General features: G+C 36.6%; 1 protein-coding gene across 1 annotated transcript; it reads right to left on the minus strand.

Annotated features, from left to right (window-relative positions):
* Positions 1-2304: 2304 nt before the first annotated feature.
* On the minus strand, positions 2305-230360 carry Gabrb2 (gamma-aminobutyric acid type A receptor subunit beta2). Its single transcript, XM_077797704.1, has 11 exons — positions 230291-230360; positions 229380-229608; positions 229165-229256; positions 228081-228148; positions 148184-148404; positions 110709-110791; positions 41611-41748; positions 39809-39961; positions 36448-36692; positions 32024-32137; positions 2305-4421 (listed from the first exon to the last, which is right to left on the minus strand). Exons 2-11 carry the CDS (start codon positions 229454-229456, stop codon positions 4074-4076), a joined length of 1539 nt encoding a protein of 512 aa, XP_077653830.1. The 5' UTR covers positions 229457-229608; positions 230291-230360; the 3' UTR covers positions 2305-4073.
* Positions 230361-288358: the final 57998 nt, after the last annotated feature.

Below are 288358 nucleotides of genomic sequence, written 5' to 3' on the forward strand. Positions count from 1 at the left end.
CATAAACAGAATTAGCACGTTGCCTTACCATAAAATACAAATTAGAAGTTAAAAATATTTAAGAAATCTGTTTTAATATTTACACACTCTCAGTGAAAGTCATGGTTGCTCACATAACATGTACTTTGTACACTTAGCAAAATGGCATGATTGCTACAGTTGTATTTTTCCCTAACCAACATGGTGGGTTTAGTTTCATTTTTTTTTTTTGCTCCTCCCAGGAGGAATTTTTATCATTTTCCATTTTCTTAAGACATTTTTGCTTTTAAATCACTGATGGACAACATTATTTTTATCCTTAAAAAAGAGCAATTAGACAGGCAATGTGAGAACTAGTTAACTTGGATATTCCGAGGTACAGTACTATTGTAGTGTCGAACTCTGCAAAGGTTCATAAGAACTGTGGGCATTGATGCGCTGATACGAGAAATGCTCAGTACCCTGTATTACTTATTTCAATATGTTGATTGTTGGTTGCTAAATTAAAAATACATATACACTGGTTTGGTGAAGGAAACAAAACATATTAGCTTATTCCTTTTGTTTTCCAACATATGGATGCATATATATGTATGTATGTTTACATGGATCGATATATACACATATACACATGTAGATATGTTGTAAGACCTGTGTTTGTTGATGTTGTCTTGCTGTTTCTGTTTTTGAATATGAAGTTAATCATAAAACAGGAACACAGTTACCTATAGAAAATGGAAATTGTCTTAGTTGCCAATTTAATGCAGGTCTTGTTCAAAATAAATGTGATTCATTTCTCCATTATGCATTCCACTGCACTTCCTTTATGTGTTGTGCTTTTTTAAGCTGACGAGATTTTTGTGTATTCCTAATGCTAGAAGGTAAAGTCTTTTGGTTTACAAATCATCATCATCAGTAGTAGTAGAAGTATTTTACTTAGCACTGCTTTTGAAGAAATGATTAAAGTCTAGATGGCACTGCTTGAGTCTTTTCCCCTGTTATTAAATTGCAGTAGAAAGAATTGTAACATTCCTTTGCAAACACATGATTATGTTGCATGGGTTTTCAATTCTGAAGTGCATTTCATACCTACTAGCAGTCATGTACAATATATATATACAGGTTGAGATCAAAGATTTCATTTAGACTGTGCATTTTAGAGTCAGATTTCCTATGAATTTCACAAAGATGAGAAAACACCTTAATTGCTGGCTATCTTGCAGTTTTATAATCAAAAGAAAAACTATACATATGTATAAACTGATAGTAATATCATATCAGAATTGCAAAAACACACCTTTGTGGTCCTTTAGTTTAACCACTGGATATCAAGCTGACTGGCTGTCTGGATTTATGAAGCCTAGCACCCTTCCTTGCGTTTGATGACTGCATTCAAATTCACTAAACATATAGCTTAGAATAAATTCTATGTCTACTGTTATTTCTGGACAGGATGAGTCAGTTTTTTTCTATCTATATGTTTACTGAGTGCCAATATATGATTTTCGTTCTAGGACACACATTTCAAGGTTCCATCTTCTCTCCTTTACCTCGTTTCTTTACATCATTGAGAGCAGAAATGAATTCCTGGTCATATGTATTTGAGGCTCATGCTATGAAGATGTATCCCTTCACATTGATTCAGATTGTTGACTTGCCTAGACATCCAAAATTTTATTGTAATCATGAATGACAATATTAAGAATTTTTATGGCTTTTATGGAAATTGCAAATAAGAGCCCACTTCTAGACTTGGGCTCTGAGTTATGTCTAGAAAAAACTTTCTGAAATGACATTTTAGACTTGTGCCCCTGAGTTATTGATAAGCTCCTTCCTGTTATTTTCTACTCAAACTTTACTCCCTGGCCACAAGGGGCAGGCACTTTTATTAGTGTGACGCCCCCAAAGATGATTGCCTAGGAGAAAGCATGTCCCTGGAGAAACATGAGAAACCTCTACTCTGAGCATACAGGGAAGATCCTTGGTCAAATTCTGCCCAGAGATTATACTCAGAGGTGTTCAAGTATGTAATCAGAAATAAAAGCCAGACTTATCTACACTGGGGAAAATTTTTTTTATCCCACCTTGGGGCAAATTCAGAAAGTTGAATGACAAACTATTTTTTTCTTATGTTGTTGTTCTCTACTAGGTAGAATAGGAGAGCAACAAGACTCCATGATATTCCAAACTACTGAATTAGGAGGGGAAGAAAACATACATTTTATCCACAAGAAAATAACTGGCCTTGGCCCATATGCATGATTAGAAATGTTACAAATGTTACTCTGAAAAGAGGATGCTTTTGTTTTCTAAGTAGAAACGGCAAAGTCATCTTCTGAGAAAAAGTTCACTCAAATCAAACTTCACAAAAAATTTAACAATTCACTATTTTCTACACAAAAAGCAACATATGAGCCTCACATCGATAGAAATAAAATATTATCAGCCTATTGTCATTTCTGTCCAACATACGAATGCATATGTCCAATTAATACAAAAAGAAACAAATGGCATAATTTAAGGTAGAATAAACCAATATACCACATCAGCCTAATTATCAGTTATATATTTTTCTGCAATATCAACCGAGGCTCATAACTCTCAACAGATTAATGTGGCTCTGTTATTACCTTATTGTCCACTAGTTTTCATATTTTCCTTGATTAAGCAGATTGCAATATACACAATGGAAGCACCTGTTAAGAAAATCAAATCCAGTGAACCCACAAACTTTTTTCATGCACAAACTCTTTTAAAGTATTGTTTGCTTTCAAAATTATAAAGGTAAACTTCATTGCCCTTATGAAAAATAGAGTTCACTCACTCTCCCAAAGGCTTACTGTGCCTGTCTCCTAAGAATATTATCAGAAGTTTGGAAGCAAGAAAATCTGAAGAGGACCATTAATCCTTTAAAGCAATAAACAAATCCTCCTTTTGAAATACCCTATTCAATTCAAAAAATAAACTCATAGGGAAATGTTCTAGAGATACCTGGCACTCTCGAAGGAAGATAACCTATTTGTTAGCCATGTCTGTATTCTATATTCCTGCATGACTCCAGATCTAACCTGAACATCTAAGATACTTCTAGTTCCCCTAAATTTTCTATTTTCTAGCTGTATTCTGATTAGATAAATTACAAAAACCTCTTTAGATATGCTGTCAAAATCTTGTGATGTTGGGAAAAAAATAATTCTCTCTCTACCCTTTGCCACTGGACACAGTATGTACAGACCAGATGCTGTGGGGCAGTGATAGGGATTATGCTTGCTTGTTTTAAATTTGTTACAACACTCATTTCTGGAATTTTTTACTCTGCTCTGTGTTGTTAACTTTTTAGCCACCTAGAAAATAGTTTTTTTGCAAAATATTTTTTGGGTACTCCCATGTATGATAATGTTCAGAAGAGTCTCTATCTCTAAATGCCAAAATGAAAGATATCCTAGTTGATTCCCTATACTCCATCAAACACAGACAATGACTAAATTGCTGACCAAGTCTCTGCCTTGGCCCCAGCCCCTGTGGGCTCCCCACCCTAATCCTGCTCCAACTATATGAGAAGCTACCAGTTCAGTGGTAATTATCTCCCCATGACATCATGATCACCTTAATAACATAGGCACAGACCATCCCAAAGTAACATGTGTGCATGGTACTGCTGATAATGTTTCATGAGCACAGCGCTATTTCAATAGCATGCCAACCTTAAGAATGAACACAGAGAGTGTCTGGATATGACCATATCTTAGGGCGATGACTGACAATGCTATGGAGCCTTTTCAGAATATCTTCTAAATGTTTCCCCTCCTAGTAGCTGCCTACTACACAGATGAAAACGGAATACTCAAGCTCCATCCTGTCATCATGGGCTCACATCCCTTGCATTTTAACTGGAAAACCACAAGGACCTTAGTGTATTCATTACTTAGAAGAAGCAACCCAAACGGTATGAAATGGACCACAGGATAGGCCAGCAACTAAGGTATTTTAGCATCACTTTTGTCCTGGATTGATGTGTTTTCCAAGTCCTACGTCAGGCTGTACAACTGTTCTGAGGAGGAATCGAGTCCTTGATTCCCATGGGAGGCCATGTTTTAGTTCACATAATAAAGCCAATAGACGATGTTGAAGAAGGAAAAAACCACTGGGAAGAATATGCGGGACCACCTATCTATGGCATTCACGTCAGTCAAGTCGGGGATGGTGATCTTCAATTGCGAGGCGCGTCTCCGCAGGCGACTTTTCTTTTGCGCCACGTGTCGTTCCAGAGCATTTCGACCAAAACTGTGCCTGGGCAGCCCGGCTTTCCGATACTGGATGTTGGAGGCATCGTAGGCCATCATCGTGCTCCTGGGGTCTCCAAGTCCCATCACAGCCTCCGATGTGGCCATTTCGTTTTTGATTTCAAGTGTGCTCAGTAAGATGTTTTCGTGGGGGTCCATCTGCAAGGGAGAAGAATCAGAAAAGAAAACTCAAACAATAATAAGCCTTGGTTGGTGCTTACAATGCAAGGAAATATGATAAGATACACAGTGGGAAAGACAACTGGCTTTGCTATTTCACTGTTGAGTCCGAAGTGTGGCTCTGTCCCCATAATCGATTTGAGTTTCAGTTTTCCCATCCGTGCAATGGTATAATAATCCAGCCCTGGAGAACTGTGGCATTTATGTAATTTTAGAATGCAGTATAGAGTGCTGTTAGTATCCCTATCATTATTTCTGTTTAGGGTATGCAGGTAACTAGAAGGTGGCCTGATATGTTTTAAAGAATGTACAGTCTTTATATGAACACATAAAATATTAAACTGTACTTGGTATGAGATAATGTCAGGTAATGAATTACTGGATTATGCTCATAAGAGTTTGTAGATGATTTAATGGCAAAACTAGAAGTAAAATTAGTAATTCGTAAGGACATGCAAGTACTTTTTTTGTGTGATTTCATTTCATTGATACTTTTGAACAACCACAGTAGAGATGTCACCTTAAATTTGCAATGTCAATATAAATAAGTTAAAGGAACCATTTTGAGCAATATAAAACAGGTCACATTTGACTTGCCAGAATATAAGAGAATTCAGAATGAGGAATTTGAAAATGAGAGGCTAACAACTAAACAGAGTTGGAGGTAGAGAGTTTTGAGTCTAGGAAGGAACTGGCTTGAAAGGAAAGAAAGGGACAGGATTAGAAGAGACATCAGGCCCAAGGCTGACTGCTCAATTGCATTCTCTTGATTCAGCTCTCTTTAAATTTTTTTTCCTTGTAGATGGACACAAAACCTTTATTTTATTTATTTATGTGATGCTGAGGATTGAACCCAGTGCCTCATATGTGCTAGACAAGCGCTCTACCACTGAGCTACAATGCCAGACCTGAGTCATCTCTCTTGATGATTTCTTCTTGCAAAGACAAAAGTAAAGGATGAACACTGACATCCTGATTCTCAAACATTGAATTATTATATAATGTTTAGTGCTGTGTTAAGAATGGGGTGCCTTAATTTTAAAGGGGCTAAATTGTTACACATAACAGAACCTAGCCACCTGAAGTTATAATTAATAATAGACTATTACTTATTTTGGTAGAGAATAAGAATACAAAAATTTCCATTAAACTTTTTGGATTTACAAAGTAAAGGAAAAAAATGATAGCCACCAATGACACATGGAAACAAGATGACTCAATTGAAAGATATGATGAATGCTCTGAGCTTCATGAATTATGCAGATGGCAAAAAAGGTTATTAAGATTATATGTTAACAATTAGCTTTCAAATGGTTTACTGTTCCTGCATTATAAATTAAAATCAAATAGCTTTTGAGAAACAGAAGCTACAAAAATATAGAACATGCTGGTATGCATTAGCTGACCAATTAGTCTGCCCCTTGATCGGATATTCTGTATGTTTATTTATGGTGGCATTTTGCATAGTAAAAAGACTAAATAGATATATTATTAAAATTAATTTTAAATGTTTTTAAGACTTGGAAACTAAACTCAATACATGTTGAAAGAGATCTGTCAAAGAAAGGTCGATTAATGGTTTTAGTGATGGGTTCCTGCTCCCCAGGGAAGCAAAGAGATATTTAAAGGCTGGTGCTATTTTCTAGTTCTTGGCAGCTACAAGAACATACATACTCTTAAAAGGCATTCTTCTCCCAGTTTACAGGTGAGGGCATTCATCAAACTTCACAGAGTCAGACAGATACTAAATGGAACTGGGACTCAAACCTTGGTCATTAAAACTCAAAGGTGAGAAGCCGGAGGGTGCCATCTCCCAAAACTCAAGGAACGCAAAGCTGGTGAAAATGGGAAACCTATGGCTCCTTGATATTTCAATAATGTGTTTATTTTCTGTTCTTCTCTGGGTTATAAACTTTTTTTTTTAACCACTTAGAAAATAGTTTTTGAGCAAACATTCTTTTGGCCACTATGCATGAGGACACTCGGGGCTCTCCCCCTCTCAAACACCAGCATGACTCATTTTTTTCACTGAGCAATTATAATAATATGTGACTTGATACCAGAACTGGCTGAGTTAAAAGTCTAAAAAACAGTAACAACCATAATAGAAACTATAGGCAATGGACTACTATGAGGGGAAACTTGTTTCAGGTTTAAAACAAATTAATTGTCCTTAGATAGTCTGTTTAATCTTACTGGGGTCCCATCTTATTACCTACAGAAATCAAAAGCTGAGTTAGATAATTTCTGAAGCCTGATTGACTTATTTTTCCATTTCACCAATTAACAGGTATTGATTGAAAACCCTCGGTGTGCCTGGTAATGTGCCAAATAGTCTAGATGCAGTGTAGGGCAAGTCAGCATGGTGGCTGGGTCCCCATGATAGTAACAGTCTCCAGAAAGAACACCAGCTTTGAGTCAAAAGGTTGTCCTTTAGGGACAACCTTAATTTTTTTTAATAGTTAACTGTTTTCTTCTTTTAATATCTTTATTTCTATTTATTTTCATGTGTGCTGAAGATCAAACCCAGTGCCTGATACATGCTTGGCAAGAACTCTACCACTGAGCCACAACCCCAGCACCCTGATTTTTTTTAATTATTATTATTATAATTATTATTATTTTGAGAGAGAGAGAATTTTTTTAAATATTTATTTTTTTTTTAGTTTTTCAGCGGACACAACATCTTTGTTTGTATGTGGTGCTGAGGATGGAACCTGGGCCACACGCATGCCAGGCAAGAGCACTACCGCTTGAGCCACATCCCTAGCCCCTGATTTATTATTTTTGACATTGGAAAAATAAATGCCTCTGAATTTGGGTTTCTTCAACTATATTGGTATCTAAGAACTCCAGAGATTTGGGGAGACTAGCTGAATTAAAACATGTGAGAAGAACTTGAGACATTAAAGTACTTTATAAGTTAACTATTATTACATGTTGTACATGAAGTAGGATATATATACAGGTCCCAGTGAGATAAAAAGAAAAAAAAATTGACAATACATAACCAAGCACTCCCCCAAAACCACTGCCAAAAGATAAGTGCCTTGCCTTGCCTTGCAGAGTTGCTCCGCTGTGCACACTGTAAGTTCTCAAAATTTTGTAGCCGATCTTGTTATAAAAATGCAATTGACATTGATTGAATGAATAAATTTGACCTTCTGGAAACAGGGATGGAGAATGGCCTTTCTGTAGGTAAAGGTAATCATGTCATCCCCACTGGAGATCTGGTCAGGGGGAGGTGGGAGGGTGCGGGTGGCAGGGGAGGTGTATTGAATAGTAACATCAATTAATGAGGTGCTGTTACTCTTTGGGGTCAGTCACATCATCATAATACTTCAACCGTATTATAAGACTCATATAGACTCAATTAACGCATTAATAGTCAAGGAACAAATTAACCTGAACAAGGAAAGTAACTTTTCCTAGAAAGCACCTATCCATGACCATGAAGCTGTGAAGTGGAGAGGGATAAGGTATAACCATCTCCAGGTGTAATTTATCTCTCAACAGGGACAGAACAAAGCTGGCTGTAGTTCATTAGGCTGCACATCATGGTTAAAGCCCAAGACACTGCTCTGATTATCCCATCCTGTCTTTCCTTGAAGGACCAATTTCTCTACTACTTTCACATATTTTCTACAAAGTCTATATTTCACTCCCTCCCTGCCCCCCCCCCAAAAAAAATAGGTGAATCCCTCCCTGTAAGCCACACTAGAGTGTCCATGTACATCACTCCTGGGCCACCAACACATACTTCCCGGAGGTTTGGCACAGTGACTCAATCAACACCTGGGACTGCACCTGTTGTCTATTAGGTGGGGAATGGAGGATGTAGCTACCAACAATCCCTGAGTTCTGGATTCAGACAATGCAGAGTTTGATTCTGGGGTAACAGCCTTGAGACCCTGGGAAAAATCATTCAACCTCTCTGAGCTCTGTTTTCTTAAATGTAGAATAGGGAAAATACTGATTCCAGTCCACTGGGGTTGTTTGAAGGAAATAAGTAACAGAACATTTGGGCTGAGGATGTGGCTCAAGTGGTAGCATGCTCGCCTGGCATGAGTGAGGCTCAGGTTTGATCCTCAGCACCACATACAAACAACAATGTTGTGTCTGCCAAAAAAAAAAAAAAACCCTGAAAAATAAATATTAAAAAAATTCTCTCTCTCTCTCTCTTAAAAAAAACAAAACAAAAAACAGTACATCAAAAAGTACTTAGCCCTACTTTGCACATAGCAAGAACTGAAAAAACTGTAACTGATCTCTGTATAAAAATGCAATAGATGTTCATTGAATGGTTGCATTTGATCTCCTGCTGCCTTGTTATTAAATGCCATTGACAGGTAAACAAAACAGAACTTGGATATCATCATAATTAAAAAAAATTATTGTTTCCTTTAGTAGCCTCTGTAAAATGCTGAGAATAATTCTTAATAGCTACTAAACACTGTATGTTTGTTACCAAACATAAATGAATTTACTAAATATGATAAAAATACTAAAACAAATTTTATTTATTTATTTATTTATTATTTTTGGTGCTAGGGATTGAATACAAGGCCTTGTGCGTGCAAGGCAAGCACTCTTCCAATATATATCCCCAGCCCCCCAATTATTTTTTATTGTGAGGTAAGACAAACAGAAGCTGCATTTCACTTCCTAGGTGGAGAGGGAACAACAGACTGAGAGACAGTACTAGGTGCCCCAAGTTCACAGAGCTCACCCGCTTGATACTGATCCCAGGGGAAAATGCAGCCCAGAGGCCAGGGCCTCAGAGAGACATCTCCTGTGCTGGTGAGATACACACACACACACACACACACACACACACACACACACACATAAACCCAATATATATATGTGTGTACATATAAACATATATATATATATAAATATTTATAAATACATATGTGTATATATGTATATGTGTGTGTGTGTGTGTGTGTATATATATATATATATATATATATATATATATATATATATAATTTTTTTTTTAATTTGGTGAGGTGTTTAACCACTGAGCAACATCCCCAGCCTTTTTGTATTTTATTTTGAGACAGGATCTGACTAAGTTGCTGAGGCTGGCTTTGAACTCATGATCCTCCTGCTTCAGCCTCCAGAGCTGATGGGATTATAGGCATGTGCCACCACAAGCAGCTCAAATCATATTGATAAGGGCACATATAAGGTCTGTCTCATTTATTGTTGAATCCCCAAGCTTCCGGAATACTCTTAGCAAATAGTAGATGTTCAATAAATAAATATTAATGAATGAAATTAGTTCTTTTTTTAACTAGTAATTAAATCTCTTTGTGAGGCATCAGTAAGATGGGTTTAAGTTTGCAATCCCAGACTGAAGACTGAAAATTCAGGGGCCTACCTCTTGAGTTCCTTCCCTGCTCTGAGGTTTCTGCCACTAGTTATACAGTTCCCTTTCTAGAGCAGCATGCTCAGGTACCTGAGATCTGGAAACTTTATTGCCATGGCACCATGAACCACTTCCACAAGAGATGTCCCATTGTTACCTCAGGGAAGGGCAACTAGCAAGTAATATCTAGAAGCTACGACTAAGAACTTATGGACTGAGCCCTTTTATTACCCCAGTACCCTTGTAGGGCAGGCACTAATCCATTTCATGCTTGGGCCAAAAGTCACAGAGAGGTTAGGGAACAATACAAGTTCACACAGTGAATAAGTGGGCAGAGCAGGAATTAGAATCAGGTCTTTTTCACTCGGCCATGCTGAGACATGATGGCCCAGACAACCCAGCAGCAGTGCAGAGCTCATAAAAGAAGACTCTTTCCATACGTGGCAGGGACTGTCAGCTGGAATCTTGCAAATTTTCTTTACAGAGGGATGGTGAGAGTTTGGAATTGAAGGTCACTAAAGGTGAGAACTGGTATAAAGCCCTGTTGACTTCAGCACTTTCCAGGAAGGAGAGAAGACATCTGGATTTCGGCTGCTCCTCAACCCCATTCCTTCCAAGAGCTGTCTGGGAACCCACAACTTCCCCATTCTCAGTTCCTGTGACTCTGGTGGGGTGTTTGCCAACCATAATTCTCTGGACAGCACCCCTCAGGCAGGGGCACACAAACTTTTCTGAGCAATGACATACAGGAGCATTCAGATAGACACACCTAAATGAAGACTCTCAAATACTGTCTCAAGGTGTGCATCTAGAAGCACACGGCCCTGAATCTACACAAGCTACTGAGATAGTTAACTGTGAGTGCAGATTCTAACATAGAACAGAACCAACACAAAAGAGAGCTCACGACCCAATGCCACCATATCTCTGCATCTGCCCATGCCTGATTTGGTGACACTGAGGGAGAATATTCTTCCCTTCCTCCTTTTCCTCTTTCCTTCTCTTTCCTCTTCTTCTTCTGCCTCCTCCTCTTCCTTCTTATTCTTTCTCTTGTTCCCCTCCATTTTTCTGTCCCTCTCTCTTTCTTAAACCATCAAGATTTGGGTTTTATGTTTTTTTTTTTGAGGCCCCGATAATCCTCATTGAGATATAATTCATCACATTTAATGGTTTCAACAATTCTGTAATATAGGCAAAGCAGGAAAGAAATGAAAGGAATTTCACTTGTATAAGATTTTTTTTTTCCTTACTCAAATTGGAATGATGGAAAATCCATTAGAGCAATACCATTTTCAGTATGTAGCACAGAGTTGGGCTTCAATATTTTTGGCCGGAACTTAAGAACCCAGCAGTTGCTAGGCTGTTAAACTGACTATACTTTTTAAAAAATTTATTTGTTTCTTTGTTGTTGTTGTTGTTGTTTTCCCAACAAAAAGGTATAAACTACAAAATAGGGCAAGGGATGTGGCTCAGTGGTTGAGTGCCCCTGAGTGCAATACCTCCCCGCCACCCCCCTTCCAAAAAAGTATAAAGTGTGCTATGCATAAACTTCCCAGGTCAAGAGCAAAGATAACAGAGGATATGGACAGACTTACATGTGGTTTAAGGGACAAGGGTAGAAAGTCTTGTGGGACACTCCTTTAAGTTTATTTATTTTTCATATCTGCCACTGTTTATGTAAAAGGAAAACAACTTTTCATAGCTTCATGTTCAGTTCAATACTAATTACCCTTCCATGGCTTCCACTGAGGTGTCTATTTTTATAAGGTGTTTTTTTTTTTTTATATGAAGTTAAGTCTTTGTAAACCTGGCATGCATTCAGTACTCTAAGAGGTGAAAGAAAGACCATTTCTATTTGACAAGGCAGGAAACTGAAGCTCAGAAAAAAAAATGAAGTGAATTACTTAAAATTTTACTATTAATAAGTAATAAGAGAAGTGCCTAAAAATATTGGGCTGTTTATGACAGTCAATGAAATATGACATGCTGCCTTCAGCTTATCTTGAAAATCAATCAGGGAAGCCTGACTTAGTCATGGTTTGGTTGGTGATAGTCTACTGTAGTGGGTCCCAAACTTGAATGTTCATCAGAATCCCCTTGAGGTCTTATTAAAACAGATCTCTGGTCCCCACTGCCAGGGTTATTGAGTCAGTAAGTCTGGAATGAATTTCAATAATCTGCATTTTTAACAAGTTTCCAGTAACTCTTGGCTGCTCCTCTAGGGTCCATGCCTGGAAAACCCCTAGTCTACTGAAAAGCAGTACAAGGACATGACTTCAAAGAAGGAGCAGCAGAGGCCAAAAAATAATGTAAAATTGAATACCTCCCAGCTGAAAAGCAGCTTTCCCTGAGAACATATGTAGCTGTTGTTTATTATTTACTAGGCATAGTATTAAAGGTTTTATGCAATTATCATTTAGTCCTGATATTGACAATAATCCTATCTAAGAGGTATTACTAATGTCCCCATTTTAAAAATGAGGAGCTTGGGGATTAGGGGTAGTTAGCGATTTGCTCAGAGTTACCCGGTTGGTAAGTAGTGGAGCTGGTACTTAATCTCTTTTTCCCATGGTTCCTGTTCTTAATTACCAGACTATATGACTGGATATCTTGAGACTTTCCTCAGTTAGAAGTTTTGTCTTGGAATACTCTGCAGAATATACTTAAGTGACAAATTTTTAGAAAAAGGAATTTAGCTAATTTTAAAACCGAGCGTGGACACCAACCTGTCCGGTCTTTCTCTTCACTTGAGCAGTGAAGATATTGGAGAAACCATGGATCTGTCCCTATTTTTATGAGGACATTAATGAGAGACAGCTTTCTGTTAAATAATCAAAAGGGATACTTGGCCATCTCTACTGTCCTAGAAAACATACCAAAATATTTATCAAAAATTTATTTCCTTGGCATTCATTTTCATCTATTCAAAGAGATGTGAAGATTTTGTCCATAGCACTTGAAACAAGAAAGAGGGAAGCAAAGGGAAATGAAATGAAATGGAAGATAGAGAGATAGCACTGGACAGATTGCTGTTCCTGGGCATAGACTGCCTTAGCATGAGTGCCAGGGCAGACCTTGAGTGCATCCTGGGTTCTGCACTAGCTGTTATCCATGCTCAAGTTTATATATCCATTCCTGACAAAACAGTTTCTTTTTTTCTTTTTTTTTTCTTTTGGTGGGGCAGGTATACTGGGGATCAATCTCAGGTCTCTTGACCACTGAGCCATGGCCCCAGCCCCATTTTGTATTTTATTTAGAGACAAGGTCTCACTGAGTTGCTTAGCTCCATGCCATTGGCGAGGCTGGCTTTGAACTCGTGATCCCCCGTCTCAGCCTCCTGAGCTGCTGAGATTATAGGTGTGCACCACCGTGCCTAGCTGACAAAATGGTTTTTGATGAGGTTCTATTAAGTTCTCTCCTGATTCCAATTCAACAATGTGCTCTTGAAACTGTGCTTTATCTGGAGTTAATTGTGCTTATCAATCAAGAATCAAGTGATAAGTTTTGGGAAATAGACTGACTAATTCATACCACCATTCCAGAGACTCCTGTAATGATCCCTTGTAAATGAGGGCAGCTTAAACACTGGCCAATTCCACTGTTCTACTGCATAGAGGAAGACACTTCTCTGCTGAATTGACTTATTTTCCAGAAGGACCCATGAATTGATGGTTCTAATAATGGCAAATTCACATTGAATGTTTTAGATTAAGAGGGTTTATGTTTCTTTTTCTTCTCCTCATCCCAACATTTTTCACAATTAGGAAAGAAACAACTTTGGCTAATAGAGTTCTGTTTTGCTTTAAAAAGGTATTGCATTAACCACCAAAGGGTGGGCCTTATTTTTATACAATAGTCAGTTAATTCCAGGTTTGGTTTCAAGTTTACCACTTCCTTTTCTACACCTTTCTCCGTGATAGGTATGTGCTCTGAAGGAATGGCCTTAGAATAAATAGTCTATGGTTATATACAGAAAAACAGATCATATCCCTCAGTGACCAAAGAGCATCTCAAGCTTATCTTGGAGATGGAAAATGGTACGATTTTAAATCCCAATTCACCTCTCATGTCATCAAAAGAAGAGTGAGAAATTGTGAAAGTCCAAGAAATCCTCACTGTGAGATTTCCAATTACTGAGGGTAGGAGATCTTGTTTTATCATCCATGAAATGACATTGTGACCTGTGAGACTTGAACTGCTAAGGCAATGAACTGCTGACCACACGGGAATATCCGAAGCACTCTTTCCAGAAGAAAAACACTCTGAAACTACCTGGCATGCATTCAGTCCTCTAAGAGGTGAAAGAAAGTTCACCCAACAGAATGTGAAACAGAATTAGAGGACAGCAAGAGAGGCCAACATCTTTGACTCTTTTAAATCCCTGAACCAAAGTGAACAGAGAAATAATAACCCAAACAGAGGGAGTTTACAACTGGAAAGGAAATACGAGAGAATAGCTGAAGTACTCAGGTAGTTGCACGAGGGGCGTCTTTTGTTTTTTGTTTATTTATTTATTTTTTAAATTATTGTTGGTGTAGAAGGGTTTCTTTTTCTTTTTCCTTTTTTTTTGCTTTTAAAGACAAATTTTAATTGATATACAACAATTTAATGTGTTTGCAGCAATATGGATTACCCTGGAGTAGACTATGTTAAGTGAAATAATCCAGACACAGAAAGACAAGTACCATATGATCTTGGTCATTTCTGGACTCTTATACAAAGATAGTTATTTTTTAATAAAATCAGTAGGAAAAAAACTGGTTACTTTTTTACTCTGATTTTCTTACTTCTATTAGATTTCTGTACAGTGTCTACACTCTCAAAACCAGAGTGTGAGGATGGAGTCAGCATTACCAGCTATCTGTAACAACCATTCCCATCTGTTATGGTGTGGATATGAAGTGTTCCCCAAGAGTCATGTGTGAGACAACCCAAGAATGTTCAGAGGTGAAATAATTATGTTATAAATGGTATAACCCTGGTAATGGATTAATCCACTGATATAGGTTAATGGGTGGTAACTGTAGGTAGGTAGGTAGGATGTGGCTGGAGGCAGTAGGTCATTAGGGGTGTGCCTCTGGTGGTTATATTTTGTCTCTGGTGAGTGGAGTTCTCTCTGCTGCTTGGTGGCCATGTCGTGAGCTGTTTTCCTCCACAGCTTCCTTCCACCATGATGTCTGGCCTCACCTCAGGCTCGAAGCTATGGAATCAGTTGTCAGTGAACTGGACCTCTGAAACCATGAGCCCAAATAGATTTTTTCCCCTCTTACTTGTTTCTGTCAAGTCTTTTGGTCACAAAAGCTGACAAAAACACCCACAAAACACAGAAGTTCCTAGCTATTTCAAAGCTAGTCAAATAGTTGAAAATATTTAAATTTATGTTTACAGATTCAAACCTTGTGCTCTCTCTACTAATTATTTCAGTGTTGGATGAAGAAAGAGGATGCCGGCAGCTTGGAAACATGCTACTATGTTTTTATTGTTTTGATTTTCAATTTCTAAATTCTCATGGATACACTTCTCAAGATTTCTTTAGTAAACTGTTTGGTAAAGAAACACATTAATGAATTCATTTTTCAAGGATCAGGTGAGTGACCTGCCTGGTTCTCCTCCTCTAAAGTTGTGATAAGGTGAAACGATTCTGCTTCCCCCACACAGAAGTCCATCTGGCCAAGCAGGGAAATCAAATGAGCTTGGGGAAGTTTTAGGTAACTGACTTGAGAGATAATGATGTTTTCAGAGGATGTAGGAGGCAGACCTCAGGAGCAGAAGGAGAACAGTAAGGTTTTCCTTTTCAAAGGTCTTCAGAAGATAAGCCTTTCACATAAAAGTTGTAATTAACAGCCTCAGTAGTGAGGAATCCTATGACAAGCTTAAGCAGTCTTTTAATGGATGTTCTTACCCTTTTGGTCTTTCTCATACAGATCCCTGCCCTTTTCAAAACCCACTAGCAGAGTGAAAAGGATACCGACCTCAGTAATGAGCATGGGTTCTAATCCTGGCTTACTGTGTCTGGGCCTCAGTGTGGTTTTAAGCAGAAAATGTAGGTGGGCTAAGGGAAGTCTTGGCACACTCCCTCTACCAGTTCAATCTTCTTGCTGGAAGCTAACTGAATCTCTATGTCCCCAAAGATGGAAAGCATGGGGAGAACATGGGCCTTGCTGCCTTATGTATCTGTAATGCTAACCACAACATTTTTGGTACAAAATAAGCATTCAAGACAAAACTTGCTAATTGCATGTCTGGCAGAGTTAGACTAAGTCTGGGATCACCCATTCAAAATTGGGCTAGGAAGGTCATAAAATGTAAAGCAGGTGAAATGGAGAATGGGAAGAAGTTGGTTCTGTTGTGAACCAAACTGAAAACACAAGCCTGCCTGAAGCCCACTTCAATTCAAAATGTTAAACATTACTGTAGTGGTCAAAATCATAACTGAGCGTTCATTCGACAGGTTGTTTTAGCAAAGTTGCTTTTAGGTTTAATTTATAAAAATTTTCCTCCCAGGTCCATATAATCTGCAATTACCAACTGCCTTCTTCTTCTTCTTCTTCTTTAATCTATAGCATAACATTAAGAATTACAGATAAGAAAAATTTGCCTGTCAAAAATCCTATAGTCTTGCAGCTCCTTTGCAAACCAGGGTTTGGATCCAGTACTAGCATTTCTTTCCCTCATTCTGTTGGGGCCTTGCTGCAGCAAATCTCCTCTGCAGAAATTTTCCTTTGCAGAAATGCTCATGTGGCCTCCCTAATTTTTAGAAAAATTGAAGGCTTACAGTCTTCAATTCCTTTCACTCTCACAGCAACAAGTTAATTTCCTCTAGAGAATGCTTCCTTTCTCTATATGTATTAATTTATGTGGAATCCATTAAGATTGACACATTAACTACAGATCACTGATTTTTGTAAAGAATATTTGGATTGATAGGGAAGGATGAATGTTAAATTGGAGGAGAGTATATTTCAAATTGCTACATTTAATATTGTTAAAGCACAAGGAGTGAATGCATGATGAATTGAATAATTTCTTTTAGAACATTCCAGAATTCTTTCTGGGTGGCTTTTCTTAATTTAATAAAGTACATGCTACTAGTTTCAATTAAAGTTGAATGGAGGGAGTCATCTTCATTGTATAGGGGAAAAAAGAGACTGGGATGAGATTGAAAATCTCTGAATAAGGAACAAGTGAAGGAAGCTTATTTGTGATCTGTAAATTTTAATGAACATTTCTTTCCTTCAAAGGAGGACTAGAATTATTAAAGTATGGAGTGGAGCTGGGTTTTACAATGAGCTCAAAACCATTTTTTTAAAGAGATAGGGTATGTCTTGTTCTGTTTCCCAGGCTGACCCCAAATTTCTGGGATTAAGAGATTCTCAAAGAGTCTCCTGGCTCAGTCTCCCATGTAGCTGGAACAATATGTCCACTTTATTGCATCTGGCTTAAAACCTTAATTTTAACAAGTTTAAGGAAGGTAGATATGAGAATCTGCCTATGCAATTCTGATAACTCACAAAAAAATTTTAGAGTGGTGAAGGCTTGTTCCAGTTCATTATCACCTGGCAACTGATCTATCTTTTTTTAAAAAAAATATTTATTTTTTTTGTAGTTGGACACAATACCTTTATTTATTTATTTACTCATTTATATGTGGTGCTGAGGATCGATCGAACCAAGGGCCCTGCATGTGTGAGGCGAGCAATCTACCACTGAGCCATAACCCCAGCCCTTGATCTATCTTTTTGTTCCCTGGTTCACTCACCTCAAAGCATCATGGGAGGTGTCTTGCTGAGGGTTTCTGTACATATCATCTAACTAGTAACACAATTTCCCAACTTACTTTTTAATAATTCCAAAGAAAACACTTGCTTGGTGTCTTTCTGAATGCTGGAGACAGCCAAGTCTACTGTTTGTAATGCACAGAGGTGAGGGAGGGGGAAGGGCAGATAACCTTTAGAAGAGGAAATACTTTTGTCCCCAAAGACTTGCACGTGCTGTTAAAAATTGTGAGAGTTTATATCACTAAGATGGGGGGTTGGAGGGGCTGCAGCCACACTCCTTTTGCCTCATAGTCTTTCAAAGCCTACAATAGTAAATAATGAAAGTGGAAGTTGATCAGGTCAAATTTCAAAATTTATTGGATGGCCCTGATTGACCTAAAAGTTGTCACTTATATCTTCCCAGATCACTGGGGGACCCATGTTTTTCTCTTGTTCATGGCTTTTTAAGTTAATCCCAATCTTATCCCATAAACTAATGAAGATGAGTTTGGACATACCAATCCATCCACTGCCTCTGTTATTGGTGAGAGGAAAATTATAACCTATTTCTAGCTTCAACTCATAGAAACGAAAGTTTTATTTCTGCCTCTTAGGCAAGGCACCAAATTTTTAATTCATCTAAAATCTGACCACTCCTTCTCCCTGGAATATACTAACTCAGAAACAGAATCTGTCTACAGACTTTAAAATATCCCATCTAAACTATAATCAGCTCCACTTCATGTCTGAGAGACACAGTCACTCTCCCTAATCTTACCCTCCACCTCCTGTTGTTCTTCATCTAATTTGGTCAAGAAACCAGAAAACTGACGTAATGCAAACCATATGGGCAGGACTTCCATGAACATGACCTAAAAGTACAGCCTGAAGAAGCAGCAGGCGCTTGTTCCAGAGAATGTGCTGGGGACCTGGAATTCAAGTTCTCTCTTATAGCATCTGAGTTTCCTTTGGCTCTTGAAGGAGAGGGCATATGAAGGTCACGTCAAAACAGATCTCTAAAACAGAGATGGGTTGGTTGGGATATATGGATTCTCATTGATTACTGAATCCTGTGAGTATAAGTTGAGACTCATATTTAATACTTACAAAAACTACTGAGGAAAACTGACTTAGCAGCAATTAAAAACCATAGTGTGGTCAAAATGAATTAAAATGTGTCCTGGTAAGCACTGTGCACAACCAGGACTAAATAACTGATGCTAAGGATAGTGTGACTATGGACCAAAAGTCATAGTGAATGTGAGTGGCTCATGATTAATCAAAACAGAAGAGTTCACAAAGTCCATACAGTTCTCTTAGTAGAACTCATTTGATGCGGAATACTATGAAGCTATTTCAATAGGACCAAGGAATTTCTAACAATTGCTTCTTCAGATAAGTGAGAGCTGCAGGATCCTCATTCATCCTTCCTTACTCTTCCATGGCCTGCATCTTTCAGATCTAAGTTCAAATGTTCCTTCCATTGCAAAGCCTTCCTTGATCCCTCTGCATTTTACCAGGTCAACAAGGGATGCTATCAAAGCAATGTGGATACTTCCTTCCCTATCCTTATTGCCATTAAGAATTATATATTAATACTTCTGTCAGAATTTGTTTAAGGTATGTCTTCTCATTGCAATGTGCCATCGGTGAGGGCAAAGATCATGCTTGGTAAGGTCTAAGAAATATCCACTGAAATAGCAGATAAGACCACTAGTCAATAACTGTGTATATGCAAACTATGTTCCTAGCCCAGTTTTAAGCAGTGTACATGGATTAACACATCGATTCCTCACTGCGATTCTTTGTAGTAGGAACAATGATTAGTCCTCATACCATAGGGAATGAGCTGAGAGTGAAGAAAATCAGGGCTCTTGCTGAAAGTAGCACAATAAATAATGAGGGAGCTTAGATTTGTACCCCAAAGTCAGATTTTAGTTCTCAGAGTTAAGACTCACACTATAGTGCCTCCTAGGACCTTATATATGTCTCCTTCAAAGAGTAAAATTCCCTATATTGTGTTGACAGGAGGACTGAGGCAATAGGATTGATAACTAATGCCTGTGGGAACTCCCATCAGATAAGGGGACAGGAGACAGAGATCATGGGGGAGGATAAAGGTGTCCCTGGGCATTAATAAGGACAAACTCAAGGGGAACACAGACCTGTTAGGCTTGGAGGAAGTAAGGGGATGGGAGGAGGCCCCTGTGTCTGCACATTACACTTAGTAAGTGCCAAGCAGGACAATTTGAGGGGTCTTCCATATGGACCCCTTCTACTACCTTTGGTTGGACTACATTTTAGAAAAAGTCACTATATATGAAATGAGAGGACCCCATATTAGAAGAGTCTTTACCCCCAGACTGCAGGGACTTTCAGGGAGTTCCTATAAAAATTCCTGTTCTTTTTGGCCTGAAGCAGTAGTACTGTGTTTAAGAATGTGGATGCTGAAGCCAGGATACTCAGGGTTTAAAGGTAAGGTCCCCAAACTATGATCGTGAGTAAAATACATAAACTTTCTGAGCCTCAACATCCTCCACTGTAAAACAGGTACAATAATATCTGCTTATTTGACTGCAGTAAGGATTACGTATGGCAACTCATATGGAACATTGAATGCTACAAAGGACAGACTCAAGGAAGAGGGACTTTTAATACTGTGGAAGTGACGGGGTGGTGGAACTGAACTTAGGCTGTCTTCATTGGGAAAGGTTTGGTTGTAAACCGGCTTCCAACTCAAGCATCTGTGGGGGAGACAGAGGAAGATACAGAGCAGTTGCTCCCTCACTCTTTACAAAACAAATATGTACACCAACCCAGGTGCTTGTCTTTTGTTACAGCCTTTGGCAGGGAGCTTCCTCTAGGTTTTGAGCTATGTGAATCTTCTAGTTTCATTCTGCCAGGAAAATGTCCAAAGTTGAGAACTCATTATTCACAGAAAGAAGAGACTGTGAATAATGTTTCTTTCCAGTGCTTAATTTGGAGACCTTGCTTGGTTCTTTATCCTGACAGAGGGCAGAGGCAAAAAGTAACTAAAAATATTCTGCGTTGTTATCTGCCAACAGTATCAGTCAAAGTTTGGGAAAGGACAGCTTGCACTCATCAGCAAAACTAAGTTTTCAGACTATTTCTGGCTTCATTTATTTATGGGAAATAAGTCTTTCTTCCTCCAAATTAAGTGCATCTACAAAGGGAGTTTCATTATGATAATAATGATAATATGAAATTACATTTTATGGATGGTATTATGTGGTAGCATTTTAAATTTCAATAGAGATAAGAACATTTATGTAGTTAATTAAATCCCGAAGACATGAGCTTTGGAGTCAGCTTTGAATTGCAACTCCTTTACTCATTAGCTGTGTGATTTAGAGTGAGTTCCATATTTTAGTTGAGCTTCAGTTTCCTCATCTTTAAAACTGAGTTACATCACTGCCATTATTTGGAGGGTTATTTTAAGATTGAGGTAAGGTGTTTAAGGTATGCTATGATTTGGATCTGAAATGTCTCCCCCAAACCCATGTTTTAAAGACCTAGCCCTTGTTGCTACTGGGAGACATTGGAAACTTCACAAAGTAGGACCTCGTGGGAGGTTTTCTGGTCTTGGGGGCATGCCTGTGAAGAGGCGAGTGGGGACCTCAGCTCCTCCTCTTCCTCTGTTATACTTTTCATTCCCAACCCTGAGGTGAATGGTCTTGCTCTTCCATGCCCATGTCCCGCATGACATGGTGCCACAGTCCCTAAACAATGGGGCCAACTGGTCATGGACTTAAGATTCCAAAACTATTCATATCTCTAGCCTTTGTTACAGTAATGGAAAGCTCACTGACATAATCATGTCTTCACATGATTAGACACATAACAAAAGAACTTGCGACTTGACACTGCTACCACTTGTGCAGAATATACAAATTGGCTGATTTATATAAGCAGACAAACTAATTCCTTTTAGTTTTCCTCTGTCCCCATGCAGTGGGTGTTCTGGCGGAATCCACCCCATTTATTGCAATAACAATGAAGACCAACTTCCTGTCTCAGGTATGAGCTGCTTTAAGTCAGTCTTGGTACACCTATCCCTTTGGAAGAGACTCAAAGGGATAGGTGTACCAAGACTGACTTAAAGCAAACTGAGTCAACTGAGTCAGTGACAAGACAGGAAAAGTTTGTTGGAGGCTTTTGAATGCAACAGAAGTTTCCATCTCTCTTTCTGGATATGAATGATGAGACAAGGCACCTTGTCACTAGTGGACGCCATCTGATGTCAGAACAAGATATTGTTCATAAGATTTTTACCAGTTGGCTTGTTCTCCCCCCACCCATGATTGTATACGGTTGTCAGAGGCCAGACACATTAAAGGTGGGGAGAAAAATGAAAGAGACTCAATTAAAATCCCAAATAGTATCTTTAATCATTTCAGATACATTTAACCTAGAACCATGAAAGGTGTGTGTGTGTGTGTGTGTGTGTGTGTGTGTGTGTGTGTCTGTTTATTCTTTTCTAAATATACTAGTTCTGTGCGGAAACGTCATCGTCTTCCAATAGAACTTGTAATAAAAATTCCCTTCATTTATTTGAAACCCCCACTTTCTGTCACAGAATGTTTAGCTCATTCCTGTCTATAATATCAGGATTAATCTGAAAAACCAAATAAGGACTCACTCATCTTCAGAATAAGAAAACTTAGGCCTAGAGAAATTCTTTTGCAATAGTAACAGAGCTTTTCAGACACTAAGCTAGGTTGACTATCCCAGCTTCCTGAATCCAAATTGGATTCTCTGACTGGCTCTGCCAATTACAGAACTGAGGAGAGATATTTTAAAGCAGTTTCACATGCAATCTGTGATTAAAATGTGCAACTTGGGGAGAAAAAAAAAATCTAGGTTTACATTCCAGTTTTATTTAGTCCCTGTTCTACCATTTACTAGTTTGTGTGATCCAGAGTAAGCCACAGAAATGTTAACATGAGGGGAGTTTTTGAGGCTCTGTTTCCTGGTCCTAAGCTTACGGTAGGTACTACTAATTGACCAGCTACCCCAAACTCAGCTACAAAATCCTCAGCATAGTTCTCAGGGCTGATACTCAAAAGTGTCACTCACTGGCATTTCCTGGGTTTCATTCTTGCTCTTCAGTGTGATCCAAACTGTGCTTTGGCATTGCTAATAAGTGTGTGGGAAATGTAGCCTCTGAAATGTTGTCCTAGACCTCTTGAATACAACTCTGTCCTTTACAAGACCCCTAGGTCACTTCTGGGCACATTAAAGATTAAGATGCAACAAGAAATGATACTTTAAATCTCATGGCATTCTGAAAGTCAATGCTGATAGAATTCAAAAAAAAAAAAAAAGAAAGAAATTTTCCAAGAGTCTTGGATAGCTCTCCAAGTGTTCTGAATTTGTTTAAGTCAGTCTTGGTACACCTGTCCCCTTGGAAGAGACTCATTTGGGGGTGGGAAGTGCTGAATGGTCTTCATCCCAGCTTGGAAGAGAGTGGAGGGTTAGTTGGTAATATTTTATGTTGTGTGTGTGTGTGTGCTCTTTTTTTCAGGAGGATGAATTAATCACAGGCAAACTTCCAACTAAACCCTCAGGGGAGAGTGAGCTGCAGAGGGAACTAGGAGATGCACTTCAGCCAGGGATCCCTGCACAGCTGTGGTCCATTGGCTTCTGTGCATTTGACCAATTACACAGTGAATTACCCCCAATGAGTACTGTCCCATGCACCATCTACCCTCACTGTCCAAGTCTCTGTTAGGAGAACTGCTGTCAGTTCCACATAGACTTGTCTCTCATGGTTCTCAGAGGTGCTTTGCTGGAACAAAGAGACTGAGGACAGATGCAGGTCAAATTATGATGAACTATTCTGTCCATGAATGGAAGGCAGTGCTGCAACACATTCACGATGTTCCTTCCAAATCTGTACCCCATGAAGAAGAGTTTGGGGTTGTCCTGCAACTGGCCATTATAAATTGAAAAATTATAGGTGACTCTCAAAGGAACATAGCTCCTATCTTTGGTTTCAGGGGGCCAACATTTTCAACTACTATTTTAAATCATCCTTGAGCTAAAAGTCTACCTGAATGCACAATAGTGATTCCCAGAGATGTGAAGGGTGTGGAGGAGGGGTGGAGAAGGGGGCAGGAAAGAAAGAAGGACGCATTGGACAACAGGCATGGAAACTGAATGAGGGGCTGGGATCTTATCTGGCACGTGTGAGGCACTGGCTTGGATCCTTAGTACTACATAAAAATAAATAAATAAAAATAAAGGTACTGTGTTCGTCTACAACTAAAAAAGACAAGAATATCATTAAAAAAAAAAAACAAAATAGAAATAAGTTCTGGCATTCTATAGCGCAGTGGGGTAACTACAGATCTCAATAACCTAATATATATGTAAGGAACTAGAAAAGAGGAACTTGACCTTTCCAAACATAAAGCAATGACAAGGAGATGGAAATGTTAATTACCCTGATTTGAGCGGTACGCTTTGTATACATGCACTGGATTTTCACGCTGCATCCATAAATATGTGCAATTAATAAATAATAATAATCTTTGATCCTAAACCAAAGAAACTTGAAACCCTCATAAGGTAGCATTCCCACATGAGGACTCCTTTTGCAGTGAATTCTCAGAGTGCCAGCTGGGGTAGCCTATGCCCCTGCTCCACACACTGTGATACATGGATTCTTAGCTTAACTCCCTCCTAGGGAGCCAAAGCATCTGATTCACTGGGGGACGTTTACTATATAGAGCCCTTGAAGGTGGTCCAGCTTCCAGAAATATTCTGCAGTAGAAGCTTGTAGAAATGTCGAGAGGCAAAGATGCAGCTTATTTATTGCTTAGGGAGATTTCGAAATTATGTCAGGGTCCATTTTTGTTCTCTCTCCCTAGGTGCCCTTTGTCAAAATTAAATAAGCATCAAGCAACTCTGCAAATCTCTTTGCAGCAGAGGATATAAAAAATTCTTAATTTCTTTAGGAACACGAGGAGGTACTTGCTGGAGGTACTAGTTTTTTTTATAACAAAATAATTTAATATTAATAGAAAGATGGTTAATAAAAAATTAATGCCAGCTCTTGCTTCCCAGAGCTGCCCAAGGAACATAGTTTCCTTTCTTTCTTTCTTTCTTTTTCAATAAACAGTTCATAATATTTCCAAAGTTTTCACAGCAAGAATTTTTTTCATGAAGTAGAACTGCTATGACATTTCCTAGTATCTAAGATTTTATTGAGTATAAAGTAAATACTATCAAATACAGATATACTTATTGAAGAAAGAATAAAAAATAAATATTCATAGTGAATTGAAGTTTCCTATTAACTTTAGGAGCTTCAGGAGGTGAATATTTGCCTTAAAAACGATATCTTTTCCTTGAAAACCAGGTTAATAACCCACAGCTGGCTTTTGATCATGACCTAGCAACATGGTAGAGGTATGCCGCAGATGTTGGATTTCAAATTCCAAAATGGAAACCAAGCCTGCACTTGGAAGAATCTTAGCGTCACATATGAACTTTTCCTGTGGTTGGCTCAATTTTGTTGAGTGGCAATCTAGGTTTTCTGACATATTAAATATGTTTATAAAATTGAACTCTTCGGTTGTGATTCCCATTCTAGAAAAACACCAGATTGAAAGACAATGGGTCATAATAGAGTCTTGGCTTCCTTGTAGGAAGGAGGATGACCAGATAGGTTCACTGACTCAGAAGGGACACAGAGAGGCAATCACAGCAGGGGAAAGGGACATGGTGGACCAGAGGGTCCACCAGCACTGGTCCCCAAAGCCTGTGTCATAGTGACATCCTACGTGTCTGTGTTTCTTTTCACATCTATTAAATGGGGTTAGCTCCACCCTCTATGTATCTTGAGGTTTTATTGTGATAATTAAATGAGATTCCATAGTAATCATTTTGAAAAGTTATAAACACTATTCCAGGGTGCAATGTTATAATAATTTAATGTACCTGCCTGCTAAATCATCACACCTGACAGCTTAAAACCATTTAAATTATATCCTAATTTATCCAGTATAAGAAGCATATCCTTTTAGATGAGTCATTTTTAGGACAGGATAGTACGTTTAGTTACTGCTAACTCAAGAAATTATTTTAGAATATTTCTCTCTATAGAGTTTCCAACCTCATTTTCCCAAAAGTAGACTTGCTAATGAAAAGATTCTATAAGATACAGTAGGACAGACACCCTGTTTTAAGTGTGCATACATATACATTAAAATGGAAAGAAATAAAAGTAGGTTTGGCTGAAAGGAAGTGAGGGAAATAAATGAAAGTCGGTTTAACTGAAAGGAAATGAGGGTCCAGTGAAATTCAGGTGAGAAAACTGAAATGTTCTAGAAAGACATGATGTTTAGGGTGAATCAGATCATGGGGATCTCACCCTGATTCATGAGAGTTGCCTTGTGTCATCTCACGTATTTGGCTTAACAGGTGTCCAAGTTGAGACCTGCATCCTGAGTCCCCTGACATGCTCAAAAGGGATTTCAAGAGGACATTGGCCTTTCAGAAGACCCCCCAATATACAAATGTGAATAACTGGATAAGATGAGAATTAAAAACTCATAGCATGAATGATACCTTGGGAAATATTTCTAAAAATCACATAGCAATGCATGATTAGTATCTTAATGATACTTAGGACTCTTAAAATAGAGAACAAAGGATACTTAAGATAAATGAATGAGAAAAGGAATATCGAATTCACAGAGAAGCCAATTAAAACAGCACATAGACATATGGAAAGATGGTCAGCTGTTAAGTACAAATTTACGAAAGATTACACCCATAATAAGCCACAAAGAGCAAGCAGCAATAAAAGCTTACGAAAGAACAGTGAAAAGAAAGGTCTTCTCGCACAGAGGTAGAAACAGATACAGGAAAAAACATTACAGAATATGCTTGTGTTTTTTCCCAGGGGGGAAAAATGGGAGTCAGATGGTTTTCACTTTCCTATATTTTTAACTATTATGCAAGTGAAAAACAACCATGTGCTTTAAAAAGATAGTTAGAAAGATAAAAATATGCATTTATTGTAGAAAGAAAAGGATTACTGATAGGAATGGTGAGAGAGAAAGGAAAATCCAGCAATTGAATATTTTTACAAGGCCAAATATATTATTTCCTGGATTCAAGATTTTCTCTCATGTTTTTACCTAACCCATATTTTCATGCCATTTATACATTTTTTTGCCATTTATGTAGTATTTCCTCTTTTTAAAAAATAGATCTTTGACTTATCTATAATTTAATTTTCAAGGAGGTTAGATAAATGGTACTACATTTAAATACTCACAAATAGTTGTTTACTGATGTTAGTTGAATGATTCATACTCCCAATGATATGAAATGACATACTTTTTAAGAACTTACTTTGATTATGTTTCTAAACCAGTTTCTATTCTCTTTATATGGTGCACTCGGCTGTGGTTTCACAGTTCACTTGAACTTCTAATAGAGATACTCTTCTCTCATCAGTTTTCATTTTACTAATCACAATATGTATTTTTTTTCATAAAATTTTCAGATTACTGTGTCAAAAATTTAAAACAAACCACCGAAGAAATAAAGCTAAAATTAAAGTTCATTGTAGTAACCAATGAAATAACACTAAACTCATAGAATAAACCCCTTTAAAATGTTGTGTATTTAAATAATATAAGATTTCTCTTGGGAAAAGCAAAATTTTCTTTCAGTAAGAACTTTCTGGTATAAGAGCTTTCTTTTCTTCCATTTTTGATACTATTTACATATTTTTTACATAGGAAAGCCATGGAAATTCCCTAACTTCTCATACTGTTTCTGAAAGAGTTTCCTAGGTTGCCTATGTTTTGCTTAAATAAAATGACATGTACTTTTTCTTTTGGGTTTTGCTTTTTGCTTAAGAGTAAATTTCTTCATTCATTTATTCCTCCTTCTTTTCCAAATTCTTTCTTTTTCTCACTTAACTGCATTAGCTAATATTTTTTAAAAGTTAATTAACAGGGCAATGGTGAGCATCCATTTCTTTTCCTGGTCTTTCACCCTAAGATGAAAAGCAAGAGACAAAGCTTCAGTTAGTATGGTAGATAAACACAAAGAGGGAGACCCATGCAGGGGATGTTCATTGCTCTCTAATTTCCTAAGGGATTTAAATTTAAAGCCAAACTTGATTAAATTTTTAATAGTCTTCTTGGCATCAAAAAGGGAAAATTTTTTCACTCTTTCAACTTATATGAGATAAATATTATCCTTGTATTTTTTAAAAATCAGTATTTTTTAATATTTATTTTTTAGTTTTAGGTTGACACAATATCTTCATTTTGTATTTATGTGGTGCTGAGGATGGAACCCAGGGCCTCACACATAATAGGCGAGCACTCTACCACTGAGCCACAACCCTAGCCCCTATCCTTGTATTTTGAGACAACATTTTGCTGTTTTGTTACAGTTTGCATTCAGTTTTCTCTATGTTCAAATTGATCTAAGGAATTTGCTTCTTCTCAGTATTCATTTATTGAAGGGGATTCATAGTTTTTTCTCATGAATTTATTTTTCTTAAATGTGGTTTATCATCATATTCATAGAATTTCTAAATCATAAGTTTTTCTACCTAATGACCTGAAGAATTCCAATATCACTGAAGGCACTTGATTTTTAATGTTTGATAAGATTTATAGTTGAAGACTTCTGGGTCAGATACTCTTTTTGGATTGGAAGTTAGATTTTTCTGTTAGTTTAGGATAATGTAAGTATGACATTCTAAGATATATTCATTTATTAATTTATATAAAGATGTGTTTGGCTTCACTTTCCCTCTTCTAATATCTTTCATCTCATTTTTGATCTTTGGTTTGTTATTCTCTTTTAATTTTTGGTGAGAAAAAAGTTATTATGGAGTTGGGCATGGTGCACATGCCTGTAATCCCAGTGACCCAGGAAGTTGAAACAGGAGGATTTCAAGCTCAAGGCTAGCCTCAGCAATTTAGTGAGATTGTATCTCAAAATATAAAATAAAAAGGGCTGGTGATAAGACTCAGTGTTTAAGAGCCCTGTGTTTAATACCCAATACAAACAAACAAAAGCAAAGCAAAACAAAACAAAACAACAACAATAACATCAACAACAAAAACATCAGGAGTGGTAGATTAGGCCTGTAATCCCAGTAGTTTGTGAGGCTAAGGTAGGAGGATCACAAGTTCAAAGCCTGTCTCAGCAACTTAGTGAGGCCCTCAGCAACTTAGTAAGACCCTATCTCAAAATAAAATATAAAAAAGGGCTGGGAATGTGGCTGAGTGGTTTAGCGCCTCTGGATTCAATTCCCAGTACCAAAAAAAGAAAAAAGAAAAAAGAAGAAAACACTTTGATATGGAAATTTTAAGTTTATTCTGAGATATACTTTTTTTTTTCAGCCCCCAGCAAAAGAGTCATTATCTGTCTTTTGCATGAGGTCTTCCTCATGGCATTTGGTAAGTTTATTTTGCACAATGGACATACTGCTTCTTTGCTGAGATTCTTCATTTTGATAGAGACATTGCTATTGGGTTTTCTCATTGGCTCAACTATAGCTTGGGGATGTTCCTCTTGCATGTGCTTATACTAATACTCTCCTTGCTTTTGCATCTCTGCCCAGTGCAGTCTTGATCTGGATTGGGTGTTGATTGCTTTGATTTTATTTTTCCTATTTTATCCTATGTGATTTTGGACACAGAGAGAGAAACTATATGGGGTTTGATTCTTCTGGTTTGCTACTTTAATCCTTGTCATAACTGGATAGTTAAATGCCAGTTTGTGTGTTTTTCTCCTTTCATGAGTGAGGTGATTATGTGCAGGCTTGTGCATGTATGCATGTACATAGGCATTGCCACACTTTTCTAAGGTGCCAGTAGAGATGAAAACTATAGCAGAATGTATTAGGGAGAAATTTGGACATATACATCAGTGTTTCACTTTAGATGCACATCATTTTGGACCAAGCAATTCCATTTTAAGAAATATGTCAGAAATCAAAGGTGTGGGAACATGTTAGCAACGGGAATGCTTCTTTTAGAGCTGTTTATAATGTGGAATCCCTTAGAAACAAAGAAGACATCTAACAGTAAGTACTCACTTAATAAGTGTTAATTAAATTGTGGTATTTACATTCAGTAAAATATAGCCATTAGAAATGATACATACTTAAATATATGAAGAGGTAAAGTAGAAAATTATAACAGATGATTTATGTAAAAGAGGATCACCTAATGTGAAAAACAAACAAGATATTATGGATTGTATCTGTCAGAGGGTAGAGATGGTCTTCACTGCCTTTTAAACATATTTTCAAGAATAACTATGAATTAGCTTCATAATCAGAAAAATAATAATAAAGCTTAAAAAATGAAGAGAAAAACTGAGAAAGATACACACTCTCTACCACCATCTTGATATGAATACCAACTATGGATAGAAGGCTCTGTGCCTGGTACTGTACAAGGTCCTTAACACAATTATCTCACTTAATCCTCATAACAGCTCCATAAGGCAGAAATTAGTGTTTCAATTTTCAGCTGAGGAACTTGACAGGCTAAATATGCCCAGTGTCACACAGCTCATAAAAGACGACGCCTGCATGTGAACTCAGCTCAGCCTGACTGAAATCCACCAGGGTCCCAGTGCCCCTCAGAATCACCAACAACAACTCGCTGATTTAAAGATTCTGGGTTTGATCATAGAAAACTCATTATTTAAACTGCTGAATATTAACCCTTATTTCATACTCCAAATATGAACTTAAAAGAGGACTCAAAGAATAGAATACAGACGTATCTGAAAGAAAGAAGTTTAAAACCAGAAGACATAAAAATTTATACTTTGGTGAAAATCATTGAATCTTCTCTTTAACTATTTTTGAGAAACAGAGAAAGAGAGCTTGAAAAACTAGGGGTTCTAAATAATTAGATCTTATTGTATCAACTTTTCAAGCCATCAGGTAAACAATTTAATATACTAAAGGAGCAAGTTTGCTTTAAGATATCCTCATGGTAGGAGGACATACTGATTTTTCCAGTGGCTTAACCCAGTCACTGGACCAATCACAAGCTGTGCTTTGATTTAAAAAAAATACCCCATTCTTCAACCCTTTGCTTTTCTCACAAATCCAAATTCTAACTTTCGTTCATGTTTTCTTCTAATTATTAGCATTCTACACAGAATATACTTGTCCAATGAAATCAATCGACTTATTTCAACAAGACGCACTAACTTTAAAAAGTAAGAACAGTGGCAACAACATAATTGAGATAACCCAAGAGTTCAGACACAGTAGGTGCTAGAATGTTGATGGGATTAAAAAATTAACCTTTCAAACATCTCTGCTCTGGAAAGCTATCTCTCAGGAAATTTCATAACCAGTAACAAGTCACCCAATAAAGTAGTGATTTCATAGATTATCCATATCTGCCCCACCCCACCCCCAGCCCAAGGCAAAACAATGAGGCATCCAGGATTCTAACTCAAAGCAATAAAATTAAGGAAGAGTATCATACGCAGAAGCTGAAATAATGGAAGTCAAGTCCTGGCATCAAGTCCTTTTAAGAAACATTTAGAAATGTTCAATATTATTCACTGCCTCACCGAGAAATAGTAATTAATAAGACAAAAACAAAAACCCTGGAGTTGAATCATCCAGATCAGGTAAGATAGTGCCAATGATCATCATCCCCCTGCTCTTCCTCCAGTTGGAAGAGCGATACAAATAACAATTTGCCAATTAAAATAGCAAACACACGAGGATTCAGAAGCTAAACTGTAAAGTATTGGCAAAAAAATACACTATTTTAAAAATTCATTTAAATCATGATTTTTGACAAGCAATAATTTCAATTGGTGCCTCATACCCATCGTTATGATAGTGCTGAGCCTGCCAAGATAATATATGTTTATAAAATAAATCATAAAGCAACAAGGACTTGATGCAAGTATAACATCCTTAGACACAAATTAATAATCTAGGATAGAAAGTACAGGTTCCTGAATTCTGAGCCAACCAATAAAATGTTGGAAATGTTTCATTTTCTACTTACTCAACTAACCAGGAAAAAACAAAACAAAACAAAAACAAAAAACAACCAACAACAAAACCAAGAAATGCCATCAAATGTTCTATATTCTATTCTTTTAAGAAAAATGCAAAGGGATCTCAAAACAAGAGCCAATTGCTTTCTTTCTCCAGCTTAAACAGCAGCTCCTCATTGGAACACTGAGGCTTAGGTCCACCATAGCCATATTGAAAAAAACAAACCCAAGAAAACCCCATTAAGGTCTCATGAAAACCTGAACTTATCCCGAAATCTCTATGGATGCATGTCTATAAATTATCTGCAAAGATCTCAAACATTACTTTAAAGGGAACAGCTAAGCAAATTGGTCCCGACAGAAATACAAATAAATGGATTAAAAACTGGCTATCTAACCGTATACAGAGAGAAATCGTAATTGGTAGTCCGTCTAGTTGGGGAGAGGTTTCCAGTGGGGTCCCACAAGGATCGATATTGGGTCCCATTTTGTTTAATATCTTTATAAAAAATCTGGAAGACAAAGTAGAGAATGTGCTAATTAAGTCGACTGATGCCAGTAGTTTGGGATGGGTTGTTAAAGTAAATTGGATATAGATAAATGCTACTGGTCTCTAGAAAGCATAAAGATAGAGCAATGCTAGCAGAGCAGGGAATGCCAATTATTTGGGTTTAAAAAATGTATTTTTAAAAAATTAATTACAAGCAGTAGAAATAGATTAAAGAAATCTTAGTGGCTTTGCATTACAAAAGATTAGGCACAATGGGAAAAGACAATACAGAGATTCACAACAACCATGAATGTAGAATAAAGAACACCTTCAAATGAAGATCTTTTGGGGCATCTCTATTGTGATGCTTATGAATATGATTATTTTTCTGATTTCATTTTTGGTGCATATGAAAATTATATATTTTCAAATGTTCATCTTTTATGTATTACTTTATTGAATTTGAAATTTCTACAAGACTTCTATCAAATTTCAGCATAAAATTATTTATATACTTGAAAAAAAAAGAAAACTGGGGTTTGTGGGTTTCTCAATGCAGTAAAGATACTGGAGGCATTTCAAATATGTAATAAGTAACATGGCTAAAAGGCAAGACTAACTAACTTTTCAAACATGCATATACTTAGTAATTGGCAGAAAAAATAAACCAGGAGAAAACATAAGACTTTAAGGAAAAATAAAGGAGAGTTGAAAACTTGAAGACCTGATCAAAAACAGGGAGGAAAATTAATCAAAAGCAAATTCTATCAGGAAACACTCAGTAGTGCACACATATACACAAGAATTCAAGGGACAACAGAAAGGACTCTCCTGACACTAGTAAGGAGATTGGATTTTTTAAAATTTATTTTTACTCTTATTTTGGAGGGTATAATATTTTCTGAACTGTGGAGGACACTTGGGAAAACGACTTCATAGACTTCATGTTGGTGTGAAGATTGCTTAAAAAGTCTTGGTATTTCCCACAGTCATTTGTCACATGAAGGCAACTGTGAAAGTGACACTTGCTTATGGATTTCTATGTGCAGAGAGTTTTTCTTTTTTTTTTTTGTGAAGTCAATTGAGTTGAATATATGAACTGATGTGGAACGACCTTTTCAATGTAACTTTATTTTTTTCATTTGTTAGCACTGTGGAATAGACACTGAATATGTCTGGGAAAACCCAAAGTGCATCTCAGAGGTGTTTACTTCGCTATGCAACCTGGGCCGTTGCATTTTCTTTAAGGGTTTTAGTTTTTGCATCACTAAAATGACAGGATAGTAATTTAGAAGCCACAAACTTCCTTTCTTCAAATAAAAAGTTAAGAGAAAACAACACAGAAATGGGAAAAAGTGTGGAAGAATCTGCTCAAGGAACAATGGGTTCCCATCTGGGCTGGCTTCCCATTTTGATCCATCCCTGACCTCAGGGCAGAGCAGTTTAACAGTAAGTTTAGGTGATTGGACACACTACTTTCAACTCTAGGAAACTACCAAAGGTGAAAATTTCAATCCCTCTCCTACTGGCTGATTTTTTTTTCCCCAGAGTATAAAATATTTAGCTGATGCTATGTGCCTGATCTTTGAAAAAAGACAATGAAAAGAAGGGACATGGAAAACTACCCCATTCACAACGCTCTCTACAAGAAATGACACCAACACAAAAGAAAGCATTGGACAATCAGAACCCAGTGTGGATCCCCTCCAGTCTTTCATGCTGGGTTGAAAAAGAAACCATGGGGACCTGGAATATTAGATGCAACCTTTTTTTTTTTTGGTTTTAATCTCATCTAGATGTATTCCATTCTATTCAATAAAGCTTGACATAGTGGGTTTGTTATAAACTTTAGAGTGAACACTCATTGAAAAGTGATTTCCTTGCTTTAACTTTATAATTTCTGCCATACAACATTCCTTTCCAGGTCATATTCTCCTTAAGGGTTGTGACTGCCCCCTACACGCTAGACCACCATAAAACACACAGGCAAGCATCGCCCATAAGTGTGGAAACTATAAATTTTATTTTTAAAGTAATAATGCCTGACACTAATAGTTTATTAATATTTACGACTAGCAGAGTCCTTACCTCGTATGGAGGTCACTTCTATTAAAGAATTTTAAGAATAACACAAACATATTGTTCTTTTCTGGCCTCAGTTTCTCATGTTTGAGACTGAGGCGCAGATGCTGTGAGCTGGACAGGTCTTTGCTACAGAAAGCTGTCCTCTGCACTAGCGGGTGGATAGTGGCATCCCTGACCTCATCACGCTGGATACCAGTAGCAATGCCCTTTTCACAGTTTGACATCCAAAAATATCTTCTGACATTGTCAAGAATTCTCTGGGAGACAAAATCGCCCCTGTCTTTGAAACACTGAAAAAGGAGGATTTCTAGATATCTTTCTTATTCTCTTGTATTTTATCACCTCAGTTGTGGATCTATCTGCAGCCAAGAGGATGGGCTTTTCAACCTGGTGAGGTACCTGATAAGTGAAGCTTTCTCTACTCCAGCTCAGTACAATTGAGTGTAAAACACCTAACGCTTTCCAGATTCAGTTCATATAAAATATCCACCATCTAGATCTTAAATTTATCATTTAAATGCAAATTAGTATGAAAAATAGGGTAGATGAAAGTGAGAGAGCTCAGATGCTATCTTATTAAGTCAGCCTTGTGTTAGGCAATTGATTTAAACTCATCTTAAGCTGCAGTCCTCTGAAATAGTGCAATTTATTCATTCTCTTTCCTTTACTAAGACTATAATATTAGGTAAATCATGAAATGGATGTTAAAAGTACTCTGACATTTGACAGCCCAAGAAAGCCGTGAGTGTAGGTTGGAATCTACCAACCAAAAGACTCCATTCAGTGAAACCCTGGGCATTGGTAAGAAATTAATAATTTCCTTGCCCCCCTGGCTCATTGGCTTACAAAGCCTATGTTTATTATTTGCATCATTATTAACATCATGTTCTGAGAAAGAAGTACCTTTGGTTACAGAATAGTCTAAAATCAAATAACATACCTATGGGTATGTGGGAAACATAAGTTGCCACAGGGTTTACTCAAATAAATCCCAATGGTAGAGATTATTTATATGTTCTATCCTGAAATTAATCTGAAGCTAGACAAAATTAAAATACCAATTAAATAATCAATTATTATTATGATACAGAATAACTCCATATGGTTTAAAGATTTTGTTACTTTCTTTGTCCTATTACCATTTTATTGAACTCAATATTACACATTATTTCCTAAACACTACTGCAAGCAGATACTAAGTCAAGACCTTGTTTTCATTATCTATTTCAAAGGATCTAAATCTGGACTATTGGGAAATGCATACACAATTATACAGTCTAGTGCAGAAAGTTCTATAACAGGAAGCCAGGTAAAGTTCCATTCTGGGATTAATGTGGATTAACTCCATTGGGATTCTTGACAGAAGCCTCAAAGTGGTGATTTCTCAACTTGGCTACAAATCAGAATTCCTGAGGAAACTAAAGAGTATGCAATCAAGACATACCCCAAGATACTCAAATGAGAATTCTGGGGGAAGGGATCCTGCCTTCAGTATTCTTTTTAATCCTCTACAGATCATTCCATTTGGCAGCTGAGGTTGAAAACGATTGTTCTAAAGAATGAACAGTGTTTACTATCATGCAGGAAGTCTTTGACTATGCCTGACATAAACAAGATGGTGGCCTCATATGTCAACTGCTTCAATGATAAGGGTATATGTGCAAGGTGTTCAGTAATCCTGTGTCACTAAATGAAAAAAAATCTATTCCTCTTTTTTTTTTTTCCTTCCACACTTGTCTGATGACCTCAAGGGGGAAGTCTCAATTTGTTGCTGGGCGGGTCTTAACACATCTCTAGAATTGTTTATTATAATTTTAAGTTTAAGAGAATAAATATTTTAGGTCCAAAGTCCTGTTATTTATTTTTATTTATCTAAAAAAATCCTCCAGAAAGTAATAATAATTTGAATGGCATAAAGTATAAAAATTTAAATAAGGTGAATAAATTAAAGAAATGTAAATAAAATAGACACTATATTTATGCCTGGGGAAAAGGTCACATAGGTGGTTCTCAGACAAAGTTGTGGGAAAACCTACAGTTCACGGAAAGGGCATCACCCAAAGCTTGGGTGATGAGTTTGGGCCATAATTGTGCCTTTCTCACTACATATATTTGTAATTTGGGGAAAATTATCTATTCTCTCCCTGGGGCTTTGGTTTCCTCCTGTTTTGAGGAAGGCCATTAGCCTATACTAGTAGCATTCCTCTATGCACTTAAGAAGCAAGAGGGCTTGCCCTCTGGATTTACCTTGTTGACATCCAGGCGCATCTTCTCATTGTTGGCACTAGCAGCCTTCTCTGCTGCTTTCTTTTGGCGTTGGGGTCCTCTCCCAAAGAAGATGTAGTTGACCAAAGCATATTCCAGAAGGGCCATGAAAACGAAGACAAAGCACCCCATTAGGTACATGTCAATGGCCTTCACATAAGGGATTTTGGGGAGAGTTTCCCGGAGGTGAGTGTTGATTGTGGTCATTGTTAGTACAGTTGTAATTCCTGAAAAAAAAAAAAAAAGGAAAAAGAAAAAAAGTTAGAATAATGATGTTCCCATTTCTTTTTTGCTCTTACAATCATTGGAAAGGTTAATTTTACTCGTTTATATGAACCACAACAGATTTACTGGGCACTTATTATACATCAGCTCTGTGATAGGCCCGGGGGATGTACATAAATTAGCTTATGGTGAACATTAATCACTTTGGGAGATTTCCTTTCATTATGTTTTTTTTTAATTTATACTTATTATAACTAGTGAATTAAATGCTATCATAACCGTATGCATAAAATGAGTATATGGGGGAAGATCCTAGTGCAGTTCTGTGACGTAGTGGGGAGGAGAATAGGAAATGGATATGTCTGAGCAGATTTCTGAAGACTGAGTGATCATTACCCTGGTGAACAAGGCCTGGAGGTCAATATTTAAAGAATACAACAGGTTACTGTGGTGGAGAAAACTTGATATAAAAGGTTGGGTTTCCAAGAAAAATTATGGGTGCATTATTAAGCAGGATGAATTGAATTGTGAGAAGAGGGGAGATTCAAGAAAGGGCTGCAAGATGGGGAGCCCAAGAAGACGTTTAAATTAAAGACAATGCGAAGCACTGGCCAGCTTCAAGCAGGAAACTTATAGACAACTGAATTTAGGACAGTCACTCTGGTAGCAGTGTGGAGTGTGGGTCAGACACAAGCAAGACAATAAAGGACACCAGTTCAAAGGCTTCTGGAAAAATCCACTTAAATGACAGAGGGGAAGTAAAATAACAGCAATGATTCTGAAATCAATGAACACATTATACAGATGGCATTAAATGAACCACTGTCAACATTTCAGAAACTGGAAGTGGAGGGTAGCGGAGAAGAAGGAAGGAGTCAGTTCTCATGGCTTAGGATTGGACAATCAGGCACAATGCCCACATAAAGAGCTCAGAAGTATTATAAGAGTTCTATGGGAAATGCCACTCTGGGTTAGACTCTAACTGCTCATCCAGTAGAGTGGAGAGCTCTGGCTGTCGCAAGTAGTTTTCCTCGAAGTTGTAATTGGAAGGTAAAGAGCACAGGAGTCCAGAGTTCTGAGCATGATAAATTCCAACTTTGTTGCCAAACAGTGATGTGAAAATAGACAAAGCTCAGAGGTCAAGATCACACAGATGGGAAGTCGTACCATGACTGTTTAAAACAGCGTCTTTTTAACTGTTCCCTTTAACACTTTCCAACAGCATATCTCAAAGGCTAAATTTTATTTCTATGACTTTTTGAGGACATAGTTTTCTGATTCGATTTTTATCTAGCAATAACATCATACTTCTAATTTTGCTTCTGTAGATTTTCATGAAAAACTTCAGAAAATATAGATTTGAGCCTTGGTTTTGGTTTATGTTAAATGAAGTATCCTAACAGTTCTCCTCTCTTTTCTTTGTTAATCACTTTTGTTCTCTTCTTCATTTCAACTATAGACTACCCTGCTCCACACGATGAGACAATGTTGATTTGACTAAGTCCGATTTTGAGGTATTTCTGAAAATATTAGCAAATTGTTCACCTAAAAGGATGTTTCAAAAATCTCCTTTAAAAAGTAAGTAATTATTTCTTGATTCTACAATACACACAAAGTAGATATAGGATATTCGCAAACTGTATGCATTCCTTCTTCATTCAGGGAACAATTACTGAGCACCATTCCCCAGGCAGGACACTGTGGATACAATACCAGATTTGGATCTTCCCCTGGGGATCCTTCAGTACTGTGGGAGGAAAATTCATAGCATAATGAAAGTTATACCTATGGCTAGTCCTCATAGGGCAGCATTTGAAGAGTATATATCACAGGCCTTGCCAGAGTTCATTTCTTCTACTCCCTTCCATCCTTGGGCCATCATAATCTAACCTTAACATCAGCCAATGTGAACCCCTTTCAAACTGAAATCAAATCTTGTCATTTTTTTTTGCTCAATGGCAATGTCTGTCTGTATCATAGTCTATAAAAACCTTCATGATCTTTCATTTCTCCCTCTCCAATATCATCTTTACTCCACCCCTTGAGCTTACTCTATCCTGGCCTCAGAAGATTCTTGCGAACCTATTTTGATGGTTCCTGCCTCAGGGAATATCATCACCAACTGAGCTACTTGGGTCTTCGTCTTGAACTCTTGTGTTTTATGGACAACTTCTGCGCTCAGATCAGCCTTGATTTTGCTAAACTGTTCTCTGTTGTACACTCAAGCCCTCTTACCTGGCTGATTTCTCTCTATGGATTTACCCTATACTATAATATGCATGGTTATTCAATTTGTTGTCTATCTTTTACTACCTGAGTAAACCTTCCAGAAGAAGACTGCTGTATCCAGTGCACCGTCTGGTTAGACCCTATCAGGAATTCAACAGATATTTTTTGAATGAATAATGAATGACTTTATAAGAAAGCAATAATGGAATTTGAGATCTCGTGGTGAAGAAGTCAACAATTCAATATTTTAAGGGGAATAATCGGAACTGAAAATAATGAAGATTGTACAGAAGGTCATAAATTTACTTTACCCAGAGTTAATAACAAAAATGTTTAAGAAATATAATTTAATATCCTCCTCCTGTTGTTATAAGAGAAAAAAAATTATCCTTATGACATGCCATGTCACAGATGATTTCCCAGTGTTATTATTCTGCTGTCTCTGTCCTCTGTATGCTGCTCAAAACCATTAATAAAACTGTAGAATCCTTTTTGCTTATCCATCTACTACATATTGCATATCCTTGTCTTATGAAAAAAAAAGTTGGAAAGGAGCTCTTCTCAGATATAGAAGCATGCAATAGATGCAGATTGAACAATTATGCAAGCAATATTACATGAAATATGTTTCAATAAAAATATGAAACCAATGAATCTAATTTCATTACCAACAGCTATATAGTTAACTAATTTTGATACGCAAGAGCTTTAATTCGTGTTTAATTGATTTAATGGTGAATCAGATCACCCAAAGTCTGAAGGCTAAACTCTTGTAATGGGCAAGGTCCAGTCGTGTCAAGCATTACAAATCCCTGGGTAGGAAACTGCATGCATGTGCAGACATGCAGGCACAGAGTAAAACCCCACATGCAGTTAGAAAATGGCTTACCTAAAGCCACTCTGGCAGCTGACGCATCATAATTAATCCAGAAAGAGACCCAGGAGAGGATCGTAATCAAGATGGAAGGCATGTATGTTTGCAGGATGAAGTAGCCAATATTTCTCTTAAGCTTAAAGCTGAGGGACAATCTGGGATAGGACCCTAGAAAGGCAATTTCAGAATGTTATCATTATTAATTAATAGCTACACAATGCTTTTCATTAAAGTCCATAAACATTTTGACATATTCCCTAAATTCAATTCTAGCTCTTGGTTTAGGAACTTGTTTTCCCCCCCAGCAAAAACAGTCTGCAAGCACTGGGCTTTAATTAGCAGGAGCTACTGAGTGGCAGAAGCTACTCAGTGTGGAATATATCCTATACTCACCAGTGATTAAAAAGGATTCCTGCTTTTCCCTGCTCAGCGCCATACACTGAAGGAACAGAGACTGATTCTCTGCCATTGTGATGACAAGACTCTTTGGGAGAACCTTTCTTAATTGTCCCCCAGCAAGTTCATCCTATCGCTTTTCTCTTACATAAGAATAAAGCTGCATGCTCTGATCATAGAATATAAAAATCCCTTCTGTGTAGATTTTCACATGCATGGATCCTTTATTAGTTCTTAACAATTTCAATGCTCCCTAATCCACAAGATGGTGAAGAATCATTGCTTTTGAGCAACATTTTTTGGGAAAAAACAACTAACAGTATAGGTTACTAAGTCTGGGTTTTTGGTTGTAGTGATCTAGGGCACTACTCTTTGGATGAGAGTCACAGGAGAGCACATTCTTACAATATAAAAAGTTCACGTTAATGCACTGCACGGGAGATACTTCCACTATTTGAGAGAAGCTTTATTTAGTCTTCTTGGGCTAATATGTCTTAATATGAAAGTAAGAATATTTGAAGCAGCAACTCATTCCCACAGAGCTTTAGGGGTTTAAAGATTCTATCCTTCGGAAAAGTTTTCAGTTTGTTTTCTTTCCTTTATATTTTTGTCTTTTTAGGGATTTGGAGGACATCCCACATTGGAAATAGTTTTTTTAAGCTAGAGGCAACTTGGTATATTTACCAAGTCACACAGCTCTTGCTCTAAATGGTTTGTGGTTTGTAGGAACAAGAAGTATCTGAATTCTTAGCAGAAAGGTGATCGATATTTACTGTCACAGTATTAGCCATTACTGTGCCAATGGGACTCACACTTCAGTGGAAAAATTATATAAAGTGGATCATTCTTGTTAAGATTTCAGTTTCTTTTGCCACTAAATTAATATCTAGCAAATAATTGTTTTCCTGTTTTTTTGTTTAAAAAAATGTAAAAAAAATTATGTTGATGACATCAAGTCTGGCGATCTCCAGTCTCAGGGTTGAAAGGGCCAAGATGGCAAAGACAGTAGGATGATGTCAACGTCTGGAAGGGGCAGAATGGTGAAGATCATAAAACTCTTCTCCTCTGCTGCCTGAGGACTTCCACTGTGTCGTTCTAGGCCCCAGGATGATCCTAAGTTCTCAGGAAGGCATCAAGCTGGGGACCTCTCTGACTCAGGTCTTCAACCCTTCTGTATCCCGTTTCTAAAATCTTAGTCCCTTCTCTAGCACGAGGCACATGCAGATGACCCTCTGAGCTTTGCTGGGGCACCTTCTGGAGAGGAGCTGCCTGGGTTCTGGATGGAGCTGTAGGCTCCCTGGGGAGCAGGGTTTTCAGCAGAGCCAAATCCTTCAGAGGCATGATCCTTCCCGGGACAGGACCTCAGTGAAAGCGAAGCCTTTTGACAAACTATGATGAAGATTCATTTCCCTGATACGAACCTGTGGAGAAAACAACCTTCTTGGTGATAAGTTTGTAGTCTACGATGGAGAACTGTGGGAGCTCAATCTTGGTTACTCCTGTTACAGCATTGTCATCCCCACGCCAGTAAAATTCAATGTCATCAGTGGTATATCCATCTGTAAAAGGAAACACACACCAAAAAAAAAAAAAAAAGAAAAAGAACATCTGTTTAGAAAAGCAACTTTAAAAGCTACACCTAAAGGTCATAATGTGTCAAATACCATAGTCAGCATGTAGAGTCTATTACCACATTAAAACCCCCTATAGAGATCCTACTAGGGAAATATGACTAGACCCTCATGGGAAAACACAGGTGTAGAGAAATTAACTACTCACAGCCTCTTGCAACTGGGAAGTGTAGATGGGGCTTGAAACTAGGTTTATCTGGTTATAAACCTCACTCTTTCCCATCACATTACCACATAACTCTAAATTGCACTCAAAGAGGACAGAAGAGGAGAAAACTCATTGAAATGATCAGTTCAGTACTGAAAGCTACCAAACACTCCCCAATAATATAAAATATCTGAATTACAATATATTTGGCTTTCATGTCAGAAGAGAAATGATTATGAAGAAGTGGGTAATCAATTTTTCAATATTCACATACATGATCTCTAAATTTGATTTTATAACACATCCAATTAAAAACATCCCCAAATCAATATAACACTAATTCCAATAGTTCTGAGGAGCAGCGTACACGCTATGTACACAGTTATTTATCAGATACCTATGGTGCTCATCAGTGCAGTCTCTAGGGAAAGGAGTGTGTATAACAAAGACCTGTTCTTTGTTCCAATGACATTTTCAAGCCATGGGTCTGAGTACAATTTCAACAAATAAGCACAGATATCAATAACTAATACTCAAACATCTAACTGTAATGAATACACCACACTGGACCACAATCAGTGTGATACATAGAAGTATGCAATGGAGTCCAGTGTATATTAATGACATTTTACAAACTTATTCACCCCCTCAAAAAAATCTCCCCCCTCAAATGCATACATTTGCATATATTAAATTTAAAGTGATACCATATTTATCTCTTCAAAGAACTTTTGCATCTGGATTGTTTACAAGTCTAAGAGGCAGGCAAGTCTAAGAGACACGCACATACAAATCATAAAGATTGTGTAAGTTCTGGGGTTGTGGCTCAGTGACAGAGTGCTTGCCTTGCATGTGTGAGGCACTTGGTTTGATCCTCAGTATCAACCACATAAAAATAAATAAAATAAAGGTATATGCCCATCTACCAATAATAATAAAAAAAATTGTGTAAGTTATTTGTCCTTTGACATGTGACTGCCCCAAAGGATAACTGGACTTTTTCTAAGGTTTCAATTTTCCTCATATGGACGCATATACCATGGGTCTAGAACAACATCTCAAATGCAATCTAATTTCTCATTGGTTCTTTATACAGATCTCTGTTATAAACTAGTTCAGTAATAGTGATAATTCCACCACCAATAAACAATTTAGAATAACAGAAAAAAAATGGCAATAGCTCCTAGAATCAAACTAGGTAGTTAGAAGAGCATCCTAACTTTGAAAATATAATGTCTAAACATAAAAGGGGTATCTTTGAAATAGGAAGATAATCATCTCCCTTGAAAGCAGCCCTCAGATTCTCCTTGACTTCTATGATAAACATAGAGATGTTATTAAATCCCAACCACCATTGACTGATTCAGTTCACAGGCTTCAAGAGCCATCAACCCTTCCTGTTCACAGAGAGTTCAAGTTCAAAACCCAGGACCCTGGGCTCATCATTTCATGTTCCTGAGAATTCATCAGAGATTCCTAGTGAGTTAGCCAGCCACTGGCCTAGGGCCTGACAGTTCAGACTATGCATATAATTTATTGTAATTGGCATGTGTAAAACATTGAGAGCCACTTGTCTAGCAGACAAAGAGGAAGACGATGAAAAGAATTAAAATAATAGCAAATGAACTTATTGACACTGCCATCGATATTACTGGGAACTCTACTAAAAAAATTTTACTTTCATTATTTCATTTAATTTTCATAATAATCATTCCACAGGGAGCAGTACTTATATGCATTACAACTATTAGACACCCATACGGCAAGTTAATTAATTAAAATTACACATCTGGGGCTGGGGCTGTAGCTTAGTGGCACAGCGCTTGCCTAGTATATGTGAGGCACTGGGTTTGATCCTTAGCATGATATAAAAATAAAGAAATAAAATAAAGGCATTCTGTCCATCTACAACTACAAAAAAGTTTTTTTTAAAAAAAAAAAAAAAACAATGACACATCTGATGAGTCAAGAATTGTTGTCATGTAAATGTGACTGACCCAAAGAAAGAATTTTCCTACTGCATCTCCTCTAGGAAATACCAAACATATGTACAAGAAAGTAATTATCCATTTTTATACAAATAAAATGCAGCCATCTTCAAAGAAAGAGAATAAGAAAAGAGTCACCTCAATATTTCCCATAATGGACCGAGTCTAAGCTTAGGAGGAGGATTTTTAATTTTCCAGATTCCTCTCCTCCTTACCTTCCTCAGTATTTACCTTCTTGTGTCTATTACTATAAATCCTATCACAGAAACTATCTGCAGGTAGAAGAATGAGAATATTTATGCCAATCCAACTCAGTGGTATAGGAGATACCTATTGGTTGTTCCACATGCAGAAAAATTACCAAGAATAATACACTTTTGTCAAAATGCCAAATGTTTGACAGTGTTTGCTAGTTAATATGTGGTAGGGAGCAGATACTAAGTAAATGTTATGGAAGGGATAAAATGATAATCTTATCCAGATGTGGACTTGGGTGCGTGGTTGTTTCTGTTGAAGCATTATCCAGATGTTCACCCATTGTGAAGAGACACAGGCTGTTCACATCTCTGTCTCCTGCTCTTAGCATGGTCCCTGGCACAGAGTTGGCACTAAATAAACATTGTTAAAATGAATTTGAAGAATGCAATAAGCACCTTTAAGAAGAATCCAGAGGTTCTTTATTTTACATTACTCTATGTGACAGTTTTCCCTAAATTACATTACTTTTTTGTTTCCTATTTTCTCATCTACAAATTGGGACAATAAAAATAGCTGCTTCAAAGAGTTGCATGTAGGTGAAAATTATATGTTTAAAAAGGTACTTGGCATATAATGATTATAAATTTTAGCTGATAGTAATTTAGTAAGAATTATAAAAAATGAACATCTAGTTGCATACCATTTTGACACCAGTTCTGCATATTATAAGCATTTTCAAAAGGAGAAGCTCAGCTGTTTGACCACACTATGCAACTCTAGGAAAGTGCTTGGACACTGATATAATAAGAAATATGAAGGTTATTTTGATGTCTAAGGTTTTAGAATTCAACACAATGAAGCAGCATATTGTATACCCTTCTTTTAAGCTACTGCAAAAGCAAAATCACCTGAAATCATTTTGCTTAGCTGAATATGAAATGTTATGGGTGGAAAGCAAATGGGTTTCTTTTGCATCATCCATTTCTGAAGACAAAAAGTGAATGATCCATAACACAGCCACGGTGGGTCAAGTTCAAAATCCAGTTCAGTGAACTGCGTAGGATTAGCTTAAAGTGGACCCAGTTTTCTTCTTATTTTCAGTCTTCTCTGGAGGAATATTTAAAAGCCTTTCAAAGTGATTAAAATGAAAACATATGCAAATATATATGACCTAACTTTTACAGCTCTCATAATGAGTGAAAAATAATTGGATTCTTTTAAAAAGATATCAGTAGGAGATGCACGAAAGCCTTTCATTTATGTATTGCAAATCAAACCTATATTTTATATTTTATTCATGGAATTCCAGAAGCTGAGTCATTCAATTATTTTATAACATTAGCATAAAAAATGTAATAAATTCAGATGGTCTATGAATAAACTAAAATATAAATTCATTGTCATTTACCATGAGGAATTAAAGTTATATGACATGCTTACAAGCCTCTGATCAGGAAGGAAAAATACACACATTTATAAATTTATAAAAAAATGAATGATAGATACATTCTCTTTCAAATACTGATAAAAACACATACTCCACAAGATGTAAGGAACAGAAATGCCATTTTAAACACATCCACATAATAACTGAATACATTCTTACAATTGTGACATTATTTTATTGTATAACATGATATGTTAAAAAAGATTTTCTGTCTCTGCTGTCAGTGTACATGCATATTTTGGTATTTATTAAGTAAATATTTTATTTTAGAATAATTTATCATGCCAAAAGTCAAAGCTGTACCAAGACGTTAAATTATAGGCAGCTATGAGAACACTGGAAAGAAGTAAATTCCCAAATGCCTCCATTTATGTTTTCCTAGTGGAAAACCAAAAAAGTGAGTTATGGTTTTTATCATTTCTTATTTAATATTTTGCTCCTAGAATGGGTTAGTAAATGTATTAGGGCAATTATATATAGGGGACTTCCCATTGGATCCAACAAAATCATAGTCACTTCTCAGTGGTTTTAACCTGTGGATTCTGTCATCATACCTTGTGGGGAATGAGTGAGAATTTAGAGTCAGTGTTATGTCAGTTCACAAAAGATACAGGTGGTTTTGATTTTTTAAGAATCATCTCAAGAAACATCTTACTTCATATTTTCTTCCCTTTATGTGACCACCACAACACTTTATATACTTTCTGAATCAAATGCTTCATTGTTAAAAAGATTAGCATGCAACTGCCTCTCAGTATTTAAAAATTTCACATGATTCCTATTATTAGTCTGAAAAAAAACTATTGGTAAGTCTTGATTTCTGTTCTAAGAGTCATTTATCCTATAGTGTGCTTCATGGAAAAAAGGATTCCACCGTCAAAATATTTGAGAGTATCAGCATGTTTGGGCCACTTGTTATGTAAAGTCACAAAACATTAAACACAACAAAGAATAGAAGATTTTGCAATAAAGAATCCATTTAATTCTATTTAGCCATGTCATAACCCAAATCTATTTTACCAGACAATTTTTAGCATATAAAAATACCCACCCAGGTGTAATCATTCCTTACACACTGGACAAATAATGAAGATTTTTAGGGACCTTAAATACAATCCTTTTTAGTAATGACCCTACAGTGAGGTAAACCCTTGAAAAGCCCCACAGTCCCTCTGAACCTTATCTTGATTCTTTAGTAAATACTTTTTTTCTCCAAAAAAGTTTCCAGAAGAGAAGAAAACATCTTGAATAACACAGAACTGCCTTGTTAATGGAGCAAGGCATGGGGCAGGTGGGGGGGGGGTTGCAAACATTTTACATTTTAGGGAAGTAACAGGATGACGTGCTCAGCAAAAAGACAAACAGCTCTCACCATCTAACTCAAGTGGCCCTCATCAGAAGCTTATGGGTCCACAATCAGAACGCACGCACTTCATTCACAGACCTGGATGCTCTGCTAGAATACAGGGTTTTTTTTCAGGAAGCAAAGAGAAAGACACACACTTGTCAGCCACCGCTCTTCAAATTCAACAGGGTGAAAGTGTTCCAAAGACACTCTGATGACTGCCCTGACTCCTTAATTGCATCTTATTCTCTCTGCTCTTTAGATGATCTGCTAGACACAAATGTTCGGCTGTCAAATCATTTCTAGACCTCAAGCAGTTTAAAATAATTGGCCTAGGGTAGGTCAGAATTGATTACCTAGTGTTATGCAGTGTTATCTTCGTAAAGACACCATCAAGTCATGGCCTAGCATTCAAAGATAACCTATCTGTGTGTGTGTGTGTGTGTGTGTGTGTGTGTGTGTGTGGTGTGTGTGTGTGTGACTGCCACTTTTAAATTCAGATCTTATGATGAAAGATAATAGAAAAATCTATAATAATGAGGTAAACTGTCCAATTGTGGGCCTTAAAGAACATTTCTCCATTCAGATTTTTAATGCAAAGCTCTGTATTTGTTGTTTGTGTTGGGTGTAGGATTATCTGGTGGCTCTTTCTGCAAGTTTAGCTCCACGATGTGTTTCTTAAGTTTTAAAAAAAAAATCATTTTTGGAGAGATTAAGCAATTTGTGTAAAGATCCATGCTAAAAACTTTAAAATATGAATAAACAAAAATAGCCACAATAAACAATTATAGCAACTACCAAGTGCAGAATGTAGAACCCTAAGCACCTCTTTACACAGTCCTGTCTCTATAGAGAACCGGAGCAGGCTATGGTTATCATGATCTTACCCGCATCTAACCCTGATTTGCCCAAATGAACAAACTCTAAGTACCAAAGTAATACAGAAGAGCTTGAAAAATTTTGGCTTAATAAATAGGTCAGTGCTTTTCAAACTTGATGTGCAAAAAATCACCTGTAAATCTTGTTAGAATGAAGATTCTGATTTAACAGTGAAGCCTGAGATTCTCCAGTGCTTAACAAATCCCAGAAGAGCTGACACTGCCTGTCCATGGACAGTCCTTGATATAGCAAGGGGTTAAAATATTTTACAGAGTGATTGTTTTTTACTGTGCCAAAGGAGGCAGGCAAGGAATATCTTGGATATAGCCTGAGCCAGAGTAGAATGAGTCTTTTTTTTTTTTTCTAAAAAGTTTTATGAGGTCCAAAGTTAAAATGCCTTTTCCTAGTTATGCCTTTCTTATGAGGGATAGAGAAGTTTCTGATGCTGTCTATCCAGAGGCCTGGTTTTCATTAATGGCTAATGACCAATAATCATCAACAGGCACTAACAACAGAGAATAGGAGATGGGGTTAGGCCCCAAATCTTTCTCATTTATATTTATACCAGTTTTATTTAAATATTTAGCTTTACTAGGACTAAGACTACTGACCTCTTTAGACTTCCTCATCTTTTATTTATATTCTTCAATGGATTAGTCAGCAACCTTTTAGGGGTTTCCTCTTTCTCCAAATTACGCTACAAAAGTGACTACTGCAGCTTGTTTAAAAACAGACCGATGATGCGATTTCTATGCTTTAATAAGATGAAACAATGTGAAAAGCAAAAATACAGAAAAATTCCAGATGGCCTTCCCAGTTGGTCCAGAATTAAATGAGAATTCTTCAGTAGGGTATTTGAAACTCCATCATGTGGCTTCTTTGTGCAGCCCTGTCTTCTATTATACTTCCTTCTCTTTCAAGTCTTTCATTGACTACCAATCCTCTTCAGCAACCTTCAGTAACCTCCTGACTCTCAGTTATTTCCATTTATTTGTTACCCGAAACATTTTCCCACTCACATCAAGTGTCTGCATCTTCTAAAGAACAACTTCAATTTCCAACAAGACTCAATCTCATTTTTCTTTCTTTCCTTACCTCATGTTTCTATAGCACTCCAGCTTGATTTCTGCTACCGTGCTTCTCACAGAGAGTTTTGCATTAGAGAATTGGGTGATGTGCTGGTTTTTGCCACTATCTTATCAGGAGCCATATATGGTCCCTCTCTGTGGCACTTCTCTTCTTGATAAAGGTCTTAACTCAGGGTGACATTGGACTAGCTTGCTGAATTGAACTGTGAGTGAACATACTAACACCTTTGCCTGTGGTCCATCAGATCCCCTTTTGACAGGGTAGTCATAAGCAGATGCCATTCCCTGAATGGCAAGTGACTGGGATGGCAAGTGTGAATGCCATTGTGGTTGGATGCAGAAGTCCTGCGCAGTAGCCTCAACATTAAAGAAAGGCAGTGCTGCCAGTACCAGTCCATAAAAGGAAGCTACCAGGCTGCAGCAAAGGCCACTGTATTGAAGCAATCTTCCTGATGCTGCTTTTAATACACATTGGCATTCCTGAGACAAACAAAAGTACTGTTTGAGTGGTTACAGCCCTCTGGAAATGACTTCCTGGGGGCTGGTAGATTTTGGAAACCAATCTGCCACACAAGTCTCCAGAGGGAGCCGGTACATACAGCTCAAAGGCAATAATGCTCCCCTGGTGAGAAGTGGGTATAGCCACAAAGAAGAGTTTGTTAACTCAGGAGTGATAAAACAAGGCTGATTGAATGACCAGGGCGATATATACAGCTGTGCAATCTGGTGCCATCAGCTGTTATTCCAACCCGTCTGCTTCCTAATAAGGGGTGACACAGGAAGTAAAGGACTAGCTGGCTGACGTCAGAACTGATTTGGGCCTCTCATCTTACCCCATTCTTTTGCATATCTTCACTGGGACATGGGGTCAGCTGAGGACTTGCTTATTTAAGGGATGAGAGAGACAGGATGCTCTTGCAGAGAAATTTTTGATTTAAAGAGTTGTTCGTGACATAGATTGTAAGTATGCATCCTCACTGATAAGAAAAAAGTTTATATTGTCCATACACTGTGGACATATGCACCTAACATGTGCTTGTATTATGCCTCCTGTGAGTACTCAATAACTCTAATTCATGTTTCCTGGTAAGGTATGCAGCTCCTTTACTCAACTGTCTCATTGAGAAAACATGTTCTGTAAATTTGCAATCTACATAGCTTGGCATGGTGGGTAGTGTCAGATGTGTAGTAGGTGTTTACTGAGAGGGACTGGAACTGTGCTTGGTGAGAGGCTTATGTAAACAGCAGGAGGGAGGCCACAGGAGCTGATAGCTTACATGCTGCTCATGCAGACAGACATGCACCATTAAATATGCCATTGCTCTTTTGTCTGGGGAGTCAGGAAGAGTTCACTGAACTGAGCCAGAGTAAGTGCTTCATCAAATAGCCACTAGCTCATGTTTTCAGAGCATTTCCTGTGTGAAACCAAGTGCTTCATGAGCATTACCTCATCTAGGCCTTAATAAAACCCTCTGACATAGAAACTGTTTTCCTTATTTTACAGATGAGGAACCTGCAATTTAAAGAGGTTAAGTCACTTGCCCCAATGTCAGAAATGGGAACTGAATTAATTCCTCTTTAATGCTTGCACTCAATCCCTCAGTTACCATATTTATCATCTCATGTACGATTCAAAGCCATATTTTCAAATTATTCTGTACTGTGGTGGAAATATTTCTTTGCTGGTTCCTCTCCCTGTTTCCACTCCACTTTGCAATGTGACTCCTACCATGAAGGGAAGACTACCTCCCCACACCTTGAAGCTGAGCAGCTATAGCCACCTGCTTTAATCAAAAGGAATAGTGAGCCAGTTCTGAACATGGGCTCTGAGATGCTTTGCAATGCACCCTTACTCTTCTGCAACCCTTCTGGATGACGAGGGGCATGTGACCAGTTACCTCCACTACAGCAGACAGTAAGTCCCCAGCCTACCTGTGAGAGGACAACAGATGCATGTGTGAGAGCATCTAAAATCAGCCATGCCTGGCAGAACCTCCCAGCTGACCTGTAGCCCATGGAGCAATAATAAGGGCTTTTGTTTTAATCCTCAGGTTTTGGGTTATATCCTTAAGTAGCAAGTACTTAAGTAGCAAACACTAAGTTCTATTTAAAACAGAAAACAAAGCCTTCTGTCCCCCGTGGAGTAGTATGGAATATACAACTTCACTACCAGGATAGCATTCAGAAGCACAGCTGAGAACTGCTGCAGGGGATCTCTCACTGTTTAATGAATATTAAGAGGCTGAGCCATATGGTGTAACAAATCAGAAGACCTACCTAGATTTCTGTCCCTGTCCTGCTATATATGAGCCATAGAACCTTGAACAATTCATACACTCAAACCTCAGTTTCCACATCTGAAAAGATAGTCTTGTTCTAATTTACTAACCAGCAAGTTTTCGGTCTCAGTTGCCCTTCATGCTGAATAATTACTAAAGACTACAAAAAACTGTTGTTTGTATGAGTTATGGCTATTGATATTTGCCATGCTAGAAATTAAAGCATGCATTTAAAAATACTTATCATTAATTAGTTGAAATCAACAATAGTTTCCTATTACTTGCTAATATCAACAATAATTTCTGTGGAGAATGATTATATTTTTATTAAAAAAATATGAACAGAGTGTATTTTCTTTCAAAATTTCTCAGACTTCTTTATTGTTAGGGATTTAACAGATAATAATTGTATTCTCATGTTTGCTTCTGCAGTGAGTTATTGTAAAAACTCATTTCATGTAGCCTCTGGAAAGCATGGCTGTACATTGTGAGAAAATGAGAGTAAATGAGACAAATATAGTTTTGGCACTGTTGCTTTGACCTTGAGGACATCCTACGAAGGTCTCAGGGACTCCCAGGTGTTAAATAAAACTAAACAATTCATTAAATTTCAAATCACTAAAAATCATTCCAAACTAACAACCTTGTTTTCCTATGTAATACAAGTAAAAACATTTTAGTCTTGAATAGCTAAAGACTTAAAAGTCAGCTTTATGTCTCAACTAAGTAAAAAAAGAATATATATAATCAAAATTCTTAAAATTTAACGTAAATAATGTGATCTCCTTTGATGACATGGAATTGCCTTTTTTTAATAGGAAACTAACACATTTGTTTACAATTGAAGGTACTGTCCAGCCATATCTGCCTCTCCATCAAGTAGAAGGTCTACCTACATATGTAGATAAAGTAAGCTGCCACTCCCTTAGTGTGGCCCCTAAACTCTGGTGCAATTTATGCACAGAAACAGGACCCCGAGAGTAGTTTCACTAGTGAAAATCTGGGAGTTCATATTGGAGACTTCTAACATGAAATAAAACATTCTCATCTTTTAAAAAAACGGTATACAGAAAATGGCTTAAGTAGCACATGTACACTTTACCAATGTTCATGTGCATCCTTTTTTTCCTCCTAAACCATTGATTTTATTCCTGATTTGAGAAGAGAATAATTTCTTAATAGATAAAAAGATAACATTAACACTGAAGAAGAAATATAGGACATGGAAAGATATAAAAATTAAATAATCACCAAGAAAAGACTCAAATTCAGCCAAGCTAACTGAAGCATCCTTAGAGAATTAGCCTGCAGTGGTGATTTTAAAGATAAGTATAAAATTTGCCACTATTATCACTCACAAATGGTGGGTAGGTCTTTCTTCCCTCCCCGTGGAGCTTGGGTTGGAATTAACATTGTGCTTCTCACAAACAGAACAAAGTGATGGAATTTCACTTGAGGTTGTGACAAGGCTGAAGCTCCTTGGATATGCTTGTGCAATTTTTATATCTTCCAGGTTCTTTGCTCCTCCATGATGTGAGCTGCCCCATGGAGAGACCCACATGTTAGGGAAGTCAGGGAGGCTTCCAACCAACATTCAGAGGACGTGAAGCCCTTAATCCAATGGTTCCCAAGGAAGAGAGGCCTGCCAACACACTGTGAGGCTGGAAGCTGACTCTTGCCCATTTGAGCCTTAGGATGAGACTGCAGCCCTAGACAACAGCTAGACTGCAACCTCATGACAGACTTAGAGCCAGAGTCACCTAGTGAAGATAACTCCTATTCCCGAATCTCAGACACTATGAATAAATGTCTGCTGCTTAAAGTTTACAGGTAATTTGTTAGCCACAAATAAATAAGTAGTAAAACCTTTATGACATAAACACTCAAGGAGATAAGTATAGAAGGAATGTTCTCAACTCTTAGAAACCATATGACCAGCCCACAGTTAACATCCTATGCACTGGTAAGAAGTGGAAAGCTTTCCTTTGATCAGAAGCAAGATAAGGAAGTGCACTTTCACAACTTGTACTAAACCCAGCACTTGAAGTCCTCACCAGAGAGATGAGGAAAGAGAAAGAAATGAGAGGAATACAAATTGGGAAGGAAGAACTTAAAGATCTCTGTATGCAGATGACATGATCAGACATATACTGTTAGAGTCTGTAAACAAGTCAAGATGACGCCTGGCATTTTGCAGAGGGAGTGGTTTGTGAAGTAACCCCAATGAGCCATTAAGTGTGGAGATTCCTTATAGGTTGACTGCTGTATCTAGTTTATGCTGATTAAGATAAGCTGTGTGGAATGTATATATACCCCTCCTGTCCTACAATAAATGGTTCCCACTCCTGCTGTATCAATCTACACAAGTTCCTCCTCACTGCCCAGTTAGTTTGCTGCAGCCAGACTGCGGCAATATACACCTAATGCTGAGACTGCACTGAAAAGTGACAGAACTCACACATTTTGTAAAGATGAAGAATAAAAAATCAACATAGTAATCAATATTTCCATGTATTAACAATAAACTATCTGAAAAATAAATCAAGAAAACAATCCTATTTAAATTAGCTACAAAAATAGTTTGGAACAAATTCAACAAATGAGGTGAAATAACTGCACAATGAAAAGTAAAGAACTTTGATAAAAGAAACTGAAGATGATACAATAAATGGAAAGACCCCTGAATGTAAAAAATAAATGTTGTTGTAACACCTATACTACCGAAAACAGTGCACAGGTTTAGTACAATCCCTAGTAAGGTTCCAACAGTATTTTTTATGGAAATAGGAAAAAAATCAGAAAATTCATGTGGAACCAAAAAAAATCCCTCAATAGCTTATGCACTTGTAAACAAAAGATCATAGTCGTTCTTTGATGCTTGAGTTGAGCTTTTCTAATGGGTATGCAGTAGAAACTCATTGTAGTTAATTTCTTTTTCCAACAGACTTATATTTGAGGAAAAGTTTTCTCTAAATCATGTTACCTTTAAAGAACTACAGTTTTATTTATAAATGGTTTTGATAATAAAAGGAAAAACAAAAGAACCAGTACTACTGATGTAGAAAACCAGCAATTAAAACAGTGGTCACAGGAGTGGCTGGGTTGTAGCTCAATGGTAGAGTGCTTGCCTCGCACACGCATGGGGCCCTGGGTTTGATCCTCAGCACCACATAAAAATAAACAGATAAAAATAAGGATATTGTGTCCATCTACAACTAAAAAAAATTAAAAACATAACAAAAAAGCAGTGGCCCAGGACATTAAGTATAATTCAACTCTGCAATGTCCCCAAATTTTACAGTGCCGACAAATCTCTTCCAGAGCCTGTTAAATATTTCTGTTCTTGGGCTTGACCTCTTGGAGACTCTAACTGTGGAAACTTGTTTGGACCCAGGAGCCTTTTTCATATTTAACAACTGTACTAGCTGACTCTGACTCATGGGTCACATTTAAGCATAAAAAGAAACTGTGCTCTACAGCTTGAAAAAAAATCCTTAAAAAATTCAAGAATGCCCTAGTAAGTACTTACATTTTCTTATACACGGGGTATTCTGAGAGTATAACTTTGAGATCTAAAAGAATAAGTAGTATTCTTTCCTTCTATCTATCTATCTACCTATCTATCTATCTTTCTATCAATTGCAATGGTGACCCTTTCACCTTTCCCAAAGCAACTTCCAGAAACTTGTATGAGATCTCCCCCGCCAACTCTAATTCTCCCTATCTCCCACTAATATCATAGAACATGACTGTGACGGCATCATCTCATGCCTGGAAACCTGGCTAGATGGCTTCACTCCTTCCACTTTTAAGACCTTACAATCTAGAGGAGGCAGTGAGCTTTAAAAGAATAACTCAACAGTGTCACTCTGCTTAAAACTCCCAATAACTTCCCATTTTAGAAGTAAAGCAAACATCTTCATAGGATTGACGTTTGTTCTGCCTACCTCTTCGAGGCTATCTTCTACATTTTTCTTTGTCCTTTTAGCCACGCCTATCTAAACTTCTCTTTTGTTCTTTAAATACTAAATGCTCACTCCCCTGTCTCTGGGCCTTAGCACTTTCCTGCATTCACTTCATGCAGATCTTTAGATGGACGTCATCTGTTCTCCATCTAGGCTTGCTTCAGTGACCTCCTCATGAAGCCTGATCTCCTTGTCCTATGGTGAGTGTCACCAGGACACCCCATGGTAACTGCTGAACTGCTTTCTGCAATATTTCCTTGCTTAATGTTATTTATAGTTGATCACTCAGAAACAATCATATAAGTTTCTACGGGTCAGAAATGTGTCTCTCTTGTTCAATGTGGGGTGTGTGTAAGAGAACGAGCATCTATAATATTGATTGGTGCCCAGCTGGTGCTCCAAACAAGTTTTTGAGTGTTTAAGATGAAGTTCATTCTTACTGTTGACTAACAAGTATATAATAGCTAAAAATGGTCTCATCATCTACAACATGTTCAAATAAACTGAAAGCATCTTAAATAGATGTGAAGTTTAACATATCAGAGGAGCAGATGAACTTTAAAAAAAACACATAAAACATGAACAAATATACAAACAAAATATATGCTCATGGTTCTTGGTTTAGATGGGAGCTTTGCCAAGTGCATGAAAACTTATTTAATATTAATATTACAAAGTAACAATCCTTGCAGTACTGTCTTTATACAACAGGGGTGATGATACTTTTGTAAAGTGCCTCATTTGAATCACAAAAATATCTTACTCAAAAGTCAACTTATGTTAATAATTTGCTGACATAACAACTTTACTTCTCATACCTTAGTCTGCTCTTTTCTTAAAAATTCATTGATTTATTTTAATTGGGTATATATGATAGCAGGATGCATTTTGAATCATTGTACACAACTGCAGCACAACTTTTCATTTCTCTGGTTGCACGCAATACAGCATTGCCCCATGAGTGCAGTCATACATGTACCTAGGGTAGTAATGTCCATCTCATTTCACCATCATTTCTGCCCCCATACCCTCTCTCCTCTTTACTCAAAAGTTCCTCCATTTTTCCCATGCCTCCCCCCATTACAGACTGGCTTACTTCGTTTAGCATGATAGTCTCCAACTCCATCAATCTACCTGAAAATGACATAATGTTATTCTCTTTTAATGCTGAGTAATAGTCCACTGTGAATTAATACCATAGTTTCTTCATCCATTCATCTATTGAAGGACATCTAGGTTGGTTCCACAGTTTAGTTATTGTGAATTGAGCTGCTTATAAACATTGATGTGGCTGCATTACTGTAGTATTCTATTTTTAAGTCCTTTGAATATAGACTGAGGAGTGGGATAGTTAGGTCAAATGGTGGTTCCATTCCAAGTTTTCTAAGGAATCTCCATACTGCATTCCAGAGTGGTTGCACCAGTTTGCAGTCCCACCAGCAATGTATGAGTGTGCTTCTTCCCCCACATCCTCGCCAACACTTATTGCTAGGACTGGAACCTCAAGGTTGTCCAACATTACAAGGCACGATGATGAATATATGGTTTTAACACATAGTATACAGCAAGAATGAGGTAAATGAGAATGAAAGACGGACTGTAGAATCAACACATTTACATGATTAGGATCAAGTGAAGGCAAAAGTAGAGTGATATTCACTACATTTTTTTTCAAATTTGTGAATTTACCAAATGTGAGCAAATTGGCACTTGAAAAGGCTAACTGAATCTCAGATTTTAAGATTGATTATAATAAAAGCACCAGAATAATTTCACATCATTTGAAAGTAGCCCTATGTTTGACAAGGCCCTAGATGATCTGAATCTGGGTTCCATCCATCTTTGTAATTTATGCTGGGCGCATGACAGACTGTAGAGGATGGCAAGGGTGGATAAATTACTACTTCCTTATCCCTGCTATGGATGATTATACTTGAGTAGTTGTCTGCTTCATGCTGTATCAATCATACTCCTTTGCTAAGAATCTGGACTTAAGATGTTGAGACAGGCAGTTCATTCCCAATGGAATATGAAAGGATTATAGTTTCATAGGGAAAGACAGAACAGGAACGGAGAGACCAAAATTGGCAATGAGGAAGTGGAGGAAGCCTATATGCAGAAACAGAACAATGAAGTTGTGGAAAATGTGGATGGGACTCTTGGGAAAATCAGAGGGTACCAAGAGCGAAACAGAGAGCTATTCTCATTTTAAAGTGTGGTCTAGGTCCCGGTTCACAAAGAATCCTGGATATCCGTGGAGTCCTAGATATTCCCAGAGGATATGGGACATTCTTTTGAGGAGGTCTCTGAGACTGCTTGTGGCTATGATCTCATTCAGGAAATATGCACTGCATGTCTCCAGTTACATGCATTATAAATTATAATTGAAAAAATTTAAAAAGTAATTCTAAATGTGATTTTAAAAAATTCTAGTTGTTTGTATCTAGGGTTACTCAAGAAATGTGCCAGGTACTGCTATTTGCACTATGCTATGTGCCAGGTATTGCTATTTCGGAGAGAGACAATATTCAGTATGCATAACAAATCGGTAAATTACATACTATGTTTGAAAATAATGTAAGGTATATGTGCTTTGAAGAACTGAAAAAGTAAAGCAAGGTAAGAAGTATCTATAGTCTTGGAAGGGTACCAAGGTGCCCTTGTTTCCTTATAGGAAATCTGGCATCTGGACAAACATAAGTGATGAAGGATTCAGCCATGAGCCTATCTGTGGAAGAACATCCCAGAGACAAAGGAAAGTCAGTGCATAGAAGCCAAATCAGGATCATGGGTGCTGCACTGAAGGAACAATGTCAAATTCGGCATGTCAAACTGCCACAGAATGAGCAAAAAAAGTAGGAGATGAAGTTAGAAAAGTGCTGGGGAGATGGACATGTAATATAGAATTTCATACACTATTGTTTGAAATGTGTGTGGCTTCTACTCTGAGTGAGGGCTTTTAGCGAAAAAAAATGACATCATCTGGCATGTGGGTTAAGAGATTATTTTAAGTTCTATGTTTAAAATGTTCTACCTGGGGGTTGGTAGGATGAAGGGACACCAGTCAAAGTGCCTCCTTACATCCACTTAAGTAAACGATGCCCTAGAGCAGGGCAGAAGCAACAGAAATGATCTGAAGTAGGGAATGTTAGAAATGTTTTGAAGTTCCAAAGAGCACTGTATGTAGGATGTAAAATAAATAGGATGGACAATTATGATCCCATGGTTGCTGTCCTGACCTCAGCAAATGGAAGGATGGGTTAGCATTAACTGAGATGGGAAAGGCCACGTGTATTGTGGGTATTGGAGAGAAGATATAAGGAGTTTGGTTTCAGGTATACAAAATTGTAGATATAAACTCTAGTATTGGGGGGAAAAGTTTGGTGTGGAGATAAATATTTGTATGTAATCAATATGTCGATTATAGTTACAGCTATGTACCTTTGTGAGATAGTTTACAGAAGTGAAAATAGACTAGCAAAGATTTTAAGAACTCAGCCTTGGTGTAAGCTGTATTAAGAATTTAGGCTAAAGAGAAAGAGAACCATAAATTAAAAAAAAAAATGAGGAAAAAAATGATAAGTAAGGTAAAGAGGAATCCTGGGGGCAGGGGTTTCCAAAAATTTAAAGAAGGAAAATGTAAAACAGAAAAGAGTAACCAACAGTGTCAAGTGATCCAGCTAAACTGGTCCCATGAGATGAAGAGTACCCACCTGAGTAGGCAATGTAGACGTCATCAACAATGATGACAGACACAGAGGAGTCATGGTGGAAGGGAAAGGCATCCTGGGATAACTTCAAAATAAAATGGAAATAGATGACTAAAAGAATTTTGCTACAGAAGGGGACAAGAAGTGGCACTGTAACTAGCGGTGTTTGTTGCTCAAAATGAAGATTATTATTATTTTGCTGTGTGTTAAATTAGAAGAAATAATAGCCTTCTTGAAATACTGTCAGCAGCAAACAAAAATTGATGATGCAGGAGAAAGGGTGAATGGCTGGAGCCATGCCCCTGAGTGGGCAAGATGAAGAAATTATATTTAGATGTAAGTATGAGAGCAGCTGGGACAAGGTGGCTTTGTGGGTGTGGGTGGGTGGAGGGGGTATTCTAAGTCCTCCTGTGATGATTCAGTTTTCTTAGTGAGGTGGAAAGCTCGACCATGGCCAAGAGTGAGCCTGGTGGAGGAGGTGTTGAGGAAGTAAGGAGAGAGGAGAGAAACGATGAGAGAGTTGTTTAGATGAGAGGGGGAATAAAGGATCAGACAGGTAAGACACTGCTACACTGCAACATTAAAGGTTTGGCTGAAGTTTATGGTCATGAATAGAAAGTAGGACCAGTCACTACTCTTTACTTGAGCTTTTTCCTTCATTTCTGCAATACCTTAACCAGCATATAGAATGGCAAAGAAACAGCCTTCCCTACTGGGAAATCCACAAGTGGCAAATTTTACTTGATATTTTAGTGATGAAAATCTCGGGCACCATTATGTGGGACTATCTTTTGTTTATATTGAAAATGGGGGGAAATCCTACTTCATTTTATCACATCTAAATACATTTAAGCATGCTTAATCCAAGCTGCTGCAGATCTGTGGGTAAGATGTACTACACAAAACAAAAACATACACATATACACATTCAAAACTCAACAAGAGGGCTTGTGAAATATTTGCTGTTTTGCTTCACCTATGTCATTTTGTAACCATTTCTTGCTATGTAGAGATGACAATAGAATGTATTGTCTGGAGACCTCTGAAAAACACTGATAAGCATCTGTACATCTCAGATTTGTTTCATTGATGCTAGTACCATTGTAGGTTAGTTTGAATTGAAGTGACCTCAAAGGAATGAGGTAGCATCTCGACCACTTTACATGCACATTTTCTAAACTCATGATTTCTTCCTCTCAGGGAAGGTGGATGATGGAAGGATAGGTATGTCTTTAGTAGCACATGATGATGATGATAGATAGATACTAACTTGAAGTCTCTTTTTGAAACTTTACCATTCCTTGTGGTAAACAATGCTTTGGGTTCTGTCTTCATAGAACCACCCTATGAATGAGTTATTCTTATTCTCATTTTAATTTAAACATGTCAAACATATTAAGAACTGCAATGTACAATATAGTAGAAAGGAGATACAAGGGGAAAATCAGTGGGGTTAATGAATCTGTAATACCTCCAGCTATATTTTACCTTTTAAAAATGGAAAAGAGTTGGGGGCAGGGCAGCGCACACTATAATCCCAATGACCCAAAAGACTGAGGTGGGAGAACTGTAGGTTCAAGGCCAGGCTGGGCAACTCAGGGAAACCCTACCTCAAAATAAAAATAAAAATGAGTAGGGATATAGCTCACTCACTGTTATAGCACCTCTGGGTCAAGCCCGGTATTGAAGAGGGAGAAAGGGAAAGATAATGAAAGAGAGAGATTATTTCCACTATAGCAGTCTACTGAAAAGTCTCAGAAGGGACCATGCCTGTAGCAATGCACAAAGCTGCTGCCTTCATTGTGGTTTCTAATTGTCATTTCTCCCTAAAAGCTACTACAGCTATGTAGAAAAATAGCTGTCTTCCTGATTGGGGCAGGAATAGCTGACCATATTAGATGAACTTAGAACATCTGATCCTATTAGAAGGCCCAGAAGAAACCAAAGAACACTAGAGTTGTATCCAAAAAGCTCAGGTGTTGACTTAAAGAGGTTCCCCTTTGTAAAAATAAGTTATGCTTTGTATATCAATAAAAATAAAATCTGCAATGCATCAAAATATTATGATATATTTAAATTCAATTGTGCACGCACACACGTAGACACACATATACCCTACAATGGTCAACACTGGAGAGTAGCAGAGAACCAATTCAGTATTTTGAAAATTGGTAAATAAAAGGAGGAACAAAGTCTTGTCCCTTGTCTACTATGATTAACAGCTAGATTATATGAGGGAATTGCGTTTCTATAAATATTCCAGCTAATAAATTAAGAAAGAACAATACCAATTGTATAACTGACCATTCTTCAGTGAAGTGATAAATGTAGGTTGCTAACATCACAAGAAGAGAGGAAATCAAATCTTTTGTATCTCCTGATGCAAAAGCAATTCTCACTATGAAATATTTTTTTTGCAAAAAAAAAAAAATAATACAACTGAAACTTGCTTATGGTCTTAGACCTTAACACAAGCTTGGGAGAGCAAAAAATCCCCCAAAACAAAATATTGAGGGAAACATACAAAAGAAAAGAGATAAGAACACTTTAAAGAGTAGCACATGACCATAATGCAATCAGCATTCTTTCAGACTCTGGGAAACTCTAAATTAAAACATGAGTCAGGTTCTTCCACATAAAAAATATAAGGGAAAAAAAGGATAAAGAGGAGGAGGCAAGAAATTACACATGAAAAATTAGTTAAGAACAATTACAATGCTGTGAACATCTTAAGTCTTAATTGAGCAACCAAATTGTTTTAAACTGAGATAATTAAAGATGCATGAACACTGAGTAAAATTTGGGTGATATTAAGAAATTAGTCCAAATTTTTAGGGGTAATAATTGTTTTAATTCATGCTTTAAAAAGAGCTTTGATGTTTTGATGTTACAACTGAAATTCCTGTGGATACAATTACAAGATGTCTGAGACTTGATGGGTAGTGGGGGTATGGTTAAGACCACAGATTAAATAATAAGACTGTTGGGCTGGGGATGTGGCTCGAGCTCGCCTGGCATGCGTGCGGCCCGGGTTCTATCCTCCTCAGCACCACATACAAACAAAGATGTTGTGTCTGCTGAAAACTAAAAAATAAATATTAAAAATTCTCTCTCTCTCTCTCTCTCTCTCTCTCTCTCTCTCTCTCTCTCTCTTTAAAAAAATAAATAAAATAAATAATAAGACTGTTAAAGCTGGGTAGTGACTTTGTGAGAGCTCATTACAGTATATTTTCTATTTTCCTATATGGTTAAAATTTTCCATTGTCAAAAGACAAAATGAAAGAAATAAGACAGATATGTTTTCTGCTCATGGACACAGCACAAGTGTAGAACACGACTGGGATTTAACCCCAGATCCATGGCTTGCTTTATTATTTATTTATTTTAGCAGCAACTTCCTCTTCCTTAAACAATATGAAACATTTGAGTTATAAGGCGATCCTTAATCTGCTGTGCAACAAACTGTACTTACAAATAAGGCCTAATGGGATGTTAGGAAAAGTTTGGCTATTCAGAAAATAGCTGTCTATGCTTCAAAAGCCTAAGAGGCTATTACTCTCTTAGTCATAATGTGATTTTAGTCAAAGAAGATTCTAAAAGAGGTTAACTTTCACTATCTGTGTTCTGTTTATAATTTCAACAAATGAAAGGGAAAAAAGATTTGTTTGTTTCTGTTTTGCTGGGGATTAAATCCAGGGCCCTGTGCATGCTAGGCAAGGGCTCTACTACTGACCTACATACCCAGCCTCAAGGTACACTGTTTTTTGTAAAACTCATTTATCTCTGCTTCACATTTTACTCAGGGTATTCAAATGCTAAATATCACACAGTATTTTTTAAAAATATAAGGCATTTAATATTTATTCTATCAATGTACAAGCTTGGAATAATACTTATTAATTTACGTGATTATTCTACTTTTAATACTACTTCAATTTTCATTTGTGTATAATGAGTAGAAAATATACAAAAATCAATTCTTTATATTTATATGGACATGTATATAGGACAATCTATGCATGTGTGTACATTTATTTGTATTATTTGGTAATCATCTTAATTTTTATACTCTGTAGGGTTTTCCTCATGGCTCATGTGTTAAGTTCACCTGGATATATGATAAATAGGAAGACATTAGGACATAGATATGGGTTTTTTTTCTTTCTGTGCTATTTACCATGTTATACCTATTGCTTAAAACAATCTAATATATAGCAGCTTTTTAATAAAAAGATAATGAATGGACACATAATTTTCTAAGCTGAATTTCAAAGTGATAATATTCAAAAACATGTATAATGACAACATACATATGAAAATTTGGATTTAAAGTAATTTAAAAATATTTTATTGGACCTTTTTATGCATGCCTTTAGTGAGAAATAGAAAAAATTATTTATGATATAACACACAGACTTTCATTACCAGTACTGGGGGACACCCCCCCCCAAAAAAAAAGAAGTCATTCTAGTCACTATAATGATTGCATACCATAAGTCAGATTTCTTGAAATTCATTTTAAATTACAGATTAGTTTTGATATTCTTTAAAGAACTCTTCAATTATATGATAAAGTGACTTACCCAGAAAAACCATTTAAAAAGTGTTTTCAAACATTCTTTTATTAAGAAAGGCTTTCTGGGTTTCATTAGAAGATAATCTCACAACCAAATGTCACTTTCAAGGACTTCCTACTGTCTTCAGTCATGATCAAAAATGTATGCTTTTTCAGATGAAGAAGGTTTTGGACATGTTAAGGCAAGTTACTGGTTCCAAGGGAGCCTCAGGCAGTAGTGGAAGGACAGCTGAGAGCGAGAGTAAACAGAAAGGACAGGCCAATGCTCTTGACCATAGACTTATGATGATACAGCCGAGATTTCTGTTTTTGCTTTGTCTGGCTCTAAGATACATTCCACTTTTACAGAAAAAATAGTGACTGACTCAATATTTTTCTCACATTGGACTTTCAAGATCCAGATTAAATGTTTGTTAGACTCGATCTCTTTCACCCATATTCCTTTCCTGAATAACTACAAAACAAAATTTGGAATGTTTATCAAACATTACAATTTGTAATTTTTTCATGCCCATTTGTATCATTTTTTGAAATGCATGTTAATATAATAGTGTTGCATGTCTAAGTCACTCATAATATGCTTAATATGACCTCATTAGTTACAGTCTTTTCACCACCAACTTCCTCTACCTTTTAATAACATAAAATGTGACAGGCATGTTTATGCACATGAAGTATCCCCATTAAAAACATTATTATCACAGTTTTGCAGACAAAAAGAATTAGAAACACAAAGAGGTTAAGATATCTGCTCAAATTAACTAATAAGTAACAAAGCCATAATTCTCTTTGTTGCCTGTTCATAGTCAAAGTGTTTCTTATTCACAAGGCTTTGGAGCTTCCCTTGTTAACTATCTTGTTCAAGGAGGATGCACATGAGTCTTTTATATAGTGTAATGAAAATGCTGGTAATTAATGAGGCACTATTTTATTTTTATTCTTGTTATACAATGGGTTTTGTGAATGGCCTTTCTTTCCGTCTTTGAAATCTGACTACATTGCACAACTTGGGATGATTTTTAGGGATAGGTTTGAGCCCAGGTGGGTCCTCCATTCACCTACCGTTGGCACATACTGTGTGTTTCATGTGTCCAATGAAATGGCATCAAAAGTTCTCAACTCATCTAGTAAGAGTTCTACAAAGCCAGCTAAGTTGACACTTTAATATCAGGGAGCATTTTGTTCTGGCCAATTCCTCAGAGATTCAATGATATAAAAAGTAACCTAGATTCCAAAGAATACAATAAACCATTTCGAAAGGAAATGACAGTCATAGAAAGGGAATCTCTTTCAAAGTGCATCTGAAATGAAAAGTATGACTGGCACAGCTAGCTCCAAGGCAGAATACTGCTGATGAGGCAGTGACCAAAGAATACCTATTATTTCTCCACTGTCGAAGGGTTTCTATGTTTCCGTTGCTCTTAGCTATGAAATAGGAAGCTGATTGTTCTCCACATTTGGATACTTGAATCTTATTCAAGTGAATGTGCACAAAGACCATAAATTTAGAACCAATCATTTGAAATTATCTGAACAAAATTAGCAGAGATCTAATTTAACAACATTTTTTTTTCTATCCAAATACCAGTCATCTGGGTACCTTGAGAGCAGGGATTACAGTCACTACTGTCCCCATTTGCACATGATTAATGTCCACTTAATAACTGACTGAAAGAAAGCATGCAAGAATGCAGAAATGTCCCACATTTTTTTCATAGAAAAGTCAGAACAGGGTCATTAGGGTAAGTTAGTTAAGTCTGATTTGTTGAGAATCATTAGCAAAAAGTATTGTTTAAAGAAAAATCTATTAGGTTAGAAATTCAGGTATTGTTTAAGGTACTTTTCATTGATAAGGGGAAACTTTGTGAGACAATAAATTTATTTTGTAATTTGTTAATCTTTCAAGATCCTGATTGGGAATCTTGTGATAGCTGTAGTCTATATTAAATTTCAAGTTCTGCTCTATGTATTTTTTGAAATCACAGTTTAACATTTTATAGGACATTTTCTAATTGTAAATATAGAGGGAATTTTTTGTACACGATTTTTAAAATACATTAGAATGCTACAACTTATTACAAAGACACAGGTCAACTGTGAAGATAAATGAGATAATCCAGAAGAAGATGCTCAGCATGAGGCCTAGTACCTACTAAGAGCTTAGTCATTGTTAGATGTTGTTATTGTTATTGAAAATTTAAATACATTGTTAAGACTAACCAATCACATATTTTGAGTTTGCTTTAATATTATGAGTTAGCATTGTTTTAACTTTAACTTATAAAGAAAGAATTACCACCTCCTTCTAGCTTCTCTAATTTATACTTTAGAATTTTGGGTTTGTGATATTTAATTCAATTTCCCCCTCATTTCCTACTAATAATACAATTCATATTCACATGCACACCTGTTACTGGCTATATCTCTTTCTACTGCATTATTGAAAGCCTAATCTTTCCTTATCTTCACAATATCCTGAGAAATGTCACTTTGAGTTTCAGAAAAATGCTACCACATGTTTAAAAGTTCAGTGGGAATCACATACATTTTCAAAGACCAATTTTTGCTTCAAACATTAACACTGGGAAACAGACAACAGCATTTCACAGTCTTAAATGTCTCCTCCGAAGACAAGGAGGTATTTTAATGGGAAATTTTAAAGATTTATCTGGAATGGAACTCCTGAAGGGCATGTTCCGTCAGGCAGATCAGCAGAGATTTAGTTCGCTGCACCCGGCACACTTGATATAGAAATCTCATGTCTACTGTCTAATATGCACAGGTAAATCTAAGTTCTCCGCAATATTGTGATTTATCCTTGTGATCTCATCTCACACAAATAACTTGTTAGGAATTAGAGAGGAAAAATATCAGAAAAAATGGAAAAATTGGAGCCTCTCTAAGGCAATAATATACACAATATATCAATACTTGTCTGGAATTAACTACTAAAATTTCTACTCAACTGATGTGACTGTGAATTGCTGATGATGGGACTGGTTAGTGACAGACTTCTATGTCACTGTTTTAAGTGTGATAGACTCAAGCCTGGAAAGACAAAAAGCAGAAAAATCTCTATGATGCTGCAGTGCCTGTCTTCACAGAACTGGCAAAGCAAAATTTCTCCTAGACTAGGATTTAGGAAATAAGTGTATCAGTTCAGATTTAAATACCAATTAACACTGTGGTTTTAGACACATAGCAGTCTGCTTTGACAAACCTTCCTCCTAAACAAAACGGGGATTGTGGTACTTATTCCAACTGCAAAATTATAAAATAAAACGCATGTGCAATTTCTGGAAATAGAAAAGCATTAACATTGAAATGTCTTCTACACAATAAGTGAATTCGGTTGTCTTTTAAATAAATTGTCAGACTTCAAAGAAAGAAATTAGCCCTATAGTCTCTGTTTTTACTGTTTTTTTTTTCTGTTTTTACTTCCTGAATTTTTCTAACTATACTGAATGTTCTATCTATCCTGAACTATTCAATCCTTCTATTCATTTTTTTTAAAATAACTTAAACCAGGAGACATAAGATTTGTTCCTCTAAAAGTAATTCTCAGTCCTTTGTCATAACCAATATCTGAACACCCCCTCCCCTGAAATGGACAGGTGAATATCCAAATTGCTAAAATTATCATATCATCCTTCAGTCTGAAAGTCTTCCATGAGTTTTCAATCACTAACCGGACACATACCAGATAATATTAAAATCAAAATCAGTTAGGTCTTGACCCCTGGGACAGCTGTGCTGATCTGAAGGTTATATATAGGCCATGGAAATTACCTTAAGTTTTCAAGAAGTAAAGCACACTAGAAAAGAAAGTTTTAGTAAGATTTACCTAGCAATATTTTAGAGATTATAATGGAGGACAGAAAACCTTAGGGTAGTTGGAGAGTCCACAGGTGCAAACATAGGCCTGCAAATCCCTCTGAGGCTATCACCATTACTTGTTGCCCACATTTAAAAAGCTAGAGGATTTTCAATTTATCATGGAAACAAAAATAAAATCTGCATCTGATGGCAATAGTCTCCCAAAGTGGAGACAGCCTACTGTAGACGAGGCACTCTCTACATCTGGTCTGACTGACTGACAGAAACGGCCTGGTATTTGAGGGCATGTGGATTTTCCAGTACCAGTCCAAATGACTGTGGCCCAAACAAAACAGGAGAAAGACTCCTATGAGAGAAGTGTTTGTGAGGTTGGATGAGAGAAGGTAAGAGACATTCTGAAGGAGGCTTGGAAGAGCTTCTTAAGAGATGAGGTAGAAAGAGAGAGGTCTGATTTTAGTTCATTGCCTTCTAAGTTTCTGGATTGACAGCTCATTGTTTAATCTGTACTGGAGGTCAAGTTTTCACATTCAAAGAGGTGCTTGGTAGTATAACATAGGGTCCAATTATTTATGACAGAATGTGTGTCATTAGGTCTTGTTTCATTTTTAGGAGAAACTAGAAATTGACTCGATTATATATGTTGGCAGCTAAGTGATGCCATGGACTGGATCTGTAGGTTCTACATTTGGCAACTTCTAGCTCCGAGGCTGCTAATCTTTAGATTTCTTTAGCTCTTATTATTAGAACAACTTGATTTAGAAATTCTGATAGAGTTCCCAGTTTCTCTCATGTGGTTGAAAAAGATTACCATACCCAAATCTATGCTGCGAAATAGATTTCCTGCAGGGAAACTGTCAGCTCCCTCTGGGAGACCACTGAATTGTTCTCAATTAAGGAGTTTTAAGAGGAACTCCCCCCCCCTTAAAATAATATTTTAAATGGCAGTTCTATTTTTTACTCTATAGATAAGAATATGCATTAAATATGCATATCTCATGCAGATTTCTCCTATATAGGAGTGAATACCATCTCTTCATTTATGAAGATAAATTTTATATAAAGCAGACTTGAACTTTTCATTTACACTGGAAAGAATAAATGATTTCTCAGAAAGAGGGGAAGAAAGAGAAAGGGGAGGAGAGACGGAGCGAGGGAGGAAGAGAAAGGAGGGTATGTGATTTTCCTACATCAGACGTTAGGTTTATTCCATTGCTGTTTAAATTATGGGAGTGAGGGGGGAGGACACAGAAGAAGGAAATGAAGACTTGAGAGGGAGGAAGAGGGACAGAATGGTTACTGCACTCTTTGACATGGATAATTAAGTTAATCAAGATTTCATTAAAAATTAGTCAATGTGCTTAGGTGGGTGAAGCTCCTTTTCTTCTTGGGAATAGATCTGCCAAAATACATGAAGAATTTTCACTACAGCCTTGCTATATTCAGCCATAACTAGAAGCTCACCATGTTGGTACTAATCTAAAACCTTTAATACAAGAGTCTTCAGTGCATTAGTGCTTTTGCCTTTCTTCAAAGTGTAATATTAAGTGGCAGCTTTCTTATTGTGCACTACCTCGAGAAGGTAATTAATGATGTCAAGAAGGTTTCCCTGGCAGTTTCTTGGATCTTTACTTTTATAATAAATTAAGCTGTTTCTGTCTTTCAGTCTTGTCCTTCCAGTCTGCTGAAGACCAGTTGATGACCAAAATGTTCCATAAATTTTATCTATCATCTCAGTATAATGAAGGCTCTGGTAGGGCTAGAATTTTTTCTTCCTTTTTAAAAATAATTTTTAGTTGTTGATGGACTATTTGTTTATTATTTATATGTGGTGCTGAGAATTGAACCAAATGCCTTATCCTTGCTAGGCAAGCACTCCACCACTGAGCTCTAACCCCAGCCCAGGGTAGGAATCTTAAGACCAATCACTAAGAAGTAAAAACAAAGTTAAGTATTATATGGCATTGGAATATGCCCTTTTCCAGAAGGTATTTCTTCTCTTCAAAAATGAAAAGGAAAAAAAAAATTCAGATTACATATCTGAAAAAGGTGGGATGGTTTATACAAAGGAGTAAGGTAGAACAAGTGTTATTTGGTCTTTGGTGCTTTTATTTCCAAGAAGTAAGCAGTCTTAGCTCAATCTAGCAATCATAGGGCAGACAAATATAAATTTAGCTCCAGTTTTGAGGGACATGGCTTGTGTAGAAGTAGAGTGAAAATAATTTTAGGAGAATGACTGATCCAGAAAAACGGATGTGAATAGATCTACCATCTATGTTTGTCAATATGTGCCAGGAGCTTTGCAGCCAAACTCTGTAAATCTGTCATTTTGCCTAGAGGAGACTGAGCTCTAATGTTCCCATTGGCCATGGATCATCCAACATATCTGCTTTCTTTCTTCACTTCCAGAATTCAATTAAGTGTTTGGCAAAACCAGGTACTTAGTATCTCCCAGCCAGAGAATTAAATCTTCTGCTACTTGTAAATAAAATGATTTAGTAGTCCACACACTTCCAATGTCCTCCCGCCATGTTCAGTAATGACCTGAACTCAACAGGCAGCAGCCACCTCTAATGTTCACTGGAAAATCTAACTGGAAGAGGAGCCAAGTGGTCATTAAAGATGTTGCCTTGATGACTAAGGTTGGTGGAGAAAACATTGATGTGCACATGAAAGCCCCAACTTTTGGGAAACTCAGCATATACTTGGTAATAGATTTCCTACAATGCAGGAAATAATGTTCCTAGCCTGTTTCCACAGAAATTCCTCTAGTAGTATTTAAGAGTTCTATGGTATTTAAGATTTCTGAAGTTATTTTTCCTACACTTTTTCTCACTTCTTCCTTCTCTTAGTTTTGACAGCTGGTCAGACTGGGCACCAAGGGAGTGTTAAGACCTATTCTTACTTCCAACCCCCTCTCTGACAAAAATCAAAATCTGAAATACAAAGGGGTAGATATTGCCATTAAAAAGAAGCTCTTTGTTTCTCAGATTTGGAAAGAAATTCTCTTGGAAGGACACTTTTAGAAAGACCTCAACATTAAAGGAAAAGATAAAAATAACGACCATTCAATTACATATATAAAATTAAATTATGAATACATAATTCTCTGGAAATAATGATATTTACATGTATGTGTGTACGCATGTATCAAATCTCTCTATATTACCATTCATCATCTATCTATATTATATATTTTGGATCATCTCTAAAATATGTATCCACAAAGAAGAAAAGCCATAGTCCAGCCATTTTTCTTTTACTAGCCTCTAAATTATTCTGTGGACCAAAAATGAAAACTGTTAATCTGAATTTCTATGGAAAGAAAGCACTGATAGTATGGCATAAAGAGAGCCATAATTGGCCCATTCAACAGAGCTTTAATTCACAGCTGGTATTCAGGGACAAGGGGAAGACCAGGTGACAATACTGAAGGAACTGTATATGTCCATGCTAAGAGTCTAATGATGGAAAGAATCCCAAGAGTCCTTTTGCTGTATCCAAAGGGAAATTAAACCTATGGCTCATAAAACTCTTATATAATGCAGTGATTAGCTAGTAGATGAAACTGACTCTTGTCTGTTGAATTTTTGTTACTACCATTTTTACCCAGAGCTGGTAAGGAAGTCAAGTCAGACCTGCAGATGTTTTGTTTTGGATCATCTCTGGTGGTGTGGATTTAAAAAATTTACTTGCCAAACATTTCAGAATTTGTAAGTTCTCTTTGAAAAATTAGAAAATGTGGACCCACTGGGACTATATGCCTCTATCAGATGCTCTTAACATGGTCATGACCTTCTGCAGCTGCAGTCTATCATCTTTAGGAAAGGAATGGGCTCCACTGGTTCCTGTGTGGTCCCCATAGCCCCTTGTGGTTATGCTTTTTCGATTTTACTTATTTTCTTACCTTCTAACAGCCACTACTATCTGAGACCCTAGCTCCTATTTTGGTTCATTTCTAAAGGTGTCTTCAAGTCTGAGATACAAACTCATTTATATCTGCCTTTCGTAAGACTCAGAATAATTTAACATTCACTAAGGTATACTAATCTTCATATCTCTCCCTTCTTTTTACCATTCTGCATTGCCAGAAAAGCATTCATGCACACACCTGTCTTCCAGTTATCAACATCATTTATTTAATATTAATAATATTTATTGAATGTTGACTCTGTTTCACACACGGGTCTAAGCATGTTGCATGATTCATTAATTCACTGAAAATTCATATCAATTTGGATTTTGCATTATAATACCTCTTTTTACAGATGAAACAAATAAAGGACAGGTTATGAAAGCAGTGACATAGACAAACTACATACCTGGACACAGGGGCCACAGAGCCTACACTCCACACTCTGCTGCACTGAAATCACTGTAACACTCCTCCATTCAGGAAGGAGCAGCTCCTGCCACACTTACTAACACAGAACACAAATTTACAGGGAGGACACTGGGGGGATCAAATATTTCAAATCATCACATTTGCTGCTTTCTAGGTTGATGCATGTAGTTATACATAATTTTTCTTCTTGGAAATTCCTAGCCACATGTAAATATGTGTTATATGAAGGTATCCTTTGGGCATCCAAGTGCATTGAATATGGTTAAGTAATCATAAAAAAATACCCAAGTAAAATTCCTTTCTCATCTCACAGGCAAGAGAGAAATCAATCACAGACACAAAAAGTTCTGCCTTTCTGGGCTAAATGTCCCCACAGATTCCCACGGAATCTGAGACTTACAGAAGCATTTCAAACAGATAATGCATTTCAAGGGAATCCACCTCAGCATACTCATGAAATTAAGAGAAAGTTTCCTCACATCACTTCTTGAATTCAGCTCCTTTGGAGTTCATATCCAAGGAGAACCTCCTTTGAAAAATTCATCTTTCCCTCATTGGTCCATTGATGAAACATATATTATCCATCACCGTGTACTAAGTCTTCCTACTTTTGGGACTACGGTCTCAATTATGGCTTAAATATGAGGTGTCCCCCAAATGCTTATGTGAGATAATACGAGAGTTTTCAGAGGTAAAATGATTAGAATATGAGAAGCATAACCTAATTGGTGCATGAATTCAGTGGATGGGCAGGTAGGGTGTGGCTGGAATAGGTTATGGGGATGTGGTTTATACTTATATTTTTCCCTGGAGAGAAGAGCAGAGTTTGTTCTCTCTCCCTCGACCCCACCCCCGCCCTCTCTCCCCTTCCTGCCTATCATGTTCTAAGCTGCTTTCCCTCACCATGCCCTTCCACCATGGTGTTCTGCTTCATCTTGAGCCCAGAGCTTTGGAGTTCACTGACCTTGGACAGAACCTCTAAAACTATGAGCCAAAATAAACTCTTCCTCCTCTAAGTATCCTTGTTGGGTCTTTTGGTCACAATAATGAATAAGCTGACAAAAACACACTTCTCTCTCTCTCTCTCTCTCTCTCTCTCTCTCTCTCTCTCTCTCTCTCTCTCTCTCTCTCTCTTTCTCCCTCTCTGATAGATCACCTTGCAGAACAGATTCCTGTGTGTCAGAATATTCAGGAAAATCCTGGGCAAAGGAGAGGCAAGACTCAAGTTCACTGTTCCCCAGCTATTTGCTCCCACCTGTATCTTTTGTGCATGCCAGGAATTTGGTCCCTCAAATGGCACTTACTTTGCAGCTTCTCCTTCTCTATAGCCGATCTCTTCACTAAGCACTTTCCAGCTTTCTCAGGTCATAACAATGCCTGCATTCTTCAAACCATGGTACTTTAAGTCTGTGCGAATCACTTGAGTTCTGCCTTTCATCCCTTCTTTTATGTTGTCATCTCTAGCCCAGTCCCCTCCTGAACTCTATTCTTTTGTATTCAAGTGCTTTCTTGACATCCCACCTAGATTCAAATGTCTAGAAGCACTTCAATGCTAACATCCTCAAAATGGTAACCATTATGACGAACTGGTTCCTCACAGAAAGATCTCCACTGCTGCAAAGCTCCATTTCCTCCATTATTGAGTCCTCATTTGTCTCAAGATACCTATCATCATACACCACTAGCATTTACTTCTAAATATGATGAATATCTAACCATTTCTCACACACTACACTCCATGCAAGCTATCAAATCTCTAGGTGATTAGCAAAAGACCTAAAAAATGGTTTGGTCCTTGAAAATACTTTACTCTTTTCCTAAAAATGATGTTTTTTTTTCAATAAAAACATGACACTGTACCCAATTGCCTTCATCTCTGTTCAAATCCCAACGTACTAGAATGGCTTTCCAGGATTACAACATATAAATTAGCAACCTTTACCTCCTTGTTCTGTATTTCCCTATGTTGCCTAACTGTTCTTCACAGTACATATTACACTTCCCTCATTATGTTTATTGGTTTTACACCTGCTTTCTCAATCAAGTATAATATAATCTTCTCAAGGGCAAAAATTTTTTTTGAATTGCTCATGTGTAGAACTGAGGATAGTGATTGGCATGTGGTAGGAATTCAGTATATTAGGTTTTGTTGAATAAATAAGTTAATAAATGCTCCTGCTGGGCTCAAAGCTGTATTTCTTATGTTTAACAATGTCTTACACTATCTAGTTTTGTGTGGGACACAAACAGAAGATTTAGAAACTGATCATTTGCTTTTCACATCCTTCATTATTCAGAAAGCTGTCTGAGTATTTAAGGTGAGTCCTTTCTAGCCCTCAGACACTAGCATGAATCATAGTCCACAGTAAGTATTCAACGGCTATTTATCAAAAGAATGGCTTCAAAACACCAAGCAGGAAGAGAGCAAGTTTAAATCTTTATAATAGAGGTTATAAATATGTGGCCTGGAAACTAAATCTGAGAACAGACAAGCGCTGCTTAAAAATAATTTCATATAAAAGCCTCATTATCAGGACACATAGGAGCAGTGTCCTGGAGTCCTGGATGTCATCAGGAAGAACTGGAGAATGGCTCTTTGCTTTACAAACAGTGCGTGATACCATCTCTGCATGTCCTGCTTCTCCCTGACTGTTGCCCACCTGACTCCATAGTGACTTGGCCTCTGTGGCTGGCTCTTCCTTTGAAAAAATAACAATCCCATTGATTCCATAACTGAAGATGGCTCCTGAAAATCAGTATTATAACAAGGTAAGGGAGGATTTTTGAACCACATGGGATTGGATTCTGGTATCAGTCCCATTACTGATAAGATTAGAATGACTTTTGCTTGATGTCTGTATTTTTGTCTACATAAAAAATAAAGGGTAACAAAAGGACATCATGAGGTTTAAAAGAGACAATGCCTTTAAACAGTGTGGTATTTAAACATTTTCACTGATTGTTGGCTGTGGTGTCATTTGTGATGAGAAAGATTACATTGGTCATAATTATTTGGATGATGATTCTTGAACCACCAAAAAACAAAATTCTTATTTTGGCTCATCACTAGCAAATTTAATTATTGATTTAGGTTATATAATTGACCACACAATCTAGATTCTACAGTTGATCTTAACCTTCTGCTGCTACTTCTATTTAATAGTCAAGATGAAGCATCTCCTTGAATCAAAGTGTGCATTTTGATCAATTTTTTTCTTTTTACTATGACTATTTCCTCCATCAAATCTGCATCATTTAGCCAATTAGGCACAGGTTTATTAAATTAAAAAAAAAGTTAAAAGACTTGGTACTCATGGTTATTTTTATAAAATCTAAAAATTTGAAATCATTTATTGAATATTACAAAGACATAGCTTCAATCATCTTTGAAGCAGATACAGAAACAAAAGAGTGAAAGTCAAAGCCTAGTTTAGATACAAAAGAGTTGGCAGAGTATTAACTGACCTTAGTTTAGGCTAATAATAGAGATAATGATATCAGAGCCAACTTTCCATTTAGGAAACTGGTCGAATTGGAATCAGCCATGATGTGAAGAGAATTCTAGGATGTAGATGGATTTAAACTCTGAAAGAAATGATCTAATTCATGATTAGTAAGGCCCAACAGAGGTAAGGGTCGGAAACGAAGCCCATGTAAGGAAAGATGAAGAAGAATGCCTCCTTCCCAAGTTGACCACAGCTTAGAATCAGAATAAAACAAGCTATTCAAGAAACATCTGGGGTGAGAGGCTGCAGGTAATTTCAACTGCTGCTTATGTAAGGATATTTATAGTACTGATGGATTGCTATACCATTGATGAATTTAACCAGTGGGTTCATTGAATACATATTTATAACCCGATGAAAATCATTTGAAAAAAAAAATGTTCCCTGCTCTAATACTAGTATCAAGGATACTTATCAATATTCTTGTTTTAGTCAGCTTTTTCCCTGCTGTAAGCACCCCCCCCCTTTAAAATAACCTGATAAGAACAATTTTAGAAGATTAAAAGTTTATTTGGGGGCTCATGGTTTCAGAAGTCTCATCCCATAGACAGCCAGCTCCACTCCTTGGGACTGGAGGCAAGGCAGAAGAACATGGTGGTAGAGGGGCGTGGAATGAAGCAGCTCAGACATTATACCAGGAAGCAGAGAGAGAGCTCTGCTCAATATGGACAAAACACAAACCTCAAAGACAACCCCCCTTCCCCCGCAATTACCCACCTCCTCCAGCCACACCCTGTCCACCTCAGGTTACCATCTGGTTAATCCCAATCAGTGGATTAACACACTGATTAGGTTAAGGAACTCATAATCTGATCAATTTACTTCTAAAGTCTTTTGCATTGACTCACACATGAGCTTTTGGGGGACGTCGCATATCTGAATCGTAACAATCCTCTATGTTCCTAAAAAGTGATACAAACTGTGACATACTTTCCTTTCTATAATAAATTTTAATTACTGCTGTAATTATGGTCAATTCCATCACACAGGTAAGTCAAATGGGTTTTGTGATAGAAGAGGGAGGTACCCTTGGGAAAATAAATATATAGTAGGCATTTTCATAATGCTTAAAAGATAGCTTTGACATCTATTTTAAAAAGACTAGAGGTGAACTCTGTAAAGGAGGAGGGAGGGAAAGAAAGAAAACACAGAGGGAGGGGAATAAAAAGTATCTGTAGAACTTAGCACAGCCAAGACAACTTATTTAAATATACCTGTCATTGTAATAGCAGTCAAAGCTTTATCTAAATTATGATAAAGCTACTTCTGCTCTGTATCTGAAATACAGCATTTTAAAAAAATGTAAGTCACAATTGGCAAGTATTAAAGTTTTGATGCAAGATCTTTTTAAATATAATTGAGTGTAGGTATCACCTGATGAATTACGAGTGTCAATTAGTCATTGTATTTTCTGGTGGAAACTCATATGTCATTAACCTTGTAGTCCACCAGCACCTTATATAGCCCCGATGAAGAAACAGATTCCCTAAAAGAAATCCCCATAGTGCATCATCAGGAACTAGTCACAAGTCCCTGAAGAAAGTGTTTCACATCTGCAGAAAGCATTTACTAAGGGAGAAATACAAAACATGATACCATTGCTGACTGCTTAAACTCATATCTCTGAGAAATGAGTTTTAACAGCAAAAAAAAAAAGAAAAAAAAAATGCAATTGAAATCATTCCACTTGACCAGAATGGTTTTGCTCTTGAACTTTTAGCAGTCTTATAAGAAGAAAACAAAAACAGAGTGACCAAAGTCTGCTGAAGAGAAATGAACAAGAATTGTTCTAGATTGCAAGTTCTTTGATGGCAGGGACCACTTTTATCTGGAAAGCAATTTACATAACACTCCAGGATAAGCATGTGATGCCTTATCAAATTGCTTGATTGGGCTAAGTTATGTTTAGTGTAGGAGTCTAAAGAACTCTACATTTATTTTTCTCCTTACAAAAAGCCCTTATTATATTTATAAGTCAGTTATTTGGTTTGTGAAACTTAACTTTCCTACATAAATAAAGATTATGTTTACAAATCAACTCATAAAATCCACTCTGATTCATAATTTCTCTGAACATAGCATGAAGTTTACTACTACATATTTAACCAACATGCATAATGCTGTTCAGGTTGAAAAATCAGTGAACATTTCCCACTTGGGATTCTGTTTTAATTTTTATTACTCCCTGTTTCTTTGGGAGTGAGAATTCTGGGAAGTATGATAATAAATATGTAAGACAACATGCATACTAGCTTTATCCTTGCAAAATTTACTTAACCTTTTGGAGACTGTTTCATCATTGTAAATTGGAATGATGATAATAGCTAATAGGAGATGGCTGTATGGCTTAAGTAATCTTAATTATATAGCTGAGCAGCGCTTAGTAAATGTGCAATAGATGTTGTTAATACTAATGAGGAGAGTAAAAATGTTGTCTCATGAATGCCAATATGTGAACTACCTGAGGGAAGAAATTATTATTTCCACACCAGTCTTAATTTCCTACAATACCTATAATTAACTACTTGCAAAAAACTTTACTCCATCATTTCTAACCTCATTTTCCCTTCCTCCTATGCACCCCTTCCCTACCCCACTATGAATAAGCCTCTTTATATCAGAGAAAACATTCAGCATTTGTTTATTTTGGATTGCTAACTTTACTTAGCATTATATTCTCCAACTCCATCACTTACCTGCAAATGTCATGATTCTATTCCCTTTCATTGCTTAATAATATTCCATTGTGTATATATGCCACATTTTATTTATTTATTTTTGCATTACAATTCTTAATACACCAATATTTAATAATTTATCATATCTCTGATTATATATAAGGTATACTGACACCAAATCCAGGTCTTCATGCATGTATTTTGTATAGTGATGAGGGTCTCCTTTCACCATCCATGCTATTCCCCTTCTCCCTCCTTTTCCCTCCCATCCCTATTCCCTATCTAGATGTAATCTTCCTCCCTTGCTCTCCCTCCCAACCCCATTTTGAGTCACCCTCCTTATAACAGAGAAGACATTGGGCATTTGTTTTATTGGAATTGGCTAACTTCACTTTGCATAATCTTCTCTAATGCCCTCCATTTCCCTGCAAATGCCATGATCTTGTTCTTTTCATTGCTGAGTAATATTCCATCCTGTATAAATGCCACATTTTTTTATCCATTCATCCACTGAAGGACATCTAGGTTAGATCCACAGTTTAGCTATTGTGAATTGTGCTGCTATAAACATTGATGTGGCTGTGTCCCTGGAGTATGCTGTTTTTTAAATCCTTTGAGTATAGACCAAGGAGAGGAATAGCTGGGTCAAATGGTGGTTCCATTTTCAATTTTCCAAGGAATCTCCATACTGCCTTCCATACTGGCTGCACCAATTTGCAGTCCCACTAGCAGTGTAAGAGCTTACCTTTTTCCCCACATCCTTACCAACACTTATTATTGTTTTAGAAATGATGGTGGAATGTGATGGACATCATTATCCAAAATACATGTATAAAGACATGAATTGGTATGAATATACTTTGTATACAACCAGAGATATAAAAAATTTGTGCTCTATACATGTAATATGAATTGTCATGTGTTGTGCTGTCACATATAAATTAAAAAAAATACTTTACTCCAGTCCATAAAATAAGTTAAGCAGTTGGACTGAAGTCATGTGATTTTTATTATATTATTTTGTGTACAGTTATGGAGGCAAAATCTGTTTTCCCTAAAAGGTCATTTCTGGCTTTGAAGCGATATCCATCATGGTGATATGTTTACTATGATATACAAGGTGGAAAAGCTGTTAAAAGAATTTCTGAGACTAAATAATCATCATTTCCCAAATCTAGTCTTGTTTTGCTAAAAATAATACTTGATAGAAATTGATTAAAATATGTCTCAATAATGTATCAGAGAGGATGGTTTGAAAAGTACATCTTGATATTTTAAAGCAAAAACGATAGTATAAAATGGAATCAGTTATAATTTCATTCAAGTTGGAGGACTTCCTGGATTCTGGGTAGGGTGCAAAGGAATGTGTTTGCAGGAGTCACAGGAGAGCTGGTCAAAGCAACTCACTTTAAGGCAATCCAGAGAGAGGATTTCTAAAGGGATTCAGCTAGACTAGAAATGATGTCTTCCTTCTCACCAGTCTTCACCAAACCACCTTTTCTTGTTTTCTTGTTTAAAGAACCTTAGAAATGATGCTGGTTTTTAATTTGAACAAAACATAAAACATACTTGTCTCATCCATAAGCACCTAACTGGGCTTCTCTGCACACCCATACAAAGTTTGATACTGGACATGTAGACAGTGACTAAATGAAAGAACAGGTCCTCAGGAGCATGCTCAGTGGAAAACATAGGTATTTAAAACTTAGACCCATAGTTGTGTAGGCAATACAAGACATATTTACTAACTACTGATAAAAAAACAAAGCGAAAACAAAATGATAGATAACACAAGACTTGATACTCTTTTCACACTATCAAGTTTATAAAGAGCCACGCACACACCTCTTTATATTAAAAAAATAATATAACTACTGCAGAGTGTGTGTATGTGTGTGAGCACGCACCTTTCCTGAGCTTCAAGAGTTTATTTTTCCACCCGAGAAGTGTTTGTATTTGTAAACACTTCAAATATTTAAGCAATATTTTTTAAAGTCACACAGCAATCAGAGAGCCATACACCTACAAGGTGATCTCTATTAAGATATTAAGAATAATACATTCTCCCCAATTTCATCCCCTTCCTATTACATTGATTTTTACCTCTTCCAGTTGTTCATGTGTTCTGGATGATGAAGCAACACTTTCTGGCCATGGAGTACAGTTTCATTTGTTAATTCTAATAGCCATTTAAATATGATTTTGCTGCCTACCATGTCCATTGATCTTTTCTTCCTGACTCAATTCAAATTGTAGGTAACACAGCTTCACTAGCTTCGCTCTTTAGGTTGAAAAAAAGCTAAGGGATGAACATGTGTTGAGCTGTAAATGTAGTTTCTAGAAGGGGTAACACTTGGAACCCCTGTTTTGTCAGAGTGTGAAAGAAATGAGCAAATTCTTTCTAGAGAGCAAATGGGACAAAATATGGGAGGAATTCCTGCAGGAGGAAAGGAGCAGGGTGCTGAAAGAGAGACAAAGGACACAATTCCTTACAGTAACAAACAGGTACCCAGTACCTACAAACCATACACAGTTCACCACCCACAATTCCTTCCTAAGTCACTTAATTATCCTTCCATAAACTTCTTGCTTGGGGTCTTTCTTCTATAGAAACTGATTCATTAAGCCTGAAGTATGGTCCAGAAGTCAAAACTTTAAGTAAATGTTGGGGAGCATTTTGATCCAAGGAACACACATTAATAAAGTGTGAAATACAACCCATTATTATTAAAATCAAACTTGCCTTATTCTGCAATTTCCTTCTACAAAAGTACCCTTTTTTTTTGAAACTTCAGGAACTAGATATTTTGAGGTGATCTGAGGATGGTGAAAATGGGAGGTGAAAGATGCCATATGTGTGCCAGGAATTCTTGAATCTCTTCCTTTCCTTTCCTTCCCCCATGCAGCAGAGCAATTTACATGGAAAGTGTGAACTGTCACCTGGGTCCCGGAAAGCAGCTTTATTATTTTGTGGAAACCAGGTCACCTTTATTGTAGCTTAACAAAATTCTGGACATTACACATCTATCTTTTTTTTTGGAAGCCAACTGCACCAACTTGGACCCAATTGCAGATAGTAGCAACTAGACCTCAGGAGTTTGGATCTGAGTGGCATTGTGACTGTCAGGAGGAATTAGCATCTTGTGAAAAGTCTCTGGAGCAATGCTGAGTCACTTAACTTTCTGTTCAGGACGCTCAATTCTGTGAAAAGGGAATCTGACTTTTTAAAATTAGAAAGTAAAGATGGGCTGAGGGTATAGCTCAGTGTGCAGTGCTTGCCCTGCATGTGAAGACATTGGTTCAATCTCCAGCAAAGTTTCCAGAGGTGAGTTCAATCAAGTTTTTAGCAATGCAGACACTTTCAACACCGCGAATGCTCCAAGCATGAGGGTGAATGCAGACGTCCCATGGAATCCAAGTGAGAGTTCAGTGAAGTGCGAGTAAAACGGTTGTGTATTGCCACAAAAAACAATGTGACCAGAGATCAGAGATCAATTCTTTCCAAGATTTTAAAGGGAGGTAAAGAAATGGGCTTTATTGAATGTGGTGGTAAGTGGGAATGGGTCAAGGAAAAGACAGAAAACACACCTTTGCTTGACTTCATAAGCATATCACCAAGTTCAGAACAAGGGAAGATGAGGAAAAACAGGTGCTTATGTCCACATGGCAGTTTTAAAGGGGCCCTCAGGCCTCCCTATACATATACTTACTTCCATTTTAACTTTGAGTAGAAGAAACATGAGTTTTGGAATCATGCAGCATAGAGTTCAAATTCCAGCCTTTGCATTTTCCAGGCTGAAAGACTTTGGGATAGTCACTTAAATATCCTGAGCCTCTGTTTCTGCACTCATAAAATGGGAGTAAGCAAATCTATGAAAGTGCTGAGTGCAACCCCTTGGAATTATGAGGATTTCAGTAGATGGAATCTATCACCATCACCAGCCCTCCTGTCCCTGAAATAACATTATCATCCTAAAGATTTAGGATAAAGGAGAGGGTATAATGCTAACTGTGCCCTCCTCTGCAGTTAAGGCAAGAGCGGATCCAAGGTAGGCGATTAAGGGTGGGAGCAAGATCTACAGGTGAGCTGTATGGATAATTCATTTTTTATGTGCAAGGATATATTCTGGCATGGCTGGCTGGTTGAAGACTTGGGTTGAGCCCATATTCCTATAGAAGTAGCTTAGCTTTATTCTAAACCATGTGAATAGATAATCAGGGTACTCTTTACAAAAAAGTAAAATGTTCTCTGCCACTAGGAAGTAGGTAGGATCAGGTAGGGTGATATTATATATGCTTCTCCAAGCTAAAGATGAAATAATAAAGAATACTGAAGTATGTAACAGAATGAGCTTTGGAGTGAGAAAATTCAGGATCATATCTGGTCTCTTACTTGTTAGCTTTGCAATTTAAATCAAAAGATTAATCTCTCTGAATTCATTTTTACATCTATTTAAGGAAGTATACTAATATATAAGTCTGGTATGCAGATCAACAGATAATATTTATTTACATAGTAATAAATTGGATATGCAGTATATTTTCAATGCATGTTAATCCATTAATATTACTAATAAGTAATATTATCTGTTTGCATGTTAGATTTTCTGTTCATTTCCATTTTTATATAGTCACACCTTTAGTGTACCCATTTCTGAGATGGTCAATCTAATTTTAGCCTTGCTGTGTGCATGAAGAAAATATTCATTTTGCCCACACTTGATCAAAGATGTTGAAAGGAAAAGGAGGGGCAAAAAAGGACAGCAGGAGGAAGAATAGGGAGATGAACCTACATGTGGCAAATAAGGGTAAATGTCAGGCTGTGAGGGTTAGCTCCTTTCAGTCCCAGGAAAAGCTCTATTCTCTACAGCCAGCCTGAAGTCTGGAGAGTATGTCCTTATGGAATAAGGAACTATTCCATCAGAGACATCACTCAAGTCATTTAGATACCTATCAGACTGAGGCGGAAGACACACTTGAAGCTCCCTGCCTCCTAGTGTAGCACCAATCCATTTTCCTCATTGCTTCTGCCAATCACAGTTTGAACACCTACAATCCTCTATTTGAGTCATTGTCTTTAATCATGCAGGGAAATAATGCCAGATTCATAATATTTCTGTAATAAAGACTCCTGATTATTCCAAGCCATTCTTTTTCTTTGCTGGGTAAGTAAACATCTGGATGTCACTCACACTTTGTGTGTCCTCCTTCCCAGCCACACTCACTGTGACATGCTTCCCAAGGACCTAGATTCCACTTGTTGCTATAGAATCTTCTGGATTATGTGACGTGTTGTGTTTAGTTTTTCTCTCACAGAGTGGTAGCCGCATGGCTCAATTCCAAACAGTGTTCCTCGCTCACCCTGTAATATGGTCAGGCAGGCCTATTCTTCACGTTGGCAAACCAGGCTTCCATTTATCTTTCAAGCAAGTGCATAGATTCCCAGAGGTTTTCAGTCCAGATGCATTCCCCTGCACTAGTCTTTTGGCAATTTCTAAGGGGAGGCTGCCAAGAATCCAAAGAGCCTTTGCTCATCCTATAAAGAGGACCCTGGATAGACATCAAAAGAGCAGGGCTTTGAAGGATTCATTTTTTTTTCCCTCTTGCTGTGTATACAGGGTATTTTTTTCAATATCCATTTCAAAAATATTTAACTGACAAAAATTACGTGTATTTATGGTATATCATGTGAAGACTGATACACCCTTGCATTGTGTAATGATTATCACAAAATAATTAGCACATCCATGTTGTACTTGAGATCCCCAAATCTCGATCATCTTACCCCTGAAAGTTTGTCAGCTTTAATCAGTGTCTTCCCCTTTCCCTCTCTACTCAGCAACTGACAAGTACCATTCTATTCTGTTTTGAATTCAGTGTTTTTTAGGTCCAACATATTAATGAGATCACCTGATATTTGTCTTTCAGTTTATTTTCAACTCCCTTAAATTTTTACTATGGACGTTTCTGTTTCCAATATTTAACTGAGAAAACAGTTTATATGAGTGACATTATCATCACCTAGCTCTAAGTATCATCATTGCTTGGCCAATAATGTGTTTCTGTTCCTATATTGTCTAATACAGTTGCCACTTATCACTTGTCAATTAAAATCAAAGTAAGGTGCAAGGGTTGTAGCTCAGTGGTAGAGTGCTTGCCTAGCATGGGTGAGGCACTGGGTTTGATCCTCAGCACCACATAAAAATAAATAAATAAAATAAAGGTATTGTGTCCAACTACAACTAAAACAAAAATTTAAAAATCAAATTAAAATTAGCCAATTAAAATGAAATAAAACTAACATTAAACAACATAAAAATTTAGTTCCTCACCTATAATGGCCATATTTCAAGAGCTCCTGAGCTATTTGTGGTGAATAACTCCTACATTATAAAGCTCTACAAACCAGTTGAACATGACCATCATAGAAAAACACTGCAGTAAACAGTGCTGAAATATATCCTACCCTCCCACACAAACCACAGATATTTCCAAGCAGATCTCAGGCAAAATATCATCTCATCTAAAAAGAACACCAAGAAATTTCCAATAATTACTTAGTGCCAAATAAGCAGTTGATGTTGAAATTTTCACATTATAATTAAGTTTTTTAACCTAAAGATACCTTCACATTTTCAGTAAAAAAGTTCTGAGAATATATGAAAAATTGTGTGTGTATATATATATATATATTCCACTGGGAGCTTATTTATGTGGTCAACTAGCTAATTAAAAAGACAAAGCATTTTAATTGAGATGGCCTCCATTAAACCATATGGAATAGTGAATTTATTCTTTAAGACAGATTTCTGCATACTTTATATTTTCTTTAATTCCTCAGAACATAGATAAGAGTCTGGGTTGTTCATGTGTTATGTGGCAGTGTATAATCATAGCAGGTACAGAGTAGGGTGGGATGTACTTTCTAGTGTCTCAGAACAGTGGAGGTTATGCCAGGCTTCTTTAATAGGAACTCTAAGTGTTCTACTTCTTCCATTTATCCTGACACTCACCTAACACGTACTCACTAATAGAATGGGCCATGTGCCAGCTCTATGATAAGTTATTGGTTTTGATATAAATGTGAGATGATCTCTTAATGAACCCTTGTCTGGAATTCAAATTTGACTCTTGGGACAGCTAATGTTACTGAGAATAACTGTGCCAAAGGCCAAAACAAAGATCAGAAAAGGGAAGTTTTTTGAGTTCAACAACAAATAATTATCCAGTTCTTATTATAAGGCAGGCCCTCTACTAGGTGAACCAGAGAGGCACAGTCATTTTCTCATACAAATCCCATGCTCCCATTATATCCTGCCTAACACACCTATTTTCTGAGAACTATGGGGAGAACTGTCCCTTGATGTGTGGTATTAGGGGTGACAGGAATAAGAAGATGAAATCAAGTAGTTTTACATTTTCTGTGAGTCCTCCTCTTTCAAAATCACAGTTTGACCATTCCTTCTTTATATACTCTTTCCCAGGACCAAACCCCAGGCATTCATGAAATTGACTGCAGAATAAGCAATCCCCATCTGCAGCCCCAGCACCCTCGTGAACATTCAGAAAACACATGGTCTCTGGTTTTCTCAAGACTTCCTTAAGCTAAGAGCCTCTATCTCAGGAACTGGAATGGGCATTTCCTTCCACTACAGATGCAAATCTCTGCCCAGCATATCTCCATCTCTAGCTCCTCTGCACATACTCCCAAACAGAATTCTGGCACATCAACCATCTTTAAGTGTTTACTGCAAAAGTCTTTCATGAACATTTCTCTGCAAACACCTTTCTGGCAAACTTTTCTGTCCTTGCTTCTTCCTCATTTGTAATATGCAGCGGTCTTCTCATGTGGAAAATTCTTTATAGAACAAACATCAACCACCTTGGTTATTGATGCTTGAAATTGTTACTTTACATTTTATTTAGTATTTCAAGATTGTTCTTTTTCTTTTTTTTTCTTTTGGGGACAAAAAGTTCTGGGTGGCCAAATGGGAGATAGGGGAATCAATCGTAGCTTTTTAGTATTCAGTGGCTTAAGAGCCACTATAATCACAAAGTGACAAAGCAACATTCTTCTGTGAAATCAACAAGCATTAATTGATGATTCACCCTGTGCCATGCCCTGGGCTAACCAATAGATATGGAATACTGAGTGACATACATATGGTCCTTGCTGTGGCAGTACTTTATCTATAATGGGGACACTGACTTGGAACATAAGAGTACCAGAGTACATGAGTTCAGTCCTTCAAGACATTTTCCAATAAAAGAGCAGAGGGATTAGCAGGTAAATCCAGTCTGTGTGTGGAAAACCCAGTTTAAATTAGAAGTGTAGTGTTTCAATGACACTTCAGTTGGTATACTTACGATGTTTTGTTAAGTTTTCACCTGCTCTTCCAAAGTGGTGTTTGTGGTTACCATTGAAAAGGAGAGAATGAACTTATCACCTTAGGTAAAAAAAAAAATCTAAATATCCACTTTCTCTTCTGGGTACTAGCACCAACTTTTTATGTGGTCTTTGGTAAGTGATTTATAAACTCTATGCCTCAGTTTTCCTCTTTATAAAATCAGGAGACAAAAGTTCATGCTGGGGACTGTAGCTGGTAACAGGGATAATTAAACATGGTGAAGACTGCAAAATTATCCTGAAAACTATAATGGGCTACACAAACATTGCCTGTGAAATTCTTTTGCAGCAGGGTTGTTGGGAGGTGCTTGGCCATCCAAGTCATGCTGTGCATGTGAACTCTGGGGTGGAAGTGTCTGTCCAAACTTCCTTCCTCTCTTCTACCTGCACCAGACAAGTTAAGTTGTTTACCTTGTCTACAAGTCTGTGGCCTTGATCCCCCAAACAGTAATGATCCCTGGAGTTCATACACTTCTTAAGAATGTGAAGTGAAATACGCAAAGTACAACATTTAGAAAGTTTGGAACACTGCTTGCCACAGATCAGCTTTCCACAGCTGTTACCCACTGTACATTGTAAGACTGTGAGAATGTGTGTGCATACATGCATGTGTGTGTGCAAGTGGTATGCAATGAAATACGTGCACCTATATATTCAGAAGATGAGTGGATCCCTGGATTTCACTAGGTGTTTCTTAAGCACTCCCAACTCAAATTGTTTCTTTTCTGTTTCTCTCTATTTATGTCCATATTATTCTGCTAATGTGATCACTAGTCACACCCACAAGTTCATGGCTTGACACAGTACACCAAGCATCTTGTCACCCATATGAGCTTTGCACTTTGCCTAGGCAGCCCTTAGAGATTTATTTCAGCCAGTGAACTCTGCCAACATCTTCAGTACTGAGTTGATTTCCCACATAAAATTTCTCCGCCTGTAGGACCCTTATTATGATTTAATGCCACATAAATCACTTAAATAATTTTCAGTATCCTTCAATTGTCTCCACAGCAAAGCCAGTCTAGAAGATGAAAGAGGAACTTAGTTTGGCACCTGGATTCTCTACACCTGTACTAAATCTGCACTGCCAACCCCTTACAATCCTTCGGTTAAGAGAGAACTAGCCTTATTCCTCATATATCCCAGCAAGCTGTTTGGCACACAGAATCCTATTGAAGAAGTCTAGGGCACCACTTGTTATGGGAATACTGGGTTATATAAATACTTTGAAAGAACATATAAAAATACCTAAGAACATATTTCTATTATCTTGGGGTAGTGAGATATCATACGAAAAGCACGAAGCTTAAAAGTCAGAAAACGAAAAAACTAGCTGATGAGACCACATTAAAAAAGACTACTTTCCTGTGATGAAATTCATTATTAACCAGGTGAAAAGTCAACTGGAAAGAACTGAAAAAAAATCTTTCCAAATAAAGTACAATGGGTTGGGAGTGGTGGTGCACACCTATAATCCTAACTACTCAGGAGGCTGAGGCAGGAGGAGGGCAAGTTTCAGGCCAGTCTTAGCAATCTATTAAGACAATGAGAGCGAGGATGATAAAGGAATTTAACAGTTTTCATATTTGTATCTCTTGATGAAATATTATTGTAATATTTTGTCGTTAAAATAAACTGTCCCTTTTCTAATCTGTGGCAAGTGCTGACTGTGCCTGCTGTCCTGGTATTCCTGATGGTGCAAATCTGGAGACTGCTCATTCTAACAAGGTAAGTTAATTATGCTGGCGTTGTTGGTATAAGAGGTTTCGCAATCCCTGTGTCATCTCCTGTATCTGAGCAGGTTCTCAGCCAAATACACCAACATCACCAAATCTCCTTTGGGGAAGCAAGAGGCTGTGATCATTGAAGCCTTCCCCAGCCTCATACCTCCTGGTTTTCTCAGATCAATTGAACAATTTGTCTGTCAGACGAATTCAGTTGAATAATTTGACAATAGGATAAAATATTCAATTGATCTGCATTGACAATATGAGGCTACATTGTATCTTAAAATGAATATCTGTTTGGAGAGCTGGCATAGAAATTTTCTAAAGATAAAACCACTAAAATTTGAAATTCAAATTTGACCAATAAATGAAGAATATGCTGAGGAATCTGATCCACAAGAACAAATTATTTAAGTGATCTGTTTGCATTATTAAGAATGTATCCTTTGAGATTACAAAAGTAATATGAACCTTTTCTAAAGGTTTATAACTCAAATTGTAATTTTTTTTTCTCAAAGCTAATACTCTGGATTTCAAAGAAAACATGTATTAATTCATTGGTGCAAATACAGAGTGCAAGGTATCTAGAACACACAGAATCCATGCACTACTAATGTCAACCACTGCTCAGTTTCTCTGTTTTTGTGCTGAAGTATGTAATAAACTCCATGTAACTGATCTGAGAAAGTCCAATCTTCATGCCAACCTATTTTCATCAGGAAAGGACTATAAAATTAAACTTAACTCTGAAAACTAGAAACTCTAAAATCAAATTCAAAATAATATCATAAACTGTTGGTTCAAATAGTTAAATACTCACAACAGAGGCACTTAGAGATACTTTAAAATGTCATGCTTTTAAAATACTATACCTGAAACAATTAAGTTCTGAAATATATAAATACATAAAGTGTAACAGCTGTATGAATTTAATTTCAATTATACCTTATAAAACTGGCACACAAAGTCAACAACACATTTTTACAGACAGCATCCAAAACATAGATTAGTTAGAATATAGACAATAAAGCTATGATTTGGGGTCACAAACTAGCACATGTAGCTTTAAATTCAGAGTTGCTCTTAGTTCACTTGAAGTAAATAACTAAAAATCCCGGCTGGGGCTGGGGCTCTGTGGTAGAGCTCTTGCCTAGCACATGTGAGACACTGGATTCAATGCTCAGCACATTAAAGAAAGGAAGGAAAGAAGGGAGGAAGGGAGGGAGGGAGGAAGGAAGAAAGAAAGGTATTGTGTCTATCTACAAGTAAATACACACACACACACATTTTTCAATGACTAAGAATTCATAAGAAGATTTGAGATAATAGAAAATTCTGTTGAGTACATATTTTTTTAAAAAGTTTTTCTTAGGTGTATAAAGTAATAGCTATTGCATTCATTAACTGCCAGCCTCTTGACTCTAACTTGTAAAAACATTTCTGAAAGTTTCAGCAGAAAAGACACACAAAAACTGCATTCATCAAAGCTGTCAGTAGAAAAAGGCTTTAAGAATTATTCAGTGCATGTGTTGAAAATAATAAAAGAAAGATATACCATTTCATGAACTTATTATTTACAACTGGTTCACATTTTTCAGATCAAGAAATATAATTTGCTTAGGATGTTAACTTTTTATTATATAAACCACATATATTGGAACAAAAATTGTCCTATGGAACATAGAACATTCTTGGTGAATTTCAACTCTAGAAGAGGTATAATGGGAGATGCACTGGCTACTATGCATCTAATAATTCTCATATCACACAAAAATCACCCTAAAATCAGATAACATCCTAGGAGTTTTTAAAAATATTTCTCCTGCTGATAAAATAGCATAAAGTTACTGCATCCCCAAACCTCAGCCACCTTCAAGATCTAGTTTGCCTTCACTGGCAACATGTTGATTAATATTTATGTTATTAAGAAGATATAATATTCCTGGCGACAATAATTTCACTCTATCTTTGATCCTAGTGCAAAGAATGTCACATACAATATTCATATGGTGCATGTGTTGAAAATAAGTGTAATTGAAGGCTTTATTTTAACAAATATTTTTTTAAAAATTGTGGGCTATGAAGGAGAAAATGACTTATGACACAGATGCTCTAGCCATGATTCTGTCATTAACCAGATCAATGACCTGAAAAATATTGATTACTTATCTGTAAAATTGGATTGTTGAACTAGAGAATATGTAACTCTCAATTGAGTGCACTTTCTTATAACACCAGACAATGGGAGCAGTTCCAGAATTTGATGTATCCAAGTTGAGGCTGAAATCATAAGAAGTTAAGGTTTTAAATGTTTGTCATCATCCAGATGATGCAATTTAGCAGGAGCCTTAGATGAGATCTTAATCCGTTCACCCTGTAAAACTGTAGACATCTAAACTTTCTAAAATATATTTCCCAAATCCTTTACTTTGCTGAATCATATTAAAAGTGTGAAAAAAAACCCCCTGAACTTTGACTAAATATCATCTTGGTACGGAAGCATAAGAAATTTCAACAATCAATGAGATTTTTTTATAAGCATAATCCTTCACAGATGTCCTGTTCCATATTACCTCTGCAGATACATGGATAGACAGAAAATGGGCCTGTGTATGGAGAGGAGGGAGAAAAAGGAGAGGAAAAGAGATGAACAGATAATGAGAGAAGCCAGGGATTAAGGAATTGTTTGGGAGTATGTTTTGACTAATATGAATTCATGACATCTTTTTTTCAAAGACGTTTTCACCATATTTCAATATCTAGAACAACTAAAAACTCCCTAGAATGCATCTTAATTCTAATATTTTTCATGGTCTTCTCTCGGGTCAAAATAAATTATAGGAACTAAAATTTTCTTGCTTAATGAGTAAATAATATAGGCACTGGAATTGGAAAGATTTAGGTTCAAGGATGGTTTCCAGAGACATTATGAGCTATGCAAGTAGAACTTCACTTAAATTTTCCTGAGCTTAAATTCTTTTCAACCCCAAGATAATGATAATGACAATAATAGTAATACCTACTTTGTAGGGTTGTTTGACAATAAAATTTAGCAATGGATATGAAACATAGTACCTGGCACATTTTACTTGGTGCTATTTTCCTTTAAAGAAAGTCTGAAATAAACTAGCATATGACACACTTACAGCCAGCCCATGCCTAAACAAGTAGACAATCACAATGGCTTAACTATATTGGACTTGATGTGGTCAAATGTGAATGTAACAGTGGAGGCATGCTATCTGCTGCCCTTAATTGAGCTCTCCTTGATTTTGTGTACTTCCTTAAAGAGGTAAATTAAAACTTTGAGTGGACTAACCTAACCATGAAAAAAATATCAGACAAATGGAAATTGTGGGATATTCTCAAAAATACTAGACCAGTAGTGTTCTTCTAAAGTACGAGGGTCATGGAACAAAAAGAAAAGTTGAGAGCCATATTAAGGGAGATTAAAAAGGTGATGTACTTCAATGCAGGACAGAGGATTGGATTCTCAAGCAGGAAAAGGATGTTAGTGGAAAACATGGAAAAATCTGAATAAAGGTTTATTAACAGGATTTTAACATTGTAGTTTTTTTTTCAGTTTTGTAGATGTTTATGTGAAGTGTTGAGGGAAATCTGGGTGAGGAGCATGAGAGAACTCTCTTTACTATCTTTGCAATGTTTTATAAATCTGAGGCTGCTTCAAAATTTAAAAGTTAGCGAAGCTTAAGTGAAAACTAAGAGCCCACCCTTCTTGCAGGATATCTACCAGCCCTTGGCACTTGTCTCCATCTCCATCCTCCTGTGGCTGGATGTCCAGCCTCCTCTTGAACTAGAGGGGCTTTAGCACTGTCTCACGCTCACCAAGTTCTTACACTTACATCCAAGTGCCAAGAAAAATGGTTCAAAATATCATAGTACATTTAACCATGTGCATCTATTTAGGCTTCAAATAAGAAGCAAAAACAGAAAATGTATGTTTCCTCGGCTGCCAGTGTAGTTGGGTAGAACTCATTTCTGCTCAGTTCTGAGGAGCACCCTCGTTCATTATCCTAATGAATTAACCGCAATGGCAGTTCTACGGCAATTAGGTTATGTAAACGTCTTGCCATAAAGACGCATCATTAGGTTATATTTTTAAACTTCCATATGTCACCCTAACTTAGCAGAGAGAAACGTGCAATGCGGTCGTCATGACAGATTTTCTGAAATTCAGCGGTTTTCCCATTTCTCCTGACATTTTGTTGCAATTTTAATACTCTGCAGGTTGGCATTTGACAGTTTTGCTTTAACTAACTTTGTCAAGCAGGAGCATATGTTTTAAAATGGCAAGCCCTGCCCCCCCCACTTTTTTTTTTTCTGAGAATGTTAGGTCAATTTAACAAGACAGATTTTTTTTTTTAATCTGTAATACTTAAGAAGGGTTAATAGGCAATCTACTTCACACACACAAAAAAAAATCCATTTAATTTCTTGAATCACCGAGATACTCTCCTGGGGTCCGGTGAGGTGGGAGTAAGAGGAAGTTGAATGTGAAATAGTTCTCGGGTGGAATCTGGCCTCGTTCTATTTGGAACACAAATTCTGAATTCTCATATGGGTTAGAAAACATAGCCTCATAGTCAACAAAGAATTCACAATGTTAGCATTAAGAATCATGCCCAGAGAGCAAATGAGGACAACACATTACGAAATGTCTCTTTCTCAATCTCTAAGTTAAAGATCTAAGCAAAAAATGTTTCCTTTTTTTCTCCAATTGGAGAAAAAACAGGTACTGACCCAAAGACATCAACAAAATGTAATGGGAAATTTCTCTTTGAGAGTATCAAAGGCAAGAGCCAAAAGAGAATGCACCACAAAAATCAAAACACCATCTACTGATGCTCCATGAGGGGACTGAGTCAGACTGTGTCCCCACACCAGAGCAACTTCTAGCCCCAACTCCTGGGGCAAACCTTCTGCTATCTGTGCAGCTTCTTGAGACTACTCCAGAAGGGCTGGGAGTAGGATTAGTGCCATAACTTGTGGGTTGAAAAACTGAAATGTGGATTTCCTACTCAGATATTATCAAGGTTATCAGAACAGTGACAGCAGAGCACTACACCAGTGTGACACTCCTCTAATTATGGGGTCCTGTGCACCTGCCCAAACCCAATTCTATGAAGCCACCCCTGGGGGTGGCTTGAACAGAGCTATGTTCAAAGCTCATTTCTGTCACTCAGATGCAAAAATGTCTACCAGGACCTTGATAAAAGGTCTGTGTGATAGTATTTATGATTCTCCTTATCTCTTCTTCATATGGAAATTATCAGATATTTAGTAAGCAAGAGTAATCATAAAATTTTGGACTAAAAGAACCTAGTGACTACCTGGTCTCATTCCTCCATTCTGTGTGCCTAGTTGGTGACTCTTACTTAGGTCTCCTGTCCCAGAATAGAGTGCTCTTTCAGTAATGTCCTGATGTAAGAGAGGTTGTTTAAATTTCAGGTTTTGTAGTCCACAGCCTGGGCCTAAATTCTGACTCTATTACTCTGTGCAACTTAGGTGAAGTTGTGTACCTTTTCTGTCATTCATATTTCTCATCTGAAAATGGGAACATTAAAAGTAATTTCCACAATTATATTAACTACTGCATAGAAATAAATCAAAATGTTAATTGGTAATATAGAGCATTTAAGAAATATCAGTTATTAGTATTTCATACTTTAACTCTAAAAACATATTCTTTTCAAAGTCAATAGATAATCATATTGATCAGTAGGTACGAGTTAATTTAAAGGTTCCTTTGGATTTATAGCTAGTTGAACAACTTTATAAAAAACATTTTATTAATGAGTTGATGTGTATGTGACAGGGTTATTCTTATATGCCATGCAAACTGTTTTTTATTAAGAATTCAGATTAAATATGAGTGATGTCATTATAAAATTTGTTTATGGCAAGAGATTTTTGTTTTGTTTCTGTTTTAGAGTGGGAACACAGAAATGACTGACGTAAGGAATGACTAAAGTAAAACAGGATGAAATTACATAACAAGGCCTGATTGTTTTACTAAAAACACATGAAAGCTCTTTGATTGAAAAGTTGTATGAAAACCCCATATAATCACAAGATTGTGATTTGTCAGAAAGTGAGTACAACTTTATGAGTAGCTAGTGAAGGAGACAGTGGAAAGCTATCACATTTTAGAGTCATTTTACAGCAGGATCAGGTGTAAAGTTTCCCATTAATTTTTGCAACTCTTTAAAGTTGTAAATATTATTTTTAACATGTGGGTTGTACAAAAAAGACAAGGCTGGATTTGGCCCATGGGTCACAGTTTGCCCACATCTGGTCTAACTTCAAAGCAGAGATGTCAAAGTTCATGAAAAGTAAGACCCTAACGTGAAGCCTGTAAGAAACCACTTTAAATATAAAGATGCATATCCACTGAAAATAAATTGGTAGAAAAAGACTGATTGTGTTAAAAGTGACCATGATAAAGATGACAGAATGGTGCTTTTAACATTAACTAAAACATATTTTGAGACAAAACCAATATTACCAGAGACAAAAAAGAGAAATTTCATAATGATAAAAGGGAAAATTCATCAGCAAGTCCTAAAGATAGTCAATGTGTATGTCACAAATAATGCCTAAAGTGACATGAAGCAAACATTTACAGAATTAAAAAATAATTACACAGAGTTAGTTGGAATGTTTTAACCGTCTTTTATAAAATTGGATAGAACATGAAAAAAAAAATAATGAAAACTTTGAAGATAGACAGAGAAAACGACCAGAGCCAGAAGATGCTTCTTGGAAAATACTAACAAAATTGATACATGTGTAGCAAAACTTATAAAAAGAGAGAGAGAGAGAGAGAGAGAGAGAGAGAGAGAGAGAGAGAAAATCTCTAACATCAAGAAAGAAAAGGGGCTATCACTACAGATAGTTGGGCAGGAAAAGGATAATAAAAGAGTACTATGAACAACTTCATGAAAATTTCTACATCTTAGAAGAAAAAAAAATATCTTGAGCAACACAACTTACCATGGATGACACAAGAAGAAATAGAAAATCCTATCTCTAAAAGCACCTTATCTAATAAGTCTAAATTTATCCAAAACTTCCTCAAAAAAGCTCCAGATGATTTTATTTATGAATTTTATCACACATTCAAGAAAGAAAAAGAAGCATCAGCACAAGCAGAAACTTTCGGAAAACAGAGGGAAGACAATGCCTTCAATTGCTTTTTGAGGCCAGCATAACTCTAAGACCAATTCCTTAGGAACATATTATCCAAAAGGAAAATATCATAATCCAATCCCCCTTATGATGCAAAGATCTTTAACAAAGTTAGTATATCACATCCACCAATGTGCAAAAATGGCAATAAATCATGAGCAACTAAGAGGATTCCATGAGTGGTTTGTCCTTCAAATTTCAATTAAGTAACTCTCCACACAATGAAGAAGAAAAGGCACAGGATCATTCACTGCAGGGGTTATTTACTCTCCACCTTTGGTGACAAATTAGAAGGAAGGGAAGGCAGGTAATAGTTGGTTCCCAAGGTTTTTTTGTTGTTGTCCTTTGTTTGTTTTTAAGGGCTTAATGGTTATATATCATAGTTGGGTTCATCCTAACAAACTCATACATGCATAGAAATCGATTTATGAAGAGTTTCCAGGAAAAACATTTTTCCTTGCTCTTATTTGTTTTTTTAAATGTTTTTATATGTTGATGGAGCTTATTTTATTCACTTATTTATATGTGATGCTGAGAATCAAACCTAGTGTCTCACACATGCTAGGTAATCGTTCTACCACTGAGCCACAACCTTAGCATCTTATTTGTTTTTCAGCAAGTGGTGATGGTTCAAGTTTGAGGTCAAAGCAGAACAGAGCCCCTTCAGTGAAGCAAATAATAATGAAATGTGGTTTGGAACTGGCTTTTTCTTATGCATCCAACCATCCATCCATCTATACATCATGCATTATTCAATACATTTCTAAATTGTCACAGTGCTTTGTATTCAATTCTTTGAACATAATGAGAAAGAAAATCTATAGATACATGAATACAGAAAGAAAATGTGATATATACACACTGGGGCTTTACTTAGTCATAAAGAAAAACAAAATTCTTCATTTTCGGGAAGATAGATGGAAATGGAGAACATAATGTTAAGTGAAATAAGACAGGCTCATGAAGCCAAAGATTGTATGTTTTCTCTCATATGTGGAAGCTAGAGAGTAAAACAGTAAATAAAACAATCTCATGAAAACAAATGGGACACCAGTGGAGGGCATGCACTGGGGGAAAATGGGGGAGGAAAGTAAAGAGGAGGAACTAGGCATTGACACATTACAACATGTGCATATACAAATATCACAATAAATCATACTACTTTGTATAATTATAATGCAACAATTAAAAAACATGAGAATGTGCCCACCTTAGGGTACTTATATTCCAAAAAAGAAAGGAAGGCCTTGATTATAAAACAGAACAAATAAATATTGCAATTGTGAAAAAAATTATTTGAAGAAGTTTTTTGAGAGAGAAATTAAGGAAGGCTTTTGCTAAAAAATAAATTTGGTTTTAGATTTGAAGGTGAATAAGAGCTAGCTAATCAAAAAAGAAAAAAACAAACAACAACAAAAGAAAGAAAGAAAGAAAGAATATTGTAGGCAAAAAGAGCAGCAAAGTAAAATATCCCCAAGACTCTTCAAGAAACATATTTCCCCAATACAATGATCCCTCTCTGGATCTTAACTAAAAACAGTTGATGAGCCAAGACTGCCCATGCTACCAGCCTCCTCTCCTTTCAGTCATCAAGAGCTAATTCTATACAACCTCATGTAAGTTGCAAGATGTAATTAATTGTTAGTACATCCTCTTCTGGGTATTTGTGATTAAGAATGTAAGTGGAAGGTCCAGGAAAATGTATCAAAGAGAAGTTTCTTTCTTTCTTTTTTTTTTGATCATCTTTCTGTGTTCCATAGCCAAAGCAAGAAACTTACTTTAGGTGGGAATTTTAGAGCATCATTTTCTATGTTGCATACTGTGATTCAGAAATTTGTCCTCAGATATTTTTGGGTTCTATTGTTGAGTTATAGACGCACATAATAGTTAACCAACAAGCTCAAAATATCAGAAATTGGACCTAGAAAAGTAACAATTTAAATGAGCCCCATAAGGAAACTGAAAAATATCCTAATCCAAATGCATTTCAAACTTTCCTCCTGGGTAGGAGTTGGATCAGAGATCACTGCAGCTTCAAACTGTGAAGACAGAGGGATCAGAGGAAATATGATTTCTTATTGCTTCAGGACTGTCACTATCTCTTACTTGGCAATGGAGAGTTGAGAAATTTTTTCTGGAAAAAAAAAACCAACAATATTCTCATTGTCTTGAATTGAGAGAGGTGGTTAAAATAACCATTGCAAACTCACCTCACCAGTTATTTTTGTTTGTTTGTTTGTTTGTAATAAATACCTTCCTAGGCTCCTGATATTTTTTAACATTTTCTCCCAATTCTTCCTATGATTTCCCAATACTGGTAAGGTATCAATAGGTATGTGCTAAACTGAATAATCAGCTTTAATTTTAAGCCTATCTTGTTTCTCCCAAGTTAGTGAATGAGTATCATAACATGGTTAAATTACTACCTTCTTAGTTTGTGGTAGTAATTTCACAACACATATATCAAGTAGCTGATCATACACAATGCAGATATTCCATTTTTTTGCCACTTAAACCTGAATAAAGCTGGGGGAAAGTTTTAAAATGACTAGACTTTCAGTACTAAGTTAATTGAAGGGCTGGGGATATAGCTCAGTTGGTAGAGTGCTTGCCTTAGATGCACAAGGCCTTGGGTTCAATCCCTAGCACCAAAAAACAAAACAAAACAAAAGGCTAAATCAGTATTAACTTAATTTCAATCTCAGTGCATAGTGTTGTGTTTTAAATTCTTAACCGCCCCCCTTCTTTCCCCACCTATAAAGTAGGGATGACTTTATACCTATCCAAGTGGCTATTGTGTGGATTAAATGAATTGGTCAATGGAAAGAGATTAGTCAAAATGTATAACTCAAAATGGCATTTTAAGTGGTAGTTATTGGGAGTTTTGTTTTGTTTTAATGGGAAATTTTGAAGAGAGTGGGATGGCACATGCCTATACTCCCAGCAGCTCAAGAGGCTGAGACAGGAAGAACATGAGTTCAAAGCCAGGCTCAGCAATTTACTGAGGCCCTAGCAACTTACCCAGACCTTGCCTCTAAATGAAATGTAAATAAAAGGGGTATGTTACTTGGTTGTTAAGCACCACTGGGTTCAATTCCTGGTACAAAAAACAAAAACAAAAACAAATCTTTGAAGAATGTTCTGTAATGTATCTTCACAACCAAAAACTGTATCCAGCTAGAATGGCCTAAAAGAACGAAAAAGAGAAGAGAGAAATTGGAAAGATATAGTCAAATAACAGCTTTGCTGCATATACAAGCAATTTATAATACACTGTCTTTTGTTTACATATTAAGTGATTCCAATACAATTATAATTCAAAGCAGCCACCATGACTGAACTCAAGGCCAGTTCATTCTTAATGCAATTTTCCTGTTTCTGTCCATCAACCTTTACCATTTGGCAGTGAATATGATGAAATGTACACTCAAGTTGTACTTTATGTCAGAATTTTAATTATAAACAAAATGTCTCAGAATTTATAACCAGAATACATTTTTCTTTTATCTCTACAGGTGGTAGAAAGGAGCATTTGCAATTAATTAAACTGAGAATAGCTTTATTTTGGTGAGAAATAGATCCTGTAAAATATCCTGTTTATTGGGGGAAAAAAAGTTTAGAGAAACAATGGGATTAGCAAAGATTTAAGAGATTCTTGGCCCATTATGGACTCCAGGATCCCAAGATACCCATATCGACAAAGTGTTAAGTACTTTCCTTAAAACCAGGGACAAAAGTGTCCAGAGTCACTTCCCATCTTAAAATGGTTTAAGCCAGTGCCTGGTTAGACTTAAGTCCTGTGCGACAGGACTTAAGTGTCGTCTTTCCTGGGATGCTTTTAATGCAGACACAGTTCAGTGGAGAGCTGAGCCAGAGCGTGATCCATGGGGAGAGACCATCTGAGACTGAATCCCGACTCCACACTTCATTAGCTGTGTGACCTTTACTTAATCTTTTTGTGCCTTTTAATATCTCATCAGGCTGATATATTAAATGAGACAGTGAATGTCATGCACTTAGTACCCAATAGAATCCAGCAACTCATCAATAGATAGGTAGATACAGACACATGAAGATGACCGTGGGACAGTTCACACAAAGTATCTAATATTCTCATTTAAATAGCCTGGAGTCACTTGCCAAAGAGATTGTGAGGAAGAAGGTTGATAAATCCCAATAGAGGTGCATAGACATTAGGGGATTCTTAATGCCATTAGTGTTCATTTGTTAAAGGACGTGGGTCTAGAGTGAACCTTAATGAAACAAATACAGTGAACTGATGAATGTAATGAAGGCCTGTCATGCACAAAACACCAAAGGACATAAAAGATAACTTAGGACCTTACCCTTCCAGTATAAACACAAGCCATCAAGGTTCTTAGCTGCAAACAATAGAAAGTGGCTTGGGCTAAATCAAATAGAAAAGGTATTTATTAAACAGATGAAGAACAGCTTATAGAAGGCAAGGGGCCCGTGGTGGATGCTATCCTTTGAGGAAAAATTTCCAAATTTCAGTGAATATTTGGTCTGGTAAATTCATCAGGGCCAGCTCCACAGGGTTAAGATATTGTAGTTCTTTGCAGATGCCACTGACATGTGCCACTGAGCACTGCCACCCACCCACTGCTATGACTGAGTCCCTTCTTAAGCTGGACTTTTCTCACGTTACCAGTTTTTGTGCCCCAGATTTCCTATTCAAAGTCATATGATGGGTGACGTGTTGGTCTTGGCACCCCAGAGAAGCTGAAAGCGAGTGTCTGGTTCTTTAGGCTTCCATTATGGGAAGAGGTTTCAGAGAGAGGTAGAGTAGAGGTTTCTTTAAATACAGTGTTCCAACATAGGGTGGGAGAAGAAAATAACAAATATCTTTTAAAAACATACAACTTATTAGGTAGGATTTAATTAGGTAATAGAATTATTAGGTATAAATTAGTTATAATCCAAAAGAAATGTGTTAGTTAATCTGATGTTACACTAAAAACAGGGAAGCAATAAATACAACAAAGACAGAGGCTCTAAAACCAGACCAACCTGTATTCAAATCCCAGCTTAGAAATTATTTGAAAGAAGATATTATCTCACTAAAAACTATGTTTCCCAGCTTTGACTTTATCTACAGTTATAAATGTGATCCAGGATCTGCCCATCAGATGCAGTCCATCAATCAGGACTGGACTGAGTGGGAAGGCAGTGACCTGTACTTAATCTCTTTGTGCACACAACACATCTATAGTGTATCCTACCTAAGAAGCAGTACAGTTTGTTTCCAGAAGCCAGAGCAGAGGCACTGCATTCAGTATGTGGTCACAGTATCCCAGAAGAATCAGAATCTGCCTTGGCAAGAGAAGGCTGGGCTGTGGTCCTGGGAGTCACAGCCAAAAGCTCAGCCAATAGTCTTGTTTGTTAGTCCTTCCAAGAATTCGGTAAGCCAAATAAACCTCTTATGCTTTAATCAGCTACATCAGGTTCTATTCTCTTCCATTAACCCTTAATCAATACACATACCTGCTGGCCTGAACAGCATGACAGAAGTTACGATTCTCTTAAGATCCACGTCCTCATCTTTGAAGAGGAAATGATATCAATCGCTAGCATATGAGAGCACAAGATGAGATGAAGTATATGTATACAGACAGCACAAAGCCAGGCAGAAACATGTGATAAATGGTAGTTCCTACTGATAACGGTGAGGATGGTGATCATGCTAGTAATGTAATAATCACGGGGCTGGCTGTTGATGGAGGTCGGGAAGGGGTCAAGACTAGACTCTGGGGGCTTCATTAGAGAAAGTGGTAAATGACTGGCAAACATGAACCAGCATTACTGACAGCCCTTGGTAAGGTAGGTATCTTCAAACGGTGATACAGGGAACCAAGATCAGAATTCGAGAAAAGACCGAGTTCAACGGGCTGCAACTCTCTAAGGAGAACAACAGGAGTCCTCTGGAGGAGCTCTGGGTCTGCAGGTGTATTTATGCCTCTGGCTTATAACATTCACATCAGGCTTTACAGAATGCTTTCCAGCCTTTACTCAAAATGCTAAGGAATCCACAAATGTGACATTTTCACCTAATTAGAATCATGTACAAAATGAAGCCCAGCCAGGAAGAGACAGGTTGGAGGATGATGGCATTGTTGGCCTCTTTCCTGAGCCTAAAAGATAACTAAATAAACAAGTTTGTGCCTCCACACCTTCTCTCTATGAAATTTGCCACAGAGAAATTGGTAATATGCAGGCAAGGAACTATATATCCTTGATCGAATGGGTGATTTCAAAGCAAGACAAATATTGACAGTGGGAACTTAAAAGAAGGTGGTTGTCACCTTCAGAAAGGTAAGTATCTTTCTCAGTTTCTCAGCACAGCCTCATCAAACACACGGTGTCAGGAAAGGTTTAGGAATTCACTTAGCTGTTAAGAAAATGCTTCAGTTTCAAGAACTCAGGATGGGAATCTGTATCTTGTAATTGCTCCATGCTGTACTGTAGGCTAGAAGCTGAACTCCTTGCCAACACATTCCTAAGCTTCACAGCTGTGGTCACCACGTGGTCAAAGGCCTAAGTTTCCCTGAACTCTGGGCTTATTTGCTTCCAAATGGACTGTTTTAGTTAGTTTTTCCATAATATCAATGATTTCTGATATTCCAAAATACTTCTCTTCATTTCTTTCAATGCATAAAATAATTCTAATGTTCCTGAAGGATTAAATTATTCCTCCTTATACTCATTCGTTTTGTATTAGAAAAATGTCCACATAACCTAGAAGTCTCATCAAACATCATTATGAATGTAAACTAAGTGTGAAGAAGTAATACCATAAAATCTTCATCCTAGAAGTTGAAGTAGGCACTTTCCTTAGTAAAATATTACCCAAATTTATATCTGGAATTGTTAATTTTATACTTTCTATGATGTGGCAATTCACTACTGTGACCTTACTCATTAGTGTTATTCAAGAGTCTTCTGAGAGGATGAAAACATGGTTACAGGTCTATACAGTATAACAAGTACCGTTCCTTGACCACTCACCATCATCACCTACAGAGCTTCTAATTTACTGATTCAATGGGTCTGTGGTGGGGCTCCATCATTTGGAATTTCACAACATCACCAGTAATCTAACTGTATTGCAGAAGGGCTGAGAACCTGTGTCCTAGAGAACTGACAAACACAGACCTTGAGCTTGTGTGTGGAACCATCTCCCTGTCATGTCAGCAGCTGTGGTGACCACGCACTGGATGATGCTAAGAAAGGACTTTCACAAAGCCAAGCTGTGTAGAGACCTCCTGTAGGTATTGTATTGAAGAGAGACAGAAAATGGGGCCTCCGAGAGCCTTGGGCACCTCTATAAATGGGGAAAAACAAATTTCAGTTACATCAGTTCCTCCTAGTCGTGAAAGGAAGAAATAATCTATAGTGTCCAAGCCCCAGATCAAAGTGTCAGTGAAGTGTGAGAGGCGCACTCTCCTGAATAGGGAACCCAGTAAGAGTGCCCAGTCCCCTTCCTGGAGGCCGGTTGTGGAAACCACAACACACAAGTGCCCAGGAAACCCAGGTTGTTTCAGAAAACCCATATCAGCTACTTGTTCTGATCAAACTAGGACTTTATTACAAGCATGAATTGAGTACCAAGCTCAGAAGACATGTAAGAAAAATCAACAGCAGGAGAAATAAGAAACAAGGTAACAAACATACACCATCATGGAAGGGAACAGAAAGGGAAGGGGGCAGAAGAGAAGTTGAAAATAGACAGGAGGGCTGGGAATGTGGCTCAGGCGGTAGCATGCTCGCCTGGCATGCGTGCGGCCCGGGTTCGATCCTCAGCACCACATACCAACAAAGATGTTGTGTCCGCCGAGAAGTAAAAAAAAAATGAATAAATATTAAAAACTCTCTCTCTCTCTCTCTCTCTCTCTCTCTCTCCCCTCTCTCACTCTCTCTTAAAAAAAAAAAAAAGAAAATAGACAGGAATCCTTAAAAATGCCATTCCATAGAAGGACAAGGGACTGTGGAAAACAGGCATTCAAAAATAAATAAGAGTTTTTAGAAATGGAAAACACGGTTGCCAAACAAAATATTTACCTTCTCTCTATGAAATTTTAAAAAAATAAAAATAAATATTAGCAATCTGAAAGACAAAAAAAGCCTATGCGTTTTAGTTCAGATCCATTGGAGACCAAGATAGGAGACCCAAGACCTATCTAGTAGGAATCTCAGAAAGAGAAAATGGAGACTATAAAAAGAAGAAATGAATAATTTGAAAAAAAAAAAAATTTCTTTGTACCAGGGGGAAAAACACACACTTTAAAGGGTTTGAACTCAATATCAAGATAGACCCTTTATATCTGAGTCCATACTTTCAAATAATAGAAGTCCTGAAGGGACAGAAATCTTGAAGTCTAGATGAACACTGAGGTCAGAATGACAACTGACGAGGTACTGAAACTAAGTACACATCCAGGTACTCATCCGTGATCTTCAGGGACTGATAACTGTTAAACCAAGAGCACATTCCAGCAAAATGTCTCCACAGGATTGCCAGGAAGATAAACCCCTCAGTTCCACAATACTAGTTTCAATTCCAGAAACTCTCAGAACAACAGCGTTGCAAATGAAATTTGTACGCAGTGACTCTGTGGAGCATTTGCAATGTTCTTTGCTATTTCCTTGATAAATAATTATGACGAAGCCTTGCTGGAATGTCACAGAAATATTTTTCTAATTCAAAATAATTCCAAGGTCAGCTAAAATGCTTGGGAGCTTCATTATTTAACACGCTCCACTTGATCTCTCCCACTCCACACGTGTATGTGCACTGACACATGTACACACACCTTATCTTCTGTTGAGCCTTAAGTAGATCAGAAGCCTCAAGGGGGATTAGATTATTTAGAAAGGCAGAAAAAAATATGAGGGCCTTAACCTTATTCTACATAGACGTAACTGTAAAACGTAATCCTATGAGGAAAATCTGAGAAAAGAAAGATTATGGGCTGAATAACAATAGACCATCAGCCACAGGCACCTTCCTACTTGAAATCTTAGCAGGGAGGTGATTTTCATCTGTTCTGGAGCAGCGTGCTCCCAGAGGTATATGTATATGGGATTTACAACCTCACATAAACCATTGCTTGCCTGATTGTCCTCTAATTAAAATCCTTTGATTTCTGCTGATGCCAAGCAACCTTCAATGTAAAGCCACTTGGAAATTATCCCACCCTCATCACTGGTCCAATGACAGAAGTCCTTCATCCCCAGGAAATGGTCTTAAAGAATACTGAAACCTATCTGATTTTCTTGCCAGTTACAATTGCTATGAAATTTTCTGTTTTTTACTCTTCAACCCCAAATTGTCTTTTGGCATTTTTCAGGGTTGGTCGAATTTTGCCCTTAGGTTAGATATAGTGTGTTCTCTTGGGAGGAAATTCTGTGCTTATTTGAAAACAGACATCCTATTCAAACACAGCACCCCCGCCAGTAGCCTAAATTTCCCTTCCTTGGGGTAAATGTGCCTTCCTGCCCCCAATTCCAGTTTCTTCTACTGGGTCCTTCAAATGCCCTGGTTTATGTTCCATTTACATTTTGGTTGTTCAGATTGCTAAATATTTTTAAAGTGTTGTGACTCTGAGTACAATATTCCAAGTGCAATTTGATAACGATGATGATGATGTTTATAATGATAAGAGCCACTACATATAAAAACATCAGTGTCAAGCATTGCACAAAAGCCTACATCTTGTTTGTCTCATTATTTATAAAGATCATAAAATCTGTGTCTTGTTTATCTCATTATTTATAAGGATCACAATTTTGTAAAAGATAATAAAACTGAGCTTGAAGAAGCTAAGTTACCTATTTAGTTAAGTTGAGGAAGCCACACTAACAAGGTCACCCCCACTGCCATCTATCTATCTATCTATCATCTATCTATCTATGGCACTTTTCTTGCTTCTACATTTTCCAGTATATTATAGTTATACTTACTAAGTATTAGCTAATAGAGTATATAGTATATCTGGCTTCAAGATTTAATGTTAAGCCTTTGCTATAAGTATATTTGCAATGAATACCTCTAGTGCTTAAATGTACACATCTATATTGATCTCTTCAAAAGGGTGATTTAAAATGAAATTGTTAGATAAAGAAAATACAGCCTTCATTCCATCAATAACCTATCAACAAGTTGTTTTAAGATATCCAAACTGAGATTCTGTAAGGCAGCAGCAGGCATATTCCTACCCTCTGCTTTCCTACAGCATGGTGAGTCTCTCTTAGGATGAGGGGTTGGTGCCTGTTTATTGTTACTCACAGGGACCCCTTCTTCAACAGTCATAGAAGCTTTACCTGATGAGCAGGTGGTGGCCTTCTTTGGCCAGTTGAAATATTAATAAAACCACGAATGGATAATATTTACAAATGGACTGACATCCAAGTACCGATGTCACAGCAGTTTTAAATATACGTCTTTGGATGTTAAAGCTAGTTATTATTTCTATTTCCTCAGGCCAAAGCAAAAGATGTTAATTTGCATTTTATACTGTAGACGCAGGTGGGTGAATCATTCTAAGAGAAGGTAAATAGCATCACAGATGAAATAAACCTGGAATGTCACTACAAGGACTAGAATAAACTCCATAAAAGTCAAGAAAGGCAAAGCTGTGCTAAGTATCCATCTTTAGCTGGATTTATGAGTTCTGAAAATTATTTTATTTTTGGTACCAGGAATTGAACCCAGGGGCACTTAACCACTGAGCTACACCCTCTGCCCCCACTTTTCAAAAAAAAAACGTTTCATTTTGAGACAGGGTTTCCCTAAGTTGCTTAGGACCTCACCAAGTTGCTGAGGCTGGCCGTGAACTTCTGATCCTCCTGCCTCAGACTCAGGAATCTGACATTATAGGTATGTGTCACTATGACTGACTATAATGGGACCCTTTAAAAATATAATGAAAACTTCTATTATTATGGTGATTATTATTAATGGCTGAAGTTACTATTTATGAGGTGGCTGAAGTTACTATTTACCACATCCAATGTGCAAGATTCTTCATCTCTAGTATTACATTTATTTTCATAAAACCTCATGTGGTAGATATAATTGTCCCCATTTTATCCATGAGAAAATTAAGGTCTGGTTAGGTAGGGTGACTTCTCCAATATCACTCAGATAATCAGTGACTTTAGAGGCCAGAAATAACTAATATCTGATACTGTCAAAAAGGTCAGTGGGTAAGATAGTTTTTGTAAGATCTTAAAAGATGATATCTGGTTATCCATCTCAGCCCACACTTGGTAAATCCTGTGAAACTGCCTAATGAAGAGCAGAGTTCTGCACCTTATGATTCACTGTGGATCCCACAAAGGTTGAGACTGACTGGAAAACCAACAGAGTTGAAACAGCATTAAACTCATCCTCTAAGACATTATGTCTACATTTTCTACTTGGCCTGAGATGGGATGAGATAAATGCACACCAAAAGAAGAGGGGGAAAAAAGAACACTTTGCATTTTTAATTACTTGAACTAGTTATCAAAGCATCCAGATGGGAGAATTCCATATTCCTTTCCAAACAAGGAGTTCACATGTCCCCAGTGAAGAACCTGAAACTGGTGTTGGAGACAGAATGAGGCTTCCTTGCTCTTCCGAGAGACTGAGCAGGTCATGATGAGGCCAGATAGCTGATATTGGTATTAGAAAGCTGAGCTGGTATAGAATTAATAGAGCCACCCCTGACTCTTCCCATTTTGAGGATATGTTTTTTCCTCCCACTCTCATTTTTTACATTTTTTTTTAAAATTTACGGATGAAACATACTAAAGAAATACAGTTCTTTTGAATGTTCTTGCTACTTGGTAATAAATTCCAATACAGAAATAATAAATGGTCTCAAGTTTACCAATGCTTTGGAAATCCATTGCTGCCAAATATGATTTCAGACTGTTAATATGAGTCAAAGATTTCTCTCTTTTTAAAACAATATAAAGTTCTAGTCACACTGTCATAAGGTCAGCAAAACATTTTATACTGTGAATTTCCTTAGTATGTTCCATTAAAAAACGAGAAATTGTGAAATGGGATATAGTCAGACTCCTCAAAATTGGAATAGTTAGAGGGCTGGCTCTGTTAAATCTGCAACAGCTCAGCTTTCTTATACCAATATCAGCTACCTGGCCTCAACCTGACCTGCTCTGTCCCTTAGAAGAGATCTTTGGCTTATACTAACAGCATCAGCAACCTTCAGACCATTCATTATTTCTGTACTGGAATTTATTACTAGCAAGAACATATTTACATAGGCAAAGTGTTATCTGGTACTTTTAGAGTAACACCCTAGAAAAAATAGGAAAATATTGCAGTGTCCCTCTCCCAACCTGTCCTGACAGGTTCAGAGACAAATCTAGGCAAGATATGTCCATGAATGTGTAAATGCCCATGCTACAAAGACAAAAATGATGAGTAGCCTCTGATCATAGAGATGATAGGAACAAGTAGATGAAAGACAGCTTTAAGAGAGAGAAATAAATGGAAGCACCTTTTAATGAATTCTCCTATTTTGGCAGTTTGGTTCATGCCTCTGTAGTGATAAATAGTATCAGGGCCCATTTAATTCTGCAGATCCCATTGATCCTATAGGACGTCTCTGTCATTTTAAATTTAAGAACAGTAATGAAGCAAACATAGTCCATTCGGACCACCTAGAATCCCCAGCACTTTACTTCCAGACTTCTATAAATTCTCTTTCTTTAAGACCTTATAAAACTAAATACCCAGATAGCACTTTTGACTAATGCAATTTTATATTTGTGTATGTGTTTATTTAAATTATATCCATCTTCCTCATCATAGAGGGCAGAGAGTATCTATTGTTCTTTCCATTATGCTAAAGCTTAGTAGAATTCCTGATAAATAATTAGTGCTCATTAAATAATAAATAAGTAAATTCCTAAATAAATTAATGAATGAACAAATGAGCAAGGAACTCATTCCTAGGGTTCCCCTACTGCAAGCCAGCAGGAATCAGGAATTATGTGATCTTCTTCAGAGAAGAACTGAACCAATAAACCCACTTTGAATGTTGACAACGTGTTAATGATTTAGCAATGCTACTATTAAGGTGATTTCATTTGAGAAAGGGAGGAAGGAAAGAAAAGAATGAGAGAAAATAAGAAAGGAAGTGGAAGAAGAAAGATGAGGGGGAACAAAAAAGAGAGATACAGGATAAATAAGTGGATTTATTTATTGATATTTATAAGGTGGAATGCCAATCATCAATCAGAAGCTACTTGTCTAAGGGATAGAAAGGTAAGCTTCACTCTGTTCAGCTAGGAAACTATTTATAATAACAAAGTCTGGGTATCTGTATGTTGTTAAAGCAATATGATATTTCATTCTCTATAGAAATGATCTGTTATCTGCCTATACATTGTTAAGTCCCTATTTCCCTTTGGGAAAATTTCCTGATTTTCAGAATAAGAATAAGAGGGCTAAGAGTGGAGGTCTTTTAATCGGGTCCCTCAAAATCAGTGTCTTTACTAAGGTAAACCAGGTATTAACAGCAACAGCACTGATCTACTCTGCCATTAAGGAGCTGAGTGATCTTGGACAAATAACTTTAACTTTTTGAGTCTGTTACCCTAGTTATAAAGACAGAAATATTGATATTTATTACATTTCTCAGAATAACTAATCTTAAGTGAAATATATAAGGCTTAATGAATTATCATGGCAATTTTTAAGTATCTCTGTAAAAATTAATAACATCACAAAATTTGGGGTCCTTAGGCATCAGTTCTTTGAAACCGAAAGGCCAAGGTGTTGGGGAATGAGATTGATCAAATTAGATTATGTGTATATATAAATATAGCATGATATATCCGTATAATTATAATCTACCAGTAACAATTATTTAAAAACTCAAAAGGCCTCATTTACTTATCTGGGAGGAATATGGAAGACTATTTAAATAAGAGCAATAAAAATGCTTCCTCCATGGAGGGGTGTGATTATTTAAAATCTCAGTGTAATTCGACCTCAAAACGTGCTCTTATCACAAACAATTCATGAGTGGTGGACAGCAACTTACCTTTTAAAGAAATAACCTTACATCCACAATGTGAAATTGTCAGAGTTTGAATTCTTAGAAATATTGTACCATAAATTGAACCACAAGTTAAGAAAAAGCAACATGCAGTAATGATGCTGTCCCACTGATATTTACATACAATAAATCTCTGAAATCCTATAGACCAATTTCTTAAAATAGTTTTGTATGGCAAAGATCTAACTGGAAAATAATGATTATTTGGAATGTTTGTAAGCAATCACCTTTTACAAAATGCATGTAAATTTAATTATCCTCAGAACCTAGTTTTTGAATTCTTTAAAAATACCCACAATAGTTATGAACGACCAATAAAAAAAAAATACCCACAATGTGTCATAAATACTGCATTTCTGCTCAGAGCAGTGATCTGGAGTCCCATGGTCTGCCACAGATAAAATTCCTCCCTAAGGATAAGAATGTCTTCCCAGCAGTCAAGCTACTGAGTACCTAGAAAACTGGATGTAAAATTGTCAGCTCCCAACTATTTAGCAGGAGAAGGAATGCAAGCATTCCAAAGAATTGACAAAGAAAAAGAGATTCAGAATGTTCTTCCACTTCAGATAACTTCCTGTGTGATTTTTGATATGAACACATGTTACCAATCAACATTTTAGCCCAACCAACTGGGCAGGTGACTGAATCAACATGGAGCTAAAACCACAGCCTACAAAAGCCACCATGCTTCAAAACAGTAAATACAATGAATACACACACACACACACACACACATATACACACACACACACAGACTTCAGCAAGAATATAAACGTTGGACACCAAAAACAGTTTTAAAACTAGAACAAAACATTCCATTAATCCATAATCTAAGGACGCCTTAACTAATCTGGAAGGCCACATCACTTAACAATTACAAAGAGACACAGAGAGGCAGACAGACCATTGGGAGATTTTATGACACAGCACCACCTGCATCTATTTTTTCTAAAGAAAAGAAGTGATGCAACTTTTGATAAAACACTTTCCTTTATGAGGCTCACGATGATTACCAAGTAGAAACTGGACTAAACCAGTATTTCCCATTAACTACTCGTGCCAAAGCAACTACTTGGTGCAACCATTTGCACCAATTTTATGACACAGCGCAACCTACACCTATTTTCTCAACTACTCGGTGCAACCGTTTGCTCCAATTCCATACTTTAAATGTCTGGAATAGCCTTCGGTCGGTCTCCTTCCAGGATTCTATCAACTTCCTTTTATTCCCAGATTATTTCTTCCATTAAACATCTCATTTAAGGAAATAGAGACGGGAATAAAAGGATTGGCAGCATAATGGAGGGGAGATGTTGTTTGTCACCACCTCCTTCCACTAAATTTTTTGTGCTTAGCAGAACTTCTGCAGGACTTTGGTCTGCACAGCCACCAGTGGAGGGGCCCCTGCCCCCAGAGAAGCTTACAGCAGAGTTCCCTCTAGCTGGATTCTCAGAGACACTTACAGCTTTCAATTTCCAAGGTGCAGTTTTGTTCATCCAGTGGGTACCGCCGCAGGTCCATCATGCAGGCAGCCGTGGTTGTGATTCTAGAAGAGAAAGAACAATATGCATCATTAGCAGGGCCATGACCTGAGCTGGAAAGTTAAACCCAGGTGTCTCAGATAAATCTGGACTCTCTGGGTGACTGTGATTTAGCCTAAACTCTAAAGAAAAGAAGTGATCCAACTTTTGATAAAACACTTTCCTTTATGAGGCTCATGATGATTACAAAGTAGAGACTGGACTAAATCAGTATTTTCCTAAGAGTGGACCATTAACTACTCATGCAAAAATCACCGACTGTGTTTGTGAGGCAGGCAGTTCCCATGTCTGGGTGCAGTCCCCCGACTGTTCTATCAACCACACAGGTAAATGAGAGACAAGCAATATTCCTCTTCCTCTCAGGTTTCCTCCTTCCTTTCTCAAGACCCTAAAATCGCATTTTTCAACAACCTTACCTTCAATCTACCATTTTTCACCTTTCTTTCTATAGTAGACTAGTGTGCAAGTGCTTTAAAACTTTTAAACTTTACATCTCCTGAAGAAAACTAAGAGAACAAACTAATGTTGAATTTGACCAACTTATGCTTATTGTGAGGAGCACGATGCTCTGTGCTGGGATGAGGGGAAAAAGATGTAGTTCTGGCTTGGAAAAAAATAGTGTATAGTTAGATTTTTTTAATTAAAAGAACCTTGAGTACAGTTTAAACCTGTAATCCAAGTAGAAGGAGTGTATGGAATTCCTTAGAACAGCATAGGATTGTCAACTAGAGATTAAAAATATTCGATTCACTTAGTATAAAGAATCATTGCCTCCTTAGGTTGATAAACTTTTCTACAGAGGTATATATTTTGTTAATTTTTGTTTTCCTTTTTTATATGTCTGAAGATCACTCTGATTCCTTCCTTTTCTTCAGCAGGCCCTGTTGGCTACTCTGCTTTAATCCCTTACCTTTTCTACTACCTGCCCCTGAGTAGGTGTCCCCCTGCCTCACCTCCACACAGGAGTATAAATTAGATTTTATACTCCTCAGCTTAAATTTTTCAGTGATTCTTTCAAGAAAATCCCAAGTCCTGGCTGTGGCCCATTATGTTTTGGAATCTCTGTCCATGTCCTTCTTCCTGATCACCTAACACACTGTGTCCTTGATCAGTGTCCTTCAGCCATGACACCTGTTCTTTCTGCCTAGAACAAGAATCTTCAAGGCCTACACAGAGCCTCTCTTCTGATCATTCAGCTCAGAATCACCTCCCCCAAGAAGCCCCTCCCCAGCAGGCCACCAAAGTGGCTGCCATGACTAATGGTCCACTTCAGGTTTCTACTCATTTCCTTTAAGCAATTACCACAATCTGAAATTATCTCGATTATTCATTTTTCTTTGAACTATTTCTTCCAATAAAGTTTACGATGTGTAAGGGCACATTCCACTCTATTTGTGGCAAGGCACTCAATATACATCTGTTGAATAAATAAACATATGGATTTTTAATGACATAAGCAGTTGGTTTTGTTCACTGTAAATCTTTGTATTTGAAGGATTATTTTATGGCATAATTTATATTCTTTTTTAAATTCATAATGTGTCTTAGATTATAAAGGTTCTTTTTATATTTTCAACAATAGATATAACTTAACCGATTTAAGCAACCCTACATAAATAATACTAGAGTTTATCTGATTGTCAGTTTGATTACTTTTGCTTTCATTGAGATTTACCAGATTTCTATATGCCATAAATCATATTAAAACTAACATTTGCATCTCACTCTTTTATCAAGGTTGAAACATTACAATTCATTTTAACTAAGTGATACTTATATAAATTTCTCACTGATTGTTTTGTTCATTTGTGTTTTTAGATGAAGATACAATCTGAATTGCTGCTAAAAGAGACATGAATATGCGGAATGGAAGGTTTCAAGGGAAAAGAGATTAGATACATGATAGGCATACCAAACACCAGTATTACCCTTGTAAAATAGCAGAATTAATTCCTACCTGCAGAAATGGAGAAAATTAAATTCATTGAATAAAATGAATCCAGAAGACAAGAACGGTAGAAAGGCATACACATAATCAAGAAGGCGACAGTTACAGAAGGACAAACTGCAAGTGAGGTGAAATCGCAGTGTTGCTATAGGTGGTGGTGATAATGCACATTCATGGCAATTGCCATCTCTGAACCAATGCCATGGACACCAGGAAAATAAATAGCTAAGGCTATCACAGGAGCAAGTCCTCTTCATATATTAAAAATAAGTAGAAGAAAGTGTTTTTCTCACATCATTCATACTTATGTCTGCTTTACTATTTTTTTAATTGCAGAATACATTATACAGCTAACAGACATTAAAATATTTTCTATTAACTCTTCACAAAGCATTGGTAAGTGTCTCCTATTGGACAAAAGTAGGAAATTTAGAGCCAAAATCAACCATTTGGAATCTTGATCTGTAATTGCTGACACTTGGTTGCCCTGTTTTGCAAATAAAAACCTGCCATCCTAATTTGTTGTAGGATGGCAAAAGTAGGAAGAGATTTGTAACTCATATAATGTTCTGCACCTTCTGCTGTAGTTATTACTACCTGCTAATGAGTAGATACCATAAGATATTTTACCACAATTTATTTTTCTAGGCACAAGTTTATGTAAACAAAGAAATGTAGAATATAAAAACTTATAAATAAACCATATATATATATGTACATATATATGGATGTAAATAACTTCCCAGAACATAAACATGCAAAATAAATAATTACTTAACATGTATGTATATGGAACTCTGTCAGACAGACTATATAGATGCATAACAAACCTGCATCTTTTTTAAGTGTTTTCTGAGATCAGGAACCACAAACAGTTTTGTCATGTTTGCATTTTAAGTACATGTTCCTGGTACAGGTCACCAATTTAAGATGATGATGATGATGATGATTATAATACCAATAATAATAAATTTAAAAGAAAAAAATCTATGATTTTAAGTATTCTCAAACTAAGAATTTCTGGGCAATTCTCCTTAAGTGCCTAATTTATGTAAAAGTTCTCAAGTAAATTTGAGAGTCAAGTCATTGTTACTGAAGAAGTTATCATGGAAGGAATCTTATTCAGAAAAGCCTAGCAATGAGCATCTGAATCTGTTCTTTGGGACTTTTGGATTTAAAACAGGACAGAGACTCTACAGGAATAAGTCAATGCAATAAACACAGTTAATGGGGTTTTCGTGAATATGCCTCTGTGGATCCTGATAAACTTCAATAATGGCCTTAAATATCTCAACGCCCCTACACTAGCAGGAGACTATGAAATGAGGCTAGAAGACTTTTATGCAGGTATCCTAATTAGGTTTTAAGAATATATATATATATATATATATATATATATATATATATATATACACACACACACACACACACACACACACACACGGAGATACGGAGATAGCTCTGCCTTCAAGCAAAGGACACAGTAAACTATGCTCTGGAATGTGCCTTGTTTACCTCTGGAAAACCATCTATAGTCAAAGCTGGAAATGTCTTCTGTGGGGATGAACTATACCACATGATAAAAGCTGTGCCTGGAAACTGTCAATATTCTGCTTGGGCAAAGAGGTCTTTGGATAAACTTTTTACTACTTAGCTATTGGCTGCTGTCACCCCAAAATGAGTTTTGTCATAAAATACTAATGTACAGCAAGTAAACTAAGTACACCACATAGCCCAAGGAGTCACTAAAGGCATGTATAAAACCAAGAAATACAATAGCTCAGCCAGCATTTTTTAGCAAAGCCATAACAGAAATTTTATAGTGTTATGACCAGAGAATTAACAATGCTACCATATCATTCCAAGTGGGATATGATATTGTGAATTCAAGTTTGGATAAGACCAAAGGCAACTGTTAAGTAATAACTGATGGTTTTGTCACTCAGCCAATATGAAAAGCCATAGAATTATAATTAGTGTAACATCACTTAGGCCTTTCTGCAGACTCTTTAGGATTCAGAGTCACACAAATATCTGAGCATGTGAAAACCTGGTTAGAATTTCAACGAGAGGTTATAAGGAGTAAATAAAGTGACTTTGTACTTATGCTTTGGTTGATTCTTTTATACAGGTGACAATCCAATTCCATAAGAATTTATTGAACATTTTCATGTTAAAAGAAAATCACATGACTTATTCACAACTTTATTTGAAACATACTGTTCTGATACACAGCATAATTTTACTTTGCTAAAATACAGAATTACTTAAAAGCACAACATATTTTAATTATGAAGAATAAAAGGATCGTCTGGCACTGGGATGCATCATTATCACAGAAAAATCAACATGTTAAAAGTTCAGTTATCAAAAAGGTATCAATATGTATTTTTGCAAGCTTTAAAGCAAAAAAAAAAAAATCTAAGTTCAGAATTTCAGATCGGCAAATAAAAGGTCCAAATACTGAATTTAAACATTAGTGTATGAACCCAAATTTTGAAAAGTTCTCATCTGAGCCTCTTCCCTCAAAGGTCCTTTAAACACTTCTGTTGTCCTATTCTAAAAGAAGACATTATGCTGTGTCTTGCAACCACTTGGGTTGGGAAACTAATCTCTCCCCTATAACTCTCATTACTGTTGTTTTTTTTTATGGGCAAATATGGGAGGTTTTTTTTTTATGGATCAAATATGGGAGGTAGGTGACTTCGGCTTTGGCTCTCTCACTTGTGACAAACATATCTAATATTAATTGATGACTCATTAATAAGTTCAAAACACCATTCTGTGTCACCGAAATGTATTTCCTCAATTAAGTCCGATTGCTATTCTCATTTTATAGATGAGAAAATTGAGACAACAGAAAGTGGTTTTCCCCCAAGAATCCCATGGTGAGTGGGAGAGCCAGGATGTGAATCTAGGAAGCTTTGCAGAGTCCACGTATTTAATAGTATGCTTTAACTAACTAGCTAGATGACCTTGATAAAGTAATTCAGCCTCTCTGGAAGATTGGTCAATTTCTTATAGCCCAAACAAGCTTAGAAATTCTATAGTCCTATGAAAACACATCATGTTCTGTGACCTTGTATATTTTGTAATTTTGTTTTACCCACACATCCAAATGCAGGATTTCACAGCTGTTCATTCTGTTTTAGTCAATTATGTAGATTAGCCCACCCCAGCTGAGCAAAAATACAGGCCTCCCCAAGGAGTTCTATTTAATATTCTCCCGATTGAAGGTCTCCCTCACCATTTTTTTTTTCTTTTTTGCCATTTTGTCCTCTTCATTTACCTTCACAGGGGCCTTGAGCTTAAATTAAACTCTCCAAGACTCATGCATAATTGTTTCTAAAAGCTCTTTTATAAGTCCTCACACAGAGTCACATGCACTACTACGCTCAACTTTGTAATCACCCAAAAAAGTAAGATTGCTAGCAATCATGCTCCCATTTGATAAATCATGCATTTCAGATTAGAGCTATTTGTACTCTTCCACAGCTGTCTGGCCTTCTGTGACTCTTTGGTTTTCTGGAATCTTATCCTCTGCAAAGATACTGTGACCATTAAAGGGCTGCCTAGGTGTCTGTCACAAATGCGGGCACTGTTATGAAAGATACATCCTTAAATAGCAAGTCTGTGGGATCTGAACAGCAGCTTCTGATGAAATCTCATTTTGTGAACATACAAATCCTACTTAATAAAAAAAATTAGTAGATAAATACATATCAACCTAAGTATTATTCTTCTGTTGTCAATCTCTTGTTTACCCCTCTCCCAAACTGCATTATTGGCTGTCTCATCTACAAATTGCATGTTCACATCAGTAGTGGGACTATCCCCACTTCTTCCTAAGCTATGCCTGAAAGGAAGTGTAAGGCTCTGAGAAAATGCAATTGTTCTATTTTTTGACTCATCATCTAACAACTGAAATCTGACTTTGTATCACACTAAGAGACTGAACTGAATGAGAATCACCTTACAGAGTAGGAATACAGGTAATGAAAGCTGGGACTCTGATTATTTCAGTAGTGATTTTTTTTTTCACAATTTAAAACAATGCTTCAATATGCTGGGTACATTTTTAATTCCATTCATTAAAACATAACTATTATATTTTGTTTTGATGCATGACACATCAGAGACATAATATTTCAGAACATAAGACATTAGTTTTATACCAGTCTTTTTTTTTTTAAGTGGCCAATGGATGTCAATTCATAGCTAGTTAGTCAGAGATTAAGTTCCAATCTCAGCAGGGTCTCTTTTCTCTTCTTCCAAATATCATTTTAAAATGTAAACTGTACATGATGGTTTGGTACTTTGCCCTGCCAGTCCCACCCTCTACCCCTAGCCACAATTTCCGTACCACTAAATACTGGACTCTTTGGATCTCCAAATCTGGCTCTCTGGCTCTCTGGCTTCAGGGTAGATCTGGCCACTGGGAACAGAGCAGGAGTTTAAGAAAAATGAAATCCAGGGAACTGCTGCTCATCCTCCCTTCCTGTGGAACCCATCCTCCCTTCCAATCCTGCTCTTACCCGCTAAGACTGGAAGACCAGAGAGCTGATGACAACCTGTCCGGAAGGGGAGGGTGCTGTTTGTCTATTTGTAAATCACCCTTTTATTGCACACTCCTTAAATTATTCCATTTTCAGTGTGCCATCTGTTTCCTGTTGGGTTTCTGGCTGATAGAATATATTATAGAAATGTATTTTAAAATCTGAGGTTCTTACCAGTTAGACTGTCAAAAAAAAAAAAAAATTGAACCATTCAGGTCCAAGGTCCTTTGTCTTGGGAAATGGGGAGAAGGAAAGGAACATTCCCTGTACCCTAAACGAACTATCTCCTTCCTATTATTCTGGTTTCAGTTCATCACAGTTCACCTAAGAAGTCTCCCCCCTTGCTCTAGCTAAAGTAGCCCTCCCTGCCCTCCACTGGTCACTCCTTCGTCCTTTTTATTTCCTTCATAATACCTATCAGTACCTAAAATGACCCTGTGCATGTATTTGTTAATTGTTATTTTCCGTCTTCCCTAGTAAACTCATGTCTGTCCAAGGCAGAGTTCTCCATAGCAGAATCTGAAGAATGTTGATTAAGGTTCATCATTTGGGAAAAGAAGAGGAATGAGGGGCTGGTCCTAGCATGGAAGTTCTGGCAAGAGTTCTGCCATTGGAGTGAAAGCCTAGGATTACATTGGCCCTTAAACAACCTCCCTTCCCACCACCTCATGCAATCTTCCAGGTGGCAGAGGAAAACTATGTCTGACCAATCCCTCTGTGTCTTTCTCTCTCTGACCATCTCTATAGAACACTTAACTGAATTCAGTGGGTGACATATTCTGTGGTCAGGCTCTAACATGCCCTTGCAAAGTCCTCCTGCAGTACAAGGTTGCAACTATTATAACCTTAACCCCTGAAGTAAAATAGGTTTTACTGTTGTTACTGCTGCTGTTATTTTTTTTAAACATGAAAAATAAATTACTTAAAGCTGTCTGCTGTCACATACCCACAACTCAGGATACATTTTTTACTTCAACAAAATCCGTAAACAGCCTAGTCTCAAGGCTTGCTGCCACTCTAATCTCTAAAGGTAAGAATTTCCATTTAAATGATATTTTATTTTTTTTTTTTACTATTTAGAAATGAGGTGGTTTACATAAAATAGGTAGTAAATACGTGGGGAAATGCTTAACAGCATTAGAAACCACTAATTTGTATTAGAAATACACATTAAACCTTGACAATTGGTGTTTATATAATCAGCACAAAATTAAAGAAAGTATAGGATCAGGTACTATGTATTCTGCAGAGAAATCGATCCTTTTGCGCACACTGCTGGGGGGAGTGTAAATTGGTACAAACTTTGTGGAGGGTAATTTGACGACATTAAGCAAAACCCACGGAATGTACAATCCTTTGATAGTGAAATTCCACTTTAAGAGATTAGTGTGAAAACAAAATAATATAAATCTATATTACACAGAGTGTTTCGGTCAGCTTTCCATGGCTCTGCCAAAATACATAGTGTGCAGTTAGATTACTAAAAGTATACTAAAAGAAGCAAAGAAAATAGGATTGATTTTTGTTTTCTAATGTTTTTTGTACTTTCCCTGTTTCTGCAATGAATGTGTACTGTTTGTCTCTGAGGAACGTAATAAAGACCATTTTCCCTGTCTGCTTCAATTTCTACCACGGCACTCATTGCTACTAACTTATTTCATTCGCATAGCATTTATCCTCTGTAAAGGCTGGAAATGTTGGTCAGCATAACTGAGTCAAAGGGAGCCACTTCAATAAATTGCATGTGTCATTAAAATATCAGTAGACATATCATCACTTAATTATGGGTTCTCAAAGTAGAAGAGATGATTAAACGATTTCTATCCAAATATCTTTCTGAAGACTGAATTCCTTCCATAAGATCTCTATAATTATTGTTCTAATGAATCTATCCAGTGACTTGGAACTCACTCTCTCTGAAAGGAACCTAGTCCATCTTTGGAAAGCTATGATTATCAGATAATTTTTTCTATATTTAACAGCAGTTTCAATTTCTTTAATTGTAAATTATTTATTCATGTACTTTGTAGGGTTTCTCCCACACACACACTTTGTCCAGAGAATGTTTTGTTTCTCTTTCTTTTAGTAATCCACTAGAGTTTTTGGTATTTTGTTTTCATTAAAGCTATCATTGACATTTTTTTTTCCTACCCTGCTTTTATATCTGAAAAATCTTCTGTCTTAAGATAAAATATCTCACTAATTTGTTTTATGGTTTCATATTTTATACGAAATCCTTCAGTCCATCAGGAATTGAAGTTGACATATTGTGTGTGCTGGGGACACAGGCTGGACTTTTCATGGAATCAGAAGGGTACCATCTTTCTCTCAGCAAACTGTCGATTTTTTAATAAGGTAATAAGTAGGGAATTTGATCAATTCTCATAATTACTGATAAGAATACAAATTGGACTATCTTTTATACAGGGTGACCTGGATCTCAGGAACCTTTTGCATCATGGCCCTGCAGGTTTATATCTGGTAATTTTTAAAGGGAATTTAATTTAAAGGGCAAAATGTAGCACGTTGGTGTTCTCCACTGCCGGACTTGTAACGGGAGTGGTGGGCATGTGTCTGGCGGGCTGATACAAAACCATCCAGCACACAGGCGCGAGGGTCAAGACCATTTGAAAGAAGCCTGAGCAGTGAGCATCCCGAGCTCTGGTCTTGATTTCGTCTCTTGCTGTGAGACTTTGAAACAGCATATATACAGGAGGAGTCAATATGACAAAGGTCCTATGGAACACTGGAGAATCACTTACCCAGGATTCTTAAGAAGCATGGCCAAAAGAATTGGACCAAAAAGCAAAGAGAAGGCTTTTCTTCTGAATTAGGGGAATCACTTCATTTCCCAGAAGCTTTGACTCATTTAAATGTGTGTGGTGGTGGGGTAGGGGTGGGGAGGGCAGGCGGGTCTCCGCAACCACAAACTGAAATACAGAGAGCTCCTGAAACTCAGAAGGAGTAAATCAGACAAACCAAAAAATTAGTTGTCAGGAAACAAACAAATAAATACATACTTTACTGACATTCCTTCAAAAATGCATCCGTAATGCAGGGTTGTTGAAAAACACAAAGAAAAAAAAAAAAGAAGAAAGAAAATTGCTTTGTACCCAAATGATGGCACATTCAGTTAGAAGCTAAGCTGCCTAAATAATGAATCCAGGCAGAATGAAATGAATCATAATACAAAGAAACTCGGACTCATCGCGAAGAAGGATTTCAAAGGAACAGAAAAGGTTCACAAAAACAAAAGAATAAAAATATGTTGAAAGAGATACACAATTTATGATAAATGTCACTGAAATATTACTAGAGAACATCAGCAAAAAGACAGGGGTGAAGATAATCATGTCTGATCCCTGGAAGAAAAAAGAAAATTGATAATAGATATCAGAAGATAAAAGACATAGGACACTGTTTTCACATAGACAATCTCCTTTCATCCAGGCTGGGAAATGAGAAGGGGATGGGAAACTGAGAGGATGGACATGATGTTCAAGAATAGCTACTTTGAACCCCAGCTTAGTCTGTCTTTTCTGTCTCTGTTTTTTTTTTTTTTCTCTCTCAAGAAAAGAAATGAAAAGAAGAAGGCGGAAGGGCTCCATGGTGCAGTAAAATACTACTGGGTATTAAAACCTAAGAATTCATTGTTTCACACAGTTTGAATTTTTCCAACTGGAAAACCAAGTGAAGACCAATAGGTATAATAACAGCCCCCATTATTATGGAGGGCCCCAGGGAGGGATGATGAGCTGCTTCCATTTTCTGCTGTGGACCAAGCAGGAAGTCATGGTCATAAGTCTAACATGAAGGACTTGGCAATTCAGTTTAAATAGAAAGATGACTTAGCTGATAGTGAGAGCTGTAAAACTAAGAAAATGGCTCTCCAGGGTAGGTGGCAGACTTCCCTTTCTGGAGTTGATGTGTCCAGATCAGGTTCCTCTGTCAAGGTGATGTAGTGGGGGCTATTCCTGCCAGGAGGGTGGTTTCTGAGATGGCTTGTACTTTCTGGTTCATGAAAACAGGAGCAAATGCTGAAATCTTCTGTAGCTTCAGCACACATTTGCTAATTTGACTTTTAATGGATTTGAGCTTAATAAAACAGACGAGAACTTCAGAGGTTGCTAAATGTAATTACACATCTAAAGAGCTGCAATGTAGTTTATAAACATTAAAGTATTTCAACACATGCTTAGAGATGACAAGGGCAAGGTAAAGACAGGACTCTGTCAGGTAATTATTAACAAAATGGCTTAGGAGTAGTCTCCAAAGCACTGGATGCAACATTACCTGTTGGTTGTAATTTTCATGCTCAAGTGTCCCATTAGTTAAGGCATCTGTGGTGGTGTTACACCACAATGTTGCTAATGAGCAATTATTTCTAGAGTAATAATTTTTAAGTGATTAAGATGTATTGTACCACTGTGACACAACTGATTTTACATTTGTTTCCTCAATAGTGTCCTTGTCTTTCCCATACAACCCAACCCAAAGCTTATCAGGCTTTCTTTACCTGAGAGGAAAAAATGATAATTTCACAATGAGCAACTATTTGTCATTCCTCAGGAAAATACAAGGCAACAAGCTAATGGTTATTATTTATTTATTTACATTTCATTGTGGGTGTATATGCATACAGAGTGTATGTGTATAAATATATATATATATATATATATATACTATGTATATATGTACAAATAGATACATGTGTGCATATATAGTATTTATATTTGTACATACACATATGTATGTTCAGATATATGTATATATGTATGTATACGTGTTTAGAACATGATGTAATGAAATACAGAGAAGCAAACTAGCATACTGTCAGTGCATGTGTGACAACAGAAGCCAGATTCCACTCATCAGCAGGAATCCCTGGTGGAATACAGTCACATACCACGGTCATCATGTTTTACCCTGAACATCTGGACTTGTTCATCCTGCACACCACCGACTTTGTACCCTTTGACTTAAAGCTCCCCATTTCCTCCCCACCCCCATTTCTGGTAATCACTGTTTGATTCTCTGTTACAAGGGAATTAAAAATGAGTATACTTTTAAAATTGGGGTGTATACATTTACCATCTAAAATTTCCAAGTGTTCAAATTCTTTATAATTTGGATAATGAAAGTTAGAAAAGCATTAAGTAAAGCATTAAGTTCCAGTGTTGTGTTCTAGCTGAATGACAGGAAGTAGATTAATGTGAATCTACTTTTAGAGAGCAGGACACTTGCTAGGTAGCCCTGTCATAGGCATTTTATTAAGCTATTAAGATGCAGGGCTTGCATTCAATAACCTTACAAGCAAAGCCCAGATACAAGATAAACCGACCAGGAAGATAACAGCTGCTCTAATTTGTTTCTTGAATGTTCCTGGAAGGCCCATGTGTTGAAGGCTTGATCAGCAGACTACAACCCCCCTGGGAGGTGTGGGACCTTCAGGAAGGAGGTCAGATCACAGAGATGTGCCCTTGAAGGAGATATTAGAACCTGAGGCCCTCCTGCTCTCTTTCTCCGTTTTTTGCTTTCCGGTCATCATGAGATGAGATGATCAGGTCCCCTTGGCTTCATGTTCCTTCCATAATGTACCATGCTGCCTCAGGCTTAAAACATCAGGGTCAAAGACCATGAACCGACACTTCTGAAACCAAGGGCCAAAATAAAACCTTTATTTCTTTATATATTGTTCATCTCAGATATTTTGTCATAGTGACAGAAAGCTGATGATAACAGCATTGTAACCCTGGGTATCTTATTTAACCTCTTTGAGCCTTAATAGTAACAGCAGCACAGGAACAATAACAACATATACCAGTGAGAATGCATGTAAGGACTGAAACAACATCATAATACTTTGGCATGGACAATGTTTAGCCATGAAGGAAACTAATCATGCTTATGTTGATTTATATTTATTACTATTAGGTATCACACATTAAGTACCAATAATTTGTATATAAGACTTCTAGTCAAGAGGGCAATTACTGAAGCAGTCACTGCACAGGAAGTGAACTATACACTACGTGATACAGGGTGGACAAGAGTTTGCTAGACAGAGGGTGTAGCTAGGAGGGTTATTCAGGCAGCATGAAGCAGTATGAGAGAACTGGATCAGAGACGGAACAAACTGGTATAATGAAAGGAGTAACTTGAGTGGTAATCAAATTCGGCAAAATTGGAACGGGTGAAAGGTGGATGATGGCAAACAGTGGTTGACTATACATTCCAGACAACCTAGTTTATGCATTATCTATTGAAATTTGCACAGCATGATTATAACACAGAACAAAGAATGCTACCATTGTAAAGTAGTCTAATCCAAAAGTCAGAAAGTCAAGCACCTATAGGATCAAATGTATGGCCTCTACAGAATGAGGATTAGCTTTAACATAAGACAGCAGGGAAGGGTGGGGACTGTGGTGAACTAAAGAAAACACATTCTATCTAAACAAGTGCTGTGTGAGTGTGTCCTTCAAGGGCTCATGGGTTGAAATTTAATCCCCATTACCTGGTAGTAAGAGCCTGGGAACTGAATTCAACTCATGGTCTTTGGAGATGGGGTTTTTCAGATGTGATTAGAATTAGATGAATACTAATTTATGGATGGAGCGCCTCCCCCACTGCCCATGATTGAATATAGGTGGCGTCTAAAGATTAAAATTAAACAAAAAGAAGACCACCCACCTTAGACCAGAGCCAATGAGACAAAATGAAACTCTTTTATTAACTACCCAGTCTGTAGTATCAGAAAACAGACCGATATAATACATCTCAGCATCCGCTTATTGTCTTAAGGGAAATAAGTATTCTTATACTTTTGATATTTTTAGAGATAACTAAGAGATATAAACTTGATGTGAGGCACTGGGTTCAATTCAGCACCACATGTAAATAAATAAAGTAAAGGTTTAGCGACAACTAGAAAAAATATTTTTTAAAAAAAGAAATATGAACTTGAAATTGAGATACCCTAATTTGAAAAAGTCCTATGCCAAATACTTCAGTAATTGAATCTGTTCTGAGGGTGGATTTTAAGCAGTCCTTGATATGACCTGTGATTTCATAATTGATTAAATTGGCCTCTGAGAAACTAAGTGGTTCACCTTAATTGACACAGAGTCAGTGGTGACCAAAGGTGACTGTGCCCAACACCTACCTAAAGTTCACTGGGGGAGATGGGTTTATCCAAGTCAGTAAGAAACCTTGAGCTCATGCAGAAAACCCCATTGGAGAGCTTCCAGTGCAGATATCATTTTAATAATGCATGTCCTTGAATTTTAGTTCATTTTTATTTTATCCTCAAAGTAAGCAGTGTAGGAGATGAAAGGACAAAAATATTTTATGAAGTGAGTGTGTTATTCCTCTTGTTGGTATTAGTTCAGTACAGAGGAAAGAATATTTCCTTGAATCATTCTGCCACTTGAGTCTTGGGCACAAACACCAGTGTTCACCATTTCCCAACAGTGCAGCTTGAGGTCGTCATGTGATTGTCTTCAGAGAGGCAATAATGATTCCTGGCATACACAGTCAATATGAGGATAACATGGAATTGGATAGCCTGATGACATGCTCCCACTACCATTTGAGTGACAAGATCTTAATGTTTTAAAAACATTAAGAAAGTCAGGAAAGAAAAAAATTGATTTAAGAATCAGGAAACAACGTTTTGATATAAGCATTTATGCTCAAGTTCCCTGGGAAGTGTAATATAAAATCTCACCATGATAAAAGCCAGTTAAATTACTAATAGTCTACTTTCTCATTCACATAATACAGGTAGGTAGACCATTTAGACCATGCTAAAGCAGAAATAAGTAAGGATGGATTACCTATGGTATTGTTGTAAATTGTTTTTATAATGCATTACATGAGAGAAGATTTGTGAGTTAAAGTCAATATGCACAGTAAGGGAAATGGGAGGAATTACTGTAAATTTTTCTCAGAAAATTGATAAGTTGGAGAAATAAGCAAGAAATTGAATAGGAAGATTCTTCAGGATTCACAAATGCATATCTAAAGACACAGGATTGGCATTTTGGAAAAGAGGTAGGATGACATTTGGAACTCATCTTGTATTTCAATCTGGACCTGATATTTCCAAATCTTTGATACAGGAAATACTATTAATTCCTCTAACTTTCAGTTTCCTTTTCTGTAAAATGTGGATAAAAATGCCTATTTTATATCATTGTTTGCAAGAATTCAAACAAGACAATCTCAGGAAAAACTTAGAACAGTCACTTCCAAATCCTAAGAGTTCAATATTTGTTAACTGCTCCTATCATCATTGCTATAATCAATCTGAACACTCTGAGAGAGTTCAAGGAGAAAATGGAGAAATAGTCTTTAAATAAAAGAAAGAATGGAGCATTAAAAACATGATTGCAAAAAACATTGCTACTAGTCTTTTGATACATACTTGCATGCCTAGCATGATGATATTTATAATCAAAGTATATTACTTTAAACAGGTCTAGGGTAGCAAATTCACAGTTATGCCTTCCTTTTACATAACTGGCTGGAATGCTCTATCCAACAGGCCTCCATAGCAAGAGGGAACACAGGAAGTATACCTTGGACTTTCACCATAACAACTGTTCAAGTATCCTACAAAAATACAAAAGTAAAACACTCAACGACAATGAGCAATTTCTACAGATCTCACTGCACAGGATTTTAAGACTTCCTCTATTAATGTTTTGTTTTTAAAGAAGAGCTGCAAAACACAATGAAAGATGTAGCACTTCCACCCTCAGATTCATTTGAAAATAATCAAAGATTAGTAATTCAAGTTTCTTAATTTTGGAAAACACAATTTTATATTTAAAACATAGTCACTGTAACATTTTATTTAAGTAGATATTGAACTGCTGCTACTTATAAGACTGGTGTATCAGTGATGAAATGGAATTAAAATGTCATTTTATCTATCTGAAGAACTATGCCAGGTGCTTCACAATAAGTCATATGCAGAATAATGCTTTATTGGGGCCACAGGATGAATTTAACCAACTCTTTCAAATGGTCAGCACATAGTTTTGAACTGTGAGACTGAATTCCTTTTAGAGTGAGATGGGTTCTCCAGTTGCTCTAAGTTCCCACTCTTTACATTAGACTGTTCCAGATTCTCTCCACTTGGTAATGAAACAAGCCCCATTAGTGTCTGGGTCCATGACCTTTACTCACAGATGTTTGACCTGCCCCAGAGCAAATATTAGCTATTCAAGAGTGACACCAAATCAAGGCTTAAATACAATGATCCAATCTTTGCCCTTTTTCATAGAAACTTATGTTGAAATAAGACTAACACCATTTAAACTATGAGCTTATTCCATTTTGGTGTAAAATAACTCCTTTGCAAGTCAAATGGATGGATCTATTATCTAACTGTGCACTGAACAATCAATTAAGGTAAATAGGAGTGCCCTCAAGAGAACTCAAAGAGATGACATGCAGGCACTTACATGCTGAGAATTATATCCATGCGCTCTGGAGGCCAATTTGGGGATGTGCCACCAAATCTATACAAGGGTTCATGCTTTTAAACTCTTTATTAACATATAACCTTTTAAAACTTTGTATTGAAACAACCTGAGTAACAGCACCCACATGAGGATGGAATATGCAATGTGCATTATTACAGAATGACATTGTATAGGGGCCAAACTTCTGGACCACAGCACACTAGATACCCTCTCCATTTCCCCTTCACCAGCACCCCTCCCCAAAGGGAACCACTCTTAGGATTTCGGCTCCTGCAGATTAGTTTTTTCTGTTTTTTACTTCATATAATAGCAATACTAGAGTATGCTTCTTTTGTGTCTGGCTTTTGTTGCTCAATGATGCCTTTGAGATACATGCTTATTTTTATGGGGAGGAAGATATCACAGGCCCACAGACAAAGACTATCTGATAACATGTCCAAAATGCCCCAAGAAGATGTGCTTAGAGGGACCCATTCTACACTGTTTTGTATGTGAGAGGGCATGAAAGAAATTAAAGCATAAGAAAATTCATAGACACAACACGAAACAATATTAATGATGCATCTTTCTGAAGGCTGTTTTCTCTTTCAACATTTAACACTTTTAAATTCTTTACTGTTCAGATTTCCAATGAGCATCACACATTATTTCGATATCTAGAAACAAAAATTATGTCCATTAAAAGTATGGGCTAGGCAAAAGGAGAGAGAAAGAGGGAGTGGAGGGAGGAAATTTCTGAACAGATTCTTAGAAGATTGTGAATAGAGATTCCAGTACTTTTTCAGACATGCATTGTCTGTTTTTTTTAAACAACAATTCTACTATAATGCCAATAATTATGCTGCATGCCTTATTAGTCCATAAAACCTACAGATATGCGACATGGACTAATAATATACTAAGCTAATATGTGAGCAACGTTTCTTGACTACCAAAGATGTGTTGAATCTAAGCTTACAGACAGATTTTTTCTTCTGTAACATAGGAGCTATAGCTCAGAAAACAATCACTCATACATTATGAATCTTCAAACAGAAAGAGTGACACTTTGTCAATTAGAATGTCATGTGATCAAAGAAAATGAAGGCAGAAGAAGCAATATAGAATAGTGATATAATTTCAGGAGTCCAATAGGCCTGGATCCAATATTCATCTCTACCATTGACAGCTGTGTGACTTTAGGCACAGGATTTAATGCTCCTGAGGTTTGTTTTTCTCAGGAAAAACATGCTAAGCATTTGTTATGGTATCTGGCACAAAATAACTACTCAGTGTGAGTTAAAATGAAATATTGACAAATAAATGAATGAGAAATAAATATGTGATGAATATCATGAGCAAAAATATATGGTCTGTGTCCACTTGGGGGATGCATTTGTAATGATGCATCCACTCTAGGGCATCATCTCTACCACCAGGACACTGAGGCATCCCTTTCGCTGGCCAGTGGCCATGTTGAAAGCTTAGTGGAAACTAAGCCATGCTATCCTCCATGGGAGTTGTAAATAACAGCACCAGGGATCTCCTCGCCAGGAGAGAGTTCGTGGGCAGGTGCCCATTCCTAGTGCTGAGCAATCTGCCTGCATCATTGCATGCAGGGCTCACTGCCCTGGGGACCCTTGGATTCCAGGATGGCAACCTCCTAGTGACCACTACCTGGGTCAGAGTGCACAGATTTCCCAGGCACTGACACTTATTCTTCTCTCCCCTGCCACTGCACTCCCTTTTAATTTCTCTCCTCTTTGTTGATCCCAGAGTTCCCCTCTAGCCCTATGACATGTTTCCCCATCTGTTCACGCAGATGGTGCTATCCAACGAAGTCAAAAGCCCAGTGTCCCTAAATCGCTCTTGATTCAGTTGGTTCTCTTAACCTCAGAGCAGTAGGAAAAATAAATAAGGAAACAGAAGCCACGTTTTGAAGCATGGAGATGCCATGGCCCACATAAGGAATACACTTGTGTCCAGTACCTGACTTGAGGTAAATGCTGTCTGCACAGGGAACCCCTTCCCTCAACTCCAAACTGGGCTGCAATAGTTGACAGCACCAGGAATACACCCTTCCCTAGCCTCAGATCTCTGCAGGAAGCAACTCTGGTAAGGATCCGACATCAACTTGGCTCTGCATGTGTTACACTATTCTACCCATGAGTACGGAAATTTGCCAAGATGAAATAGCTCTTTGTAATTAAAGAAGGTTGTCATTTAATTATAGGAATTTTGTTTTTAGAATTTTAAAATACCACGGAGGAGGAAATTGAATCAACTATTCCATTTATGATGGGAAAAGGAAAACAACAACAACAACAAAAAAAAACCCCAAAGACACACAGAAGCCTGAGTATCCCATTGAAACCACAAAATCTCCAGAAAGGAAAAGTAGACCAGAGCTATACTTTCTAAGATGTCTGTCATTTTGTCGATAAATTGAACATTAAAACTTGTTCAGGGACCCAGGCTTAATTGAGCCTCTCTGGTGATTTCAGAACTTGAAGTTCCCCAAATCAGAATGTCTGTTAATTCAGATTATTTGAGACCTGGCCTCTCAGAGTAATGCATCCATTTTTCTTCTGTTTAGAAGCTCAATTTCACACTGGGGTTGATTTCTCACCTCTGTTCTTTCAGGGGTATCTCTGTCCAGCCCCGACCTCCCATGCAGTAGATACAGTTCTCCTTCTCCAAGGTAACTTAAATGAAGACCAAGTTGTGGATAATGTCTCCCCACCCTTGGAAGTGATGCTTCACCACTTAAAACCCAGAAACTTTTAAAGATTCCTTGAACTAACCCTGAGCCAATCACATTGGTATCACAGTGAAAAATGCAATTTGTTCACATTCCAATTGGTTAAGGAAGAGACAACTGGGGTGGGGCACAGCACAGGGTTTCTTGTTATCACATTATTAGCACCTTTTACATTGTATGAGACTGACCCTTGTGTTCCTTATATCTAATGTCCCAAAGAGAAAATCAGACCATGAACCCAGCCAGTTGAGTTCAAAGATTTAAGAGTTAGGAGTAATACTGTTTGGGGGAAAATGTGTTCCTTTTGCCCACATGGTAGTTAGTTTCTCTTCTCTCCTGCCACTGCTTGCCTTGCCTCATATCACAGGGAATACGTGTGTGTACACACTCACTCTATGGTACAGTCAGCATTGTCCAAATGGCATATATGCATACCCGCTGTGCAATCAGTAAGAAAATCAATAAGAAGCTGAACATTTTTAGTTACATAATATTTGATTACCGTGAATAAAAGAGAATAATCCCCTTAAACTCAGCCATGATGAATTTCTGAGATATGCCTTTGAAAAGACTAGACTCTTATTAGAAAGTGGTTTCTCACTAACTGGTCTTTGGTAGTAGGAAGTCTACAAGGGTCACCTAAATTTCACCTGGGTAAAACTCTCGAACTTGACTACCCTGCAGATCCCTTAAAATGTTGCATGGATTGCAAGTGGTATATGGTATAAGAAAATACCATGATAATGGAAATTTTTACTTTCTACACAGTCAACTCACATTTTTACTTAAGTCCCAGTGTGGGAAGTTGAATTCATGCCAGTTGCTGATCCTGTCCTTGTTTTCAAAATGCCTTATTATCACCTGTTGAAACTGATATTGCCTCAAGCACAAACTCCCTGATAATGCTGTCTTCCTCACCAATAAACACAAATACCATGCACTGTCTATTAGATAGGACAATTAGATTTGTTTTTCACCTTATTAAAACATAAACTTTGTTGACTGGGTGCCAAATAATATCAATTTGATTTTATGCTTCTCTATTAATTTACCTCACAATGCAAATCTGTTTCCTGCATTGAGATTTAGTTGAATGACAAAGAAAATTGGGATCAATCCTGCAGAGACCATAGATCCTGATCAACCAACAGTGAAATCGTTAGACCGATGACAGAAAATGCTATTTGCTTCTTCATTGAACAAATTTTTTTTAATTAATTCCTGTGGATAGGCACTGTTCAAGATGTTAGGATACAAGCAGTGGCGGAAAAAACAGAGGTTTGTGCTCTCATGTAGCTGATAATCTAGAGAGGAGAGCCCAACAGGCAGAGTAAATGATGCACAGTTGTAAAGAAGATAGAAAGCAATGTCAAAGAGGTTAGGAAGTTCTTCCTGTGAGCACATACATTTCTTCTGCCCTTAGGACCACTGTGCTTCTCTCCGACTAGCACACTCCTTCCATAAGTATCTGTTTGCATGGTTTTCAGTAATAACACCTCAAATCAAATGTCTCCTTCTGAAGTAGAAGTCCATCTCTGTCTTACAATCATTTTTTAAAATTTATATAATTCTATTTAATTTTCTTCAACAAATACATGATAATTTGTAGGACTTATATTTATCATTAAATATCCCTTTGCTGGTGGTTTATATACGTCGTCTTCTGTAAGCAGAAGCTTCTGGAGGTAGCACTATATTTGGCTTAGTCACTCTTGCAATGAGAGATGCTGATACGATGGATTGATGCATAAATGAATTAAATGTTTAATGATTCACTGAACAACAATCAGTCCATTTCATTAAATATCTCTAACTTCCTTTCACAACCCTTCCATAGACATTAATGTTTAGGGGGTCAGAATAAATAGTTACATTCAATTATTAGACTTACAAAGATTCTGAGTGCATCATAGTCTGCTTAAAGAAGGTTGTCATTTAATTATAGGAATTTTGTTTTTAGAATTTTAAAATACCACGGAGGAGGAAATTGAATCAACTATTCCATTTATGATGGGAAAAGGAAAACAACAACAACAACAAAAAAAAACCCCAAAGACACACAGAAGCCTGAGTATCCCATTGAAACCACAAAATCTCCAGAAAGGAAAAGTAGACCAGAGCTATACTTTCTAAGATGTCTGTCATTTTGTCGATAAATTGAACATTAAAACTTGTTCAGGGACCCCAGTCCATACTTTGCATTCAAAGGTTTAAAACATCACAAAAGAAGATCCAGGCTTTGGAATTAGTCTTGGAATCTATCCTTTGCTTTTAAATCTATAGTTATGCTACTTAGAACAAGTTACTAAATTTTTGTAAGTCTCAAAGTCCTTTTCTTTTAAAAATAAAAGGACTTATTACTTACTTTTGATCACATTCTTAAATGGTATTATTTTTTTCAACACAGAGATGGTAGTTCACTTTCAAAAAGATTCAAAGATAGTAAATTTCAACCTCCAAGTTCTTGACTCCACTGTTTGGCTATCATTGATTTATCCTACTTCTTTTAATCTTTCTATCATATGTAGGATTCCCTTACTAACCCCCAAGTTTTTGAGTCAGAGACTGGATGTCTCATTGGTCTCTGTAGACCCCCAATGCCTGACATGGTAATAGAAATAATATAGATCAGCCAGCATCCTTTTCTCTTGCCAGAATCATCCTCTATGAAGTGTCCTCCAAAAGCTTCAGGGTTCATGAAGGAAATTTGGGGGTAAATGATTAGATTATGAGAGCTGTAACCTAATTGGTCCATCAGACCTTGGACTGACTGACTGGGTACTAACTGTATCATGATGGGGTATGGCTAGAGAAGGCGGGTCATTGGAGGTGGACCCTGGAAGGGTGCATCTTCTCTGTGACCCTTCCTTTCTCTCTGCTTCCTGGCCACCATGAGTGGAGTAGCACTTCTCTGCCATGCCCTTCCGCCATGATGTTCTGCCTCATCTTGGGCTCAGAGCAATGAAGTCAGTCAACCATGAACTGAACCTCTGAAACCATGAGCCAAAATAAACTTTTCCTCCTCCACATTGTTCTTATCAAGTGTTTTGGTCACAATGATGAGAAGCTGAATAACACATCTCACTTATTGTAATCGACAAGCAGAACAGGTCAAGGTTAGTCATATACAGCAATGCTAGGAATAGCAACTAATCTTTACAAACAGTATGTGCCAAGCACTTTCCTAGCAAACAATCATTTGTTCACTTAATTTCTCTAATACTATTACAACATAGGCACTGTGTAAGCCCTATTTTACTGATAAGGGAGCTCAGAAAGTTGGAGCACAGCTAAGTTTTGATACAGACAGGCCTTGAAATAAAGAAGTCAGATCCCAAGTCCAAGTTCTTCCAGCACTGAAATTCTGCTACTCCACTGGCTTTGTGTTCTTTGGCCTCATTATGCAATGATGTAAAATGCACAGATGCTTTCCAGTGTGTTGATGCCAGAAGGATCTTTGTTCTTTATTCTGGTCATTTCAGTAGTTTCCCTTAGTTGTCAGCCTATTACAGCTGCTAAAATATAAAGTCCTAATTATTTTCTCCATTATGCCTAGTGAGAACAATCCAACATGGAATTAGCATCTTCCTCCAAGGATTTATAGCCATTTAGTATTGTGTTGCCTTTTATTCTGTCCACAGAGTGCAGATAATGAGCTACTTCTGAGAAGTAAGATACCCTGAGCATTTCATAATACAGTGAATATGATTGAAGTCATTAACCTATTACACTGGTTTGGTTACCAAAAATAAGGCTTGCTTATCTGTGACCTCCAAAATAAAGAGGCAGGGAGAGGTGAGAAATCTTCCTCTTCTATCGGTTTAGCAAAGCAAGTAACTCAAACTTTCACCAAAAATCACTTAAAAATTTGGAGGTAATTTACATAGATTGGATAATTGTTTATCTTCTTTTCCCCCCTCCCCATGAGGAATAAAGCTGAAACAACTATCATTACTTGCTCCAGAAAATAAATATAGGGTTTTTTCATTGTACTTTGTGATCTTCCTCAATAGGGTGGAGGTCGAAGGTACCTTTCAGCCACAAATAATGGCTCCACATTTACAGCTTCCCCTCCAGGACAAGTACTGATGCTAAAGTCAGCATCAAGAGTCTCAAAGGGAGAATGTTTGCACAAGCTTGAAATGAAAGTTTACAGGTTATTTGAATAAGTTTTTCTTGGATTACATGAATTGCGATTCCTTAATTCAACAGAAACACCTGTGCAGAGTGACTTGTAGTGGCCTTCAAAGTCTCTGGGAGCTTTAGAGGCCACTCTAAGAAACTGCTCACTCCATTGTGGCCTCTGCACCTCCAGTGAAAAATGTTGCACCTGTTTCTAATTAAATTGAGGACTGACCTAATCTGATAATAATGATCATTTTTCTCTAGTCCAGAGCTCTGTTAAAACTCTCCAATATGGCTGTGTAATTCTAAAATAGAATAAAATTCCCAAATCCCCATGCCCCAAATTACAAACAATAGTGCATGTAGCACTATTTTACTTGAACTTGGGAGTTCAAAGTGAAACAAAAATGACCTTCAGTGTTTAAGGATTTTTAAGCAGTTGCATAATAAGATAAACTCCTTCAAGAAAAAAAAAACATGAAAGAGGTGATCGTATTATGTTACACCTAATGAAAAAATATCATATTCTATGGGAACAGCTACAGGTTAACTGGAAATAGCACTGATCCCTACTGTGGAGTCTTGTTTAAAGCCAAGAGAGCCAGATTCATCAACTTCTTCATGATAACTATGATTTCTATCTAGATATCAAATGAATGGCTGTTCAAAGTTCCTTTCAGGAGTCTTAGAAATTTAAGCTCTCCATTCTTTTCCTTACATCAACATTTTCCATAGAAGATTTTGCATCTACCTGGACAGAGACTGAATTGTCGCATACTCTGGAGAGGTTTCTGAGAAAATGGACTTTGAGGTAACTCGAGCCCTGAAACTCATTAACAAATTACTTACTGCCCAAAACCTCAGTTTCCTCAATTATACAATGAAGGCATTATTTGCTATTATTCATAATAGCAAAATTTTAAACATCCACTAGGAAACACTTTGCTTATAATAAAATAAAACAAAATAAAATGAAGAACTAGGTTCTTCTCATGTTTGCAGAATTCTGGTGACTGAGGGTCCACATGTAATGATATCAGGAATATGCATATTCTACCGCTGAAACTGCTGTGTGTAGCAATGCTATACATTCACAGACATTTTTACAGCCTATGAACAACATATCCTCCATGGATTTCGATGCTTCTCCTTTTTGCCATTTCAGTGACAATACAATACTTATTCTTCAGCCTGCAATAGGAGATTCATGTCTTTCTTTTTTTGTTGTTGTTAAAATAACACAATTGTCATTTATTTTTTATTTTTTTAATTTTTTTGTTTTAATTAGTTACACATGACAGTACAATGACCTAGACATATCATACATTGGAATCAGATGGGATATAATTTCTCATTTTTCTGAGTGTACAGGTTGCAGAATCACATTGGCCATGCAGTCACGTATATACACACAGAAATAATGATGTCTATTTTATTCTATTGTCCTTTCTTTCCCCGCTTCCCCTTCCCTCCCCTCCCATCACTTCTCTCTACCCAATCTAAGGTGAACCTATCCTTTTTTTTTTTCTCACATGATCATACATGTATTTTGTATAACCATGAGGATCATGTCTTTCTTAGGAGTACTTCCTACCTGCTTGAAAATCCCTGGAGTATCTGATTATTCTTTTGTCCTTCAGAGGTACCCTTTACACTTTTGGGCTTGGTGCCAACTTTCAACACTACAAATGCTAAGTATTTCTTTAACCATGAACAAATGGTAGGAGGAAGGATAAAGAAGGGTGGTAACCCACAGGGAGGACATCAGACATATACATCAAAGAGAACCCAATAGGTCACAGGACTGGGGGTAACAGAAAACTTTATCAAACCAGAAAAGCAGCTGGGAAATGGGAATAGTGTGCCAAACCTCGCCTGTCATAGTTAATTATCATTCCTTAAGGGAATTAGCATCTCAAGACCACCTCACACCCATCCCTCTGGACCAGGCAGTCTCTACCCTTGGGACTAGGTCAATACAATCTTAACAAAAAAGTTGCTGAGGGCTAAACAACAGGGTAGTAACCACTTGGGGAGATGAGCAAAGAAGGTGAGAACAAGGGACCCAAAATTCTTCAAAACCCTGACTCTGTAAGAACCATGTCCTCCTCCCCCACAAGGTGGCCTACACAATGTCTGTTCTGAAAGTCTCTACTCTCACCCTATCTAATAAACTTCCACTTGTTATTCTGTGAGATTTGTCCAACTTTCTTCCTAAAAAAAAAAAAAAAGCACAAGAACTGGTGCCTATGGACTCCCAGGGCCACTTCAGCTGTGCAAGGGGGTCACCTCTGTGACAAAAACACAGTCAAAGCAAACTTTCTTCTGAAGTCAAAGGACATTAGGACAATGAGGGACCCATCTAGATGATAGGAAAGGATACTCACTGATGACTGGAGCATGAGTCCGTAATATTTAGGAAGAAGGAAGGTGGCCAGATTTGCTTTTCCTCTTTTAAGAGTTTTTAAACAAATATCCAGCTAAATGTTGAACCAAAAAAAGCCCGAGGTTATTTCCTAGAATCATAGGTACATACTGTCTCTGTTTCCAAGGTTCTGAGGGATGGTGTGCTTCTGATCCTAGTACTGTTGATTCGGATTTGAACTATTTGCTGCTGATGTCAGCCAGACAATGACAACTCTAAGTGACAGAGTAACATCACAGGCAGCAGCAGCTGCAGAAGCAAGAAAAACAAGAACAAACCCTGGTTTGGAAGTTGGAAGTTTGAGGTTAAGCTCTGCTCTACTGGTATCTCTATATGGAGGTACATTTGCTATCCCCTCCAAATCTCCCTTTAAACCAGAAGATGAACTTGAAGATGTTTGAAATAACCTCCAAATACCTTTATTTTTAATTTAAATAATTCTATCTTATGGAAAAAAATATGGGGAAGAAAGGTGTTTTAAAAATGAACAACATCTTTTTGAAAAAAGAATGTATTCTGTAACACTCCATTTTATGAGTATTTTCCCACACAGGGACAGGCAGGGAGATTTTGTTTTGTTTTCTTTTGTTTTTTTTCTGTTTGAAGGCTGGGAAAACTGAAGAGAGTTGTTTGTCACACTCTGGCCAGAAGGAACTGATATTCTTAATAATATCTCTTTTGTTCTGCCTGACAAAATATATGCACTGAATAGATCTATGAAAATGAATTAAGCCAATTAGGAAATCCAAGTTAAAAATTGATATATTAATGTTTAATAGACTGCATTTCAGCATGGGGTGGCTACTTAGTTATCCCGGTGGTAAAACTTTTGGAGAAGAGAAAGGATGAAATATAATAAAACCCTGCTTGTCTAAGTCCATTACTGGCTGACATTATCCTTTGCCATTTTCCCAATGACAGAACAGACGTAGCAGGAGGTGGCTGAATTGCCTTCTGCTTCCTGCTGGATCTTTCTTTAAGAATGTGAAACTTTAATTAGAAGTGACAAGTTTCTGATCCAGTGTTATCTACGGGAGGCATGCATGTGAAGTCAAGGCCTCCCTCCTCCTCACATAAAAACAAATGGCTATTTTCAGAGGGGTCAGCTATGATAGAGAGCAAGAAAGCCATTCCTTCCAGAACTGTCCTAGTGAAGTCAAGCAACAGTGCAGCTCCAGAGCATTTTTAACAAATTGCAACAGCACAACTGAAAGATGAAAAACTGTGCTGCAAATAGCTTTGCCTCTCATTAAAACATTAAGTGCATGTTAAGTAATAGTCCTACATTTTACAGCAATGACCACAAGCACATTTCACCCTACATGAAAACCATAAACCACATCCTATATTGGATGAAGTAATTTAACCTAAGTATGTCCTGTAATGGTTAAAGGATGAAATTGAGGAGGGTTTTATTGACAAGGCAAGCATATACATCATAAACTGTTTTAAAAAATAAGAACACAAAATGGTATGAAGAGTATTCTTTTTTTGTTTTTGTTTTTGTTTGGGTTTTTTATGGATGGGGGTGGATACCAGAGATTGAACTCAGGGGCACTCAACCACTGAGCCACATCCCCAGTCCAATTTTGTATTTTATTATTAGAGACAGGGTCTTACTGAGTTGCTTAGTGTCTCCCTGTTGCTGAGGCTGGATTTGAACTCGCACTCCTCCTATCTCAGCCTCCTGAACTGCTGGGATTACAGGCATGCACCAATGCGCCTCCTGGAGGATTCATTTTTGTTTAAAAAATCACATACATGCTTTTTTTAGAAGAAAACTATATGAAAGTGTATAGAAAAGGAACAAGTAACAGTTACCTCTGAGTGGCAGGATTAGGGGACATTTTTTTCATAATTTAATCATATTTTCTAAATTTTCAAGGAGAAATAAATGTCATTTCATAATTGGATAGGTGTTTCCTTTGTGTTTTATTTTTGAGAAGTTTTTAATGTGACAAATATTTATGATGAAAAGTTAATTACTTGTCATAAATAATAATGTCCAATTTGGTTGTAGATTCTCTTTTTATTAAAATATCCACTATTGTGTTCACAAAAGGATGTTACTTATTGATAATTCAGGTTGACTGCTCTTTTATATAAATGAATGTAATTATATTGTTTTTATTTTTAATGAACTAAAAATTTTTCAAAAAGATAAATGCCATGGCCAGAGTACTAAAAAATGGTAAATACTGCTATGTGCATAATTAAATGGAAGTTCTAAAAAGATATTTGCCTTGTATTATCAAAATCACATAGTTATAGGTTTTAGGAGGTAGAATAAACATTTAGAAATCATTTAAGTAAATAATTAGATGAATTACTAATTTTCAGACTCGTGTATTAGACTCTAATTCCCTGAATAACATAATTACTCATTAGTTTTGAATTCTTATATATGATATATTTACTTTTAACATGTGTATATTATAAATAAATAACAATCTGAATTACACACATATAACGTTCTTTATAATGGTCAACACTATATTAAACTGGTTTCTACCTGCTATACTTTAGCCAGGTTTATGGATAAAAATTATATATTTTTGGGGTGGAGTTGTGACTCAGAGCTCTTGCCTAGCATGCATGAGGCACTGGGCTTGATCCTCAGCACCACATAAAAATAAAGAATTAAATAAAATAGAGTTCTGTGTCCATCTACAACTAAAAATATTAAAAAATTCTGTATTTTCTGTTATTTTTTACCTGATTGGGTCAATATTATTTTGGAATAGAAACTACTTCAATCTCTTCGTACTATCTGGTACATAATTAGCTATGAATTCTTATGCCTACTCAATTAAAAAGTCTTTCATTGACAGTTCTGCAGCTTGGTTACTGCCACAGAAACATTCTTCTTCTACCTGGCCATATCTCTTGATTAAAATCTCTAAAGAGTATAGTAAAATATAAGAGTATTTTATTTTATTATCAAAGTGGAGTCATTGGGCTTTAGCTGCAGCTAGGAAGGGTGCGTGTTTATTTATGGTCTGAATATTCATTTCCTTCTGATTCATGAGTTGACCCTAATCAGAAAGTGAGGGTACCAGGAGGTGAGGCCTCTGGAGGTGGTTAGACCCTGAGGGCACGGCTATCATCAATGCCATCAAGTTCCTTATAAAAGTGTCTCCACTGGGTGAGGACACAGCTGCCTTCCTCTCCCTAGGTGAGGTCACAAGAGATGGTGTCCTCAGGAGCCAGGAACATGGCCTCCTCAAACATAACCTCAGATGCTACCATACCTTCTTCCTGCACTTACAGACTCCATAACTGTGACTTTTCTGAAGTCATAAGGCACCCTTTTATGGCATTTTGCCACAACAGCCAGAAAGGAATAAGATGGTGAGATTACATTCAAAGATTTCACTATTTTTCAGCCACAAACTACAATTTTCTGATAGGGGGGAAAAACATTGTTTATAACTATTTACCATAGCCCTTTAAATAAAGTTGAGAAAAATGGAGGAGTGATAAGACATGAAGAGAAGGAAAGGAAAGGTTTGGTTTAAAAAGAATCATGCAATGCTTGAGTAAATGAAAGCTACTGACCACGTGCTTCAGATGGGCCACAGGACAGCTTTTAAAGACTGTCACAGTTGCTCAGGTCTTAAACCAGGAACCTACTGCTTACTGCTGAGCTCAAGCAACCACATGCAATGGCTGGAGATCACTGGCTCCAGTACATCTGTGTCCTCAACATCTGACAGTCCTCCAAGTTCTCTTCACTAGCTCCTTCTCATTCTAGACGAGGCCGGCAGAGACCCTGGCATTGTCTTCTGGTTCTAGACAAAAGACCTCCTGTCTTCCTTCACAAAATAATGAAAAAAAATAACGGGTAAAACTAAAATTTTCTACCCATCTCTATATTCACCGATTCAGTAATATCAAGTAACATTAAACACTCACTATCCACCTGTTAGTGTGCTACTTCATAAAGCATTTCATTTTCTAGTCTGATGTTTTGGTGCATTCTTTTACATTCATGGATCCTTGATACAAAAATGATGAGTTATAACAAAATTTATATCACCAAATTCGCCCCTGGAGAATCAAATTAAGGTTCAGCAAGAAGTGAGAGACCAAAGACGGAATTAAAGCCCAAGCTCTATTAAACAGCGCTCGGTTCAGAAACTGGTTGATGTGCACAGTTGTGTCCACTTATCCACCCCTGCAGTATTAGGACTCTGTTCCCTGAGTCTGAAATTATTATCAACCTGATGAACAATGGGAAAACGGAGAGGAAGCTGCACATATAAGCTTTTGGAGAAAGGGAAAGGAACAGAGATCTAATCAGGATCAGAAAATAGCCTATCACAGGAAGATCTAATATATTTTTCCTATTTCTAAGTCTCAGTCCTCAGTTTGAACTTCCAACAGCCGTGGTACCTTGATGAGGACTTGCTGCAGAGAAGTTAGTGTGCTATGCTCAAAACCCATGCTTACCAAACACAATGCATCACCATGAGTAGACTTGGCACTCTTGCTGGATGCAGTCAGAAGCAATGGGCATGCTCTTGTGGGAGAATTTCACAAGGAAGTTAGCCAAGTATTAGCTGGAGAGCTTTGACCTTGCTGTTTGGATGGTAGCTTAGCCTGGCCATCTGTGGTCATGGATGCCACCCACTGAGCTGCACATACACTGAAATGAGGTGGCCTTTCTGTAAATACAGCTCCTCCTGTTCTTAGATGATTCTCCACCTCCAAAAGGTCAGAAAGAACATTACTTGACTACAGATCTCTTAAATTATGAGTCATGTTTCCTAGATAACAGAACTAAAGGACTATTGACATCTGAAGCATAACTGTCTCCTTTTCCAAATTTTGTTATGAACATTTTCAGACATACAGACAAGTAGAAAGAATGACACAATGAACACCTACATAGCCATCACTGAATTCAACAAGCATTACATTTTGCCATATGGCTTTCTCTCTCTTTACTGTGTTTTAATGCCTGAACATTTCACCAAAGAAAAACCTATGAAAGAAGCTCACTCAGATCCTGTGAATGAGTGTCTGTCCCTCCTCCTTCCAGCCTTCCCAGGTCTCAAGGTGTGGGGAGTTTATACTCTTAGCTTATGCCTTGAACTCACCTGGCATTCATCTCAAAGGCCTTGTTATTCCTTGTTCACCGTCTTGGTATTTAAAGCTCTATCTATCTCAGCCTCCCTGTCCAGGTCTGGATGACTCCCTTGCAGTTTGCTTTAGTCAGGCTGATGAACTCACCAACATCAAGTTCTTCACAATGGACTTACCAGTGCCCTAGGAATCTACACACCCTGAATCATCATCTTTTAGTAAACTTGAACTGAAGACCTAAACACTTCAACTCAAGACGTAAAAATGCACTTGTTATTTTGGATCTTATTTGATTAATCAAGAATAAAGTCTGTATCTATAGAGCCAATGAAAAAAAAAGAGCTTTTCTTAACTTCTTTTTAATTTTCTGCCAGGTACATCCAGGTGATTCCTACTATTTATTTCCATCTTACCATCATGTGAAGAATAGGACAGAGTGATGAAGAGTAATACCTCTGCATTCAGCGTTCAGATGACTATGACCCCAAGCACAGTGGCAGTGTATTCTTATACATGACATCATTTCTTCATGTAATTTGGAGAAACTAGTACCATCTACTTTGTAGACCTAAAGTTAACATTAAATGAGATAATGCATGCATAGTTCTCACAGAGTGATGAGTATTTGTTAAATCCTTCATTGAGGACTACCCTCCGATACTGATATTTTAAGTGTTGTTTCAATACAGCCATTATTGAATACTGACACAAGATAAATTTCCTGTTAGACTGCCAGCAATTAAAAAAAATGACAAAATTGAGGGTGGATGAGCAGGAGGAGGATCTGAGCATCTGTGAATCAATCCTGTCAGTGGACATTTTAGTTGAAATAAAATGTTCTACTATTTATCCATAAAAAGTGAAATGATACATTCATAAATGTTTTAAGAATTAATTTTCTGAATTAACAATACAATTAAGAAAACAATCACAATTTGTGAGGCTGCTCTGTGCATGTCAAATGCTTTCATGAATCTGCATGTTTGATCTAGCAGCCCTTTTTGGCAAGTGGGGATGGGAGAATGACGATTTCCTACCATCAAATGTTCAAAGCACAGAAATGGTATCCATTTGGTCTTAATGGTACAAATGAATAATGGAGTAGTCACTTTTTTTTTTTTTTTTTGGTATGACTAGTGACAATGCATAAAGTCAATTCATCATCTGTACTGGTATTCGTTGTCTCTCTCAATTCCGAAGATATTCTGATTGCTGATTTTCCTGTACACTCAACTACATATGCATGCATTCACAAATTCATTCCCAATATTCACTGAGTTGCTATTTACATGTAGGTGCTTTGTCAGTACTGGATTTGTTATTCATATTGTTATTATTATTATTATTGATATTGGTGGTTGAGTCCAGGGGCACTTAACCACTGAGCTACATCCCCTGCTGCTCTCTTTTAAAAAAAAATTATTTATTTATTCTTTGTTGTAGTTGGATATAATACCTTTGTTTTTTAAATTTATTTATTTTTATATGGTGCTAAGGATGGAACCCAGGGACTTGGTCGCAGTAGGTGAGCGCTCTACAGCTGACCCACAACCCCAGTCCCTCCCACAGTCCTTTTAAAACATTTTATTTAGAGACAGTTTCCTACTGAGTTGCTTAGTGCCTCACTATGTTGCTGAGGCTGGCTTTGAACTCATGATCCTCCTGCCTCAGGCTCCCAAGCTGCTCGGAATACAGGTTATGTGCGCCCAGAGCCAGTATCAGTACTGGATTTAAAAAGAAAATACAACAGATCTCTATCCTATAGGTGAGTATTGTAGGGAAAGAGTAAGAGCTCGGGATGATTTCTGCATGAATTCTTTGAAGATGAGATGATTTGATGGGAAAAGTATGTCCATCACCGAGTCCACTGCACGGCCACTGCTTGCCATTAGCAGTCCTCCCACTGTTCCCTGACCAATGGCCAGCTTATTGTCTCTGTCTCTCCTCTGCCTTCTTCCAGATCCCTACTTCTCTCTATGCTTAACTTTTAAGAAGTGGGAGCTACAACCTTTCCATGTTTTCCATGGTCCACACGGCCACTCATTCATTAAGGTCTTTGTGATTGCCTGTGTTACGTGGTTGACTTCAAGATATATGTTTAGCAAAATGTATCTGCTGAACAAAATTATTTCCATTAGTGATTTTTAAAGTCACCACTGTGGTGGAATTTTTTCAGACAATGTTCAGTGTATTTTCTCTCTGTTTTTCTTCCTTCCTAAAGAAGCATGTACGTGAACAGTGTGGGTGTCTAATCCATTATTTTGCCTCCAGGGCTCCCTCTATGTCCTTCCTTTGTTTTTTTTTTTTTTTTTCTCCCTCCCTTGACAGCTAAATGCCTCTCTCTACAACCACGATAAACAGAATCTGAATCTCAGGGTCTATGATCACACATGAGTCAAGCAGAAAATAAAAATGAGATAAAACAGGTAAGAAAAATACTGAAGTAGAGGTATCCCTGTGTAGCACTGGGCTCTGGTTTTGAAACTGGAACAGAGTTCAAATTCCATCTCCAGTGATTTTTATTTTTTGTGTGTGTCTTCTTGGGCAAGGTTCATCATCTTCTGTTTGTTCATTTGAATGTAAACTCATAACAGTTCCTAATATGTGGGGCTATTATAAGGATTAATACAGGAGCTCCCCCTTATCCTTGGGAGGGATGTTTTCCAAGATCTCCAGTGGATGCCTAACGCCATGGAGCGGGGGTATCAAACCCTATGTATACTATGCTTTTTCCTATGCATAAACACCCATGGTACAGTTTTATTTACAAAGCAAAGCATAGTAAGAGATTAATAACAGTGCCTGATAATAAAATAGAACAATTATAACCATGAAGTACTTGAGTTTAGGCGAATGGAATGTGCTCTCTCTTAAATTTTCTTATTGCACTCACCTTCTTATGTGATGATGTGAGGTGATGCAAAGCCAGCCAGAGGAGATGCAGAGAAGTGACCGGCAAGGGCACTGTGATGCAGCATTAGGTGACCATGGACCTTCTGACGCTGTGTCAGGAGGAGGATCATCTGCTGCAGGTGATCTGGGATCACAGAGCCATGACAATATTGATGGGTGGATGTCAGGATGAGGTAATGTCAGTGGTTAGTGATTTTTGGTAGCTGATTGTAGAAAAATTTTGGAAGAACAGCATAACCAGAAGTTACTGGTCTTCCTTTTGAACTCATCAATGCATTGCTGCTGTGGAGGTTGTAATCCTTCAGTGATCACATGGGTAACTTTAATGCTGTGTTCCATCTGAGGATCGCATTCCATAGTCTTGTCCCTTAATGTCTGCATAATTAGAAATCCTTCAGCAAATTTTAGGAATGCCCACACTGCTGGTTCTGCTTCAGGTTTTTCTTCTTCATCTTATTCTGTCTCTATGGGAGACTCATTGAGTTCTTAAAATTCCTCATCTGTTAACACTTCTTGATGGCCTTCCATATGTTGTTCCACTTTTTCACCAAGTGTGTTGGCAAATCCTTCTCCACCTACTTGCCTTGTCCTGGAAATGATTTTCTTAACTTTTCCATCATTCCCTGGGAAGACTTTACCATAATTTATTACCTCACTCTTTAAGTTTCTCCCAAGGATATTGACAATGTCTTGTTTCAACTCATCCTTGGAATTTTTGATGGATATTATTTCATCAGCAATAGTGAATTATTGCCATTGCTGTATTATATCCAGATTAAGGTCTATATCATCTGCTGATCTAATGCAATCAAATGCCAGGTGGATATATGGGGCCTCGACAAACTGAACAATGCTCTGGCCAAGGATCTAAAGCAATGAGATTGTATTTGGAGGTAAACATAGAATGTGGGCATTTTGATTTACATAGTAAGCAGATTCAAGATGGCCGGGGACACTGTCTACTATTAATAGGACTTCAAATTCCAACTTTCCCTCTTCCAAGTATTTTCTCACTTCTGAGATGAAGCACTAGAAGAACTTTTTCATAAACAGGATGGCTGTTGCCCACTCTCTCTGATTATGTTGCCAGAACATGGGCAGAAAACTCATTTTTGTTTCAAGTGCATGTATATTCTCTACTCTGCATCCTATGCCTGACTTTCTCACATGCCCGATTGCCTCACAGTACCAGAGTTGACAACCTGCCCTTTCATACTTCACGCCCTCATTTCCTTTGTTTTTTTTTTCTTTGAATGTGGGTTCTATGCAAAAGAGCTCAGTTTCACTGAATTTGAAGATGTACTTTGGATGCAATCCTTTGTCCTTAATCAGCTTCTTCAATTCTGCCAGAAATGTGACAGCAGCTTCTGCATCAGCAGATACAGCCTTCCCAGTAAATTTTATATTTTTTCAGTTTAAACCTATTTCTTTTTTTTTTTTTTTTTTTTTTTTTTTTTTAGGTTAAAACATTTTCTTTATTTATGTAATTCTCAAGATAATTTATTGATTTATAAATTTGCATTGTACTTGACAAGATACAAACATGCATGGCAAGATTATTTATTTATTTATTTATTTTTCTGGCACTGGGGATTTTTTTTTTTTTTTATTGGTCGTTCATAACATTACATAGTTCTTAATACATCATATTACACGGTTTGATTCAAGTGGATTATGAACTCCCGCTTTTACCCCGTATACAAATTGCTGTATCACATCAGTTACCCTTCCATTGATTGACATATTGCCTTTCTAGTGTCTGATGTATTCTGCTGTCTGTCCTATTGTCTACTATCCCCCCTCCCCTCCCCTCCCCTCCCCTCCCCTTTTCTCTCTCTACCCCTTCTACTGTAAATCATGTCTTCCATTTGTATTCTCTTGACTTACCCCTCCTTACCTCTTATATGACATTTTGTATAACCCTGAGGATCGCCTTCCATTTCCATGCAATTTCCCTTCTCACTCCCTTTCCCTCCCACCTCTCATCCCTGTTTACTGTAAATATTCTTCTCAAGCTCTTCGTCCCTACCCTGTCCTTGTTTACACCCCTTATATCAAAGGAGTCATTTGGTATTTGTTTTTTAAAGATTGACTAGCTTCACTTAGCATAATCTGCTCTAATGCCATCCATTTCCCTCCAAATTCTATAATTTTGTCATTTTTTAATGCAGAGTAATACTCCATAGTGTATAAATGCCACATTTTTTTTATCCATTCATCTATTGAAGGGCATCTAGGCTGGTTCCACAGTCTTGCTATCGTGAATTGAGCTGCTATGAACATCGATGTAGCAGTGTCCCTGTAGCATGCTCTTGTTAGGGCTTTAGGGAGGTTAGGGAAGGCCATTAGGTGGAATCCCACCAGCTTCAGGTTTAAACCTATTTCTGAATTGGTGTCACCATCCCTTTCTTGCAGTAAATGGCTTGGTGTCAATGGTTTCTGGGGATCCTATGTCAAAGTCTTCTTAGGCTCAGTTCTTTTTAGCAGAAGATACTATTGTCAATGGGAACACATTTTCTTGACATGTCTTCCACCCACAATTTTAATGCTTTTTCCATCTTAACTAAGCACTTATCACTTACTGTGGCTATAACTTTTACATTTTGAGGTGGGAGAGCAAACTAGCACGGAAATCTTTTTCCTTCTTCACAATTTTACACTTAAAAGATACATTCCTTATTGTGGATCTTAGCAAATTAAGTGTATGATGCTTTTTCATTCCTTGTAACTCAAAAACACTCACCTTTTCACTTAAAGGGAGCATTTTACAACTTCTCTTTGGCACATGTGAACTGCCAAAGTGGCATATGTGAACTGGCAATTTAGGACCATATTAAGAAAAATAAGGGTTATTTGAATGCAAGCACTGCAATACTTTGATGGGACATGATTACCAAGACAGTTACTAAGTGACTAATAGTTGGGTAGCATATACTGCAAGGAAACACTGAACAAAAAGATGATTCACATCCCAGGTGAGAGAGATCCAGATGGCAACTAAGATCTTATCATGTAACTCAGAATAGTGCAAATTTAAACATGCAGTTTATTTCTGGAATTTTTATATATTTTCAGACCACACAGTTGAAATGGAAGAAACTCAAACTGTAGATAAGGGGGAGACTACTGTATAATAATGCATGGGAAACACTTAGCTCAACATTTAACTCTAGTGTTCAATCAATGAATAATACTATTATTAGTACTATCATCACCATTCCATAAAATAAAATAGATCAGAGGTTACTGAAAATGTTAAAATTTGTAATATCTTCCACTATAATACATCCTTGATGAATGTTATTTTATTAGCAACAGTGACTTATTCCCACCACTGCACTATGTCCAGACTAAGATCTGTATCAATTGTTGATCAAATGCAATCAAATGCCAGGCGAGTAGATGTGAACTATAATGAAAAGAAATTCTCTGCATTGCATTATTCTCAGAAATATGTGTGTGTGTTCCCCGGGAAGTCATATATTCCTTTTAATACAAAATAAAATTTAAAAGTAGAAATTGCCTAATTTAAAATGATCCTTATCCACATAGCATAGCATCACAATTCTTTTCTGACAGGGAGGTACCTTTAAGAGTATGAATATCCTATTAATAAGCATAAGACAACTACTTTGTTTATTTTCAGGTCAGAATGCTCCTTGGAGGGTTCGAGGGCACACTAAGCCTTCCTGTCATCAGAGGACCATGACCCAGTTCAGGCAGCTCAGGAGCAATTTACAAAACAGAGCATCTGCCACATTCAAACACAATCATTCGGCATCCATGATTTTTTTTTTCCATTCTGAAGAAACCTTGCATCTCTGTTACTTTGATATTGTTTATCCCTATTCCTTAAAGAAAGCAGCTTTAGGATCAGCAGCTGATTTTGGAAGATAATTCAGAAAATAAAAACTTAGTCTTAGCTGGCGCTAAGTCCCTTTGTAAACATGCTATCCTAAGCTCTCAGATATTTACTGGATAGGAGGTTTAACTGTTTATCAGCAAAATTGCAGGCAGAGTAAAGAAAACAGCACATTAGTCTTCTGTTACAAAAATCAATAATTATTTTGTTCAGGAAAAGTTAAATATTAAAATGGATACTACAGACCTGAGGCCATAAAGCACTGTGCCATCTGGATGCAGGCGGATCATGCGGTTTTTGACAGTCACTCCATGAACAAATGACTTCTTATCGTTCAGGAAGTAGGTATCAGGCACCCAGAGCTGATCTGCCACTCTGTTGTCCAAAGTCAAGTTTAAAGGTATTACATTATAGGACAGCCTCTTATCTCTCCAGGCTTGCTGAAAGTACATTGTCAAGGTATAATCCTGTGGATATTAGAAGAAAAGTTTTTATTTGTTACCAAAATAGACTCGTTGCATAGACAAGCATCTCATTGTTACTGAGAAAACAATACATATGGCCAAACACCATAAACTACCCCTAGATAAGTACACAAATATATTTTATTAAATGCATTCTTCCTAGACAACCACTGTGTGCCATACATGCACTTTGGTAAAGGCTTTAAATACAGGAGGAGGGAAGAGAATATATCCATAGGAAGTTTATAATATATTTCCCAGGAGGAAAGATACTAAGACATAAATACGTGATAATTAATTTATATTTTTGAAAGTGTAGTATACAGGACTATTGTAGGTGGGTTATATCATATTTTTTTTAAAAAATAGCCATGTACTTGTTTTCTTGTCTTCTAAAAGAATTAATGAGCATATGAGACCTAAGGTTTCATATATTCACTCATTCAACAAATGTGTTATTTGTAAGTATGATGTGACAGGCATCATGGAGGAAATGGGGTAAAAGTGTTTTGTTTTATTTTTTTTTTTAAAAAGGTTGAATGCATGTTCTCAGGGAAGTTTTAAATAAAGCATAGAAAAATGATAAAATAATGTCAAATAATGCTCCATTATACTATGCAAAGAAAGGAGAACATGAGATACTTCACTGGGATTGTAAAGAAAAAGCTCTTTAAGGAGTTGGCATGTTGAGACCAGGTAAACAGCCCAATTCATTGGCTCTCAGCAGAATATCCCAAGCACTGGAGAGTATGCAAAGGACCCGAGGAAACATGGGATTGGAATATGTAAAGGAAAGAACAGAGACCTGCTCTTTAGAGCCCAGTGATGCACAGAGTGGTAATGGACCAGTGAAGAGAAACAGCCTCATGAAGTTCACACTTCAGTACAGAATGCAAATTTAAAAGAATAGTTTAGAAAGTAATTAATTTATTACTGTAGCAACTGCAAGAGTTAAAAAAAAAATGAGAGAGAGAATCCTAATCAGTCTAAACCATATGAGTTTCCCAGCAGAGGTGACATTTTCACCAAGTCTTACTGACTTTCTAGCTAACTGAACAACATTAACTCAGTCAATACAACATGAGAATTTAAATCCATGGATTATGGATCAACATGCAGGGGCTCCTCGTTTTTCAGAAAATGAAATGCTACAGAGGGAGCACTGACCTTGGAATTTCAACTTTATTATTTCTCTACTTTTTTTCTAGGGTGTACATTTATATCACTTCCTTTATATTTCTTTTAGAGTAACTATAAACAGGGCTTTTAATTCAAACTTGGCCTAATCAGGAAATTATAAAGGGAATTAAATGTACAACTCAAGTGAAATTTATAAACTACAAAAGCTATACATTATGAATGAATCACCTGCATATTTATTGTAAGATTTTTATCCACTAGAGGCCCATGGGTACGATGTAATTGCTTTCTCCCCTTCATCTGAACCACTAAGTGAAGGACCAAATGTTCATTTGAAAAAAAGATAATTACAATTCTAGTTCAAAATCAATTCACTATGCCCTACTTGGGGGTTTCAAGAAAAAAAGAAACTAGGATGATGTTTTAATCATCTCGGAAACCCCAGGTGCAACACAATGCCTGGGGCACAAATAATGAATCAATGAGGGTCCCATAAGGCACACCAGTTGGACTTCTGCCCATAATTGGACCGTTCTGTGTGTAAGATGCTTTAATCTTCATGAAGTCCTCACTTCCCACACTTGGTTGAGATTTACAATCATAATTTAGTTACACCATTTGAAAATATAACTTATAAGATGATATGTATAAACATAGAATAGGTTTTTTAAAGCAAACTACAGTCCCTGTGGAAACAGTAAAATGTTTTCTGTGGTTTCAAAAATGGACATATTTGGAAGAAATTCATAAGTCCCTGTGCAACCTTTTAAATTTATGACCAAACTTCTATTCTAACAAAAGATGAATTAACATTCTAACAGCATATCAAATATCCCACGGCGGGCTTCTTTTCTGCAGCATTCTGTTTTATCCACAGTCTCTAGAAAAGCTTTTTATTTATATATATATATAAAAAAACTTGAAGATTCTCAAATTATGTAGCTAGAAAACAGAAAAAAAGGCCAGTTGTATTTTTTTTCATGTGTGTACATTACAAATAATTTAAAAAGAGGACATATATTAAAAATTCAATTAATACCTGGAGAGGATAAATCCGGGGATTTCAAATTCTTGCAGATAAAATGGAAAATATGATTATTATTTTTATTGGAAGATAAAGCTATTTATACCTCCTTGATAATAAATCCCATTGAGATTTAGGAGAATTTCGTTTGGAAGATGCTAGAGTTTACCAATCAGCTGAGATGTGTTTGGACACATGAAATTATATTCTCTTTGGGGCTAAATAAATGGTAATACTGTGAGATCCTGTGTTACATGCTAACTCCTGTTATTTGTCAGCAAGTTACTGCCTGCTAAGAAATGCTCCCAGACAGACCCTGGTGATTCTGCAAACTGTCACATCAATTTCCATTTCATTTATTTTTAAATTACACATCCTGACATTATCAAAAGGGGAAGAAGCTCTTGAATCTGTAATCCATGTTATCTCCAAACAGGAAGGGATTTAGATGATTAAAACTAAAGACAAAAGATTTTCAACATTAAACAAGTTAGAGTAAGCCTACTATATGCTCTTTCTCCAACTAATTTCGAGGATAAATCCTGATCCTGGAAGGAATAAAATAGCATCTAACTGTGAACTTTGCAAAGCATATGGTAGAGGGCAGCACAAGGAGAAGAAAGACCATCACAGATGGGAGATTCATATTTGTTTTATTTTTCTTCTATTTCTGTTATCTTCTTAAAGTAAAATGCACATGCACGTACACAGAGTCAAAAGCATCCATGCCTAAGTGGAGAGATATAGCATGTTCCTGGATTCACAGAGTGAACAGTAAGATGCCAATTCTCTCTGAATTGACCTAGAGATGAAACTCAGTCCCTAGCTAGATACTACCTAGCAGATTTTTTTGAACATATTGACAGAAAGGTTCTAACTTTTATGTGGAAAACAAAGGAAGAAGAACAGCCAAAATGATGCTAAAAGGGAAGATCCAATTTGAAGGATTGACTTTGATTGTAAGAGTTACTCCTATGCTAGACTAAGACAGAGTAGTAGCATTGATAGAAACACAGACTGATGAAACAGGAGAGTCTAAAAACAAACCCCTACACCAGTATGTTCACTTGGTTTGTGTCAGAGGTACAGACTGTAGAATGTCTAATGCTTTCAACAAATGAATTAGGTTAACTGGACCATCTATGTGCAGAGGGAATTGATGAGGGGGAAAGGGAGGGGATGTGGGCATAGGAAAGACAGTAGAATGAAACAGACATTATTATAGTATGTATATATGTGACTGCATGACCAATATGATTCTGCAACATGTACACTCAGAAAAATGAGAAATTATATCCCATCTATATATGATATATCAAAGTGTATAAAAGCATTTTACTGTCATGTATCATTAATTAAAACAAATAAAAAAATTTAAAAAGTAAAATAAAGCATATGACTTTTCCAGAAAAAAAAAGAAGGCATACAAATGCTAAGCTTATGAAATCATGTTAAACATCATGAGTCATTATGAAAAAACAAATTAAAAACCATAAAGAGAGCCTGGTGGGTTGGTGCATGCCTATAATCCTAGCAGCTTGGGAGGCTAAAACAGGAGGATCCCAAGGTCAAACACAGGGCCAGCAACTTAGCAAGGCCCTAAGCAACTTAGGGAGACCTTGTCTCAAATAAAAAGTTAAAAGGTCTGGGAATGTGGCTGAGTGGTTAAGCACTCCAAGGTTCAATCTCTGGTACAAAAGAAAAAAACAAATGCAAACAAGCAAACAAAAAAACATAAAGAGATCCTGCTACCATTAGAAAATTTCAAGTAAAAACATGAAAAACAATGGGAAGATCCAAGTGCTGAAATGCACAGCCACTGAAAGAAAACCTCCACATTATAAGCAGAAATACAAAACTACTAGCCACTTGGGAAACAGTTTGTCAGTTTTTTACAAAGTTAGAATACATTTGATCTATGATCTAGGAATCCCACTCCTGGGTGCAAATATTACAGCAGCTCCATTTCAATGGTCCAAACAAGAAGCCATCTGACCATTCCTTAGAAGATGAAGGAATAAATAAAACATAATACATCCACAACACAGAATATTACTCAGCAATGAAAAAGAAAAAATATTAAAATATGAAACAACATCAATGGCTTACAAATGTAGAATTTTAAGTGAAAGAAGACAGGATCAAAAGGATATGCACTATAGGATGCCATCTGTATGACATTCTGGAAAAGGAAAAACTGTATAGGCAAAGAACAGCTAGGTGAGGAGGCTGACTTCAAATGGTGAGCAGGAGGAAATGATGTGGGCGACAGCACTGTTTTGCATCTCCTAGCTGCAGTGGTTACAGGATGTTATGCATTTGTTGAAACTCAGGTAAGGGCTTTTTAAAAGCATGTCTTGGGTCAGACACATCCAAGTCCCTATCCCAATAGTCCCACCTCCCTTCAGAATGACCTTGAGTGAATCCTTTGGAGTCACAGCATGTTTCCAACTCTAAAGAAAAACTATATCTAATGAACTTAGGAATTTGAAAAAACAAGGGTTGGTTGGATACGTGGGGTGGGGAGAACAGGCATATGCATAATGTAAGTTTCCTCCACGCACAGGGGAAGGGTGCCCCACAGCTTCCCACAGGGCCTGACCAGACCACCCCAAATGGTCATAGACTCTCAGATCCCACTGTGTGCAATGAAGCCCGTGGACCTGGCAGCTTCAGAGGCCACTTCTAGGAATAAAATCAGTCTGTTCTATGTAAGGCTCTGCTGAACTCACATTCCAATCATGCTCTCATGCAAAAATCTTCTTAACATCTGAATCTCTTTTCATTTTTATTTTTGTTTTGCTGTCTTTGTAATTTTCTTTTCCTTATACCAAGATTTTAAACTTTCCTGTCTATTTGGCTTAGAATTCTAGAAAATAAATGGTGAAACAATTTGTGTGTGTGTGTTTTTCTCTTTCTGTATTTTTTCTAACCTCTTTTAACTTTATTAATTTTTAAATTGCCTATTCATGTTTTTTTGTCATTTTTTTTTCGTACCTGGGAAAACAGCAGCTATTACTGGAAATTTGGAAATTTGGAGACACATACACACACACTAAATTTTGCTGTTTTGTTATTGTATTTCAAATCTCTTTCCATTTAATTTATTTTATAGTTCAGAGCAAAATTAGTACAGAATTTCTCTTTAGTACTTTTTTACAAAACTTCATCAAAAATTAAAATTTTCTACGATCATAAGACAATATCAAATTAGAAAGTTCATTTTCTTATTTTTTTACTTACCTTTTTTTTATTATTAGCTAAAGTACAAAGCTTATTAAAATAGCACACCTTTATTCACTAATGTCCTTTTCTGTTCCAAGATGCAACCACAATCCAAACTTGACCTTAGTTCCTAGCTGCTGGAACCTGTGACAGTTCCTCAGTCTTTCCTTGTTTCTGATGTCAGTACTTTTGAAGAATAGCAGTGTTATGTGGTTGAATGTTCTCCAGTTTGGATTTATCTGAAGTATCCTTATGATTAGGTTGAGATTTTTCAGTTTGGGCCAGAATGCCACCTTGACAATGTCATCTGCACCATATTAAGGATAAATACTCTCCGTATGTCTTATTTCTGGTGATATCATCTTGTACAGTGGTTAAGGTAGAATCTGCCAGGCTTCTCCACCTTGAAGTTGTGATTCCTTCGTGATTAATAAATAACCTGGGTAGGTATTTTAGGACTAACATAAATGATAACGTTATTAAGCTCATGTCTATATTCACAGTGGGGTTTTTTTTCATCTAAGTTTCTACCTCTCTTTGTCATCCATATGGAACCAATGCTTTCACTCAGTTGACCAGTGTGACAAATTAGTAAGCAAACACCAACATAAATGCCTGAAGGTGTTCTACCATTAAATTGTGAGAAGTAGCTCCTTGCAGATCACTTTCCATTTATCTAATAATTTCCCTACCTGTGGCATTGCCCTGACCACTTCCAGCTCAGGACTTGTTTTCTGTAGGTCAAGGGTGGTATCTCCTATTCTCGATCCTGCAGGCTGCAGATGGGTGGCCTGTATCCACCTGGACCTGAATCACTACTCACCCTTCAAGTTTGACTTTCACCTTGTCCCTCCTTTATCTCTGTGGCTTTCCCACATGTTTTCTTCTTCTCTAGGCACCTAAGCATTTCTAATCTGTGGACCTTTTCCTTCCTTTGTCCAAAGACTATGGATACGGGGAAAAAAAAAAAAAAACTCTCAACATCATTGTTTTTTTTTTTTTTTTCCTAACATTTCTCTATCTGGGAAAGACATCAGGGTACAGAGTTGTTTCCACATATGTTTGGTCTGCTATTTAAGGATGAAAAGACACATAACATTTTATTTTTAATAACCAGTTGTTAAATCTTGTTTCCATCAGTGATAAGGTATGGGATGTTTAATTTTCTTTATTATAGCTCCATTTTCCAAGCTTTGAAAATGACTATTACTGGGCTAAAGTCTTGAACTTTGGTGATTAGTCTTGCTTATTGAGTTCTTCTAAGATTAGATGTTCCCAGAGAAATTCCAATTTGCTTTAAAGCTTTTATAATTTAGAAAAAAATAATTGAGCTTGCTCTTAATCACCCCTGGCTGAAAGAACAATGGTTTCTAATATATTATCCTTTATTCTTTTTCTAGTGGTTTATCAAAACTGAGTTTCTGAGCTGAGAATTTGAGCCCTTGATTTTTCTAAGTCAGGGCTAATATTTTCAAGGCAGTAAAAAAACCTGTGATTTAAGAAGTACTAATACATGTTTAATTTAAATGCAACACCAGTTTCATGTGAATCAAGCCCAATGTTTGTTCAACATGCACATTTATCACACAGGACATAATTCAATTTGGGGGATGTTTAGAAAAGTCTTTCAGTTTTTCTAATTAGTATTTCAATTTTGTTTTAATAAATGTGACACAAAATGACTTACTTTCCAAGATTAGGATGTCAGACCATTTTTATATGTAAAATCTTATGATCTTTTTCCTTGTATAGGACAAAGACATTACATTTGATACATAAATTATCACCTAAATAATTCTGTAATAAAAACTAACTTTATAGAATATTTCGATTTGGAACTGGTATCTCCCCACATAAAACTCATGTGTTGAAAGCACGGTTCCTCGTGCATCATGTTTCAGAGATGAAAGGACTGGATTGTGAGGCTATAACCTCATAAGTGGATTAATCCATTTGATAGGTTAATAATTTGAATGTACTAGATGGTAACTGTAGGAAGGTGGGGCGTGGATGGAGAAAAAGGCCACTGGGGGCCTGACCTTGGGGACTATATCTGTCCCTAGCCCCTTCCTGTCTGACTTACTCTTTGCTTCCCAGCTGCCCTGGGCTGACAGCTTTTTGTCCCCATAAACCCTGCTGCCAGGATGTCTCTGCCTTAGCGCTGGCCAACCATGGGGTGAATCCTCTGAAACCCTAAAAGTCAATAAATAAGTCTTTTCTCCTCGAAGTTGTTCCTTTCAGGTATTTTGGTGACAGCCATGAGGCATCATAGACTGTGACCTCCTTGAGAGTAAAGATTGCATCTTACTCATTTGTACACAGTCAATATTTAGCACACTTTCTGGTAAATGGAAGGAACTATAATCGCCTGTTCTTGAGAACACGTGCAGAGATCTCTAAGATGTGCATGATTTTTGTTCCAATTTTCTCATCTGGTGATATTTTTAGAAAATAATTAAGTAGTAAGTGTTCACAGCTTTCCCTCTAAATATTGTCACAAATTTCTTACATCTGTCTTCAATACTAACAATCTATTATAAGGCCCTATTATGTGTGAGCTATGATAATGCCATTGGTACTGTCTCCTGTCTCACCCTTGCGCTCTAAAGGGTAGTCAAACGTAAAAGCAGACAGATCACATGCCTTCCTTAAATGAAATAATTCAAAAGCTTTTTGCTTACACTCAGAATAAAATCCAAACCTACTACGATGGCCTTACATGATCAGGACCCCAACTATTTCTTTGATCTCACCTTCTGTTCTCCCTCCTCCTTCTTCACATCAAAAAGCTAAGCCCATCCACACTGATCTTTTCTGCTTTTCAAATACTTCAAACTCCTGAAGACTTTATGAGCCTTGTCTTCACAATTGGCTGAAAAACTTTGTCTTCAAGAGTGGTTAGATCTCCTGATACTCAGAACTCAACTCAAATCCAGTGAAGAGTTGGATCTTTAATATGCAACTAAGTAAATTAAATATAGTACAAATACACAATGAAACATAGACAGGAATAAAAATAATATTGTGAAATTATCAACATGCTAGATTTTCTAGATATGTTAATAATATAAATTGTTACATATTAATTTTTAAATGCTGAAAATTAATGTGCATGACATGACTTAAATTTGAAAATATATAGATTATATTAAGAAAAAGACTGCAAAAGACAATATACCTAAATATTAATGGTGGTATCTCTCTTTGGTGAGATGTCATGTGGTTTTCAATTCTTGTAGTTAATTTGTAATTTGCGGGGGGGGGGGGGTTGTCAGAAACCAAGTCATCACTTCTCTATAAAGTGATTCAGGCATCCTATCTTTAGTATAGGATGTGTGTGTTCATGGATTCACTTCTTTATGTGTGTGTGTTTGTGTGTGAGTATGTGTGTGTGTATTTTAATTGTAGGTAGACACAATAACTTTGTTTTATTTTTATGTGATGCTGAGGATTGAACCCAGAGCCTCACGCACGCCAGGTGAGTGTTCTACCACCAAGCCCCAGCCTCAGCCCAAGTTTTCACTTCTTTATGCTTCCTACATGGTTTTAAACTTTGATGATTTGATGATTTAAGTCTCTTAACTATTATTCTTAAACCCCTGAGGAATTTTTTTTTCTCTCCACCAACTGGCATTTGAAAGTTAGTTTTCATTTTTTCTTTTTCTCACATTTCAAACATCCCAAGAGACAACTGGTGTTCTTTCATTTTTCACAGCTGCTGCAGTTCTACCAGCTAAGATCACAGGGCCAGAGACAAGGATTTCCAAAGGACACAACTGATCTACGTAAAGCAAAGGAATCTCTGAGAGACATGCAAATTTTCTGACAAGCTGTTTCCATCTTCCCAGCTCTTTAAAAGGTTCTGTCTTCCACATCTGAGCCCAACAAATTGCTGATTCAATTATAGGTCATGGTAATATGTCCACACACATTTGCCACCTCCTAAACTAGAATATAATGGAGTAAAACTCAGCTCCGCCTTAATGGAAGCCATCACAACAGATGTTCAATTGCAGCATTTTGGAAGAAGCACACGGTATCAGCCCTGAATAATTGTTAGACACACATTTGAGACATGGGACCTGCAACTGAGATCACCCATAAGGGAAATCCAAGTTCAAAAGCAACTAATCATCATCTTGCATTGAAACTAAAATGCACATGGTCCAGGCAGTGAGCTCTTTCACTAATTTGCATAGTTCCCTTTGCATTTTATTATAAACCTACCCTCTCAGTGGCAATAGGACTAAGGACTAATAGAGTTGTAAGGATATCTATAAAATCCATCCACTATCACTGGCCATCTCTGTCTTTTATGTTTATATGTAATATGACCAGTATTGAACTCAATTCACCTTGATAAATCAGCATTAAAAATAGACCTTATATGCATGATCTATTACTTATCAATTTCTGCTTATTATTCCACAAGTTTATCTCATATTACCTTAGAGTATTTTTTTTTTACTCATGTTTCTGTACCCAATTTTAAATACCTAACTTTGTCCCCTAGGTCCATCCATTTTACATACATTCTTTCACCTGTCATCACAATAACACTGTAAGTTTCACATAGGATTTACCACTTGCTAGCTGCTCTGAGACCTTGGGCATGCTACCTAACCTCCATCAGAGATCATGCTCTGTGAAACAAGGGAAATGATAATTGCTATTAGCAAATGAGTTCACCCAAAGAATGTGAAAAGCAGAATGCTTGGCTCAGATTTAGCGTTCTAGAAAAATTTTCTATTGTTATTAGCCTTATTCTCATTATTTTCATTTCTAAGTGATTCATCTGAGACAGAATGGTGAATAATGTTTCCAAGGCACAATCTGGCTATAGAGTTTCTGGGATATTTAACTACATTCTGGGTATTATATCAAGGTCCCTCTGGAATACCCATCTTTCTGCTAAATTTGAGTTTGTCCCCATCATTTCCCAACATTGCTTCCATTCTCCTTCACCTTCCTCCAAAACTTAATAAACAAACAATATGTGTACACATGCTACCATACATACACAGCAACAAAAAGATAAAAATAATTTTGAGCACATTTAATATAAATTCTATCTTGGAGAGGAAAACAAAAAGGATTAATGTTGATTTCTAGGCATTTTCTGTGGTTTGAAAAGTGAAATTGTATACACACGCAAGTGTTCCCAAGTGTGCATACAGACACAATTTTACTCAAAAGGTGTTTGCATTAACTCACTCACACTATGAAGAAAGATTAAAACAACCTGGTTTTGTAAAACAAACCCATTACTGACGCCATGATTCAAGCTGGGGAAAATTGCATACAAAGAATATAAGTTTCATGAATATAAAACACAAAGGAAAACTTTTTTTCCTAGAAAGAGCACAGGAATAATAATTAATGATTCCATTTGTTTCATGTGTGAGACACCAAGTTAGGAGCAATTTTGCTTAAAGGACAAGACACATTTGAATAAGAGTCTAAACTCACTCAAAGACTGAATCTAATTTTGCATCTTACTTTGGTGAATTTTTAGGTAAAAATGATACCATTTACTTTTTTCCTGCTGTCCTTTCCCATGTTGTGTTAGTAGATGTTCATCACTCACAGAACAATATCTGAATATCATCAACCACTGCTGTCAGATCCTGAAGGCACTCCAACCACGTCAGACTTGCCAAATGACTCCTCTGCATTTGTTGACGTTTAAAGATGCAGAGTCAAATAAAGTTTATACCCATTAAGGATTGGGAATGATGCCAAGGGAGACTGTGGCCCCAAACGACCAGAGTTCCAGGCCAGGGTCATTGGTGAAAGCCAAATTATCAGTCTAGTAAGAAAGAATGACTATAATCAAGTAAACAAATATCATATTCTAAGGCATGCTAGCACATGAAAAACATAATAAATGTTGAGAAAGGATCAAGATATGGGGAAAGCAGTCACGTTAGAAAGGGAAAGTCATACCAATCCAGGTCTAAGAGAACCACTGTAGACAGATTGACTTTTTGGATACATGATTCAATGCTTATCAAAAATAGAAAGTTGCAGGGACTTTATTTTTATATATTTAAATGGAGGGATTTATTTTTCTTTTCTATTTTCACCTCTGACTCGTAATGCTGAATTCTTGACATATTTATATTATTTTACAGAACAAGTAACTAAGAAATGTATTCTGAGACTATGAAAACTATTGAACCTAATTGTATTAGAGATTATAATATATTTTGTTACTTCTAATACTCCATAAGAAATAAAATATTCTTTTATAATAAAAAAAAGAAAAGGCAGATGAGGAGTCTGTGAGGAGGTGATATTAGAGCAGAGAACTGAATGAAGGGGGAAAAGCCCAGCCATACAAAGACAGGAAGGAAGAGAGTTCCAAGTTCAAGAATCAGTGTCAAGGACCTAGAGTAGGAAGGGCTTGGAGAAGAGAAAAGCTGTTGGTCATGCATTTTTGGTGAACCTGCCCTGCCTTATCTGAGCATGGTGAAGACCTGGAGACCTGCATCCAGCTTTGATAGGAGAGGCCTTCCGGAGATCATTAGGAATCATTTGGTCTCCCCTATCATCTTGGAGATAAAGTCAATTCAGCCATGAGATTCATTCAGTCTGAACTTTACTCATTAAGAAACTCTAAATTATAGAGTATTCTTCCTCCCTTCCATTTCCATTCTAACACACTGGCTGATGATAGGAATAAATAAAACAATGTAACTCCAAAACCTGGTGATGGTGGCACTCAATGTGAAGGCAAGCCAGCTGGGATCACCTTTAAAGCTTTAATTTATGTGTGCTGGTTACATTTATGTTCACAAAAAGTTTAAGAAAATATCAGGAGGAAGAAAGATTATCTTGCTGACTTAGCTTACAAAGAAAACAATTTATTCATTTACTTTCAATTGAATGAGTGAAAATATACACATATTCTGTCATATATAAATAGAATGATATGAAAGTATACTAAGAATCTCCCAACAAGGAAAAGACCAGAAGCTGATGACTTCACTGGTGAGTTCTACCAAACATCTGAAGAGTTAATATCACAGCCAAAGTCTTCCAAAAGACAGAAGAGGAAAAAACATGTTCAAACTTATACACTCAGCTTTACTGTAATACCTAAATCAGATAAAAGACACTACAAGAAAAGAAAGGAAGGGACCAATATTTCTGATAAATAATGCAAAAAAAAATCCTCACAAAAATATTAAACAGGATGGAACAGCACATCAAACTGATTATGTATCACAACAATGTAGAGTCTATTACTGGAATATAAGGGTGGTCCAACTTATGAAAATCAAGGAATGTAATAATCCACATTTTAAATATGAAAAAAAATCACACATCATTTCAAATGATGCATAAAAAGCATTTGACAAAATTCAGTAACGTTTTCAACAAATTTTCAGGATGAAAACATTGAGCAAACTGAAGAAGGAAACTGCCTATGCATAAGAAGAACAGAAAAGCCCACAGCCAACATCATAATCACCTGTGGAAGACTGAAAGCATTTCCATTATGATGAGAACAAGACAAGGGTGTCTGCTATTACTACATCTATTCAACATAATATTGGCTGTACTAGCCAGTGCAATTAGACAAGAAAAACAAAGAAAAGACATCCAAAATGGAAAGGAACAGATACATTATCTCTGTTCACAGATGACATAATTCTATATGCACAAAACCCTTAAGCATTCTACAAAAAAAAAAACCTCTGTTATAACAAATAAATCAATTTAGACAACTTGCAACACTCAAAAATCAACGCTCAAAAATCAGTTGCATTTCTATATATTAACACTGGACAAGACAAAAAAGAAAACTAAGAAAACAACTTCATTTGCAATACCAACAAAAAGAATTACAACAGGATTAAATTGCATCAAGGTCTTGAAAGACTCATACTCTGAAAAATACAATGATGCTGAAAGCAATGAAAGAATAATGATAATTGGAAATAAACTCTCTGTTCATGGATTGGAAACACTAATATTTAAAGACTTTAATACTACTCAGAGCAATGCACAGTTTTAATGCAATTTCTATCAAAATCTGAATAACACTTTTTGCAGAAATGGAAAAATCTACTTAAAATTCATGAAAAATCTCAAAGACTCTCAAATAGGCCAAAAAAAAAAAAAAAGGAGGAAGAGAAGAATAACAAAAATAATCCTGGACAAAAAGAGGGAAGAAAATAGGAAGTCTCATAGTTCCTAACTTCAAAACTTATTACAATGGAGAGATCAGAAAAAATTTTGCACATATGGAAAACTACCTCATGCAAGGGGGTCAAAACTAGTTAAAAGAGGGAAATAGTCTCTTCAACAAATGGTACTGGGAAAACGGAATATAACTACAGTAAAATAATAAGGATGGACTCTTATCCTACCCAACATACAAAAGGTAACAGAATGGATTAAAGGCTGAAACACAATATCTACAACTAAAAAACTCTTAGAAGAAAGCACAGGGGAGAACTTTCATGACCCTGGATTTAGCAATGACTTCTTGGATATGACCATAAGCACAAGCAACAAAAGCAAAAATTGACAAATAAGAACACAGGAAATTTGAAACAATTAGCAGAATGAAAGGGAAACCAATGAAATATTTGTAAACCACATATTTGATAAGGTGTTAGCCTCCAGAATACATAAATAATTCCTAAAACTCAACAATATAAAGCCAAATAACCTGACTTAAAAATGGGCTAAAGCCTAGAAAATACTTTTCCAAAGATAATACACAAATGATCAAATAAATAAAAGATGCTAAACATTACTAATTTTTACAGAAACACAAATCAAAAATCACCAAGAGAGAGCCTCTCACCCATACTAGGGTAGATACCATAAACAAACAAACCATATAAACTAAGTGCTGACGAAAATGTGGAGAAATCGAAGTTCTTGCATTATTGTCGAGAATGAGAAATGATGCAGCTGCCATAGAAAACAATATGGTTATTATACAAAAGTACAAAAACAGAATTGCCAAATGACCCAGCAATCCCACTTCTGGGTATATGCTGCAAAGAATTCAAAGCAGAGGGCGCATCTCAGGGTACAGCTCTTGGCCCCAAGCATAAAGCCCTGGGTTCAATCCCCAGCACCACAAAGAAAAAAAAAGAAAAAGAAACCAAGATGATCATCTTTTAGAGATAAGTGCACACCCATGTTCTTAACTATAGGACTCACAATAGCTAAAAGATGGAAACAGTTCAAATGTCTGTCAATGGATGAAAAGATAAAATGATACAATGTGGAAGAAACTCGATGGTTTCAGCCAGTGATGAAAAGTCAAATACTTTGTAAATCCACTTATATGAGAATCTAGACTAATCCAATTCATAAAGACAGAAAGAACAATAGTGGTTTCCAGGAGCAGCAAGAGTAGTAAAAGGAGAGTTGTTTAATATGCACAGATATTTAGTCTTGCAAGATGGAAAGAGTTCTGGAGACTGAGGGTACCCCAGTGTGAAATATAATAACTACTGAATGTTCAATTTTTTTCTCAAGTATATGAAAGACACTCATTATTTAAGGTACTGTGCATGGTACATGAAGAATGATTTCACAAACCAACAATCTCCTTCTCTATAAGTTTTGGTTTTTATATAGTTATTTATCAAACATTCTTTTAACTTTTTTAAAAATAATTTTTTAATTGTTGACAGACTTTTTTTTTTTAATTCATAAGCAGTGCTGAGAATCGAACCCATGCCTCGCACATGCTAGGTAAGTGCTTTACCACTGAGCTACAAGCCCCTCTTTTAACTTTTTAACAGGAAATATCATCATAAAAATACAAGAAAAGCTGGAATTCTTTCCCTCTCCATTTGCACAAACATACTAAGGGGGTTAAAAAAAAGTCACCATCAACTCTCTATTTACATGGGGTTGTACAGAGATTAGTTAGACCAACATGATAAACTTGGTATACATATGTTTTCTAGGAAAGAAATGCAAGGAAAACTGGACTTTATGTCTCCAACACGATATTATCAAGTTATTTTTAAAATTTCACCTTAGATAATAAACAGAACTCGCACACATTTCACTCCTTTACTTTCAAATCAACACACAGTGATCACTGATGTAAACTATTCTCTCGGCCCAATGTGCAACAATTGATAGTGGTCTCAAAAGTGATCTTTTCAAATCTGAGCCAAGTTTTAAGATCCATTTCCTGCCTACAGCACACTGGCTGGTGGTAGACAGTATAATTAAGCATCCCAGAAACAAAATTATTTACAACATGCTTCTTGTTTTTTTTGATCCCCTATGGAGTTTTCTCTAATGGTTCATTAAATCTGCTGGTTACAAAATAATAACTTCACAAGAAATATTGGGGAAGCAAATGGATATCCCACATGGATATTCATGAGCATTTGTTATGGCTGACTGCAATGCCTACTTATCCTATTATGTGTTTCTTAATTTCAAATAAATGTCTTACCTTATTCACTCACATTTGTGATGAGCAATGCCTATCTACCCTTAATTGACCAGTTCATTTTTTCCTTTGATTCTGAGCATTTTTTTCCACTTATAAGAAAAGTTGGGGGCGGGAATATGAGGAAACTGACAGAAAGAGACAAGAAGTGCTATGTGGACCCTTTTTCAATCTTTCAGATGCTTATTTTCATTCTGCTCAGCATGGGCTGGGCTCATTCTCTCTGAAGCGGCAGCCTCTGCAGAGATGTGACAGTCCTAAAAGGAAAGGACATCTTAAAATAAGTACATATCACTGTGTTCATACTTTTGACAAGCTTGTAGAAGCTGAGAAGAAGGTCAATTTGCAGACCTAGACTGAAGCAAAGAGAATAGGCTTAGTCAATACTTCCAAGAGAATACCTGATGGCTGAGATGAAACATAAATGCATATGACTGCTTTTGAAGGCAAAGATATTTTTTTAAAGGGACCAAACTGGCATTGAGCACAGAGAGTTTTATCACACTCTGCAGCAAACATTCTTCATCTCCACAGAACACACTACCGGGCCTGGATTTCCGGGGTTGAAAAGGCACCCCATCCCTTTACCATTCTACCATATACCTTGCTTTCTGAAAGCTCACCATGTACCTGATCCTCATGGCCTCACTCTAGGCTAGTCCCTGGAAGATCTCTAGTCATGTCTGGAGGTGGTCTTTTGAAAGAATGCTTTAAGGATTTTATTCCCATGAAATCATTATAGAAAATATGAATACTATGAAAAGAACATGATGAAGAAAACTTCAACAGCTCAAAATACCACAGTAACCATGAGGACACTAAATCTTTCTTCAGGGAACTCTTTCAATACAGTGCTCTCAGTATTGTGCATCTAAGATCTTGCAGCTTGTAACTCGAGTGCACGCATGCACGCGCGCACACACACACCCCTATGACTTCATAATCTCTATAGTCTATGAGAACACCATGCTTTGAACTATTTTTCCCCTCTCTTCACCACATCCACCCCCGCAATCTTCACTAAGTCATCAAATGCAAGCCAGCATGCTCTCCCACTTTCAGGGCACGGAGAGCCTCATTTCATTTTTATGACCCTGCACAAAGGCAGAGTCCCAAAACATAAGGAGCCAACATCCCTTAGTCACAACACAGAGGAAACCTGACTTCTAAAAAAAAAGGAACAGCTTCACTGAGCTGTTCCAAATGAGAAATAAACTTCTACTTTGTCAAGTCACTGGAATTTTGGAGTTGATTACAGAATCTTTTGTTACCCTGATACTGAAAAGTTTCATAAATTCGTTCTGTAATTAGCTCTTAAATTCATTGATTAGGATGAAAGTAGGTTTTTGGTGGCCAGATCTCTGATGTTCTGTGCCACTTTCCATAAGACAAGTCCTATAATCTTTGCAAGTCAGAGATAATCATGCCTGCAGAATGAATTATTTTAAGAATTAAAGAGCACAATAAGTGCTCTGTCTCAGGATAAAGTAAGCATGGGCACAAGCCGTTATTAGTTGAAACAAGCAAGTAAAATAAGTAACTGTTCTTAATAAGATATCTGTTGTCACTCTTGTATTCAACCAAAGACACAAATTAGCATTCTTCACCACTCATTACTAACTCACTTCTCAAGAGTATTTGAGTCAGTTGATTACAGTTGTGTTAACCAGGAACCAGAATTGAATCTGATACCACCAACAGAGTAAACCTGATCATGTCAGGGCCAATAGTTCACTTCATAAAATTTAAAAAGTGCTACTTTTATCCAGTAGGGAACACTTCAAAGTTTATGTTTTGATGGTGAATGTCATAATGCTTCTCATTTTAGCATATTTAAAAAGAGAAAATATTCCCACTGTCAACCAAACCAGAAGGTCATCAGTTTGGAATTTAGATCAATAGCAAATTTACATTTCCTTCTTGACTAATAGATACATGTGACAGATGAAGAGCCAATATGAAACATTATATGAATACTCAATAACATAAATAAACAACTATTGAAGCAACAAATGCATGTGACCAAATATGTGATTACTTATTTTTTTATCAAGTATCTTGCAAAGTATAACACACTGGCCTGATTTGTATAAAAAAATTAGTTTTCCTAAAGTAAAGAATAAAGGCAATTAGATAAAAATAGAATCACATATTAAATATACAGAGTCTTTGTATTAAAGTTTATATATATATATATATATATACACACACACACACACACATATATATATATATATATACATACATACCCTGGAACAGACTAGGAACTCAGTACAAAATCTGTATTGTCATTTTTAGTCTTTTCTCTTCCATAAATCTTTTAATAATAATATTTACTTCCAAAAGGAAATTGCCATAGATTTATCAGGACCCTATGGCAAATTGTGCTGTTCCTTTTAAAGTGAAATAAATTTCTGAGTTCCTCAAGAGAAAAAAAAGAATGATGATTTAAAATTTTTTATATGGCACAAACATCAATTAGAATAGCACTGTTTTTAAAGTCATTGTCTCTGCAAAGAGACACCCCAAAGAGAGCATGATAATAAGGTACAGTATATTCCATCCAAAGCAGAATAAACCATAGTGGGATTTAATCCATTCAAGAAAAAATAATTAAAAAATGTGCTAAGACTTAAAAGTTCACACATATCCTGACACCTGGGCTCTGAGGGCAGAGTTGTCAGTATACATTCAGAACTTAATAATGAACGGAAAACGTGGAGTGGAGTCTAACTTGAAAGACAGCCAAAGTAAGCATGCCTCTTTCCCAGCTTCCAAAGTGAGTCAAAAGCAGTCCAGAGCCCTGGATCCCTGACCTTCCTGGGAAATACACTTCCTACATAGGAAGCTCATTAATCCAATCTAAATTTACAGAAGAGGAAACTGAAATGCTGAAACTTATAATTCTGCCTCAAACTGCATGGGCACTTAAAGTCAGGGTGGAGACTGCATGGGGGCAGGGTGTCAGACAACACAGTCTCAAACTCTCTCCCCTAAGGTTCACCAGGAGCAGAGAGCCAGGCTGCTTTAAACTTTCCCATTCAGCACTGAAATGCCTCCAAGGATGGGGGTGGCCAAGTGGTTAAGGGAAGGGCACCCCTCAACAGGCATGTGTGTGTGCCTGGGTTTCAGAGACTTAGGAAAGGAAACTTCCAGTAGAAGACTGCCATAAGTACTGGGCTCAGTTTTTCCAGCATAGTTCCTGTTTTCTTTGGGTTCCAGGTAGTAGGCGTGGCCCTCACTGGGGCATTTTTCAAAGTCCTACTACCTTCCATCTCACTTCAATTCTTCTTTCTCAAGAATATCTCATGGCAGAATGAATCATCTTTTTAAAAATTAATTAATGTTAATGGTGCATTATTACTTCATATAAAAGTGGGACTCATTATGCCATGTTCATATATGCACATAATTTGATAAATTTCATTTCCCAGTAGCTTTCCTTTCCTTCTCTTCTCCCTTCCAGTGATTCACTTGCTGTACTCTACTGATCTGCCCTCTATTATGACTATCCAATCAGTACATCATATTATATACAATGTGTATCTAAATAATACATATTGCATATGAGAGCTATAGATACATATATGTGTGTGTGTATATATATATATATATATATATATATGCAGGATTCATTGTGGTATATTCATACATGGACAGAGCACAATTTGGCAGATTTCACTCCTTAGTACTTCCCCTTTCCCCTCCTCCTCTCTCCCCCTTTGATTTCTTTCCTCTAATCTATTGGCCTATCTTCTGTTTGCCTTATTCCTTTCTCTCCCCCATTATTTCCCACTAGCTTCCACATATGAGATAAAACACTTGACCCTTGACTTTCTGAGTCTGGCTTATATCAGTCAGTGTGATGTTCTCCAGTTTCATCCATTTGCCAGCAAATGACACAATTTCATTCTTTATGACTGAGTAAAAACCCTGTGGTGTGTATATATCATATTTTCTTCATCCCTTCGTCTGTTGATGGGCATCTATGCTGGCTCCATAACTTGGTTATTGTGAATTGAGGTGTATAAACACTGATGTGGCTGCATTACTGTAGGATGCTGATTGTAAATCCTCTGGGTATATACTGAGGAGTGGGATAGCTGGATCAAATGGTGGTTCCATTCCTAGTTTATTGAAGAACCTCCATGTGCTTTCCAAAGTGGTTGTGCTAATTTGCAGTACCACCAAAAATGTCTGAGTGTACCTTTTTTTCCACATCCTTGCTAGTAATTATTGTTATTTGTATCCTTGATGATTGCCCTTCTGACTGAAGATAGACAAGATCTCAATGTAGTTTTAATTTGCATTTCATTGACTCCAGAAGACATTGAACATTTTATTTTCACATATTCGTTGGCCATTTGAATTTCACAGAAAAGGGCATCTTTAATGTCTGTCAATATTGAAGCTCCTTTCCATATGTAAGTTAAATTGATCACTGTACCACTGTCCAATTTACCTAAAGAATGGTTACATTCTTCTCTATAGAGTTAAATCTATAAGTCCTAGTCTTAGAAAGGAAGTACACCACAGGCTTGGACATGGCCACATAATTTCTTATTAAAAACATACCTGGGGAATCTGTATTTCAAAACATTCCAAGGATGCCTAACCCCCTGGCATATGAGCCATTAATAAAGTCTGCTCTACTTCACACAGAAGTGGAAGAGACTATCATTTGAGTTGTGTATTTTGTTCCACATTTAACAGCTGGAAAAACTAGGTAGCAACAATTCAATTTAACTTGAGAACCCTGACTTGCATAGAATGTCTCCTATCTGCCTGTGCTAAGATTTTCATATACCTCATCAGCCTAGACAAAATGTGTTCCATGCAACAGTAGTTCCACTAAAACATTTCTCAATAAAATTGTGCCATGAGCCAATGTACTTGGAAAACACTACACATATCCATTGTTTTCTTGGATATTCGCCATGCACAGTAGTTTAATGGCTATGAGAAATCCTGCAGTAAATAAACTTCTTAGCCTTGTTTAATCCAAGGTTTCTTCATGTGACTGTGTAATGAATCACAGTCCTTTGAAACACATCTAGAGGAATTATCACGTGGCAGCAGCCCCGTAATCAGCCTTTCTGACATTTAGTTATGATGCTTCCGTGATTTAGGAAGGACATGTTGGTTCTCTTTTCTGTCTTAACCTGTAAGTTATTCCAAGAGCAGGTCCCTTGATCTTTTGCTTAATGTATAGTCCTCTGACCAAATAGAGCACATAAGTTCTCTTCAAAAAAAATCCATTTGAATAAATAAAATGATTTCATTATTAAAAACTTAAGACACTGGATAGGGGGAAAACAATAAGCAAAATATTCTATTCAACTATTGATCTGATGTTCTCACTGACTCAGTGTTCTAAAAAAAGGGACTGAACTACATTAAAATAAATTCCAAGTAAATAATTCTCAGATGTATGTTGGATCCCTGGATTCAGAATCCTGGTTCAGAAAAGTTGACTGTTCAAAAAAGAGGATTTTGGAGAACTAAAATGTGAGATGCTATGAGAATAAACCAACACATTGTGATAAAAAGCAAGAACTGATAGTTTGAAGCGCAGCATAAAGCATCATAAAATACATATGTCTACGTTTGTGGTTTTGGCTAGACAAAATCTAGCCAAAGTACATTAAAACGTTAAAAGTGGTGAGATTACCATAAATTTATTTTCTTTTTTCCAACCTGCCTCCTTAATGAAAGAATTCTGCCCAAATCCCTGACAGATGGTAACCCAAATTCTGCTTGGATACTCCCAGTAACAAAAACCTCTACCTGGCAAGGCAGGCATTGCAACGATAGATGGTGGTCACTGTAAGAAACGTGATTCCCTGTGGTGTTCGCCCATTGGCATGCTTACTGCTGACGATCTTCAAAAACCGTAACTGATATGGGCCTCGAGAAATTTGTCATATATTAAGGCACAAAGGGAATGCAGAGAGAGAAAGGGGGGAGGGAGAGTGAGAGGAGGAGGAGGAGGAGGCGGAAAGTGGCAGCGGCAGCAGATCTTTATTTAATTTGAACACGTCTACGTTGATGATGAATCTTCCTGTCTTGATTCAATCTTTCACTCTCTTTATTCCTGGGTGGCTTCAGAGACTACAATAGGTGTTCTATAACTACTCCCAGATTTAGAATATCTACATAAAGTTATCTTAAAAAAATATTTATTTCCTGGAGATAACCACATGTATTTACCACCCCCTCTAATGTCCATTTCTATTCTTTGAGGAAGTTTTCTTTACTGTACTCAACTGGATCCTATGGAGGCCCTATCATGTGGGTGACAATTGGACATGTCTTCCCTGAGAAATGACCCACTTTTCAAGAACAACAGAGGAACCAATATCAGACAATCCTAGGGGGGTTGGCTGGGGAGAAGATTCTCCAAAGGAAGCCATGTTAGTTCAGGAATTCCTCCTCCCACTGAATCTCTGCCCAGAGCAAACTAAAGATGGAGCCTGCTGTTTACATAGATTTAAAGAAACATTAGGTTATGCCTCATATTGGATATATTAAAGAACATTCAACTATCATGGGGTGAAGTCTATTTTATGCGATTGAGTGTACACGTGCACTCACACTTGTCTCTACCCACAACCCCTCTGCGTTCAGGCCACAATTGCACCTCACCTGGGTCACTACAACTGGCCTCACTTCTTCATCCAGTCCTGTTACCTCTCAAACATTCTCCATACTTGTGCCAAAGGCAGCTTCCCAAAATGAAATTCTTCTCCTTCCCTCACCCTTTTAACACGTCCTTCAGTACTGTTCTAGAGCCTTCAGGATGGAGTACAAACTTTTCCTTGTGGTCTGTTAGGACTTGCCCAAGCTCACAGCTCACACTACTGAACATGGGACTTCTTGGTCTGCAAGGGTCTCCAACATCCAGACCTTCATATATGCTATTCCCTCCATCTTCATCACTCTTTCCTTCCCCTCTTAAGTCAAGCAAATCCTATTCACCCTTTAGGTTGTAAAATATATGCTACTTCCTTTGGAAAGCCTTGTAAAATGATTGATTCCTTACCTTCACTGCCATCTTCCCCCTTATTCAAATTTGGGTTGCATGTCCTCCAATATGCTGTGACAGCATTGCATATTTCTTCTGGAGCACAGTTTATCGCACTGAATTGCAATTTCTCACTTGCAGTTCTCTCTGAGGTACTGTGAATTGTACTAAGGCAGGGATTATATTTCCCATATTCAGCTATATATGCCTGGCATTAGCACATAGTGAAGCAGTTAATAATGTTGTTTGGGAACTCATTGATAATAAGGAAAAAGGCCACCACTCTGGCCTTTGGAGGAGATCATTCTTTTGATAGCATCTGTGGGATTTCTTCTTCAGGTTTCAGCTCATGAATCCTTCTAGTGAGCTCTGGTGTGATGTCTATTGATTGATAAGCAGGTCCTCCAGTTATATAACACTTTGTAAATTCACCTTATAATAAATAGTAAATTACCTATGCAAGCCTGTGCCTGTGTAACTAATTGATCATCTTTTCTGATTATCTTTTTACTTCTAGACTTCTATTCTCTAAAGGTGGAGGACTTGCCACTGTTCTGGTTATTATGGTCAATATTGCATCCTAGTACCACCAATGACTGGCATAATGAGTAAGTGCTTAAAAGTACTTGTTGAATATATGGATGGATAGATAGATGGACATATAAGAAAGCAACTCACCTTCGACAACAAAAGGATGATAGAGCTAAAAACATGAGTAATACTTAGAAGAGATGGTCTGAAGATACCCTGGGGGAAGGAAAGTAATGTGCATGCATATTACTTTGGTCATACATTAGGAAAATCATCAAATGGGAGAAAAAATAAAATATTTGTATATGATTCTGAATCTAGAAGCATGCATAGAGGCATTTACTTGAGATGAATACTAGATTCAACCAAAGATATGATTCTCTGAAAATTACAGCTATCAAAATGGAAATATCTAGTATGGAGAAAAGGAATATCTTGTCAGGCAAGGGTAGGGTACAGATATAGATTAAAAAGCCATATCAGAGTCATTGTAGATATCAATGATATATGAGAAGATATATATGTCAGATAAAAGCTTAAACTAAATAAATATTTCATGGTGATTATAGCTGAGGTAATGAATAACAACTTCTCTGCTCAGTACTGAGGCCTTAATATACACAAAACATGCTATGTTATGTTTGATATATTTAAATATAATAATAAATCAAAGCATAGATAATGTTAAACTCTTTTTTTTTCAAAGTAAGAAACCTGAGAGCTTTGTGACTTGTTGAAAGAAACAGTTACAAGACAGAACAGGATTCAAACTGGGCACTGTTTCCAAGGCCACTATAATTGCATGCTAAAATTCAGAGGGTGGAATGGTCAACACAGATCAAGTATCTTTTATCCAAAATACTTGGATCCAAAATGGTTTGAATTGAAGGTTATCTGGGGATTCTAGAATATCTACACATACATATGAGACACTTGGGTACAGAACCCACTGTGTTTCATGTTCACCTTATACATACATCTAAAGATACTTATATCTTAAGAGCACCTGTTTTGATTGCAACTCATCAGAGGCAGGTATGGAATTTTCCACTTGTGGCACCATTTTGATGGTTAGAGATGTTCACATTTTCTAGCACATCCAATTTCAGATTTTCTTTAGGAATGCTCAACCTGCAGTAGAGTTTAGGAGAGGGAGGAAGTGGCACTTGGTGTTTCTACCTACTCAGCTTGCATTTCTGCTTACAGTGAACCAATGACTGGGGAAACCATCTCCCTTCTTCCCTGTGTTCATGTCATTTAGATGGTATCAATTCCTAAGATGTTGAAAGATAAACCTGGCTGGATTATTTCAGCCTCCTGGTTCAGAGAAGTTTTGGGGGCTACAGGTAGGTCAATGGTATTCACTCCCTCATTTCTCACATATTGTGTGTGTGTGCGTGTGTGTGTGTGTGTGTGTGTGTGTGTGTGTGTGTGTGAGAGAGAGAGAGAGAGAGAGAGAGAGAGAGAGAGAGAGAGAGAGAATATGAATGCACCCATTGTGGAGGAAGGAGTTCTCCAGTTGGAAAGCACCTGCTTGGAAATAAAGAGAACAAAATAGCCAGTACAGTCAACAAAGGCTGATTCCTGATGGTTTTGTGTAAGCACCTAGATTCAGCCATGCCTGAAACCAAAATAATCCCTGGTCATTTTAATTAGTGAGTCTATACATTCCCTCTAGGCTTAAGCCTGTTTGTGTTCTGCTTCTTTCACTAGCCATAAGTGAATTGTGACTGATATGTGGACCTCTTACTATTGGTTACTCAAACACAGATGAATCCACATTAAACTTTGAAGAATAGATAAAAATTGGCAGAGAAAAAGTGAAAGGAAAAAAAAATAGTGGGCTCCCTGCTTGGAAATAAGCATCAGAAATGTTTCATTCCTGCCCTCCAAGTTTGGTCTGTATCATTCATCCACTATAACTGAACAGTCTCTGTAACTAAAGACATTGACCATTGAGCCTAAATTCCTGCAAACGCACACCTGAAGGCACTCTGTCAACAATGATGGATTGCATTTTAATCTCCTGCATGTATCACTGACAGAGATTCCCATCCCATGTATGATATGTTCCAGCCTAGTTCACACAGCAACATAAATACCCTTGCCTGAGTACACAGAGGTTAGTCCAGAAGGATGGCACCTCAGTGTGAAGGCATCCGTTTGTGCCATTGTTAAGTCAACTGTGTAATGCAGGAATTTATACATCAACTTGCATTCATTATGCAACGCTAGAAAAGATAGATATGCTTTTCCCTCCCACTCAGTCCTATCTTTCTAAGTTCCCTCCTCCACAGCTAGAGATAATAAATACTCCTTCCAAAGAGCCATCAGCTCAACTCTGGGGCTCTGCTATCTTTGAAAATGCCAGAAAGGTCACTGTGATGAACTATTTCATACAAATAATTTTGGATGTCAGTAAAGAGAGCTCACACAACTCATGTGCCATTAGTTTTTCTGTATGCTTCAAATTGCTGAACGAGAAGGAGTCTTTACTGAATCTCTCGAGAGCAAAAAATTAGCTCTTTCATTCAGCAACTACACTGGGTACTCCCTAAACAAAATTCAAGTAGAACAAGAACCTTGTTCCACAGTCTGTCCTCATGCTATGCAAAAACCAAGGAGCTGACATTCATTCCAGGTCTACCTGCCTTAGTGGCCCCACAGATTCTAAAAATATTCCTCCTCCAATTTTGCTGGTAAAACTTGCTCATGTTTTGCCCCTTACTCTCATTTTGGATGAAAAACTAATCTGGGAAATTAATTCCAGTGGTTCAGTATGTCAAACTGCACACACAGAAACACACACACACACACACACGTGTGTGTGTGTGTGTGTGTGTGTGTGTGTGTAGTTTGAAACAACAAACTAATATTTGTATATTTAATATACAAAATGTACATGTATATTAAACAACTATATGTGTGTGGTTATATATCCTGCTTCTCATGACAAATTATCACATAGTTCTCCAATTTTATTTTACCACAGTGATAAAGCAAATTGCAAACTGGACTGGGATAGGTAATAAGAAAGATCTTGCAATAGTCATTTTATTCCCCACTTCCTACACTCTTAATTGTTTTGAGTGAAAAATACCATGTCTGTTAAATTGCTAACGTTACCATTTGGTTGAAATTTATGGAATTTGAACGACCAAAAGGGAAAATGTGAAATAAATTTTTGTCACATGGAAACAAAATAGAAAGGTTTTGGTAAAGGTGTGAGTAAAGTTCTTCCTATCTCTTGAGTAAAAGTGAGCACTGGAAACTCTGCAGTAAGAGGCTAAGCATATTCTTGGATTTAGAATTCTGTGCCTGCTCTGCTCTTTCAGTTGTACGAATTTGGGCTGCTCATTTTTTCTTTTTATCTATTTGCTCACCTGTGAAATAGTAATATCAATTCCCATTTCACAAAGTAGCTGTGAACAATAGACAAAGTGACATGTGAGAAGCCCTTGTCCTAGGGTCTGACACAGAGTAGCACTGAATGGCAGTTAGAGTTAGGGACTACAAAAGGTAAAAGAGAATTCACCTACTGCTGTCCTAAATTCTTATGTCCTTATATTTTAATTATTCAGAACTGGAAAGAAGACTGTGCCTACTGCTGAGATAAGCTACTGATGGAACCCAGATGACCCAGTGACACAGGTCAAAGATTCCTTAAGAACTGGAAGGGACCAGAGTATGGCCACCTGGGTTAGAATGCCAAGAACCTTTTCTACACACCTTATACCAGAAAACAACTGCCAGTTGAATAGGAAGGATAAATTCCTCATCATCCCTCCACAATGGCTTCTTCTGTTAACACAACTACTGCTTCAAGACTCAAAATGGCTTGGATGCAAAGTGGAAGACACCATAGAGGCTAAACCAGAAAACATGGCTTGAACCAAGTTTTGGGGACTTATGTTTTTAGTTTTAGTTTTTCATTTTCTTATAAGGAACTTCAAGAACTAGCTACAAGAGACCCTGCCTGTCATATGGTGATGTGGATATGTAGATTCTATCCTAGGAACAGATTTTAGGCACCGTGAACTTTGTCCTTTAGCTTCTCAGAGGTATGAAATATTTCTATATTGTGGTCTTTTATTCTTCTTTATCTATCATGCATTATCTCACTTTAATCTTGAAGTGAGGCTGAGAAATTATTGTATACACAAGTTTCCTTGTCTACAAAGATAGTTGTGAATCCTTTAGTTAAATGGAAATAGCTATTGCCTCTTACTACTTTCTGATTACTGGCTTTTGACTACAGAATGTTTTGAGGAAATCTCCCAGATGTAAAGATGGGTGAGTTCTGGACATTATGGTTGTCTTTTTATGATCCCCAAGTGCTAAAACTAATACGACTTCCAAACTCTTGTCTAATTAATCCAGTATTCATATAGCAATAAGCATGTCCTTTCCAGCTTAAAACAAACGTATTTGCTCCTTTGTTATTAATTTTGTGTAGTTCCATTTCAGAACAAAATATTTACAAAAGCTGTAGGTTAATATCCTGGCTATATAGTAAGCGACAGGTATCATTCCAGCTGCGGGGTGGGGGTGGGGGAAGCACTTAAGAAGCTTGTGAATCAAAAATATGCTCCTGGTTGTGTTGCAACCATTATTTTGTTTCATCATGTTAAGTGCCTAAACTTCAATTTTGTGTCAAGAGGTAAACTTATTCTTGAGACCAGAGACATTCTGAAATAAGAAAAATCTGGAAATTCAAATTGATCTGCATCTGATGGTTGGAACCATAGACTCTAATGAAACAGCCACTATTGGAGCAAACAGATGATTTGCCTTGAGGATGAATGACTGCTGAGTAACAAAGCTCTGGGTAACAGACGTGCTAATCACAGTTTCTTCCCTGCAGAGATGATCAGCCAGGTTCAGCCTAAACTATTCATCATGTAGTAATGTGAGTTCAAGGAAAATGTAGATGATCCTCAAAATTATGTGAAAGCCTCTTCTTATTAGTAACCCCCCCGCCACACACACACACAAAGGCAAACAAAATGAAGCAGATGAAAATAGGTAACATTTATTAAACATGTATTTCATACCAGGCACTTTACATAGATTAGATCACTCAATCTTCATTAGTAGTCTTAGGGGGTGCCTACTGTCATTGCCTTCCTTTCTTACGTATGAAAAAAAATCAATCTACAGGTCTGTAAATGCTGTGCAGATAGAAAATGAGGGAATTTAAACTCAAACACAAGAAACTAGACTAAGGAGCAGAAGACTTCACTGGGACAGCAGCTTAGTGAAATGGGCAACATTTCAGGCTGCATACACTTTTTTTTCCCCATGTAACAAGTTAAACAAACTGCACTGAAGGGATTATATAGTGAAGGAGCTCTCCTTTCAGAATAAAGAAAATGCCAACCTAAAATTTGTAGCATTAGACTAAAAGTCCTTACTTACACTAAGCCTAATAGCCTTAGACCCACTGTAGTCTCCACTCGAGAACTAGAAGAATACAAACTCCTTCTCTTTATGAGATTGCACTGTTTTTATAGACTTAAATCCTCAGTTAAATAAAACGCTTCTCTAAAGCATTCCAATAAGTCTCATATTATGGTTCATGGGGTAGGAGATACAGAAAAATGGTTTTTGGCATGAGAAAATCCAATGTTTGTGCTACAGGCATAGAAACTGATCAGTAGACTTCAAAGAAAACAAAATCTGCCCAGGAATCAATGCTTTCAGTGGTTTTTAGGGGAAAATATTGTCTCAGCTGCAAATGTATTCAGTTATGTAACCATGCAAGTAATTTACCTGTACTTACTATCTAAGAGACTTTCATCAGTTTCACAAATTGTCTTATTTTGTCTTGGATTCCAAATGCAATTTCTAAAAGCATTGGCTGTTATGTGCAGCATTTGGGGAGATAAACATAAATCTCCATTAAAAAAAAGTCTGAAGAAGATGGGAGGGGAGGGGAGGGGGGATAGTAGGGGATAGGAAAGGTAGCAGAATACCACAGTCACTAATATGCCATTATGTAAAAATGTGAGTATGTAACAGATGTGATTCTGCAGTCTGTATTTGGGGTAGAAATGGGAGTTCAAAACCCAATTGAGTCAAATGTATGAAAGATGTTATATCATGAGCTCTGTAATGTTTTGAACAATCAATAAAAAAAAAAGTCTGAAGAAATCAACCATGGAAAAATTTTAGAGCCAGAGAAGTAGTTCTCAAGTGTGGTTTATGGCTGCAAAGTGAACTTGGGTACATCACTGGCAATTACAAACCTCTTCATGAATAATAGAAGAAAGATGATGAGCACCTCCTGGTAGAACCCACCTTAGGCTGAACTGAGATAGTATCCCCTAAACACCTAACATACTGAATGGCACAGTGTTGTGTTCAACAAGCATCCAGGATTATTAATGTCTGCCCAACTCTCAAGTTTTATCCTGTTAAAACGTACACCAGTTTTACAGAAGAGGAGACATGGGTCTAAAATTAGTAACTGGATCAAGACACCAAAGCCTTATGCTGTGGATGTCACATAGTAACTTCACAATGAATTTTGGTCAGAGCTAACAGAAGCTGAAACCCAGATCTGCTTCCTGCTGAACTTCTTCAAAACATTCTTTTGCTGTGCTTCCAGAGGGAAACATGGTTCTCACATGCTGACTCCTCCTCAGTTATTTCTGAACACTCCCTTGTCCTGGGTCTTTCTCCAAAAGGCATCAGAACTACCCACTACTTAGAGCTCTTCTTCCTCCCTTTACAACTGCTCTGCATTCTGAAAAGCTCTGAGGCATCAGGGGCCCCCAATCCCCCCTTCATCTATAAAAGAATAATATTCTTCACTAAAACGGAACACATCTGGGGTAGATAAAGTCAGCATTATAAAATGAAAAGCATTTTAAAGAACTTAACCATAACAACAAAACTGATTTTTTTTTAAAGAGATACAGAAAAAAAGTCAGGAAAATAATAGCAATAATGTTAATAATAATAAAAAAGACATGTTTCCTACCTATGATATGGGGGCTCCAGCAGATTACTCAGAAGGAAAAATCTGATACTATTCAGGAAAAATTAAATCTGAACAGATAGAAGGAAGCCTGAGGTTCTTTCCTATGGGAGTTGAGCCAGTAAATCCTACCATGTCACTATTTAGTGTCCCTTAAGAGAGAAATGTTTTTTATTTATAGTTTATGTACTCATTGCAAAACTTCTTTTAATTTGCCATTAATGCCTTGTCTCATTTTAAAACTTTTGCATCATTGATACAAAGGAGACATATTATAGATGATAATACTTTACTGTAAGTGGTTCCAATCTAATTCTGGAAAAGAAGTAGAAGAAAAAAAATCTTCTAATTTATCAAGTTCAAATTTTATCTTATAGCCATTAATCATTTCAGGTATTTATTCCTTTCCCTACTCTCTAAAATGTCACTTTTCATGTGCTAAGTTTCATTGATCTACTTAATTCACACATTTACTCTTTGAAATAAAAGACTCCCAGGTTACTCTTTTTAAAACTCACACGGACATTTTGATGAAAATTTCATTGTTTCAAGATCAATTTGAAAGAACATTAGAATACCACAGTTTCAAGAAAATTTCCATTTGTAAAATTACTTAGGTTCAACTCTGTCTTTCCTACCATAAATAACTAGTATTTCAAGGTATATTTCCACTACAGCTTAATGAATTCTTGCTGGTACAGAGAAAAAATTGCCAATATTTATATACTTGTATGATATCTGGCCACCTTAACAGAATATCTTTTAAGCATCTACAGAAACTGTAATCTATTTTTACCTTGAATCCTTTAATATAGTAAATTACACTAATTTATTTGCTAATGTTGAAGCATTCTTGATTTATAAAACCCTACTTGATATGGTATAACCTTCTATAAAAATCACTACTATTATGAATCTATGTTCATAATAAGGAACGGCTTCTAATAAGAACTCAAATTCAAACACCAATGATGGATAAGCACTTTAGTCAATATGGTGGTGACAGAATTAAAATAGAACTATAAATATTATATGAATTGCTTGGATATTGCATGATGTTCTAAGGTTAATTATGCAAAAATAAGAGTTTGAGAATGTTGCTACATTATAAATGAGGAGAAATTATAAAAGTTGACTTAATTTTTTCTCTACCATACTAGTTTCAATATGGAATATAAATCTCTGAGGTTTTCCTATCTATATCTAGGTGTCAAAAGGCTGTGGAGATAAATTTCCTGATATGTGTGTAAGATGAAGGAAAATATTTCTAGTAGCTCCTGAGGTGTAAGAAGGTGAACTTATCTTTCTATGTGGAAAAGCATTAAATGTGAATAGCATTCTAAGTGCTGCCAAAGTCTGCACTATACAGTCTACTTGATATTTCTCCAGGCAGCATATAATGCTTAGAGTTACTGGAATATTGTACATTTTCAAGCTTGAAATTCCGATTGGTATTTCATTTGATTATTTTTTTTAATTATCTAAAGTAAGTTCAAATGAGAAGCATAACATTGGCATTTGTCATAATGCCTCCTCAAATAGAGTATATTCCATTACTTAGAAACCTTGTGAGTATATGAGGAGAAAAAAGTATAAAATAACCTATACAAAGTCCTTTTCATTGGTTATAGCTTTCTAAATTAACTTTTTCAATAGTCTAACATTTAAAATCATAATTTATTTTTATATTATAAAATATTATTTTAAAGGGTTTTTATTGATGTTTCCAAAGTAAAAAGAAAACTAAAACATAATACTGTAATATATTATAATTGATTATTTCCAAAGTTATCATCCTCATTTAAAAAATACTTTAAAATTTAATTTACAAGTATTTTCTACCTATGTGTGATTGTAAGATTACTTGAACATTGTTATCATAGGCAAACTTTTCTTTTTCTGTCTTTTGTTGTTTATTTTTTGGCCATACTAGGACCAAAACTAGGCTAGTATTCTATTACTGATCTACATCCCCAGTCCTCTACTTTAGGATTATTTCAAAACAGGGTCTTGCTAAGTTGCTCAGGCTGGTCTCAAATTTGGCATCCACCTGCTTCATTCTCCTAAACAGTTTGAATTAGGGAATGTGCCACCCTGTCCACTGGCAAAGTTTCCTTACCTAAGTCCTACCTCATAAACTCATTAAGAACCATCTATTTTGCATAGTACTAACAGTTACTTGAATCCTAACGGTTTGTTCAAAAATAAAAATAATGTAGAAAGTTCAATTATTATTTCATAACAAAAATACTGTATAATAAATCACAGACTGATATAGTAAAATAATTTAGAAATAAATGAATGGTTTAACATTTAAAAAGGCATCTCAGTTTCACTCATTTTAATTTTTTTTTATTGTTTACTCCCTTTTAGAAAAATTTGAAGATGGTTGACCTGAATCATTCTGAATTTCCTCTTTATCAAAATACTCTTGAGAAATTAAATGCCAGCATTTCAAAATAATGGATTCTGTCCTCCAGAGGGTGAATGGTATTCAAGACTCCATGATTAAAATTGTAGTCATAAGTAAATTTTGGTCTCTGAAAGTATTTCTGAGGTTTCAACTATGCTATTAGTTAAATGCAAGACAGGGTCATCTCCAACAGGAAATACATTAGTCTAAAGGCAGCAACGTAAGATTTCCTCATGGTTAGCAGAGCACACGAAGGGGTTATACAGTTCCAGTGCCTTATGCTGCATAATTAGCAGGATCAAAGAAACAAAAAAATTGAAAGATAAGCTCACTATTGTAAATCTTCATAGTACACACTCTGCAATCAAGTTAGACTTTCCATTTCCATTCCTCACTGGATGCAGAGGTCCTGGGCACTGTGACAGCCCATACAGCAAAGCAGAGACTGATGGCCATTGGCAACAACCCACCAAAATGCCTTCAAGGAGGCAATGTGGACAGGGTTGAAAACTTCCAAGAGACCAGTGAGTGATCACTGACTCTATTCCTTACCAACTTTGTGACTGGACTTTGAACTAGTTATGTAAACTCTGCCATTCAATATTCCTATCCATAAAATAGTCACCATAATGTTTCTTCAGAAAATTGTTAAAAATAGTAAAGCATTTAATTTTTCAGAACCTCTAAACAGGGACTGGGGTTATAGCTCAGTGGTAGAGTGCTTGCTCACTTAGCATGTGTGAGGCACTGGGCTTGATCTTCAAGACCACATTAAAAATAAATAAATAAAATAAAGGTATTGTGTCCTTCTACAACTTAAAAAAAATTTAAAAACCTCCCAACAGGTACAAGGTACACAGTAGCTGTTCATCACTTGTTAATTTTTCCATTCATTTTATTTCTAATTAATATTTTCTCAAAAAACAAAGAGATATATTGATTTTCTAATAAAAAGGCAAGTGTAGGAAACATAAGAAAATAAAGGGGAAGTTAATAATCAACTAAAATCTTCGAATAACCACTGTCAATGGTCATAGAACATTCCAAAAACACAAAATATTTTAGATCATATTACCCACGCTGTACTATTATTTATTTTTTACTTAAAATGTATCTTATATATATTCTACATCATCATGTTATTGTCTACAGAGGATTCCCCTCAATTTTAGAGTAATTATCCAATAGAGTAATGTGGTTTTACTGTTAATTGCATTTTAAACCAATATTGATAACTTTATGAGGAGCATCCTTAACCACTGCATCTTTATGAACCTGGCAAAATGATTCATTAGTGAATAATTTGATCATATGTATTATCATTAGTACTTGATTAAATTATTACATAACAATGGCTATATTCCCTATCATATTCATGCTCCTCAGCTTCCTTTCAGCCTTTATTCATTCAAAAATGCATAACTCAAAAATACTCAACATTAGGTGGTAGAAGACGGCTCATGCCTGTAATCTTAGCAGCTCAGAAGGCTGAGGCAGGAGGATTGTGAGTTCAAAGCCAGCTTCAGCAAAAGAGAGGCATTAAGCAATTCAGTGGGACCCTGACTCTAAATAAAATACAAAAAAAAAAGGGCTGGGAATGTTGCTTAGTGGTTAAGCACCCCTGAGTTTAATCCCAGGTACTCCCCACCCCATAAAAAAAATTAAGGAGAGTCACCCTGATGTTAGAGTTTTGTGTCTTATATATAAAATGCTCAGAAACTGGTTTCAAAGTTATTGAACCTCCCAACAATTCCTTGCATTATACTTCTCATCAAAACCACATTGCTTCAAGCTTACAGGTAGTTAAAAAGGATTGCATGTCTTCTTTAAATGCACAGACAGTAGGGTTTCTTAGAAATGGTTCAGCTGACATCTGTCAACTCTCTCACAAACCCTGATCTTTGAGGCTTGCTACAAGGAATAAACCTGGAGGACACAGCTCCAGGTGTGGGGATGGTCATTAACACTGCCCAGGACAGAGGCATTATGATTGCTGAAGTGTGCTATCTAATAGGCAGAATCTAATCTCAGCTCAGCAGGTCATGATCATGTGATCTCATCATCAAATTTAAATGCACTGCCTTAAAAAAAAGAAAAACTAGACATTCCCAGGAAACCTAGGTTAAATTCAGCCAGTCTGTGATGTTGAGGTAGAATTGTGAAGGTTGTACTGTGAGACAGTATAATTCAAACAGCATTCGCTTCATAAAATCCCTTCCCCACTTGTAGCTCAAAGTCTTCTGAATACATCATACATCCTAACTTTTGTTAAAACCTTTCAGGTTCCTTGGTTGGACAGAGAGTGAAGGCAAGGTCACAAGAAACTTATTTCATTTCTTCTCCAGGGAGGCTGCTAGATTATCCTCAAATCTAACTTGACTCAACCCACATCCAGTGAAGCTACTTCTGTTTTTGGATCATAGCCATCCATTTTTATGCCTATATACTTTAGGTGAAATTTTCCTTTACTGGGATTCCTTAGTCAAACTCAATATTCTAGAAAGTTTCATTGATTGTTTTTGGTATGAGATGTTTCTTAGACAAATGTTTGGTAATAATCCACTTTGGGAACCAAAGTGTGTATACATAGTTTCACCCACAACATTCACTGAAAAACTACAATAAATGGTGCAGACAGGGAAAAAATTCATCATTAAATGAAACTTATAAGGATTTTCCTGAGTACTTGAACATGTTTTGTTATGTGTCAGCAGTAAATGATACAAAGAAATGAAGAAAGAAATGAATAAGAAAAATGTCTTACAACATATCATGATTGATCCTTACTAGAATTCCAATAACAAAGAATGTGTGTGCCATGTAATTGTACTAACTTACCTGGACATCTTTGAAGAATCACCACTTTTTCTTTAATAAGGACTTAAGAAATATTCCAATTATCTAACTTTATTTCTTCTACTCTCTTTCAAAATGGCACCAATACCATTTTAGTTTAGAGTTAATTATGGACCAAAAATATCTTATCTCTGTCTCTCTGTACTCTTGGCTGTGATACACTGAATCTACCATGACCTTGTATTTTAGCTTTAAAAAAAAGACTATAAAATTCCACTCACCAAATCAACACAGTAATTTCCATTAAGATTCTTCCTACAGGCATATTTTATCGAAAATACATCCATACATCCAACCCTTTTTTCCCCCTAATACTAGCTTATCAATCATTATATTTAAAAAATAAATCAAAATAAGGAAATAACTATCAGGTCTTTCTCTTACTTGAGAGAAAAGTCATGTACTATTTCCTGATGTCCAGATTATGAGCAATAATAGGTGGCAAACATGGAGAGAGCAAACTTGGTTTCAAGCCATTTATCACAACGCCTACTAGACAGACTCTATAAAAGAGAAGTATAAAAAAGCCAAGTGTTTTGTCCTCATTCTAGGGATAGGGAGGAAGAGGAACACACTATGGTAGATGTGAATGCCTACTAATTGCCTTGCTTGTCTCTATTAATAATTGTTTTCAGAGAAAGTACTATATCCTGTAGCCCTTCACATTCTCTGATGAGGAAAATTGATTTCATGGTTCAAATACCAAGCCTACTGGCTAGGAAAGCAATGAAAAATGAAATCATTCAAAAGCAATAAAACAAGGCAAGTTGTTCAAAATCCCCAGGATGTAAGGTCTATGGGTCTTGTGGGTGTAGAATTGCAGCTTTTTAAAATCTGCATAAGTGGGCTCTCTCTGAGCTCATTTCCTAAGATGAGGAAATGAGGGAAATGTTGCTGAGTCTTCTACATAGAAAAGCTCTGGGGATGTCCAGAACTGAATATTAAGGTTACTCTGCATTGTGTGCTTAATTAAGTAAATTAAGAACCTCCATCTTTCTTGGACTCAGTTTCATTTTCTGTGCATATTTGGTTGGTTGGCTATTTCTTTTCTTTCTTTCTTTCTTTCTTTTTGTTTTTGTTTTTTCTTGTGTACATAAAAACAAAGGGGGTAGAATAGGTGATCTTGAAGTTGATTCATAGCAATGGAAAGAACACGGGTCTAGGGATCCAACAGATGCACATCCATTTGTAAAACGCGCATTAAATACTTTAGATCTCCATTACTGTGACAAAATGACTGAGAAAATCAACTTAAAGGAAGAAAGACTATTTTAGCTCATGGTTTCAGAGGTTTCAAATCATAGCTCTTTGGCCTTGTTGCCCATGGGCCTGTGGTGAGGCAGAACATGATGGCAAGGATCACATGGTAGAGGAAACTTCCCAACTTATGGTAACCAGGAAGCAAAAAGAGAGAGAAAGACAGAGGGGAATGCTGGCTATCTTTATGTCCTTTTCTGCATAAGGCTTAAAGGTGGGAAAAATAAATCTTTTAGTTTCTTTTAGTTTTTTGGATGAATGACCAGTCAGTGTTCATAATTTTAAATTTCATACAAAAGATATGATTTACAAATGTTCATTATAGATATTTACTAAACACTTTTACCTTGAACCTGTTCACCATTTTTTTTTCTTTATTTTTATTTGTTCTAAATAGTTACACATGATAGTAGAGTGAGAAATCTTTATGACTGATAGCAGGCTTCACTCTGACCACTGGACAGTGATTTTTCAGTGATGTATATAGCTCTGTGCCTGATTTCCCCCTTTTTTTTAAACACTGCCAAGTACAAGTCATGGACATGCTCTTCTCTATACCACAACTTGACAGTAAATTGCTAACAACTGAATCTAAAAAGGTGCGGGGGTTGGGGGGGAGTGTGGCTGGAGTTCCAATATCCCCCATGAAGGCACATCCCCAGTCACCTGAGTTCCACCCACTAGGCTCTACCTCCTAGAGTTTCCACCATCTCCCAGTAGCACCACAGGCTAGCAATCAAGCCTTGGCACACCAGCCTCTGGGAGACATTCAAAATCTAAACCATAACATGGTAGGATTTTTATGGAAGTTAGTTGACAAAATGTATATAAAGGGCCTATTTTTCAGGTAATCTGTAATAGGGCCTTGGTTAATGATTTCTTTCGTTTGTTTGCTAGGTGTTTTCAGCTTCTATTGTTCTTGTTTTGATTTCTCTTTCCTATTACTTTACAATCACGTTTCAAATAATGTCTGAGCTAAGACCATGGGTCTCCCTTAAGCCTTCAGTGATTATAGACACTTGCATACATACTCTTTTCATTGAGAAAGTAAAACTTCAGTTCATTAAAAGGAGACTGTTAATAGGTGATTTGAATTTCAAATTTTATGCTATGAAAAGATATGTCCAATTAGATTAAGCAAGGAAGATCAAAATTTCCCCAAATCTTTTAAATTCAATCTATTACTACGAACCAATTTTTTTCTTGATATTTGTTAAAGGGCATGTATCATCTAATTAAAAAGATGTTTTAAGTAATAGATGTTCAGTGTTTAGTGAAATCCCTGAAAAAGGTCTTTAATAAAGGGTTCTGTAGAAAACACATATATTAGAAATTCATTAAATAGATTCTAAAACTATCTTGAAGTCAAGGAAAAAATGAAGACCTATACACATGTATGAGATTGCTTCCAAAAATAAGTCTGAACTTCTATTTCATGCCAAGTTTGTGTGCAAACAATCAAAATGGGTGGATGGGGGGGGTTCTGTGAGTAGTATTTAAGGGATGAGAAAATAATCTGTTGTTAGCAATGTGGAATTAATTACCTTTCAACCACAGGTATTTCAACAGACAGTTGTGATTTTCCACGATCTATTGTAAATTGCAGTAGTCTTTTCACTGCTGTATTTTTGAAACTATTAACTATGCTATTTTCCTTTCTGCCAGTTTAAAAGACAGTGACCTAATTATCCTTTGATTTTCAATGTTAATGGCACAGTTTTAGAGACCTACCAGTTGAAGTGCTTGGTCTTAAGCTACTGCTACACTTTTTCATTATTAAACAAATTTTCTTAACCTATTTTCCAAAAATAATCTAGTGAAATTCATTTGACATTAAAACTCATTTTCTTTTAGATGTATTGTGTATCTTTCTGTATTTAAATCTAGGCATTTATGCATTTCATCCTTTCTACAAGGACAAGAAAGCTAAAATAAGATGATAAGTAACTAAAAATTGTAAAAAAACAATAAACGTTACTTAATTATTAAATTGTTTTATATGTAAATGTAAAATGAATGTAAAGAATGAAATATAAAATTAAGTTATGTACTTTAAATGATTAATTATAAAATTATCTTATTAATTTAGACTTGTGTGTAAATACTTATATAAACATGAAACATTTATATTTCCTTATATAAAATAGTATATGTATAATATAATTTTTTTTTAAGAGAGAGAGAGAGAAAATTTTTTAATATTTATTTTTTTAGTTTTCGGCGGACACAACATCTTTGTTTGTATGTGGTACTGAGGATCGAACCCGGGCCGCACGCATGTCAGGAGAGCACGCTACATCCCCAGCCCCTATAATATAATTTAAAAATGTTCATATATCCATTATTTTATGGAAGCCTAATGTAACTTCATTATATTGATAGAGAAAATATGATGCAAATCAGAACCTAAAACAAGGTGAAAAGATAAAGTTGTTTTGGTACAATGAACTTCACTAAACTATAGGCTTAGATATGTTACAATGTGGATGATACTAAATAAATAAGACAATTATTTAAAAGATCAGTAGTTTCATTATTGAATACAGTCAACATAAAAGAGGCAATCTCTTTACTAGATATAGGTATGGAACATACACATTTGCACAAAAATATGTACTTAAAAATCTATGAATCAAATGTTTTCTTAGCTGGGCACTATGGCTCATGCCTATAATACCAGCAGCCTGGGAGGCTAAGACAAGAGTATCTGAAGTTCAAAGCCAACCTCAGCAACTTAGTGAGGCTCTAAGCAACTTAGTGAGATTCTGTCTTGAAAAAAAAAATTAAAAAATGGGCTGGGTTAGGGCTGGGTTGGGGTTCAGTGTTACAGCACTTGCCTAGCATGTATATGGCACTGAGTTTGATCTTCAGTGCCACATAAAAATAAAATAAAGATACTGTGTTCCCCTAAAACTAAAAAATAAATGCTAAAAAAATGAGATAAGCAAAAAGAAATGAAAATACATTCTATCTGGTTATGAAGAAAAATGACAAAAAATGATCAAACTATAAAAAATACAGTAATCGACTATGTTTAAGTATTGGACATTAGATAGCACAAGGCTGTGATCTTTGGGCAAAAGAATGAAGACTCACAATTATTAGGACCTCCTAACTGGTATTTCTGTCCAAAGCACAACAAAGGAAACTATACTATAAATAGGGAAAAGAAGTCTGGCAAAGCAGAAGAAACAAGATCAAGATTTGATGCTGATGAAGCAGCTCGAATTTAGGGGACAAAGTACAGGATAGGGTTCTGAAGAGCTGAAAATTTCATAGAAAAGAAACTCCAGTAATTGCCACAGGAGTTTCCTGCTGAAACATGGCTAAAACTAAACATTCATGAGCAGGGCAAAGCTTTTTAAGACTTTGCAAAACACCTTCTGGAGATCTGTTAGCTGAATGAGAATTTCACAGTTCATGTGATGTTTTCAGAAACTTCCACAGGACCAGAGAACAAAGATGTCAGAGAACCTCTTTGACTAGAGGAAGCAGGAAAATGTGGTGATTCTAAAAAAAAGAAAATAGTCAGTGACAGAAGACCACGAGGGTTTTTTATTTGTTTGTTTGTTTGTTTGCATTGTTATATTTTGTCTTTTCTGGTTCTAGAAACCGTGTCTTTCTTTTGATAAAGATTTTAAAGCAATTTTTATAAGTATTTTAGTGGATTCAAAGGAAAAGGTATGCATGATAAGAAAACAGATTGGGAACTACATTTGATATAGAGAAAACTAATTTTTAAAAAAATCAAATAAAAACACCAAAACTGAAAAAGAAGATTAAAAAGTTAACAAAACAAAACTAAAAAACCTTCTATGGAAAACATGGGAAGACAAACAAATAAACAAAAATACCTTACATGACAAATGGAACAGAAGTAATAATATGATTGATTTAAACATCTTAAATATATCCATATTATATTAAATGTAAATGTGAATGTACTACACATTCCATTTATCAGACAGAGATGGTCAAAATGGATTAAAGGAAGACACACTTGCAGGCTTTCCATTCTAAATTTAAAAATGCAGAGAGAGATTAAAGAATGGAAGAATATCATTATTAACTAATCTTAAGAAAATTGCACCAGTCACATTAAAACTGGAAAAATAAACTTCTGACAAATAAACATGATTAAATATAAAGATGTAATATTACAGTGATAAAATATCAACACATCAAAGATATAAATGAAATCTATAAGCATATAAACAGAGCTGTGAAATATATAAGGTGAAACCTGATAGATCTAAAGGCAAAAGTAGAAGAAAATTCACCATTTTTGTTTTATGTGGTAACATGTTCTCACTAGCTGACAGATAATAGAGGTCCCCCCAAAAAAGAAAAATGAAGATGTAAATGATTCAAATAAAAATAATCAAATTAATATTTATGCCCAAATACTCTGAATAATATGCATATATCCTAGTACATATGAAATGTTTATTAAATTAATAACACACATACTAGAATAGTCTATGATCCCTAGTGATTTATACTATTTTCTCTGACAATAATAATAGCACATTTGATCTCAATAACAAGAAGAAGAAAACTTTGGATAATTTTACAATATATAAAATCAAATTTAAATAACTCATAGACTACACAAAAGTAAGAGAAATAATAAAATATTTTGCACTTACAGAATATAAAAACAAAACACTTCAGAATTTGTGGAATGCTGCCAAAATAGTTTTCAGAGTCTAATGTGTAGCATGATATGCTTATATTTGAAAAGAAGAATGGCTCAAAACTATTTATACAGAATTTTATTTATGGAATGATGAAAAGAAGTGCAAAATCAGCCAAAATTAAAAAGAAAGAAATAATAAATATTAACGTGAAACCCAGCAAAATAGAAGAAATGAGACAAATGACAAATGACGTTGGAATACGTCAACCATATTGAGAAAATCTCTGTCATAATGAGGAGAGGGAGAGAGAAAACAGATAAGGGAATCCCAACCACCAATATCTAAAAGAAAAATAAGGAACTATCACCACAGAGGCCAAAGGCATTAAAAGGAAAATAAAAATATTATGAACAATTTCCTGTGTACACATTTATCAATTATGAAGAAAGACCAAATCATTTAGAGTAACAATTCATGGAGCAAAAATACGAATAGCCCAATAACTGGAATAAATATGATTTCAAATGATAAAAGAGATTAACACACAAAAAAGAACCTTATGATACCAAATGGCCTCATAGGTGAGTTGTATCAAAATTAATGAAAAAAACAATGTCACTGATTCTAAAGAAATATCTTTAATATTCCTCGTATTTTTTGAGGTCAGAATAGTCCTTAAAACAAAACTAAGAAAGGATATGGATAGAAAATAAAGTTACACATCTATTTCCCACAAAAGCATGGACATGAAAATCGTTAACAGAGTATTAGAATACTAGTGATAAATTATAGTGATATATTAAAGGGTTCATATAGCATGATCAAAAGAAGGTTATCCCAGGGATGTCAACAGGCTTCAGAATTTTTCAATTGACTAATGTACTTCATCTATTCATTCAATGTTACGAAATAAAAGCAAATGATTGTATTAATAATTTTAGAAAAAGCATGTGGCAAAATTTATTGCTAATTCATGAATTAAAGGAAACCCACAGCAATTAGAAAGGAACTTCCTCATTCTTATAAAAAATATATGTATGGGGATATCATCATAATTAATACTCAGAAACACAAATAATCAGAAGTAAGTAAAATCAGAAGTAAGTAAAAAGGAAGTCTGAAAACTGTTATTCACAGATGACATGGTTGCATAACATAAAAAATCCTAAAGAATTTACAAATAAAATCCTAAATTCCTAAAGGAATTTAGAAAGTTCACAGAATGTGAAGCCAATAATTGTACAACTGAAAAATAAGTCACACAACTTTTAAAAACATAAAAGTACAAAACACTTGAGGAACATTTTAACAAATCATGAGCAGCACCTCTACATCCATGAGATAAAGACCTGTGTAAATAAAGACCTACATTCTGCTCAAGGAGGGAAGACAAAATATTGCTAAGATGTCAATTCCCCCCAGATTGATGTATGAATTTGACACAACGTAAATAAACTTTCAACAGGCACTTTGGTAGAAATTAATTAGCATTTTCTAATTTATGTGAACCTTCATAAGACCTATAATAACTAAAAGAATTATGAAAAAGAACTAAGTTGAAGAAGTTGTGTTATCTGCTTTCAAGTCTTACTCTGATGTATCTATCTGCAAATTACTGCTTACAAGATGCTTCTTAATTTGTTAAACAAAATCTTAGTGAATCTAGCATACCTATATTATCTGTACCTGCTTTCATGGTATAATGTCAAAAATGAGTAACTGTGACAAAGGCCTTATGGCTTGCAAACTCAAAATATTTGCTATGTACTCCTAAGGGAAAAAAATGAAACTTGACTCCCCACCTTCTTCTATGGAGAAAAATTAATTCAAATTTTTTTATTGGTTGTTCAAAACATTACAAAGCTCTTGACATATCATATTTCATACATTTGATTCAAGCGGATTATGAACTCCCATTTTTACCCCGTATACAGATTGCAGAATCACATCGGTTACACATCCACTGCTGCCCTTCCTAAGATACCATCTCACTCCAGTAAGATTGGCAGCCATTATGAAGTCAAACAACAACAAGTGCTGGTGAGGATGTGGGGAAAAGGGTACTCTTGTACATTGCTGGTGGGACTGCAAATTGGTATGGCCAATTTGGAAAGCAGTATGGAGATTCCTGGGAAAGCTGGGAATGGAACCACCATTTGACCCAGTTTTCCCCTTCTCAGATTATTCCCTAAAGACCTTAAAAGATCGTACTACAGGGATACTGCTACATCAATGTTCACAGCAGCACAATTCACAATAGCTAGACTGTGGAACCAACCTAGATGCCCTTCAATAGATGAATGGATAAAAAAAATGTGGCATTTATACACAATGGCGTATTACTCAGCACTAAAAAATGACAGAATCATGGCATTTGCAGGGAAATGGATGGCATTAGAGCAGATTATGCTAAGTGAAGCCAGCCAATCCCTAAAAAACAAATGCCAAATGTCTTCTTTGATATAAGGAGGGCAACTAAGAACAGAGCAAGGAGGAAGAGCATGAGAAGACGATCACCATTAAACAGGGACTAGAGGGGGGAGGGAAAGGGAGAGAGAAGGAAAATTGCATGGAAATGGAAGGAGACCCTCATTGTTATACAAAATTACATATAAGAGGAAGTGAGGGGAAAGGGGAAAAAATAATTCAAATTTTATCATAACCTAAAAGTAAAAGTGACAACTATCAAACTTCTAGGAGAAGACACAGGAGAATACTCTGGTAAAACTCTGGATGGTAAAAGGTTTTTGAATAACATAGGAAGCATTCATTGTGTATAAAACACTGACAAACTGAACTCCCCAAATGTTGAAACTTGTATTTGTCAGAAGGCTGTTAAGCCACATGTTAGTAGTTTTGTGTCACTCTGACCAACATATCCAACAAGAACAATTTAAAGGAGGGAAAGTTTATTTTGGCTCAGAGTTCCAAAGGTTCCTTCCATGGTCTGCTGACTCTACTGCTCTAGACCCAACAGGGAGGCAGAACATAGAGGAGGACATGGAGGAGCCAAGCCACTCCCACAGCAGCCAGGATGCAGACAGAGCGAGTGTGGAAGGGGCTGAGGGAGGATGAATGTTTCCAGGGCATGTCCCCCTGTGATCCACCTCTCCCACCCATGCCCCACCTACCGACAGTTACCACTCAGTCAATGCACCCAGACTAGGATGCACTGATCAGGTTACAGCTTGTGATCCAATCACCTCATCTCTGAGCATTCCTGTAATCATGCAGGAGCTTTTGGGGGAACACCTCAAACCCTAATAAGCCTAAACTGAGAGACACTCTATGAGATACCTGGCCAGAACTCTTCAAAATTATCAAGGCCATAAAAGACAAGGAAAACCTGTCTTAGAATGAAGGAGAGTAAGGAAAACAAGAAAACCAAGCACAATGTGGTATCCTGGATTGGAAAAAAAAGACATTAGTAGAAAAACCGGGAAAATCAGAAAAAGAAAACGATAGGCTTTGTACAGTATTGCATTGATGTTAACTTCTTAATTTTGATAATGTATCATGGTTATATAAGATGTTACTATTAGAGGAGCCTAGGCAAATGGTATTTGGGAACTCTCTGTACTATCACTGCAGCTCTTCTGTAAATCTAAAATTATTCTGAAATAAAAATAAAAGGGTGTTATGAAAGTGAGTAGGCCAATCACAGACCAAGAGAAAATTTATTTTTATACGTGTGTACGTGTGTGTGCATGTGTCTTATAAGGGACTACACCCAGAATATGTACATAACTGCTACAATTCAATAATAAACTGACACATAACCCAATTAAAAATGAAAAAAAAAAACTAAAACAGTCACTTCACAAAAGAAGATATGCAAACTGGCCAATAAGCACATGAAAAAATTGCTTAAGACCATTAGTCATCAGAAAAAAATGCAAATTAAGACCACAATGAAATACCACTACACCCCCTTTAGAATGGCTAAATTTAAAAGGAGCAGTAACAACTGTTAACAAAAATGAAGAGCAGTTCAAATTCCTATACATACTGGTAAAATTGTGAAATGAAATAACTACTTTACAGAATAGTTCAACAGTCTTATAAAGTTAGACATGTCTATTCCAAGATCCAGCAATACCACTTCTAGATATTTATCCAAGAGTAATGGAAATCTATGTATACAAAAAGATTATGCATACAAAAAGGGAGTTTCTATATTACTATCTACCTATTCTTAGGCACTATGCAGAAGGCTTTCTACATATAAACCTATTTGCCCCTCACTAAAACCCTATGTAAATTGATCAAATCATATTCCATGCATATATAAGTATATCACAATGAATTCCATTTTTAAGTATATGATAATGTATCAATTTAAAACAAAAAATAAATAGAAGGAAGACCAGTAGAATAAAAGAAGGGGATTCTAGGGAGAAGGGGAGGAAAAAGGGAAGTACTGGGGATTTAAATGGTACAAATTATGTTAGATGCATTTTATGAGTATGTCAAAATGAACCTCACTATTATGTACAACTATAAGGTACAAATAAAAAACACTAAAAACCAATCTGTAGCTACATATGCTTTTAATTCATTCAATTATTCCACAAATTTTGATAAGACTTAGGTTGTGGCAAGCCATGTTTTGGGGACTAGGGTTATGGAGAAACTAGATCTCAAGTCCCTGATAGTATAAACTTGCATTTTTAGATGAGAAAACAGATTCTAAACTAAAACTACAGTAGCAATGGTTGCAGTGGTGTCCCCATTTTACAGATGAGGCTTTAGAGGTGGGGGATGAGTTTTGAAGTCAATTTCTCTGAAGCAAGACCTGGAACTCCTGATCATGGCACTAGGCCACCATGCGAAAAGAATAAATACATTCCTTGTCTCTCAATACAACAACCCTTCTCTGCAGCTGTCACTTTAAGAAGTAGATGGGCATTAAAGAAAAATGACATAAGTCATTTTTATTTAAATTTGTGTTAAGGAAAATAAACTGCTGAGTTTTTCAAAGGGAAACTAAGACTGGCTCTCTTGTTTCAAAGAAGAGACAATTAAGTACACAGCTAAAGGATGCAGACAAAGGAATGCATGTCTTGTATTTTGCCCTGACACAAATTCATAAAAGTGTAGGCCAGATTACTCGCTGCTCTGTACTTGTAATTAGTTTCACGTGTCATCGAGATGGTCATCTTTGTTCATGCCCTCATAATCATAGAGCGTTCCACTACTACTAGAAAAACAAGACATAGAAATCTGTAAGCCAACATTGTGTAGGTTAGGTAAAATTAATTTGCCAGAACAACCTCATTTCCTCTGAGCTATTCTCTCTTTGGAGAGCCTTTGTGGCCCATTTTTAACGAATAATGTTTAATTCCACTATAGACAGCTATATAAAGAAATGAAGCAACACTACCTAAACACAGCACTGGACCTTTCTTATTTCATTCACTTTGCATTAGCCTCAACCTCACAGATGTAAAACATGGCATGTAAAATGTACTCTCTGACTAAATTGCTCAAGCAACTGATATAATATCGTATAAAAAGAACAGATCAAATATGAGGGCTGCAGTAGGAGATATCTCTCAGTAGGAGAGGTAGGAGAGCCATATTCACCATGCCCAGGGCCCTGTGTGCAATCTCAGTGACAATAAATAAATAAATGAATAATAAAATTTACAGATGTTTAAAATAAATCAATATGATTTGCTGAGCAAATTTTAGTGATTTCCATCTAGCCCAGGACCTTTCAATACAAAACACCTTTTCAGCAACATCTCTATAATGCCTTCACATTACTGTCTAGCTGTATAAATCAGTGTGTAGCTGTATAAATCAATGTGCACCATACCATTTGCTTTTCGAAAAGCATTGGTCCCATTTTTTTTTTTTTGCATAAGGAACACCAGCTCAGACATCACATTCTGTGTTTCCAGCTTTTGCTTTTGTGTCAACCACAAAGAGTTCATCCTCATCCAGTTGGAACCATCTCTATACCTTGCATATATTCATATTGATTACTGTTCAAAGCATTATATTAGGACACATTTTTATTTACATGTATATCCTGCTGACCCTGCCTCCTAAGTATTTCTCAAACCTCTCTTCTCATCGCCTCTTCCCTGGAGTCATATACTCAACACTTAATATTCAGAACAGGATGCAAACTGACTAATGAGCGCAGTGGCCTTATGCCCCACCTCAGCCTTCGGGGATGAGGTGGAATCCATCCTCCATGCCCCACTGCTGCTGTCTTAAGGAAACCACTGTCATCTCCACCTCACACCTTGCACCACTTCCCAAAGCCTCCGTGCCTCTCATTTCACACCTTCAGTTCCCTCTTCACCTTTTGCGCCCCCTGCTCCTTGTATAAAGTTAATTTACGACCACACCTGCATATTAGAATTGAGTTTCACCTTCTCAGACAATCCCTCTTTAAATTAAAAAAATTACATTATCCCACTACAACTTTTAAAACCTGATTTTACAACGTATTATTTGGGAACTTTTAAACTCCAAGCCTGGATTTCCACTAGAGCCTTGAAGACCATGGGTCTCCTTATGTGCACATATATGAGTGTATGTAAATAATCTGACATTAATTCAAATAACTGAACATTACTTTTGGCATTGATACTTCACTTTTCAAATGAAGGCAAGGAGGAAGTTCATTTTCAAAATGATTTAAATGTCCTGCTTTTGATCTTCTCCCTTCTTTTATCAACATTTTATCCATAGTTAAGGTTCAGAATTATATTCTTTCAAATCCGGGATTGTGGCTCAGTGGTACAGTACTTGCCTATCATGTGTGAGGCACTGGGTTTAATTCTTAGCACCACATATAAATAAATAAAATAAAGGTTCATCAACAACTAATAAAAAATTAAAACAGAATTATATTCTTGGGTCTGGGGATGTGGCTCAAGCGGTAACGCACTCGCCTGGCATGCGCAGGGTGCTGGGTTCGATCCTCAGCACCACATAAAAATAAAATAAAGATGTTGTGTCCACTGAAAACTGAAAAATAAATAAATTTTCTCTCTCTCTCTCTCTTCTCTCTCGCTCTCTCTCTCTCTCTCTCTCTCTCTCTCAAAAAATTATATTCTTTTTACAGAAGAGTCAAGAAAATGGTGATCATGTTATGGTAAAAATCATGGCACTAACTGCATTTGGACTGTCTGTACCCATTTAGATAACTGAACACTCCATTATTTCATAGTAAAAAATGTTGGCCTACAATAATTTAGAAAGCATTAACATCATATATGTATGAAACACAATCATTTTAGGCATATTTTTCAGCCACAGATTCACATTGACAGCAAATGTTAGTACAGTCCCATGTGAAAATACATAGCATAAGGTTAAAAAGATAGGCCAAAGCACTTCATAAATCTTGCTCTTTTCTTTTGTAAACTGGATAGGATCATTTTCTCTTTATATCCCCAAATTGATCTTCAATTTGTTCTTTCCAGACTATAAAATACAGGCTCCAAGAAAAAAAAATTACCTCCCAATTTTATCTTAAGCTGTTCTTATTAAGCTACTAATTATGACAAAATAACAAAATGACATTTGGTTATCACTCAAATGAAAGGTGCAGAATAATAACATTTTAGGACAAGAAATATAACCAACAACTATTTGGGGCCTATGTATATTATGTATTTCTCATTTTCATAAATTGATGGTGATATAAATGTGCTAGGGCTACCATAACAAAGTACAGTAAAGTAGGTAGTTTTAAAAAGAGCTTTATTGTCTCACAGGTCTAGAGGCAAGAAGTTCAAAATCAAAGTGTTTACAAGACAGGCTGCTGTTGAGGGCTGTGAGGGAAGGATTGTTCCAGAACTCTCTCCCTGGCTTATAGATATCTGTCTTCTCTCTATATCTCTTCATATCATCTTCCCTTTATAAGTGTCTCTTTCTAAATCTCCCCCTTCTGTAAGGACACTAGTCATATTGCATCATGACCTACCCTCCTAACTCATTTTAATTGATTACCTCTGTAAAAATCCTATTTCTAACCAAGGTAATATTCTGAGTTAATGGGAGGCAGGACAACAATATACGACTTTTGAGGGACACAATTCAATCTAGACCAATTGTTAATATCACCAAGACAATCTAATTTCATTTTTAGAATCGTTTTATAGTAGCACACTTAGGTTTAGATAAAACTCTACTTCTCTGATCACCCCAAAAGCAACTATTCATAAAACTCAATTCAAAATGACCCACAATAGAAATTGCTACAGAAAACACACACACTGAAAATGCTAACTACAAAGAAGCTGGAGATGAGCTATAATATATTATCAAAAGCATCATTTTGTTGCTTATTCAAAAACAAATCCATGTCAAAGTCAGGCATTTTGGGCTACATTTCATTTGAAGCAAGAAAGCAGGTGTTTTCCATATAGTTGCACTCTTCCCATGCCAACAATATCAGCTAAGTGTGATTTTATTCCAGAATTTCATGATCAAAGCTCCAGAGACCACAGTGATGTGCTCAACACCTGACACTTTTGCTTAAACGGTTACAAATGTGTTTGCTGGTTTTCCGGTCAGAGTGTAGACACTCTTCCCTCACCTTTCCCCAAGAGTAGCCTCTCTTATCCTTCATAACCCAGCTTAAATGCAACCTCTTTGAAATGTCAACCTCTTATTCCCCACCCTTAGTCGCTCTCTCATGTATCCACCTGTTCAGTTTCTGCACACAACACTGGGTAATTTTCTTATTTGCATGTTGACTTGATTATTGTTTGTCTACTGCAGTAGAATAAGCATCATAAGAGAAAACATCTGGTCTGACTTGCTCATCTTTTTATCTCCTAGATATAGTGTCTGCCCTAGAGCAAATGTTTAATGAGTATCTGTTGAATAAATAAATGGAAACAAGAAGAGGACTTGCCTTCCCTCTATTTCTAGAAGTGTGTGTATGTAGATACAGACATATATACACATGTGTGTATATATATATTTTTCCCATTTCTAATGGAGTTATAAGGTAGACTACCCCCAAATGTTCTCATTTTGCATGCAAATGATATGCACTAATTATGAAACTTGCACAGTGGATCTACAGTCACAGTGGAATCATAGCCTTTTAGACAACTCTGTGTGTAGTACTCTACCACTCTACCGTTTCCCAGATTTCTCAGCCAAGGTAAATCTCTACACATCACTCTGAATTCCAGTCATCTCAAACCTTGACATGAATTTTGACCCAGACCAGCCTCCTTTATTCATGATATGTGTGAACATAGGGAACTGCTTTCTCTTTCCAAACTCTCCTTTCCTTACACTAAATATACTTTACTCTCAGATTGCTAATGACTTTAAAATGAGAAAATGTATGTAAACCCAAGACCTTCCAAAACCTGGTGCTCATTAAAGAGCAGTTATAATACCACTTATCAATATTTTGTCATTGCAGTCATATTTGTAAGGTTCTGGTCACAGAAGTCAATTCACTTACTCTGTTGCATGTATACAGTACAGAGTACTCTGTACTGTATGCATATTTAAGTATACTTAATACTTAGGTAGGCAAGAGGACCATGCTATGCAAACTTGGTAGTTTGAATAAGTTGTTCCCGAAGTCAGACTCTTCTATGAAAGATAATATTGTTTCTCTTTAAAATCTCCTTCTGATCATTTCCAAATTAAAACCTTCAACAGATTTCTCTGAAATTGTATTTAGCACTTTCACTAAACATGAATGGAAATGGAATTCAAATTCTTCTTTAAAATTCAAAAGTAAAAGAAACTGTTTTGTTTTCAACAATATGAGTTTATTATTGAAAAATATGTTCTCTTCTACCCAGGGGATTATTTGCAAAACAGATCTTTTTAATTCAGAAAATGAATGAATATATCATAGCATACAAGGATAGCTGTGAGACACTAAATTTTACTAGAGATTTTTTTCTGTTTTTATTTTTCCTAAGCATTTTAATTATCTGGAAAGAAAAGATGGTTAAGTTCTGATATGCTTCGCATATCCTATTAATTCCACAGTGGATTTAAGTTCCTTTAAACGTCACTGATTTTTAATTACCATGCAAATGTATTAACTAAGCTTCTTAGAGCTAAAGGTTGGAAGCACATGTAGAAGAGCTGATAAAAGAATTTCTCCCTTTTATGTTTATAACAAAAAAAAATAATTCATGAATTCCTACTTTGTGGCTGGAACTCTTCAAGATTATTTCAGATAAAATAAAAATGCAATTCTCAAATTGCTTCACAAGATCCCCATCGGCATATTCATTTGATAGGCAAGAAAACACGTTCAGGTTCCATCTACAGACTAAGCAACTCAAACCAAAAACAGACAGAGAGAGAACAGATGGAAAAAAAAGACAATCAGCACACGTTGCCACAAAAGTGTCTGAGAACATCTCGGGCATGATCACTCTGGCATACCAAGGTCAGCCAGATGCCAGGGCAGTGTTTCGGATTCCCACTTCATGAAGGTATGTCAAGAGGCAGCTGCTCTAGAAAATGACCATGAACTTTGAAGTTTTGCTTGCAGACTTTGGGTTTAGACTCTGACATTTGCCAGTGGAGTGGACGTGAGTATTTTACTTCCCCTCTTACTCTCATTTTCCTCATCTGCCAAATAATACTTGCTAGCAAAGGTGCATATAGTAGGTAGGGCTTAAATGAGTAAAACACTTTATAAATAAATATTGTTGTTGAGGAATATTAAAGTCTTTGGTTGTGCATATTGATCATCAATATTTTAGGTAATATTTGTTGAGTATACCCTTGAAATTAGTGCTAATGACTTTATATGGATTATTTTATTTAATACCCACAGTAGTTCTTTGAGTTAGGTATTATTACCATTTTTGCTTTTGTAATGAGGAAACTATATAGACTAGCCCTACTTTTAGGCTTGGTAAGTGATTACCTAGATCCCAAATCCCTCTTAAATCATATGTATATCATGGCTTTTGTAAAGGACATGTGATTTCATCATAGTAAATTCACACAATCACTTCTATGCCTGTATTATTGAAGGAAATGAACATGAGACAAGCATTGAAATTTCCCAAATATCATTAAATAAATGATAAGGGACAAAATAAACACAAACTTGCCATTTCATGGCTTCAAGAGCAGTGTATTTTTTAAGAACTATACTGTTCTGAATACCTGTGCTGCTCGGTTTACAAAGAACATGAAACAGGACTTAGTTCTTGTCCTTTAGAAAGCTCTCAGTGCAAAGGACTTTATTCTGCTAAGGGCCATGTCCAGCACATTTCATCAAATTTTCACACTGAAATACTGCAAATTTATATTATCCCCAAACTGTGCTTAATCCATGCTCAAATGATCACAAGACAAGGACAAGAATGAAGCTCTAACTCAAGGAACTGAAAAATATGAGTTCCCGTGGCTATTGCTTCCCAGTCCCTCAGCCATCTCAACTTTTGTTTTTGGCAACAGCCTACACTTTCTTTAAGAGAAGGAATAAACCCCTTACTTCTTTCATGTCTCTAAGGCAGCATCAATTTGTCAATTATGATTTTGATGCCCTGCTCTGCTCTGTGACTAAATTTAAATGGCTCAGTCAGCTCCTCTGATATGAACACATAAATTTCTAGGACACAAAGTGATATGATGAAAGATATTACAGGGAACTCATTAGGTATTTGGGACCCAAAACTTCCACAAAAGACACTACAGTTGGAGGTAAAGCTGGAGAAAAAGGAATATTATCAGATGGTGTGATTGTCTTTGAAAGAAAGAAAAAAAAAACCCACTTACAATTTTTCCTGGGTTTATGTCAGTGATACTGAGAAAACACCTCGAAGCATCCTTGGAGAGCTAACATGGTCATATCTGCCAACATGGAAGACTCTTCATCAGATAGGACACTCTAGCTTCTTCTATTGTGGTTAACTCACTTGAGATAAATTTGTACAGGAAAGGATGAGGTCCTTACATAAAGAATGTGAGTTAAGTTGAAAAAGATGTACTTCCACTGTGGCTTGTTAGTGTCAGGGATAACTACCACTTTTACCAGTGGCTTTGGCTGAAGTCATTAGAGGTAATGTAAGGTTGCAGATACATTTTTATATGCCTGTGCTTCTCATCCCTATTCTGAACTGGAAGAAAACTTGACCCGGAGATTGATACAAACTCCCCCTCCAGAAACCCAGGGTAAATTAGCTGGGTATTGCAGTAATTGTAGTGACCCCCTACCAACATCATTCTCTGTGCTCAGGATGCACAAAAATATCACAGTATTTCAAGGAACTATGCCTCCAATGCTGTAAATATTATTTCAACAGATACATGGATAAAGAAAATGTGGTACAAACACCACTGGAACTTTACTCAGCTATGAAGAAAAATGAAATTGTGATTTGCAGGAAAATGGATAGAACTGGAGAATATCAAGTTAAAAAATATACTAGACTTGGAAAGTCAAGGGGTCTGTGTTTCTTCCTATATTTGGAAGCTATAGAGAAAAGATTCACCAAAGTGAATCTTAGGAAAATAGGAGACAAGTAACAGAGTAGGAGAGAAACAAGGTGAGATTGGAGGAGAAGGAAGGGAGAAGTATTGAGGAATGAAATTGGCCAAATTATCCTATGTGCATATGTGAGCATATCACATTGAATTCCACCATTGTGTATAATTATAATGCACTGATTTAAAAAAAAGACATTTAAAAAAATCAGTCTAAAGGCCAAGTCTAACAAACACATCCTAGCTAAATTCTGGTGAGGAAAAAAAAAAAGGAAATTTGACTAAAATAACTCACAGGTGACAAAATAAAATTGGAAACTTCTAATTTGGCCATGAAAGAACACTGAGGTACACCGGATAAATAGAATTTTAGTTGACTTTTTTTCCTCCCATGTGGGAAAAGCTTATTCTTTGAATATTTTATACAAAATAAAAAGTGCAAAAGGGAAAAATCCCTTTGAGAACATGCAAAAGCAGTCACTTTTCAGAATTCCTGAGCTAAAACAATATTCAACGATTGGAAAAATATCAATTATAAGGAAAGAAAGACTTAGTTTCAATCTGTCACTTAAGTGGGGGCCTCATACAAAGCTCTTATCTAGTGACATTACAGTCCCTTGATATTGACTGCAGCAAAATCCAGGGGGTGACGAACAACTTGTGTACGTTGATACAGCAGGAGTAGGAGCTGTTTATTGTAGGACAACAGAGGTATTTATACATTCCACACAGCTTATCTTAATTAACATAAACTAGATACAGCAGTCAACCAATAAGGAATCTCCACACTTAATGGCTCGCTGGCGTTACTTCACAAACCACTCCCTCTGGCATTTTGCCAGGTGCCATCCAGACTAGTTTACAGACTCTTAACATTTCTCTGGCAAAATGCCAGGTGCCATCCTGACTTGTTTACAGACTCTAACACATCATATCCTAACAGAAAAAAAAAAAAAACAGGTATTCAGAATTAAGTTCTAACACTTCAAATGGTAAAAATTAATCCTCTGAGTTCTCTTGACATGTGATCATTCATAGTAGAAGACACATTTGGTGGTGAAAACTGGAAATAAATACCTATTACTATCTATGACGCCTTCATAGAGTCTTTTAAAGATTAGGCTACTAGTCAACATGATTCTTTTTGGTAATTGAGAGCACAAACATTTGCAAACACAGCATTATGCATGCACCAAAGATCCTCAAAATTTGCTCTAAATTTGTTCACAAAACGGAAATGTTTTGGCTCATGCAAGGTAGTAAGAGACACACAGATAAAGTCACTAGGTATACTTAGAAGACATCCTAAAGTATGCTCATTTTTTTTCTTTTTAATTTGATTTTCATTAGTGCATTATAATTACATACACTGTGGGATTCATTATTTTCTAATGTAAGGCAGGACATTATAAACTATGACTTTAATCTGTGCCATACACGTAGCACAAACTATTGATGCACCTCCAATACTAGATTTTAATTTAAATTGGTATTTATCAACTCAAAACAAAGAGCTTTGGAAAGCAATATGGATTGTTTCTTAGGTATCAACATATAAACTACCTTTGAGCTTTATAAGGTTGATAAGTAGCCTTGAGGCAGAGTTTATGAAGTGGTAATGAACCTGTTCCAATGGCCACTTTGGAGGCTGCAGAGAAAGGTTAAGTGTGGATGTCACTATCTTGAAAACTGCTGTGCCATCTGGCACATAACAGAAAAGAGATGATTATAGGCAGGTGAGAGGGTAGAGGATCCCTCTTGGAAAGAGAAAAGAAATCCATCCATGCACATGTGTAGACACTGACTAGCTCTGTAACATTTCTTTTGATTATCTTACAATTCAAAACCACTTTGCTTAGGAGTACAGTGATTGTATTTATTCTACACTAAGGCTCCACCCCTTGTTTAAACATGTACAGGTTTACCAGAAATATACTCACGAATTTATAGAGTAGGTTGAGTCAGTTGTCCTCTAGATACCTACCCTTCAAGAATCATTCTCCCACTAAAGATGGCTACCTGTCTTCTGATGCAGGGGAAATCAGCACAATTTTCATATTACAGAAGTGTGCTATTTTTAAAGAATCATGTTGCATGTAAGTCTCACTAAAGACTGAGCAGTGATTAAATGAGACATGAGGGCAATCAATAAATGGTTCCTAACAGCTAAAGGAAATGCAGATTAAAGAAGCAAATCTAAATTCAGAAAAATCCCACAAACTGTTTTATGGGGAACTAAAATAATAATATCACAATTTAAGAAGACAAAAAATTATTTAAAATGAGCAAAGGTGAGGAAAGATAAAACTTAGCAAGTCATTATGCAATTTGTTGAATTCATAAATCTTATGATTTAAACATGTAAGTCCAAGATACCATTCCAATGAGCAAAGCAAGGTCAAAGTGGAGCAGAAAATGCATTTTTTAATGGACTCTAACACCATGCTCATTTTATCTTTTTACAATTTTCTTAATCAATGTTGGTTTTCCCTCTTTAACCAATGTTGATATTACATTATGTACTGAAAAGAACATAAAATGAGCCATAGTTACTTGTTTTTTTGGCTAACTGAATGCCAAGTGAGATTTAAGGACATTAATGGTAAGAGGAAAAGGTCTGGACCAACCTGAAAAGAAAAACAACCACACCTTCCAACTGGATAGGAAATTATGTGTGTTAGATCATTAGAAAGTATTTCTGCAGCTGCTTCTAGTAGTAGAGAAAAGTATCTTTAAAAAACTGGATGTCAAAGTACCTGCTTGTGTCACCTGTAACTTCAACACTTACCTAAGTGATACTCAGCTCTTCATAAAATGACGGGATACAAGTTTGGTAAAATGGAAGGTGACATTTGCTTTGCTAATTTTCATTTGTATGCTTTAGTTTAAAAAAGAACAAATTATCATGAAACTATGTAGTCAGAAAACAAAAAATTTTATTGCTTATTTTAGTCTGTTCAAATTCTTAATATTAAGTTATTGGCTACCTATCATTACATCTTCTTTTTCCATAACTTCTTTGGGATTAATGCTCCTTTGGACATAATGCAATGTCAACATTACATCTATCAAAGCTGATTTTAATCATATATTTTTAAACATATATTTTTAAACATATATTTTCTCTATATATGTTTCCTATATAGAGAAAATACTCTAAAAATACAGGTATTATCATATTTAATCTTCAATGAACTTCAAGTAGGAAATTACCTCATTTCACAGTTGAGGACATTGAGACTCAGAGATTATATAACTTGCCTATATTCACAAATCCTTGATATACGAATGCTGGGGTTGGAACATGTTCTGTAAGACGGTTTTGAAACGTACATCTATGACAGCACTCTGGCTAACCCCCCAGAACAAAGCTCTGTTTTTTAGTGCAGGCTCCACAAATATGGAGAAAGCATATTTGCCTCATGAAATGAATGAATAAAGAGCGTGGCTAAGCTCCTCATCACAGTGTTAGGCCTCAGCAATCAATAAACTTTGCCAAGCAATCAATATCTGCTGCAATACTTTGCTCAGAAAACAGGTCTAACAAATCATATTTACTGATTTTGTAGCTTGTCTGCAGGAGGTCTACTTTGTTGACTATGACTAAGAACACCAATGATTTATGATGCTTGATCAAATGTGTCAGTTCTTCAAACTTAGAGAAATCTGTGGACCATGGAGACCCATTAGTTTTACTGGTTTCTCCAGGTTCCAGATATCAAAATGAAAGGCTGCTTAGTAAGTCCTAGCTGAGCCTTTGGGGTTAATTACCAAGTTCACCAGCTCTTTAAAGAAATGTATCCGGTACTTGCTCTAAGTACCTTACCAATGAGCACCTGCATCTCTCTTTCTTAATAATTTTAAAAGAAAAATATTTTCCTTGATTAATCTTCCATTATATGCTTCCTGAATTAATAACTAGATCACTAATTAATAACTAGTTTTCAAAATCAGAATTCTAGTCAAAATTCTACTACTTGGTAGAATTTCTACATGTGACATTCAGTATTAACAGGACACTTAACATCTCTGGAATTTATTTTCTAAGCAGAGGGAGGGAGGGAAAGAGAGAAAGAGACAGGAAACACCAACACTTGTTATGTCTGCCTCCCAGATATGGTGGGAAATTATATTAAGGTACTTTCAATTTTGTCAAATGTGGTGACAATATTAACACTGGTATCATCACTGGAGGAGGTATTGATATTCAACCAGAAAAGAGCATTGGTTGAACACAGCAAAGTTCTGAAGGTGATGGTCTTAATGCAAGCTGAAGGATAAAATCTACACCAAATCTTGGGAGATGGAGAGCTGAGCAAGTCTGTAATGTCAAAGTCATAATTCTCTGCATCAGCAAAGTAGGTAAACCTAACTTTGAAAGGAGGAAGAGCCGTATCTTCTGAACATCAGTATTTTCTTTGACTATTTTTTGCACTATGAAAATGACCTTGGCAACTATTTCCATACAAAAGAGAGAAGACTGAGCTGTCTCTCTGGCATGGCTGCAAAATCAGTTCTTCTATTTTTTTCCCTTGATCACAGAAGCCAAATAGACACCACACAGCCGTGCACTGGGGCACCTGAATCTCCCTGGGTGAAACCTGTACTATTTCCAGTAAAAAAGGGTGTTATTTTCTGTATATGAACCTTGGACCTTTATCTTTTGAAGATAGAGTTCTTATTGGCCTCATGAACATTTACTAATCCCCTAGGTGTTATCACACAATTAAGATTAAACATGTGATTTGACACAAAACTACATCAGAAAGAGCTATGAGGAGAGCCAGTCTCCTGTTTTACATTTTAGCATTTCCATAAAATTCTTTTCAGACATGTCAACAGATATTAGTATTCAGAAATATTAGCACCTAACAATTTTACTGCAGACTCCTGCAGACAGAACACCTTGGGAGAATTATACCACCAAAACTCTACAGAATTTGCAAAGAACTGATTCTGAAAAACAACAGCAAAACATTCAGTTAGAAAGAAGCACACTTTCTGATAAACAACACAACCATAGTTAGCGTTTTTTTCCCCCAAAACCTTACAAGCAATGCTCTTTTCTTCCCTTGTTCTTTTCAACTTCGGTTGCACATTCAGAAATTTAAAGAAAAAAAAAAACTATTGGTTTTTGTTATTATTTAAACATTTTCAGTATTTCTGAACTGGAAGGATATATTAATGCAATCCTTTTTTCCACCCACAGAAATAGAACTAGAGCTGAGGGGGGCGGGGGAAGGAAAGGGAGAAAATGAGGAAATACTACACAAGGTCACCAACTAGTGAGTGTATATGACGATTTGGAATTTAGGTCTTCTGAATCCTACCCTAGTGCCTCTCCACTAAACAGCTTCTATGAACATTAAATTTTCACATGCTTTTCAAGATATTGGTTGGATTTTGTTCCCCTTCTAAATAAGCTGAGCTGTGAAATCATGCAAAATTAAATGTGTGAGTATGTGATATTATTAGTAGGTATTATTTATGAAGATTTGGTATGGGTAGAGAATGTCAATAAGGCTTCTCACGTATTAATCATTAAACTTTGGGAATAATCTTTTGAGGCGGATACCATTCTTTTTCTCATCCTACTGATGAGAAAAGTGATGAGTTGATAAATTAATTAATTTGGTCTACATTACATAGGTTGTAAGCAACAGAGTTAAGCTTCATATCTCAGAACTTCAACTGCTCTGAGATGCTACCAGTGTTTATAAAAATATCAAGGGAAAAGCATGCACTTTACAAATTTTCGAATGTAACCCTGTCTTCATCAGTTTTAAGAAAAAAATGTGTTTCCACTAGCTGGAAAGGTAAGAACCAAATGCATTTAGTTCTGATCTGGCAATAAGATTCAGGCTATTTTTCATTCTGTTCCTTAAACACAATTCAACCAATTTTAAAGACATTCAGTATTAAAATGCTGTCAAGGACTTAAGTTAAAGCTTTATTTATGCGATAGGCTAAATTAGTTCACTGCTGGCTTTCCTGTTTTTCCTTACATTTCAAATATTATGGTATATTTTCTCACAGTTCAGTCACAACAATTAAACCACAGTTTATGTACAATCTGGTACTTCTGCTTAGCTGTGCTCTTTGGTTTTGTTTTTAATCTTAGCCACAATCTCAGTGCACAAAATTCAGAAATAAATACTGTCTGCCTAAAGATGTCAAGTTAGATCTGCTGGCCAACAAATAAGAAGCATTCTTTGAAGAGCTCTGCATATACTACTGTCACCTCTATTGATATGCAGAGTCTTACATAACTGTAGGACTACTGTGATAATGCAGTACAAAGGCTTCCAGAACAAATTCCAAAATTCAGCTGAAACAACCTTGAGTAAAAATTGCTGGTTGAAAAATGCAGGCAATGATAACTTTTGAACAACACTATAATTTGGTTGCACCATAAATTCTTAGGAGAAAGAAGCACTAATAAAAGGGATTATTGGCTATTTTAACATTAATTTAATTCATTTCTTATGTAACCACTCTGAGTCAGATCCTTTTTAGCTAAACCTGCCTATGGTTGGAACAGCTAAGGAAACAGAAGTGATCATAACTACCCTAAGTAGAGTCTATGAGATCAATTGTTCAGCAGGATAAAGCTCCATTGGATGAAGCATATAAAGATTTTATTGATTCTAATTCATATATTAATCAAAATATTAATCTTCTTAAAAGCATCCATATATTATTAGGTCATAAAACTTCATAAATTAATACAACACAAATTTGAACACAAGGCACAGTCACCCTCTTGATTGTACTTTGGAGAGGATGACACTAGAATATGCAGAATTATGCTATTTATGGCTGTACTGTATTTGTATTTTTTATTGGCATTTATAGAACCAAGACTTCATTGTCAAAAGACCAGGTCTGTCTGATACATCAGCTCAGAAGGAAGACTGAAATCACTAAAGAGTAGCACATTGATTTTTAATAAATCATCCATTCAGGATAGACATTCTCTTTTGCAAGGCTAAATATATAATCAGTAAACTCATGCAAAACTATATGGAATATCAGCTTTCTTCTCAAGTGTCTCAACTAAGTTACAGGAAGCACATTTTCCTGTCCAAAAAAGTACAATCTTTTCAAGCTGACCCATAAGATATTATCATTTTAAATTATATCCCATCTTACTCCTGTAGTTTACCAGTATCAAACCTGTAGGTTATAAGCTCTTTATAAAAGAAGTAATCCATTTTATATTCTCGTGTGTGTGTGTGTGTGTGTGTGTGTGTGTGTGCATGTGTGTCCACAACAGCCAAATGCCTCATAGTATGAACAATGCTGGCTTGGTTTGTAGAAATGCTTCTCTCCTGTAATTTCTGACACTTTTGGCTTTTTCTTGAAGGTATATCTGACTTAACCACAACAAAGGTTAAAATTCACCTGAAGAATCTAAATTTCCTAAAATGTATAGGACATATTTCCTCTGAACTTCAATAACATATTTTGAACTATTTTCTAGAAATCTTGAACTCCATGCTCAACTAAGACATTCTTAGATGAATGGATCAACATGATCATCAAAACTGTTCAGGAAAACAGGCTAGCAAGTCAATGTATTCAAAATGACAAATCAATTATCACCTCAGACTACTATAATAGGAGGGCTTCATGGTCCTCAATTTTAAGGTGATAAAAAACCCAGATATAAGTCATATTCTGTTTTTTGTATTGAATCCAGCCACGTCAACACTCAAAAGTAGCTATGTGAGGCAAGGATGCACACACAATGTGTCACTTACACTGTTTTATTCTCTGACTATAACTGCTGTCAACATGAGATATCTCTTACCCACAAATTATAAATAAATCATTCATCCTTCGAGTAACAGAAAATATAGGTTAGACATAGCACGAGAATGATTTTGCTGACTATATTAAAAAATTTTTCTTATTGTTATAGCACTTACAATATGCAAGATAAAAATGAAATAACCTAAGCAGGGGCTATAGTTTTCATCTAAATTTTACTGGATCAAGTTAAAATCATTGAAGGGAACTTTAAGATTACACTCTCAGTGGTAATTCATGTTGATTCTTTGGGCCAAGTGAGCTATAGACAGAGGATTAAAATTAAATTGGAACAATCACTGTTTACATGTTGAAATTGATTAAGAATAGAATAAACTTGAAAGAAATGCATGAGGTCTCCGCATATGTCTTTCTAGTGTGTTAGCCACAGTGGAGGTGTCTCATGCATATACTGAAATGGAAATGGGAGCCAGAACTGTAAAGCTGGAAGATGAATGTTCTCAGGGGGTTATTTGACATTTGTTCATTTGGCCAAGAATCAAAGAAATAATCATTGAATATAAAAATCCCATTCACAATAATCATAAAAACTGCAAAGTACCAAAGAATATATTTAACAAGAATTATGGAGGGCCTATGGGAATAAATTTAACAAGAAATGTATAAGACCTACACAGAGAAAAACGATAAAATTTTACTGAAGAACATAAAAGAATATGTATGAATGGAAAGAAATATCATGTTCCTCAATAGAAAGAACCATTGCTGTTGAGAAGTAAATTTCCTTTATATTCCTCAAAAAAATTTAGTATCTTCACAAAAACAGTGGTAGTATTTTTGAACTTACTAAGATTTAAGGATTTTATGAATGCTTAACTTTTTCATGAAGATCAAATATAAATAAGTATATACATAATAATATTTGTCTCATATTTAAGAATAAATAAACTCACATGATACTGGTACAAATATTAATGAAGCAATTGCAGAGTAGAAATATAGACCTAAGGGCTTATGGAATTCCCCACATGATAAACAACACTGTAACCATTAGTGAAAGAATAGATTATTTTATGAAATTTTATTGTGACGACTATCAATCTACTCACCTACATATACAGGTTTCTGCTTCAGAACTTCTCCCAAAATACATTTAAAATTAATTTTAATGTAAGAAAAAAAATTTAAAATATTGAAAGCACATTTGAATGCTTATTGAAAGCAAATGAAAGAAAATACAAAAAGAAAAAATAAAAGGAGACAAGACTTCAACAGATCAGGGATTCTTTACTAAGTAGCAGAGGGGCACATTTTCAAGAGGGAAAATGGTGACTGGCTACAACAAGGGTCTGAGTTTTATAGGGTTGGGGAGGGCCAGGTCATGGTAGGGGTTAGTCAGCTATTTTGTGGGGCTTACTTCTGACTGGTACAGGGATTTGGGCAGATAAGGGAGACTTGCACCAGGTTGGACTCCTGAGCTCCTTTTTTCTCTGAGGCTTTTGTTAGCTCTCCATTTCCTTCAGTTTTTTCTAAAAATTTTGGTGAAGACAAGTGTTTTCAAGGTCTGAAACCAAAGATCAGAAACTACGAAATAAAAAAATTAACATATGCTAATGCACACAAATATAAAGTTTGGCGACTATAAAACACATAACTTACAAAGTTCTTGAACAAGGTAATTTTTATGTTATATATGGCACAAGGCCTTATATCCTTATTATTAAGTCCTAACATATCAATAAGAAAGAAAGAAACAAAATCAGTGAGTGATATGAAAAGGCAATTCAGAGTGAAGAATTAAAAATGGCCTTTAAACACAAAATTGAGTTTCAGTTAGCTTAATTATTGCAGGAAATAACCAATTTTAGCTATCAGAGTAGCAAAGATGAAAAAAAAAACATACATGCAGAGAGAGAAACCTAAGACTGGGGAAGTGAGGGTGTGTCAACTGAATGCATATATGGCAACATGAATAAAAGCTAGCACATTTTTAAGGAAACAATTCTGTCGTTAAGTATCAAGATGTAAGATGTACATGTTCTGGGGGCCAGTCAGCCAATTACCAAGAATTTGCCAAGGGAAATAATTTTACAATTAAATATGCACATACAGAGTGTTCAATATAGTTTAGTTCAAAATAGCAAACTTTCTCCAAATGATCATAATATCCATCAACAGAAGACTGATTTAGTAAATATAGCACAGGCATATGATGAATTTTTATGCAACAATTAAAAAATTGGAGATAGCATCAAAATAATTTCACAAAATAGTAAATGCAAAAATTATATTTTAGAACATGACATGTGATATCATTCTGTTTTATTTCATGTGTAGATATGTGATATCCCATGAAGTCTGAAGGTAATCATTTCTGAACAACGATATTATTATACTACATTAGGGCTGAGGCTGAAGCTCAGTTGCAGAGTGCTTGCCTAGCATGTATGAGTCATTGGGTTTGATCCTTGGCACCATATAAAAAATAAATAAATAAAATAAAGCCAACTGTCCATCTACAACTATCAAAAACTTTTAAAAAAATTATTTTGTATTACTTATTATATTTACTATTTTTTATAATGGACAGGAATAAGTAATAAAATCAATACAGAATTATGAATAAATTTATATGACAAATCAACCTGCTTTACAAATCCAACGTAACACTTGGAAGTTACTTTGCATCTTTCATTTAAATGTCTTGATTACCCAATATAGAAACTATTGTCCAGAATTTAAGAAATTTGTCCCGTCTTAAATGTCATTAGAAACAAATATGAGACAAAGCCAGAACTTTCAGAACTCCTGCTTTTGATCTACTGATATTTTCAGAATAAATACAGAAATAAACAATTAAAAATGCAATGTCATTTTGGTATTGTTTCCTCTCTAGAGAAACATGGGACTTAGTAATTAGTTTTAAATGCTGGACATATACACACAATATTTTACATATATGCTATATCTAACATAATTTTATTTATTTTTTGTCAGCCCATTTGAATATGTGATAAACTAGAAAAAAGAAAAAGAAAGTAGAAACATTTTGTTTGAGCAACATACTCTTATCAAATTTGAACACAAGCTTATTCAGACTGAAGTCTTTTGAACTGATCTTGAAACACATCACAATTACTATTTTATACAAATGCTAATCATCAATTGACTGAGTATTCTGAGAGAGGTACTGACTCATTAAAATAGCAAGTAGGACATGGAGGGTTGATGTTTTCTTAGCTCTGAAAGCCTCTTGTAAAATTTAGTCAAAATCTAATTTTGCTCTTAATTCTCAGGATTAGCATCCACTTCTTTCAGAACAGATTTCTGTTTTGAGTAAGAATTGAATTCATGCCACAAAAATGAAAGATGATTTACAAAAATGAAGAAAATATGAATCATAACCTTCAATTTACCCACAAATCCTTGTGATGCTGAAACAGGTATTAGTTAAATTGATACATAAATGACATGAACCATCTTCTTTTGCAAGACAACAAGACTCTATATTCTATACACTCAATTTGTCTGATTTTTCTGGGTTTCTCAAAAATCATCAGAGAAGTTGGAATGTGGACTATGGACCATCATTCTGGAATAATGAGTTGGTGGCCCATCCACTCTATTTTTTTTTTTTTCAAATTCTCTTTCCTTAACTTTTAGAACACAAAAATAATGACATAAGGGAAATCAGGCTCCAATCCTGGTTCCAGCACTTTCTAGATGCTGCAAAGGGGACTGTCTTTTCTTGGTTATAGTTCATTCTATCTTCCAGGAAATCTTTTAACCCTCAACCTACCCATCTGTAAAATGTGACAATACTTCTTATTTCACTGAGTTTTTTAAATGATGTGCGAAATAACTTTAAAATAGCATTTAATTTCACAGTATTTCTTAAGAAATGGTGAGTTTCAGTAATTAGGAATCATGATCAGTGACAAGTCAGTTATGTGTCTGAGTTATAATACAATTTTTCAAATCCTGTATTTCAGTGAGTCTTACAAAATAAAATGTTTGTATATAAACTATGAAATGCTTAAAAATCCAGAGCAACAACACACGTGTGTGTGTGTGTGTGTGTGTGTGTGTGTGTGTATTTTTATTCCATATCATGTAAATTCAAAAGGTCAAGGACTAGGGATGTAGCTCTGTGATACAGTGTGTGAATACCATGTGCAATGCCTTGGGTTCAATCCCCAGCACGAAAAAAGAAAAACAATTCTCTGATTCTTACACATTCTTATAGTACGTATCCTTGTTGCATAAATTTAATATTCTTGCACACCAAACAAAACTCAGCTATGATGTACAAAAAAAAGGCCTTTTATTTCTCAAGTAACTAAGACACTCAAGCCACAAATATTCATCCTTTCAATTCTCTCCACCTCCCTCTCTTGGTCTCATGCTGCTCTCTGTAAAGTCCAACAGCATAGGCAGAGGCTGCTCTTACCTCCAGGGCACAGTGCACTAACATGATAACGGAATGGGAAACCCAGAGCTCAGAGATTGTTGCTACTTTCTTAAATGAGAATATGATCAATGAAGAGGTATTTTGTCCAAATCTGAGAATTTTAAAAGCAGGACATATTTACAACATTTACCACTTTGACTAAAGAACCCAATAGAGGAAGAAAGTTGCATTAAACAACAAATTTCTACCTAACTGGATTACCTAGGATGAAAATCTGAGCCAGTGGTAAACAAGCAAGGCAAGCTAAGTTTAAAACATGGTTCTCAAAACTGACTCATCAAATCAACAGGAAGAGTTGTATGGCCTCTTAGAAAACATGTCAGTTAAGATATTAAAATGAGAGCTGATCTTTCCAAATAACCAGACAGTAATACATTTGCCAGAAAATATTTCTCTGTAGTGTTCAAAAGAAACCGGCACGATGATTTTATTAGATTTCTTACAAAACAGAACTTGGCCTCTCAAACCTGAGGTCTAAGAAAAGGCGCCAGAAAGCATCAGAAGGAAATAAAGTAACTTTTTGCTTTTCTTGTGGTCTCAAATTCTATATAGATCTTTCATCTGTAAGTTTGGCAAGAACTTAAAATATTATGACTTTTAAAATAAAGGTGTCATTCTCTAGTGGATTCTGTTTTAAAAATGGTTTGCCATATACGCACTCCAATGGGATTCAAGTAAACATTTAGGAGCATTCTTCCAACAAATGAGCTAGACTCAAATTTAGATAGCCCAGCACATCGATCCCACCAGTGTGGGAAGTGCGGAAGCTTAACCACGCTTGAAAGAGAAATGATGTACACAGCCCATCAGAAAACCCTGCAAGAGATTTTCCTCCAACGTAGCAACTCAAATGCTCACTTGGCCAAAGAAACATGAGTATACATTTTCAAAATAGATATCCCAGCTTTTTGTAGGTGAAGAAAAAGAGAATAGAGCACGAATATTTCATTTTTTGAACTGTGGCGGATTCCATGACAAGTACAAAGAAACGGTGATTAGATTTTAAAACCTAATAATTGGCATCTGTTCATTCATAAAGTTCTTTATCATGTCAGCTTTTTATTTATGATATTTGTTTCAAATGTTCCATAAATGGTTTCATTCAAGTTTCAAGTTAAAAAATATTCCTTGAAAAATAAATGGGCCGATGAAGTCAGCACCCTTACAAAAACAAGTAAGTTTGAAAGATGACTTCTGCAATTTGCTTAAAATCTAACAATCTGATATAGTCCTTTGCCAACCTACTTAACCTGTAGTCCCAAGAATCAGGAAAATTAGTTCCAACTTTAAAACAAACGCTTCCTCTTGAAAGAGATGCACAACACACTGAAACACTACTCTTTCTGTGTTGATGCTTTAGGGATTGCAACATAGAAGAAAATGTTGACTATACTCATAGAAAACATCAATCACTTTTAAATGATCTCAGTTTAAATCCTACTACGCAATACTTCCCATTAGTAGAATTATGTGCAAATTGAAACAGCCTTGAATTTGCCACTATTCATGAGATTAATATTTATTTTCATGGGAAGTGAAAAAATTTAGATAAGTGTCAAAGTGAGTATGAGATAAAAATATCATAACTTGTTTACTTTTACCAAATCTTCTTTAAATTTCTATTTTGCTGGATAATACATCACATGATGTACGTAGGGAAACAGATACATATACATGTAGTGAGCAGGTCAGCCAGAAGTTTAAGTCTCAGCAATAACCAGCCTGCGACCCTGAGTAAGTTAATTACTCAAAACTTAAATTCCTCCTCTGTAAAAGGAGCACAGTTAGATCCCTTCAACTATAAAGCTATTGTGAAGTTTAATTTAGTTAAAACATAATATGCATCTTGACCTGGGCACTGAACCCATGGTAAGTGCGCAATAATGATTAGTTCTTACTAGAGACCTACATAGATAGATGTCTCCATGGTCAAAATTATGAATTAATTTTCATAATTTGGTTCAAAAATTACAACCTTATATGACAAACTTTAGGTTCATAAGCATTCAAATATATGTGTACATATATGCATGTATATATGTGTTTGTACACTCACATACATAAATGTGTGCATGCATATACATGAACACATACAGATGACTTACAAAAAGAGGGGCCTACTCAGGAAACTGTTACATAATACTAAAAGATAAACATTAGAAGTATTTTTTCAAGTGATATACATGAAACCTTCATTGTAAAATGGAATTTTTTTAGGTTAATTTATTAGAAAAGATTCAAAGCTCTAATAACTAACTCTAGTTAAATCTTCCTATCTATATGAAATGATAGGGTCAATATAACAAAATATATTAATGAACATATTTATAATTTTATGATCCATCATATATTAGTATAAGAATATGACATATTCATACATGATGAGATATTAATTATGATGACATTGACAGTGCAAAGATGGAATAAATTACATAAACTTATGGAAATATAATTATAATAGACATGAATTAATGGGTATTTCATACCAATAATTTTAAGAGACGCATAATTATGAAACAGATTTATCTCTCTGAAGTGCTTGGGCCAAAATAACAAGATTTACATAGAAATAACATCATTTTAATTAAATGTAAAAATAAAGTAGCAGAGTGAAAAATTGACTTTTAGAGACTAATCATTTAATTAAAACTGTTGCTGTAGTTTGGGTCTGGAATGTGTCCCAAAGGCCCATGTGTACAGTACAGGTCCCCAGCTCCTGGCACTACTGGGAGCAGGTGGAACACTTAAGAGGTGGGGCCCAGGGAGAGGAAGTTAAGCCCTGGGGGATACCTTGAGAGGAACATTGGAACCAGGCTCTTTTTTCTTCCCCTCTCTATTTGCTTCCAGGCTGCCAAGAGGTGAACAGGATTGGTCTGCCATATACTCCAGACACACTGTGCTGCCACAGGCCAAAGTAACAGGGCCAAGTGACCAGGGATTGAAACCTCTGAAACCACAAGCCAAAACAAATCTTTTGTCTCTTTAAGTTGATTACCTCAGGTATTTTTTTTTCCCCCACAGTAATGGATATCTAACAGAGTCATAGAGAAATCTGTGGGTAAACACTTTTCAAATTTTTTACTTAATGATCTTGCACCTATGAAAAAGTGAAATATAGATCTTGGAGGCATCAACGTCAAGGTGCTCCGTCAGTCAGGCCTTAACATTTAAGCATACCTTCAAGCTCTATGACAAAGCAGCTGCAAGTAATGACAGAAAGGGATGCAGTGGCATTTTACTCACATAAAGTATGTGATACTACCACTACTACTAACCAAGCAATCATCCATCTTTGAAACAAGGAAGGATTATACAAATCATATAGCAATGTGTCTACTAAAATGCCAATATGTTCTGATGTTTTTCAGACTTTTTTCAAGTAACTCATGTTGCTATTATCTATTTATTCACAGTACCAAAAAATGTTCATCCCTCCTCTTATTAGATAGACTTAATTCAGTTTTTCTAAAAATAGCATGTGTGTCAATAAAATTAGTGAAGATATTCTAAATGGCAGTTTTTAAAGGAAAATACTTATTCGCTTTCCCAGTCTTACGTTAAGCAAGTTTCTTCTGCTTTCTCCTTTGTTTCTTGTGAAAATGCTTAAGACTCGTGTCATAGCCTGTACCCAAGAAATCTTAATATCTGCTCTGCAGAGCTCTCAAGGTAGTATGCAATTACACTTCCCCATATATATGCACCCCAGCATGCCTATCTACTTACTTCCTGTAGAATTTTAGAAATTAGATGACCTTTCTAGTGCTTAGTTCCCAGATTTGCAAGAGGCAATGTTGATTCCTAGTTCATATGATTTCTTTGTGTTAAATGAGATGATCATACACACCCTAGAGTTTTTGTCTCTTAGTAACCCCATTATTGCTAACATGCCATGACATTTTTCATATTGTCCATGTCCCACTTCCTTCTCCAACAGGACAATTCTATTTACTCCCCATCTATTCAAATTGTCCTGTTCCTTCTTTCTTAGTTCAAGCTCTTCCATGAAATCTTCCTCTACAAATCCCAGCTACTCAGGACAATTGGGTCTTTATCATTGCAAAAACCCTTACTACAACCAGAGACGGTCAGCTGTTATCCAGTTGTGTGTATAGGTGATGATATTCACTTCTACTTCACTTAAACTAGTGTTCTGAGCACAACACCCTCCTCCATGATAGTACCTCCACCAGAGTCATCTAGAGAGCTTGTAAACATGGAGAATCCTGAAACTACCTCAGACCTGCTGAATCAGGTTCTGAGCATAGATTCAGAAAATATGAATATTAACACCAGACTGATAATTTTATTATGCAAAAAAGTTTAAGAGTAACTGTAAAAAATTTAATTTTCGATGCTTTATTTCTAGTTCTAGACCTAAGGAATATGCCACATTCCTGTCCCACCTCTGAAACATTCTTGTCTCCATCTTTCCCTCACTTTCCCTTAGGCAATTATGATAAATTCTTCTAGACTCTAGAGAGAGGTTTAATTCTGGTGTTAAAGCTGTCTCAAATACAGCCTACAATACAGTCTACAATACAGCCTAATTGGTACAGTGCCAGATTAATTAGGACTTGAGACACGTTTTCTGGTAGCCTATGATAGTCCTTCAACGACTCCTCCAACAAACTCAATACATATTTGCTGAGCATCTAGTAATTATCAGGCATGAGCTCAGCTCTGGGGATGCAGAGAAACCGGGCTCAAAATCTCTCGATCTTCCTCTATGGCTTACTCACATATGGCTTTTTTAAGATACATGTGGATTCACTCTAAAACTTGATTAATTTAATTGTTCCTATTGTGTTAGGAGAGAACTTATTTCATCTTCAATTGCTTGAAGAATTACTCCTAAGTTAAGGCCTCTTGGCAAGACAATGGGCAGTAGGTGCCAAATTACAGAGCAAGGAAATGAGACTTGGCAGTAGAAATGCCAATAGAATGTGGCAAAACAGAGCACCAGAGCAAGTCAATGGATCAACACATCCCCCATATTCTTCCATATAAACTGTGACAGCATAGTGTAAACTCATGTATCTCCTTATTTAATAAAACACTTAGTTTGCCAATAAAATGCATGATTGGAAGTAAAATATATCTTGTGTTTCTATCTTTAAAAACTCTGACCCTTCTAATTCCTTCTTCCTCTTTTAATAGCCTGCTTCAAAGTTTTGTTTATGTCATTTGAAAACAGTGTGATTTTGGAAAATCTGAGTAATATCAGGATAGAAGCTGAGTAAAGATTAGCTGTGTCAAAGTAATAGGTCAAGGTACTAAATAACATTGACAAATACATACTTAAACCTCCATATTATTTAAATTCAGTTCTCTATTTTGAATTTGACTTCCATATTATCATTCATGGTGCACAAGTAAAAGAAAATAATATGTTACTTCATTTTCAAATAGTCTACCAGTAGAATTATAGCTAACAAACTACAAAATGGATTTAATAGATTCCCATTTTGAAAAAAAAATATGGGCCATTGGCAAAGAAACTGCCAATATGTTCCTGTGTGAGCACATACGTGTAAAACCAAAGACTGGAAAAATACACACCCCTTGACATGGGTGGTAGAAATGTTGTGTACTTTTTAGAAATAACACTGTAAAGATAACCGTGATCTATTAAGTTAAAATATACAGTGTAACATCTCATCAACAAGATAACTAAGTGCAATGTGCAAAATATGAATACTAAACAAGAACTAGGATGTAACACAGGCAAACTAAAACAGGTGAAATGAAAAGATGAGGATATGGATGCTGGTTAGTATTTTTAAATTGTTTTTTCCACAATATCCCACTAACCATAAGTGAAAGTGGAGATTGTGCTCAAGAGCCCTCCCTCCTTTCCTCCACTTGCTAGATAGCACACCGTAACTCTTCACACCATGCTTCTTCAAGGGGACAGTGTTGCTCCACAGGGCATGCTTGGCAATTTCTAGAGACATTTTTTTGGCTTTCGAAATTTCCAGGGTGCCACTGGCATCAAGGAAGTAGAGGCCAGGGACACTGTGAAAGGTCATGAAGTGTTCAATGCAGCCCTCCACAACACAGCATTGTCTGGCTCAAAGTGCCAACAGCACCAAGGTTACAAACCTGGTATGGAACAGCTGCAAAACAAGACTGTGTCCCTCCTCAAAGTAAGCCTTCCTCCCCCACCAAAGAACACTTTCTCCAACTTATGTTCATGTGGGAATTCCCAGGAATATTTCATCATTTGGGGGGAAAAGAGCTAAAAAAATATAGATGCACATTTAAACTATGAAATCCAAGATACTTCCCTTACCTGCTTTCTCGGACAGACTAAGCCCATAGTCAGCTTCTCATTTTCATGCCTCAGTCAAGCAAAAGCATTGTTCAGTAGCATAAAGTAACAGTAAGGGTTTATCCCAAGCATTAGCCAAGAGAAACAGTTTGAGAAACTATCAAGTGTATAGATGTTTAAAATTGATGAAATATAAGGTCAGGCAAGAGGTGAAAATAACCACCTTTAAGAGAACTATTTTGAGGGACAACCAATCAAAATGCACAAATTATTCATTCTCCACAAACAAACAAACAAAAAGTGCAACTGAAAGTGTTATCTTAAGAAAAAAAAAAGAAAAGAAAGAAAGAAAGACAAAGAAAACCAGGCGCAGTGGTGCATGCCTGTAATCCCAGCAGCTTGGAAGGCTGAGGCAGGAGGATCACTGGTTCAAAGCCAGCCTCAGCAAAAAGCAAGGTGCTAAGCAATTCAGTAAGAACTTGACTCTAAATAAAAATACTAAAACGAAGACTGAGGATGTGGCTCAGTGGTTGAGTGTCCCCAAGTTCAATCCATGTTACCCACCCCCCCAAAAAAAGGGTGTGGTCTTTTACACTACACCCACCCAAAGCTTAAAACCACAATGTTCTTGAGAATGAATCAAGCAACATTTCCTTGCAGTTATATATCATAAATTATTAACCTGGATGGTTACCTGACAGAATTTGCTGAAGCACTAGAAATATTACTAGACAGCTAACAAATGTCACCCATTTGCAATGAAAGAATTGAGGACAAGAGCAACACCTCCAACTCCTTGAGATTCTACATAAATCTTCCTTTATTCCTTGGGAATTCTGCTAAGTAAATGTAATATAAAATATAAGTTTCCCAAGGACAGGAACTGTGTCTTATATTTAACTCATACTGAATAATAAAACACCTATTTGAAACAATCACTTTAATAAAATCAAAACATTTTGAAGATAAAGATGGAGAGGAGCAACAGAAGCATCTCGTGAAGGATTAGTTCTATTTGATCCACTCACTGTCTCCAAAACAAGAATAAAAATAGCTGTGAAGAAACAGGGTCAGCATGGAATGGAAATGATCAAAGAAGAAAGCCTTGCTGCATTTAAAAGCAGCATGTACCACATGCTAAGAACCAGGGATGGGAAAATGATCACCTGCTACCTGTGTGACCTTGAATAAGCCATTTAACTTTTCTGGGCCTCAAGTTCCCCTTTTGATTGTAGGGAACCTCAGTTTCTACAGGAAGTCTGATTTAGATGATGAACATTAATACAATATCTGTGTAAGTTAGGGACTCAATAAACAATAGGTAATATTATTATATAAATGTGATACCAATGCTGCTGCTGATAATGATGATGGAGATTGCTGAGCACTGTATACACAGTGGAGGAAGAGGAAGAGGAGGAGGAGGAGGAGGAGGAGGAGGAGGAGGAGGAGGAGGAGGAGGAAGGGAAGGAGAAAAAGCAGTCAGGAAAAGAGCTTGCCCAAATAGAGTAGGAGTTTCAAAGAACAGCTCGTATAGAATTAGAGTCTCCTGGTAGCCACTGAGTTCACACACCCTTCATCAGGATCATGGTCATGCTTCTTGAGACACCTCACTCACCTCTTCCTCACAGCAGCTAATTTTAATCCCTGAATCTCAGCAGAAAGTGTCTCCTGTCACTGAGAACTTGAAGGTTTTCAGGCAAGAAGGCCTTCAGCCTCCTTCTGCTCCTCCACCCACCTCCCCTCTTCATCCTCAGCCTGCTTCCTTCTAAACAGTATTTCCCTCCAACTTACAGGATTCCTTTTCATCTGTTTCCTTCTCCCCAATTCCTTTAAGATCCAAACTTTCCAAAAGTGTATTTTCCATCCACCAAACCTCCTCTGACGGCACTGTACCAACGTGTCCTCTTAGAACATCTGGGAGACGAGTCTCACAACTAATTACAACCGATTCTCATGGCATCTGACACAGCTGGTCATTTGCTGCTCTTTCACATGCTCTTGTTGCTTTATCATCAGAAGGGCCTTACTCTACCTTTCCACCTGCTCCTGAGCGGTGTATTAATCTCTTTTGTAGGCTCCTTTATGATTTCCTATCACTGAAAAGTACAGTGCTCACAAGACCTCACTTTGGGTTGTCTGCCCAGTTTCTTCTCTCTGTGCCCATTCAGTTATAAGTGCCGTCTCTCTCTCATCATTGCAATCCCCCTAGCTAAGGAATCACCTGCTGGCTAACTCCACTTGGAGGTTCCTTGTGCAAGGAAAATTCAGCACTTTCCAAGCTCAACTCACTGTCTACACACATATTTCATCCTCCCAGCATCCACTGCTCTCCCCATCCTCCCTGTAGTGACAAATGAAACCACTGGAAGTGGGATTTACCAAAATCCACTTCTACTCTGTAAATACACCAATTCCACCTCTGCTGGTTTTTGCCCCTTTCTTAGTTTGTCAATACTTCCCAGGTTTCTGCAGCAGGTGTCCATCTCATCTCCCAACCTTAAGTCTCGCTCCAGATGAGCCCACCTGCCACCCTTCACATCAACTCTTAGAGGTGTGAATCTGCTCATGTCATCATGTCATTCTTCTAAGGACACCCCTTCTTGGGTCCCTAACTGCCTTTGGGAAAAAAAAGTTGTACTACTGGGTAAACACAAAATTGGCCACTCCCTGTGGCTTCAACGCCAGTTTTCTCACCCCTTTGCTCCATTTAAACCTATTTTCAAATCCCTAATACTATTTATTTTTCCTGTGTCACTTGCATTTTTCCCCCTGCTTGGAACATTTATCCACAGATCTCTAACCCCTTTATCCTGAAGCTAATTTCTATGTAGTGCATCAGTATTCTATATGCCTACTATGTTCTGTCGATTTTCTCTTCAAAGCACTTGTGATCCTATGCTGATATTTTAAATGGTGGATGTCTCAAAGCTGAGTGCTATGATTCTCTGCTCTATTTATCCACATAGATAGTACAGTGTGTGGTGACCAACCATGTATTCCTGCTAAGAAAGTGAATTCCTCATTCATTATTTGTGGCATTCACCCACTGGAGGAGACAGTGCCTTGTCTAGAAATAAATTATAAACATGACAGAATAAGATAGAACAACTGTCTAAAATATAAGGCAAGTTGAGATACCAAGCATGAAATGACTGGAGAAATGAACAAGGAACAAAGGAACTGATAGGAGAGAGACCACTGTGCACACACTTGTATACCTTCTGGGCAGAAAAGGTTTAGAGAAAAGAGCAGAATTAAGCTAGGCAGAAGCACAGTAAGCACCTGATGTGGAATTTAAGATTAGAGAACACCTAGATGTTAAGTTTCATGAGGTCAGGGGATAGCCTGGTCTTGTTCACTACTCTGTCCCTGAGGTCTTACACATGCTGCGCTCATAGTGGCAGCTAAATAAGTATTGGTTGAATGGAATTTTAAATTGTGCAGCTGGTGATGCAAGAAACATCTGTTTTTTAAAAAAAAAAGCGATACTTTTCTCCATTTGCCATTCCATAAAAAGGTAATTTGTGTATGTGTTTACTAGAACTCTTTCCTCAAAAGTGAAATATTGCTTCACTCGTTGGTTGGCAAATGTGTTGCTTCAAGATGGAGAAGAATCTGCTTTAAATGAAGAGAAAGCTATTTCGGTCCATAATCCTCAGAGCCAAATTTGAATCTTAAAATGCACTTTTCATCAAAGAATCTTAACAAAAAGATTCCTGCCAATTTAACCAAAACATCTAAAAATATTTCATTCCAAAGCCAAGCTTCCTGCTCAGGAGCATTCTAATTGAAGTCTCATTCCTCCAAAGATCTTTCATGGGGTGACAGTCATCTGAGTCTCATGGCTTAGATACAATTGCCACCTTCCTTAGAACTCTCAACTCTAAGCCATTTAGGAGTCCTGCATTTTCCTAATGCTTTTATAAATCCCCAAGTTTTCCTGAAAGTTCTCTTTACACAGTAGAGTTGCTATTACAAACCAAGCAGGAGACACATGTAACTCTGAGTTGGAAGTGAACTGAACATGCTCCTTCTCGTTCCAAAGATGAGCAAACTAAGACCTAAAGAGGTAGATTATCAATGCAAAGACATGTAGGACAGCAGCAGGAGTGCTAGAGACTTTGTCTCTTGGGTACTAGGATGGTATTAATTTCTGTTCATAGAACACCAATACATTCACATATATCTTTTATTAATTCTGGTGGTCACCTGAGATGGGTAAAATGGGACTATTACTTTCCCTTAACAAGAAGGAAACTGAGCTCACTCAGGCTGTGACTATCCTCAGTATGACTAAGCACCAGCAGTACAACTATCATCCAAGACTCCTGATTCAGTCCAGGGTCTTTTCATCATTGTCACTTATAAGAAGTATCACATTGACATGGATGGACATTTTTTCTTCAACACAAATGAGTCAACAGCAATTTAAAATGGTCTAGTGCCAGCATTCTTCAAAGAAAGATGTGCTAGAATAAGAAAGTTACAATTACCAGAGACTGCAGTCCAAAAAGGATAATGAGGGAGAGATATGCATATTAATCAACTGAAATTTAACTTAAATAATTAATGGAACTAACCAAAAGATCCTAACCCTTTTAGAAATGTGTTCAAAGGACAATATACTACAAACATCATCTTAAGCACTAGTGATGGAATTACTCATCTGCTGCTTTGAAGCAAGCAACCATATTTAAAAATAAAGTAGCAGCAACAGATATAACAAAAAAATTTCTTTGGAGGATTAGTTTTAGATTCTTTGGGTTGCTAGCTAAAATGATGCTCATTTTTCAACAAGCTACAATGTAGTTGAACATATCCACCAGTGTTAGCATTAGGCTAAGAAAGGAATCTGGCTTCAAACTTTTTTAAAAAATATTTTTTTTAGTTGTTGATGGATCTTTATTTTATTCATTTATTTATATGTGGTGCTGAGAATTGAACCCAGTGCCTCACACATGTGGGGCAAGTGCTCCACCACTGAGCCACAACCCCAGCCTTGGCTTCAAACTTTTAACACTCGGTTCTAATCAGTAATGCTGCAATGCTGTCCCATTTACAACTTGACATTTATTTTTGTACTTTCAACATCCCATGATTTTCAGCCACAGTAAATAGCTTTAAATGATGACACCTCTCCTTAGCTGGATCTATATTTTGACTTGCAGGTCTTGGCATGGAGTCCACCTGAGATATCTCTCCAAAATGTTTCATAAAGGGAAAAAAAATGAATACAACTTAAGAAAGGAAAAGAAAACAAAAACTCTACCACTCAAACAACTTTCTATGGAACTAAGTGCTTAGTTAACCTACTGCAATAAACTCTAGTCATCTCATGATTGTCTCTTTGAATTCTAGATTCTTCCTACTATTTTCCCACAAAACACTTTTAATAATCCTCTAAGGAAACAAGCATTAAAATATAATTTGAGAGCAGGAAAACGGCATAAATTTAAAAAAAAAATACAAAAGTGTCTAATCCAACCACATGTAGGACACACAGAATCACACATGACTTTATATATATAACTTTGTTTTCAGCAACACAATCTAGAATCAAGTACCTGGAACTTAGGAGATACCCACATTGGGACCATTTCCTATTTTTATGTTGAAACTCAGAATATAAACTGATGAAAAATCTTCAATCCCCCCAAAGTGATTATCTGTATAGCTGAGAAATTCATTTAACAAATACTGTCTGTCCACACAGGGAATCTCATAATGTGTGGTTCTGCCCATCCAATATTGTCTTTGGTCAGTATTGACATCTATATCATAAAAACTTTCCCAATAATTAGAACACAAAAAGATTCATGCCACTACAACATTGCTGAAATAGTTGAACATCCCTTTAAGTTTTCATAAGATTCTTCAGAACCTTGACATAATCCCACATACACTATCACTTATTTGGGGGCAATGGATAAGGGTTGTACTGGTTATTTCAGGTTCCTGTTTAAATTCAGGGAATATAACGTGTGTGATGTTGAGAGCCTGTTCGAAACTTAGCAGTTTGGTATATTGACCATCTTGAGTTAATAAATAAAGAGTCCTAATTCTCAGTTCCTGATGGCTGGCCAAGAAGTGTCTGCATAAAATCTTACACACTATACCCCCTTTCTTTAGTTATCCATCCACCTTCTGGACAGAAGGATTCACAATATTCTTAAATGTGCTGTGTGCTCTGTCAAAAGTAACTCTGGAGATTTACATCAAAGTGTGGCCCTTCTAGATGGGCTTTTCCAAAGGAAAAAACTTTAAATTAGAAAAGTTACCAGAGAAATGCCCCACCTCAGTGGGGGAATCTGGGACACTTATCTTCATGCATGTCTGCAGTGCTCCAACATGGGCAGCAGGGGGCGCTCCTGCATGAAGCAAACCCCCCACAAGTGCTTCCCGTTTGGGGAACACAGAGGCTTTTTCTCTTAGCCCCAAGTCCAGGAAGGTAACCACTAAAGAAGCTGTCAATAAATCATACAAGCTTAGGGCACAAGATGAATAACACTCCAGAAGTGACCAGAGATGACACGTGGAACTTAGCCAGCCTTTTAGGAACTGAGTGATAATTTTTACTTTTGTTTTCATGAACTAAAAGGGTTAAAGCCTGTGGCAAGCCCTGGAGATGAGGAATGGGGTTGTCAATAACTATAAGTAGGCGATTTCCAAAAGCAACAAGTGGGCCTCAGTATCCAAGATTTTTTTGTTTAGCCTCTTTGTACCATAATTTGCAGGTTATACTTTCTGTCAAATAATTTTTCTGTTACATGATAATAAAAAATACCTCTTTCCTTTTCTCTTCAGCTAACCCCATCCAAAAAAAAAAAAAAACACTCATGAACTGAATTTTCTATGGAGCCTTAAGAAAGGTCACATCTGCAGGGGTCTCCAGCATGTGGTTGCCTTTCAGGAACAAACATGTGATCCATTTTTCTCATTCTACACCAAGACCCAAGTGTCAGAATCAGGTTGAAAAGAAAAATATTAGGGACCAAAATGAGCCAGCTCTGTAACCTCAAACACAGTGAATTTCAAGGCAAAATGCCATGCCCTTTCCTCCTCCTCACACATATATTCCCACATATCCCACGGTCAATGGCCAGCTCCCTCCTTAACCCTATTCCTAATCAAACGTCTGCAGAGACATAGCCATAAATCTCCATACTCACCATATTGACTTCAGAAACCATGTCAATGCTGGCAATGTCAATGTTCATTCCCACAGCCACGGGGGGACCTGCAAACCAACATGGTCAGCCATGTGATTTCTGAGAACTTATTCATTCTTAACAAGAGTTGTCTTTTAGGCATGGGACACCATGTCTCAAACCCCTCTCCACTGCTAATCCTCAAATGCTTCACTTTCCTGCTGCTTTGCAAAAACAGTGGTAGACACCCACTCCTCTAGGAACTGCTCCACTGAATATGCACACACGTGTGCTGGTGGTTGAGGGATTCCAGCTCTGTCTACATGTGTAGATGTCTCAGCTTGTGAATGCACACAAGTTAAGAGAAGCTTAAGAATCATTCTAGAGGACAGGATTTTTATATATTGCATCAAAACCCCCTCTTCCTCATTCTTTCCCACACCCCCTAGGTGTGTAGGTTTTAACTCTGTGAATGCCAGAAAAGTCTAAAGCAAAATTAAATGATTATATCACTATATTTAGGACTGCAGGGACAGATGTCATTTTCTACCTACCCCAGCTGCCCCCCTACCCTCTTACCCTACAGCCCCTCCCCTTCTCCCTCAGGCTGCTGAAGCTTGGAGGAGTGGATGATATTCAGATGAGCCACTTTAAACAGTGGCCAAAGGAACTCTTCCAAAGTAGGCGGGCACAGGGGGTTAATGCCACCTCTCAACCAATTGCCTGCACATCTTGTTCTCAAAAAATGTTCACGATGGCCTTCTGCAAGACAGATTCTCTGGGCACACCATTAACCAAACTTAACAGGCTTGTCTCTCACCGAAGCAAAGACAGTAAAGCAAAGGATTTGTAACAGTGAAGGCAAAGGAAAGCAAGTCACCAAATCTGAGTCCACACTAAGAGGGTCTCTGAAAGACCTCTCAAGTGTTGGATAGTAACACATGAGCATAAGTTTGGATCCCTTTTTCAATGTGGGAAAACAGAAATTCATTCAGTGTGCCACATGTACCCTCAACTAAGGGGAAGGAAGAGAGTGAACACAAAGCTCAAAAGGCAGCTTCAGCTGTAGCTGGGCTGTTTCTTATTTGCAAGGCAACCCCATTACCTCCAAAATCTGGTCTCAGACGAATGTCATAGCCTTTCAGCAGTCTATCCACCGTCTCTTTAACCAGCGACATATTACTAGGGTCATTGACACTAAAGAAAGAAATGACAATAAATAGGCATCAATAAGGAAGCAAGCACATCGTCTCCAGCATCCTTCTCACAGAGGTATGCAGACAGAATTCCGCCAAGTAAGAAAGGAAAAAAGACACTTACCTCTGCGCACAGACAGCGGCGATTATTAAGGGGAATGACCAAATCCCAAAGTAGCCCCTTTTCCGGACTCTCCACATCCCTTTAGTTTTTGATGGGATTGAGGGTTTCAGTGAAGAGAGGAGATCCAACTTAGTCTGCCCAGTGCAGTAATTCTAATGTGAGGCGCATGCGCACGGCGTACCAAAACATCAAAGGGGCAGCAGCGGCTGCCGCGGACGGAGCAGATTTCCTTGTTTAAAAAAAAAATTAAAGGGGAAAAAGCAAAAGCATATACATGTATAATATATACATATTTGAATTATATAGAAAGACACCCCACAGGATCATTCCAGAGTAAAATATTTGTTGATCTTTCGTTAAAACAAAAACAACTACAGCGTCTGGTAAGTTTCAGTAGTTGCAGGAGGCAGTTTTGCACCTCGCGGGTTGTGGGTTTTCGGTGTGTGCCTGCGTGTGCGTGTGTGTGTGTGTGTGTGTGTGTGTGTCCTCTTAAATATGCAAAACCAGATTAAGAATTTAGAGGAGAGCAGGTGTCGGGTGCGAATGGAAAACGGGTGCCCCCGGAAGCCCACTTCGGGTCTGAGCAGGGTGACAGGGACCAGGAGTTTGAACTTTATTTCCTTAGGTGAATAGCATCCCCTGCCTGGGGCAAGACTAGGGTGGGGGTGGGGACGTTCAGTGGGGGTGGGGTGGGTGGGAAAGGGAATCAGGGGCGGAGGGAGGGAGGAAAGAAACCAATTGGAGAAGTGTGGAGCAACCCCATGGATTTGGGGCGGGTGGGGAGAGTGCGGAGAAGAAGAAAGAAATGGAAAACATTTTTTAAAAGGAAAAAAAAAGGAAAGAACAAAAAGAATAAAATGATGCTCAGTCTGTCTCAGGAGTCAAAGAGCAATCTTTTCTTCACTACTCACGAGCGATTCCTTTCTCTTCCTCCTCACCCTTTGCCCCCTATTCCCAGAGAAGAAAACCTCTGGGTCCTGGTTTCTGGCGGTGTGACGTTCCTGACCCGCTAGTACTGGTTATTTATAGCAGGAGGGGGAGGGGGCAAGGGGAGCAGGAAGGCAAGGCTGTCTCTCCAGGTTTTGGTCTGACTCTGCATTGGGAAACTATTAGTGGGCAGGGTGGGGTTTGGATGAGGGGGAGGTGGGATATGGGGGCATGCGGGCTGCAGGGGGTGGTGGCAGGGGGGGGGCAGTGCTCTAGCACAGGTGCGGGGGACGAGAGGATGTGGGCAGCTGCACCGTGCTGGAAGGGCAGGTGGGCGGCAGGGTGGGACGCGCCTTGGCCAGGCCCCCCACACTCCCTCAAACGCACGCGCACCCGCGCGCGCACACACGTGCAGGCACACTCCCCACCGCTGCGCGCCCTCCTTACCCCGCGGGCCCGAGCTCACCGCCCACTTGGGCGGCACGCGGAGAGGGCGCTTCCAACCCCTAGGTCCGATTTGGGGAGCTGGACACCCGGCTGTTCAAGGATTGCGCCCCTAGATCCAACAAGCTCCAGCGGTCCCTAGAAGGCAGGCAAAATGAAGAAAAGGCTCGCGACCGCCTGAGGCAGGCGGGTTCTCCCTGGGTGTCCGCACCACCTCTTCCTTTCTTCCCTTCCCCAGCCCGGAGGGAATTGCACACCCCGAGGCTGCCTCTTCCCTCCTGCCTGAGGCCCCAGTAGGTTCACCGCGGCTACTGGGACCCAGAGAATTCAGCAAGATTAAGATGGGGAGTGAGGGAGGGAAAAGGTGCTCAATTCACTAAAGAAATATTTCCTCCGCTCCAGAGAAAGGGACCCTCACGGCACGGATGTCAGGGCCGTCTGAAGGAGCCCTAGACCGCGACTACAGGCTCTGAGTAATCCCGAGTTTACCTTGGAAGGGGGTAAAGGGATAGGGCACTTGCTTCCGCTCCCTTGGCCCCCCACTCCCTAGCGAAGAACTGGAAGAGCCAGAGCTCAAACCTGCATTTTGGACCACAGTGCTTAGTCTCTAACTACTACTGCTACTACTAAACGTTGTAACCATTAACTAAGAGCCCCTACTACGTGCTGGGAAATTCTATATTAACTCTTAACAACAATCCTAGCTTTTAGTTATCACTTCAGTGCCCCCATTTTATGGATTTAGAAATTGGTGCACTGAAGCTTTGGAACTTGCCCAAGGTCACTCAGGTGGAGAGAGGTAAAACCAAAATTGCACTTCGGAAACAGCGTTCCTAACCACCAGACTAGACAACTTCAAGTCCAGATCCCTGACTGCTGCCAGATCTTCGCTGCGGCCCGCTGACCTCTTGAGCCTGTGGTGGGTGGCGGTGAGAGGAGCTGGGGGACGGACGATGGTGCCCAGTCCGGTACCGGCAGGACCCTGTAGAGGGTGGGTCCCTGGGCTGCAGGGTCCTCTGCAGGCGGCTGGGTCGAGCTGCAGGCTCCAGGACTTTGCAGCACTAGGGGTCCATCCGGTCCAGGATGCAGTCATGACCCACACACCTCCTGATAACTTTTCACCTCCCCCACCTGGGTTAAAGGGTCATTTGCAGGCAGTTTAGGGAGAAGACTCCAAGGAATTTGTGAAGGCTTGGGGTTTCCCTGGGAGGGAGGACGAACAGGAAGGGGGAGCTGTGAGCTTTCACCGACTAAGGAAGTTTCTAGGTTAGAGACGGGTAAAACAGCACTTTAAAACAACCACAGACACAGCGCACATCTGCAGCGTGACGCTCTATCAGGCTCGGAAACTCGCTGGAGGCCATCCAAAGCAAAACACTGGAGGGAATGTGGGAGGGCGAAGAAGGGAAGAGAATCTGTAAATCTCCTATCTGTATGCACTTGGGTTGCCAGTTACAGACCTATGGCCAAGGCAAATAGCTGACTTTCGTGCTCCCCCTGCTCCCCGCCCCAGTATTGCATACAGTGGGAATCTTTTACACAAGCTAACTATAATGAAGAGGCAAAAAAAAAAGTTTGGCTTATGAGCATTTGTAACCAGAGGATTCACGAAATAGTTTGATACTCAGGCAACCAAATGAAGAATCCTTATAAAGTTCCGCTCTCCCAGAAAATATCTCAAAACGGGGCTTTTCTTTAACCATTATTGACTTTGTATTTCCTATATTCCAGCCCCTTCTACTAGGCCCACTTCAGTTTAGGTTCTTAGAACAAAATTTAGTAAACAAAAGAAGCCACAAATACTCTCACCCATCTAAACCGATGATAATGACCCAGGGAGTGCTTAAAGTATGTGTTGGATGATAATGACCCAGGGAGTACTTAAAGTATGTGTTGAAGACCTACTGTGTATCTAAAATTAAGAGAGAAGAGTTAAATAAAAGGAGTTTGCATCTCAACAAGTAAAATAGTGCAGTACAAATTGAGCATAAAGAATGCAGGTAAGGGTTGGGGATGTAGCTCAGTTGGTAGGGTGCCTGCCTTCCATGCACAAGGCCCTGGGTTTAATCCCCAGCACCACAAAAAAAAAAAAAAAAAAAAAAAAGGAGGTAAACCTTCCCTTTAAAGTCTAGCTCAAATACTAAGACAAGTGATCTAACCTCTCCAAGCCTCAGTTTCCTTTCCTGGAAGAAGAGTATCTTCTCCACTGGGCTGTTGTAAAATGATGTAATATGTGTAACCTTTGCTGTGTTATTAATAAATAAAGCAATCTTTTAATGAACAAGATATAATGAATGGAAAGAAAGCAAAAGAAGCCTTAGTGTCATTTATTTAAAAAGATTGAGAGGACATAAAATTTGGTACAGTTTTAGCTTTGTCTGAGAAGAAAGGGAGGAGCAGACATTTCCAGAAAATAAGTGAAGGTTCAAAAGAAGATTAGTATTAAAGACTCAAGCGGCAATTAAAATAAAAAAAGATGAAAGAATATTGGTTTTGTCTAGGTAGTAACATCACAGGGACTTTGCTTATCAGTAGCTGTAACTAACATAATTAAAATTTCATTCCTTCCTGTTATAAACCTTAAATTTACTGATGCCTAAAATGGGTCTTTATTGTATGGCAAATTAACTCTGGACATCTCTCTTGAAGACATTCCTGATATGGTTGCTAGGAATATGTGAAATGGGAAAAAACACATGGAATCTGAGAATGTGTCAGTTGCTGGAGAACATAATCCCAAATGTACAATGAGTAGGCAAAATTTAAGTACTATTAGGATATCATGCTTCAGCTAGGTGTGGTGCAAATACCTGTAATCCCAGCAACTCAGTAGACTGAGACAGGAGGATCTCAAGTTTGAGGCTAGCCTCCCCAATTTAGTAAGGCCTAAACAACTTAGTGAGATCCTGACTTAGAATAAAAAATAAAAAGGATGTGGCTCAATGGATAAGCATCTCAATCCCTGGTACCAAAATAAAAAAAAAAAATCATGCTTCAATATAATCTGATTGTATACTATATAAATAAATGCAAATTAAAAACAGTCATCAATCATCTGCCATTCTTCTTCATAATATTCAATTGTGTATACATATATGTAATGAATATATACAGCACTTACTCTTTATCATGCATTGTTGAACAAACAGTAGCAATAATGAACTCAAAAGTCAGACATGACCCTTATCTTGAAATTTGCACTCCGTTGTTGCAGAGAAAACTAGCATAGAAATAGGTGTAAATGTAATGTGTGAAGTGAAAAAGATAGGAGATCGTGGAACCCATAATTGATGCATGTAGCTCATTCTGAGGTTGTAGGTAAAACTTGCCTGAAGAAATTCAGTTGGAATTTGAAAGATAGGCCAACCTGATACAGAAAAGAATATTCCAGGCAGAGGAACTTATATGAATAAATTTCCTGGGTCAAGAAGGTTTTCATAAATGAAGAATGAGAAGAACAGTAAGATTGTTGTTGTATTGGACTAGGGTAAAAATGGCTATTGATTCTTAGTCAGTTCTCCTTCCCAGAAGTTAAGAGATGGGAAGGATGACTGGGACCATGGTAGGGTTGAAGCAGAAGTGTGACAGATGAGTTTTAATCACACTGGAAGAAGACAGTAATGGCTGTAAGGGATGTGTCAGGAAGAATTTGCAAGGACCTGGTGAGAGATGATGTTGGTTTGAATTAGGATAGTGACAATGACAATGAATAGAAGTGACTTACAGCCACGTGGGAGAAGTTGCTAACCTCTGTGACAGATGGGACATGGAGAGTGAGGTTTGAGCAGGATTCAGGGATGACTCATACATTTCTGGTTTGAGTAACTCAGTGGTAGTGGTAGAAGAGAGTTGATGGAGATGATATATACTCATTTTGGTCATATTGAGTATCTAGTCGATTCAATTTATCATGGACATTTTGCTGTATGCAACTAAAGCTCAGAACTGAGGGATGAACTGGGGTCCATGCAAACTTTCCATGCTCCATCTTGATACTATATTTCCCTTTTCTACTCTGATTTTTTTTTTGCTTTATAATTTATAACTATGTGACTATGTTATAATAACCATATTTAACCTATTTTTCTATCTTCCTGCATGGAAATAAAAAGTGTTACCTTGATTTTTTTTCTTTGCCCTCCTCATTGCTGTTTATAAAATATAGTAATATAGTACTTATAGAATATTCTTAAAACTTATTTTTGAGGGAATGTGTGTATATTTAATAATCTAGAAGAGAAATTTCTAGCAAAAGACAGTGACAGCTAACAGAAGCTTTGGTCAAATTTGTATCGACCCTAACGGTAAGATGAAAATTAATACATTATTATCAAATCCAATGACACAAAATATACTAGTAAGGGAGAACTAATCAAATGTATTAAAATCCTTTAAAAACTCACAAAAATTCCAAAGAGGTATTATACACTCATGGTATGAAATTCAAAAGGTAAGTCACACTTTCCCCTTGCTAGCAAGATTCTATCCCTACAGACAGATAATTTAGTTTACTTATTGAGTGGTGATAAGTTTTTCTAACTTTATAATCATTTTTATTGAAAAAGTATGAGATACACCCACAGGTTCCAGGTGGTCCTTCTGACCTGCTGCTAGAAAAGCAACAGGAAATGGTGGTTTTGGAAAAGATCCTCATGGAATGTGGATTACCAACTTCACGAACGCCTTTAAGCATTTGAATATATGTAATTATATAATTATATTTAAAAATTAACAATGGCTCTCAGCTTTGAATATTGATTTGCTTTTTAAAAATTGTGTGCATAAATTCTGGTAATATTAACAAGTAGGGAGAAAGTTAGAAATAATATGTAGAAAGAAAACACCATATATGTATGTGTTTATCATTTTCAGTACCTATAATAGCATACACTTGCCACCTAGAAACAAAGTATTGCCAGGTATATGGGTTCCTGAAGTTGCTGTATTATAAAAATAAGAATTATTTTAAATCATCTTTTGATATGTCATATATGTGAATGTGTGCTCATGTTTTATGTGCTGAAGAATACACCTAGAACAGTTTAAACTTTATTAAATATTTTTTACCCTTATGTTAATAAAAATTGCACCTTCAGTTAATTTTCTAGTAAACTTTGCCTTCCCAAAAACTGGAGGGAAAATGTTCTCAATTACCATGAATTCCATATATGGTTTCTGGATTATTTTTATAGGCATTGTGGTTTATGGACATTTTTACTCTGTGGAATTAGAAATGTAAATTCAATGCCTCTTGAGTCTTGTGCCTCTTTCAATAGGTAGTATTACCACTGAAAATGCATTTCTGAAATTTTTTTGGCCACAGTAAGCCTTATGAGATAGAAATCACTTTAAAATATTTAACATGAAATATAGTGTTAGTGTTAATATTTGGATAAATAAATCAATATGTCAACCACTGTTCCAAATGCTTTATGTAAGGTAATATATTTAATCCTCCAAATATGCCTGTAAATTTGTTAATTATTTGATCCTAATTTTAGGTGTGAGGAGTTCAAAGCAGAAATTAAGTAGCTCTAAGTTCATACAGTTTAAAAAAGAAAATATTAAAGGTTTCAGCCCTTTCTTACAACTATGTGAGTTTGAAATGAAAGACTCCTTTAGATTTGTCTATTCCAAAATTCTCAGCTTTCCTCACACACTGAGTTAATGTAACAGAAATAAAATTTTAGTCTACACAGAGGATCTCTACACTTTTAACAATCAAATGACTAATACCAACAGGAAAATTTGAGGCTTGAGTTATTGGACATCTTTTGAAGGAGTAGACCTTTCGGCACCACCTCAGATTAATCAATCTTCAGGCATGTAGAAAGAAAAGTGTGTCTTGAAGTACAAAATGAAATTAGTGATGCTTCAAATGGAGGTAAAATTGTTCTATGAGGAAATTACCTAGACTCTGACACCACAGGACGCTAATTATATTCACATACAGTCTCAGCAGTCATAAAACACCATAGCCCTGTGCCAGAAAAGGATGAGATGGGAAAGAATCCCTTTTGGCCATTCGTTTCTCAAAACCTGAAGGAGAAGTACTTATCCGAGTAAGTACATGTGCAAAACTGACACACCAAGAGTAACACAGAGGGTCTGTGGGATAACTTCTCAGGTCATTTTCTTAGGATGGCCATTGAGAAAAGCCTGAAATAAGTAAGGGAACATGCATGGTTGTTTTTTCTAGAATGCAGCTCACATTTCTCTGAGGCCTTTCCTGATGCTTCCTTACCAGGACTATTGATCCACTTAGAAGATACCACAGCTAGTGAGTGTAAGTGTGTATAAGCCTTTGAACATCTCTCAAAACTTTTGAGGGCTGGGGATGTGGCTCCAGCGGTAATGCGCTCGCCTGGCATGCGCGGGGCGCTGGGTTCAATCCTCAGCACCACATGAAAATAGAATAAAGATGTTGTGTCCACCAAAAACTAAAAAATAAATATTGGAGGGTTCTCTCTCTCTCTCTCTCTCTCTCTCTCTCTCTCTCTCTCTCTCTCTTTAAAAAGAAAAAAAAACTTTAGAAATTCTGAGAAGTGTACATATTGGTTCCAAATTTAAAAATCAAATTGCAGTGTTAAAATTAATGAATACTTAATTAAATATCTGCAAAATATAAACTATGTCTATAATTGTACAAAATTAAGTTTAATAACAGAAAGGTACATTCAGTATGCTTTATACTATATGTTAAGTGACCACAAGAAGTTAGAGGATTTGAACATGTGATGGTCTCAGAAAGTCCCAGGTGCCTACAGCCCCCAGCAGAGTTAATCTCTTCCTACTTCTGTGCATCTACAGACAATTGCTGTATCTTGATCTTCTTTGCCCACCTTAAAAACACCTTTGCAAGCCTCTCCCTTGCAAATTTTACAAGAGACAACACTTTCATATATTACTTTTTGATTTTATTATTTCTGAAGTGCAGTATGTTTACCTAACTTGTACTAGGTGCTTAGCAATAATTAAAATTGCAATTATTATTCATAGTTAATACTTATTGAGTACTTGTTTATTAATTTGCTTGTTCTGTGTGAACACCAGTAATTCACTGGATGAAAGAATCAATGGGTGAACAATTGAATGAATGAATGAAAACATCCATCTAGGACACCTGAGGGTATCATATTTATATTAACTGCAGATAATTGTTTTTTACATTTTATTGACTCACATAGTCATATGTAGAAACATTTGTTCTGAAAACTGAAAATAGTCATGGCACAACTGCATAATCAGAAGTAAATACATGGAGGAATTCATAGAAAAACTTGCAGACATTTTGAGTAAGAATGGCTGGAGAAATGCCATAATTTTATTCTCTTTTAATGCTGAGTATATTTCACTGTGTATATATACCACAGTTTCTTTATCCATTCATCTACTGAAGGGCATCTAGGTTGGTTCCACAATGTAGTTATTGTGAATTGAGCTGCCATAAACATTGATGTGGCTGCATCACTATACTATGCTGCAGGTAAATGGATGGAGTTGAAGAATATCATGCGAAGCGAAGTAAGACAAACCAAAAAAACCAAAGGCTGAATGTTTTCTCTGATAAATGGATGCTCATCTATAGTGGGGGGAGGGGATACTGGAAGAATGGAGGAACATTGGATTAGTCAAAGGAGAGACAAGAGGGGAGGGGCCATGGGAGTAGGAAAAATGGTGGAATAAGATGGACATCATTACCCTAGGTATTGCTCAAATGGTGTGACTCTACATCATGTACAACCACAGAAATGAAAAATTGTGCTTCATTTGTGTACAATGAAACAAAATATATTCTGCTGTCATGTATAGTTAATTAGAAAAAAAAATTTAAATGTCAAAAAAAAGAATGGCTAGAGATAGAAAACCTCAACAACTAAATATTTGAGAACTTAACAACTATTAGTGAAAAAATTGTAATATTAGTGTTAAATAATCACATTATTATCTCCATTTCTGCATTATTAATATTTATTGAATAAATGAACTTTAGACTGAATGAATTCCATAAAAAACTTTTTCTTTGTGTAGGCATTTACAATATTAGTGCTTATAGTATAATTTCATTAATGCTCCTAGTTTCTCAAATTATTTTTAACATGTGACTTTTCCTTAATAATAGAAATATACCTTGACTTTTAGCATTTAATTATGATATATAAATCATTGTGGATACTAAATGGCCTTTCCTGATACTTCCTGATATTCTAGCATCTCTACACTTCATTTAATTCTTACAAAATACTATGAGGTAAAGTTCTAATATTATCTCCATTTCACAGTATTCTGAAGGTGTCAGATTTTGTGGTGAAGAAAAACTTCTCTTCAGAAAAGAGAAATGAAGAATAAGTAGTCTAAGTCTGTCAGGGTGAAGATCTTCTCTAATTGGAAACAAAAGAGTAGGTGATAAAACCTCCTGTTTTTTTTCCATTTGTTTCAGCATAGTTCTTCTATGTTTGAAACTGCATGAAGACACGTTTTGCTCCTAGTTCCTGAGAAGATTAATTTGGTTTTAGTGTGAAATCAATGATTAAGAGCAATGAGGAGAAGTGTTCCTACTGTGTGTGGTATTGAGCAACATCATTGCTGTGTAAGATGAAGTTCTTAGTAGAAAAGGAAGACTCGTAACTAGTTTGCACCAATGTGCATATTTTCAAATATAAATATCCTAAATTATTTCACAGTTAGGTGATGAGCTATTGTAGTTATTGATGCATTCACAGCAGTAGCGACTGTTTTGGGGGATTTGGTGTTTCCCCAGAGTGCACTTCATGGTTTAAGGAGCAATAGGTGGGGGCAAGAGGTACTGATAAATTAGTAAAATTTTTACCAGGAAAGACAAATAAATAAATAAACAAACTACACACTTGTTCAATCATGTCAACAGCACTTGGAATCTGAGAGAGTCTCTTGTCATTTCCATATGTAAAGAGGCAGTTAAATATTTGAAAAGTTTGGCATGGCAGCATAGGTCCTTATAATCTTCATGTAGAGTTGCAGGAAACTTTAGATCTCAGATTCTTTTAAAATTAGACTAGAAAAACTCTTAAGAATTTATGGAAAGGAACCTGAATAGTAAAAAAAATTGATGTCTTCTTGGTTTCCTCTTAAAGATGGGGTATGTGATATATCAGAAACCGGCTTCCATCTTACCAATGTGAAGAGGGAACTATAAATGGAACAGGAGAAAAGAAAACCATTAAGAAGCTATTTCTACTTAAACTGAAGTTGTATGAACCCCTAGTAAAGAATGGTAAAAACAATCCTAAAATTTAAAGATTAAAAAAAAATCAAATATTAGTTAAAACAACTTTTGAAGATAGCAAATCAAACTCATGGATTTGGAAAGACTCTCAAGTAACTGATGAAGATAATTCACACAAATTTTTATAGATAATACAAGAAACTTCAAATAGATACCTAGATTGCAGCAGAAATCTCTGGTCCACACTCTAAAACAAGTTCGTTTATGGATTTTCTTTCATTGTCAAGGACACGAAGAAGACAATGTGAGTGCAGACTCCCTGGACACCCACTAACCTAGTGAAGACTAGGACAATTCTCCAGAGTTTCCTTGTGGGATCAGGCTGAAACCGACTCCCTGCAGGGCTCTTGTTTTTTGTCTCACCTTTGTTTACTTTCTCCCTTTTCTCTGTCTTACTTTCTAATCTGCACATGGATCTTTCTCCTACAGTCAGCTCCAGGGAATTGAAGAAGTTTAAGACAGAAACTTTGAAAGTTTGAGATCCATCATTGCAGGGAATACCTTTGTTTCTGGAAAAGAAGAGATCCTTTTTGGGACTCTGAAGATGACAATGTTATCATGAGTTATATAAGAACATATCTAGTTGCTTGTCATATTTTTAATATTTATTTTTTAGTTGTACACAATAACTTTATTTTGTTTATTTAGATTTTATGTGGTGCTAAGGATTGAACCCAGGGCCTTTTGCACGTGCTGGGCAAGCGCTCTACCGCTGAGCCACAACCCCAGCCCTTGTCATATTTTTAATAACGTGATTTTTAATAACGACACAAATCACATCCTTTTTCTGACTCTTGGTTATCTGCAGTATAAAATGATGGGCTCAGACGAGGTGATTGCTAAAGTTTCTTTCAGATCACAATTTCTATGATATAAAACAGGGAATGGCAAATGATGGACCATCCACACTCACTAACTTAGATATTGTCTATGCCTGTTTTCATGCTACCACTGCAGAATTGAGTAGCCTAAGTTGTTTATTATCATCTTCAACATTTTTTGAAACAAGTGAGGAAATCCAGACAAACTAAGGTCAAGGAACTTTGCCAAGATAGAGTAAGAACTGGCAGAGCTGACATTCACATCGAGCCAGTCTGCCGAGAGTTGGTGCTTTTAAGGATGCTAAACTGCCTTCATCTGGGAGGGACACAATGAAAATGGATGTGTAAATCTACTGACTCATAGTAAAAACATCACATTTGCTTTGTTCTTTGTAGCGAGTTCACATCAACAGGAAATCATGTGGAAAAACATGAATGGAGGAGAAGGGGTGGGGGGCACGTCTACAAGCTCAGCAATGTTAGAAAATAACACCATGGATAAAATATAACCTGCTTACATTTTCATCATCACATGCAGTTCTAAAATGTGATTTTGTGTTCTCTTCATTTTTTCCTTTTGGTGAAAATCGCAGACACATTCACAAATTCACAACTAAGATGCTTGACTTGGTCCTGAGCACACAGACATCCTGAGTCTCAGAGCGGAACTGATCGTTTTATGCCACTTCTCACTTCTCATCCCCTTCCCACTTCCTCTGAGATTGCAATTCTGCTTAGACAACGTGATGAATGACAATGCTGAGCACTGATGATTTTGCTGTTGACAATCCCTGGTGTTGCTGTGCATCAGCCACTTTGTTTTGTAACATTTGGAGGTTTTAGATCTTTTTGAAATGAATCCTTCAAGATGTGCATGCGTGTCCTTTTCCACTAAGGTAAAGACTCCTTTGGTGGAAAAAAGTTTGTACATGTGCATAAATTGAAGAAGAAGGAAACATCGAGAAAGGAGAGGATGGAGTCATTTTCTTCTTATCTTCCTTAAATGACAGCTAGAATGAAGATTGTGAAGAAATAGTGGCATCTGATACAAATTCCCCTTTCTTTCCTTTTCTATATATATATTTTTTCCTTTTTGGTGAGTATCTTTATCATTCATAGGCGTTCCTTTTTTCTTTATTGGTTATTTTATTTACATCTGACAATAGGATTCATTTTGATATATATCTTATAGAAGCGTAGATTATAATGTGTTCTAATTCACAGGGTTCTAACAATCATCTACTATGAGAACCTGGCACAAATAACTTGGTTTGGGACATTACAGCTGTAATTTAATACTTTTCTTAATGCTTCTTAATGCACGTAAAGTGGTTGATAAATTTCTTACACTGCCCAGGTCAGAATTGTCTTAAATTACCACTTTTAGCAGTGTTTGGGTCTGTGACAAGGTTAAAACACTTTCTCCCTCTCTTGCTCCTCTCCGCCTGCCTGATTGCCTGATGTTTAATCTTGTTAGCCACTATGCTAGGAATTTACTATGCTTTCCTTTATTTACTTCAATTTTCAGAGTGCCATCCACAATTTTCAGATGAGGAAACTGAGGTTGTAAAAAGTTAAAGAACTTGCCCAAGTTTATATAACAAGTAACAACAATAACAAATTATTATATTAATACAATAATAATAAGGAAGACTGTTACTTAAGTCAGTGGTTTCCTAAAACACTTTCTATGGACCTGTAATGCCAGATTCATGGGACCCCAATAGACCTCCAGGAGCCGAATCTGATGCAATCACTCAAGAGTCTTTATTGCAAGCTTGAGCCTGAACCCACAACCTTTTTCGATGCAGTGGTCTCAAGGAGCGAGCCCCAGTCCTTTGTTCAGTGAGATTTTATAGGTTTTGGGGGATATACTCTGTGTGTCATAACATCACACAGCAAATCATTCCACGCCGTGGAAAAACCAAACAACTCTTAACATTGATTAGCACATTCACTGGCGGGAACAAGTTGGGTGGTGGTGATTGGTTAGTACAAGAGGGGGATTCGTTTGAACTGATTGGTTTAAGCCATGGGGGTGTGTGTGTACATGCCAAACTACATGGTTTCCTAACATGTTATCAACCACCCAGACTGCTGGGGGGTAATCTGGCATCCCAGGTATTTTCCCTGTCTCATTCTGATTGGTGGTTGCTAGGGGGCTGCTATGGGTCCTCACCTAGCCTAACTGAGTCAGGGACACCTGGCACTGCAGATCTCTCCTGTTATTTGTAGAGAAACAACTCAGCAGGATGGGTATGTGCCTAGGAGTGCCCTCTGGGTTTTTCCAAGGACAAGGGTCACGCCCCCTTCCTTGAACAGGCTTTGCTCTGAGGTAGAGGCTGGTTTCTCAAAAATGGAGTCACATCAGTTTCTCAGACCCACAGAGTAAAAGTCCAGAAATCCTTAAACTCTTATGTGAAACATGAAAGATGCAGGTTACCAAGTGGGGACCAGATACTAGTGATGAGTCTAGATCCACAGAGTGAAAGTAGAGAAGAAACTGATGACATCATAGTCATCCAGGTACTTAGAGAAATAGACATTTAATCTGGCCAGAAGTTTCATAGAGATTGGGAATTTGGAAACATATGTCTGATGTCCAAAAGAGTCCCAGGACTAGGAAACAAGATGAAAGATCTATTACCTCCAGTACTTACAATGGTACATAAAATTTAAAGGAAACTAAACCTGAAACACCTATTTCCTGAATTTGTGAAAGGACATCAGAACATATTGAGTACCTACTCTACGTTCAGCATTGTGCATATTAATTATTTAAACTCTGCACAAACATTCATGAATCAAAGACCAGAAAGGTCAATTACCTTGTCTCTAAATACACAGATAGCAAGGTAGAATATGGATATGGGTAACATTAGGAGGATTGCCTGGCACTTGACTATAAACTGAAATCATGTACATTATGTGGGGTGGGGGTGGTGGGGTTCTACTACAAGCTGATCAAAGAAAAGCATTCTAAATAACTTGGAAAATTCTAAAGTTTTGTTTTTTCTTTTAAATTGAAAGTAGCAAGAGAACAGGATATTATTATTTAAAAAAACCTTCATTTTACCACTTAAATAACATCCATGTGCTTTGAAGGAAGTGTACAGTATCATTCACTTATATTTTAAGTTTATGTGAGTTATTATTTGTAGATGCACAGAACACTAAATCTGCCTGTGACTAGAAAAATGTAAGGAAAATCAATAAAGCAAAAACAATTGTATTTCCTGAAGAGTGATAGAATAAGTTAAAACAGTGTGTATAAAAATATAAATTGTGCCTCCATAATAATTTATTTTAGGAGGATTCTCCATGAAGAATATAATGCATTTAGAATGCACAACCTAGATTTGTCAAAAGTCTTTCGCCAAGATTTGACTAACAAGAAAACCAATTCCAAAATGAAGAAACAAACCCTCGGAGGCATTAGAACCATTGCTGAACTTCTGTTGACAGTCCACATTCACCTTTGAAGAAAAAATAGCAGCTGTGGCATCTAATTTCCTAACTCCATATCTCTATTCTGAGACAGGGATGCTGTCTTTATACTTCAGCTGGGCTCATTTTCCTCATCTCCTTTCCTAGAGGCAAGTTTCTTTCTTCTACATGGTCGTTTTACTTGTGCTGTCTTCCTGCACAGTCTTGGGTGTGCAGCAGACCCTTTACTACCTGGTCTTCTAGATATTCAATGTTAAGACCCAGAATTACTTCTGGAACGTCACCCTATTCCTTCCCTCCCTCCTCCACTCCTCTCCATCTACACTAGCCATATGCACCAACCAGCCTCTTGTCTATGAGCTGTCCCATTGACTAGAATGCTTTCCCCAATGGTTGTATATTTATGTCTTGGTTCACATGTGATCTGCTTAGAGTGGCCAACTTTGTACTTCCCTAACACCATCCGGCCTCACTCTATTACATTACAGCCTTGCAATGTCTGAATATTTGGGAATTATATCTATTTTTTTTCACTTGTCTGTCTCCTTCCATTAAAATGTAATCTTAAACTCCATCTTCTTCAACAGAGTATCCAATATCTCTGACACACAATACATTTGAAATAAAATTTATATTGAAGGAGCAATTGAATTTCAATCTCGTCATGAATCTTTCTTCTTTCACTCGGTATTGCCTTCTTCCTCTAATCAGTTATAAGAGTCACACATTTTTGAAAATTATTACACAAGTCACTTTATATTTTACGTATTTTAATCCTTAAAACAACTCAACAAGGATATTGCTGATATGCCCAAGGAAAGCTAATAAATATTAAAACCAGAATTCAATTAAAGGTTAGATAATTTCAAAGCCAATCAACTTGTCATTAAGCCACATAACTTTTGTCATCTACCAATTGGGAACACCCTTGACAGTGCTGTTGCTCACCGGAACACATGGTATCTTGATTGCTCTTTCTCTTACCCACATCATGGGTTCACTTTTATAACCTTGATGGGTTGGGAGATCTTCTAATACTTTGTTAAGGTTTTCATATATATATTTTCATTTGAACAGCTAAGGGAAATTTGTAAGATATATCATGGTTATGTTTCTAATGCTTGTTGAGGTGAATTGATTAAATGAGTATACAGATAGTACAAATAAAGAAAATCCCCTAGGAATCTCTTGAGAGTGCACACTGGTTCTGTATAGATGGGAGTCTCTTGTTCCAACAGACATGGATTAGGGGTCATCACTAAATATTCTGTACACAGAAATGCTAGAACAATAGAGTTGTGTCTGAAAATTAACCAGACTTTTACATTTTACTTGAGTAAATCTACTTGGAGTAAAATATTTCCCTAGTAGATTACCTGATCATATTGTAAAGCTCTCATCTCAGATGAACTCTTTTTCTCAGGTTACTTTTTGCTTCTGGGGAATGTTCTTGAATTCACATTGATTCTCAGTGACTTTCTGCAGGCAAATGCTTTTCTGAAAAACTAGTCTACTGATTGGGAGCACTACATATGTTGATTATTTTTTTAAGCATCCATTGAGAACACAGAAGTGAGGAAAAACAATTACATATAAGTTAAATCACTTATCAACGATAAGAATTAAAATATATATATATACATATAAACATATATATGTGCATATATATATATGTATATATATATTTGTAGGTGGACACAATATCTTTATTTTATTTATTTATTTTTATGTGGTATTCAGATTCTAATCCAGTCTCTCACATGTACTAGACAAGCACTCTCTACCACTGAGCTACAATCCCAGCCTCAAGGAAGGGAATTTTTTTTTTAAAGAGAGAGTGAGAGAGGAGAGAGAGAGAGAGAGAGAGAGAGAGAGAGAGAGAGAGAGAGAGAGAATTTTTTTTTTAATATTTATTTTTTAGTTCTTGGTGGACACAACATCTTTGTATGTATGTGGTGCTGAGGATCGAACCCAGGCCGCACGCATGCCAGGCGAGCGCGCTACTGCTTGAGCCACATCCCCAGCCCAAGGGAATTTTTTAAACATTATTTTTAGGAATTAAACAATTCTATACTTAGAAACAATTAACATTCAACACTTTTGCTAAGCACCTACTGTCTACCAAGTATTTTTAAGCACTAGAAATACACTGGTAAAACAAATATGGATGTTAAAGGAAGGTATTGAGTGGGGAATCAGTTACTGGCTAAATATAACTGGAAGTTCATGCATCATAACACGTTATGGAAAAGCGTTTTAAGAAAAGAGGAGGGCTGGGATAGTGGCTCAGTGGCAGAGCGCTTCCCTTGCAAGGGGTTCCATCCTCAGCACCATGTAAAAATGAATAAACAAAATAAAGATATTGTGGGGAAAAGAAAAGAAGGGGAGAGCATGAGGGAAGGTTTCAGGGGAGTATATGCTGAGAGGTCAGGGTTGTTTATGTGAAGAAATCACATTTAATTTAGAACCTGAAGGTGTGACAGGGGATAGAGTGTCAGCCATGTGATTCCAGGGGGAAAATGGAGGGAAGATGAGAGTAGCAGAGAAACAGGGAGTGGGAAATATTCTCCCATTCTGAGAAAGAAGAAAAGACTAATGGGATAGAGGCACTTCAACGTGGATGAAGTGAACATGGGAGATTCCAAATAGAGTAGCAGACATGTGTGGAGCAAAACAAAGAAGGCCAAGGTATTGACAGTGGCTGTTGAAAACACCTTGTGATGTGTGTGCTTTGGTGATGAATTTGATTTGATCAGATGCTGCTGTATTCTTTCTCAAAGTTCCCATGCAATCACTTGGCTCATTATTTAAAAAGTAGTCGTCGAATGCCTATGGTACCCAGGGCCCCACTGCACCATGGGAATGGCACCTAGAAACGCCCAATCATGCTGCAACCATTTGGAGCACATACAAACGGAGCATCAGAGCACATTCTTTCCCCAAGATTAGAAAATTGTATTCAGTGGCCTGGGGTCATGGTAGGAGGGCTGCATGAGCCCACAGAGTATTCTCAGAATTTGTGATTTAGACCAAGGGTCAGGCTCTAACTCCTTTTCATAGGTTGAATTCTGTCTGGGCTGCTTCCCAAGTTTATATGGGTCAGAAAATGCATTCCTTTGAGTCCCATTTTATTATTATGTAAACTGAGGGTATTAGAAAAATCTTACTGGACACAGTTTATCTGCAAGGGATGGAGGTTGGCTTAATAGATAACACGCATGAAACCAGACCTGAATATTTGGCACATGATATAAATGTAATATATAGTAACCATTATATTTTGCTCTGAATAAAGAAATACAAGAATTTTTTTCTCTTTTATTGTAATTTTCAGTTTGAGAGCATTTATTTGACTCTCATCATAACTGCCGGATAATTGAAACTACCAGAAATAATCATTCACTTGTTTGGAAGAGGCTGGGTGGCTCACCGGGTGATCCTAATGTGCAGGGATGGTGCAAACCACCGGCAGGGAAGCTTGTAGATGGTGACAACATCCTGTTCCACTCTGTATCCTGACCAACCTCAAGTAAGAATTCAAAAAAATAACGAAATTGCCAAATGACAGGGGAAAAAAGGCACAACTGTGGTGTTAAAGAATATGAAAGATTCATACAAATGTATTCCTAGGGCTTTGTTTGCCCTACATCTCTGTCTGATGGGAGTCTAATGGCTGTGAACGATCACTCTCTCTCATCCCCAGGATCCCACATCCCACCACCTCTTTGCAGAACATAGTGACAAGGCTAAAATGACTCTTTCAAGTCATTATCAAAAATATCTTTGCATCATAAAGTGTTAGTGCATGTCACCAGCCTAAAAGTTTATGTAGTTCTGAAAGTGTCTGATGGACTTTGATGAGTATTTTACTCTGAAGATTTGAGATAATACATCTCTGTGCTCTTTTCCCCACTCTTGCAAGCTAAATCTTCCTAAACCATCCTTTGATAATGTCAGTCTCCAGTGCAAAAGCTTCCCATGGTGCTCCCAACTACATGAGAACTTCTAATCCCTGGAAATCAGCTTTCAAGACTTTTGATTCTCTGGACCAATCATCCTTTATAAACGCACAAATTGAAGCCCTATATTTTGGCCACATGATCTATTTACTGTATCCTGAACATGCTTTGCATTTTTTGCTCCCTAGATCAGTGGTTCTCCAACTTTTATGTGTACCAGTCATTTAGGAATTTTGTGAAAACTTCATATTTGTGTTACTGATCAGAAGAACAAGTGGGGTTTTGCATTTCTTTTTCTTTTTTTAAATTGTTTTAAATTTATTTCTCTAATATTTTTATTTTATTTATTTTTTTATTGGTTGTTCAAAACATTACAAAGCTCATGACATATCATCTTTCATACATTTGATTCTAGTGGGTTATGAACTCCCATTTTTACCCCAAATACAAGTTGCTGAATCACATCGGTTACACATCTACATTTTAACATAATGCCATATTAGGGTTTTTGCATTTCTAACAGACTCCCAGGTGCTAGAATCCCATTTAGGCAACAAGACTCTACACATAAAACCTATTGAGTGAACTAGAATTCTCTGTCTTCTCTTTGCCTATTACATTCCTGTTTGTTTTCAATGTTTATGTGACAGAGTGATTCACTGAGATATTAATTTGTTTTTGCTTACCCTGCGGTGTTTCTCCCCATCCGTTCTACAAAGACAACATGGCTTTATGTGACCCCTTGTCCCGAGAGAGATTTGGGTCACTAGAAAAGTGGCTTACAAGACACAGCCTATTCTGTTCTTTCTCCCCCCCCCACCCTTTCTTGTATCCTAGATCATTGATAAAAGTTGTACTGGATTTCTTGGGGAGGAAAAAACAGTTTGGCTCTCTGAGCTGCAGGAAACAGTGAGGAACATCTTTGGGTAGGAAGATGTTGGAGATCTAGAGAGGCCAAAGCAAAAATGACATGGGGATGGCACTATGTAGTAGGTAGGGCACTGGAACCTTTCTTACTGGGTGCTGCTGTACCTTGGCAGAACAGGTGCCCCAAGTTTGACCCATTAGAGAATCTTGGCACCAAAGGAAGAAGCTGCTTCCTCCTCATTTTTTTGCACACTCAGAACTTTACAGCTCGGCCTTCTCCAAATTCCTAATAGATTGCTGTTTCCATCATTAATTTCAATATTATTTAGAATCCTGTGCAGCCACCAAGTACTAAATAAAAAACTTTGATCATTATGAAGCTTGTGCCTTTACTACCTGCTCTTGATAGTTATTTTTCCATGTGTCTCAGTGCGGTACCTGTAACCTAAAGTTTGAAGGCAGAGATTATGATTTGTGCTTCCTGGTAACTCATTAGTGATCAGTCTGGCATCTCATAAATAGTTGATTTGCAGTAAATACCTGGCAACTGGCTGTGGGAATACGATGACCTTTGAAAACTTAGAAGAAGAGTAGGAGAAAAATTTTCAACATAATTTTGGAAATCTGAGATTGGAGAGGGTACTGTATCTGTACTACCTCCATATTGCTTGAAGAACTACAGTGCTCTCAATTTGAAGCAAGTGAACTTCAAGCTTAAACATATCCCAGAGAAGCTTATATTTTGTTGCTTACTAAGTAGGATGAGTGTTAAGGTACATGCAACTATGGAAACCAGAGTGGGGATGAGCAGACCAGTAAAGAGAATTACTTCTTCTTCATCTGTTATATAAATAATTTTTTTCCAAGCTTGTGAACCTAGACTATCAAGGCAGAAATCACTCCTTTCTTTATCGAAATAAATAATTCACATGGTTTTCAAGTAATAATCCTGATGGGCATTAGCAAAAACCAAAAATTTACAGATTCAATTTCTTAAATTTCCGTTAGCTAGGGGTTAAAATCTATCCTAGCAACAGAAGCTTTACAGCTGCTGTCAGAAATACAGTAATTACTCTGGTCAACATTCTCCAAGAAACTCCAGCTGTCTTATCAAGCGTGCTTTGTCAGTAAGACTCCTTTCCTGTTAGGGGCATGAGTCGTAGAATATGTTGGTGCCAGTGAAAGGGTTTGGGTGGAAAAAAAAAGACATTTCAGAAGGCTTGTTATTTATTTATTTATTTATTTATTTTTTGCATATATTGGATTCTGATATCTACTATGCTTTTGAATAACCTATTGACCTTTGAAGAGACTTTAAAAATAATAAAATAAAATCTTTAGCTCTTTTCTTTGAAATGAAGTCTTTAAGGAATCAACAATAACGGCCATCAATGCAAATATCTACCTACCCAACAAAAGACAAAAGACAGCAGCAACGTGTACCTTTATGCTCAGAAATGTTGTCACCTCCATGTGACACCTTCTGAAGTAGAGCTCAGAGGTCAAAAGCATCATTTTGTCAGTATAAATATTCATGGAAATTCTTGCCATGGAGTTAGGGTCATTTCAAGGAACTTTAGTTCATTCAGGTACTTAACCATGTCACCTTCCCTATTCTCTCTCAAGACTGTAGGAACAGGAACCAGGACTATGGCACTTAAAATGTCCCCGTAGAAGACTAGCACTGATTATCATTATGTCCATCTCAGAATAAAGTTCACTGACTTATTCTCCACCACCAGGTGCCAGAGCACTTTTTCAATGTCATCTGATGACATTCTCTACTTTGTATGCCACATTTAGACAACTCAGACCTTTTTTTTTGGTTCTCAAACTCAGCCTGCTCCTAATGAGAGATTTTGCTCTGACTCTTCCTTCCCACTGCATTGCTGTTCTTCTGACCATGTTGCCATTTCATGATATTTATATGGTTGGCTCCTGCTTGTCAACTCAGTGTGCGTTTACACGCTTCATCCTTCACGAGGCCTCCCTTGATCTATTTTATGAAAGAGGAAGTCAGCCAGTAGCTTTCTATCCATTTTAATTATGTGTATGGGATTAACCACACGTGCTTGTTTTTATACATCTTACGGGCATCAAAACCTTTCTCCGCTTCCAGATAGGCTCCACACAAGCAAGGATCTGGTTGGTCTTATTCACTTTAATCTCATTGAGAATCAGAATGATTTCAGGAGCATAGAAAATACTCAACTTGTTTTGAAGGAGTGAATGGCTTCAAGAACAAGATCTTACACTAGACATTTTTAGTCAAGGGATTCTTAAATTGAAATACATAGATTGTACAAATCTCAATCTCTCTCTCTCTCTCTCTCTCTCTCTCTCTCTCTCTCTCTCTTCTCTTCTCTTAATATATATATATATATTAAGAGAAGCTATGGATTGCCACAGATTTTCAAAGTAGTTCCTGACCACTGTTTCTGTCCCCCACATGGGCTCTGGAGAAGTGGTTCTGAGATGAGGATTCACGTGAGTGTGATGTTTTAAGAACTAGGGATCCAGGAGGTCTGGTGGAGCAGTCACTGTGTCTGTAATAGCTCCTTAAAAATTTTTAATGATTATCAAACCCTACATTAAAATTTCCTCATTTTACAGAGTGGGAATTAGGCTACTGAGGTGTAACAGTAATATAGTTAATTGATGAAATATGTTGGGATCCTTTGCAAGGTTTTCAAGTTACCAGTCTAGCTATTTATTTATTTTTTTAATTCAACAGGTAAATATATAAAATGTAAAATTTTCTCTCAGGAAATATGGAAAATACATAGATAAATAAATTATAACCCTGTTCTCAGTAATTCTGTAATACAGTAGAAGACAAAAGATACATGTCAACAAGAAGCACTATAAAAATCATGTAAGAAAGAAAGGAATGTTAGAGAGATTCAGAGAAGAGCATAATTATTGGTAGTTTAGATATTCAGTGATAGATGAAATTGAGGTATTTGACCTTGATGTATTTTTCTTGTTAGAAGAACATACATTCATTCAATTAAGATATATAAAGAAGTGTCCATTATATTCCAGATATGGTGATAATTACTAGGAATATAACAGAAAATGAAAAAGGCATTTCATTTTACTGCCATCAAATTTATATTTTATTTGGGTAAAGACCTATGATAGGAAAAATAACAAATAAACAAGACAATGTCCAATAGTGATAAATTCTTTGAAGACTATGAAACAAGTGTAAATGCAGAGAAGTGAAGGAAAGAGAGTTGAAGGTATTTAAATGTAGTGGTTGGGAAGACCACTCTGACATTTGAAATTTGAGACCTGAAGGATGAATGGAGACAGATCCAGAAAGGAAAACACTTTAGGGAAGAGAAGCCCAGGCAATGTGATAAGCATGTGAAAAGGCCCTGAGGCACGAGTAGCTTGAAATAGGTCAAGAAATAAAAAGAATAGTGATTTTTGGACTTCACAAATCATTGACAAATTTGATATGAGATTATTTTAGGGAGACTGACTGGCAGGGTCTTGTTAGTCAGAGTAAGGAATTTGCATTTTGAGTGAGGTGAGCAGACATGACATTGCTTGTGGTTTAAAACTCACTGTGTGCACCAACTATAGGAAATTGGAATCTGAAATTTTAAAAACAATACTACTTACAGTATCCCCCAAATGTAAGTAAACATGTATAAATCTAATAATATGTATAAAAGATACATAAGCAGAAAATATTGATAAAAAATCTAAAAATCTTAATAAATTTGGAGGTATTCTGGGTTCTTAGATCAGAAATCTCAATATAACTGTCAGTTCTTCCCATCCTGACCTACACACATGCTAATTAAAATTCTAGCAAGATATTTTTATTTCAAGGAGTATATGTAGGGGTGTCCTTCCATCCATCAGTGTTGACCATGGTGTCTTCCTTCCAGAAAGTTTAGTAGGGAAAGGAGGAAAGAGTAAATTTACAGAGGACAAGTCACACCCAGCCCCAGATGGGGGACCATGGTTTGTATCCACAGTAATGTCACACTAGTAGCATGGACCCTGGCATGTGTGACATGATGACGATGACCTTGCCTCAGTAGCTTTTCTCCTGAAGACCACAAACTTCAGTATAATAATGGAAAGAAAGACAAAAAAAGAACACAGAACACGTCAATTTAGAGTTTCATCTACATAATGTCTCTCCAATACTCCTGATATCTCTCAAAAGTCGTGAGAAATAAGCAAATTTGAAATACACCTACTATGACATGTCATGAGGTATTCTGGATGAGATCCTGAAACGGAAAAATGATATCGCATAAAATTTAAGAAAATTTTAATGAAATTAGAGCTTCTGGTAATAGTCCTGTACCAACACTGGTTTATTAGTTATGACAAATACGCTATACTTATGCCAATATAAATATAATGTGTTGAATAATAGGGGAAATTGGATGTGGAACTCTGTCTTTTTTTTTTTTTTTACCATCTTCACAACTCTTCTATAAATCTGAAACTCTTTTAAAATGAAAATTTTGCTAACATATTTCTGTGGATCTACAACCCAAACCAGGGAATAACTTAAAGAGTCCACCAATAGTAAAATAGGTAAGCAAAATTTGGTCTGTGCTTATGAGGGAGCACTCTACCACACTTAAACAGCAACTTCCTGATGCCTACAACAGCATGGCATGGATGCATTTCAAGAATGTTCTGTGGAGGAAAGAAGCCAGAATCAGAAGAATGTGTGCTGTAGGATTTCAATTATGTAATAGTCAAAAACAAGCCAAGTGAATTTAGGTGAAGGAATCAAAATAGTGGCTTCCTCTGAGAGGTGGGGTTTGGAACTGGGCATGGGAGAAATTTCTGGAGTATGGGATATGTTCTTTTTCTCAATTTTGGAATAGATGAAGCATATATTTATCAAAATGCATTGCATTATAATTTTACAATCTGTGCCTTTCATGGTATGCACATTTTACTTCAAAAACTCCTACATTAAATTTTTTTTTTTAAATTACTTTAACTGTCACGGGGGGAATGAATTTTAAAGAACAAGAGTACTATTTAGGAGACAATCTAGGAAGATACTTAAGAAGCCTAAAGGAGAAATGATGGGGGCATAAAATAACCAATAAAACAAAATGAGGGAAATACATGTTTTGAGGTATATTTTGGAACTCGAGCTAACTAGGACATGCTGTTTTATTAGATATGGAAATTAGAAATTCTTGTGGGAAGAAATCTGAACTTACACAGTAGACCCAGATAGGAGTTTCAGCTTTGCCATTTTTCAATTGTGTGATCATGCACAAATAGCTTGATCTATCTGGGTCTTTAATATTTCATCTTTTAAGTGAGCTAATTAGACTTGTCCTACCTAACAGATTACAGAATGAATTGACTAAGGAATTATATGTGGAAACAGTTTATAACTCATACTCTACCACAGATATTAAAATCATCATCAAATACATCATGTAAGGAGTGTATCTCTACTGGATGTTATGTTATGTGTAAATTAATCATAGTAGATAAAATATTCTAGTGTAATAAATAGTTCTACTTCTCTGTAGGAAAAGCACAATTAAAAATCTCAAAGATGGTCCTAAATTACGAATCTGAGGGTACATGTCAGAAAAAAAATTTTGAATGCATGATAAGAGATCAAATTTTTAATACTGAGAAAATTTTGTTATAGTTTCTAGTAGGAAAGTCTTGAAAATCCCACACACAGATCTTACTGAAACAAGATGACATCAGAAACTCAGTATAGTTTGCATCTGCTTGTAAATAAGCACAGAGAGCATTGTTGTGTCTTTGGAACAACTTATCCAGGGCTATGCCACCCTAACACTATGTTCAAAACTCTCATGATAAGTCCAATATGACAGCAAATCAAATGTTAGTCTACTAAGGTTTCCTAGGCAACTGACACACATTTCGAGAAATAGATTGCACACAGTTAAGGAAAAAATGCTGCAACGATTTCACCTTACTGATACTTCTCTTTCCAAAAGAGAAATATATCATTAACAAGTATCAGGCTGAAAAGGCAAAGAAATGGTATTCCTGGGCCATTTTTCCTTTTCTTTCTTTCCTCCATGGTCTGCATACCTTAGATATCATCAGTATGTAGTAGCTAATATCTAAGTAGATGAAATGAGTCTCTCCTTTCTACTCACCTTGATATTCCAGGATGTGGATTTAGCAACACCACACCCACCCACACACACACACACACACACACACACACACACACACACATCAAGGAATAATTTCCTAAAAACAAAGCAATAATATTAAGGAGTTAAAGGACTTGAATATACTTTCTAGAAACTATGAATATTATTGTTTTGTAAACCAGGCTGCGGATGATAAAATTACAAATAATGAGACAGTTTGGAAAAATGTGTTTAACTTCTTAGGAAAGACCTTTGGGCTAGTATCCTTATTCTGTCCTCATTCTGAACAAAGAACCATTTAGGTTATATTTGTACAAAAATCCAACTGAAACCCACATATTTGTCTCCTCATCTGCATGATGTACATTCGGCCAAAGATATAGTACTTGTCCAATAAAATTGTGTCAGTGGAGAAACAGCACTGAACTTTTTGATTCTGTAATGTCCCTGATCTCTCCTCAACTCAAGGCACAGTTATGATTATCTCAGTGGGCAATCAGCAAGGGTCAGCTCTAGAAGGCAGAGGAACAGTATTTTGGGGCTGTTTGGCCTTTTCTAATTTGCCTACACTGTCTGCTTATCTAGTTGTCATCAGTCTGTATTAGTGAAGATCTTGGTAGACGAAGTAAGTCCTTCCTCCCTACTAGGATGTCTACTTTATACTTTGAGAAGAGGTGAAACTGAGGAATTATTTTATTCAGAAAACATTTATTAAGTGCTTGCTATGTGCCAGGAGCTGGAGACATTGATGTTTATCCTAACTTATTAACAAATAATAGCTTCTGAAAATTCATCATAAACCGGGCTTTCCTAGTAGAACAGACTTATGGCCAGCATGGAACTAGATTCAGGTTTTGTAAGTCCGTCAATGAAACCTCATCAACACCCACCACTAGAAATGAGAAGAGAGAGAGGTGCAGAAGACAAGCCAAACAGACATGGTTTTGTCATGGCTAGCTAGGCCCAGACACTAAATCCTCCCCATTTTGATCTCCTGGCCAAGTATCCTGCCTGGGATCCCTCACAACTGCTAGAATCAGGCTGAGATACCTTCACATCTAGAGGATGGCTGAAGAACCCAGCATGTCATAGGTGTAGAACGAAGATCTTACCTGCAGGGTTATCCTGTATCCTGAGCACCTAACAGAGAAGCTGAGCTTCGCAGAGTTCCCTTAACAGGAGCCCATTTCATTAGGCCAGGAGGGTGAGGCTAGGAGTTTGGGATCTGAGAAGAGACTGTGGCCTTCCTGGAGGGATCAGATGAACTTCATTAAGATTCAGGAAGTCATTTACTATGATTTTTGTCATTGAATGGACACTGATAATGAGTTCCGGAATGGGCAATATTTTCCAAAGGTCCTATCACTAATTTCCCATCTTCCTATTTTAAAGTGGTGGGACTGAAAGGAACTGATGGAATGGCTCTTGGAAAATGAAACTTTGTGAAGCCCCTTGAAAACCATGCCTCATCCTTTAGAAGGTAAAATCTGGACCACTAAATGTAAACATCTGCGTAGTAATGATGATACATAACATAGCACAACTGAAAAAACATTCATTCTTCACATTTTTACACTATATTTTTTATACTACATTTCTATATTATCTGTAGATCTCATTTTTGAAAGTTTTGCTTTTTACGTAAGTATATAGAAAGAAATATCTAGAGGGTTTTAAAATGCAATGCTAACAGAGATCTCAGGGCAGTAGAATTTTTGATCATCATGTAATTATTATAATAAAGTTGATTCTATAACAATTTCCAGAAGCACATTCACCAGCAGATTTAAATTAAGTGTATGAGTATACAACTTCATACAGGTGACATCTGAATTTATGTATTAATCTAATACAATGCCTGGCATACGATATTTTGAGTGCTTCATGTGTAACTCACACATATACACAAGTGGAATCTAAAAATATTAGAGCGGAAACTTTTAGATTGCTTAACAAATTATTATCTACTTTCGATAATTTAAAATGAACTAGGAGATTTTTGCATGTATAGTGAAAACATTTGTTGTGAATTTATCAGTTTCATTTGGGCTAGATATTTCTTACTGAGATGGATTAGGCTACTGAGAATTGATCATGTTGCCCCCGGAGTTTGGGATTTTAGGAAATCTCTCAAGTCTTTTATTTGGCTTGATGCATCCTTCTGGAGATGTCCTGAACTGAGTCATTTGAAAGGATCAACAAGGTTGCGGATGAAAAGAGGCCTTCCCGCTTCTCTTCTAAGTGTGTCTCACCCGAGCAAAGACCACGGATGTCATCCTTGATTATTGTCTTTAAACTGTCAAAATATTCGATTCCAAATACCCTCTATTTTCTCCCCTGGGTGAATACCCAAAGAAAGAGGAGAAAAGAAAAATACTGCCCAGTACAGCTATTCTTGGATGATTCTCTCAGGTGGGTAATCACTGGGATTAATTAGCAAGCGGCTGCTGTGAGAACTTGATATTTTTCCTTGATTCTTCGCCTGCACCACCACGTATTTTCTAAAATCAGGCTGAGCATGTCCATAAATTAAGGAGGAAGCTTCCCCAAGGAAGGAGCACTCACAGGTACCCATCCCAACAGCAGGAGTCGTGCTCTGAGAGCTGAGCAAGGCAGTGACTCGAAAAGTACATTTGTTTCCACCCACACCTTCTCCCACTAACAAATGCTACTGCTCTTGAGGCCAGAATTCTAGAATTTCTATTCCAGCAAATACAGCTACAAAAAAAAGGGGGGGGAGGGGAGGCTGTCAGATATGTAACACCTGCCTAAAATTGAATATCTAATTATTCAATTATTCACATACCCCCAAACTAGTATTTTCCAAAGCAACCAATTATTGCCTTCTGGAAATCAGTGCATATGTCTAAATGGGCCCACCGTTAAACACATCTGGTCATGGATCTGGCAGGCCGGGAAATATGAAGATGATTGTTGAAACTGAATAAAATATCATCTTTCCCAATTCCAAATTCTCAGCTGGTTAAGAATATCACCTGTTTTCTGCTACTCTGAAGCACCATATTCCAGAAGCTTACCTACACTTTCAATACATAACCAATCAGATTCCTGAGTTGGCATTAAACATCATTATTCACTTTTAAAGGGACATTTCTAAGGCTGTATTGGAGCTATGCGGAGTGGCTGAGAAAATAAGGGGTGGAGACAGGCAGTACGAATAAATGGCACCCATTTCTTCCTTCTTGTGGTTAAGTAAGTTCATGATTTTAACATAATAGTATCAATTTACATGTCCATGCTTTTGTACAGATCCCTTATCATGGAATGTAAAGCATATGGAGCTCAGGTTATGTATCACATCTGAGGAATTATGCTAGTCACTCTGTGTAAAAATTTGTTTTCCCAATTACTCTACTCTCTGTCTTGCTTATTTGTGATTGTCATCTAGATTCGATAGATATCTAGGTCTTTGAGGAATCCCAGAGACTCAACCTGAATAACAATTTCCATGAAGAATGGAAGACCATCAAGAGAGATTCCAGGGAAGGAACTGCAAAGTTGTTTTGAGGCCCATCTGCAGGTTTTTTTTTTCTTCTTTGAAGCATCAGATGAATGGTGGTTCTGGGTACCTCTCAACAAAATGGGTTCCCTACTGGTTACTCTTGTACTTTTGGAAGCTGAAAGTACTTTGAAACATCCTATGATGTTTTAGCATAGCCACTATATTTCTCTTTAAAATGTATTTTTTTAAGGGCGAAAGATGAGTCTTTAAGGGGGAGATGATGATCCTATATCCAAACAACCTTGTGTTTAAGTTTGTTAGACAATTTTCTTTCTGTCTCATCAATCAAGACACTGTAAATAAAGATTGTGAAAACCTCCCTGTTCCTTCTGTTTGCAAAATACAAATAAAATAAGACAATAAGCACCAAACAATAAAATATCATTGAATTTTTTTCCTATGATCTAGGCACTTGTGATAAGCATTTCATATTTACATACTTTTACAACAACCTGTTTGTGACACTGATTGGGGATATCCTTCAAATATTTTCATACCCCAATATATGATAAGATGATATTTTTCTTCACCCTTTAGGCTGTATGATTTTCTTTGGCCCTAGAAATAAAAGTATTTAAAGCCAAGTCAGGGCATGGTTAACTGCTCTAATTTTCTTCAGTGTTCAACAAAATTTTACCAAAATTTTCCATCAACAAAAATCCTATAGTGAGAAAGAACAGAATAGAGTCTGTAAGTAATGCACAAAAACATATAGCATAAGTGAGGGGGAAAACAAACAAACAGATAAAATTTTGCTTGTATGCCTCTATACTTTGGAAATTGTTATCATAGCATAAACTGTCCTAGCCTGTCCTAACTGACAGGTTATCAAGTAGGTATTTTCTGTATTGAGAAGCCAAAGACTCAAATACATTTTCTAATTTGTTCAAGGTCAAAGTTAATAAAAAAACTGAACTGTGATTTGAACCTAATTCCTTTTGACTTTAGAGACTATTTTTTAAAATTTTTGCTACACTGGGGAATGAACCCAGAGGTACTCTACCCATCCCAGCCATGATTTAATTTTGTTTTGCAATAGGGTCTCTCTGGGTTGCCAAGGCTGACCTTGAACTTGATCCTCTTGCCTCTGTGGCTCCCATGTTGCTGGGATAACAGGTGTGTGCCACTGCATCCAGTCTAGAGACCAACTCTTCACCTTCAACCTTATTTTTTCCGACTTTATTACTTATAATAAGTTCATTTTTATGTGTTGTTTCTTAGACTCAGTGACTCTAGAAAAGTCTTGGTTTTATTACTGCTTCTTTGCAATGCATTTTAAAAAAATATTTATTTTTTAGTTGTAGTTGGCCACAATAACTTTGTTTTATTTATTTATTTTTATGTGGTGCTGAGGATTGAACCCAGGGCCTTGCACGTGCTAGGCAAGCACTCTACTTCTGAGCCACAACCCCAGCCCCCTTTGCAATGCATTTTAAAGCTAAACTAAAATAATAAAAATTTTATCTGTAGCAGTTGCAACTTGCAAAGCATTTGCATAAACATTGGTTCATTATAGCCTCACAATAAGCCTGTGACTTAGGCAGGACAGATTTGATTGTCTAGTAGTTGTTCTGGATGAAGAAAATTCAGGCATAGGAAAACCATCCTTGGTTGACATGCTCAAGGTCAAATAAGTAGGCAATAGCTGTTATTCTCCAATGACAGCAGTAACATGGAGGTTTGTAGAGGCACAATAAGACAAGCTGCACTAAGCTCTGTAAATAATTTGCAATTTTATATTGCAATCAGAATTATTGATACCAGTTTCAAATCACTCTTCATTGCAATAAGTTCTAAAAATAGAAGTGATTAAAACTGCCATAAAAATAGTAGGACAAGTCAGGTTTAGATTGTTAAACGATCACAATTGGAAAGTAACCTAAACAAATCCTATACCCAGAACTCATAATGAACTCACAATAAGCTTGTGACTTACAAAGGACAGTTATTATTATCCTGTTGTTATAGGAGAAGAAAATCTAGGTTCAGAAAAATTAATAATTAGCTGATGTGGTCAAGGTCATTTAGCTAGGCAATGCCACCACCAATGAGAATACTTTAAAATAGAGTTGTTTTGTCTTAAGGTTGTCCCTTTCAATTTCTAACAGAAAGAGATTATCAAGAAGGAATAACTTAAACTTATAAAGAAAACTTACTGGATCTATGTGTGAAAGCAAACATGCCAGCAATTTGGTAATATACAATTGCCACCATATAAGCACATTTAGATTTATTTTCAACTTAAAAAATAATTTGTTTCCTGTTGATAATCTTAAAGTTTTATTTCAAAGTAATTTTATTAATCATTAATTAAACATATGCTTGATTAAATGTTTCCTTTTATGACTTCATGTTACTTTCATTTTAAATGCCTAGAATTAAAGGTCTTCAAACTTCATTTATTACAAAAGACCCAATAGATATCTCTGAATGTTTCACGTGAGTCAAGGTTAATTTCAGTATGACAGTACTTAAGCTTTTGTAGAATGTTCATAAAATCATTTTTATAAATGTTAACCCAGAAGGAAAATGAGGGATTTTGTTAGTTTGAAGGAAGATTTCCCCTCTCTGATTTTAACTAGAAGGAAATGAGCAAGGAATATTATTTACTAGAATATGTTTGCCCAGCAAGAAGCTAAGTCAGAGCTAGAATCCAGAACTCCAAGACACCAGTTTCGCCTGTGGCCTTCCAATGGTCAGCTATCTCTCACCTACCCTACTGTGCCTTCCCAGATCATTAAGACCTTCATCAATGCTTAATCTGACCTGTCAGAGAAGAAGGCCTGAATATTTTACATAAAAATCTCTTTTACATCACCAGTGAAATTTCATATATATCATCTGAAACCACAATCAGATTAGCTCCAGAGACAGCAAAAACTTTGCTCCAAGGCATACATTTTGCAATTCTCTTGAATAAGATTCATGCCCAAACTTCAAGTGTCAGACACATTGCTAATTCTGAGTTTAGCATGTCTGTGATAAAGGGAGTATTATAATTCTGGTAATTGCATTGAACTCATATTTGCACGATTTTCCTAGGCATCTTTAGATTTTGAAAGTTTTAGTATTGAGGGTTTTTGACCTTGTTCTCAGCCTATTTTTAAATAACATTTCAGGTCTTCATTTATATTCTTAAAAGCATATGTGTGCATCTATATCAGTTTATCTAGAGATATATCTAAATTTCCTCTGTATCTGTTTCTATGTCTATGATTATATATATATGTATATATAACATATATTTATATAAAAATGCATATAGAGAATATATATATGTGTGTATATATATAAATATATCTAGATATAGGTCTATGTAGATTTAGAGAGTCTTTCCCAAACTTGACCATAGGCAGAAGTTAATTTTTAAGAAAAAAATCAGAAATTATATTGTTTTCAGTGAAATAAATAAAAGAACATTGTTAAGTAAAATAATCCAAACTCAGACAGACACGGATCATATGTTTTCTTTCATATGAGGGAACTAAAGAGAAAAAGGGAAAAGAAAGTTGATGGTGATGTCTCATGAAAACTGAATGGACATCAGTAGAGGAAACAGAACAGGGGTTGGGAGGAGGAGAGGGAAAGGGGAAATACTGGAGAATGATATTGGACAAATTATAGTGTTATATATTGTGTGTGTACAAATATGTAACAATGAATCCAACAATTTTGTACAATATAATGCACCAGTAAACATAGAGGGAAATAAAATAAAATAATTTTAAAAAATTTTAAAAATTCAGAAAATTCCAAGAGGGAAAAATACAAAGAAAACTCCATTTGTTAAAAAAACAAAAATAAAGAGAAAAGTCTTTGAAGCAGTTTTTAAAAATGACACATTCCAGAAGTTTCTCAACTTTCAGTGTGATCACATCCGGATTAGCACATCACAAGTTGAAGTTATCTTAAGTTGAAAAAGCATTTGATATGCCTAACCTAGCAAGCATCATAAGTTAATAATCAGTACTGTCACTGTGTGACTGACTGGGAGCTATGCCCAGTATTGCTGGAGAATTGTATCGCATACTGATGGCCCAGGAAAAGATCAGAACTCAAAGTATGGTTTCTACTGAAAGCATGTGACTTTGGCACCATTATAAATTTAAAAATAATCAGGTGAAACATAAGAGAACAATGTTACAAATTATTGCTGAAGTCTCATCAGAAACCATGATGTTAAGAAGACCGAGGAACCATATATTTAAAGTACTGAGAGAAGAAAAATATGTCACTCAGAAATTTGTGTCTGTGAAAAATATCATTCCAGATTGGAAAAAGAAATTTAAAAATTTCATGTTTTTTGCTGGACACAGTGGCACAGGCCTGTAATCCCAGCAGTCAGGAGTCTGAGACATGAAAATAGCGAGTTCAAAGTCAGCCTCAGCAATGGCAAGGTGTTAAGCAAGCTCAGTGAGACCCTGTCCCTAAATAAAATACAAAGTAGGGTTGGGAATATGGTTCAGTAGGGCTGGGGATGTGGTTCAGTGGTTGAGTTCTCCTGAATTTAATACCTATAACAACAACAACAACAACAAAAAATCATGTATTTGAAAACTGCTACCTTATCCCTAAGAAGAAATGCTAAAGGAAGTTTTGCTAAGAAAAATGATTCCAGATGAAGCTTAGATCTTTAAGAGAATAAAAATAACGGCAAAAGATAAATATGTAAGGGGCTGGAGTTGTGGCTCAGTGGTAGCGCGCTGGGCTAGCAAATGTGAGGCCCTGGGTTCAATCCTCAGCACCACATAAAAACAAATAAAGGTATTGTGTCCAATTACAACTAAAAAATAAATATTAAAAAATATAAATATGTAAGTTTAAGATACTATATTTCATATATCTCTTTATTTCTTACAATTTTGATAACTATTTGAATTAAAAGTATAATGTTATATTGTGATGTTTACAGCAGAGTTACACAAAATATATGGAACAACTATATCCCCATAATGGAGGAGATGAAGATTGTATCTCATGGAAAATTTTATTTTCTATAAATTAGTACAATACCAAGTTTAGTTAGATTAGAAAAAGTTAAGGGTGCATATTATCATTTCTAGATAAAACATCGAAAGCTGTTAATCATAAGAAGAATAGCTAAAATTCCAACAGAGGCCTATAGATAGAATTCTAGAAAATATTCAAACCAAAGGAAGGCAAGAAAAGGACAGAGGGGAGGGGATAAAACATCAGACCAAAGAAACAGCAAAATAACAGACAAAATTCAATCACACTAATAATTCCATCAAATGTATAAAACATTATCATTAATGGCCAAGGTGAATTTAAAAAAGCAGGAAATTTCTGTTTGCTCGGTACAAATATTACATATTGAATGTAGTGAAAGTAAAAGAATGGCAAAGGATTTTTCATGCAAACATAGTTATAAGAAAGATGGTTTGACTGTATTAGTATCCGTAAGCTATACAAGAAAGTATAGACTGCTGGTGGAGCAGGCATTTTAAAATGAATGGCAAGACATAAAATTCCTATGGTGTATGTGCATCATAACGTATTTCAAAACACATAAAGCAAACTTTGACAGATTTACAGGAAGAAATAAATGTATATGGAGACATAACATACCCTCTCAGTAATTGAAAAGAAAGAAAGAAACAAACAGAAAGACAATCAGTATAGGCATAGGGATCTGAACAACACAATACTGACATGATATAAATGATATGTGAGGAACACTTCACCCTAGAACTTCAGAACACAACTTCTTGTCAAGTGCACTTGGCAAATTCACTGAATTTCTAATAATAATGTCATTGGGATGTTACTAATGAAATTAAATTAGAAATAAATAACAATAACATATCTGGAAATCCTCAAATATTTGAAGATTTAGCAATGCCAGACACTGCTATTCAAATAAAATAAGCAAGTCATAGACTGGAAGAAAATACTGGCTAGAACATATGTCTGCTAAAACACATATCCTGAAAATTAAAACTCCTAAAAGGATAAGAAACTCAATTAAAAGTAGGTGAAGCATAAGAACGCATAAACTGACAATAAGCACAACAACTGCTGAGCATTATTGTTTATCAGTTATGGTGAAGAAGGTGAAAATCGGATACTACTGCACCCCCACCGAAAAGGCCCAGGTTTTTAAAAAGATTGGCAATTCCAAAATTGGTGACACTGTACAGCAACTAGAACTCTTATACATTTTGTTATGATGTGATAACTCACTTTGGAAAGATGTCTGGAATTTCAGATAAAATGGCATAAATACCTATGTGTTCGTCCAATCTGTTTCTGGATATTTTCCTCAAAGGAAAGAGACTATGTTCTACAAAACGATGGATACAATCATGGTCACAGCTCCTTTATTCATAATAGCCCCAAACTGGAAAATAGGGTTGGGGTTGTAGCTCAGTGGTAGAGCACTTGCCTAGCACATGTCAGGCACTGGGTTCTATCCTTAGCATCACACAAAAATAACTAAAGGAAATAAAGGTTAAAAAAAAGAACTGGGAAGAAGAACCTAAAACAATGTATATATGGATCAAAAGGAGAATGATTTAAACACACACACGTGTACACACGTACACACACACGCACACTCACACAGAGGCACACCTAACATACACGGGATGGAATGTTATTCCTCAATAAACAGAAAGGGATTAGTGAGACAGGCCAAAATATGGACGAATCTCCCAATATGTTGAGGGAAAGAAATTTTACCCAGAAGAGTACATTCTGTGAACTTTCATTTCTCTAAAATCTGATAGCAGGAAAAATTGATCATGGTGCAGAACGATGAGAAAGGGCATCCCTCTAGGGGTGGTAGGAATGGGGTTGGCTAGGAGCAAGCAAGAGGAAGTTTGCTGATGCGATGAAAAGGCTGTAAGCTTGGCTCGGACTGGCTTCTGTGATATGTTCATTGGTAACCCTTACTACGCTTAGGATGGGTATATTCTCCAGGAGGATGCCCTCTTCATATCAGCAGACGGAGGGGGGAATGAGGCTGCAGCCCTTCCATGCAGTCATGGCTTGGGATTAAGTTTCATTCATCCTGATTTCCTCATTCTCTCAGGTAGAGTGGTCTCAGATGTATTTCCTTGGCAAATGCGAATTGCTGTTTCTGTTCTCTTTTCCTGACTTTTTTCTTTGTGAAATATTTTCATAAATTGCAGTAACAGCAAATTTATTGATGACAGTGTCAGATATTTTAAAAGGTGCATGTTATAATTTTCATAACATGGATGTGATTCCTGTGGTACACAGCAGCCACAAATTCGTAGTTTAAATATGGTGTTTTACATTCTCTGCCTGCTCAGATTAAGAACTATAATGATGTAGCTAGCGTGGGTCTGAGGTAAATATCTGAGGCTCATTCATGTGATTTCCGCTTATGAATGGAAACCATTTCAATCTGGCCTTTCACAAATCACCACCTTCATGGAGTACATTTTGTGAAGGAATTTGTTTTCGTTATTGCTTGTAGCAACTTTCTAAAAGTGAGTGAGTTTGGAGATGGAAATATCTACTAGAAAGCCTAATCATGGTAACAGAAGCTTATAGAAAGAAGAGGAATAAGCTGACTCAGCTTCTTACTTTAAATTTCCCTGACTGATGCCTTCTTCCTTGGGAAGTTGTCCAGGAGAGATGACAAGTCATTCCAGGTCCTCCTACAGAAAGGTGCTTTGCAAATGTTGGTGAGAATGTGAAGGAAAAGGAACCCTCACACATTTTCAGAAAGAATGTAAATTAGTGATCATTATGGAAAACATGATGGAGACTCCATAAAAATTTGAAAAATTAAGGTACCATATGGCCCACTAGTCCTGCTATTGGGCAAATATTCAAAGAAAATGATCAGTAATGCCATAATTTGAATCTGGAATGTCCCCTAAAGATCCACATTATTAAAGGCTTGGTCCCCAGCTTGCTGAGATTGGCAAGTGGTACAGGTGGTCCTTTTCTTTCCCTCTCTGATGCTTTTTGACCATGAGTTGAGCAAATTCACTCTACTGTACGCTTCTGCCATGATGCACTGTCTCTCCACAGGCCCAAAGCAATGGAGGTAATCAATCATAGCCTAGACCCTTTAAAACTGTGAGCCAAAATAATATATTTTTTTCTCATCATAAATTGATTATTTCAGGTACTTGTTATAGTGACAGAGAGTTGACTGTTCAATACGTTGAAGGGACATCTGCATTCCAGTGTTCATTGTAGCATTTTCCACAATAGCTAAGAAAAGGAAACCACCTAAGTGTCCATCAACTGGTGAATGCATAAAGAAAATGTGGTACATATCATCACAACAGGACATGATTCAGCCCTAAAAAAGGAATAGAATCCTGTCAGTTTTGACAACATGAATAGAACTAGAGGTCTTTATGATAAGTGAAACAAACCAAGCACAGAAATGACAAATACTACCAGATCTCATTCATAGAAGGAATCCAAGAAAGTCAATCTCATAAAAGTTGAGAGTAGAATGGTAGTTTCCAGAGTCTAGGGACATAGGAGGAATGGGCTCTGGTGTGATATTGCATGGCAGGATGATCAAAGTATAAGGATAATGTACTGTGTATTTCAAAACACTAAAATAAAATATTTCAAATATATTCACCACAGTAAAATGAAACTGAAGAGATAGACATGTTTTGCCCTGATTAGAATGCATGCAATGTATACATATTTATATGTATACATAATTATGTATACATAATTATGTATACATAATTATGTACAAATTTTATGTACAAATTTAATTTTATGTTTTTTATTTTATTTTATATATATTTTATGTATTTAAAAAAGGAATATTGAATATTTGGGCTATAAAGGAATGATGTTTGGGAGATAGACATGTTTACCATGATTTGTAAACATACAACACTGTTTATACGCATGTCTAAACATTGCATATACCCCATCAAAATAATAAATAAAAAGCAGTGTTTTTATTGGAGCAAGACCTTCCTTGCTTTCATCAAATTTTCAGAAAAATGAAGTGAAAAAGTAAAAAAAAAAATGAGAGGCTGTGTACTTCAATACAAATATTAATTTGTTCTGACATCACAAATGATAGCAACTCGGGCTGTAAGACCTAATGTGTTGTCATACTTTTCCTGGTAAATATTTCCCCAGGTTAGTCACATACTCAATGTAAAACAGTTATTTTTGGTATGACCTCTCTGGGTCCCCTACATTTTGTACATTTAACTTTGTTTCTGTTCCTATTCTCAGAAATTATGACTGAAGGTCAGTCTGGTTTCAGTTTTACTTAGAAATAGGGAAATCAGTCTTTTTTTCCATACCTCAGACTTAGCACTTTCAAATTGCAAATTAAAATCAAATCAGACCCAGAAAATTTCCACAGGTGAAACAAATCCAGGCGGTGTTAGCTGAGCCAGTAAGTTCTAATTTTAAGGTTTCTGAAATTGTGTGAGTCTGTGCGTGAGGGCTTGTGTTTTGTTGTAATCAGGATGACTCAGCTGTAACCTTCAGAATACGTTCCTTGTTATTGGATCAATTCAGCTTTCCTCTTCTTACCCTTTTATTTCAAAATAACTAGGTTACATTCCTAGAGTCCCAGAATTGTTTTTAATAAAGCACTTATTCTTTAGCATTGTTGCATGAACTATAATGGTCCATAAATACATTTCTTGAAGCTGAGGCTACTGATGTCACTGTTATAGGTTGAATGATGTCCCCTCATTTATATGTTGCTCCACTGTCTCAGAATGAGGAAATGGGGTAGTTGAAGATATAAATAGCTAAGGTGGAGTCATACTGGAGTAAGCTCTCTGCTAGTGTCTGCTAATAGTAATAATGTCCTTATAACAGGAGCAGTAGGAATTATACACACATGCACAGGAAGAAGGCCAGGTGAAAAGAAGAAGTTATCAGCCTTGGAAGCTCAAGATTGACAGCAGGCCACTGGAAGCTATGGGAGAGACTTAGGGAAATATTTTCTTCTAAAGTCTCTAGACAGAACCAACCCTGGTGACAGTTTGCTTTTGGACTGCTTACCTCCATGATGGTGAGTCAATACGTTTTTGTGGTTGTAAGCCACCAGTTTGTGGTACTCTCTTTCCACAATCCTAGGAAATAAATTAAAGCATCATTTAAAATGTGGCCAGTCAATAGGACAAGTTAGACACAAAAAGAAGAGTGAGCTATTCTTGATGAATCTGTCCTCAATCTTGCTGACAAGTCACTTCACAAATGGGAACTGCCTTGTAAGCATATCTTTGTGGGACTTCTTGGTCTCCCAGTAGCAGTATGCTTCATGCCTCCACCAAACCATGTTATTTGAGGAATCAACCAAGACTGTGAAGACATTGGAGAGCAGTGAAACTTTAGGTAATGTTGGGGCTGTTAATGATTTAAACTCCATAGCAAGGAATTCAAGGATATTTCCACCTGAAGAAACTTTTCTATTTCACTTCTTTCTCTCCTTTATGCCTTTCTTATAATTGGACTGATTTCTAAAATGTATTTGGACTCCAGTTCCATCCATATTTCTGCAAGTGACAGGATTTCATTCTTTTTTTTTTAATGGCAGAATTGTGTGTGTGTGTGTATGTGTGTGTGTGTATGTGTGTGTGTGTGCATGTGTGTAGTATATATATATACATGTAGGTATATATGCATATGCATTGTATATATTATATATATGTATATCTATTATATATAATCTACATAACATAAATACATATGTAGTATACATGCACCTACCAATCACTATTTTCTTTATTCAGTTGTCTATTGTAAGACTCTTAGATTGTTTCCATTTCTTGACCATTTGAATCATGCTGCAGTGAACAGGAGAGGGCAGATGTTTCTTTGATATACTGATTTCATTTCCTTTGGATATACGCTGAGAAGTAGTAGTTCTATCTTTATTTTTTTTAAGGAATCTCCATAATGTTTTCCATAATGACTCTTCTTACATGCCCACCAGTGTACAAGTGTTCCCTGTTCTCTGTATCCTTGCCAGCACTTGTTATCTGTAATCCATTTGATAACAGTTAACGTTACCAGGGTGATGTGATAGCTCATTCTGGTTTTGATTTGCATTTCCCTGATGATTAGTGATGTTGAGCATTTTTTTCATATACCTGTCAGCCGTTTTATATCTTCCTTTAAGAAATGTCTTTTTAGATCTACTGCTCATTTTTAAATCAGTATTTTTTTTGGCTATAAATTTTTTGGACTTCCTTCTATATTCTGGATATCAACCTCTTGTCAGATAAACAGTTTGCTAATATATTCTCCCATGGTGGGATTTTCTCTGCATTCTGTTGATTGTTTGCTTTGCAGAAGTTTTTAGTTTGGTGAAGTCTACCTTTAAGCTATCATTTCCTGTGCTTTTGGGATCTTATCTAAAAAAACTCATTTTGCATTATAATGTCCTAAACCATTTCTCATATGTTTTCTTCTAGTACTTTCATAGTTCCAGGGTCTTATGTTTCAGTTTTTAATTCATTTTGAGTTGCTTTGTTGTAACTGGTGGGAGATAGAGGTTTAATTTCATTCGTCTGCATGTAGGTTTTTAATTTTCCCAGCAATATTTATTGAAATGACTATCTTCTTTCCAATGTATGTTTTTAGCATTTTTGTTGACAATTAGTTGGCTGTAGATAAGTTGTTTTACTTCTGGGTTTTCTATTATATTACATTGGTCTAGGTCTGTTTTTAGGCCAGTGCCATGTTGTTTTGATTACCACAACTTTATACTATATCTTGAAGCTAGGTAGTTTAATGCCTCCAGGTTTTCTGCTATGACTTTTCAGGTTATGTGTATGTGTGTGTGTGTGTGTGTGTCTGTGTATATATATATATATATATATATATATATATATATATATATATATTGCTTTTTCTAGTCCTGTGAAGAATGTCACTAGGATTTTGAAAGAAATTGCAATGAATTTGTAACAAAGTCTGGATAAGTTAGACATTTTAAAAATATATGCTTTACCAGTTTGTGAACATATGGGATACCTTTGCATGTTGTTGTATTCTCCTTAATTTCTTTAATTGCTGTGTTATAATTTTTATTGTTCAGAAATTTCACCCTTTTCAGTTAAATTTATTCCAAGTGGGGTGTTTTTTGTAGTTATTATAAGTAGAATTGTTTTCTATTTATATTTCAGATAAATATCAGTTAGCAAATAGCAATGCTACTGATTTGTTGTTGTTGTTGTTGAATTTGTATTCTCCCACTGTGAAGAATTCATTTATTAGTTCTGGTTGTTTTTCAGTGAAAATTTTGGGGTTTCCTACATAAAATTATGTCATCTGCAAACAATGACACATTGACTTCTTTTCCAATTTGAATGCCCATTATTTCTTTCTCTTGCCTGATAGCTCTGACTAGGACTTTCAGAATCATGTTAGATAAAAGTGTGAAAACATGGCACCTTGCCATGTTGTAGAGCCTAGAACCTTTTCAGCTTTTCCCCATTCCATATAAAATTATCTATTGACTTATACATAGTCATTATTATGTTGTAGTCCATTCTTCCTGTCCCTTATCTGTTTAGCATTTTACCATAAAGAGATATAAAATGTTATCAAATGCTTGTTCTTCAGGTATTGAGATGACAGTATTGTTTCTCCTTCATTCTTTTGGTGTGGTTTATCATAATGTAAAATCTGTTCTTCTAATACACTCACAAAATACCCATAATCTTTTTTCATTTCTCTATTCTTTTTCCCCCTCCAATCATGTATTTTCAAATAAACTGTTTCAAGCTCACTAATTCTTTCTTCTACTTTGTCTGTCCACTTATTGGTGCATTTTGTTGCATTTTTAATTTCACTGCATGCATTTTTCAGTTCAGGAATTTGATTTTTTAAAATTGCTTCTATCTCTTCATTAAGTTTCTGTGTTAGAGTGTTGCAACATTTTTATTTTCTTCAAATTCCTGGAGTTTCCTTAAAACAACTGCTTTGAATTCTCTGACAGTTCTCCCATTTTGATTACTATCTGGGAAGTTTCTGGCACTTTAATTTTAATATTAGGTGACCTCATATTTTCCTGAAATCTCTTAGGGCTTATTAGCATGTGTCATTACTGGGATATTGGAGGATTAGAAATTTATTCCAATGTCTGGGCAGAGGCACAATGGATGGATCAGCTCCATGCTCCTATGTCACACCCAGGGGCATCAATGTCAGCAAACCTTGTCATACCCTGAGCCCACATTCTGTCAAGACTATCAGAACAGTGGGGTGGGACCTGGGCACACACTGCTTGGCCTGCTATTGTTGAGATGCACTGTGACTCAAGACCACTGCAAAAAGCTACAGATGATGCTAACAGAAATCCTACAGGCTGGAGCTGCATGCTTTCATCTCCACTGGAGCTGTTCCAGAGATTTCCTTTATAGGCAGGCATGGGATGAGGCCATTATTATTGGCCAGTATTAACTTTTAATAGCTCAGCACTAAGTTCCAGAGAAAAGTCATATGCTCACTACCCTGTCCTATCCCCAGTGAATGGGGTGTTGCACCATAGTATGCTGTCAAGGGTTGGGGCAGTGTTGCTGATGGCAGTCCTTTGGCCCCTGAGCAGAAGACAACCTGGTTTGTACCTGAATCTCACAGCAACAAAGTCGCACAGTGCAGCTGGCAATGATGTAGGTTAATACAAAAGTGTCCATCCCCCTGGGGAGTAGGTTTCCACCTGATGCCAGGGCAGTTCTTGAGCCTAACTGATGAGCAGTGGGCTGGGAGCTGTGCTATCTGAGGTTGGGGAGAATTGGTGAAGATAGTTTCTTGTCCACTGAAGCTGTGGCTATGATGGGTCACACCTGACTTTCATAGCCACAAGGTCCTATAAGAGCATAAGAGTGCCTCAGGCCCACCACAAGGCTAGAAATGACCCAACCCAAAATTTGAGTCTGTCTTGCCAACTCGCAGTTCTCTGCCTGATGCTGGGGTTAGCACAGAAGCTCCATCTGTGAACTCTGTTATATGTATCAGACCTTCAGTTTCTATAGTGTTCAGTTTCACTGACTTGGGCCTGGCGCTGGCCTCCAAAACCAAGCACTGTCCCAGCTTCCCTGACCTGAGACAAAGCCCTGTGCTTATCTCATTCCCTGCTTCCCAGTAGGTGAAGTTCTGCTCCTGCTCTGCTGCCTGAGGTTGCAGGAGGGCTGGTGGTTGCAGTGAGCAGCCTGGACTCATGCAGTTCCAAATGCTCAGTCTATGCATATTGACCTGGGGTAAGGTGTCATGGGGCTTTGCCCAGCATTGGGTTTCACCATGGTGAGCCTAGTACTGGGTTTTGTCTAAGGCCTGGATTTAATTCCATCTCCCTTCCCCAACTGGGTGATGTCTCTGTCCATGGAAGGCATCTTAGGATTGGGGGACAGGTGACATGAGCAACTCTTTCCTTCTCACCTTCTTTAATATGTCTATTCATTTTATTACAATAAAAGGAAACATATATTCTCTCATTTGATTCCCTTAGTTCTTGTTAAGGTAGTTTGGTGCATGAACATCAGAGATATTATACAGTTGCCATCTTGCTTTACCTCACCTGTGATTGCAAGGTCTGGTGGAACATAGGTCAAAGTCATGGACACATGATTTACCACTGAATCCAAAGATTATAATGAGAATACAGATAACTTACTATGGTTTGATTTAAATACTTCAGATACTTCAACTTTATAATGGGGTCACCATTCTATTTTTCTTTTTCAGTAAAATACTCAACAAATTACATGAAATATTCAATACCTTATTATTAAATTCATTTGTATTAGATTATTTTGCCCAACTTTAGGCTAATGAAAATGTACTGAGCACAGTCCATGTAGGCAGGGTTTGGGATATGATGTTTAGAAGGTTAGGTATATTAAATGAATTTTTTTACCTACTCTAATTTCAACTTAATAATGGGTTTATCGGGGCATAACCCTATCATGTCTAGGAGCATTTATAATGGGATACTGATTCTGGGCTATTATATACAAAATAACTCCACTTGAATAACACATCCACAGACGGCCAATATGAATAACTACTCTGTGGGAAGAGCGGTGCTAGGTAGTGAGTATTAAGACAGAGTGCAGCTCCATGGTAGAGCATTTGCCAGTAAGTATATTAGCCTGATAGGTTTTGTATAACACAAATGAAAGTGAATTGCTAAATAGAAAGAAGGTAAAAAATATATTTTGTTCTGTTTGAGTCATGACAGATCTCAGAGTAGGTAAAGGAGATGTTCAACAGTTTGCACAAAAATAAGTTGTTTGAATAGGACTGAATAGATAAATAAGGGTGGAATAGGCAGAGAGGGAGAATCTCAACAGAGGAGCAACATATTTCTACTTGTTATGAATGGAAAATACAGCTTTCATGGGGCAAGCATTCCATTCCTGAACTCCAGAAATGATTAGACTTTAAACCTTGATCTAGCTATTTATGTGTCTGCCCAATCCTTAGTTCATCCTTCAGTTTTCTCTCTTTCTTTTTCTTTTTGAGAAATTATAATTGGACTTGATTTTTATGATGGGGTACACCATTTGTTATATCATGTAAAATGTTGGTTAACAATAGAATTAGACAGAACTAGTATGTTTAAGCAATAAGGAAATATCTCATTTAATACTTATGCAAAAGCTGTCTCATTAATGTATAAGCAGTGCTGAGGGCCATTACCAAGTAGGTATTGACGCATCGTAATCCTTGCCAGTGTACCCCATGTTAAATGGACTTGCCTTGGAAATTTGCTGCGACCTTGCTTGTGTGTTTGAGAAAGATGACCCTGCTCAAGGTGATCGAGGGTGGATCCAGGTTTGAGGAAGTATCCTGCAGGTTTGAGGAAGTATCCCGGTCCTTGGGCTTAGGGTGTTCCCGGTTTAAGGCGTTTCCCGGTTTAAGAATATGGGTTTTAGGGAAGTTGAGGTTGAAGATTATTGCTGCTGGGATTAGGGTGTTCCTGTTGCTTGTTCCCGTTGAGTTCTCGTGAGATTCAAATGGGATTTTGGAAAAAGCCTCGTGGAGTAGGTGAAGTGTGCGGCAGAACGAGACTGCCCCTGAACGTGTGTGGAGGCTGGTGTGAGATCCGGAATAAAGAATTGCTGTTTGAACCTACAGAGCTGTGTGGTGGCTCGTGATTCTGTGCCAAGCCGAGTCATTGGCACTTGGCTTCGGCAAAGCAGTAATTAATTTCACCCAAACGTTGTTTTGTGGTTCCATATTGTTTTTGCTTCTTCTATGTAGGAATATCATTTTTTTTCCTGTGGGTAAATTCTTGAATTTGCTGTAGCCTTGACATTTTAAATGCACATTCCTAGGCCTGTTTATTCAATGAAGTTAATGATAATGCTTTTAACATACATAAATGTTCTTAAGGATATGGGATCCCCAAATATGTGATCCTGGGAAATTACTTAAACTCTCCAGGTCTCTTTGATTTTGGGGGATGATCAACACACTATAATGCCTTAGGATTTTTATGATTAAAGAGATAACTTGTGTAAAGTTTTGAATGGGATCTTTGACATAAAATAAGTGTTTAATAAATGTAGCTGTTGGAATTATAATAAAAAAGTGATCTGATGTTATAATAACCAAATCTCAATTGAGCAGAATTAGCATAGATTTATTTTGTACAGAAAGCTGATCTTCAATCTATAAATTAAAGATTACTTATTAATATGACCCTGTTTTTTCTAAAAAAAAAATTCTCCTGGATAGAACATTGATCAAAGGATTGGATGCAGTATGGTCCCAATCTTAGTCCCAAACTTGGCTTGAGTTTATGCAGCAACTCCAACTTTACTCTCAATACCTCAATTTCCTCACTTGTAATATAATGTTAATAGAATATATTGCCTCCTAACTTAAAAAACACTATAATTTTTGTAGCAATTGTCTTTCTTACCAGTCTTTGATTTTATCAAAAACATTTTACTGTATGTAGTATACTCAGACATTCAATCAGAATATTAAAATGTTGATTCAGCAAATGTGTTATGGTTCCATTTATGGTGATGTATTTTATGCCTTTATGTGCATTCAACATCAAGTACAGCATGTGCATGCCCATTTCAGAGTAAATATATGTGCATGTGACATTTATAATCCTAGGAATATGCCTGTGGTTATACAAAGAAAGCAAAATATGGTAAAAATATTTACTTTCTAGGCCTGGGTGAAATCTTTGAGACATTTTACTTTTGAACTCTGCAAGTATACAGGATAAGTTCTATGCTAAACTAATAACTGAAATGTATGTGAGGAGACAGGTTTTGACTTGTGTAACAAAGATATGGTGAGCCAATGTTAATGCACTTCTCCTCTGAAGCTTCTTGGACCCAATTGTGAGGTCCACTTTGACAATATCTAAACAGAAAGGGATATGCTTTCTGTAATATGGATCAATCCAAATGCTTTTGATTGTCTTCAGGAAAGACTTGCCAAGTATATTAAATAGAGTGAAGAGCTGGGGATTCAGGAAGTCCTTCTAGTTTAAATTCATTAAAAGGTTGTATGAGGACAATTTTAATCCTCAGTAGCCTTTCTCTCGCTCAGATTGAAGCAATTGCTCTGGAATCCTGGCATATGGCTTTAATGCGGAAATGTATTATCTGTTACTATCCCCAGTGAGCAAGGGTTGAACACCTCTATTGTACACTATGATCAAACAGCATACAAAATAAAAGAGAAACAATGACAAAACCCTATTTTCCTGCAAGGTTATCTGAAGTTGGTATAATTTAGAGGGAAGGATGCAAAAGCTTAATCCCTAGAAAGATTGTCTGCAGTGTGGCATGGGAGGATCGAGAGGGGTCACTGCTATATTTAGTAAAGGACTACGAAAGCAACTACAGAGTAAGTTCTAAGAACATGTGATAAATTGGGGTACTCAGAGGAACACGAGTAGAAGGTAAACTTGAAGAGCATTTATAAAAGAGTTCTGAGCCATGAACCCAGCAGACCAGGATGAATTTTTGAATCCTCTACCAACTGTGACAGAGGCAGTAGCCAAAAAACTTGATCTCTCTGAGCTTCACATGTAAATTGAAATCCTTTGCGTTGGTGTAACCTATCCCACATCATGACAACCAATTATGTAATACATATGAATATATATCATTATATATTATGACTTGAAAGCTTTATTTGCTAATTCAAAATTTCAATGATTCACAAACATGAGGACCTAAAACACAGTGAGATATATGCATAGTGGAGGTATGTAATCTTTCTTCATATACATCCAGTGTATTAGAGATAAGTCACAAGTATAAACTAAGTGGGGAGAATGAGAAAGCATTGATAATGGCATATTTTCAATTATACAAACAAGGCTCCCAGAAGCACTGAGTTTGTCTATTCAGTGTTATACCCTCTTCTCCTGGTCATTTTCTCTTGTTTGGTTCTCCTTCTAACAGCTTCTTTTACAAAAGTTCCCCCAAACATTCTCCCAACCTTTTTTGTGGTATACTTTCTCCCTGGATGGTCTTAATCACTTTTCCATTAATTTGGGGTGGATATTCCAGTGGCCAGACTATACAATTTTGCCAGTTAATTATGGCCAGCAACTGTTCTGGTTGCCCATGCCTTACTGTGGATTGCCCATATTGTACTAGTTATTAACTGTAAATTTTGCCTTTTATAATTTTTGTCCAAATTTCCGTTCTTCTTTTCAAAAATTGAGCTAGTTATTTTCACGAATATGTCAAATATAGTCACTAAATATTCTCCACACATTGGCTTTTCTCCTTCTTGTGTTTATTTTGGATTTATGAAATGATGGTTTTCTTTCACTGAGGCTTAAAAGCTGAGGTTTATTTCCACGACTCATCCATTTCTGTCTCGCCATTTCTGCCTGGGGATGCCTCTTCCACAGCTCCGCTGGTCAGCTCTCACTTCCACTATACGTGTAAGGGGACCTTTTGCCCGAAACATTGTACTTACTCAACCCTGCTCCCAGTTCATTTTTTTCTGTTCCTCTTTCACAAAAATGATTGCAGATTTATCCTGATTGTCACTAATTGTGTCATTTTCTTAATTAAAAAAATCTTAAATGTTCTATCACTATTTAGTGAAATCATCATTCAAAGAGATTCATGTCCTGGATCCAACACACCTTCTTTTCCATATTTCCGTCAATGTATTTTGTCCTCTGCTCAAATTCACAGAGAAAATATTAGAAAAGTCTCAATGGAAGAAGTAGTGTTTGATAAGTGTTGGGACTCCTGTTCTATGCTATGTAAAATCTGAATAGCCAGATGCCCAGGCACATGCCTGTAATCTCAGTGGCTAGGGAAGCTGAGGCAGGAGGATGGCAAGTTCAAATCCTGCATCAGTAACTTAGTGAGGTCCAAAGCAACTTAGCAAGACCCTGTCGCAACATAAAAAAAATAAAAAATGGGTTGGGAATGTGGTTTAGTGTTTAAGTGCCCTGGGTTCTATCCCTGTATCCCTGGTATGGCAAAAACAAAACAAAACAAAACAAAAACAAACAAACAAAAAAAACCCCAAACCCAAACCAAAACAACAACAAAAACCCCTAACTAGATCGCTCAGTGTAGAATGTGTTACCCCCTCCCTCCCCACCCCGCCTGGCTTTGTTGTGTTTTCTTTTTGTTCAGGAATGACTTAGGGCCTTCTGCCTGGAATTATAAGTAACTGTTTGTCCTTTTAATTCTCCCCAATTCAATTTTAATTTCCTTTAGAGTAAAGACTTTATTTTTTTTTATTATCTACAGTCTTACTATTAAATAGAAAAATTCTGGTAGGCAAAATAATTCTTGTTTTGATTCTGTAATTGAAATAAAAAAACTTTATATGTAAAAAGTAGATGATAAATATACATCTTCCATTCGGTGATCTGAATCAGGATGAATTTTTTTCTCTTACAAACAAGTTTAAGAGAAATGGTATTGTGTTTTCTTGTCTAAAGTATTTGATATCGTATTTTGTTCTATTGGCAACTCAAATCAGTGCTTCCAGAGGAATGAACATTGGACAATCTATTTTTGTGGGGAGGGTTCATTCTCCAACGGGAAGAGGCTTAAAACAGTTGTCAGTTCACGGACTTCTCTCTCTGGAAACAACATGGCAAATTTCCCAGGTAGTGGTGGCTCTGTAGCTGTTTAAACCCAGTTAAAATTTCCCATGCAGTAATGGGTTCTATCAATCTTTTTAAAAGACAGTCACTTCAAAAGACATGGCAGTTAAATGAGATTAAGAATGATAGTGTCTCATCAGCGTAGAGTGGAGGTAGAATTCTTGAAATATATCTCCATTCACTGAGGCCACCATCGGGATGATTAACTGTCTTTCTGTCTCCCAAGATGGCCCTTGGTGACACTATTGAACCAGGAGTTGATAATAGATGTACCTTAGGTATAAATCATTATGAATGTACATACAATTTTAATGTCCATTCCTTCTTTCTATAAACTTATGTTACGCTGCCCCAGCGTCCTGGGGATTATGTGAGAAGCTAAACCTCTAAAGAAGAATTTTTGTAGGTACAGTATATCAAATATTTATTGTAATAGATGCTTTTCAGGGAAAAGAGAAAGGATCTTCTGGTCAAATGATTTGGGGAGATGTCTCTCCTTTTTAGAAACTTGTGTGCATAGCATATTAGTGTAATAAAACCTCACATCATTTCAGCACTGAAGAAAATACCTTCTCTGCTTTGTGTAATACATCTCCCACACCTTAAAAAGTACATGTTGACAAACTATAATTATATACATATTAATGGGGTGTAAAGTGATGCTATGATTTTTCATACAGGGTTAAATGATTAAATTAAACTAACTTATCTATAACATCAAATATTTTATTCTTTTGTGATGAAAACATTTAAGATTTACTCATTTTGTGATATTGAAATGTACAATACTCAATTATTATCTATGTTCACTGTGTTGTGAAGTAAATATTAAAAAATCAGAATTATTTTTCCTGTCTGACTGAGCCTTTGTATTTTTTGATTATTCTCTCCAGTTAAACCAGCCCCAGTCTCTGGAAATTACCATTCACTTTCTGTATCTGAGTTTAATCATTATAGATTTCACATACAAGGAAACAGGAAGCAGGGCTGGGGTTGTAGCTCAGTGGTAGAGCACTCGCCTAGCATGTGTGAGGCCCTGGGTTCCATCCTCAGCAGCACATAAAAATAAATAAACAAAATAAAGGTATTGTGTCCAACTACACCTAAAAAGTATATATATATATATATATATATATATATATATATATATATATATATATGAAGCACTTGTCTTTTTGTGTTTTGCTTATTTCAGCTGATAGAATGTCTCCAAGTTTCAACTATTTGATTAAAATTGATAAGATTTCATTTTCTCAATGGCTGAATAGTATTCCACTTTGTATATACACATTTTCTATATCCATTCATTTTTTAATGGACAGGTTGATTTCATAACTCAATTGTTATGGAAATAAAGTTTTTGTATAACCAAAGAAATAACAGAATAAGGAGACAACCAGCAAATTGATAGAAAATATTTGCAGGTCATACATGTGCTGAGAGATTAATATACAAAGTAAATAAGAAACTCAGCACTACAGAAGGAAAAATAGACTAATACAATTAAGAAACGGGTAAAAGACTTGAATAGAAACTTCTCAAACCAAGACATACAAATTACCAGTTTCCAAAAGGTATATGAAACATGATCAACTTCATTAATCACCAGGGAAATGCAAATGAAAAGCACTGTGAGATGTCACCTCACTGATCCACAGAGGGCTGAGGCAGTACTAGAACAGTGGTACAAGTTGCCAAGAGACCACAGAAGACATCCAGAGACAGTGTGCCTGATGAAGTTCATTGAAAATTGCTCACAGGGAAGGTCCTATAGGAACAGGCTGGACAGGGAGAATCCCCATCTCTCCTGTTGCTTCACCAGAAAGTTTTGTCCCGTGGCAACCAGTGGATGAGTACCACATACCTTCTCCAGGATTCTCTGTTCTGCACCAGTTACCAAAAGGAGAGGCTTTTACAGGTTAGACTATATAAACACTGACATCATAGCTAGCTTTATTGCATTGTATGGCCAGCAACCCAAGAAACAGCTATCTTGACATATGTGCTAGAAAGCAGTGTCTGTGGGTATCTTCCAACCAGTGTTAGAGAGTCGGTGCCCTTCAAGATCCCACTTTATCTGGACATTCTCATCTGGGCATGCTTTTGTTTTTCTCTTGACTACCTAGATATTTACCCTAAATGTTTGTAGCATGTGCCATACTTTTCTGACCAGGATTGTTTTTTTTTATATCCCCTCTTGTGTCCTATCAATACTAATGGATGAAATTTTGGAGACTAAACCTGTAGGACCTATCATCAGCTCTGTATATTTATCTTGCAGCTTCTTGTCTACATGCTCACTTGAGGCCACTGAGGAAGATGCATTGTTCCACAGGAGAACCGCACCTTGTTTAAAAGAAGACAATTGGGATTTCAATTTTCATCCTCACTCAATTAGTTTAACTTGGAAAAAATCACTGCACCTCTTTTGGCCACATTATTTTCATTGCATAAAAATGAAATAATGATGGACTTTTCTTCTCAAAGTGAGGAGCAGAATATTTAAGTGGTATCATTATCAGCCTCGAGAATGGGGATGCATGCTTGTAATACTATCAAGATGAAATGTAAATGGTAGTGCAAGTTACAAGTTATGATACTGCAATGTATACCCATTCATCTCTTGGAGACATTTGGTTGTTTCTATCTTTTGATTGTTATAAATAGCATTGCTATAAAAATAGATAGATAGATAGATAGATAGATAGATAGATATTGTGAACCTGAAACCAGGGCTGAAAATGTTAATATCTAGTTGGTAGAACTTCTTGAAAGAGATATGGCTGTCCTCCCCTAAAAAGTCATCTGTAAATATTTTCAGTGATTTCCCCCCATTTTTCTTCAACTTAGTATTAATATTTATTTCTACTCAGTTATACATTATTGGATTCAACTCTGAATGTTACTGAAATAGTTAGTAAATTAAATGTATGATTGGCTTGTGCAAATGAAAGAATATGAAATTTAATAACAAAGAAGGGTAGCTATGGATTTTTAAGAAAGTAGTGTACCAGTGGAAAGTTGAATGACATGACCTTTAATATAGACTTGATTCAAGAGAGCTACTTTGTGAAATCCCAGTGAATTAATCAACACAATTTCAGAGGTTGTGTGGACAAGGACAAAAGATTTCTACTACTTCAAGAATATGTATTCTTGGGCATACTTACCCTCCATCTTTTCAATATAAGAGTGATTTTAAAAAAATATAAAGAGGTAACATTTTATTCAAATTATAAATCTGCTACTAAGCACTGTATGATATTATATGGTGTCATCTTACTTCAATGGCCATTTAGTCTTTTACATGCAAGTAAAAAAAAACTTCAACCATACATTTCTTTAAGTCTAAGAATCTCTTATTCTGTGAAAATACAGAGGTGTTAGAAATATGAAGGAAGAAGGGCAAGTCAATTCAACATGTATTTTATTTTCCCCAATAAAAAATTGTACCTTTAGTACAAAGTTATTTGAGAGTATCAGTTCATAGATAAACTCAGTTAAGAGCCACTTTGGGTAATTCAATGAACAATTCAAATGGCCTCCCATGTATATTTGAGAGATTGCAATGGTATGATAAGTCACATTTTGAGGAAGTTAAAGATAAGATATTCTTGCTCAAGAAGTACAAAATCAGTTGTGCGGTAGGTGTTTCAACAGAGCCAAAGGAAATATTCATTGACTGTCTTTTTTTTTAAGTGCATAGTAAATCTCTGAAATAATTGTTTAGATTGTTTGCAATGCGCAGTGGATTTGCTTTACTTTTGTTTTTTCCTTGTGGTGCTGGGGATGGAACCCATGGGCATGCAGGCAAATGGTCAACCAATGATCTTACCCCAGCCTGAGGTAAAATGTGTAACACTCATTAAATCCAAGGGCATAGTGCCTAGCACTGAGCCCTAGGGCTGCCTCCTTTTAGTTATCTGTGCTTTGTGGAAGGAAACATCACTTTCTGTGCTTCAGGTTTTTTTTTTCCCCCTATTGTAGAAATGAGATGCTAAGTACCTCACAGAACTTTTCTGGTAATTAAATTAAAGTGCACACAAAATGTTGTATCTGGCTCCTAAAAAAATGTGCTTAACTAATGTTATCAATTTTAAAATGAATACTTGAATATTCTAGTTTCAAAAGAGAGAGTAGCTAACTTCATATTAATCATCCTGTTAAAAACAACTATAAACCTTGGACGATTTTGAAAACGACGTGTTTAAAGAACTGGAAAGTAACTAAAACGTGTTTAAAGAACTGGAAAGTAACTAAAACAAGAAAAGAAATAATCCTCCAAAAAAAAAAAAAAGAAAAAGAAATTATCAGAGTTTGTAACTAGCTAACTCTTCTGCTAGGGTAATCCCCTGCATCCAGTGGTAATCAGGGAAAAGCACTGCATGCTTGATTGATGGTTTTACTGGGATGGAGAGACAGAGGTTGGGAACTGGAGCTACTGGAATGTCTGGAGATTGAAGGGGTAATTTTCTTAAAGAAAGAAGCACCAAAATTGAATAGAAACTCTCCTCAAATATTTGGCAGATGCCGACTGTTGTCTGGGCAAGGCAATATCAAAGAGAACATTGAAGAAAGCTGCAGGCTTAGAGAAAGTCTTGAGCAGAACTTCAGCTGCTGGTTAAAAGAGAGAGTTGGACTCCAAGTCACAGGAAGTTAGAGGTGCTCAGCAAACACCTTGCAATTTCTGATGAAATCCTTATCAATAAGGATAAAAGGCTTTGTTCCAATTCTCAGGACAAAGCCAGGACTCTTAACAGGCCACTTAGATCTTCAATCAGATCAAGGCAATCTGCTGGTTTTATAAACATTCTTTCAAATACAATGGCATAATCTAGAGTTTTCTATAACATATTAACCATAATGTCCCATATGCAGTTAAAATTTATAAAATATGAATGAAAGAGAAAAACAAAGCTCAAATTAAAAAATAGAAACAATCCTACAGATGTCTTATGCACTAGAGTCAGTAACAAAATTTTTAAAATCTAATTTAATGAACATTAAAACTGGTATTATAGGTAAATTAAAGGATTCCTGTAAATATGGTTAAAATGGGTGAACAGATGGAGAATCACAGCAGAGAAATGGAAAATCTAAAACAGAACCAAAAAGAAAATATATCTAAAGCATAAAAGATCTTTGTATGGACTAGAAATAGCAAAATAAAAATCAACATATACAAGGTCAGATCAGGAATTATTTAAATTGAAATAGAAAAAAATAAAAATAAAAATGAAACCAGAGCACAGCATTGGCACCAGTATCATGTGACAAATGGTAATATGTAATTGTGATCCCTCAAGATAAGGAGAGAGAAAGTAGGGAACAAAACACATACTTGAAGAGATAGTAGTCAAAATATTTCTAACACTGATGGAAGACACCAAACCACAGAACTGAAAATCTCACCAAATTCCAGGCAAAAACAAAACTAAATAAAGAAAACCTAGAGGCATTATAGCCAGACTGTTGAAAATCAAAGATAAAGGGAAATCTTGTATGCAATTAGGGGAGAAATGGCACATGCTTTTCCATTTAGTAACAATGAGAATGATGACTCTCTTGTTGTCAGGAGAAGGAGAGGAGAAGGAGGAGGAGGAGGAGGAGGAGGAGGAGGAGGAGGAGGAGGAGGAGGAGGAGGAAGAAGAAGAAGAAGAAGAAGAAGAAGAAGAAGAAGAAGAAGAAGAAGAAGAAGAAGAAGAAGAAGAAGAAGAATGTAAGTCAGAAGTGAAGAAAAAGATACTTTTTCAGTACTGTAGATTGGGAGCTAACTGTGCACCTAGGATTCTATATTTCCTCCCGGAATAGCTTTCATAAAAAGGAAGATAAGTCAACATATTTGAGTGGGAAAGTAAAAACTGACCTACATTTCATGAAAAGTTTAATGACATTTATTTGAGTGTAAGAATAATAATCCAGTAAGGAAATCCCTATGCAAGAAAAAATGAAGACAATTGGAAATGGTAAATACGTTTCTGTATAAAATAGATAGTAGATTTCTTAATTTGTTTGCCTATTGACTGTTTAGAGGCATAATGATAGTCACAGAACTTAAATATATTATAATGTTAGCAGATGGGAAAGTGTAAGTATAAATGCTAAGATATAATACTATTTTGAATCAGTAAAAAGTTAACGATTCAAAGCAACCACTGAAAAACAAAACAAAGATCTATAGCTAATAGATTCCAAAGGAAAGAAAATGGCATAATGCATAACACAAAATGTACTGTTAGTACAAAAGAATAAAGTAGCAAAATGCTAGAGAGTATATATAGAAATCCAGTAGCCAGAAGATAGACATTAACCAAACATATCCTTGAAATTATTTGAAGTATATAGACTAAACACTCCAGAAAAAGACAAGCAGGTTTTAGTGATGAGTTGCACTAAAATTATATATGAAGGCACACAGGCTGGAAATGAGAAAATGAGAAAAGAAAGAGAAAGCAAATACTAAACACAAGATAGTCATATTAATAGCAAAGTAGGTTTCAAGAAAATGAGTATTGAGGGATAAAGAAGATTATTATATAATATTAAACTATTTTCTCAAAAAATTGATGAAAAAGAGACAAAAATCAGTAAGAATACAGAAACTATGGACAGCACTATTAAATAATATGACTAACTAATCTTTATAAAACACTACCTGGAAGAATATATATATATATATTTTTTCAGGTATACATGAAACATTTACCAATATAGACCTTATGCTATATATAAATCATGTATTAAAATTGATTCGATATTAAAAACATGCAGCATACATTCTTAGATCATCATGGAATGATAATGGAAATAAATAACAGTAAGAAAACTAGAAAATTTTGAAATATATGAAATTAAGCAGAATGTTTCTAAATAGTCCATAAAATAATGAATTCACAAAGAGAATTAGAAACTATTTTGACTCAGTGAATAAATTTAAAAATCAGGTTGAAAGGGAAATTAGTACCCTTAAATTCATATGTCAGAAATAGTGAAAGGTTTTAAGCATGCTACTAGGTAAAGAAGATTTTTTTTTTTTTTTTTTTTTTTTTTGTGGTGCTGGGAATTGAACCCAGGGCCTTGTGCATGCGAGGCAAGCACTCTACCTACTGAGCTATAGCCCCAACCCGAAGAAGACTTTTTACAAGATGAGAAATTAAACCAAACAGAAGACAGAAAACCAAATAAAAATAATAGAAATGATCTGAAGGGAGAACAAACAATGGGGAAAATTTTAAAAAACAAAAGTTGCTTTCTTTGAATAAAAGTTTTAAAATTAAGGTAATCAATAGAAAAACTTATCAAGAAAGAGGAAGAGATACAAATTACCACTGTGAGGAAGAAATAGGAAGCAACAGAATATGGTTTGCTGATTTTAAAAGGATGATGGGGTGGGGACTGAGGCTGTGACTCAGTGGTAGAGTGCTCACCTAACATGTGTGAGGCACTGGGTTCCATCCTCAGCACCACATAAAAATGAAATAAAGATATCGTGCATCTACCTACAACTAAAAAATGAATATTAAAAAAATAAAAGGATGTTGAGGAGATGTGAGTCTTGTCCTGACAAATTCAATAATTTATGTGAAATAACAATGTCCTTCCAAACCCACAACTGACTAAAACAGACACAAAAAGACATAAAACTATAATATTGCTACAATAACTAAAACTCTTTCCATAAAGAATATTCTAAAGGCCACATGGCTTCATGGGAAAATTCTTTTAAACATTTAAGGGTCAAATAGTAAAATTATTTTAGTTAACTTGTCATGGCTATGACCAAAAGACCTGATAAGAAACATGTACAGGAAAACAAAACTTATTTTGGCTTTTCAATTTCAATCCATGCTCAGTGAACTCCATACCAGTGGCCCAGGGTGAGGCAGCATATTATTGTGGTGGAGCCTGGTTAGAGGGAAGCAGCTCAGAGCATGGCAATCAGGAAGGAAAGATGGGGCTGCATTCATTAGGGGCAAAATAAAAATCCCAAAGGCATACCTCATGCAAGCCACCTAATTCCTCCAGCTACACACTATCTGTTTATAGTCACCACCCAGTTAATCCATGTCAATGGATTAATTCACAAGTTCAGTTATACCTCTCATAATCTAGTCATTTCACCTGTGAAAAATTTTGCATTTTCTTACACATGAACTTTTAGGGGATACCTCCTAGCTGCAGCACAACATTTACACTCTTTCAAAGACAGAACCAGAGGGAACACGAGCTGCAGCACAACATTTACACTCTTTCAAAGACAGAACCAGAGGGAACACGTATCAATTTTTCATGAGTCTGGTATAACCCTGATCCCAAAACCAAACAGTAAACATTATAAGAAAAGAAAATTTTAGACAGCATTCCTTATTTACATAAATGCAAACATTTTTCAATGGATAAAACTTAACGTTTTATCAAAAAATGAAAATATAAGAAGACTAAATTCTTGGGTTAATTTCAGGAACACTCCAATTGGTATAACTTTAGAATCAGGATAATTTGTAGCATAAGAAAAATAAACAAGAAAAATCATATTATTATCTCACTAAATGCAAAAATCCTTTGATAGAATTCAATACTATACAAGAAAATTGATCAAACTATTAGTCAAAGAGACATTATTCAATTTAAAATGCTTATCTAAAAATGAACCTATAGCTGACATCAAACATAATAGAGAAATGTCTAATGCTTTTTTTCTAAGACGAAAAGAAAAGAAAAGAAACCTTTTTCACTTCTTTATTTAGCATTGTTCTGAGTTATAGTCAGAGCAATAGGCAAGAACGATAACAATCAGAAAGAAAAAGTTTGGGAAACAGCAAAGTGTTCATTTTTTGCAGATTACATAACTATGTAATTGAAAAGCAAAAAATAATAATATACAGATTACTGAAAAAGAATAGTTGGATGTTTTAAACAAGCAAAGAACACAGCATAAAATAATTGACTATATTTCAATATTCCAATAACAAACAAAATGAAATAGAAACTTTTAAAAAGTACCTCCACAAAACTATGAAAGACATTGAACTACGAGAATAAGTTAATCAAACATATGGAACCACTGTGCTACAATTAAAACATAAAGTTCTAGTAGAAATTGCTAAAAGCTACATAAATGGAAAGATATGACATATTAATGAATTGGAATAGTAAATTTTAAGAGATGCCAATTCTTTTCAAATTTATCTACAGTCTCTGCAATTCCAATCAGTATCCAAGTTGCCTTTTAAGAAACTGATTAACTGAATCTAAAATTTATAAGGGAATGCAAAATGTCTTGTGTGTAAAACAACCTTGAATAAGATACAAAAATCTGGAGGACTTGTCTTTATTTTAGTACATGCTATAACTATATTAATATATATTATGAAATTCAAAATTAAGAGAGTATAACATTATTTTCTATTACTTTTTAAATTTGTTTTAACTAGTTATATTTAACAGTAGAATGCATTTATGCACTTTGATATATTATACATTGATGGGATATAATTTCTCATTTT

This window comes from Urocitellus parryii, chromosome 1, assembly GCF_045843805.1.
Source record: "Urocitellus parryii isolate mUroPar1 chromosome 1, mUroPar1.hap1, whole genome shotgun sequence".
Classification (NCBI taxonomy): domain Eukaryota; kingdom Metazoa; phylum Chordata; class Mammalia; order Rodentia; family Sciuridae; genus Urocitellus; species Urocitellus parryii.

Excerpts from the sequence above, each read along its gene's own strand:
- Gabrb2 (XM_077797704.1), bottom strand. The coding sequence starts at position 229,456 with ATGTGGAGAGTCCGGAAAAGGGGCTACTTTGGGATTTGGTCATTCCCC. Across the intron at positions 36,693-39,808 it reads AGCTGCCAGAGTGGCTTTAG|GAATTACAACTGTACTAACA; the intron begins GTAAGCCATTTT and ends TTTTTTTTTCAG. Across the intron at positions 32,138-36,447 it reads TGCGCCTGGATGTCAACAAG|ATTTTTTATAAAGATATTAA; the intron begins GTAAATCCAGAG and ends TTTGTCTTCCAG.